Source organism: Schistocerca cancellata, chromosome 3 (assembly GCF_023864275.1).
Source record: "Schistocerca cancellata isolate TAMUIC-IGC-003103 chromosome 3, iqSchCanc2.1, whole genome shotgun sequence".
NCBI classification, from domain to species: domain Eukaryota; kingdom Metazoa; phylum Arthropoda; class Insecta; order Orthoptera; family Acrididae; genus Schistocerca; species Schistocerca cancellata.
In genome coordinates, this window is record NC_064628.1 from 444,641,069 (window position 1) to 444,922,077 (window position 281,009).

The 281,009-nt window shown below is 41.5% G+C and overlaps 1 protein-coding gene across 1 annotated transcript; it reads left to right on the plus strand.

The window, feature by feature from the left end:
- Positions 1-16,806: 16,806 nt before the first annotated feature.
- LOC126176358 (cytochrome P450 4g15-like) lies at positions 16,807-241,547 on the plus strand. Its single transcript, XM_049923512.1, has 6 exons — positions 16,807-17,018; positions 65,103-65,304; positions 157,260-157,487; positions 171,730-171,960; positions 180,974-181,174; positions 241,088-241,547. The coding sequence occupies exons 1-6, from the start codon at positions 16,807-16,809 to the stop codon at positions 241,520-241,522; spliced, it is 1,509 nt and encodes a 502-aa protein (XP_049779469.1). The 3' UTR covers positions 241,523-241,547.
- Positions 241,548-281,009: the final 39,462 nt, after the last annotated feature.

The following is a 281,009-nucleotide window of genomic DNA, read 5'->3' on the forward strand; positions in this document are numbered from 1 at the left end:
CGGCCTACTTGTGAGGTGATGACAGAGACTGTGCACAGCTAGCTGAACGTCAATACGACATAGGTTGGTTGAAATACAGGGCTGCAGGTCAGATGGATTCGCCGCTATGCAGACTATGTCTTCACACAAAGATTGCTATTAGTTCCAGGCTGCCAATATGCTCATCACTGAACAGCCAATGGGAGATTGGCCGCAGGTGAGCAAATGGAAAGACCACAGCTGGCATATCCTAGCACCGAGAAGTGCAGAGAATCATGGCTGGCACGCTGAAAAACCCAAGACTGTCCACTGTTGTGGCTCTCCGCCGATTTCCCGAGCGTGCATAATACCTCGGCCTCTGCACAATTGTGCAAAGGCCTCAATTTTTTTCGAGTTTGGTGCTGTACCTTCAGCTGAAATAATCTTCCCAAGGCACTGTACTTTTCTGGACACGAAATCTGATTTCCCTGTATTAGCAACCTCACCAGTTTCTTAGAACATCCACAAAACATCCATCAAGACTCTTTGGTGTTACTCCCAATTTCTTCTGGCTATTAAGACATCATCCACGCAACACGTGATTCTTTGTTTCAATGTTTCACTTAGAATACTATCTAAACCATGAATGAACCGTAGATGAAAACAATTTTAACCCAAGCAGCAAACGTGTAAACTTATAACACTGTCTAAATACCAGAAAGGCGATGTACTCCCAGCACTCAGCGTGAAACTCAATCTGCCATAAATAGTGCCTAAATCTGTCAATGAGCAAACTGACACCCCATGAAAAATCTAATTTCTAGGACCTGTCTGTCTCGGGGTAAATAATTGTATTGGTTTGACCCCAGTTCAACACCATTCGAATGAAACCATGCTTTTCTACTACACGTAGAGAGCTTCAGGCTCTATAACTTCGTATTCCAACATTCTTCGAATTTCTGCAAATACCTGATCTCTGCAAACGGGTGGGACATTGTATAGAGGCACGAAAAGTCGATGGTGTTCCCTCAGCTGAAATTGGTACTGAAAGTTCTTTATTGTACCAAGCTTTGGTACACATACGTCTGCATCCTCTGATAAAATATCACACAGTTCTTCCTTATATTTGTTTCGCATGTTTTGCATAGACTGAATGTTCTGCTCTATTGCAACGTTAACTTCTTTTCTCAAAAATTTTGTGTATGCTTGATGGACGTCCCGGTCATGTCGAGTCCATCTCACTTCCCCTTCTTCTGTTCTGTGGGAAAAACTAAGTTTCTAATAATTTTTGGAATTCATACCTTGATTGCTTGCTCCTCAAACCAAACTCGAATGAAGGGTTCCTTTTTTAGGGTTCAAATGGTTCTGAGCACTATGCGACTTAACTTCTGAGGTCATCAGTCGCCTAGAACTTAGAACTAATTAAACCTAACTAACCTAAGGACATCACACACATCCGTGCCCGAGGCAGGATTCGAACCTGCGACCGTAGCGGTCACGCGGTTCCAGACTGAAGCACCTTTAACCGCACGGCCACACCTTTCTTAGGATGACCTCACATTTAGCATTGTCTAGTATGGACTTCTGTTCATTAAGGAAAATCATTCTGATTATCAGATCGTTCGCCAAATGTGGCACTGGCAAGGAATAGGCATCTAGTGTGTGTCCATGCGATACAAATACGAGTCTCGACTGCAGAGTGAGTTCAGTGTGTTTACCCAATAAAGCTCCCTTAATCCTCGTTTCCTTGCGAGACAGAGTCAGCGATGATCGATTATGAGTGCATCTTTCAAAAGGCGATTGTGGTATAGTGGTTATGCAGCTTCTGCTGTCCACAATGCGTTTCAGCAATAAACCCCCTACTGAAACTTCGATTAGGGAATGTATATTGTTCGGTATGATCTCACTTTCCCTTCTAACAACAATCTTCCTGTATCTTCATACTCTAACAAATTAACCTAACTCAATCTGACTTTTCTTTGTGCTGGTAAATTTCTTGCCGAAACCACTCCATTATCCAAATTAGAATTATATATTAATACGTTCAGCTGCTGATGGTCGTTGATATATATCAAAGGGGACAAGTGAAAATATGTGCCCAGACCGGGACTCGAACCCGGGGTCTCCTGCTTACAATGCAGACGCTCTATCCCTTGTAACACTGCGCTAATGCACATGTTTACTCTTTAAAGCCTGTACTATGGTAATTTGACGGGCTTCACCTTATAAGAAAGGATTTTGGTATATATGTTGACCGCGTGTACCTGAATGGAGGCAAAATCAGACTTACACCCACTCAGTAACTACAATGATACGTCAAGCAAGTCTGAAGTGCAACTACACGTTAGGACAGACAAGAAACAACACAGCAGATGCTACCAATTGCTAATAATACGGTCACCAGCGTAATTACGCATTAATTGAGCTTCTTCCCTGTACAAGTGGATGTACGTTCAAGCATAACCACACGTAGTAACACTGCATTATATGGTAAATTTTAGAACCAAAAAATCTACTGAACTAATAATCTCACTTTCTGTTCTAATATGGACACGCTATAAATACACAACAATACACTATAATGTTTACTACAAACTTCGTATAGTCTATTGATCTGATTAAAATCGGGCATAGGTTACCCTAGCAATAGCACTTTCGAAACACACATACAATGTCAATTTTGAAAAAGGTAAAGCACTGATAAATTTAGGTTTTATATAGACTTTAACTTTGCTGGTCAAATCAGTTCAGTACACTTCAGAATTCAAATAGATAGAAAAAAAGGGGGGAGGGGGGGGGACCCTGAAACTGTTATGATCACTGTATTGAAAATTTTGATTATTGGAAGCATTAAGCATTCAAGATTTCCAATATATGAGTTGCTACTCTTTTTGTCTTATTTCCTGCTCATTTAACTACCATTACTTTTGTCTCAAATTAATTAAACTTCATTACTAAACCAATTTTAACATTATCTTTCAACTCTGTCAGACCTATGTTATTTACCTATGTATTCATTAACAACAAAGTCCTTTAAACATCATTCTAACATAGATAGGTCTGCAGGTAATTATTACTAACATAAACTTTAAATCTTCATCTCGGGACACTCGGGTTGCACAACATGTGGAAAGGACCCTGTCTAGGTTAGTTGTGAGGATAATTAAATGATAGGAGACTTCTGGTAAAATTTAAGTTGTTATTGAACAGTATGTAACAAAAGTAACACTGGTCCACACGAATACAGTACTAAAAGTTTCAACCTGTTCGTATCGATGAGGCGGTCGGCAGGCAGCGAGATGGCGAGGCACAAAGCACACATACCATCACAGCAATGGCTCTTGAAATATTGGCACTTTGATGACTGGGTGTTGTGTGCCGTCCTTAGGTTAGTTAGGTTTAAGTAGTTCTAAGTTCTATGGGACTGATGACCATAGATGATAAGTCCCATAGTGCTCAGAGCCATTTGAACCATTTTGAATATTGGCACTCTGCTTCTTCTTAGCGCCGCAATACTTTTCCGTTTAGTGCCTATGGAATATTGCCATGCTGTATAGGCGTCGGAAACGGCACATCCGAGGCTCAACGAAATCACGTTTTCCAGGAGAGCCTCCTCGATCCAGAACGTGTTTCTCAGACCGATGCCCAACTCCGACTATTACTGCTGAGCCCGTTATGACGCATAGCGCCTCTGTGCATTTTCCCGCGCTCGCCTGCCTCCACCTTTTACCGCTCCCCTACAGACAGGGTATTCACCAAAGGTTTTGCATTCTACATATCCTAATACATTGCCTACGTATGGACCAGACGCACAATCACAACTTTAACATCTTAGAATATTTTCAACATTAGTTACACTTCACTTCTATTACAACATTGCTTGAAATTTAACATAAACAACAATAGTCACATCGAAAATAGTTTACAGTTTCTTTAACATAATGGCATGAAACAAAAAAGAAATGAAATCAGAACATCGATTATATTAATTTTTCGAAATTCAGAAGAAAAAAATTATTATATGTACAATAGTATAGCGTTGTTGTTGTTACACCCTCTTTGTATTTTTTTTCTTTAATCTCATTTTGTTCCTCATAGTTCATTGCAACTGTTCGTGGCGGACGTCCCCTGACGCCAATTGAAGTTCATTATAGAGCCATTCACACAGTTTCTTTTTTATTACAGAGGGCAGGCAACCCTCTGACCGAACACGCTGAGCTACCGTGCCGGCGTCTCTGAGCCACAGAGGGCACCGAGGATAGTGCGATTGCAGGGACTATCTCGCGCACGCCTCCCGAGTGACCGACATTCTCACCTTATTAGTCCACACACTACATTCGTAGTGCCCCTACCCAACACACTCATTACTTTTGGAAGACATTCTTACGAAGTCCCGTAAGAGTTCAAGTAATATGTGTGCATCCGCACACATATTTTTCTGGCTTCTTTCGGACATGCCCGAAAGTCAGACACCATATCCATATAAGTATACAGGGTGAGTCACCTAACGTTACCGCTGGATATATTTCGTAAACCACATCAAATACTGACGGACCGATTCCACAGACCGAACGTGAGGAGAGGGGCTAGTGAAATTGTTTAATACAAACCATACAAAAATGCACGGAAGTATGTTTTTTAACACAAACCTACGTTTTTTTTTAAATGGAAGCCCGTGAGTTTTGTTAGCACATCTGAACATATAATCAAATAAGTAATCAGTGCCGTTTGTTGCATTGTAAAATGTTAATTACATCCGGAGATATTGTAACCTAAAGTTGACGCTTGAGTACCACTCCTCCGCTGTGCGATCGTGTGTATTGGAGAGCACTGCAACATACATCGCGTTTCTACAGAATGATCTGCCAACGTTGCTCGAAAATGTCCCACTGGAAACGCGTCGACGTATGTGGTATCAGCATGATGGTGCACCTGCACATTCCGCAATTAACACTAGGCTGACCCTTGACAGGATGTTCGACGGGCGTTCCATAGGACTTGGAGGACGCATAAATTGGCCAGCCCGTTCTCCTGATCTTACACCTCTGGACTTCTTTCTGTGGGGTACGTTAAAGGAGAATGTGTACCGTGATGTGCCTACAACCCCAGAGGATATGAAACAACGTATTGTGGCAGCCTGCGGCGACATTACACCAGATGTACTGCGGCGTGTACGATATTCATTACGCCAGAGATTGCAATTGTGTGCAGCAAATGATGGCCACCACATTGAACATCTATTGGCCTGACATGTCGGGACACACTCTATTCCACTCCGTAATTGAAAACGGAAACAACGTGTGTGCGTGTACCTCACCCCTCATGGTAATGTGCATGTGCGTCAGTGAAAAAGACCAATAAAAAGGTGTTAGCATGTGGACGTAATGTGCTGTTCCAGTCTCTTCTGTACCTAAGGTCCATCACCGTTCCCTTTGGATCCCTACGTAATTCGGTGCTCTCCGATACACACGATCGAACAGCGGAGGAGTGGTACTCAAGCGTCTACTTTAGGTTACAATATCTTCGGATGTAATTAACATTTTACAATGCAACAAACGGCACTGATTACGTATTTGATTATATGTTCAGATGTGCTAACAAAACTCACGGGCTTCCATTTTAAAAAAACGTAGGTTTGTGTTAAAAAACATACTTCCGTGCATTTTTGTATGGTTTGTATTAAACAATTACACTAGCCCCTCTCCTCACGTTCGGTCTGTGGAATCGGTCCGTCAGTATTTGATGTGGTTTACGAAATATATCCAGCGGTAACGTTAGGTGACACCCTGTATAGCTCTGGCAATACCGGCCGTGACCTTCTTTTCTGTGCGGATGTACACATATTATCCGAACTCTTACGGGACTTCGTAACAATGTCTTCCACGAGTAATGAGTGTGTTGGGTAGGGACACTACAAATATAGTGTGTGGACATATAAGGTGAGACTGTGGGTCTCGCGGGAGGCGTGCGCGAGATGGTCCCTGCAATCGCACTATCCTCGGTGCCCTCGGTGGCTCAGAGGGATACAGCGTCTGCACTGTAAGCAGGAGATCCCGGGTTCGAGTCCCGGTCGGGGTATACATTTTCACTTGTCCCCGTTGATATATACCAAAGCCCGTCAGTAGCTGCAGGTATTAATATGTAATTTTAATTTCTTTCCAGACGGCTGTAGGTCAATGGTGTCTGTTCTTTCGGACATGCTATTACACACACCATTAAAATCATTCCAGTTTCCTAGTCTTCTGGGTTGTGGTCCAAAATGATACTGTTGACCTGATGGTCCACTCCGATTGTCTCTTTGATTATTGTTTCTCATAGATGATCTACCGTTATAGTTTTCCATGTCACGCCATTCCTCGTTTTCATTTTGGGATTCATAGGCATACTTCAGCTCTCGGAGAATACTTTTAAGTGCCTATGTGTCGTCTCCACATTTACCTCCTAGAACTTGCTGGTACCAGATGGGGAGTTTCATATAACACAATCGTATAATGTCACATGAGCTTTATGGTGTACATAGAAACTGATTTTTCTGTATCACTGACTCAAAAACTTTCCCTGGGCGTCGGAATCCTGATGAAGCCAGGTCCCTTTTCCTCATTATATTCTGCTTGGTCTTATGCTGCATCTGTTTCGAGCAATATAATCTGAGACATGCCTCTCTGAATTCCTCACATGATCTATACGTCACCGCAATATCTCTCAATGTAACAGCCACCGAACCCTCAATGTGTCTGCAAATAAATTCAAACTTGTACCGTAGTGGCCAAGCAGGATGCAGAGATTTGTCCTACTGAACTAACCTAGCTTTGGAATGTAGGGTGTTTCCACTACCGCGACAGGTTTGAAAATGTCTGTAGTCGAAACCCACGGCCCATCTCTGTGAATTTAATGCATTCAATATTCTGTAAAACACTGTCCCGTCGACTATTACAGCTATGCGAATACTGCTACCATAATAGATTTGTGTATGAAAGCTTCTAATTGACATGAAATTATGTGACTGCTCCGATACTGTGGCTAGGCCCACTACTTGCATTGTGCACAATTGTGGTAGGTAAAGATAAGTAGATCTCTGCTGCTGAGATTGAATGATATTTACCGGTTCAGTAATATCGGAACAAGTGCTAGTCCTACTCGTCTCCTGTTTGGTTTGTCTCTAATGTTCTTCGTCCCACTTCTGTCTTTTAGTGCCCCGTAATTCCAAATCTTTATGAGGCTTCGTGTGTCTGTAATATCCTTCATGATCTCAGCTTGTCTTGCTCCAGCTGTGTCAATTTTGTCTGCTTGTATTATAGGCTCTTAATTTTCTTAGAGTGCTGTGAAAACTGTGAACTATTACACTGAGATGACAAGTGTCTTCCGTACCTTCACCCTTACTTACATCACTGGCGACTTCAGAGTCCTCTATACGTGACGCTGAATCGTGCCTATTAGCTACCCCTGAATTTCATTGCTCCGTGGAAAAACAAATACCTCATCTCCTGATTCATCCCGATCTATACTCTGATTGATCTCCATGTTAAGAGAGTCCACTACGTTGCGTTTTGCATTAACGACTCTAGCCCTGCTCAAGTTATCATTCCGTTGACAGACAAACATGTCAGAACACAAACCTACCGTGAACACAATTCCTCTAAATTCCTTCACAATTCAATTGCACAAATACATCCGGAAAACAGCCCTCCAAAAATTCACACCGCCATTGTCAAATCCAATGATCAAAGGAAAAATGTGGAGCAGAAACCACAAAACACAAACATGCTATAAATTAGAACTGAGACGCTAGTATGTGTATTAGTACATATTGCGCCAGCAACTTAAGATTATCGCAAGTCTAATTTGCGCACAATATCTTTCTAACACGACATGATAAAAAGCAAACGCTCCCTATCTGATATCATTAGATTCTAGCGTGAAAATCTTTGCATGCTTCACCAATTTGTAAAACTTCCTATCCTTACTTCGTAGCCTCCACTCACAAAAGTTTATTGTAATACATATGTTCAGGATGAATAGGGTACTGAAATGAAATATTGCTCCCATCAGACTTGGTTTATTACAAAACCAACATGTGAATTCACTGAAACAACAAACGGATCAAATTTTTAAAAAAATACAAAAAACCGAACAGGAAATAAAATTTACGGTGACAACTGTAGATGATGCTGACAAAATTATTACAGGGGAAGGTGTTCAAGTTAAAATAATGCCTCCATCAATGTAATAGCAACAATAAAGACATAGGTTGGTTGACATACAGAGTCGCAGGTCAGATGGACTCGCTAGAGTTAGGACTAAATCCTCAGACAAAGATTAATAATAGGCCTGGTCTGCCAAAATGCTCACCAATGAACTGTTCAACAGGTAGTGTAGAGACTGACGGTAGGTGTGCAATTGCAAAGGCCATATCCGGAATACCCTTACACCAAGATGTGTACAGAATAATGGCTGGCGGGCTGAAAACCCAAGACGTACCTCTTTCGTGTCTCTCCGCCAATTTTCTGAGCGTACAGCATACCTTGCGACCGAACCGCTGAATCTTTCCATCAGTAAATGGGGTATGTTCTCCACTGACTCGGTTGTTTTAACCCCCTCCACTGACGGAATGACCCACTTCCCAATTCCGTATGTATAAAACCAATACGGACTTGTAGCTGTCACGCCTTTGCGCTTACTGCTACGTATTTTAACTGTAAATAGCTCAGTCCCAATGGTAAGAGGCAGTAGTGAATTCACGTAGTTAATATTTGAATCCAGCACAGCTGCCACAAGCTCAGCTCACTTTTACTCCACTCCTACCCTCGCCATTGCACCACTTTAACTAGGTGCTACGTGGACCTTGCTAAATTCACTTGCGTATACATTTTTGACCGTTACTCGCCAGTATTTACCTAATGATTAGTACACTCCTAACCGGACTATTTCCCTAAGAGCTGTGATGATTGAACGGGTTCGATCCACGGCCTACAGTGCCCTACAGTTCACACGGTAACACTGCCTACCTGACCCACTTAACTTGGTAGTGAGCTTATGTATCCAATCACCACTGCTAGCAGCAGTGGATAATCCTATCAGCACGACGAGAGCAGCAGACTTACCGTCGAATCCTCCTGAAAATACTTATAACTACGGTCCCCAGCTCTGAAGGAGCAAAAGAATTAATCAATTTTTGGGCTCGTTTCAAAGTGAAATGGCTTGAGTTGAATTTAAACTTAATTCTGAATATTACTATTTCTGATCATTCTAGATGATTCTACAAAGCAAATACTCTCTCAATTTCTGTGAGTTGGCTTGGTAATTACTACCAAGACAGGTTATGCAACTTCGGTTAACAAAATTCTATCCTTCAACTTATTTAATGATTTTGGATATTACTCTTTGGACCATTGATACAGAATTAGTTAGGTGACTTTACTTGAAAGGTTGCTCAGAAAAATTTAAGTAACTGTAAATAGGCGACTCATTCTGGTGTGACCATTGCTCTTTTCAACATTCTTATACGCTAAAGTATTCTACAACCAAAAGAATTGTAAATGAAAGAGGCGATGGTGGCCTCAGTCTGATTTCACTATACTATGTTTGAGGTTACTACACTTTACAATGAACAACATGCGTCGTAATTTTACTCATTACTATATTCTGTCCTCTGCACTTGCATAAAAGAAAACTGGTATTCTCCTTTTACATGTATACAAAGTCCGACTTAACAATTGCAAGCAGTCTTGCCTTGGGTAGACGTGTCGATGCTGGTGGAGAGATGCATGTGGCTAACGCAGCTCTTCACGCCTCATGCCCTTAATGGCGGCTGGAACTACGAGCTGTAGCACTCGTATAAGCTACTGCACGTCTGCCATAAAATCTGGGCACAGGAACTCTTACAATCAGCCCCAGTGGCATAGAGGCGGCTTCAACAACCATTCGTCGCGTTTTACTCCAAAAACGGCGACGATATTCGCCTCTTCGCTGTTGCACAATCACTTTTGCGTGAGCACAGTTACGCACGCCTGATCACATCAACACTCCCCAGGCCATTCCATTGTTCAGTCCCTGTGTCTCCAGCTACCCCTAGCTACGCTCGTATCACCAAGAGTCGGGGCGTTCCCCTACCACCTTTTTACTGAAATCATTTAGTATTTAAGAATATTTATATTTACTACCCTTGAGTCCATACCAGTCATAATAATTTACTACTAGCGCTTAACAACATTAAATTATACAGTAATAACTTGTAATTACCAAGAAAAAGAATACATTTGACTCCGAGAGCTTAGTGCATTGTCTGACAGGCAGCGCTAATTCCCAGTTTCGCCAATAGATGGCATCAGGGTGCACTCCCTGGCAGTCTCACACAAGCGCGCCCGTTTCAGACGCGCGGGCTCCAAATTACTGTCAGCCCACCATCATTTCAGTTCCGTTACAACCTCAGCCGAACTGCTCAGACGGACCTCTACAGTGGACATCCACTGAATGCCATGAAAATCTGTGTTCCCTCCTAGACACCAAATCCATGTGGAGTCGCCAAAACTTGTCCCCTTCAATGGCCAAGCAGCCACGTTAATTGCTCCAATGACGTGCTTCTAACACCTCGCCAGATCTCTCGCTTAGCATAGTGATATTACTCCAATGAGAAAGTTTGCGGCCCGACTCTGTCATTCCCCGCAAAACTTGGCGCCTGAGAAATGCGTGTGCATTCCAAGCCTGCAATGGATAGTGCTCTCCTTCCTGAGCAATCATAAAGCTCAGCGCCCACCTGTCCGTCGCACACCAGAGGTTGACGGTATGCCTCCAGAATGCGGGCCACTGTCCATTGCACTGCTGAAGACCATACCGCCCTTGTGAGCCGACTTTTATGGCGAGAGGCCACCGCCTGCACTCACAAACAAACCAGTGTCACTTCTGTAGAAGCCCAAATGCTTTCCTGAAAGAGCCTATGGCTGTTTCTTTTATTTCTGCTGCCTTGCCACATCTCCCTGCCGTTCTCGCCAACACAGAAACATAAAGACATCTAATGCAACAACTATTATTGCTAGTGGCAAACAAACTGTCAAACGTGCTAATACTAGTCCTTTTGGCTTGGTAAATAGCTGAGATTGCTCCAACGCTTAGGCCGTGACTACATAGGAGAGGTAGCTACATTCAAGAGGCTAGCAGGGGAAGCTAAACATGTCGCAACGGAAGTAAAAAGGAAGGCTCATGTGAAGCATGGTGTGCTCAAAGGGTTGACATTTCAGGTCCAACTCATACACACCAGCTACGCAATTTAGAGAAACAGTTGTTCTAAATTTTCTTTATAGTTCATTTCATTTGGTTTAATTTTATAGTTATTAAATTAACTGAATGATTTTACATTACATAACAGACTGTCTCACAAATAAATTGCCACTCTCTTATTACTGTTTGATGTCTTACTTATGCCAGCGAGAATCAGTAAAGATGCACAGCTGACTGTGAAGGCTAAGGAAGTAGTATAAAAAGAACATATTGGGTCGTACGTAAAGTACGTAAGTTAACTATGAAAATCGTTCAGTGATCATACTGGCACCAGAACAGAAGATAACAGACAGAATAACGAAATAATGAATTCACTCTTCCGAAATTCTTTCACCGTATTGAATCATCATACGGCTCTCACTTCAACTGTTGCACTACCTTCGAAATTACAGATATTGAGGTACCGTTTTAAGAGGAGTCTTCGGAAATCTATATATTATTTTCAGCGCATTTCACTTACGTCAGTCTGCTGTAGAATTGCATATTATGACTATCTCGTCAGTAGAAAAGTTAACATAGATTACGCACACAGTAATGTGTAATACTCAGCTCGCTCTTTTTCTGCGATGCCCAGAGGTCAGCAGATAACGGCCCGCAGATTGGTGTAATGATCTTTGACTTCCTGAAGGCATTCGTCAAAGAAAATAATACTGATATGCAGGAAGACGAGCTGAAGATCAAGTAGTGCAGGAACTGATAGTCGACCCATAATATTAACGTAAGTAAATACTGGTAATTACGTCGAAGGCCCAGTTATTATTATCTTTAACTAATCATCAATCACTGAAAATAATAACGGTAGCAAAATATCTCTAGGTAAACGCCCGGAGTGGTCTAAATTATGATGACTATGTAAAACTTGTTTGAAAATGAGGGAGCAGGCTAAGATTACGTAAAAATTTCCTATATAAATATAATCACGAAACAGGTGGCGAGCAAAACATACCCTTGACCTATTGTCGAATATATTTTCGAGTCTAGGATCTCTACCAGTTGGGATTAATAGATCAGACAGGAAAGACCCCAGAAAGAGCGACGGCATTCGTCGCGAGTTCGTGCACAATAAAATATTCCGACAGACGCTACCTGAAAGGGGTTGTTCTTCGCTGGAAGATTTCATGTTAAAATTTCGAGAGCCTGTGCTCAAACAAACGTTAACCATCATGTTACCTCCCCTCACATATACACTACTGGCCATTAAAATTGCAACACCAAGAAGAAATGCAGATGATAAACGGGTATTCATTGCATTACATTTTCATGCAATTTGGGTGCACAGATCCTGAGAAATCAGTACCCAGAACAACCACCCCTGACCATAATAACGGCCTAGATGCGCCTGGGCGCTGAGTCAGAACTTGGATGGCGTGTACAGGTACAGCTGCCCATGCAGCTTCAACACGATACCACAGTTCATCAAGAGTAGTGGCTGGCGTATTGTGACGAACCAGTTGCTCGGCCACCACTGACCAGACGTTTTCATTTGGTGAGAGATCTGGAGAATTTTTATAATATTACTTGAAAATACAGCTCTTCGGTTGCACAGGTAAAATATTTTCAAGGCAGCCTTCATCAGAAGTAAAAAATTTTTTACATTACATAGAGTAAATAGTTATGAAATGGTTTAGACCTGGAGAATGTGTTGGCCAGGGCAGCAGTCGAACATTTTCTGTATCCAGAAAGGCCTGTACAGGACCTGCAACATGCGGTCGTGCATTATCCTGCTGAAATGTAGGGTTCCGCAGGGATCGAATTAAGGGTAGAGCCACGGGTTGTAACACATCTGAAATGTAACGGCCACTGTTCAAAGTGCCGTCAATGCTAACAAGAGGTGACCGAGACGTATAACCAATGGCATCCCATACCATCACGCCGGGTGATAGCCAGCATGGCGATGACGAATACACGCTTCCAATGTGCGTTCACCGCGATGTGACCAAACACGGATGCGACCATCATGATGCTGTAAACAGAACCTGGATTCATCCGAAAAAAATGACGTTTTGTCGTTCGTGCACCCAGGTTCGTCGCTGAGTACACCATCGCAGGCGCTCTTGTCTGTGATGCAGCGTCAAGGGTAACCGCAGCCATGGTCTCCGAGCTGATAGTCCATGCTGCTGCAAACGTCGTCGAACTGTTCGTGCATTTGGTCGTTGTCTTGCAAACGTCCCCATCTGTTGACTCAGGGATCGAGACGTGGCTGCACGATCCGTTACAGCCTTGCGGATAAGATGCCTGTCATCTCGACTGCTAGTGATAGAAGAGCATTGGGATCCAGCACGGCGTTCCGTATTACCCTCCTGAACCCACAGAAACCATATTCTGCTAACAGTCATTGGATGGCGTCCAACGTGAGCGGCAATATCGTGATACGATAAACCGAAATAGCGATAGGCTACATTCCGACCTTTAGCAGAGTCGGAAACGTGATGATACGCATTTCACCTCCTTTCACGAGGCATCACAACAACGTTTCACCAGGCGACGCCGGTCAACTGCTGTTTGTGTATGAGAAATCGGTTGGAAACTTTCCTCATGTCAGAACGTTGTAGGTGTCGCCACCGGCGCCAACCTTGTGTGAATGCTCTGAAAAGCTAATAATTAGCATATCGCAGCATCTTCTTCCTGTCGGTTAAATTTCGCGTCTGTAGCACGTCATATTCGTGGTGTAGCAATTTTAATGGCCAGTAGTGTATTACGGGATACGACCTTGTAACATTTCTCAACATGGCCTTGCTGTGGTGGTACTGGGAGGGGCTGGCTAAAAGATATGGGAGAAAACAGTCGTTATTTATTTCCTGAGGACAAGCAACGCTACTGTTTGGACAACACTTTCTGAAATTCTGATAATAGCAGGGATGAAATACAGGGAGCGATACGTTACGTATTTGTAACTAGTACAGAAAGTAGACAGCAGTAATAAGACGAGAAATAAATAAACGGGAAGCCACTGTTAAGAAGGGAGGGAAAGGGTACTAGTCTCATCCCGATGTTATTCTGTTTGTAAACTGGACAAGCAGCAAACGATACCAAGCAGAATTTTGAAAAGGAAATGAAGGTTCCTGGATAATAAATAAAAATTTTGTGGATTCCTGATGATATATTGTTAAAGACGATTGGGGGTTTAGAAGAACAGTGAACAGAGTGGGTAGTGTCTTTAAAAGAGATTATAAGAGGAACATCAAAAAAAGTAAAACAAGAGTCATTGAGCATGACTGAACTAACTCAGGTGCTGATGAGAAAAATTGGGTTAAGAAATGAGAAAATAAAAGTATCAGATTAATTTTGCTATTTGGACAGTAAAATAAATGATGATGACCGAAGCAGAGAGCATATGGAATGTAGACTGGCAATAGCAAAAAGACATACTTGAAAAGCAGTAGTTTTCAACGTCTAAAATCAGTTTAATTGTGAGTTACTTTTGAATATATTTGTCTTGAGAACTGCCTTTTACAGAAGTGTAATGAGGACGATAAGTAGCTCAAACAAGAAATGATTAGGTGCTTTTAGAATTTGGTGCTATAGCAGACTAGTTGATAGGTCGAATAACAAATGAGGAGATGCGAATCTAGTTGGGGAAATAGAATTTTATGGCACAACTTGACAATCGGTTGATAGGACACATCTTGACGTATCAAGCAATTGTCAGTTTATTTATGGAATCAAATGTGGCTGATAAAAGTGGTAGAGGAGGACCAAGGCTTGAAGACGGTTAGCGTGTTAAAATGTACGTGTATTGCAGTTACTATGCGGGTTGTACAGCTCGACGGCCTTGTGTGGACAATGACGACCAAACCAACGACAATAAAATCACGGTGATGAGATCATAGTAATTTGAGATTATGTAGGTACTTTCGTTTTGTCATTCATTATGTGCAACATTCGCGAATGGAAAAAAAGGGGAAGTTAAGGATGGCACCACTAGGAGTGCCTTCTCCACATTCCGTAAGGTGTCACACTGCCTACAGTTGTACATAGAGGAGCAGAGCAAGATGGATGCAGGTGGTTTCATTATGTGTAGGAGTATTACGGAGAAGGGGCATGGCTGCTATTTTGATATCAAATTGATAAGTAAATCAATTAAATTGATCAATTAATTACCCCACCAACCACGTCCACCCACACCCCATATATGACGTCATGTGTTTTTCTTAGTCTGCACGTGGGTCCCAGACACCTCCTCCCTCCACGACCCCTCCCCCTCCCCCACTAACCCCATAAACAGGAATTTACAGTTTTGGTCGAATTTTGCCGGAAGCCGGCCAGTGTGGCCGAGCGGTTCTAGGAACCGCGCGACCGCTACGCTCTCAGGTTTGAATCCTGCCTCGGGCATAGATGTGTGTGAGGTCCTTAGGTTAGTTAGGTTTAAGTAGTTCTAAGTTCTAGGGGACTGATGACTTCAGATGTTTTTTTTTCCGGAACTTTGAATGAAGGTGGGAACCTCTTTGTCCCAGGGCTGTGCTGACATCCCACGCCACCCCTCAACCAGGAACTGTCGGGAAATTAAAAATGGCGTTACCTTTCTGGGACTCGAACCCTGGTTCTTCTGGACGGAAAGTCCCAGTGCACCTCCTAACACAATTATACCAGCAGAGGCTCTTGGAACTGGAGGAAAATTAAAAATGGCGGTGCCCTTTCAGATACTCAAAACTTGGTTCTTCTGGACAAAAAGCCCAAGTGCACCGCACCCTCCCACCCCCCCCCCTTACACAAGGAAACTGCACAGATGCAGGGGAGGAAGGTTGGATTAGTGTACTTTATTTATTTTGGTTGGGAAACTAAAGTATATATTGGTCCTAGCCACGTAATTAATCATACATAGCCGGCCGTTGTGGCCGAGCGCTTCTAGGCGCTTCAGTTCGGAACCGCGCTGCTGCTACGGTCGCAGGTTCGAATCCTGCCCCGGGCATGGATGTGTGTGTTGGCCTTAGCGTAAGTTAGTTTAAGTTTGTTTAAGTAGTGTGTAAGCCTAGATACTGATGACCTCAGCAGTTTGGTCCCATGGGAACTTAAACCAAGAAGGTACTGATCCGCACGCCAGTGGAAACAGCGCCCTGCGCCGCACCTCCTGGCAGACAGATTTCAGTGGCCCTCGTGAACGCGGAATTCGGCCATCGCTGGTCGGCCGCACTTCGGTCGCAGACCTCGAGCTCATCAGTACCAATAGGAAGACAATAATTAGCGTGCGTTATGGGAGTAGGAATAGTGTGCATACGTAATTGCTCGTAGCAGGCACAGAAGCAGAGCAGGCCACCTCACAACGAGAAGTTATATTTCTTTTAATTTTTAGAAATAAATAGTCCCATTAATCTGAAAGTATTATGTACAGATGACTTTGGACTCCAAGCAGTCGACACAAGAATACACGTGACATGCAGTTGTGTAATCCATCGCTCTAGAAGAACCTCTTGCCAGTGTAATAAAACACAAGGAAATTTCTGGTACGTCGAAAACGACGTTATAAGTAAGAAGAACGAAAAAACGTTTTACACACAGTTTATCAAAGGTTAACCGAGTCTGCTGGCAGTATAAATACAAGGCAGCGGGTGGTAGGGATGTTATTAACGTTGCATCATGTCTGTGTGGCCGGTTCTTGGCGCGTCTCTGGCGTCGCTGTGTGCGGGGCTGCTGGCATTCGGTGTCTGGCTGTGGGCCAGCCGGCAGCGGACGTCGGCGCCGGGTCCTCCCACTCTGCCCTTACTCGGAAACGTGCTACACTTCTACAAGCAGCCCGTCCTCTTGGACCGCTTTCGAGAACTGCACAAACGATATGGAGACGTATTCAGGTAGGCCAGTTTATATAGAGAATTACTGCCAATGGGCTACAAAATGGACTGACGTTGCGGAGGTGTGGGGACCAAATATCCGTCCGATAATCCATACTCATGTTTTCCGTGTTCCCGTGGATTATTTAAGATGAATGGCGGGATAAATTCCTTTGAAAACAACTCAACGAATTTCCTTCTCCTTCGTTGCCAATTCGGAGCATGTGTCCAGCCTCTAATGAGGCAGTCGCCCGTGAGGAGTTTCATCTTAATTTCTTTGCGTTTAAAGCGCTGATAAGCAATAAATTAATATCAGCGATAATACGTACAGCATTTGAAAGTCACTCCGTACCGAGTTATGGAGACATTAAAAGCTGTACATACACTCTGCTGGCTATAGCAACTGGAGAACGCAGCAGGGAAATGTGGAACTGCAGCAGCCAGTGGGAGCTGTTAGGCATCCACGACTTCATTGAGATACTAATGTTACGCTGGTGTTTCGTAGCTGGCGACTTTCATGCCTCGTACTGTGAGGTAAATGTTCTGAAATCTCTGTGAAGACATTCTTGTAAATAAGATTTTTGACTCCAGCTAAGGGTCTCTTCATGAGAATGAAATTTTGTTCAAACCTGTAAAATAATACATAGAAAATTCAATATGACGAAAAGCACATTAACACAAGATCACAAATGTCATGATATACAAACGATACTTCCGTAAAATTACATTGTGAAAAACCAGTGATCAGAAACTAAATCAGCTATGCTCAAGTCAAAGATAAAATAAAACGTTTCAGCCTTTGCCATGTGCCCCTAGCCAGGAGCAACTTCAGACTGATCGGCTTAGTGACTCACCTTCCTGCCACGAAATCAATATAAGTAGCGCCACCTATTGGGCGTGGAGAGTGGCGTGTACCCATTTGAAAACATTATAACAGAAATAATTGAACACCCAACAGTTTCAAAAATCAAAATATAATGGAACAGAGCTTAATGTATTTTGCAAAATACACAGCAGTCAAGCACATTAAGTATATCCATAAGCCATCTATTATGCTTTACAGAAATTGCTGTTACGTAAAGAACAGAATGATATAGAAAAATTTTACAAACAGGTGTACAGTCCATAAAATATATATATGAAGGTAACTCTAGTAGCACATGTCTATGAGTTTCGACGAAAACGTTTCAGAACCAGAGGCAGGAAAATATAGTAAAAAAAGAAGAATCAAAATTCCGCAAGCAGTAGATTGGAACTACTGAAAAAGTTTTGGTGCCTAGTTGTAACTGTTCATTGAGGATGAGGCCATCGTTCTTAAAAATATGCTTCAAAATCTCCAGGTCTTCGAATATATCGATACTGTGACGTCTCTTTCCTCTATGTAAAACAGAATTTTCTTTAACGCATTTCGGTCTGTGTCCGGAAATTAACAGGAGATCAGAAAAAGTGGTATTGTATACATTAATACCTCTTTCTCCCAATAAATTTTCCTTTTACGTGACACAAGAAGACTTTCCAGTTTGTCCTGTATACTAAGCGGGACACGTATCACAAGTGATTTTATACATTCCTGATTTGTGTATATGAGCAACTGTGGATCTGAGATACTGACAGAATTTTTTGCACGTTATTGTTCGTTGAAAAGGTAACTTCGAATCCATACTTTTTAATCGGAAGAAGACGAATTTTATATGAAATAGGCCCAAAAATGGAATCCAGAAAACATGTTTGTACCGGTTACCTTAATAAACAGCACTGCTACCTAATGTGGTCACTATAGCGTCAGTTTCAACTTTGAAGATCTTGTCAGCGAACGTGGCATCATAGCCGTTATTATCACATTCATCTATTCACTGAGCATGTCACGTGACATATTTACAGAAACTTCATGTTAAATGGCTGAATGTAAAGATAGTTCCTTATGGGAATGAGGATGCACTGAACTAGTGAGCATAATTTGACTTGTATTAGTGCCTTTCCGAAACTTTCTAAAAGAAACTGACTTTGTCAGCAGTAGTACTAAAGTTCAAGTAATTGAGCTGACGCTCTTTGTTTTCTAATTCACAAGTGAAGCCGAATTTTTCTTGAAGACTATTAAAAATTTCAAACAAATGCTGAATTCGTTCTGGGGAACCACTGTACCGCTGTATATGGTTAAAATATTATCTACGTATCGACCATAAGACGTAACAGCAGCTAAAAAATTATTGAAGGAATTCTCTTCCTGTGAATTAATGAAAATATCAGCCAAGAGGCCTGCCAGCGGGTTAAGCATTTCCAGGCCGTCAGGCTGATGGTTTAGTTTAGCACTGAAAACAAAATAGTTGTATTATACTATTAGTCTTAACAAACGAATTAAGTCAGTGATTTGCACATCAGAAATACATTTTTAAAAAATGCATAGGTTTTTTCAACATTATCAATTATTCTATGATCTTTTACTTTAATACAAACGTTCATAATATCTAATGAAAACAATTAAATTACTTGGTCAAAATGGAGATATTCCATTTTACTGGCTAGATTTTTACGATTTATGACAGAATAATTATTCTGAAAAACAAAGAATTTATTATTTGTTCCTGAAGAAACCTTGCTAACTCACGATATTCACTGTTCTTACTGTTCACAATCGGACATATAGGTTGGTGACTTTTATGTACTTTAAACTGGGAACGGAAGTTTGGGGCCTATAGATTCATATTAATAAGCTATCTACTATGAAACTGTTCAAGTAAATGCCCAGCACTGTGAACAGCAAGCCAAATTTCTTTTTCTATCATGGAGGTCCGATCCTCATCTAGCTCTGAAACGTTATTCTGCTCAAAGAATTGTAATGTTTCAGAGACATATTCGTTCTGAGTAGCAATGAATATAGCATTCCCTTTATCAGACTTCGTTACATTGCCATTGTTTCCTGTTAGCATGACATTAACATTTTTAATCAATTTTTTATCACATTCATACTGACATTTTTTAAAAAATAGTTCATACATCATGATCCGTCCTCATTTATCGAGCATCGTCTAAAGCTATCAAGGCCTATTTTAGTATCCAAAACGATATTTTCTACAACATTTTTATCTGACAGGTAAGACACTACATAGTGTTTAAGCCATTTTTTGAACAAGGCAGTTTCTTCTGGTGCAAAGTCTATTTCAGTCTTATCCAGAATTCTGAAGAAAAATTTATGCTCAGACCTTTGAAAACTAATATTACGATTAGCCAGTTTCCTCATATGTCCTTTTTCAATACAATTCTTAAAGTTATCCAATCAATCATTGAAAAAGTCCCAAAATGCATCAATCTGAAAATTAAAATGTAAGCTAAAAAGTTTAGTGAGCTCAAAATACAAATATACTCCTGTTTATTTAATCGCTCCTTTTACCTGTGTAAAGCAATAATTTTGTAGGAAATATTTTTTGGAACCAGGCACTGAAAAGTTTTTGGATCTTTCAAGCACTGTCTGATGTTAGAATGGAATTTAACATAACTTGGCAAAAGTACCTTTTCTTCCGAATGGTTATTAAAATTAACAGCTGTACCTGTGTTTAAGAATTTTCTTCTTACATCTTTGTACTTTGACATATCTTAGACGCCTGTCCGGTAGAAGTATTACAGTTTTAAGAATGGCTGGTACTCAGCAACCTTAAACCTTCAACATAGGATTTTACAGCCAACCGGTTGCAAACAACTGTTTGGTACTTTGTACTAGGTTTCGATACTTACCAAGGCTGTCTTCATCAAACTGAAATTTTGTTAAACCCTGTAAAATAATACATAGAAAATTTAGTATGACAAACAACACATTAACACAAGATGACAACTGTCGATATGTACTAAGGCTTCTGATGTAAAATTACATTGCGGAAAACTAATCTTCGGAAATTACAGCAGCTATGCTCAATTCAAAAATAGAATAAAATATTTCAGCCTTTGCCACGTGCCCCTAGCTAGGAGCAACTGCAGACTGTTCGGCCCAGTGGCTCACATTCCTGCTACGCCACCTATCGGTCGTAGAGAGTGACGTGTGACCATTTGAAAACATTATAACAGAAATACTTGAACACGCAACAGTCTCAAAAATAAAAAATATAAGGGAAGAGAGATTAATGTATCCAGAATGAGATTTTCACTCTGCAGCGGAGTCTGCGATGATATGAAACTTTCTGGCAGATTAAAACTGTGTGCCGGACCGAGACTCGGACTCGGGACCTCTGCCTTTCGCGGGCAAGTCCTCCATCAACTGAGCTACCTAAGCACGACTCCCGACACCTCCTCACAGCTTAAATTCTGCCAGTACCTCGTCTCCTACCTTCCAAACTTCACAGAAGCTCTTCTGCGAACCTTGCAGAACTAGCACTCCTCGAAGAAAGGATAATGTGGGGAGTTCGAGTCTCGGTACGGCACACAGCTTTAATCTGCCAGGAAGTTTCAGAGCTGAATGTATTTAGGAAAATACGCAGTAGTCAAGCACGTTAAGTATCTCCATAAGCCATCTCTTATGCTTTACAGAAATTACTATTACGTAAAGAACATAATAACATAGAAAAATTTTACAAGCAGGTGTACAGTCCATAAAATACATATATGAAGGTAACTCTAATAGCACATGTCTATGAGTTTCGACGAAAACGTTTCAGATCCTGAGGCAGGAAAATATAGTAAAAATAGAGGAATCAAAATTCCGCAAGCAGTAGATTGGAACTACTGAAAAAGTTTTGGTGCCTAGTTGTAACTGTTCATTGAGGACGAGGCCATCGTTCTTAGAAATATGCTTCAAAATCTCCAGGTCTTCGAATACATCGAGACTATGACGTCTCTTTCCTCTATGTAAAACGGAAATTTCTTTAACGCATTTAGGTCTGTGTCCGGAAATTAACAGGTGATCAGCAAAAGTGGTATTGTATACATTAATACCTCTTTCCCCCAATAAATTTTCCTTTTACGTGACACTAGAAGACATTCCAGTTTGTCCTGTATAATAAACGGGACACGTATCACAAGTGATATTATACATTCCTGATTTGTGTATAGGAGCAACTGTGAATCTGAGATACTGAAACAGAATTTTTTGCAAGTTATTGTTCGTTGAAAAGGTAACTTTGAATCCATAATTTTTTAATCAGAAGATGACGAATTTTATACGAAATAGGCCCAAAATTGGAATCCAGAAAACATGTTTGTACTGGTTACAGTAGGAAATAGCATTGCTACCTAATTTGGTCACTATAGTGTCGGTTTTAACATTGAAGATCTTGTCAACGAACATGGCAACATAGGCGTTATTATCATCTTCATCTATTCATTAAGCACATCACATAAAAAAGGTACAGGAACTTCACAATGAATGGCTGAATGGAAAGATAGTTTCTTATGGGAATGAGGATGCACTGAACTAGTGGGCACAATTTTGCCTGTCTTAGTGGATTTTCTTTGTCAACAGTAATATTATTGTCCAAGTAATTAAGCTGACGGTCGTTGCTTCGTAATTCACAAGTGAAGAAGAGTTTTTCTTGAAGCCTATTAAAAAATTTGGAACAAATACGTAATTACTTCTGGGGAACCACTTTATATGATCAAAATGTGTTCTAGGTACCGAGTATAAGAATAGGCCATTGCTATTTGCATTCTGACGTTTAATTCTCTTTCCCTGTCCTTTTCATCCAGTGGAATTGCGTTAGGTCTGTGTACCATCGTTTTGTATACAGCTTTCTTGCGTACATGTGGCTGACATGGTATGGCAGAGATAGTGTTTTCCTGTTTACCTTGAAACTGTGATTGCTGGTTTTGTTTTCTGTGCATAAATCTAGAAAGCTAGTCCTATTATTTTTTGTATTCAGCTGTGAATTTTATTATTTTGAGTACATTGTTACACTACTTAATGATGCTACTGGTGTTTTTGGTGCCACCTCTGAGTAAAATGTGGGTATCATCTGCATGTCTTTTGTGGTGTACTATGTCTTTTAAGCAGGTTTCCTGACTGCTAAATATATTCTGATCTAAGTGCTTCATGAAACTGTCCCCTATTGTGCCAGATATCGAGGAGCTCATGTCTAGCCCATATGATTGTTGAGAAATGATACCATTGAATGTACAGTTATTGTTGTTGAGGATTATTTCTTGCAGCTCCATAAATTCAGTAATTTCAGCTTGTGATCATTTCTTGTGCTTTAGTAAATTGTTCTTTATTACTGCTATATCTTATTTAGCCAGGATATTGGAATATAAGCTTGAAGTTCCTAGTGGTATAAAATGGACATCATTCTGAATGTTTATGTCTTTTATTTAAGTAATTAGTGTGTTTCTTTACCGTATATGTTGTTTCCAGTGCGATATCATTTCTAGGAACTGACTGATGTTGTGAGATAGTTCGTATGCCCAGCTATCATACTTTTAACTACAGGACTTACAGGATTTCCTTCCTTGTTTACCTAAGGCTGAGGTCTGAATAGGTAAGCTTTAGCATTCATTCAGGTGATGTATTTCTTTATCTATTCAGTCATCAGGAAATGTGTTTTCAATAACTATGTTTTGAGTTTGTTATGGAACTCTTTTGTTGGTTCTTTGTTTAATTGTATGATACTGTTTTCTGTGAAGAATTTAAGAATTTTATCAATATATTCATTCCTTTCATAACGACAATTGTGTGTCTTTTATCTGATTTTAAGTTTAGCACCTGATTTTTCCTAAGATTTTTGTTAATACTGCTTGATCTTTCTGAATCATTTTGTATGTGGCTATGTTTATCTTCCTATCTCACTACCACCCTTTCGAAACGTTTCTTGTCATGATTAAATTGTGGGTGAGTAACTGTCATAATATTTTACAAATATTTCGAACGGATGAAATTACTAATTCTGTAAAAGAATGTTTGACTTATACCTCTCTTAATGATTTGCTTGAAGCAGAAATTAAATGGTGCTTTACTGTACCGTAGCTCCAGTTTCTCGTTAAGTGGCTGACTGGACCAATGTGCAAACCAGAAGAAGACAATGGTTTGATGTTTCAAATGATGTCTTACATAGTAAAGGACTTTGTGACTCTAACCACCCTTAGACCCCACTTTGATTCATTCTTTGTTACTTATCTCTGTAACCATTTTAATACGTAACATAATTTTCATCGTATTAACAGAAAAATGTATTTTAAAAAGTTATACTAAAAAAAATTAGACTATATTCCACGTTCTCTAAGTCACAACCGTTAAAATTATTCTCCTCTGAGGTGGTGAATATTAAGATGGTGCTCATGAAATGCATGTTCAAAGTTAGCTGTTTGTTCTCGTGTACGTCTAAAATATATATTAGCAGAGTAAATGAAGTGAAAGTAAGCTTTTTGTATCGTTATTACCAACTTATGAATGGTCGTTACGTGAAAGAACGCATTTCTCGACTTGTGCTTTCATCCCCCGCATCAGCTTCCATGGATATTACTTTGGCGAGTAGGATGACACTAATAAATCGTGGGCCAATAAATAATAATCTAATGCCGCAGAATGAAATTACGACTTGGTACCAACCATGTGTCGTACAGTGACTTCGAGGCGAGCGTATAGAATTCTGTTACGTTACACGTATGGTTTGATTTACACTGACTCAGTACTGAGGCATGGTAGGCCTACTGTATGGAATCTGCTGTACATATTTATAATACAAGCTGAAGCTTGGGGAGAGTCTCAGGACTGGTCGGAATCCTTTTGCGCGAATGCCTAAATGAAACCTTAATTTATGGTGCGATTGTTTATTCCTTAAAACACGGTACACTGATTTCTATATGCGGTATATAATGGCAGTCAGCGCATAACAACAACAACGTGCTGTCCCCAAAGCAAAGTACGTAAGTACGTCAGTACTCAGCCAGTAACTAGTATGGGTGTTTTAACTCCAGGAAGAACTAAGCTGATCACAGTGATAACAGAAAAGTTGTTACTCTGTCTCATTCCTCACAAACACACACACACACACACACACACACACACACACACACACACACACACACACACACATGCGAAAGCGTACATGAAAACATACATAAATAGTAGCTACCCTTCACTGCTGTAACACTGGTGACAGATTTTTGGAGTTCCACTGTCTAACGAAGAATTGTTAAGCTTAGAGGCTGCTATTAAATCCACAGATCATTGTAGAACGAAATAAAAACAACAAAAGCTTCCCTAACGTTGTTGTTGTAGTTTTCATTCAAGAGACTGGTTTGACGCAGCTCTCTATGCTACTCTATCTGTGCAAGGTTCTTCATCTCCCAGTACCTACTGCAACCTACATCCTTCTAAATCTGTTTAGTGTATCTCTTGGTCTCCCTATACAATTTTTACCCTCCACGCTGCCCTCCAATACTGAATTGGTGATCCCTTGATGCCTCAGAATATGCCCTACCAAACGATCCCTTCTTCTAGTCAAGTTGTGCCACATATTTCTCTTCTCTCCAATTCTAGTCAATACCCCCTCATTACTTATATGATCTACCCATCTAATCTTCAGCATTGTGGTTATCACTGTTAGCATTCAACCGCGATTCTTATACATATATTTTAACAACGCGTTTCAAGAGACAATGCTCCCATCATCAGGTTGTAAAATCTATGTCATGAAATTAAACGGACTAAAAAGACAAAATACCACACAAATAGTTGGAAAGTCCATAGAATAAAACAGAATTAAAAGTATATTGGACTGTGGGTCCTCGTCTTACATTGAAGTTGTTGACACCAGTCGATGGCCGTTCCATAGCTACCAAATATGCTGTCGCACTGTGCCGGCTCGGGAGCTGTTGTGGACTGACGTGCCTAGGTGTTGTGGCGTGGTTACAGCCGTGTGCTTGACGGTCACGCTATGCCATTGGGCGCCTGATTTCCTTATTGCATTGGTCTGCTATTGTTAGCCTCCCGCCACTCCATCAGTGACATGCTACAAGTTTAAAGTCGCATACCTACCCTAAAATAATTCTAAAAACCCGCTAAAATATCTCATTTCCTTAAAATTATCTTGTGCATTTAGCATATTGCTTTGTTTCTTTTCATGGATAGCTATCTCGAATTCCTCTAGTAAATCAAGTTTCCTCCCTTTCTTTTCTACATGGAATATTTCTACGTTGTCTTCTATGCTCTTAAGGGGATGGCCTGTTTCATATATATGGTTCGCAACAGCTGATTTGTCATAATTTCCTAACTTGAGCGCATCTTTATGTTCTTTATACCGGATCGCGAATGATCTTCCTGTCTGCCCTATATATTTTGCATCACAAGTTCTGCACTGAATCTTATAAACTCCCGATCTTTCAAACTTATTTCCCTTCTCGCCAATATCGTGCTTAAGGATATACCTCACTAGGTTATTAGTCTGAAAAGCCATAGTTCCTGAAATGCTGGACCTCATGGCAAACCCATCGTCCTGAATATAAAATTTGTTATTAAACGTAAAATAATTAGAACTTGTAATGAGCTGTAGGAGTTCAATAAATTCAATTGTCTCTTGCGTTGAAATTTTACCGTATTTAAGGAAATTTCTCTTAATCATTTCTATAGTTTCGTTAACCGGAACACTGGAGTATAAGTTCTTAACATCCAACGAAACCAAACGGGAAGTGTCAGTGACTTGCGTATCTTTAATTTCATCCATCAAGGACATTTTTATCAATGACCTTGAAGATAAAGTTCCAAATTCTGACGGTAAAATTATGGATAAAATTGTTTATTACAAACTTTATGTAGACGACACTCTGTTACTTGTCGATGGTTCCGCGAGGACATTGAGCAAGTAGAAAAAAAGTTCAACGACGCACATAATAAAATAGAATTTACCGTGGAGTATGAAACTGACAATTGTTTACAGTTCCTGGACATGAATATAAAAAAGCAGGGCAACAAACATGCGTTCTCCGTTTATAGAAAACAAACTACGACTGATGCCGTGATCCCGAATGATTCATGCCATCCGCAGGCTTGTAAAGAAGCTGCTTTCCGTAGTCTCGTGCATAGGGCAGTCAATATACCTATGAGCGAAAAAGATAGGGAGACTGAAATTAATACCGTTAAGAGAATAGCGATGAATAACGGTTACAGAATAGATATGGTTAAAAAACTGTTACGGAAAAGTAATAAGCGCAAAAAGAATAAACCTGATGGAGAGAAAATGAAAATTATCACGATGCCATACTACGGAACAGTCTCACAAAAGATAGCAAATATTTTTTAGCCATAAGATGTTAAAATAGCTTTTCAGACTAATAACCTAGTGAGGTATAGCCTTAAGCACGATATTGGCGAGAAGAGAAATAAGTTTGAAAGATCGGGAGTTTATAAGATTCAGTGCAGAACTTGTTATGCAAAATATATAGGGCAGACAGGAAGATCATTCGCGATCCGGTATAAAGAACATAAAGATGCGCTCAGGTTAGGAAATTATGACAAATCAGCTGTTGCGAACTATATATAAGAAACAGGCCATCCCCTTAAGAGCATAGAAGACAACGTAGAAATATTGCATGTAGAAAAGAAAGGGAAGAAAGTTGATTTACTAGAGGAATTCGAGATAGCTATCCATGAAAAGAAACAAAGCAATATTCTAAATGCACAAGATAATTTTAAAGAAATGAGATGATTTTTAGCGGGTTTTTAGAATTATTTTAGGGTAGGTATGCGACTTTAAACTTGTAGGATGTCACTGACGGAGTGGCGAGAGGCTAACAATAGCAGAACAATGCAATAAGGAAATCAGGCGTCCAATAGCATAGCATTACCGTCAAGCACACGGCTGTAACCACGCCACAACACCTAGGCACATCAGTCCACAACAGCTCCCGAGCCGGCACAGTGCGACAGCATATTTGGTAGCTATGGGACGGCCATCGACTGGTGTCAACAACTTCAATGTAAGACGAGGACCCACAGTCCAATATACTTTTAATTCTGTTTTATTCTATGGACTTCCCAACTATTTGTGATGGTATTTTGTCTTTTTAGTCCGTTTAATTTCATGACATAGATTTTACAACCTGATGATGGGAGCATTGTCTCTTGAAACGCGTTGTTAAAATATATGTATAAGAATCGCGGTTGAATGCTAAGAGTGATAACCAGTCTAACGACAACTGCTACCTCGACTCCATAATGGATTAAATTAAATCTTCAGCATTCTTCTGTAGCACCACATTTCAAAAGCTTCTATTCTCTTCTTGTCGAAACTATTTATCGTCCATGTTTCACTTCCGTACACGGCGACACTCAATACAAATACTTTCACAAACGACTTTCTGACACTTAAATCTATACTCGATGTTAACAAATTTCTCTTCTCCAGAGACGCTTTCCATACCATTGCCAGTCTACATTTTATATCCTCTCTACTTCGACCATCATCAGTTACTTTGCTCCCCAAATAGCAAACCTCATTTACTACTTTCAGCGTCTCGTTTCCTGATCTAATTCCCGCTGCATCACACGATTTAATTCTACTACATTCCATTATCCTCGCTTTGCTTTTGTTGATGTTCATCTTATATCCTCCTTTCAAAACACTGTTCATTCGGTTCGGCTGCTCCTCCACGTCCTTTCCTGTCTCTGGCAGAATTACAATGTCATCGGCGAACCTCAAAGTTTTTATTTCTTATCCATTGATTTTTCTTTTGTTTCCTTTACTGCTTCCTCAATATATAGATTGTCTCACTCCCTTCCCAACCACTGCTTCCCTTTCATGTCCCTAGACTCTTATGACTGTCATATGGTTTCTGTACAAATTGCAAATAGCCTTTCACTCCCTGTATTTTACTCCTGCCACCTTCAGAATTTGAAAGAGAGTATTCCAGTGAACATTGTCAAACGCTTCCTCTAAGTTTACAAATGCTAGAAACGTAGGTTTGACTTTCCTTAATCTATTTTCTAAGACAAGTCGTAGGGTCAGTATTGCCTCACGTGTTCCAATATTTCTACGGAATCCAAACTGATCGTCCCCGAGGTCGGCTTCTACCAGTTTTTCCATTCGTCTGTAAAGAGTTAACGTTAGTATTTCACAGTCGTGGCTTATTAAACTGATAGTCACATCTGTCAACACCTGTTTTCTTTGGAATTGGAATTATTATACTCTTCTTGAAGTCTGAGGGTATTTCGCCTGTCTCATACATCTTGCTCACTAGATGGTAGAGTTTTGTTAGGCCTTGCTCTCCCAAGGCTGCCAGTAGTTCTAATGGAATGTTGTCTACTCCAGTGGTATTGTTTCGACACAGGTCTTCCAGTACTCTGTCAAACTCTTCACGTATTATCATATCTCCCATTTCATCTTCATCTAAATTCTCTTCCATTTCTATAATATTGTCCTCAAGAACATCTCCCTTGTATAGACCCCCTATATACTCCTTCCACCTTTCTACTTTCCCTTCTTGGCTTAGAACTGGGTTTCCATCTAAGCTCTTGATATTCATGCAAGTGGTTCTCTTTTCTCCAAAGGTATCTTTAATTTTCCTGTAGGCAGTATCTATCTCACCCCTAGTGATATGCGCCTCTACATCCTTACATTTGTCCTCTAGCCATCCCTGCTCAGCCATTTTGCACTTCCTGTAGATCTCATTTTTGAGACGTTTGTATTCCTTTTTGCCTGCTTTATTTACTGCAATTTTATAATTTCTCCTTTCGTCAATTAAATTCGGTATCTTTTTTGTTACCCAAGGATTTCTATTAGCCCTCCTCTTTTTATCTACGTCATCCTCTGCTGCCTTCACTATTTTATCTCTCAAAGCTACCCATTCTTCTATTGTATTTCTTTCCCCTATCATTTTCAGTCGTTCCCTAATGCTCTCCCTGAAACTCTCTACAATCTCAGGTTCTTTCCGTTTATCCAGGTCCCATGTCCTCAAATTCCACTTTTTTGCACTTTCTTCAGTATTAATATACAGTTCATAACCAATTGATTGTGGTCAGAGTCCACATCTGCCTCTGGAAATGTCTTACAATTTAAAACCTGGTTTCTCAAAGATGGCTGGCCGGTTCTAGGCGCTTCAGTCTGGAACCGCGTGACTCCTACGGTCCCTGCCTTGGGCATGGATGAGTGTGATGTCCTTAGGTTAGTTAGGTTTAACTAGTTTTAGGGGACTGATGACCTCAGATATTTAAGTCCAGTAGGCCTCAGAGCCATTTGAGCCAGCAAAGACGTGCCTGGAGGCGCCCCAGATGGCTGTGGGATACTAACTACACTGTCTTCAGTCGTACATCCTGACAACCAACAGTGATTGTTTTGGGTGTCATTTCATTTCGTATCAGGACCCCTCTGGCTATTGTCTGTCTCACCTTTATGGCACAGCGATGCCTCGATGACAGTCTATTCTCCATTTTGTTGCCTTTCATGGCAAGCCATCCTACACTTAAATGTCAGCAAGATCATACACACCCTCACACAGCGAGAGTTTCTGTTGGTTGTCTTCATGCTTCCAAACCCTACCTTGAACAGCAAGTTCACTTGCTCTCTCCTAAACTGCTAGCGTCTGGAGCATTATGGGAAAGACCCCCCCCCCCCAACCAGCTCGCTATTTTGAAGATATAATGCGCCAGTTGGATGGTATTTGTCACTGTATTCATCAGTAGGTCACCCAACAACTCTGTCAATCAAAAAATGTAGTGAGACAAAGCTGGCTCTGGCAGCTTTGTTTGTGCAGGTTGCATATATTCAGGGGCAAGCATGCACTCAGGGACAAATCATCACCTTTCCCTTCCCCTTAGCCTATTGTTATGCAACTGATTTATGACCCCCTGATGACTGATTTATGACTCCTTGATAATAATCCCTCCTAGTGAGAAACCGCCAACCCTCCTCTGTCCTCCTCTCCCACACTTCTCACCAGTTCAGATCAGAGTCTCTTTTCCACCTCCTAGGAAATCCCCTCAGGTCTCCCATCTCCCAACAGGCGTGCAGGAATGCTACATCCATGCACATCATTGTGACATCAGAGGAATACAAAGATGTTTTCTCAGTTGCATCAGTCAGTGGAAGAATCATTAATCATCAACAGCAGTTGAGATGCTGTGCCTCTATCTCACAGAAGAAGGATAAAAGTAAGTACATGTGGTTTACTAATATGTCTCTGTTCAATTCCATGTCTTTGTATGTGGATCCTTATTGTTTCGTCTTCTTTGTACAGCGATCTCTGGTAAGTTCAGACCTGCGGCATCCCCCAACATATCCAGACCTGCAGCAACCTCTGGTACGTCCAGGCTAGCAGCAGCCACTGCTGGCTCATCAGAACCTGCACAAACTCCACCTCTCAGCATGAGCAGTGGCAGTAGCACCATGGGATCTTGTAGTGCACCTGATCAGCATGTTGGAGCAGGACAACGAGCAGCTATTACCCATTCTGTCGGCAATTTGTGTAATTAAGGCACCCAGACACTCCCAACGTTCAGAAGAACTGTGCTGGGGGCCTACACCACTGGTGTAGGGCAGTGCTATTCTCCAACGTATGGAACATTGGAGAACATACCCACATTTTTGATGTGGAGGATGGGAAGGTGCCGTTCTATCCCAGTGATCTACTGCTTTTCACTTCTACTTATAATTTAGCAGCTAGTCATTCGAAGTGCTTAAATACTGGTATAAGAAGCATCATTAGACAGTTATTGGCATGTTGTGTTAGGAACTGAAAACACATTGAGAATTGTTAAAAAGCAGTTTAAAGAGATGGAATGCAGTTGTGTAGAACCTTACATCAGTCAGCGGATGACCTTCAAATATTCTTCATCTCATCTGTCTCTGGACAGTTTACTGTGCTGGCTATAACATTATTGCAGAATGGCGTGACACTCATAGTGAGATCTGGAGGTCGACTCATACATCTGCGACACTCCACTGTCACAAACTTGTTTGGCCTACAGATGATGCTGTCCTTTGTGTTAGAAAGACTAAACTGTGGATTGCTGCGTTTCAAAACTGTGCCGCACTGGATTAGCTGAGGGTCTAAGGCGCTGCTGTCATGGACTGGGCGGCTGGTCCAGGCGGAGGTTCGAGTCCTCCCTCGGGCATGGGTGTGTGTCTTTGTCCAGGGATAATTTAGGTTAAGTAATGTGTAAGCTTAGGGACCTTAGAAGTTAAGTCCCATAATATTTCACACACATTTTTTTAAAACTGTGTAAAAAGATATTGTGAACTATTTCCATACGTACAGCATACAGGCAGACGATTTAGAGCGTGGTGTCAAAAGATGAAGCTAAAAAAACACCCATCAGCTTGAGAAAAATACAAGCTGAGTTCTGTGCATGCCAGAAACCTTCATATGCAAAATACTGTACTGTTGCGATTGAATTAGGATTTGTAATGATGTATACCACTGCTGATGTAAATAAATAAATTTTATCTTAAATTTTTGTTGTCTTTCTTATTTAACTACCCGATCATTATATGACATAAGGCATTGTATCTGAATCTGTAATATGACTTCGTTTTAGTGGCTAAACATAATGTTATTATAATTAATATGAGTGTTAATTGTCTCTATAAAAGCCCATTGTGCACCAAAACACGATGTAGTTAGTATCATGGCAAGGTGGGTGAAACATCAGTACCTTGTTGTAAGGGACTCGTCATGTGATGGTGCGGAAGAAGACGAGAAGAAGAAGAAGAAGAAGAGTGGGAAACTCCTACCTCATATATATACAAGCAATAATTGTAGCTCCATCCAACTGCTGGAAGGCAAATGTTGTAATGTCACCAAAAACACAACCAGATGGAGTCCACCTTGGGCATGTTTGTGTATTTTCAAAACCACTATTTGAGACGAAGGACGAGTTACTGAATAATATATTGCAAGTCGTAATGGGTGTAATATACATGACATTCAGTCAAAGCAGTCAAATACCTCTACCAGAAAAAGTAAATCAAAACCGTGTTAATATTTGACGATGTTGCTGTGGAAGACCAGAATCAAATTCTACGATATTTCTGTTTTGGTCATCATAAAGGTGTTGACGTATTTTATTTGAGTCAAACATATTGCATAATCCCAAAACGGTTGGTAAGTTATAATGCAAAACTGATTATAGCTTCCAAACAATATAATTTGGCTTTCAAACACATATACTGGTCACATATAGGAACTGACATGTCGTTATACCGTAATGTTATATGGTATAATTTTTTGGTGTTATTCATCAAACCAATCTAAAGTTTTCCAGGCACAAAAGCATACAATAAGAGGGATATGTGGTTTGAACTCAAGAACACCCTGCAGAGGCCTGTTTAGGGAACTAAGGATACTAACTATTACTTCCGAATATATTTATTCCTTAATGAAAATTGTCGTTTCGTATATCACTTTTTCAAATCATCAGCCCAGTTCATGAATCAGTACTAGAAATAAGAATAATCTTCATAACGATTTAAAGTCACTTACTCTGGTACAGAAAAAGAGTTGATTGTTCAGGAACACACATTTCTATAACTTGTCAGCAGCCATAAAAAGCTTAACAACCAATGAAATTCAGTTTAAGAGAAGCCTAAAGGATTTATTGGTGGCCAACACCTTCTACTCCATTAATGAATTTCACAGTAGGGCCAACTGATTTTGTGTGTGTATGTGTATGTGTGTGTGTGTGTGTGTGTGTGTGTGTGTGTGTGTGTGTGTGTGTGTGTGTGTGTTTGTGTGTATAATGAACAATCCAACTTCTGCACCATTTCAGTGCAGTAATGTGTTCATCGTAAATAAGGATTGTAGTAGCTCTATTACATGTTTATTAACTTATAAATAGAATTTTTTTAAATTTTAAATTCAGTGCATTAATGCGATGTTAGTAAATGAGTGCTATAAAATGATCCTTTCATATAGGAAACGAAAAACATGAAACGAAAAAGAATTGACGATCATCTCGCTAGGGACCTGTGTATGGTACATCTGCTTATTTGCTTAAGTTGTAAATATTTGTCATGTATTATTGTATTTCTGACATGTTGTACATACTGGAGGACCTTCTCACTATGGATCAATTGTAATGAAAGTAAATCTAATCGAATGTAATCTAATTCAATGATTTTCTAAAGATATGCAGAAAGTGCTGGAACAACACACAACACATAGTATGGTTCAAATGGCCCTGAGCACTATGGGACTTAACATCTGAGGTCTTCGGTCCCCTAGAACTTAGAACTAGTTAAACCTAACTAACCTAAGGACATCACACACATCCACGCCCGAGTATATATATATACAAAGTTATGAGTACATTAGTTTACATCACAGCCCAAGCACGTTCGCATGTATATCAGGCATTCGCCCTTACAGAATAGGTGTGAATAGACAGAAAATGTGTCTGTACCTAGATGAAGAAGTTCACGTCTCGAACATAAAATTAATGGCCTAGAGATGTATGCCCAGACCCTTCTGAGACTGATCAATAATTTAGATGCCAGGGTTAAGGAGCTAGAGATGTACACCGAGAGCGTTCTGAGAAAGAAAGTAGACGACCAATGTGTAACGGCTAAGGGAATTCAAACGTATGTACATGTCTGTAAAGGCTGATAGAATTGGACAAAATGTGTACTCCTGAGAAGGAGTCCTCTTAGTGAATGACTAGATATCAACTAAGCATTACATCATCATGGCGTAGAAGTTTGTTTGAGAGAAGATACGTCTGCTATGGTTAGACCATCTGGATCGAGAGCAGACACTGAGAAAAACCTTTAAACCAGTTACTGATTGTCTTGATGAATTCTCAGCGGAATTACTAAACGCCGATGGCGTTGCTGATTTCATAAAGTGTCACAGTGATACTAGGATAGACAAAACAATTGTTATCAGTCGTAAGAAATCATATATGTTGGCCATGCAGCCTATAAGCTTAAAAGAAAAAAAAGCGGTTGGTGATACGGAATTTAAAAGAACAACTGGTCTATGGAACCCATTTTCCTAACTCCACCAAAACTGTAAATTATCCAGCCAAAGATCGGTAGATGTATGATGACATACTGCACGCCGGCCGGGGTGGCCAAGCGGTTAAAGGCGCTACAGTCTGGAACCGCGCGGCCGCTACGGTCGCAGGTTCGAATCCTGCCTCGGGGATGGATGTGTTTGATGTCCTTAGGTTAGTTAGGTTTAAGTAGTTGTAGGTTCTATGGGACTGATGACCTTAGAAGTTAAGTCCCATAGTGCTCAGAGCCATTTGAACCATTTTTTTTAACATACTGCACTTGGATTGGTGTACGTAGGGAAGGGGAAGCCAGTGCTGTGCACAACGCGGAACCTTTATAAAAATTATATTAGGTGCTCGACATAGCATTGGTGATAGTACTGACATTCAGCATAAAATAATCAGCAATTAACTGCCACAGTATATATAGTTCGAGGATTCAAATGCGCTAACAGATCAACTGCGACTGCTCATGGCGTCAGCTGCTGGTGGTAATACTGCTCATTGATTGGAGTTGTTTAAATAAACTCCGAGGCTAAGGAAAGAGGTTAATCGAAAAAGTATGGAGGCATTAGTTCGAGAACTGCACAAACCATCATGTAAGACGTACCCTCATAAGCATGTTATGATAAAGGTTTGGGTGACTCATGGCAGGCAGATCGTCTAATTATGTGGGAATATTCATATGTGAATAATGGACTCAATTATACTTTACTGATTATTGATTCACACTCCAAAATTGCCTGGACATTACCTGTTAATAAAAAGAAAGGGGAGACATGGCGCTGAGGTGTCTGAGCCTTTGCTGAGGACAGGGACGAATCGATGCTCAAACAACCTCCAAACGAATCGCGTTTGAGAGTTTTACAATAGGTATGGAATGTATCACTGCTCAACATTCACCCACCTGAAGGCGAGTACAGTCGAATGTCTGCACAGAACAATAAAAGGTCAAAAGTGGATATGCTTTAATCTTTGCGGTTCATACAAATGGAGGGCTATCCTCCCTGTAACAACTGCACAGTGTAATCGAACCAAACACAGCACAATGAAGTTGAGGCCAATCGATGTTCACGATAATGGACTCATGGATACCTTACAGTATTGTATTAAAATGCTGGATCCATGTAAATCGAAATTTAATATGGGTAATTTGGCATATGTCTCAAAACACAAGACAGCATTTGAGAAATCATACCTCGCTAACTAGTAGAGTGAGATAATCACAAAATGCAAAGAACAAATCCCTGTACTTACTTGTTAAAAGATAGCAGTCACCCTGAAATTCCAGGGTGGTTTTACGTAGAAGGTTTTCCTGCAACACGACACAGCTAGACTGACGCTGACAATTTGCTGTATAATGGTGCGCACAGAGCACAGCGAGTATAGTAGCATAAAATGGACGGTAGAAGACACATATAGAAGATGGTGGAATTCTCGACAATCTTCCAGTCGAATAGCATATTCCAAAGAACTATTATGTGGATCTGGCACAAAGCCTCATAAGGGGATTAACCTGCTTGATGAGGAGTGTTTCAAACATAATACTGCAAACGAGAAATGTAAAGATCTCCCAGCATGTCACGATGCAGATCGAGTTTTAGCTGATACAGCTAAGGCAATACATGGGAGAAAAATATTGGTAAAAGGCAGTGCATTGCAGCATTTGTAGCTGATGAAACCCTGCATAGTAAAATTAAGTTGGGCTTGGGTACGAATTTCAAGCAAGCTAAGAATGTCGCAGGTCATGGACTGAAGGAGAAGAAGACTCCAGAGCAGCTGTGTTCAACAAACTGTATGCTGACAGCGATGTACGCAGCTAAAAGGGCTCTGAAACATGAAGTACCGGTTAAAGTATCCTGGGTTCTGCCGATACACGAGATATCAGACGAAATTATCCTCCTACTCATCACCGCTCTCGCAGATCTCTCAGTGAGGGTTCACTGGCGGGTGGTGCTTCGGATGTTGTCAGACCGGTCAAGAATGTCCAGAACTCCCAGGATCAGCTGGAGGAAGCAAGAAATAACCACATGATGGAAACAGCAGCCGTAAGGAAAGAACTGTAACTGAAACCATACAAGGTAAGATTATGTGTGTTCATTAAAAGAACCGTTAGCTGTTCTACCGGACAGACCGCTTACAAATACAGATCTACTCAAGTTTGTTAGGAAAATATTCAGTATTCGAAGATTTCGTGGTGTGTTTATGCAGGATACATTACTGAAGACTATGTGGAAATCTGGATAAAGTGGAATTGTGAATTTGGTTATTGCTGGGGGACCATAAACATGCTGGGTGGCGTATGTTAAGAAATATACAAACAACATCTGATATTTTGAGACTTGCAGCCTTCAGAAGAGTTACAACGATACTTCACCGTCAGAAGACATGTGGTCTACAATTTTCATCGCTACTAGGACTTTTATACTTACTTGTATGGGTATGTGTGGATCACGTTTCTCCTAACGTTTATGAAGAAGGGTGTACAAGGAGGTGTCTTAAACATTCACTCTTCAGTTGAGATTCAGATGCAATGCCATATACTCCGACTTTAAACAACGATAGTTAACTTTCCGGATCAGAATCAGCGGTGGCGACCTTCAAACAGCGAGGGCTCGCAGCAGCAGCAACGTCTCGTATTGTCAACGAAGACAGGATGACTTTTTAGAGTTATAGAACCAACAAGCACAACGCACATCGTGGCACTTCACAACATAGCAGAAAGCTGATAACACGTTCTAACTGCGAGTATCTTAAATCAGTAGGTGTGAAACTTCGCAGTGACGTCGTTCGATATAACTACCCCAGTGGAAAATGACGAGCGTATTATATGCCAGAAACACTTCTCACGTAAACGTTACCCATCCGCCACATTTAGTATGAAACATCCAATTAATATTGCTTCATAGATGAGCCACTAGATAGAATAGTGGAAGAATACAAGAGATTTGCTGCATGTATACTCTAAAACCGCTGAAGGGATACTTTGAAGAAATGTGGTGAATAGTTCTGAATGCTAAAAAGGAACTTAGTCTGGTATGGAGTGCAACAGATAGCTCAAACATTCAAGGATTTCAAGATGAGAACGAGGTCACCATCAATAAAATAATATGGAAAATGCCACACATCACCATGTTGGATGAGCAGCTTTTGAAGCTTCCTATAGAAGAGGGAATATAATAACTGTATCCATCAAATTTCACAATTACAGGTTAACTAATAACAGAGTTTACCTGAACTCCGAATTCTAACCATATGATAATTTATACGTGCAGTAGAATGAAAACTTAAACGATCTGTTATAAGATATGTATGGGAGATTCTATGCTTCATAGTATAAGGAGGAAAGATGTCTACTCAGCCTACGTAAATTCAAAGGAGCTAAAACGAAATTAGAATTATGTTAATACCTTCAGCTGCTGAAGGGCGTTGATCTATATCAATGGGGCAGGTGAAAATGCGTGCCCCGACTGGGACTCGAACCCGGGATCTCCTGCTTACATGGCAGACGCTCTATCCATCTGAGCAACCGAGGGCAGAGAGCAGAGCGCGACTGCAGGGACTACCTTGCGCACGCTTCCCGCGAGACCCACATTCTCACCTTGTATATCCACACACAACATTCGCAGTGTGCCACCCCAACACACTCATTACTCGTGGAAGACATTCTTACCAAGTCCCGTAAGATTTCGGGGAATTTGTGTGCATCCGCACAGAAGAAGAAGGTCATGGCCGATATTGCCAGAACTATATACTTATATCGATATAGTGTCTGTTCTTTCGGACATGTCCCAAAGGACAGACACCACATCGATGTAAGTATATTCAATGGAGCTGGTGCCTATCGACGTATCAGTACACTCCAAACATTATTAGATAATTAAATTTGTACATACAGATGTACGAATATAATATGAATCTTCGGCGTATTTCCGAGAACACACTGCAGTATATTCTCTAGTTCTACATGAGTATGTGATTAACAATTTGCCTGCTCACAATGTTGTACAATAAGCTGTATAAATGAACTGGTGCTGAGCCATACCCATAGCATTTTACAGTGGCATCTCGGTGTTAACATCACTGCACACATTCAGGGTGTCAATAATTATGACGCTAGATAGCCCATACTTAAGAATGTTGCATTCGATGCACACACAGAAGATGCCAAAATAGTGGAAACATTCTTAGCAAACATTACACTGCCGAGGTCTTTTAATGATGCGAAGTGTGGTGAAAGATGGAGTAATGCAAACTCGATAACACATTTCTACCATGGAATTCACTGGAATGGTACTGTTCTACCCTACGAAGATTTGGTGATGTTGCTTCCATTATTCGACGACATGGATACTATAATTTACGTCAAAGGTCAGGGGATCACATGGATGTTTTGAATCTTCAAGTTAGCCGCTATGCTAGACATGAAATTCCACGAGTGTCCTGCTCTCCATCGACTCTAAAAGAAGAAGATGTGTGACAACAGTAATGTATCTGGTTATGAAAATGTAAAATTACCTTTAATTTGGAAGAAAAATAAATGAATTTTTATCACACAATCTATGTGTGATTTCTTTTCGCCCTTCTCCGACCTTGGTGGTATATAGCGTGGCCCACACATTATCTCTCTGGTTTCCTTCAAGTATTGGTGATATAAGTTTGGAGATATTTACTACATGTATTTGGTAGGAGACACGGTCTCTTGCCTCCTGCTCCCAAAATCCAATTTGTGCTACACAATAGGTGCAATCCCATACAAACATTATATATATTTTGTTATCTTTGCCTTTAAACTTCACTATTGTATTCAAAACTAAGTCACTTGTGTTTAGCACATCATATATATACACAACAGGGGTATTTTTTATGTATATAACAACAACAAAGACGTATGGTAACGTATTCACTTTTATTTAGTTCTCACAGATATAAATTGATTCTTGAGATATTGTTTTCTTCTTGAGATACAATTTGGTGGTATTATTCAACACAGATATACTTCTTTCTTACACAATAATAAGAAAAAGTTCACTGGTTGAAATATTAACAATTTTCAGCTATTTAAATCTATGTGGAAAACGAATACAGAGATACTTTTATTCTTACACTAGACAGTCCCAATAGTAACAGTTACATGGTTGTTATACAACAACAGTTTTGATGATGATGAGCGGTCTAAGGCGCTGCATTCGTGGACGGTGCGGCTGGTCCCTCGGGCATGGGTGTGTGTGTGTTTGTCCTTAGGATAATTTTGGTTACGTAGTGTGTAAGCTTAGGGATTGATGGCCTTATCAGTTAAGTCCCATAAAATTTCACACACATTTGAACATTTGAACAATTTTGATGGACTGTGAACTATGTATACATATACATCTACACTTAAAAAGCTAAACTGACTTGGATGGCTAGTGGCAAGTGAAACTTAAAAATTATTCTATTTACATGATACGCAAGGTCATTATATATACTTCTTATATACAACTCCTTTTTTTGTGATGTGCATGGTGTGAAAATACAATCCTTGTCGACAAACATGGAGTGCAGGTATTTATTTTGCAAGGTGTATATATAAATGTGTACACAATACCCATTGCTCACAATCGTGGTGTGCATAACTAAATAAATATTTACACAACACATACACACACACACACACACACACACACACACACACACACACACACACGTACTTACACTATGATGAAAGGCTTATACTATTCTGCAACATTTACTCCGAATCTCATTCTGTCCCTCTCATTCAGAGTCCTGTCACACTTCTCTCTCAACATGTGATTAGTTTGAGTTTCATTCTTGTCATCACAAATGGCTCTTTTATCGTCATGAGGCAACACGCCGACCTTCGATTGCAGCAAAGTGTGCACCCAAGTCCTCTTGATCAAATATTAGTTTACTGCACCATATGCTGCAGTTACAGCAGAGACGGCGAACACCACCTTCCAGTAGCTGCAAATAGTCTTTGATAGAGAGGGCTCTTAATGCAACGTGACATACGCCCTTAGCCCACCTGTGGATGGCACCTTCCAGTTTGTTATAGGCATACATTTTTGATCGTAAACCTACAAAACCAAACAATCAGGGACCGTTTGCCACGTGTTTCATTAGGCCGATAACCTGTGTAGCAATACCATAAAGATTATCAGCTATGTACTCGTATGATGACGTGTCGAATTCTTCACCATCGCACATCATTACTTCATGTGGATTACAGTTCTTTACAGAACAAGCTATCTCTATCCTTATAAAGTAGCTTAGGATCAAAGCAATGAGGTTACGCAGACTCATGCTGAATGCTGTGCATGTGGAATTTGGATAGGTCTAGTACGCACATACCCTCGCAACAACACTAAACACGAATAACGATAATGAACCCTGGTGGTCGTTCTACCTGTCACTGAGAATTGCAACTCTCATTTTTTACATACTCGTCAGGGGGGTAAATGTATGATGTTGCATCGGGCAGTTGTTGAATGATTCATTCCCAGTAATGCTTAGGCTTCAGTCTTACTAGACCAAAAGCGAAAGAGAAATTAACTTATTATGAGAAGCTTACTATTGACCTACAAATACTTATATTGTATTACAAGAAAGGTACCGTTAGTTCTCCTCTGAAAAACAGTTAACTGCTGCCATCGATTTTCATAGATCTTTAATTGTATCCTTGGCCAGTTAAGTATCTTCTCAACATCAGCTACTTTTCACACACACAACTCTCTTTCGAAGGCCTTGAATATGATCCTTACACTTTGATGAAAAATCTGACTATTCGTTCTGTCCTTCTATTATGAAGTTCAGTGAGAACTTTTCATTTCCTCCACGTAATTGACTTCATGTATTAGATTTGTTTTTCCACTGCCACACGTGTCGTTTCTTTATTCTTACTCTGATCATCTCTGTCAATGCAGTTAGATCTCTCAAGAGATTTCGATAGGTTCGAGTGTTCTAGCCCATCCAGAAATTCAAGCAGACCTTATGCATTTTCCAAATTTTGCACAATTAATTTATCTCTCGACGTCCTTAGTAATCTACTACGTAAAAGACTCATGAGATAGGGTTTAATGATTTTCTCATTAAGGGGTGGAGCGTCCTTAATACGCCACCAAGTAATGTTAAACGTTTCTGAAAAGATTTCCATAAAAATTTTGATTTATTGTCCTTAGAGGACTCGCATCAATAATATTATTCACAAACGATTATTTCCATCGTAATACCATGACCGATTGATTATTCGTGTCGCTCTGATTTTCACTGCTACTCAGAATAAGACTTCACACCTTCTGTATCCATGTACATAGCTGGCAGAATGATCACCTGATTCCAGAGTGCAAAACCAAATTACCTGGCCAAAACCTGAGTTTACTGTCGCGGTCTATCTACCTAAAAATACTCCAGCAGAGATCAGAGACGAACTCCGTATACTCTCTTTAAACTTGCCAACGGGCATATGAGGTCATCTCCGAAGTCCCCGCCTGCATAAGATCAGATAAAGCATCGAAAGGAGAAAGAGTGGACGAGTTCGCAAGTAAACCGAAATCTTACAGCATTGCCGCTACGTTAGCAATCGTTAGTCAGGACGATTATTATATACCAGCACAATGACTGATTGACTAGAAATAAATTATGTTGTGTTTATAAACATAGTATTATCATCAGCTGTGATTGAACACTATAGGCTCATGCAATGCTGTTATGTACCAGCCTTCATAGTATCCAAGGAACTCTCATTTCTTCTCCGTGGATTTTTTCTCTTTCTTCAGTCCACTTTGTCCCTAGTGTGGTGCTAAATTCATTCTCTCACAGTACTTCCCATTTTTTACTGTTTGTATGAATTTCCTTTGAAAATGTGTGATCGAATTACACGAGCCTTTTCTAAGTCCCTTTGACCTGGTGGTTCCAGGAAATGGATTTTACACTACTGGCCATTAAAATTGCTACACCACAAATATGACGTGGTACAGACGAGAAATTTAACCGACAGGAAGAGGAAGCTGTGATATGTAAATGATTAGCTTTTCAGAGCATTCACACAAGGTTTGCGCCGGTGGCGACACCTACAACGTACTGACATGAGGAAAGTTTCCAAACAATTTCTCATACACAAACAGCAGTTGGCCGGCGGAGCTATCTGGTGAAACGTTGTTGTTATGTCCCGTGTAAGGAGAAGAAATGCGTACAATCACGTTTCCGACTCTGATAAAGGTCGGATTGTAGCCTATAGCGATTGCGGTTTTTCGTATCACGACATTGCTGCTCGCGTTGGTCGAGATCCAATGACTGTTAGCAGAATATGGAATCGATGGGTTCAGGAGGGTAATACGGAACGCCGTGCTGGATCCCGACGGCCTCGTATCACTAGCAGTCGAGATGACAGGCATCTCACCCGCATGGTTGTAAATAATCGTGCAGCCACGTCTCGATCCTCGAGTCAACAGATGGGGACGTTTGCAAGACAACCCCATCTGCACGAACAGTTCGACGACGTTTGCAGCAGCATGGACTATCAGCTCGGAGGCCATGGCTGCGGTTACCCTTGACGCTGCATCACAGGCAGGAGCGCCTGCAATGGTGTACTCGACGACGAACCTGGGTGCACGAATGGCAAAACGTAATTTTTTTGGATGAATCCAAGTTCTGTTTACAGCATCATGATAGTCGCATCCGTGTTTGGCGATATCGCGGTGAACGCACATTGGAAGCGTGTATTCGTCATCGTCATATTGGCGTATCACGCGGCGTGATGGTATGGAGTACCATCGGTTACACGTCTCGGTCACCTCTTGTTCGCATAGACGGCACTTTGAACAGTGGCCGTTACATTTCAGATGTGTTACGACCCGTGGCTCTACCCTTCATGCGATCCCTACGAAATCCTACATTTTAGCAGGATAACGCACGACCGCATGTTGCAGGTCATGTACAGGCCTTTCTGGATACAGAAAATGTTCGACTGCTGCCCTGGCCAGCACATTCTCCAGATCTCTCACCAATTGGAAACGTCTGGTCAATGGTGGCCGAGCAACTGGCTCGTCACTATACGCCAGCCATACTCTTGATGAATTGTGGTATCGTGTTGAAGCTGCTTGGGCAGCTGTACCTGTACACTCCATCCAAGCTCTGTTTGACTCAATGCCCAGGCGTGTCAAGGACGTTATTATGGCCAGAGGTGGTTGTTCTGGGTACTGATTTCTCAGGATCTATGCACCCAAATTGCGTGAAAATGTAATCACATGTCAGTTCTAGTGTAATATATTTATCCAATAAATACCCGTATATCATCTGCATTTCTTCTTGGTGTAGTAATTTTAATGGCCAGTAGTGTAATTGTTGGTAAGGTATAGGATTGGCAAGGATGGCGCATGGGCTGCTGGAGTGGAATGCTGGCCACATTTGAGGATTAAAATTATTATTTTCACCACGTTAATCGAAACAGAGCACTGGGAACAACACAATGATTAACTAGCATTTACAAATTGCGTTGAACTATACCGATTATTCAATTGTATAAATGAGCATAATTCAAAAATTTTTAAAAGAAAAGCAGCCTTATGGCCCCAACTTTAAATTAAGAAAAAAATTACTTTACACAAATATAACTTTAACATAACTGCAAATCTGAGCTATCTATTTGTGAAATTAAGTTAATTATCAGGACTTGTGAATCTGAAAAGTAACAATTTGTAAATCTATAACGTTTAAAAAAATACTCAATTAGCAAGATCTCGTAAACACGTGAATTAATTAATTTGTAAAACATTCGGCATTATGATGTTATGATTTCCTGAAAGATTTACACAGCAATCAGCACACCCTCGACGTTTGGTGATCACATCGGCGACGCGTCTGAATTCCGTGCTCGAGAGCTCAACTGACAACAACAGGTAAGAGGGCTAGTGCACACTAACAACGATTTCTACAATACACAAACCCAGTATTAATATACAGTTCACTAAAATACTAGAACCATCAGCCAAGCACTGGAAGCGGCAAATGCAGGAGCGTTTGTTAAACCTTAAACATCAGAGCACCGTTTGACGGCGCAAAAGTGTTGCTATTATTGTTGCCTACAAGGATGAAGTTTGCAAATGGTGGCTGAAGTTTTATACAGAGAATAAACTTTGGTTTATAAAACTGACCACTTAACATATTAACAATAATAATAAAAAAGAAATCGCCGAGTGTCAGCCACACATGTAATTCAACATAAATGCATCCTAACCAGAACACAGTGCAGTTACATGGACTTGCAATACCAAGTACCCTGGACTCACGTCCATGTAGTCCATGTGGTTTAAGGAATGACAAGCGAAAATAAAGGTGTCTACACGGAGGAATCACATCCAAAAGTTCCACAACAAAATGGCTCTCTATTTAAAATTAGCCCAGGAGCTCGCTTTTAACGTGCACGCCAGGGTAGACTCCCGCGCTCTCCAAAGGATTCAAGATAGACACGACTCTTAAACAGAGCCTTTGTTGACCGCTGACTGTTTCCGCTCTCCAATACCGCACAGTGCCAGACCCAGGCGCCGGAATATCAACAAACTGCTTCCTCACAGTACACCTAGCGCCGACTGACTACTCGCGATGCTCCGTGTGCTGTCTTTCCTCTGTCACTGCCACCGACCGAGTCTCCGTCAGAGTCCTTTTTTTTTTTTTAATGTAGTGTGTAGTGTGGACTGAAGAGATCATCCTTGATGACTTATTCTTCTAGGATGCGATGTAAGGATAAAAGGAAAACACTTTATTTATTAAACATTCAGTTAGACTTGGGCACGCAATGGTCCTTTAGCCTGCTGTCTTTGGTGATACCTATCTCCTGTATCTCCTGTGTAGGGTGAAATGTGTCAAGGCTGTTATGTGTGACTGCTTCCTCGTGTTATGACAGATTGCCTATGGGGGGTGAAACGTTATTGACTTCGGTACTCGATACTTGTGCCATATTGCAGGGTTTACCGTTCCTACCGATTCTAGTTGTCGAACTTCGTCCCTAAGGGCATCGATCTTGTCAAACACTCGTAGAGCCTTGTCATTGACTTTCTCTTGTATAGTGGTCTCGTGGAGTGCGGTGCGGATGTCGACGTTTCTTGTCCACCATGGAGCTCCTGTGATCCATCGACAGCAAATATTTTGCAGCGCTTGGAGTCTGTTGTAGTTGGAGACGCACGTAGTTCCCCACGAGGTGGAGCCATACAACATTGTGGGTTCCACCGTTGCCTTATACAATTGTAGTTTACTCTTAGGGTTGAGATCCTTACTCTTCAGGAATGGAATCAATGACTTGGCCATCTTCTGGGCTGCCGTCTTCTTGTCGGCAATATTCTGCGTAAAGAGTAATTTTTTGTCAAGGTAGACACCGAGATACTTCACTCTTGGCGACCTTGGGATAAATTGGTCAGCTATTTGGAGTCAGTCGTTCAGAACTGGTTTCCTCCGTGTGAACAGAACGGCTGCCGTCTTCGTCGGGTTGATCGATATCTTGTTTTGCAGCGCCCAGCGTTCCATTACAGCAAGTTGCCGTTGCATCCTAGCGATTAGCTGGTCCTAGTGTCGTCCAGTTGTCAGAAAGGCCGTATCGTCCGCATAAAAACTCGCCGTAACAAGGGGGACTGTTGGGATGTCATTTATATATAAGTTGAAAAGCAGAGGCGAAATGACAGAGCCCTGCGGAATTCCTGCGGAGATCAGTTTCATTTCGGAGTTTTCATCGTCGACTCGAACATACAGTTTCATGTCCTGCAGAAAGCCGTCTATGAGTCTTTTTTTGGTCATCAGTCTACTGACTGGTTTGAATTCCTTTCCTGTGCTAACCTCTTCATCTCAGAGTAGCACTTGCAACCTACGTCCTCAATTATTTGCTTGACGTATTCCAATCTCTGTCGTCCTCTACAGTTTTTGCCCTCTACAGCTCCCTCTAGTACCATGGAAGTCATTTCCTCATGTCTTAGCAGATGTCCTATCATCCTGTCCCTTCTTCTTACCAGTGTTTTCCACATATTCCTTTCCTCTCCGATTCTGCGTAGAACCTCCTCATTCCTTACCTTATCAGCCCACCTAATTTTCAACATTCGTCTATAGCACCACATCTCAAATGCTTCGATTCTCTTCTGTTCCGGTTTTCCCACAGTCCATGTTTCACTACCATACAATGCTGTACTCCAGACGTACATCCTCAGAAATTTCTTCCTCAAATTAAGGCCGGTATTTGATATTAGTAGACTTCTCTTGGCCAGAAATGCCTTTTTTGCCATAGCGAGTCTGCTTTTGATGTCCTCCTTGCTCCGTCCGTCATTGGTTATTTTACTGCCTAGGTAGCAGAATTCCTTAACTTCATTGACTTCGTGACCATCAATCCTGATGTTAAGTTTCTCGCTGTTCTCATTTCTACTACTTCTCATTACCTTCGTCTTTCTCCGATTTACTCTCGAACCATACTGTGTACTCATTAAACTGTTCATTCCGTTCAGCGGATCGTTTAATTCTTCTTCACTTTCACTCAGGATAGCAATGTCATTAGCGAATCGTATCATTTATATCCTTTCACCTTGTATTTTAATTCTACTCCTGAACCTTTTTCTTATTTCCATCATTGCTTCCTCGATGTACAGATTGAAGAGTAGGGGTGAAAGGTTGCAGCCTTGTCTTACACCCTTCTTAATAGGAGCACTTCGTTCTTGATCGTCCACTCTTATTATTCCCTCTTGGTAGTTGTACATATTGTATATGACCCGTCTCTCCCTATAGCTTACCCCTACTTTTTTCAGAATCTCGAACAGCTTGCACCATTTTATATTGTCGAACGCTTTTTCCAAGTCGACAAAATCCTATGAAAGTGTATTGATTTTTATTTAGCCTTGCTTCCATTATTAGCCGTAACGTCAGAATTGCCGCTCTCGTCCCTTTACTTTTCCTAAAGCCAAACTGATCGTCACCTAGCGCATTCCCAATTTTCTTTTCCAGTCTTCTGTATATTATTACTGTAAGCAGCTTCGGTGCATGAGTTGTTAAGCTGATTGTGCGATAATTCTCGCACTTGTCAGCTCTTGCCGTCTTCGGAGTTGTGTGGATGATGCTTTTCCGAAAGTCAGATGGTATATCGCCAGACTCATATATTCTACACACCAACGTGAATAGTCTTTTTGTTGCCACTTCCCCCAATGATTTTAGAAATTCTGATGGAATGTTATCTATACCTTCTGCCTTATTTGACCGTAAGTCCTCCAAAGCTCTTTTAAATTCCGATTCTAATACTGGATCCCCTATCTCTTCTAAATCGACTCCTGTTTCTTCTTCTATCACATCAGACAAATCTTCACCCTCATAGAGGCTTTCAATGTATTCTTTCCACCTATCTGCTCTCTCCTCTGCATTTAACAGTGGAATTCCCGTTGCACTCTTAATGTTACCACCGTTGCTTTTAATGTCACCAAAGGTTGTTTTGACTTTCCTGATTGCTGAGTCTGTCCTTCCGACAATCATATCTTTTTCGATGTCTTCGCATTTTTCCTGCAGTCATTTCGTCTTAGCTTCCCTGCACTTCCTATTTATTTCATTCCTCAGTGACTTGTATTTCTGTATTCCTGATTTTCCCGGAACATGTTTGTACTTCCTCCTTTCATTAATCAACTGAAGTATTTCTTCTGTTACCCATGGTTTCTTCGCAGCTACCTTCTTTGTACCTATGTTTTCCTTCCCAACTTCTGTGATGGCCCTTTTTAGAGATGTCCATTCCTCTTCAACTGTACTGCCTACTGCGCTATTCCTTATTACTGTATCTATAGCGTTAGAGAACCTCAAACGTATCTCGTCATTCCTTAGTACTTCCCTATCCCACTTCTTTGCGTATTGATTCTTCCTGACTAATGTCTTGAACTTCAGCCTACTCTTCATCACTACTATATTGTGATCTGAGTCTATATCTGCTCCTGGGTACGTCTTACAATCCAGTATCTGATTTCGGAATCTCTGTCTGACCATGATGTAATCTAATTGAAATCTTCCCGTATCTCCCGGCCTTTTCCAAGTATACCTCCTCCTCTTGTGATTCTTGAACAGGGTATTCGCTATTACTAGCTGAAACTTGTTACAGAACTCAATTAGTCTTTCTCCTCTTTCATTCCTTGTCCCAAGCCCATATTCTCCTGTAACCTTTTCTTCTACTCCTTCCCCTACAACTGCATTCCAGTCCCCCATGACTGTTCGATTTTCGTCCCCCTTTACATACTGCATTACCCTTTAAATATCCTCATACACTTTCTCTATCTGTTCATCTTCAGCTTGCGACGTCAGCATGTATACCTGAACTATCGTTGTCAGTGTTGGTCTGCTGTCGATTTTGATTAGAACAACCCGGTCACTGAACTGTTCACAGTAACACACCCTCTTCCTTACCTTCCTATTTATAACGAATCCTACACCTGTTATACCATTTCTGCTGCTGTTGATATTACCCGATACTCATCTAACCAGAAATCCTTGTCTTCCTTACACTTCACTTCACTGACCGCTACTGTATCTAGATTGAGCCTTTGCATTTCCCTTTTCAGATTTTCTAGTTTCCCTACCACGTTCAAGCTTCTGACATTCCACGCCCCGACTCGTAGAACGTTGAACGTTATCCTTTCGTTGATTATTCAATATTTTTCTCATGGTAACCTCCCCCTTGGCAGTCCCCTCCCGGAGATCCGAATGGGGGACTATTCCGGAATCTTTTGCCAATCATCATGACACTTCTTCAATTACAGGCCACATGTCCTGTGGATACACGTTACGTGTCTTTAATGCAGTGGTTTCCATTGCCTTCTGCATCCTCATGTCGTTGATCATTGCTGATTCTTCCGCCTTTAGGGGCAGTTTCCCACCCCTAGGACAAGAGAGTGCCCTGAACCTCTATCCGCTCCTCCGCCCTCTTTGACAAGGCCGTTGGCAGAATGAGGCTGACTTCTTATGCCGGAAGTCTTCGGCCGCCAATGCTGATTATTTATCAAATTTAGGCAGCGGCGGGGATCGAACCCGGGACCGAAGACGTTTTGATTATGAATCAAAGACGCTACCCCTAGACCACGGGGTAACAATCCGCAACAGGGGTAGTGCGATGCAGTTTGACGATAAGGTGGGACCGCCACACCTTATCGTAAGCTTTTTGGATGTCAAGGAAGACACCAATCGTGAAGTGCTGCTTGTTGTATCCTTCTTGTATCCGTTCGGTGATCCGTAGAATTTCGGCAGATAACTTGTCCTTGAAACCGAATTGTTCGGGTCGTATAACATCATGCGCTGTAAGCGCGTCATGGAGCCTCTTCAACAGCACTCTCTCGAGCACCTTGCCAAGGGTCGGCTAGAGGCTAATTGTCCGGTAACTGTTGGGTTCTGCTGGGTCTTTACCTGGCTTGGGTATTAGGACTACTCGAGCCGTCTTCCATGCCGTAGGAAAATATCCCTGCAGAAGACAGCTGTTGAGAATTCGGGTAAGGAGCACAGTTGGCTTCCTGGGCAACTGTTTCAAATCGGTGTTGCTTATGGAGTCGTTGCCCGCGCGTTATTCCGAGTCTTCCGGATAATTTTACGGATCTCTGCTGGTGTAGTGAGTTGTGGGCGGCTCTGCACAGGCGCAGCATGAAAAGCAGTCCATTCTGCTGTAACGACGGCTTCCTGTTCTTGCAGGCGGACGTCGTTCATGGGGGTCGCTGGTGTAGACATCTGTTCTTGGTAAGTCGTAGCATACAGCTCCGCCTGGGCGAGTTCCTCATAGAGGAGGCCATCTGGTCTTCTGATGGCTAGTTGAGGTGGCCACTGGTGTCGTATGTTCTTGACTACCTGCCATTCGTTGTTGGTTCGAAGTAAGAATTCATCCATCTTATCTTCCCAGACCTGCTGTCGCCACTCGGCCACTCTCCTGTGCAGTTCTCGTGTTAAGACGTGTGTTTCTCGTCGATCGATCGGATTTCTATAGCGGAGCCAACGTCGCCTGCTCCTGTTTCTCTGTGTCTTCAGTTCTTGAGTAGAGGCGGGAACTCGTCGAAGGCTACTACAGGGTAGACCGTGTGAGTAGTTGCCCTCCGTTTGGCTACCTGTATCTTCTGCGTCAAAGTTTGTACCGCGATGTCGATGGCTTCCGGTGTTGAAACGTCCTGCGTCGGGCAGATATTGTTGTCAAGATATGTCCGAAATTGACCCCAGTTCAGAGTCTGTGAGGTTGGCGGCGGAAGGTTGGCCGTTGCGTTTTCCATTATGCTGATAACAGGTCGGTGATCAGACGAAAGATCGTCGACGGTGCGGATCTGGAGGTTCGTTTAATATTTTTGATGGTAGCAATATCTAGGACGTCTGCTTCTTGCCGATCGACGTAAGGAATCCGTGTGGGCTCTCGTGGGCCATGGACTGTGATGCCCAGTTCTTCTTCCATGACAATCAAAGTTCGTCCACGAGGGTTCGTACGCCGGGAATTCCACGCGACGTGCTTGCTGTTAAGGTCACCTTGTCAAAATTGGTGAAGATACTCCGTAGGTCGTCTGGCACCAGGTTTTTACCGGGGTTGTTGCACGCCGCAATGAAAGTGATGTTGCCTGCCGCCGATCGAACCGTTACTGCTGTTGCCTCCAGATGTTGGAGGTGTGGTAGTGTTTCATGATGGTGCCGCAGTTCCCTTTTAAGCAGAACTGCGGTCCCTCCACCTCGTTGGCCCTGTCTGTCCGTTCTATAGACGTACATGTTACGAAATCTGAGCTCAGTTGTTGGACGAAGGTGCGTCTCCGATACAAGTGCGATGTCGATTTTGTGACACTGTAAAAATTCAGTGAATTCTGTTTTCTTGTGTTACATTCTGTTGGCGTTCCATATACAGATTTTCAGGTTTCTCGTGGTCCCAGGGCGATCCATCTTCAGGTGTTCCAAAGGCCTTCAATACACTTTCGATTAAAGAAAGTATCCCCACTAGTTGTTGCTGCATGGCGGTGAGACGTTTGGCGACATCAGAGAGCGCTGGAGCTGTGGATTCCATCAAATGAGCTGGTGAGACGTAGGTTTCCGGTTCCGGTCGTCGTGGTGATGCTGCGTGGGCGTGTGAATAATGCTAGTGGTGCTGTTGAGGTGGAAGTGCTTCAGGAGGAGGCTGTGTTACTGGCTGCCGTGTCGCCGCCGGCTGTACTTGTGGCGTTTGCTGACGGTGGGGCGGAGGGTGTGGCGTCAGGTTGGAGTTCCGTATTACACGAGTCCTCCGTTGAGAGGGCTGCGGGGAAGACCGTTGTCTGTATTTCCTGAGAAGTTCCTGGTACTTCTGGCAGCCACGCCATGTGGCAGGATGGTCCGTTTCTCAGTTAGCACATTTCGGCGGAGCCCCTCGGGGATGAGTACATGCTGGAGATCGGTGTTGCCCTCCACATCGAACGCAGCGAGCAGGCAAGCTGCAATAATTAGCCGTATGTTCGAATCGCTGGCAGTGGCGGTCACTGTCCCGACCGAGTCACCTCGCGAGTCTCGGCCGTCCTAAATAGAGGGCGCTAGCCAACCAGGACGCTGCAAAGCGCGTAACTTCGACAGAGAAACTATCCTGTCAAGAGCATCGCAGGAAGCCACCGAACTTTATATATATGTGTATATGTACGTATATGACAGTCAGCGATTGTGTTTGTGTGTGTGTGTGTGTGTGTGCAATGTAAGACACAAAAATTAACGAGAGAATAATGTAAAATTCTCACAAATTGATATTTGTAAAGGTATCGACAGACTACGAAAAATTGTACACTTTGGCAGCTGATTGATGAATGTATGATACTGTTGTGTAGTTTCACCATGCAGGTGGCAAGGATACTTAAGAGGGGTCATATCGACACCGTGGCATCAAGTCTTTGGGAATTTCACACTATGTACTCAGCTGGACTGTTATTATGCCTCGCAGACATGAGCGTGAACAATGTATGTCTGTGTCAGAGTTTGAGAGAGGACTTGTAGTTGGGCTCAAAGAAGCCAGTTCGAGTAATCGTAGAATCCACTTGAATAGGAGCAGTGCAACTATTCCACAGTGTTGGCAGGAACAAGATAACCTCGGCCAAACAAAGTGTCAGAAAGGAAGCGATCTTCCTAGAGAGACGACAGAAGATAAAGACCGAGCAATCATCAGACAGGCACTCCGAGCCCCGGATTCATCACTGTTATCGATCCTAGTGCAACTGGTGCTTCAGTGGCCACAAGGACCGTTAAAGTGCAGCTGAAAATAAGGAGCTCAACTCACGGCGCTCCTTACACAGACTGCCAATGACCTGTGTACACCAACGAACCCATTTGCAGGTTTGTCGGAGACATCCGGTCTAGAGGCTCATTGACTGGAGAAGATGTATGATACTGTAGTGTATTTTCACCATGCAGGTGGCAAGGATAGTAAAGAGAGGTTGGTGTGACGTCATAAGCGCGTGACTGCGTGTGAGTTCGCTCTCTAAGTTTTTATGTATTTTTAGGTTTCAGATACATATTTTAACGGTTTTTGTGATAATATTTACTATATATTTTAAACATAGCTGCACAACACAACGGTTCCACGTAATAAAATTATAAACAGCCGACCAGTTGCAATGGATAAAGAATTCTTTACCTAGGTTTCGACAAATATAAATTTGTCTTCTTCAGAAGGTGGCCTAAGGACAATGAACATCATAGCTTACGTTAGAAAAGTATGAAACTTAAGTCAAGAATGAATTTTAACACAAATTAAAGAGCTCTTGCATTACAGAAATATGAGAACGACGATGTTTTTATCAACGCCCTGGAAATAACGTTCTTCAATTCAAGTTCAGAATTACGCCACAAAATCCGCTATTATGCACGTTATGTTGACGACATTATCATTGCTTTTGACGGTACAGATCATGAGTTAGAGTCTCTCTTCAATACTTTCAATGGTTTACATGAAAAGATTTGCTTCACAAAAGAACTTCAGAATGAAAAAGGTGAACTTAACTTCCTCGATTTAACAATTTCTATACAGAATAGTGCCTTCAGTTTCAATATCTTCCGTAAGGAAACGTATTCAGATAATGTCATCCCTGCTGACTCAACTCATCCAAAAGCTCATAAACTGGCGTTTTTTCATTCTGCCATTCACCTTATGGTAACTACTCCTTTATCACCTGCCGATCAACAAAAAGAATTGAATGTCATCAAAGCGACTGCGGTTAGTAATGGGTACAATCAGAATATGATTGATTACTTGTTCAGTAAGAAAACTTCCCAAAACTGTTCGACTTTGAGTAACAACCTCCCCACTGATAGCAAAGAAGCTAAAAAATTTATTTCCATTCCTTTCTTGGGTAATATATCGTACAGGATAAAACGTCTTCTAAGGAAAAAATATAACTAAACGTCTCCTTCTCTACAGCTAACAGTTTAAAAAGAAATCTTGTACATTCAGTAGAGATTGCCAGCGATTGGTTTTCCAATTCAGGTGTTTACAAACTAACCTGTAATAACTGACCTTCATATTATATTGGTCAAACAGGCAGAGCTGTGAAAACAAGATATAAATAACACCTATTAGGTAAAAAAGGAGCGAATATACACAGCTCTACTTTTGCTGAACACCTCTTGATAGCCTGTCATACGCCTAAACAGTTAGAAGGCACTGTTATCCTACACAGAGAAGTCAAAGGGCGTAGATTAGATCTGTGGGAAGAGTTACAAATTTTCAAACATCTAGAGCTCAAGGACGGTAATATACTGAACGACCAGTCGAACCTTGCTTGTAGACAATTTTTCGAAGGCTTTAAACCTGTACTGTTTATGGTATAACATTAATGCTGGTAACCTTAGTGGTCTATTTCCTCAGGAAGCTATGATGCACCTTCAATGCTTTAAGCTCACTACCCTTTATGTAATGTGGTTTTCTCATGATGTATGGTTGCCACTACATCGGCCATTATGTGATTTTTTTTGTCTCTAAAACGTTAGTTCCCTGCGAATGTGTATTAACTGGATTGTATACCAGGGTTCGTAATTCTGTCTTAAGAGCCATTATTGTCAATTTTAAAGTTCTGACACATATACCGTTGTGGGCTTCACTAATATAGTAATGTAATTTTTATATTTTGGCTGTATATGCCACTGTGCGTAATTCTCTCGGCGTAAGAGCCACCTGCCTTTTTGATGTATAACTACATTAATTGTACCAATGCTCCCATACTGTTATAACGGGAGTGTTAAACGCCTTCCTTCTTTTTATTGTTCCTTTATCTAATTTACACGTTGCCTTTGTACGCCAATTGGCACATGTTTCGCGCCATGAGCGCCACCTGCCCTGGTCTCAGAGTAACTACGCTCGCCGATTACACTCAGTCGGTTGTGAACTCTGCAAGATCCATGTACTAATCTATATTTACGTGACAAACCCTAATTCTAGGGCTATATTTCAATTTTGACAAATGGATCTATGCCGACATTTGTAAAAACGGCGATGGTACATTAGTCCTCACTAATGTAAAATTGTAATTACCAGTCGTCGTTCTCATATTTCTGTAATGCAAGAGCGCTCTAATTTGTGTTAAAATTCATTCTTGAATTAAGTTTCATACTTTTCTAATGTAAGCTATGATGTTCATTGTCCTTAGGCCACCTTCTAAAGAAGACAAATTTATATTTGTCGAAACCTAGGTAAAGAATTCTTTATCCATTGCAACTGGTCGGCTGTTTATAATTTTATTTACTATATAAGTGACTTATTAGCGGTTTCTTCATTCACCTCTGCCTTTCTTGTGTTGTAACTTGGTATTTGTGTTTCGTATCGAGCAACTTAACCTCTTACCTGTGTTTACATTTCGCGCTGACCAGTTGCAGCTGTAGTGGCGCATCGAAAGCTAAGTACTAATTAATTGTTTGTGTATAGTGATTTATTTAGGAAATTTAGTAGTCTTCAACCGGTGTTCTTGGTGTTTTCTGGCGAAATAATTTCACAAGGACTTTTTGGGAACTGTTTTCAGTTTCGTTACTATGTCATTAGACGTTTGATTTTCTTTCTGTGTTAGTCTTTTGTTATATTTTCATTTGTTGTTGATTAATACTGTTAATAACAGTAGTTACTTTCCTTGTAGAGTAAGTTTGTGATTATTGTAGTCAGTTTTTAATATCTTCTTATTGTAGTAGCGGAATTTAGATAATGTAGTTTTCTTGTTTCAATAACTTAAATTTTACCATGAGTGAGAAGTGTGGGCTTTGCCTTAGGTTCGTGAGTAGTGGACTGCGGTGTGAGACTTGTTCGAAGTAGTTTCACTGGGGGGAATGCAGTGGGGAAGCCAGTGAGCATTCTGGTGAAATCCTCTCCTGGAACTGCAGGTTATGTAGCAAGAGTAAGTTGATAGATGAGCAGGTGCGTAAGATCTGTGCCCTTCAGGTGCAGTTGAAAAACGCACAGGAGGAGCTAGATAGGATGCGGAGGGAGAAGGGCGTTGGGGAATGGGAGCTGGCTGTTGGCAAGTGATCTGCTAGGAGAAGGAGATTTTCAGATAGTTTTACTATTGGTGTTTGTAATAGATATGACCAACTGTCAGAGTCTAGTGGAGAAGAATCTCTAGTAGCTGTAGATGTAGGAAGTATGCAGCTGACCTCAGCGGTTACGGCGGCTAGGACAGTTGCAAAGTCGAAGAGAAAGGAGGAGGTTCTGTTGTTAGGTAGTTCTCATGGCAGAAGTGTAGGCCAGCAGTTGCAGGAAGTGTTGAGGAGTGATTAACAGGTCACCAGCATTGTGAAGCCTAATGAAGGATTGGCTCAGGTGACTGTTAACATAGGTTTTTTTTGTAGGGATTTTACTAAAGAGAATCAGGTAGTGATTGTGGGTGGGGCTGGTTATAGTATTGATAGGGATGGGGAGTATGACATAGATGGTGACCTGGAAAAGATAGCCACTCAGACTGACAACACAAATGTGCATTTCGTGACACTGTTTCAGCGTCAAGATCGGCCTCATCTAAATACAGCCGTCTGGCGTATTAAAATGAGACTTGGGGGTGCACTGATGACCGAAGGAATGGGTCACATTTCGGTGGTGTCGGTGGAGTCGATCAGCAGGATGGGTTTCACTAGACATGACCTGCACCTCAACAGGTATGGGAAGGGGAGGTTGGCAAAGCTTATAGGTGACAGCATAGGTGGGGGTGGTGGGATCAGGGAAAATTCCGGTAGTAGTGGGTGTTAGAGCTACACCTTTTTTAGATTGAAGTCAGCTTATAGGTATTCATGCTTAAGGGAAGTCTCTCTAACAAAGGAACCACTTTCGACAAAGCCTAGGTATCCGAGTAATGAGGGAATTAGTATATTTCATCAAAATATACCAGGTATTAGAGGTAAAGTTAGTGAACTGCTTATAGATGTTGACTCTGAAATTATTGGTATATCTGAACACTTCTTAAATAAGGAGATAATTCAGAGGCTTCCTTTACCAGGATACAGGTTGGCTGGCAGCTTTTCTAGGAGCTCTTTGCTGTGTGGGGTAGTAGCCATGTATGGGAATAACGGCATCCCATTTGAGTCGATTGATGTTTCAAAGTACTGCACTGAACAGGTGTTTGAATGTTGTGCAGCTGTGGTTAAATTTAGTGGAGCTAAGCTTCTAACTGTTGTTATTTATAGTTCCCCAGACTCCGATTTCAAAACATTTTTGCTAAAGCTAGAGGAGGTTCTTGGTTCACTTTATAGGAAAAACAAAAAGTTATGTGGTGACTTCAATATTAATTGTATAAGTGATTGCGCAAGGAAAGGAGGCTGGTAGACCTCCTTAATTCATATAATCTTATGCAAACCTTATTCTTTCCAACGAGAGTGCAAGGGAAAAGTAGAACAACCATAGACAACATTTTTGTTCATTCCTCATTACAAGAAGGACATTCTGTTAGCAAAAAGGTGAACGGCCTTTCAGATCATGGTACACAAATTTTACTCTAAAAGATTTTTGTGCTGCAACACATCTTAAATATAGTTATCAACTGTTTAGGAAAGCTGACCCAATTGCTGTAGAGACCTTTGTAAACCTTATCAAGGAACAAGAGTGGGAAGATGCTTATAGTGCTGATACAGTAGACGATAAATATAATGCTTTCCTCAAGACTTTTCTCGTGCTCTTTGAAAGTTGCTTTCCGTTAGAACGTTCAAAACTGGGTACTAGCACAAACAGGCAGCCTGTGTGGCTGACTAGAGGGATAAGAATATCTTGTAGAACGAAGTGGCAATTATATCAAAACGTTAGAAACAGTCAAAATCTAAATGCAGCAGCCCATTACTAGCATTATTGTAAGGTGCTTAAAAATGTTATTAGGAAGGCAAAAAGTATGTGGTATGCATATAGAATAGCTAAGTCTCAGGATAAAATTAAAACCATATGGTCAGTCGTAAAGGAAGTGGCTGGTCTGCAGAGACAGGTAAAGGATATAGAATTAGTGCATAGTGGGAATGTCCGTGTTACTGATAAGTCGCATATATGTACAATATTTAATAATCACTTTCTGAATATAGCAGTTGAACTAAATAGAAACCTAGTCCCAACAGGGAGTCATATAACGCTCTTAGAAGAAAGTGTTCTGAACTGTTACCTGAAATGCTCCTCCATGATACTGACAAGAGGGAGATTGAGTTAATAATTAAATCAGTAAAGACCAACAACTCTCATGGATATAACGGGGTATCTAGCAGAATACTGAAGTTTTGTTCTATGTATGTTAGCCCAGTACTTAGCTATATCTGTGACTTTTCGTTTAGGAGTCGTCTGTTTCCTGACCAATTAAAGTACTCGGTAGTGAAGCCACTTTATAAAAAGGGAGACAGGGATAATGTTGACAATTTTAAACCTATTTCCATTCCATCGGTGTTTGCTAAACTTATCGAGAAGGTTGTATATACAAGATTACTGGAGCATTTAAATTCATGTAATTTTCTATCAAATGTACAGTTCGGTTTTAGAAATGGTTTAACAACAGAAAATGCTATATTCTCTTTTCTCTGTGAGGTTTTGGATGGATTAAATAAAAGGTTGCAAACGCTAGTGCAGAAGTTGGACCATTATGGAGTAAGGGGAGTAGCTTAAAATTGATTCGCCTCTTACTTTAATAACAGAAAGTAGAAGGTAATTCTCCACAATATTGAGAGTGGTAGTGATGTTGAGTTCCAATGGGGCACTGTTAAGTGGGGCGTTCCCCAAGGGTCGGTGCTGGGGCCACTGCTGTTTCTTATTTATATAAATGATATGCCTTCTAGTATTACAGGTGATTCAAAAATGTTTCTGTTTGCTGATGACACCAGCTTGTTAGTGAAGGATCTTGTGTGTAATATTGAAACAGTATCAAATAATGTAGTTCATAAGTTCGTGGCTTGTGGAAAATAATTTGATGCTAAATCACAGTAAGACTCAGTTTTCACAGTTTCTAACTCATAATTCAAGGAGAACCGATATTTTGACCAGTCAGAATGGGAATATTATAAGCGAGACGGAACAGTTCAAGTTCCTAGGCTTTCGGATAGGTAGTAAGCTGTTGTGGAAAACCCATGTTCAGGATCTTGTTCAGAAACTGCTTTATTTACCATTAGAACAGTATCTGAAATAAGGGACACTTCAACAAGAAAAGTAGTCTACTTCGCATATTTTCATACGCTTACGTCGTATAGTATTGCTTTTTGGGGTAATTGTTCTGATTCAAAAAGGGTATTTTTGGCTCAAAAACGGGCTGTTCGAGGTATATGTGGTGTAAGTTCGAGAACCTCTTGTCGACCCCTATTCAGTAGTCTGAGAATTCTGACATTGCCCTCACAGTATATATTTTCTTTAATGTCGTTTGTTGTTAGCAATATTAGCTTATTCCCAAGAGTTAGCAGCTTTCACTCAGTTACTACTAGGCAGAAATCAAATCTGCGTGTGGAATGCACTTCCTTGACTCTTGTGCAGAAAGGAGTGCAGTATTCTGCTGCAACCATTTTCAATAAGCCACTACAAGAACTCAAAAATCTTAGCAGTAGCCCAAACACTTGTCTAGACTGAAGAGGTTCCTCATGACTCACTCCTTCTATTCTGTTGAGGAGCTCCTGGAAGAGCTGAAAAACGAAGCAAATTCCGGTGTTACATCGCTGATTTTCTTTATTTAAACTTATGACTTGTCGATTGAATATGTTTCTTTTATTTCATTTTATCTGTTTCTACTATCGTGTTATAATTTCATGTATTGACTCGTTCCATGACCGTAAGGACTTCTCCTTAATTTGTTCCCACGGAGCAATAAATAAAAAAAAAATATTTGGTCCCACTTAGAGCTCAATCCCGACAACGAAGCGAATGTGTGTCTGGAGACACCCTATGGAGCCCTGGCTTTCGCCCGCCATATGGCCCGACAAGCAGGAGTGGTGGCCTGGGGTGCCATTTTGTTTCATAGCAGGAACCCTTTGGCTGCCGTCCGCGGCACCTTTACAGCCCCCTTACAGGTACTGTATGCTCCGTTTTGTTGTTCATGGCAAGCTGTCCTACGCTTATATTTCAATAAGATAATGCCCGTCTACACACGGCGACAGTTTCTGCTGCTTGCCTCAATGCTTGCCAAAACCCACTTTCACCACCAATGTAGCCAGATCTCTCCCCAATTGAGAACATTTGGAACTTTATGGACGGAGCCCTCCAACCAGCTTGGGATTTTGATGATCTAGCTTCTCAGTTGGACAGACTTTGGCACGATACCCCTAAGAAGGACGTCCAACAACTCTATCAATCAAGGCCAAGTCCTATAAATCCTACTGTAGGGGCTAGGGGTGAACAGCGCAATACTGACTTTTTCACGTTCTGAAACGCTTTCTCTAGAATAAGCCGGCCGCGGTGGTCTATCGGTTCTGGCGCTGCAGTCCGGAACCGTGGGACTGCTACGGTCGCAGGTTCGAATCCTGCCTCGGGCATGGGTGTGTGTGTGATGTCCTTAGGTTAGTTAGGTTTAAGTAGTTCTAAGTTCTAGGGGACTTATGGCCTAAGATGTTAAGTCCCATAGTGCTCAGAGCCATTTGAACCATTTTTCTCTAGAATAAATTACGTAATTTTCCTGCAGTTGTAATCATTTGTTTGACTACGTATGTACATCACATCTACAGATTTCAGTTGTATTCAGGTGATTCGTTCGTGGTGCTTCCTTTATTTCTTTTTGTCGTAAAGTGTACACTGGTTGTCTCTACTACGGATCGACAGGCGGATTTTCTTTAGTGTTTCGGAAGACATCGGCGATTTCATTTATGCGACGAGTAGCTTGTCATTCAAAAGACATCCTCCTCGTCATGTCTTTCATGAGAAGCACAGCGTGGACGCAAAGCGTCGCTTTGCTTCTCATTACAAACTGAATGAGTTTTAGAATGCAGTTTTACATGACCATTCGATAGAGCGGTCCCCCATTAGTCAGCTGCGTTATTCGTTTTATCGATATGTATTACCAGGAGCAGTAAACCACGGAGAATAATCATTACTCCAACAGCGACTGAGCAACACTTCGCCGTGGCGGCTGCACTCAGCGCGGGCCAGGGTGGATCGACGCTGCTAGAGAGTAGTGGTTATCCTTCGTGTTTTACTGTCGCTGTTAATACGCATAGATAAACACATAATCGCGCTTGTCTACTTAGGGACCGCTCTCTCGAATGGATACGTAAAACTCCACGTTAAAAATAATTTTGTTTGTAAAGGGGGACAAACCGACGCCTTCCTGGGCGTCCAATGAAAGACGTGATGAGCAAGATGGAACTGACAGCAGTTAAGAGTTCAGAAAAAAAAAGTTTAAATATCTGCTGAAATATCAGAGAAAACTCTGGTGATGACTCTTCAGAGAGACACTATTTATACTCGTAGTATAGTGTGTCCCAGGAGGAATGGTCAGTTTTCAGGAAGATTGCAGGATCGCTTACTTGAAGCGAAATACCTCACATGGATATACGCCCATTCCCCAATGATTCCTGAGATACAACACAACCGATTTTTTTTTTTTGGGAGGGGGTTGGGGGGAGTGTACCTTACTGTAGAGCACGTATGTGGCTTACCCTGCTAACCTAACTTTCTGCTTTCAACCTCTTTGCTGGAGATGTATTTCTGCCATTAAACTAGCCCGTTGAGCTTGCAGTAGTCCGTGGTGTGTTGTGACTGAAGTAGAGCGAGGGATTGAGAGTTTGTCAGAGAGAAACATCGGTTAGGTGTGCCTGTACACATGCTGTCCAAAATGCCACATATTTACACTAAAATGGAATATGCAGATGTGGTATGAGTTTACGATTTTCCGGAATAGTACTGCTCGTACTACTACGAAAGAATACCATCGGCGATTTCCAAATCGTCGAATTCCAGATCGTAGAGTGTTTACGTGAAATTTCATCACACTGTATGAAAGAGATATTCTTCCGTGTTTCCATTTATTTCTGAACGTGTAGTTCAACAACCACAGCAGAAACAGCAACACTTTCTTGATATGATGCAGCATAGTCCTATGACCAGCACACGGCGACTTTCTGTGCTTCATAACGTTGCGCGAACACTTGTATGATGAAATTTATGTGTGGAAACGTTGTACCCATTTCACATACAGCTTATCTACAATCTTCAAATTGGCGACAATACCATACGACTTCAGGTTTGCCACTGGTTAAAAGACAATGGTCATTTGGTTCTGTTAATACCATTTAGTAAAGAGGCCACGTTTACACAAAATGGAATCAACCACAGACATAATAATTATCTACTGCGGGAGAAAAGTCCACGTGCTACTGCCCAAAACAATTTCCACTTTCGTTTTTCGATGAGTGTTTGGTGCAGTCATTTGAGAAGATCGAATGTCGTTTCAGAATTACTAGCATTTCCGGAAAATTTTGTTGCTGAACACTTTGAGGATGTTCCTTTGGCGACGTAGACTGCAATGTTGCTGTAAGAGGACGGTCCCTCTCCACATTTTATGATATGTGTAAGGGAAAATCTCAACCACACTTACGCTAGTCGTAGTAGTAGAATTAACTGGCCACTAACATCGCCAGAAATTGCGTCATTAGATGGATGTAGTCTGACATGTACAAACGAAAGGTGAATATGCGAGATGAACTACTTCACTGCTTTATTGTAAACTGCAAAATACGTGTGATGTAATGAGTACGATAATGTTTAGAGGTGACTGTGTTAAAAATAAATTTTTATTGTTTATACTGTGTAAAAGACTTGTTATAACGTTTACTAACTGTAGTATGTGTGTGTTTCTGTAAACCTGACAATTCATTAGATAATGCAGAAAATAAATAAAAATGTACATTAAGTGTGTTCCAGAAACCATTCGCAACAGGGCCTATGTCCATATGAAGTCTTTTTTGTTCAACTGGTCGTTCCATCTTATTCCTGAATAATGAGCACTCCTAATTGGACCCCACTACATGTGTACATATGTATCTATGTATTTAATTGTATGTACACACACACACACACACACACAAAAACACGTATGTGTAGATGTAGGCGTTTAGAAATACGTTTATCATCGATATGCATGTGCATGTATGTATATGAATATGTACCTGTACAATGTGTGTATATGTACAAAACTCTTTCGCTGGCACCTGTAAATTTATTTTAGTATTTCTATTCACAGAACGACTACAAATTACACTGATATATGCACATATTAGAGAGTGTACCCAATCTGTGTTGGTCGTACAACGTAAAAGAAGAACATGAGGGTGAAGTATATTCTCTAAATGGCGATTACTCCAAATACAAAAGTATTATAAATCTGGGCCAATATATCTGTGTATCTCTCTCTCTCTCTCTCTCTCTCTCTCTCTCTCTCTCTCTGTGTGTGTGTGTGTGTGTGTGTGTGTGTGTGTGTGTGTGTGTGTGTGTGATCCGCATCTCTTTGTAAGCCACTGCACAGATATAAATAAAATCTGATGCACACATCTCTTACCATCAAGCACCTATCGCTGTCAGGCAAAAACAACCTATCTACCGTAGTTCCAGAGAGATGACATCATAAACAATGACATACGTGGAAAACTGACACTCCATGCAGTGCTACTAACTGCATTTGCAATAAATTTTGCTGGTAGTATTGCGCTAAATGCATCTTTTGAAAGTATATCATGGTACGACGTGTAGTTCAAGAGATAACACATCATAAACACAGAGATGCATGGAAACCGCCGCATTGTGCATGACATTTAAATCTATTTCTTCGTTTCCATTAAATCTATTCACTACATATTTTCAGACATTATTCACGTATGCAGATGAATGTATCTACCGAGTTACATTAATATATGAGATAGAGATTAAGATATATATGACGACATAAAGACTGAGATGTGTGAAAATGTGCCACGTCACGCATGACGTTTAAATTTATTATGTCCTTGTTTCTAACTCTATTCGCAACGTTTCCGCTGGCAATATTCACATACTCCGCTGAATGTACCTGTTCAAATGTATCACTGTACGTCACATAGTTCAGGAGATATGACGATACAAACATTTTGATACGAGAGAAAGTGCCGCATCATGGATGAAATTTTAATACATATATTCTTCACTTCTGACAGTCCTCCACTCGAGTAAACTCAAGGAAATCCCTGACCCTGGCAGCGTTTTCGACAGCTTTCAACAGCGAAGTGCAGGCGCCTGTAGGATAAAACCGTAGCCATGTAAAGAGCTATGAAGAGGTGTGGCAATAAAGACGTTTACAAAATCGCGCTGTAACCCAAGCGAAACAGCTGAGCCCAGCGGTCAGAAACTGTCCGGGATCATGTTTCTTAATGTGGATACTGCACTTATACAATTGTACGTTATGCACATTTCTTTGTGGGACTGTTCCATAATATCAAAAGTGTGTTCAAGAATACATGTAAATGATAATTTTTTAGCACATTACTACAAACATATTTCTTTTTTTTTTTTATTTTCGTTCGTATTAGAAAATTGACCAAAGGAATAACCAGCATATGCTGAATTTTTCATTTAGTTATTAAAAGAAATTTACAGTAGTATTCGGAAAAGTAACAGGAATAAACGATTAGCTACAGAAACCTGTCATCAAGGCGTTTTTCCTGCAGCTTAGCTCAAGTAGAATGAGTTTAAAATATGACCTTTTTTAAAAGAAAGATGTATACATGCCCGAGAAAGTCTAATGTTTTACGGAACGAAAGTGACACATTTGGTAATGGAATATGTTCTTTACTGCTTTCAGGTTATATTTGGGACCGAAGTTGGCCATTGCGGTGATGCAGCCAGAGGATCTTAAGCAAGTACTGATAACCAGTAAGGAGCACCAACGTGACCCGTATATCTTGAGATCAGTGCCGTTTCTCATCGGCAATGGACTGATCACCAACAACAAAGAAACATGGAAAAGACACAGGAAGCTGCTTGAACCAGCGTTTCACTTCGAGGTACGTTAGTTTTTAGTATCATAGCTTTGGGTTTTTTCTAATATCCTTTGTTTCCAGAGAAATAAACTGTGAAAAATGTAGCTTTTCCACTACAGTACACTAATGGGAACTGTGGTCCAACCATCTCTTCGATTCATTCTGTTTCTTATTACACACTTCTCTTTTGCTCACTCTTTACCGGCTGTCCTCCTCCCCACCCAGATGGACAGTGCAGATATCAGCTTCCCGTTCTAATGTTCACTAATTTGTGGTTGGCAGGAGAACCAACACCGTGTTACTAGAGAAGGCTGAAAGGCACGCGTTTTAGCTCACGCAGGCTGGCGTGAGGTCTGGAACAGGACAAAGAAATTAGAATTTAGAAAAACGGACGTAGCTGGTGGAATACTTAACTTTAATCCATTAATGATGAACGTCGGTCTTGACGGTACATGATTCACAATATCAATAGTAACTGATAATGGCGCCTTGCTAGGTCGTAGCAAATGACGTAGCTGAAGGCTATGCTAAACTATCGTCTCGGCAAATGAGAACGTAAGTAGGCAGTGAACCATTGCTAGCAAAGTGGGCTGTACAACTGGGGCGAGTGCTAGGAAGTCTCTCTAGACCTGCCGTGTGGCGGCGCTCGGTCTGCAATCACTGATAGTGGCGACACGCGGGTCCGACGTATACTACCGGACCGCGGCCGATTTAAAGGCTACCACCTAGCAAGTGTGGTGTCTGGCGGTGACACCACACACCATATAAGGGATACGGATAACAACATGGGTGACGCCTTTAGCCGAATGTTTCAAACCAATTCTGATGATGTGGACATCCTGCAAGACGAGGAAGAAGCGCAATGTAGGGGGACAGTCTTTGGAGAGATTCTGGACCTGTTGGGAGGGTTACCCGAATAACAGGGCTCTGATTCTCAATTATGGAAAGTGAAATAACGCCTTAAAGGAGAGAAATAGCCGGCAGGGTATTCGCTTGACAGGGGATTGCTTTCCTTCCGTATCCGCTATGACGGGGAGGATAAGATATGCCTGCCTAGCAGGTACAGACGAAACAGTTAGCAGTTTGTGGATATTTGAGTGTGGATTTCTTAAAAGATATCGACAGGACAAATGAACTAGAATTTCCATTTGGGCATTTCAATCTAATTTCAGCAGTAAATTTTCCAACTCATTTGTAACAAAATAGTGGGACACTGATCAATAACATCTCTATAGACAGTGCTCAGGCTGAAACAATTAATGTGTACCATATTGCTGATAGACTATCTGGTCATGATACACAGTAAATGGAATAAACAGTACGGCAACTTACAACCCGGAGGCAGGTTCATACAAAGCAGTGAAGCTTATTACAGAGCAGAGGATACAGTATTTTAAGAGTAAGGTAAGTGGGAAGGTATGGGGTGAGCTATATGTCGAAAGACAGGAGAATGTTGAAATGGCTCTGAGCACTATTGGACTTAACATATGAGGTCATCAGTCACCCAGAACATAGAACTACTTAAACCTAACTAACCTAAGGACATCACACACATACATGCCCGAGGCAGAATTCGAACCTGCGACCGTAGCAGTCGAGCGGTTCCGGACGGAAGCGCCTAGAACCTCTCGACCACCACGGTCGGCTGGATGCAAATGTTAAATTCAGTTTATTCCTTAATAAACTTGTGTGATTATCTAAAAGCTGCTTTCCTAAAACAGTATATAAAGGATCCATTAAAAATAGCAAGAAAAAAAAACAAGTAAGCCATGAATAACTAAGGCAATGAAAATCCTGTGCTTCCCCAACCGCCGTATTCCCCTGATTTGGCCCCTGCGGACTTCTACCTGTTACCCAAACTGAAAGTTTCAGTGAAAGGGAAGCCATTTGACTCGACTGAAGACATCTAGGCAAATACGGAGACCGTCCTTAACACACTACGGGAAAAAAATTCCAGGAATGTTTCCAAAAGTGGAAACACCGTTGGAGTCGGTGTGTTCAGTCGAAGGGGACTGTTTTGAAAGAGATGCATCACAGTAGCATATAAGCACCGCCATTGTACAATTACAGGTCCATTCTTAAATTTTTCCGATCACACATAGTATATTATTCAAGAAACATGAAAAGTACAGTAATCTGTGTGCTACATACAGAATACGATTTACATTATAGTGTTGTTTGCCATATTTTGTTCACTTACAGGATTTGACTTGCAATACTTGTCTGAGGAACTTAAAATTTTAACCTACAGTTGAAAATTTCATTGAAATATCTTTGAATCTAATCTCAAATACACTGAAACGAGATCATTGCGAAAATATCCTGCTACGCTTCACGTTCACATCGATCATCAGACACATCTGAGTCACGAGATGGATTCTGTAATACATTTTTGTACCCCTCAAGAGTGAGAATATTCTTCCAGTTTTCTCCAAAATGTCTGACTAGCAGCCTATGAACATCTCCAAGTTCTCTGTCTTGATTGGTAAACCAATAGATATGTTCTGATAGTTTATCCCTTCCTGCTTGCTGTTGACTTCAGAAATTGATTTCTCTGTTCCCATATCTATGTTGTAAGCAAGTCGTTCTTCGACCACCACTTTGTCTTTCTTCGTGTTCTGAAAAGTAATGTGCTTTCATGCGGATAGTTTGAAGTGGAACTGACATGCTGACTTCATATGCCACCTGGATTGTTCTTTCCAACCCTGGAATACCTTATCTCTTCCGATCAGTTCCAGAGTTCTATACTTCTTAAAAACATTGTGATACTTAGTTTTATTGATTAGATGTCTTTCTATTAGGCCGAACACTCTGTCTGAAAGTAGAAATGAGTGGCCAGTATCTGGAGAGACTATTTCAATCTCTACAATATTGTTAGCATATTGATACTCTTGTTTTGCCTTGCAGATCCATCCACAACCAGCCAGATGATGTTATAGCCCGAGAAATCAATGCTTTGAAGTCACTGAATACGATGGAAGCCATCCCTTTCGAGGATTCTCTGCCTTCTGTCCAGCTATATACTGATACAATAGTGGAGTTTATACACTCACTCGACAAGCCTGAACAACTGGAAGGTTGCAGCACTAAATCCGCCTGGAGTAGTAACCTATTTGGTCTGTTACCTTAGGAAGAAAAAGGTTCCTTTTTACAGCCGAAACCCAAGAGGAAACAGTCTGTTGGTTTTATACGCAAGTGCTGGAAGAAATCTTCGGCTTTTTTTCGTGTAGCTCCAAATTAATTTTCAGTCTTCACTTGCAATCTCATTTTGCTCCATTGATATCTTATTTCTCAGTTCAGTACGTCTACTACACTCATCCGCACATGGATATGAAAATTTTTCTGTGAAGGACTTGATGGACTTGATCTTCATCGTCTCCTTGTACACTGAACATTCTCCATAGTTTAATGATGATCACGTCTATTGGCGGAGGAAGAAGAGTTTTCTTTTTCTTTTTGATAATGCGATTCACAGGTACACAGACTGGAAATGAAGGTCTTCACTGCTTCTCTAAGTGAGCTAAATTTGATTTTTTTGTTATTTCCTCCTTGGGCTTTAGTAGTACATGATAGTATCTTTCTTGAAGTTTTTGTATACGTCTACGATACTATGATTTGTTATTGGCGTCAGCACTTCGAGGGACGTTTCACGATAGACCTGCAGATTATTCTGCATTGGTTGACAATACTGTGTTTCAGAGTGATGGATTTTCCTTTAAGTCCTTCGTTCTTCTTCCTCTGAGGATTGGATGTTCCAGCACGACAATATTTGAGAATGAATGCATGTTGTTCACCCTTTGCAAGCATGGAGTAAAATGCGTCTTGGAAGTCTATGATGTGAGGCATCGTTAGTGATGTCCATTGATAACTAACCCTGTGTTCGCATATAAGATACTCTGCGAAGCTTTTAGCGGATTACCTGAACACACAAAACAATGAAACCACTTTAAAAATTTTGTGTTGACACATAAAAATAGTAGGCACATTTAAAAATAGAAGAAACAGAGGCATGTAAAAATAGCAGTAAATACCTGTGTTTCTCCATTAACATTACTAATCATAAGACTATATTGACAGCACTGAGTTTGGAAATACGTTTGAATTGTTGATGCAGGTTCTGTGTTTTAATATTTATTTTTCTTATATTTCGGTACTAAGTCGTGTCGGCTAATATCGCTTGGACAATGTAGATCACATCTCTGGTTCGGTTTTCCTCTTGTCGCCGGGTAGCGCTCTTGTACGGCGTCTTCCTCTTTGAACTGTTCGCGACGCAGGCGAGGATGGGACGGAGAGTCGCCGGGGAACGAGAAGGAAGGAAGTTGGTTGCAGAAACCACCTGTTATCACGGGCCGGTGATCTTTGTCTTGACTGATTTGCTCCGAGCGAACTGCTGCAACAAAAACGGTCTTGATTATGATTATCTGATTCCAGTGCTCCGAAAGGGCCCCTCTTTTCCGTTGCCGGGTCGTGTTGTGTGATCTAGTTTCGAGGCATTAGCGGACTCAGTTTTTACTGCCCTGCCGTATGTGATTCTTACCTAAGTCACGAATTTGTGCTCTCCATTATTTTTAGACTTTTATCTGACCAGATCTATTAGTATAACGGGTGCACTGCGGAAGAACTGTGAAATTTTCTGCGTTGACACCCTTGGGTGTTGTAAGGCGAGATGCCTTACTTGATTCCTGAAGCCTGACTGGGCGGTCAGGCCGTCTTGTACTGGCATCTGACCGTTATATTACTAACAGAACCAGGATCTCAACCTGGAAGGGAAGCTCGAGCTGTTATTTAAGAACTATTACGTTTGTAGATTGCCTAAGTTAATATACTTATTCCTGGTTCTCGACAGTGTTTGAATTGTACTGTTCTAGAAATTCTTAGTTTAATCTGTTTATCACCTTCTACCAGGTGTTGTAACTTATTCTGAATTTCTGGTTCAGGCAGTTATCTGCTGAAAGTGTGTTATCATACTAATTGAGTAACTGGTGTTTCAAGGCGTCTTGCATGACGCTTGTTTTACGAGCCCCCTGCTGTTTACCTTATGGGTTAGCTACTGTTTCTACAGTCTCTAAGTGCAATTGGCCCCATCTGACAAGGGTGAGCGCACCTGCGGTATAATGTTACTGGACTGCATCTGGGATTCGTCACTGCTGTTATCTCGTGTGAAGCATCTCTACGGCAGGGTGACTGCTTTTTTAGTCACGTTTTTTCTTCGCTGGTTCGCGTGGGCCTAAATCTTTTCAGAGTTCGTGTATTTTGTCTTTTGGCTTGCATCCCTTGTGTTGCCATGCCCTTTCTGTACCAAGTTTTCCTTACTCAGCCGGGCCCTTTACTGACCCTTGTATCGCTTCAATTTGTAAGCCTCCTTAAAGGACCGTGTTATATAATTTGTTCACACTTTTACCCGTTACTAAATTGGTGTTAGTCGCAGTTACATTTGACCTTTTAAAAAATCTTGCTTTTAAATTTGTCAGTTCTCTTCAAGTACCCTGTAAAATTTTGGTCTGTAATTTAAATCAGTTCTGTTAGCTTGGGACATTGAAAATGGTTTAAACACTTTACCTGTACTAAATTTGTGCTATTCGTTGTTACATTTGAACTTTAAAACTTTTCCTTAATTGTCAGATATCTAAAGGAACGTCTTTAATCTTGGATCTGTAGTTATAAACCATTGTGCCAGCCTGCTATTATTTTACTGTCATTGTTTTTAACCACGTTTTCTTTTAAATTGTTTAATACGTGTGAATCATTTGGTAAATAACGAATGATGTCATAACCTGATTCCCGTCTCTTTCACGAAACTGTTAACATATCTCGATGGAGCCCAAGTACGAATTCTTAAGCAGTGGATTTCTCACCTCTTCCTCTACGCCCCTTTATCCAACAGTTCAACCCACGACATCAGACTTTATCACCAGAACATCAGAAGCAGTTGGTATGATTAAGACCTTGCCCATCTTTAAGTCAGTAAAGCAGCTTATACTACTACTGTTCATGATCGTGTATCTCGGAAATTCTTAACCTAACGCCAGTTAAAACTGTTATCAGGTTTCTCCCTTTCCAACAACTGATAATTACATAGAATACACGCAAAAAATTGGAGCGGCGTAGGTTACAATCTATCGTTACCTCTGTCTCTTTTCAGTGTTCCTTTTCCACTTTTCAGGTTGCCGGATTGCCTTCCTGGTGTTTCCCTCTGTAGCTGGTGAAACATGTTGTTCCATTTCACTCACTTAACAATTAATTATTAGTAGAAATACACTAAAGACGCTTTACATGTTAACACGTTAATAATAAGGCATGGGAACTCGCTATGTGTGATTTTGGAGGTCCTATAATCGTAACCCCCCCCCCATGAACCATGGACCTTGCCGTTGGTGGGGAGGCTTGCGTGCCTCAGCGATCCAGATAGCCGTACCGTAGGTGCAACCACAACGGAGGGGTATCTGTTGAGAGGCCAGACAAACGTGTGGTTCCTGAAGAGGGGCAGCAGCCTTTTCAGTAGTTGCAAGGGCAACAGTCTGGATGATTGACTGATCCGGCCTTGTAACAATAACCAAAACAGCCTTGCTGTGCTGGTACTGCGAACGGCTGAAAGCAAGGGGAAACTACGGCCGTAATTTTTCCCGAGGGCATGCAGCTTTACTGTATGATTAAATGATGATGGCGTCCTCTTGGGTAAAATATTCCGCAGATAAAATAGTCCCCCATTCGGATCTCCGGACGGGGACTACTCAAGAGGATGTCGTCATCAGGAGAAAGAAAACTGGCGTTCTACGGATCGGAGCGTGGAATGTCAGATCCCTTAATCGGGCAGGTAGGTTAGAAAATTTCAAAAGGGGAGTTGGATAGGTTAAAGTTAGATATAGTGGGAATTAGTGAAGTTCGGTGGCAGGAGGAACAAGACTTCTGGTCAGGTGACTACAGGGTTATAAACACAAAGTCAAATAGGGGTAATGCAGGAGTAGGTTTAATAATGAATAGGAAAATAGGAATGCGGGTAAGCTACTACAAACAGCATAGTGAACGCATTATTGTGGCCAAGATACGAAGCCCACACCAACTACAGTAGTACAAGTTTATATGCCTACTAGCTCTGCAGATGACGAAGAAATTGAAGAAATGTATGATGAAATAAAAGAAATTATTCAGATAGTGAAGGGAGACGAAAATTTAATAGTCATGGGTGACTGGAATTAGAGAGTAGGAAAAGGGAGAGAAGGAAACGTAGTAGGTGAATATGGATTGGGGCTAAGAAATGAAAGAGGAAGCCGCCTGGTAGAATTTTGCACAACTTAATCATAGCTAACACTTGGTTTAAGAATCATGATGGAAGGCTGTATACATGGAAGAACCCTGGAGATACTAAAAGGTATCAGGTAGATTATATAATGGCAAGACAGAGATTTTGGAACCAGGTTTTAAATTGTAAGACATTTCCAGCGGCAGATGTGGACTCTGACCACAATCTATTGGTTATGACCTGTAGATTAAACTGAAGAAACTGCAAAAAGGTGGGAATTTAAGGAGATGGGACCTGGATAAACTGAAAGAACCAGAGGTTGTACAGAGTTTCAGGGAGAGCATAAGGGAACAATTGACAGGAATGGGGGAAAGAAATACAGTAGAAGAAGAATGGGTAGCTTTGAGGGATGAAGTAGTGAAGGCAGCAGAGGATCAAGTAGGTAAAATGACGAGGGCTAGTAGAAATCCTTGGGTAACAGAAGAAATATTGAATTTAATTGATGAAAGGAGAAAATATAAAAATGCAGTAAATGAAGCAGGCAAAAAGGAATACAAACGTCTCAAAAATGAGATCGACAGGAAGTGCAAAATGGCTAAGCAGGGATGGCCAGAGGACAAATGTAAGGATGTAGAGGCTTATCTCAATTGGGGTAAGATAGATACTGCCTACAGGAAAATTAAAGGGACCTTTGGAGATAAGAGAACCACTTGTATGAACATCAAGAGCTCAGATGGAAACCCAGTTCTAAGCAAAGAAGGGAAAGCAGAAAGGTGGAAGGAGTATGTAGAGGGTCTATACAAGGGCGATGTACTTGAGAACAATATTATGGAAATGGAAGAGGGTGTAGATGAAGAAGAAATGGGAGATACGATACTGCGTGAAGAGTTTGACAGAGCACTGAAAGACCTGAGTCGAAACAAGTCCCCCGGAGTAGACAACATTCCATTGGAACTACTGACGGACTTGGGAGAGCCAGTCCTGACAAAACTCTACCATCTGGTGAGCAAGATGTATGAAACAGGCGAAATACCCTCAGACTTCAAGAAGAATATAATAATTCCAATCCCAAAGAAAGCAGGTGTTGACAGATGATTACCGAACAATCAGTTTAATAAGCCACAGCTGCAAAGTACTAACACGAATTCTTTACAGACGAATGGAAAAACTGGTAGAAGCCGACCTCGGGGAAGATCAGTTTGGATTCCGTAGAAATACTGGAACACGTGAGGCAATACTGACCTTACGACTTACCTTAGAAGAAAAATTAAGGAAAGGCAAACCTACGTTTCTAGCATTTGTAGACTTAGAGAAAGCTTTTGACAATGTTGACTGGAATACTCTCTTTCAAATTCTAAAGGTGGCAGGGGTAAAATACAGGGAGCGAAAGGCTATTTACAATTTGTACAGAAACCAGATGGCAGTTATAAGAGTCGAGGGACATGAAAGGGAAGCAGTGGTTGGGAAGGGAGTAAGACAGGGTTGTAGCCTCTCCGCGATGTTATTCAATCTGTATATTGAGCAAGCAGTAGAGGAAACAAAAGAAAAATTCGGAGCAGGTATTAAAATCCATGGAGAAGAAATTAAAACGTTGAGGTTCGCCGATGACATTGTAATTCTGTCAGAGACAGCAAAGGACTTGGAAGAGCAGTTGAACGGAATGGATGGTGTCTTGAAGGGAGGATATAAGATGAACATCAACAAAAGCAAATCAAGGATAATGGAATGTAGTCTAATTAAGTCGGGTGATTTTGAGGGAATTAGATTAGGAAATGAGACACTTAAAGTAGTAAAGGAGTTTTGCTATTTGGGGAGCAAAGTAACAGATGATGGTCGAAGTAGAGAGGATATAAAATGTAGTTTGGCAATCGGAAGGAAAGCGTTTCTGAAGAAGAGAAATTTGTTAACATCGAGTATAGATTTAAGTGTCAGGAAGTCATTTCTGAAAGTATTTGTATGGAGTGTAGCCATGTATGGAAGTGAAACAAGGACGGTAAATAGTTTGGACAAGAAGAGAATAGAAGCTTTCGAAATGTGATGCTACAGAAGAATGCTGAAGATTAGATGGGTAGATCACATAACTAATGAGGAAGTATTGAATAGGATTGGGGAGAAGTTTGTGGCACAACTTGACCAGAAGAAGGGATCGGTTGGTAGGACATGTTCTGAGGCATCAAGGGATCACCAATTTAGTATTGGAGTGCAGCGTGGAGGGTAAAAATCGAAGGGGGAGACCAAGAGATGAATACACTAAGCAGATTAAGAAGGATGTAGGTTGCAGTAGGTACTGGGAGATGAAGAAGCTTGCACAGGATAGAGTAGCATGGAGAGCTGCATTAAACCAGTCTCAGGACTGAAGACCACAACAACCAACAACAACATAATCGTAAACAGTCCTATGATAGGGTCACATTGGTTTATTCAGCAAATACTGGATTTGATACCAAGATGTTGAGTAGGTGTCCATTTTTGAAGTGAACGGTGTATTCAATGTATAATTTATCATACTTATGTCCATTTGTAAAACAAACGGACTACACTAATGCAAAGAGTGGAAAATTCCCTGTCGGAATACATTGGTAATTAAATTTCGACTGGGATGGCAGATGTCCAGGTTTGATATTAGGAGACTCGTATTAAGAATACCATTTCACAAAACTTTAATCAACTGAAAGTAGCACCAACTTCCTTTACTGAAATTAATACAGATATAAAAATCCCAAACAACAAACGCTCATGTGGGGCTGATGGAATTTGAAACAGAATTCTGAAAAGTTGTTAGAACTTAATAAGTATTGCCCTCAGTGATATATGAAAAGCGTCACTGGCACCGGAAATCGTTCCAGAGAGGTGACAACATGCAACTATTAAACTAATTCAAAAGAAAGGTGACAAGACAGGCGAAACAATTTCCTCACTGTTGTCTTATTACAGAGTAGTCGCATGCTTAAGAGGAAACAATTTACTGAGAATATTACACTTTGGATTCCAGACAAGACGCAAAAAAAGTGGGAAGAGTCCGCTGGGTGCCCTAATTTTGCTTGTAACACAGCAAAGCATGAGACTCACAAGACCAGAACTCCAAACATATGTTCGCATTTCCTGTTAGCTCATCGCCTTCCAACCTGTGGGTCAATCAATGACCTCATTCCTGCAGATATTGATCCTAAGGTAGTTAAGAAGAATTAATAACCCTGAAGAAGTTACATCACGCTTGCACAGGGGGCGGGGGGTGGTGGGAGTCAGCGCAACATAACAAGGGTAGGCGACCCGCGTCGCTATTACTGCGGGATCGAATCTGCTCTAAGAACTTCTGGGACCAAAGCAAGATGGACAGAAGATCACTTCTAAGATGCTGCCACGATTTCAGGGGCTTTAGAAAGTAAGCCAAATCCCCTCGCAGTCGGCTTCCTGATCCAGGACCTATCCACCATTAATTTAATGTTTACTCCTATCATCCAGTGGGTGCCAAGATGCGGGAATCTTCTCATACAATGCTGTTCTAGCTTCAGGGCGAAGGTTTGTTCCGAGAGCATGCGACATCCATAGCATTCAGTTATCGGTAGTACCTTCCCTGAATATGGCGCTGCCCCGTTACTGGGTGTCTGGAGGGCGCCCGCCTGCAAGAGGGTGCGTGTACAGCAGCGAACTGGGACATTGGGGCATGAACGGCATTCAGAAAGGAAGTGATTGGCTGGCTACAGTTTCGAGTGTTAAACGTCTGGTTTTATCTAGGACGGGTTAGCCAAACATTGCGCGAAGATGGTGGTCTAGCCTATGGAGATTTTTTGAAGCCGTTGTGCTGGTTGGAGCTTAAATGTCAGCTATTCGAATGATGGAGGAAGTGAGTCTGCTCTTTGAAACCGCTGCATATCTGTATTGTGGACTTTATGGTGAGCCGCTTCTCTGTAGTGGATAATACAATGGTGTCCAAAATTAAGGCAACAGATGGAAATTTTGCAAGGCTGCGTTTATTTTCCCACAAAATGATATAAACAGGCAACACTAAAGTAGATACAATATACAGAACACAGAACTTAAACAAGTGCAACATGCATAACGGTATTAAAAACTTTCTTCGTTTCTTGAAACTTATCTGATATACACACACATTCCGACAACTGCTTACTGTGAACAGTATGGGATGTGACCGCCTATGGCAGCAACACAGGCCTGACAAGGCTGGAAAATATTGTGAAATATGTCATCAATCTCATGATGAGGCAATAACAGCCATTCTTCCTGAAGACCTACTTGCAAGTCTTGGAGAATGGTTGGCTGATGCTGACGTGATGCACCCCATCTCCATAGTAGCTCCCAGACATACTCTGTTGGATTCATATCGCAAGAGCGAGCAGGCCACGCCATGTGTGCAATATCTTACGTAACCAAGGAAACATCAACTGCCTGTGGTCCATGTGGTCGAGCATTATCGTCCATAAGTACGAACACTGGGTCTACAGGTCCTCGCAACAACAGCACATTAGGTCCCAAGAACTTGTCACGGTAAACTGATAGCAGTTAAACTTGTCCATTCATCCATACAATTTCACGAAGACGTGTTTGGATGGTCAACATAATCCCTGCGCCCACCATTAGAGATCCTTCTCGATATCGGTCTCTTTCCAAAGTTTTTGGGTCTCAATATCGTGTTCCACGTTCCCTTCAGGTGGGAATCCTTCAAGAATCGCTCTTCAGGCGAAATCGATGCTCATCTGTGGAAAAAACCATTGGCCCACTCTTCGACCATCCAGGTGGCATGATGACGACTCATTCTAGACGTTCTCTTCTGTGAACTCATGTCAGAGGTACACATACAGCAGGTCTTTGACAATAAAGGCTACTCGGCCGAAGCCTTCTGAATGCAGTTTGCCTCGATGTAACTAATGCAGTGAACGCTGCGCGGTCAAATGCCTGTTGCTGTGCTGTACTAATACACTAACTGTCGTGCCGTTATAGCCAAATTACGGCCCTTACTGACGTTTTTCATGGTCGGCCCTGAGCTGGTCTTCGAGTAACAGTTACGGTCTCTATAAACTATCGCCACACCTGAGAAACAATAGAACGACTCAGATGAAGCTAAATAGCCACATCAGTTTGTAACTGTCCTGTTTTCATTCTTCCTATGACCCTGCACCACAGAGAGTGGGGTAAGGGTCTCCATAGTGCCGCACGACACCGCCTGTGACAGTATACACAACGATTGTGGGGTGAGAATATCTGTCCAACACTAACTAGTTTGAAAGGTTCCCTGATGTCATCGTTGGCGTGGTTTTCCGTTAACCACAATGCCATCTTCCGTGCAGAACACTACCGTCCAGACATCTGCTGACATTTGCTATGATTACATCGTGTACGGGACACAGGATGGGGAATCAGCGGTTTGCTGCTTTAATTTTGGACACCAGTGTAATTTTGAACTTGACTGATGTGTGATTCACTGCATTATGAATCATTTCATATCTACTTGGTGTCTATGTTCATTCCTCGGATATTCTGTTGTGAGCGAAGGTGCTGCCAGGTTATTGTTAACTGATTTTCTGGACACATACTCGCGTCTTGTCGTGAACACGGATTGTAATTGGGATTTTGATTTTCCTTACCACGTTGATGGGTAATGGAGCATGGTTGGCTGTGTACGCAAGACCGTGTTTAGTGTTAAAACTTATGAGTATGTATCTTGTGTAACGTATTACTCCTTGCTTGATAGCCTTGTTTTATTTATTGTTGTTTTATATTTTATTACAATTACAGCGTTGTCGGCCAGTGATACCTTCAGTACAGATGTGCACCAAGCTCAGACTTTTCCAGGAATCGGAGAGATGCCGCAAGTAATGAGGTTAATGGGCAGTTGCACTACATTAGTAGTGTGCGGTAATAGTTTAAAATTTCGGTCTGTCATGGGGGTTTGCTAGGGAAGTTGTAGTGACCACTGGGTCTGGATGACGTAGTGATCGGCGCATTTCCTTACTAAGCACGAGACCCACGTTCGAATTCCGATCTGACACAAATTTTCAATTTGCCCTGTTGATAGAAATAATTGCTCAATGCCAGCTAATGTCTTTAAATTCTTTGTGTATTTTTTCGAATAGTGTTTAAGTGTGCTTATGAATGTGTGTTGCAGGACTGATTAGACATTATATTACAATACTTCACTTTGAATTCAAGAGTGAACGTGGAAAGGGGCCTCATGGTATGGTTTAGTCGGGCTTTTGGCTTTCATCAGATCAGTTTCGCTATCATGAATTCCTTGGACACCTATGGGAAAGGTATCTATTTTTTAAGGACAGCTGCCTAACTGATTCCAGAAAATCGGCATTGCTTGTTATTAGCTCTTTGCCTGTCTAGCCACCTATGTGGTAATTATATTGTGATTTGCGTGTTTGCCATTTCTACCAGCCGACTTTGCTGCTTCTTTCAGCATTTTTGTTCTGCAACTGCTGTAGTTCACTTGCTTGTAACCCCCAAACATTATGAGTTTGCCTTGTTTTGTCGTTTTAGATCTGAATTGTATGTGATTACAGCCAGGGGAGGCTTTTAAATTTGTAATTAGTTTTCCTTATGATTCATTTATTCTGCGCAGTATCAAATTAATTTCATGCCTCTTTTCTGGCCATTGCGCCGTATGGCTCACTGTGTTCCTAAGCCAGACAACCTGACCAACTGTAAGTAATGGGGTAAAGCTAGTAATAGCACACTTTTGAAAACAAATTGATATCAAGACAACTAAATTATTCCACCGCCACACCCTGATGACATCATGGGTGTTCCAAAAAGGCCAAGTGGCCCTGAATATGAGTGCACATGTTCTTGCCACCCTCCACTCTGGGAAATACATACCCCTTCCAGCTCCCACCTGTCAATATGCGCTTTTGAAGGAGTCTCTGGCGCACTCTCTTTGTCACACTCACCGCCTGATCAATTCCCAGTCTTCCTTATCCAGGGAATCCTGCACCACCTTTGATAATTAATTAACTAATGAATTAAATTAATCAAAAGAAATTGGTGGGAAATAGCTCAGTTGACGTACCTCCTATTAACCAGTCATGCCACTTCCCCTCCTGGTATTCTGTCATTGAACATGGGCTGCTTCAGATCACGACTTTGTTATTCGATTATCTCCCTCCAACTCTATCAAACTGGTTGACTAATTAATTAAACTGATATTCTTTGGCATGGGGACCATCTGGGATTCGAACCTGCAACAATACAGTTCGCAAACCCTACTCTTGCTCCTTATGGGTGTTTTCCTTGTCTCATATTGGCAGCTATTGGCTGAGAGGATTCTCGGTACTGGCCGAGATTGCAATGACCTACAAGCATGCTGGAGCAGTATTGGGATCTGCCAATGTACCACTAATCAATTTATATGATTATGAAGACATCCAACCTGCACCAACTCACAGAAGTGTACCATGGGTTTCAAACTGCATGGTGTTGTTCAGTACTAGACCCCAATATACGCAACACCCATTGAATCATGGGGGATTCCAGCAATTCTGCAAGGACACTCTGGATGTGAAGGTACTGCTAGTTCCCTGTGCGCTACAGCTATTCACTCCACATACAATTTAACTGCCAGTGGTTCAAAGTGCTTGAATATTGGAATAGAAGTAGAAGCAGGCAGTGACTGCTGCGTGGTGATAGGGATCAAATATGAAAGTAAGTTTGTTAAAAAGAAACATTTTTTCGAAAAATACTGTAAATAATGAACTAAAGGCTTTTTATAGCTGACGTAATGCCTTCTGTTTACCATTCCTAAGTACCAACAAAATATCTGCTATCGCAAATCATGAGTTATTGCTTACTTAATAACCCTCTCATTATAATGTAGCTCATTCGGTAAGATGATTGGGCTCTAGTGGCTACAAATATTATTATGTATGTGTCCACTATAAAAGCCCATTACACGACAATACTTGACGTAGTCGCCATCATGATAGGGCGAATGTAACATCAGCGTAAATAAGAATTTTCTGCATGCAAGTGGTCCTGTGATGGTGTGGAAGAATAGAATGCTGGGTTTTTCTGATTGGAACATTGTACTTTAAGCCAAAGGACAGGAAGGGTGTTGTGGTAGTACCACAGCTAGCACGTAAGGTCAAGGGATATTGAACCTGGCACAAGTGGGAGACAGAGGGTGAGGACAAAGCAGAAAGGTATAGAATCGTTCAACCTAACAGGACAACAGCTACCTATCAAGGAAAAAATTTCATGTTCTTGTAAATTTCAGCACAAACTAAAAATTGTAAGTGCAGCAGATAATGTCACTAAACCTACAGATAGAAGGATCTGTTTCCTTTTCCTTTGTTGTTATTTAATACTTCTGCCCTATGTTGTCAGGAGTGGACTGAGAGTGGCACATTTCGCCACTCATCACCCAAGTGACTACACAAAACACCTAGGAGAACGGTGCATACATAAAATACAGGGATGAAAGATGAAGTTAACATATGAGAAAGGCAGCAGTGGGAGTTAAAATTTACAACAAGAAGAGGTGGTTTCACAAGGCACGTTTGCATAAAATCCACATATAATTAAATTAACACACGCTGCAGACGCAGCACACAACACCGGCAGCATGAAGAGCACAATTAAAAACGTTTTGCACAGCAATGAGAGCGACATGGGACAATGACACTGACTACACATACATGGTAAACACCAAAATACGACAGTGTAACGGGATTAATATTGGAAAGTCCTTTGAAGGGAGGGTAGGTCAGATGAGTAGGGACAGATGGAAGATAGAAGTGGGTCAGCAGCAGAGTGGGGGTGGGAGGAGGTGGGAGGGCGGTGCTAGTAGCACAACAAGGGGCAGGAGACATGTAGGGTGGGGTGCGAGCAGTCCAGGAGGGAGCGCAAGGACCTGGAAAGAAGAAGTGATAAGGACCGGGGGGTAGGTGGAAGGGAAAACCAGAGGGGGAGGCGAAGGAGAGGGAGTTCAAGGGATAAAGGGGAAAGGTTAGAGAAGGTCCAGAGTTGGAAGAAAGGATAAGTACTAGGGTTAAAGCACATTGTCAAGGATGGGGAGACGTTGGAAGCTCATTTGGGAGAGAATGGGGGTGTGAGGGATTGGACAGAGGGTGAGACACATCAGTAAAGGCGCTGCTGCAGGTGGGGAGTAGAGAGGAAAGGAGACACCAGGAGGGTGAGGGAGACTAAGGCGGCGGCTGGTGTAGAAGGTGTGGATGTGTTCAAGGAGGAGGAGGAGATGTGGGAAGGGGACGAGGTCATAAAGGATCCTCATGGAGGATGTGAGATAGGCACAGAAAGCTATACTGAATGTATGGAGTTCCAGGATTTGGAGGGCTTTATGGAATTTATGAGGGGCAAATATCCAGATGACAAACATAAAAAAGGATGGGATGGATCAAGAATTTATAGGTATAAAGCATTGTGGAATGATGCAATGCCCATGTCAGACCAGACAGGATTTTCATTATGTGGAGTCTACAGTGGGTATAGTGTTGGGTTATACGGAGACTGGGAGACTGGGAGTCCAGGTGAGATGATGGTCAAGGGTGAGGCCAGTATATTTCAGTTTGGGGGTAAGTTGCATAGAACTGTCATGGATGGTGAGGTAGATATCATGGAGCTGGAAGGAGGAGGTGGTACATCCAATAATGATTGCCTGGGTTTTATAAGGAATGATGCAAAGGAACCAATGGTTGCATAAAATGGTAAAGTGGTTGAGTTGGGTTTGGAGGGATCGCTGGGATCATTGAAGGGTAGGATAGAGGGCAAGGAAGGCGATGTCATCAATATATTGAAGTAGATGGACAGGTAAGGGTGGTTTGGGCACACTAGTGGTGTAAAGGGATGCAGGAGAGGAGAAAGGATGGAGCCCTGGAGCAAAATTGTAGTATACAGGAATTATGAATGGTGACATAGGAAGGACAGTGGGAGATTAAAGAGGCAAGATGCCGAATGGGGTGATATGAAGGTCACATGTTAGGAGCTTGAAAAGCAGCCCAGAATGCCATATGTTGTCATAGGTGTTCTGGAAGTCAAGTGAAATAAAAATAGCACAGTGATACGAGTTAAGTACGATGGAGAGGAGATGGGCAAGGTTAGGGAGCTGGTCATCAGCAGACAAGGAGGGCTAGAAACAACACTGGGTAAGAGGGAAGAAGTGGTGTTGAGTTAGGTGGTGTTGGATACTGCAGGAGAAAATGGTTTTGAAGAACTTATTGAACGTGAGGGTGAGGCATATGGGGTGATAGGAGGACGTGTTGGAAGGATGTTTGTTAGATTTAAGGAACAAAAGAATGCAGAAAGTCTTCCACAGGTCAGGGTAAAAGCCAGTGGAGAGAATGGTGTTGTACATGGTGGCAGGGGTGGTGAGGAAGGAGTGAGGCCATTTCTTGAGGTGGCATCAAGGAAGAGAGAGTAATAAGAGTTAGGGTCATTGAGTACAGAGCAGACTTCAGAGAGTAAGTAAGCAAAATGGTTAGCATAACTGAGCTAGTCGGCGAAGGAGTGGTTGTCATGGAGGAGTAGGCAATGCGAGTCAGAATGACTAACGATAAGGCTATAGAAGGCAGACTAGTATTTGGAGGAAATGAGTTGTGTGCATGTATGGCGCCAGTTGCAGCGTTTCTTTCATGCAAGAAGGCTTTCAACACGGCTTTTCAATTACTGGTGGCGGAGGAGTGTGTATCGGTCACAAGTGAGAATGAAGAAACTGAAGTCGCGCTGGGATTCTTGGAGGAGGAGTATGGCCTTTGGAGGAAGGATAGGACGGTGGGGGTGGATGAGTTTGGTGGGAACATGGGCCGCATTAGTGACAGAGATGTTCTTCTGGAGGAAGGACGAGGCTTGAGCAATGTCATCAGGATGATGGAAGAGCAGGAGGTGACATCGAATTTGGGTATCGACGGATTCCCGGTAGGCATTCCAGTCGGGATGTAGTATTCATGAACTGCTTTCTGAGAGGCGACAGAGCAGGGAGCTGGGGCAGGGCGAAGGGCAAAGGAGCTAGTGAGGACAACTTGGAGGTGTTCACTGCCAATGGCAACGAGAAGTACTGTGGTGATACACCCAAGGAGATTGTGAAATCGAGAATGACATGGGGGGTTGTGTTACTTATGGGACAGGTATGCTGAGGGAGGGGGAAATCATATAGTTGAAGAAGGTGACATCAATATGGGAGAGGAACTCATGGGGGATGAGAGCAGCAGGAAGGACATAGACTGTGGTACAGGTCACGGTGAGGGTGGGGAAAAGGACGCTGAGGATCTGGTGTTTGGTAGGATCATTGAGCAGAGGTTGTGGCCGAATGGGAAACGCTTAAGTTGGCCAAAAGCGATCCCAACTCCCGCTAAGGGGCAGATATCAGTATGGAGAAAGACATAGGAAGAGGTGTGGACAATGTGGTAAGGGTGGAGGAAGGCTTAATTAAGGAATAGTGTGTTAACCAGGCGCTGGGACAGGGTATGAATGAAGAGCAGTTTGCTAGCAGGGAAGCAGCCAATTTTTTGCTAAAGGAGATGATACTATCAACACACCAGTATGGAGAGAGAGAAGGAGGGAGAAGGGGAGGTGAGAAAGTTTTAGACAAGTGTGATCAGGATGTTAAAGCCGAAATCGGCTTGTTTATGAGAGTAGGTGGTATATGTGTTCAGGCTGAAAATGGAACAGTTGGCGAGGGAGATCTGCTGGAGGGTGTTTGGGTGTTGGAAGGGAAGGATGTTCTGCAGGACAATGATAAGGAACCGGATGATGTCTTCCACTGTGGGAGGAGTTCAGAAGGAATTGTACTGGTAGATGGTCTGATCTATTGTCTTAAATTTAGAGGAATAGGTCGGTAGCCTTCATTACATGTATTGCAGGAAGGAGGGGAGACAAGTTGGGACACTGTTTGAGGAAATGAGAGGCTTTGCAGTTGGGGCAGGTGGGAGGACACTTGAAGTTAGGCGTAAGGTGCTCATAAGAGACCAGGCACTTTTGTACTGGTAGGACTGGAGAGAGGAGTGGATACAGTCAACAGTGTGGCAGCAGTTATAAATACGTGCTCCCTGGGTGAGGAGGTAGTCATTGGAGGAGAGCATAGTGAAGATGAGTCCAGAGTCGTTGGAGATACAGTGGGCTGGACGTATTTTGAGGTCAGGTTGGCTGTAGAGTTCCGCCTACACCTCCGCCTCCGATGCCATGGGGCTGAGCTTCACAATCATGGTGGTGAGGGCTTGTGGACAGCGAGAGGTTGTGACTGGTATGGAGAGGACGGAATAAGGAGCTGTGTAAAGGTGGCATGAGAACCAAAGGTAATGCAGGTGATCTTCTTGAGGAGGACAGTGTGGAGGGAGGGATTGGGAAATTAGACAGGAACAGACTCCTTACAGGGATTGAGTTAGAAAATGGGGTTTTGGGTAAGTCTTTGCGGGTTCCGAGGATGAGGGCGCGGGTGTCAAGAGACTTTCGGGTCAGTTAGGAGAAGATGAAGATGTGCATGAGGGTTTGGATATAGTTGAAACGCGCACTAAAACCACAGGGCAGAAGAGGTGATTAAAATTGTGGAAATGGCCAAATAAGGTGGCGGTCAGTTTCACTTCAAAATTGTAATTTATTGTAATTTAATAAGACATTTAAACCGAAACAGCACATAGCCGAACCTTTACAACTACGAGTTCCAAATCCAATTCTCTGACGGCTGAAGGCCGAAAGTTTTTTGCTTAACAGGAAATTTTAAGAATAAGGCTTTGAGCGGCTGAAGGCCCACAGTTGATTTTCCAAAAAATCAAAAATACTTTAGACCTCTAAGTTTTAAGTGGCCGAAAGCACACTAAATGAAAAGCAACGCAACGACAATAACTAAATTTAAGGATAAGGTTTTAAGTGGCTGAAGGCCCACAATTGGTTTTTCAAAATTTCAGAATACCTTAAGCCTCTAAGTCTTAAGTAGCTTACAGCTCACTAAATGAAACGATAGCACAACAACAGTAACTTCCATCAAGATATCCACTTCCCAGAATTAAGAATTAATTATATAAGCAAATGAAAAATTTTTTCTTTTAAAGCATTGGCTATAGTAGATTACCAACAGACCACTAAACGCCGTTGAAAAGGACAGTATAGACAACAGCACTCAGTCGCCTCCAGGGGGGTGGGGAGGGTGGGGGGGGGGGGGTTGGGCTGCCCTCGAAACATTAACATTCACTTAGGTGAGACAGGTGGTGGGCCGAACTACACTTGATCCATCCGTAGTCCAACCAAGAGATAGTCACGGACCGACTGACCAAACGACTTGCTAGCTGCCAATATGTACATGAACTCAAGGACCAAACTTCTACGGACGTGATTATCCACAATGAAATATGTATTAAGCTGTTAAAACTACACACCGTGTTGGACAGCGACAACAGGTGAGGAAAGGACACTGCCTGAAATTACGTTAGTAACCGGAACACTAACGGCCACAAGGCAGAAAATTCCGCTGGTACACTTGAATTTGGAGTAGGATAATATAGTTAACTCCACCAAAAAAGAACACTGACTGAATTGACGTCAGTGGCCAGGGCAGATAACCAGAACACTAACAGCAACAAGGCAGAAAATTCCGTTGGTGCACTTTAATTGTAGCGAAACTACGTAGTTAATTCCACCGCACGACGGCTCGATTTCACTACTACAAACACTTAGTGTTGCTCACAGGAAAGCTCCACAACAGCGAACGACTAAAACGAACGATACAACATGAACGAACGTGGCTTGGGTACTTAGGACACCACTCAACTCTGACGTCCTGGGCCGGTGACCCATGAAGCTCGTAGCGATCGGACAGCTCCACACACCCTCCGACACTGCGCAGGAATCACCAGTGGACCCAGTTGACCACGCCACCTTGCAAATATTGATACACATCGCTGCTGCCACATGTAGCCACATGTAGAAGGAGGAAGAACCACGACATAATCGCAACAACAGCGGGAACCAAACGCAGATAGGCAACCAAGTTCAAGGAAACGCTTAGTTTGGAGTGAGCATGGCTAAACCTCCCCCCCCCTCCCCCTCAAATTTAACCCAGGAAGGGGTTAATTCAAACCCTGAGCTACTTGAACTTAACTTGATTAAGGTGGTCTCAATATTGCTTGCTTGAGCTGTTCTCCTTAACCAAGAGATTCATCAGGCCTAATATATGCATAATAGTGCAAGGCCCCAGAAATCGAGGAGTAAATTTAATAAGGTTACTGCCACGCACCTGCCTCCCTTGGAAATCGCAGACATAAACTTGGTCCGCCGACCTGACCTTAAAGGTTCCCGATTACGATTATAACGCTCGGCTTGCTTATTATGAGCTCTGAGCATATTTCGCCTGGCCCGGTTCCAGCGGATTAACTTTAGGTGGAATAAGATCCTGAATTCCCCAAGTTGGAAAGAGGGGAATTAACTGGGTAGGGAAAGATCAAGGATGGAGGCGTAACATGCGAGGCTTCATGAATGGCAGTATTAAAAGCAATACTGAGCCAGGGAAGTTCGGAGTCCCATTTGGTGGGTGTTTTCTATTGTTAAATAATCAAAGCGGACTTATGATTAACCCTTTCCGCAAAAGGACCCCTGGAGATAATATGGGGTGGTGGTGACATGCTTAACACCATTCTGAAAGCAGGACCCCTTAAGGGAGCCCGAAAGAAAGGCAGGAGCATTATCACTAACCAGCTGCTTAGGTGGACCGAAAGCACTAAAGACACTAGTCAAGTGATTAATTGTGGTGGTAGTGGTAACGTTACGGCTCAGGAGGAGCCACATTAACCTATCAAAATGCATCAGTCATAACGAGTACATACCGGTGACCCCTTTTAGTCCGAGGTAAAGGCCCCAAATAATCAACATAGAGCTTGTGCATGGGAGAGGACTCTCGTTCAGAACTCAACCAACCTCGTTGAAGGGCATTGCTGGGTTTGAATACATTAAACAAGCGACATTGAGCTATCATTTGTCTAACATCCTGGTCCATAGAGGGCCAAGGTAAATGCTCCTTGATGTGTTGGAGCGTCTTATAGGTCCCTAAAGGGCCACCCACCAATGAATCCTGAAAATAACGGAAGACAGGACGCACCAAGGTAGCAGGCAAATAGATCTTAGACTGCTTAGCATCGCACGCCTTCCTGCAAAGGGACCCCTCTTAATGTCATATTCTTCCGAGAGCTGTCCTACCAACACACGTTGCTTAATACCAGCCCACACAGGGTCATGATACTGATGGTGCCCAATGTCTTCAAATAAAAGGGCAATTTCACCTAACACCATACAATTAAGACTGTCGCCCTCTACCTGCTCCCTTCCCTGACTAGACACGTCTTCGGTAAACATTCAGCTGAGAACATCCCCCAAGACATTTTCAGACCCTTTAACATGTTTAACTTCAAACTGAAATGGCGAAATCCGTACTGCCCACCTGGCAATACGGCCAGTCTTACGCGGTCTCGCCAGTACCCAGGTCAAAACTTGGTTGTCGGTTTCCAATTGGAAAACCCGATGCTCAAGGTAGAACCGATACTTCTCTAATGCAGACAAAATGGCCAAGGCCTCGCACTCATAGAAAGAGTACTGAAACTCGGCATTTGTTAACCGCCGAGACGCGTAAGCTAATGGTTGTTTCTGAAACTCAAATTCCTGGAGGAGAACAGCTGAAATACCGGCATTAGAAACTTCAGTCTGCACGATAAACTTTTTGCTAAAACCGGGTACCCCAAGAACCGGCGGGTTGACTTTTGCTGTCTTAATGTGCTCAAAGGTGGCCCCTTTGGCGGGTCCCCATTCAAAACGCACGCCTTTACAGCGTAACTGATTTAATGGTGCCGCCAAATTAGCAAAATTGGGCACAAAACGCCTAAAGTAATTTGCCATGCCTGTAAATCTAGCGATTCCCCGCTTATCAACAGGAGGAGGCAATGCCCGCAGGGCTTTCATCCACTCTTGGTCAATGCGAATACTCTGACCCGAGACTATGTGGCCTAAGAAAGATACCTCCCGCCTAGCTAGCGTAATTTTACTAGGTTTAACAGTTAGACCAGCTCGCTGTAACCTCAAAAGTACTTGCCGGATATGCTCCAAATCATGCTCAAACGAACGGCTATAGATAACCAACTCGTCCAAGTAATTATAGGCACATACTAACTTAGTCCCCAAGAATATTATCCAATAAACGACAAAGCACCACTGCTCCGGTAGCTAACACAAAGGGTACTCTGTTAAACTGGAAAAAATTCCAATCAGTACAAAAGGCAGTGACATGTTTACAGTCTTCAGCCAAAGGAATTTGATAATAGGCTTGATTCAAATCAAGAACAATGAACCAAATAGCGCCAGTAAACCAAGAAAAAGAATTACGCAAATCCGGCAAGGGTACTGCTTCGAGTACAACCTTGGCGTTCAAACGCCGGTAGTCAGCGACAGGTCTGAAATCCCGCCCCTGATTCTTAGGTGCCAGAAAAATTAGAGACGCATACGTAGAAGAAGAGGGTCTGATGAATCCTTGTTACAGCATCTGAAATATCTTAGCCCCGAGTTTCTTAACCTTCTGGGGTGAGAGGCGGTATGGAGATTGCCTAATGTGAGTGTCATCGGACTAACGGATATGAGATTCAAGAATGCTGGTGACACCCAGGTTATCGCTAAGCAGTTGAGAAAAACTGTGCAACAAATCGCGTAGCTGAGACGCCGGATTGGGCAAGAGATGGGCCAGATCAAGTTCATTAGCTGCAACCTCTACGCCGAAGGTCCTGGCAGTTCACCATACACCAGGTTTAGCGCACTCGCAAATGCCTAATTTCTCACCAGGAGAGAACTTCAAGGAAAAGGTGTGCCCAGAATAATACAAGATGAGCCCGGTTTTATAAATGAAATCACACCCCAATATTAGATTAACAGGCAGTGCCTTAAACAAGGTTAAAGATACAGGCCAGGAAAAATCGGCGACCGATAAACTCCCCTGGACCCAACCCTGCAAAGGTAACACCTGACCTTTAGCCACCCGACATCTCTGCACCGGGGACGCGATTGAACAAAGTCTAGTAAGATGCCCAAACTCCAAAAAACATTCAAAACTCAATAATAACAAGGAACTACTGGTATCGAAGAGAGTGCAAACGGGCTCTCCACCTACCCGAGAACAAATATAAGGCAAAGGGGATGATGCAGGGCTGACCACGCGAGTACACCAAGGCCTAAATGTTCGAACCCGGGTTTTCGTGCCAACCCGGCGTCATCTATTAGCTCTAGGAGCACGAGGCTGATCGCAAGAGCCTACGGAATGAGCTGTACTGCCACATGTGAAATAACGCCTGGGTTTCCTTTCGCTAGCTTCAACGGATGTGGATAATCCGGAATCGGCCCCTATGTCGCGCCTTGCAACCTACCAACGCCCGTGGCACTCAAGGGGTAATGAGGATGCTGCTATAATCACATCACGGAGTTCTCCCCAGGTCTCAGGCCGCTTATAGAAAATAAAATGCAACTTATCCGATGCACGCATTCCCTTGAGAACGGTAGAAACTAACTCGCTTTCAGGTAATTCAATCACCAAGGCCAAGGAGGCTGTGTGGACTCTTTCGACATACTGATATAACTGCTCGTTAAAGGGCACTTCCCAAATGTGGTTGCGCTCAAGTTGTTTCCGAACCCCGGTGATTAATCTTTGACTAATTATGAGCCCTCTTCAGCCATGTTTAGTGAGAGGACGGTCTGTAACTCGCCTCTAGCTAGCCGGTATAGCAACGACAGGATCACGTCAGTAACTTCAAAATCGGCCGCGTGCTGTTCGAGACGAAACAACAACCACAATAGATTTTCTTCTTGATCAATTCGCTCTACAATCAATTTCAGACCCTGAAAGAAATAAGCCAGAGGGTTAGGCAACTTAGCAAACATGGCATCTAACTTAACAACAATGGAACAATGTCACCCCTGGCCGGGCCACAATGTTCCCACCCCCCCCCCCCCTCCCCTGATAGTGCAAGTCACTATCAGCAAACTTCCTCCATTCCAACTCTAAGCATGTAAGCTTAAACTGCGACACGCTCACCAGAATTCCCAACTCAGCGGCCGATATTTTTATGCCCTCCGAAGTCTAACGTACTCAAATCAGCTACCCGATTAGTTAAATGAGCCAACTGTGCCCTCAACCGACCCAACTGACTGTCACTAGGTTGGGTTCCTTCTAGGAGACCAATAGTATCCTCAAGACCTTTAAGGGCCTCATCAAGAAATTGGATGCCCGCACTTGTCTCACCGATCACTGCCTAGGTGACGTCAACCTCCTACAGCACGGCAGCACGCAAACGGGCTACCAATTCTCGAACACTGCAACCCGGCGGTTGACGCCTTACTGCCAACTCGTAAACAAGATGGCCTCTTCTCAGCAGGCCAATCCCCGAACACTGTCTGACTGCCATTATCTTAACACCTGAAACAATAACAAGCCAAAAAATATGATGCCACAAACACAATCCAAACAAGAGTGAAACTTACCGCAACTAGTTTAATCACAAGCGCGGGTGTCAAGAGACTTTGGGGTCAGTTAGGAGAAGATGAAGATGTGCATGAGGGTTTGGATGTAGTTGAAACGCCCGCTAAACCAGCAGGGCAGAACAGGTGATCAGGATTGTGGAAAGCGCCAACTAAGGTGGCGGTCAGTTTCACTTCAAAATTGTAATTTATTGTAATTTAGTAACACATTTAAACCAAAACGGTACATAGCCGAACCTTTACAACTACGAGTTTCAAAATCAAATCCTTTCACAGCTGAAGGCGTCCAAACGAGAAATCTTAAAAGTTAACGAGATACATTTCAAGTGACTTAAGGCATGTAGTTAAAATTGTTGGTAAAATAATTAATATAAATATCACAGCCAGGCTGAAAGCCTCGAGGCAAAAGTGGATAGAACAAACATAAACAAGGTGCAATACGGCTAAAGGCCACAATTAAATTTCAAAATTTTAAAATATATTACCATAATCTTTTAAGGCAGAAGGCCGCAATGTTTTCGCTTAAGGGGAAATTTTAAGAACATGGCTTTGAGGGGCTGAAGGCCCACAGTTGATCTTCCAAAAATTCAAAAATACCTTAAACCTTTAAGTTTTCAGTGGCTGAAAGCACGCTAAATGAAAAGCAACGTAACGACAATAATTATATTTCAGAATAAGGTTTTAAGCAGCGGATGGCCCACAATTGATTTTTCAAACTTTCAAAATACCTTAAACCTTTAAGTTTTAAGTGGCTGACAGCGTACTACATGTAAATATAGCACAACAGTAACTTTCCGCATAATATACACTTGCCAGAATTCAAAATTATTTATAAGGGTTGAATGCCCTTGAGTTACATAAAACAAATTTAAAAAATTTTCTTCCAAAGCATTAAACACCCATGAAAAGGACAGATAGACAATGGCATTAAGATGCCTCGAGAGGGGGGGGGGGGGAGGGGGGAGCCCGCCCTCGAAACATTAACATTCACTTAGATGAGACAGATGGTGGGTCTAACTACACTTGTACACTTGATCCATCGGTAACCCAACCAAGAGATAGTGACGGACCGACTGACCAAACGACTTGCTAGCCACCAATCGGTACATGAACTCAAGGACCAAATTTTTACGGACGTGATTATCCACAATGGAATACGTATTAAGCTGTCAAAAATACACACCGTGTTGGACAGCGACAAGTCAGGGCTGATAACTGGAACACTAATGGCCACCAGGCAGAAAATTCCACTGGTACACTTGAATTTCATATAAAAAATCAAAAAAGAACACTGCCTGAATTCACGTCAGTGGCCAGGGCAGATAACCAGAACACTAACAGCAACAAGGCAGATAATTCCGCTGGTGCACTTGAATTCTAGTGAACCAATAGTTGATAACACCGCACGGTGGCTTGATTTCAACACTACAAACACTCGGTGTTGCTCACAGGAGAAGCTCCACAACAGCGAACGACCAAAACGAACGGTACAACATGAACGGACGTGGCTTGGATACTTAAGACACCACTGAACTTTCACGTCCTGGGCCGGTGAGCCAGGAAGCTCGTAGCGATCGGACAGCTCCACACACGCTCCGAACTGTGCAGGGACTGCCAGCGGACACAACCAACAGCGCCACACGGAGATATCCTTGCTGGTCTGCACCAACTGACCGACTCCCGCACACACCATAGCCAGAAACTGTATGCATAAGACCAAAGACGGTACACGGTGCAAATATTGATACACATCGCTTCTGCCATACATAAAAGGAGTGAGAACCACAACGTAACCGCATCAGTGGCGGAACCAAACACAGATAGACAGCCAAGTTCAAGGAAATGCTTAGTTCGAAGTGAGCACTGCTCAGTAGTAATAGGGGCGACATCGATGGGGGTTCAGAAGGGGGGCTGTTGATGGTTTTTTGGTGGAGGCTGCAGGAGCGCATTCAGAACTAGTTCATTAAGGGGCATTTTTTGTGAGGGCAGTCTGGGAAGAAGGGTGAGGGATACGCTGGAGTAGAAGGTGATGGGTGGCAGGCCATACTTGGGGCGTGAGGTGCCAACAGAAGGTAGGTCATCAAATGATCTGGGGTGTCGACTGTGTCTTGGTGTGCTGAGATGCAGATGGATGAAGTTGGCGCTTGGGGTGTAGGGTGATTTGGGAGGGGTGGAAACTCATGAGGATGAGTGGCAGGAGTGGGAGTGAGAGAAGGATCAGGAGCAGGAGTGAGGATGCAAGCTGGGAGAGGAGATGGAGGAGAACAAATTAGTAATAATGGGAGGCTGGGCATAGGGAAGTACTCCAGGAACTGAAGGTGGGGCAGGTGAGTCAGTGTCCATGTTTAAATGGCGATGACCCTATGGGCGATGGGCATAGTGAAAGTACAGAAGTGAGGAGTGGTGGGACGACACAGAACAGGTGAAAGTGAGGAGGAAGACAGAGATATGGCGGCAGTGGCAGCGATTAATGGGCGGCGGCGGCGGCGGCGGCGGAAGGGGGGGGGGGGCTGGGACAGCAATAGGGGTCTTCAAAAGCTTCGAGCGTAGCCCAGGCAGCAGAAATCTTCCCATCTGGAAGTTATTGCACTCCAAATCACAAGCTGGACAGACCTGGGAATTTTTCCTTATTGTAATTTCATTCCCCAACCCACATGTGCAAGGGAAAGCTGTCAGTGGCACAGTCCACTGTTCTTCAGGCGAGTGACAATATAAATAAAAAGATGAAATGAGACACTTAGAAGGCAAAAAAGATGGGGACATTAGAACAGAAAGAAGGGAGACAGTAAAGGTTAAAATAGACACTTGCATGTAGAAGTTCGTTGTGGGACAGTTAAAAAAGAGCACAAACTGATAAAAAGCACAGTTGGCAATTTGCAGAGGACATAAAATACACTGAATCGACATGCACAAGTTAAAAGTTGGCCACAGTATTAAAACACACCAGAATGGCGACACTTTAAAACCACTGCACTAGACAGAGCACACATAAAGAAGTATAAAACTGCTGGAGGGGACCTGCTGAGGAAAGGAAGGTCTGAGAAGAGGGAGAATAGGGGAAAGAGGGTGAAGTGTGGAAGGGCGGCAGGATAGGGTGGGATGAGAAGGAGGGTAAGGTGGCGCACTAAGGGGCAGGAGATGGGTGAGGTGGATAGGGTGAGGAAAGGCAAGTCAGGAGGGAGTGAAGACACACAGAAGTGATGCATGGGAAAGGGAGGGTGCGTAAGAGAGAGGAAAAAACTGCTCAATGGAGTGGAAGAGGGAAGAGGAGTGAAGAGGAAACCTGAGCAGGGGAAGGAGGAAGATGGGATTAGATTTGATAGGAGAGGTAGATATCAGGGCGAAGCTCATCATCCAGGAGAGTAGGCACTGGAAGGTACATTGGGATAGGAGGTAGATGCCTTGGAGATAGAGAGAGTGCGGGAAACAACAGTAAAGGTGCGGCAACAGGCTGGGTTTAGAGAGGATAGGAGACCCCAGGGTGTAGGGGAGATTGAATCTGCGAATGATGTACAGGGTGCAGATGTGTTCAAGGAAAAGGAGATGATGTGGGAAGGCGATGATGTCATAGAGGATCCATGTGAAGGGATGGGAGGCAGATACGGAAGGTGACGCGGAAGTTGGCATTATGGATTTAGAGGGCTTTATAGAATCTGGGCTGGTGGGAAATCCAGGCGACGCTGGCATCACAAAGGATGAGATGGATCAAGGATTTGTAGGTATGAAGGATGGTGGAAGGATGCAGTCCTCATTTCCAGCCAGTCAGCAGTTTGTGGTGACGGAGTCTATTGAGGGCTTTGTGCTGGATCATAAGGAGACGGGGAGTCCAAAAGAGGTGATGAGGCCTAGGTATTTCATTGTAGGAGTGATGTGGATGGGATGACCATAAATGGTAACGTAAGGATCGTGGAACGAAAAGGAGAGGGTGGTATGACCTATGATGAGTGCCTGGATCTTGGAAGTGTTGATTCAAAGGAGCCACTGGTTGCACCAGGCAGTGAACTGGTGAAGGTGAGTTTGAAGGATATGTTGGGACTATTGAAGGATAGGATAGAGGGCCAGCAGAGCTATGCCATCAGCAAATTGAAGGAGGTGAAGAGGCAGGAGAGGTTTGGGCATATCAGAAGTATAGAGGAGATAGACGAGAGGGGAAAAGACGGAGCCTCGAAGATCTTACTGATCATTCAGGTGAGGCAAATGGGACGATAGGATGAGGTGTCAGAGGAGGGTTTGTTGGGTTTAGGGAACATCAATGCATAGGAGTCTGCCCTGAGGGCAAAGCCAGTGGAAATGCTGACATTATACAAGGTAGCAAGGACAGCCAAGATGAATGGGAGGGATTCTTAGAGGTGGTAGAAAGTGACACTGTCATGTCCAGGGGCAGCGTTGCGTTTGGAGTGGAGTACGAGTTTGATGTTGTGCTGTACTGGGAGTGTTTATGCCTGAGGGGGAACAGACCTTTCTCTTGTAGGTAGGTTGAAATACAGTGGCACTTGTGGATCATGGTCTTACTCTCTTCGTGGAAGGCAAAAATTTTTTTATTTTATAGTGATGCCATTCCAAGTACAACATTGGAGTGCACTTTCCAGGTGCAGAGCTTGAAGTCCCATACCACCCTCTGACATTGGAAGTTCAAGGTGTAGGCAAGAGGTAACACAACTACATTAGGTACCAATATTGGTAGCTCATGATGGTCGACACATATCATGTGGTCATTTCATCACTGACGCTTCATTAGTGGCCATAAGTGGGCTTCGTTAGCCATGGTCAGAGTCCGATTCCTCCAGAACGGTGAGAGGAACAGGGTGGTGGTGCCAGTGCTGGGGAGTTGTGATGCCAATGTTTTGTAAGCCAGCGACCATGTCATACAGGTCATCAACTTTTCCATAGATAGCGTTGCCTTCTCTCAAATGGACATCTTCAGAGTGACTACGGCCATTTCCTCGTGGAGGGTAACTACCCTTGTGAGGGGAGGGGCGTGCAGACTCCCCCAGTGCATCTTAGACTGCAGACGCTGAAGGGTCTGCATCCGGAAGCCACTAGTCGTGACCCACACAGTGGAGCCATAGGTGAGGGAAGGGTGGACAACTGTCTAGTACATAACCGTCTGGTAGCATCAGAGCTTAGTTTCTATGTTCAATTCCCTGCGTTGAACATTGAGGACAAAACTGGTATTAGCTTCTATCCTTTTTGGGTACAGTATGTCGATGGAAGAGCAGTTTTTTATCCATCCAGTGACCTAGATATTTGGTATTAGGGGACCATGGGAACTGGATGCCTGCAATAGTGATGTTGTGGTGGAGGATTGGACGTCGTTTAGTGAAGGAAACTGCCGTTGTTTTGGCGGGATTGAGAGCTATCTTGTTTGAACGATGCCAGGTCACAGGCGTGTGCACCTGCCTCTGGGATGGGCAATGATCTGGTCCACATTGCGGCCGGTTGTATTGCGCCAGGTGCCACTGTGGGATGACAGGCATATCATTAAGTTAAACGTTAAAGATGGGACAGAGCGGGCAAGACAGAAGTGTTATACGCAGAACCCAAGCAGCAACAGTGTCTGAGAATGAAACGCGTTTATTCTTATTTTAAGCTAGATTCGTAAATTTAAAAAAAAACATGCTAAATATCCATTATGATCATTTTTCGGGACTATTAACCCAGTGAATTATTGTGTTAACATTTTTAGAATTAAAATAGCCAACCATTCTACATCCACTAGTAAGGACGCGCTCTGTAGCACAGGTATGGAACTGTTTCGTCGCGAATGCACGGTTGTTAAAGTGGAAATCGCGTGAGAGGACAATGAACGTATTATGCGCCTCCTCAGCTAGCTTATGCCTGGGAAAAGCTGCCGCTATACCTTACGCCATGTACCCGAGAGTGCCCCGCGAGAACAGAAACGACACAGAGTTTTGCACTATCCAACCACGTAGTCCAGCTCTAACCAAGCGACCAATGAAATGGCAGAACTGGAAGGCCAATCGGAAAGCGCTATGTTTCACCTGTGCACAGGTTTATAATCATTTTCGTACTAAATTTGTTTCTGACGCACTGTGGATTTATCACAAACATACCAACCTTGGTAGGATTTCATATAATTAAATATCAACTAACGACACATTGACGGAAAAAGTCATTAGAAAATTCCAACACCAACAACAACTTTGTCACTCACGCTAAAAGCTAAGTGTGGGATTGAGTTTAAACCCATCTCTTCAACGTGCGAACGATCACAAGTTTTCCGCTCCTCACAAGCAATGTTTTTCTTTTTTTCCTTCTCCTTCATCTACGTGTTCATAATGGCTTCTCAGACCAGCAGTGACATTCTTGGTCTCACTTGTCACAAATATTTGACGGTGTTTCACAATTATGTCGCAATTTCCGTGGGTGTGATTAGTCAGGAACCAAGCAGCAATGACGTAGGAATGTCCCTAAAAGTGGACCCCCATGTAGTTTTTATTTAACAAATGGAAAAGAGCAAAAAAAATCTTTTGAAAGCATCTGATATGTGCTTTATGTTATGCACTTTCTACATTTTAATAGTAGGAAATAAAATTTATTATGAAAATTTTTTTCTAAATTTGAAATAGTTCGAAAAATAGCTTCCAAAATCGGATCATAAGTACAAAAAAATCAGAATAGCTCTAATCAAAATTAGAAAACATATCAACTCGGAAAACACATGATCTCATTGCAAAGCTGGTATAACACCTGCCAGAGAGCTATACAATCGCTTTGTGTTTTATTTGCTGAATGAAGAGCCCTGCTGTAGAACAATTCTATAGGATTTATTTCTGGCAGGGGCAAATGTGTTCATTGTTATTTGTCTTTGCCATTTGTATAGCCATCCTTCTCAACATATTGCAAGTTTCGTGAAGAAAAAAGCTCCCATACCAAGACAATACTGTACTAAATCAGCTCTTCACAAGACCTTTAATCAAAAGAGTTGGTCTGGCTCTTTTCGTTTTTTCTGCTTCCTCAGGTGCACTGTACTTCTTGTTGGAGACCCTCATAAGTATTGTTTTTGGAATATTTAACTGCTCACCAAACTTATTCCTACTCGCCTATTTTTGAACTACGTCAATAGCTTTTGTCATTGTATACAGACTCTACTTTCTTTGATTAACTCTTCCTATTGACCTGTTGGAATCAGTAAGAGAATAACAGTATATACTACTACAGTAAGACTTTACATTTAGAAAGTAAATGGTTCACTTTAAGCAACTTTATGAGGTCCCATTTACGTGGCTAAAGCCTACATTTGGTAACAGCATAATTTCTCAACCAAGCATCTAAATAAAAATATAAAAAGGCCTGAAACACCAAATCTGTCAAAGTACAACAGACATCCCATGTGTGAACACTGTATCAAACATTTCTAGGAAAAATACCAATTTTCCATATGGCGCTACGCATTTACACTCTAAGTAAAAAAATTGCACTTCACATAATTTATTTGGCGTCCATTTGATAGCGTTCCCAATACAGGGCTTGTTTCTGCCACTGCACTCAAGTACAATAAACATTTCTGATAGAAATTATTCTAGAAACATCAGATTTCAGTTCATAAACACATAGGTTATACGATATCAGTATATAAAAGAGCAATACGAGAAATACACTACACATAATTTTCACAAGGAAGTACAATTATCGCAATTATATATAATTTTCATAGAAAATATTTTTCACAGATAAGAATGCAAGTTTTCAAAGAAACAGCAATGCTTCACATGGTTAAAAAAATCAGCGGTTTTCAACATAGAAAACTAGCTCAGTCAGTATGAACGCTGCTGAAACACAGCGCTTTCCCACTTGCCTTTCAGTTTTGACTTGTCATTGATTCCTTGGTTAGATCTGGGACCAACATGAGAATAGGGCAAATTTCGGTTTCGTTTCCGTTCTCACAGACTGCCCCTCCAAGAAACTATGCCCCAAACAAATCTTACGCACTTTTGTCGGTATAATTACCATGTTAGAAATGTAACAAACTGACAACAAGCAAAGTATCGCAAGTACCTCCGTCATGACAACTGTAGGTCTGGAAATATCAATTCCCCATGTAAATTTACAGCCTCCTTATGACCGACATAATTTTTTAAGTAAATCTCTCATGCTTCTTACCACTATCGATGTGTTGATGTCGGTATTTTCCACTTCAAACCCATATATCCCTTACAAGAGGACATACGCTATGTGTTTTTTCATATTAGGTGCATTATGCTGCCACCTACTGCTAGGTACTCTATATCAGCGACCTCAATAGTCATGAGGCATCGTGATAAAGCAGAATGGGGCGCTCCGCAGAGCTCACTGACCTCGAACGTGGTCAGGTCATTGGGCGTCATTTGTGTCATACGTCTGTGTGGTAGGTTTCCACACTCCTTAACATCCCTACGTTCACTGTTTCCGATGAGGTAGTGAAGTGGAAAAGTGGGTCTCGTACCACACAAAAGCTTACTGACTGTTGACTGGCAGAGGCCGCTGACAGTTGAAGAGGGTCGTATTGTGTAATAGGCAGACATCTATCCACACCATCACCCAGGAATTCCTGACTGCATCAGGATCCACCGCAAGTACTATGACAGTTAGGCAGGAGGTGAGAAAACGGATTTAATGATCGAGTGGCTGCTTATAATCCAGACATCACGCTGGTAAATGCCAAATGATGCCTCGCTTGGAGTAAGGAGAGTAAATATTGGACGATTGAACAGTGGAAAAATGTTGTTTGGAGTGACGATTCACGGTACACAATTTGGCGACCCGGTGGCAGAGTGGGGGTATGGTGAATGGTGGGTGAGCGTCATCTGCCAGCGTATGTAGTGCCAACGGTAAAAGTTCGTGTTGTGGTCGTGTTTTCCATGAAGGGGGCTTGCACCATTTGATGTTTTGTGTGGCACTATCACAGCACTGGACTACATTGATATTTTAAGCACCTTCTTCCTTCCCACTGCTGAAGAGCAATTCCAGGATGGTGACTGCATCTTTCAACACGATCAAACACCTGTTCATAATGCACGACCTGTGGCGGAGAGCTTACATGACAGTAACATCCCTGTCATGGAATGGCCTGCACAGAGTCCTGACCTGAATCCTATAGAACACCTTTGGGGTGTTTTGAAACGCTGACTTCATGCAGGCCTCACCGATCGATATCGATACCTCACCTCAGTGCAGCACTCCGTGAAGAATGGGCTACCATTTCCCAAGTAACCTTCCAGCATCTGATAGACATATGCCTGCGACAGTGGAAGCTGCCATCAAGGCTAAGGGTGGGTCAATACCATACTGAATTCCAGCATTACCGATGGCGGGTGCCACTAACTTGTAAGTCCTCTTCACTTAGGTGTCTGGATACTTTTGATCACGTAGTGCAGCTCCATTATAGTCATTTCCTTTGCACATGTTAGAATACTTACAACAGTAACTTTACACACCAACACATACTTAATAAGCCTGCTGGTGACAGCGAATCTACTGCACAGCCCCTACTAAATCATTACCTCGCCAGTAAGTGAATGCTATTGGCACCGAACAATATTCTGCGAAAATTCCGGTGTGGACGGAATAATTCGTTTGTTTTTCTTGAGAGTTATCTTAGTGGGTCTTACAAAGAGAGACGTAATCGTTTTATAAATGACCAGCTACTAAAAACCACCATTGCAAAGCCTGTGTAACTGTCACCCTGCACAAAATGTGGTCTTGGTTCTCCTGGCACACACAAGTACCACTAGGGAAACACATCTTAAAAAATATATTTGCTTTATAAACAGAAGTATAGTATTGCTTCTGAATGGAGTGGTCCTCCACACAGATACTGTGACATAGATGGCGATAGCTAAGCCGTGTAGTAACTTCCTCCTGTCCCTGCTAGATATATCTCATGCTAACAAACTGTAACTGTAGCTGATTCTCTCTCTGTCATGTAGACAGTGTAACAGAGATTCTTTGGTATGTCCACAGGAGTAATATGTCTAAGAGAGTTCTGAACCTAAGAGCATTTTCAAGTCATATTTACAGGATGCCGACCAACCAAAAAATATAATTTGCCTATATTGAAAAATTAAATTCTACCTAAATACAATGGAAACAAAAAATGAACAAAGCTGAACCATTTAAATAACTTAAAGCAGCACAGTAAAAGCATTGCTTATTTAATTAAAAGGAAAATACAAAATTTTAAAAATTTATTGAAATTCAATAACATGAATAGATCGATCTTTATTTAGTTTTTTATCTTGATAAACAAAACGTAAATTTACATGTTTATCTAATATATCATCATCATTTTTAAAGATTTTTGTATACTGATCTGGAGGAGTAATTTTATATTTCTCATCAATAAGTCATAAAATTTCATCCACAAATTTAATAGGTAAGGGTTCAGTATTTTAAATTAATTATGACTTACATTTTTTAGTTCTGATAACTTAGCAAACACTTCTGTAAAACCATTACTATGATTATTAAATTCAGTTCATAGATTATCAATGCTACCATTCATGGACATTTTTATTTACACAACAAATTTAAGAATACTTAACTTGATATTTCAGTTTTTCTAATTTAACATTGATTTACTTAATAAAAATTTTCTGTAAGCATTCTATGTTGGGTACCATAAGTTAAATTATTTTTGCCACATATAATAGCATACACAATAGTATATTTTGCATTATTCTTATCTAAGAATATACATAATTTCACTGTTGTTTTTTGAGTATTAAGCCATTCATTTTTCTTGTCATATTAATTACATTAATCGGTAATTGTCCTTAAAATTGAAAGAACTTAGATTTACAACATTATTTAATTCACTTATTCTTTTAAAATCTCCAAAAGAATCATAAACTTTTAAGAAGTTATTTGGTAGATCAATATTCCATAATTCTGGAGGAAAAACTTCATTTCTTCCACTTTTAGCACAGATATTTTGTCATTTAACATGATCAAATAAAGAAGAATCAGGTTAATGATCATTCTTTTGATTATTTTGGAAAACTACTAAAGGCATGTAGAAATTCTGTAGAATTGTAATAATCAGTAATATCTAATTCAATTTTTTTCCCCTGTAAACTAGTCAATTCAATTGTGTGATGTTCAAAGAAAGAAACAGGAATTTTTGTATTTTTATGTCTCTCTTGTTACAATTAAAATGAATATTCTAGTTTATATTTAACAACTGGAATTTCCATAAGTTTAACAACAAGTTTACCTTCTTTAGGAAATGTAGAATTATCATTATCAGTAGTTCAATGAAGAAAGAATCTTCTTGATCTTTTCAGAAAGACCACATAAAAATAACAGTTAAATCATCTTTGAACATAGTTTCCTTATAATCTTTAAAAATCCACCAAATAAATTTTTCCATTTTATAGAATATTACCTTCTACACTCCTGGAAATTGAAATAAGAACACCGTGAATTCATTGTCCCAGGAAGGGGAAACTTTATTGACACATTCCTGGGGTCAGATCAACAGAGCATGCACAATGTCGGCACTAGTACAGTGTATATCCACCTTTCGCAGCAATGCAGGCTGCTATTCTCCCATGGAGACAATCGTAGAGATGCTGGATGTAGTCCTGCGGAACGGCTTGCCATGCCATTTCCACCTGGCGCCTCAGTTGGACCAGCGTTCGTGCTGGACGTGCAGACTGCGTGAGACGACGCTTCATCCAGTCCCAAACATGCTCAATGGGGGACAGATCCGGAGATCTTGCTGGCGAGGGTAGTTGACTTACACCTTCTAGAGCATGTTGGGTGGCACGGGATACATGCGGACGTGCATTGTCCTGTTGGAACAGCAAGTTCCCTTGCCGGTCTAGGAATGGTAGAACGATGGGTTCGATGACGGTTTGGATGTACCGTGCACTATTCAGTGTCCCCTCGACGATCACCAGTGGTGTACGGCCAGTGTAGGAGATCGCTCCCCACACCATGATGCCGGGTGTTGGCCCTGTGTGCCTCGGTCGTATGCAGTCCAGATTGTGGCGCTCACCTGCACGGCGCCAAACACGCATACGACCATCATTGGCACCAAGGCAGAAGCGACTCTCATCGCTGAAGACGACACGTCTCCATTCGTCCCTCCATTCACGCCTGTCGCGACACCACTGGAGGCGGGCTGCACGATGTTGGGGCGTGAGCGGAAGACGGCCTAACGGTGTGCGGGACCGTAGCCCAGCTTCATGGAGACGGTTGCGAATGGTCCTCGCCGATACCCCGGAGCAACAGTGTCCCTAATTTGCTGGGAAGTGGCGGTGCGGTCCCCTACGGCACTGCGTAGGATCCTACGGTCTTGGCGTGCATCCGTGCGTCGTTGCGGTCAGGTCCCAGGTCGACGGGCACGTGCACCTTCCGCCGACCACTGGCGACAACATCGATGTACTGTGGAGACCTCACGCCCCACGTGTTGAGCAATTCGACGGTACGTCCACCCGGCCTCCCGCATGCCCACTATACGCCCTCGCTCAAAGTCCGTCAACTGCACATACGGTTCACGTCCACGCTGTCGCGGCATGCTACCAGTGTTAAAGACTGCGATGGAGCTCCGTATGCCACGGCAAACTGGCTGACACTGACGGCGGCGGTGCACAAATTCTGCGCAGCTAGCGCCATTCGACGGCCAACACCGCGGTTCCTGGTGTGTCCGCTGTGCCGTGCGTGTGATCATTGCTTGTACAGCCCTCTCGCAGTGTCTGGAGCAAGTATGGTGGGTCTGACACACCGGTGTCAATGTGTTCTTTTTTCCATTTCCAGGAGTGTATATAATTCACTGGAAAGTGAAGAAATTAAACGAAAAAGAATTGAAGAAGAAATAAAAGTATACTTGATTCTAGATACCATATTTTAATGGCAATAACATCAAACCATTTCAAAACGAGTTACTTTAATATTTTGTTTAGCACCATACATAGGAAAATCAGATTCACTATGGAGACGGAAGCAGAAGGAAGATTACCGTTCCAGGATGTCACGGTCAAAATAAGGTCAGATGGCACCCTGCGCCATGAGGTATACAGGAAGAAAATGCACACTGAGCTGTATTTGCATGTGGATAGCTGCCACCACCTTTAACAGAGGAATGGGGTACTAACACTACTGTACAGGGTGTGCACCATCTCTGATACAGAGAGTCTGCACCATGAGCTGGAACACCTCATAACTGTATTCCAGAAAAACGGGTACTTGGAATGGCAGATCAGATGCGCTCTTAGCCCCACCTCTACAGTACAGCAAGTGGAGTCTGAAGAAGTCACGGAGGAAGAGATAGCCACTGGCTATATACCATATACTGGCCTAGTATTGGGTGAATATTGAGGAAAAACCGAGTAGGAATTGTCTTTCACCCACCATATAAAACACAAACATTATAGGGAAGTGTCAGACGATTTCAGTTTTCAGAAGGCCGGCATGTATCAGATTCCGTGTCAGTGTGGGAAGACTTATATTGGACATACAGTGCACACCATCACAGATCTTTGCCAAGAACATCAGAGGCAGACATGACTTAGGTACCCCGACTAGTCGGCGGTCACAGAATAATGTTTGTTCGAAAATCGCGAAATGGACTACCAACTCACCAGGGTTTTGGCATAGACATCTAAATACTGGGACAGCACTGTTAGAGAGGCTATCGAAATTCAAACCAGGGATAGACTCATCAACTGAGACTGCAGCTATACATTCAACAAGGCATGGGAACCAACATTGAGTCTAATTAAAAAGACACTCAGCAAAGAAAACGAACAGCCGCCTGGGCAGACGTCAATTACTATGACATTACCAAAGATGCCGACACCAGCATCTCAGCGACTGCTGCAGCAGGCACAGGCGCAGTCCGTGAAGAGAATGCCTCACAGGAGGAAGGGATTTCAGATGGCTGCCCTCCCTCAAGGTCTCAGTTCGTCAGTATGATGACGGCCGTTCGTTTTCTTTGCTGAATGTCCAATGGGCACAATATTTCTGCCATCAGACATGTCTGATGACCGAAATATTGTGCCAAAAGGACACTATAGACCAGCAGTACACCCGTGGACTGTTTGAGGAAGAAATATGCGAGGAGAAACTGAAGAATCAAATTATTGACCTTTTTTTAACTGTTGTTCAAAAAGGTGGAAAAAAAGATATTAACATGTTTTATTAACTATCTTTAACTTGGAAAAAGATTATTATATATCTGACAAAAAGAAAGAATTTCCAGGACTAACTCAACATGAATATTCTTTACTTTTAACTGAATTACCTTATTTAGCAACAATTGTTTCATTTACAGGTGGTTCTGCAGCAATTGTATATTTTATGAGTTATAAATTACCTAATGATAAAAAAATTTAGAATGTTGAATAGTAAACTTAGATACTTCTGATCATGTTGGAACTCACTGGAGTTATTATGAAAATGAAGATTAAAAGAATTTGTCATTATGAAAATGAAGTTATAAATTTTGTTTTTGAATCATATGGAGGAAAAACTCCAAGTAATTAGTTAATTATTTGGGAAAAATTAACCTCACTACAAAACAGAGAAAATAATATTTTGGTGAAGGAATTTGTGGCTATTTGTGTTTGTTTTAAGGCTGTTATAATTGAATTATAAGTGAACTGAAATTTTAAATATAATAAATGGAGATTTATGGAAACAAACTCAGTAGTGGTTTAGGGAAAACAAGAAATTTTCAATCATTAATCCGAAAATTAATAGAGAATTAATTTAAAAATTTGAAGATTTTCAATCAAAAATCAAAAATTTTCAATCAGTAATAGATCCAAATAGTAAACGAAAAATAAAAATATAATTACAGTCATTAAAAGAAAAAATAATTGACTTTCAATCATCAATTGATCCCAACATGAATAATGTAGTTAAACAATTTCAGAAAGAATTTGATGCTATTTCGAAAGTAGCTAAGTATTATATCTATTTTAAAAACTGAGGAAAGGTTAATGATAATGATCCACTTGATGATTTGGATCCAGTTAGTAAAAGATAGTTATAAGCAATACTTTTAGAACCTAAATAACAGCGTGTAAATGTGTTACCTATGTCTAAAAATTATTATTCTAAGTAAGAAGTTGAGAAAGCTTAGACAGATTGTATTAAAAAACAAGAATTAAGTAATTACTTTAGAAAATGGAAATTAAGGATGCTATTTCAGGAACAGATTTAACTCCATACTTAAATGAGTGAAGAAGCCTTAGTTATAAAGTGTAAGGTAAACAAATTACTGACTTTACTTTTATGACTGGAGGCAAACAAGAAATTGACACTTTCAATGAACATGATTTTATACTTGAAAATTATCTTTCTTTGGTTGGACTATAAACAGAGATGTAAAATTGTTGATTTAGATATTTTGATGAAGGATGAATACAGACCTTACAAAGTAATTCCTGAGTGTCTTGGAATAAAAATAGCTTTCCAATTACATTTTCCAACTATAACATTAAAGTATTCAGCTAAGACATTTCCAGTTGGTGTAGGGATAATTGTATTCAGTGAGGATAATTGTTTTTTATTCTATATAAATTAAGAACAACAATCATAATTTATGATGAAGTGCATCAAGTATACTGAAACACTTCTTCCTCACAGATTAACGACTAAACATAAACAACAAACTGAAAGCATTTGTTCAATACCTAAAACTGAAATATAATTCATAAAGAAAAATTTCTTAGGGAAGGTCTAAATATTTGTGAAATAATTATTAATAACTTATGAAAACTATATAAAAAGAATTTTTAGCAGAAAATGTAAATTCTTTTAGAATTGATAATTTTTGGCAAGCACATTTAGTTGAAAATATTCTGAATTTGAAAGGAATGTTTAAAATAAATAATTCTTCAAAATTAGCTTTGGCAGTTCCAGTTAAATGTAAAAGAGGGCAAAAAATAATTCAATGTTTCTGAAAATATTTGTGTCCAGAAATTAGCAAGCAGATAATGGCATAGATTGTATTAATCATCTTCAAGAAGTAATTAAAAATGTAACATTAATCATTATTCAGCTTTAATGAATTCAAAGTGACTGTTGTTAAACGATTTAATAAAACATTGAAAGGAAAAAGGTAGAAGAAATTTTCTCCTCTAGGAAGTTATAAATAGTCGATTTAGTTGTTAATTATATTATGAACACAGTATCATTCAACTATTAAAATCAACTATTAAATGAACTGAAAATCATATTGAAAACTTTTTATGTAGCTAAATTGTTAAATACTGAACCTAAAAAAATTGATGATAAAGTAAGAATTATAAAACGTAAGAGAATATTATCAAAAAGGTTATATAGCCTATTTTCCAACAGAGTTTTTTGAAACTGAAGATGTTAATCATTTCAATCCAGTCACATAAAAATTTAAAGATTTAAATGGTGAACATATATTATATATTATAAAGAAAATATTTTGAAAATTTATTTTCCAGTTTTTAAATAAGAAAGTTAACAATGCCTATGTTAAATGGTAAGGTTTTAATAAGTCACAAAATAACTAGTTACATAGAACAAAATGTATTTTTTGAAAATGTTAATAAAAATTTTATTTATTAATAATGTTCAATATCGAAAATCTAAACATGTTGATAATTGAATGTAATATTCATAAGGTTTATTGTATCATTAAAGATATTAGAGTCTATTTTGATATTCAAATAAAGGTTAGTAAAAACAAATTTTAAAATTTTATTTAGAGAGAAATTATGAAGTTAGTTGACAGGATCAAATCATCTATGTAGTGAATTTTGTTCCTTTGGGGTTCATTAAAATATTTATGAATATTATTTAAAATTTAGCAATGAAAAAAATTCTAAATTCAATTTTCATTCTAAGAAATGTCTGTAAGACTGTTTGTATCGTCAAACAATTGTGATCGTTATAATTATCTCAAAATAGAAATAATTTCAATATTAATCAATTATTAAATAATCTTTTATTACTTTATTTAACTTTACTGGATTTGGAACATAATTACGATAATTCTTAAAATTTCCTCACAATTTGGATGTCTATTTCCGATCATACATATTTGGTTTCCAACAGTTTTAAATTACTTAATAAATAACATAATAATCATAGTTAAAATTACAATCATATAATTTTAAAATAACGAAAGTATGTCTAAAATTTTCATCATTTGAGTAACAAAGTGTGGTAATGATTTTATTCTTAATTCTTGGGATTATTATTTCTGAAGCATTATTAACTGTTTCTTCATTATTTTCTCTTCATTTCTCATCACATTTATTTTGTACTTGTCAATATTATATTTCATATTCATTGGAATGTACCATTTCCTTTCCAATCTTATATTCATCATGTTTTCGAATTGTAGGTTAAACATCATGTGTACCCCAGTTCCTTTTCGCTTTTTATTTTTTTTATTTTAATATTCCAGAATATAATACATATTCATTGATATATATAGACAATTTTTGCATTAACTTTTAACCTGACATGGTAGATGGGTCTTAATTTCTGGGAGGTAGGTCTTAAAATATCTCCATATTTTAATTTATATTAACTCCTACATTATTTCTAATTGTTTCATTGGTATTTTTATATTCTAATACATTAGAAACATCTTTTTCATTAAAGCAAGGTTACTCTTTTCAACAATAATTATTCAAAAGCTTTTATTATTACCAATAAATAAATTATATAATAGTTCACATCAGACTGCATCGATATATATAAAAATTACATGTATTCTCATTGGCTGATTTCAGTGACTTTTTTCTTTATAAATGGAAGTTTATTTTTATGTTCTAGGAAAAATTTGCTAGATAATCTTCACACAATTTTTCTGATGAACACTGAACCGAAGTATCATAAAAATTTACATAGTAATCAAATGCTAAATGTTCTTTCATTTGCTATTTAATTAATTAAATAGTGGTACATAATTAATTGTAAAAAATATTCACGATTGAGGTGTCTATATCTAATAATATCTATTTCATCTTGATTATTTTTGTGTTTGAAATTCACAAAATTCGTAATTAAAACCATATGATCTTAAAATAACAAAAGTTGGCCTTCAGTTTTCATCATTTAATTAAGATACAGCATGTGGTAATAAGGTATTTATCACTTCATTTTTATCATTTATTATTCCTACTTCCACATTAATAAAATTTTCGTCAGGAATTTTCAGATAAAGGTATTTCGAATTATATAACTCAAGTATATAACCAGGTTCTTTACTAAATTTTGTGTGTGGTTCTATATTTTTAGTAGCATTATTTCATCGATATTGAAATTGTCAAATATTTATCAATGTTATTCTTTAACATATGGTTTTATAGCTTCCTGAGCATGTACATATCCTAAACTATCAGCGACTTGATTCGCATAAAACCGAAGATTATTTTCTTCATTGCTAGTTGTGAAAACATTTTTATACTTCTAAACGAGTTTTTTATTTATTAATCACAATCGACTTCATTTATAGATAAAAAATTTAAAATATATTTTTTAATTTCTTAATTCAAGTTAACTTTTTTCCTTATAATTGGAATGTTTAAATAAAGTGATTTGTCAAGTGTATAATGAAGAAAAAGGAATTCAAAGACATTGACTAAGAACACTTAATTTGGATTAAGAATCTAGTATTAAAGGTTGGCAAACAAAGAGACAAAGACAACCTCTTTTTAATTAGTGTTTTAAAAGGTTTATTTCTACAAAATGTGAAAAGGAAATTAAAAATATTTCTCTAAAATATTCTTAACTGTGATCATTCCAAAGATGAGAAATTAGCTTTAAAGTATCATAAAGATAAAGAAAGTGATTATCGAAAAAGTTAAATTTTGTGGAGAATGTGTTTTTAAATTTTATTTGCCAACGTATAAAAAGTACCATACCGTGAAAAATTATTAAAAACTAATTAATTTCAATTTTTTATATTATCTTTTATGTCACTATTTTATTCTATTAGGAAATCATATTTATCTTTCTTACAACTGTTTAATTATTGTAAGATATCATTTTTGTCTTTTTTACTATTCTTTACTTGTTTTAAGAATTTCTTTTTATCGGGTGTTATTGTCTATGGATTTAATTTACTGTGGCTGTCATCATGAGATTTTAAAACAATTTTATTGCCTTCAGCTGTATACATGTTTAAATGATCTTATTAAATTTATTTTTGTATATTGGTTTATAATGTCATCTAAGCAATTTTTATAGTCATCAACTGTAGTTTCATTGTTTAAAACAGATTTTTTAAATTCTTTTTTTTTTTGTAATCTTGGATTTTCTAGTTTATAAGGTACATTTTCGCTCTTAAGGCTAGTGTGCTGTAATTAATTCTTAAACAGTTTTCATCTTATTTACTTGTTGATGTCCATAAATATTATCTTTTCGATAACCATAATCTTCAGTTCTTACATATTAAATGAAAGGATCAGTATCCATAAAACATAAATCAGGGTTTTCACCTTATTTTCGTTTCATAAGATTTTAGTGAAAATGCTTAATTTTTGTTTTCAAAATATGTATAATACTCATTCTAATATAAAATGGTTTCTTGAACATTATTTTAATTTCCTTCATTTGCACTGATTTTCTGAAAATGCAGGAGTATTTTGTTTTCAAGCATAATGTCCATGTTTTCTAAGATCTAATATGATTTTAATATTTTGTCTATTGCTAATATTTTCCCAAACACAGAATTACTCATTAACTTGTAGAAATCTTTTTCAAAATCATTAGCTTTAATCTCTCTGAATTTTGTATTAAATTCAATATATTTCGCCAACCAGTCTTTTTGTTGATAAGTCTCTATGCAGTTTCTTTAGGTTTAATAAAACATTTGACTATTGTTTAAGATTTCTATACAGTAAGACATATTTTTCATTATCATTTAAAGTTGTTAGCAATTATTTTCTCCTTCAGATTCTAAAGGTATCTCTGTGTGTAAATCATGTAAGTTTCTTGGATATGCTAAATCACCTTCAAAAATATAAGCATCTTTATTAACATCTGGAATTGTAAGTATTTTTTGTGCATTAAAATATTTTGGATCCTTCCACTCGAAATTTTAGAACTGTAAATGTTGGGCCTTAGGAGACGTATAAATTATTCACATCTAAATTCTCAGGATAATTGGATTTTTTAATAAAAACTTTTTATATATTTGTTATTTGCTTTCGCATATCTTTTAATATTTTGAGATAGTCCACCTCCAATTCCCTTCTTAAGTAATAAAATTATTTTATAATCATCTAACAAATCAAATTCGCCTTTTGTCATTTTCAACATTGCATCCTAATCTAATGCCAGTGAAGTAAAATAACAACATACATCACGTTCATGAACTTTAATATCAGCATATCTAAAATTACCGAAAATATCTGCTAAAATTAATACATCAGATATATTATATAACCTTGTATGTTCATCTCAAAACTGATTTTTTTCCTAACTAGTTTTGCTTGGAGATAAACTTCATTAGAAATATTATCTTTAATAAGTCTTGAATAAAATGATTCTTTCTGGGTAATTTAGTTTCTCATAATTTTTCTTGAGAATTCATATATTCATATACGTAATCTCTTTTAATTTTTAAATTAATTTATTCACCTTCAAAATATTTTGCTGTTTACTCTAATTTGTTCTGGTGTGTGATGTGAAGATAATTCATCAATACCTGAAGCCACCAATTTAAAAGTATCTAAAAGTCTTAAAGTTAATCCATCTACAATATGTTTACTCAAAGAAAAATACGCACATCAAATAAAGTTTATCATCACCTCAGTAACAAGAGTCCTGGAACCTGTTCAGAAAATTGGAATAGAGATCAATATCATTTCCTCTCTTTTTGTTGCTCATGAAAACAACACACTGGATGTTGTATCACCATCGCCAAGGCCTTTAGAGGTGTTGGTCCAGACTTCGGTACATAATGGTACCTCTAACACCAAGTAGAACGTCCTCTTACAGCAGGGCTTAACAACTGGCCGGTTTTTAGCGCGAGTACTCGCGTCTGCTCAGGCACGTGCTCGCGAGCAGGTGCAAGGTCGCAGAGTAGGGAGGGAGGGGAGGGAGGGGAAATGCGCGTGCACGTTTAAATAGGGCCGCAGCGTGCCTATTGAGTCGCACTGACTGTGTAACGTTTAAAGCATTACGATCTGCTCTAACAGTCATTGCGCTGGTTAAAAATCATGTCCAGTCGCCGTTGTGTAACCCCAACCATGCTTTCGCAGTTCAACCCCCATTGGGAGGAATTGAATCTGTTCACAGAAAAAGATGGTGTTGCAAAATGTTTAGTATGTCACAAAACGCTGAATTCTTTCAGGAAATTTAATTTGCAGTGACATTATATGTCGTACCATGCGAAAGACTACGGAAGTGGAAAATGTGATGGACCAGATCGTGCACAGGATGTTATTGAACTTAAAAGGAAGCTACCCGAAGAAGATCTGGACGACGAAGAAAAATCAACTGAGGCAGCTCTCAGAGTGAGTTAGAAAATTGTTTTGGTTTTAGCAAAATCCCTGCGCCCCTTCACTGATGGCGATTTAATAAAAGAATGTTTGGTAGTTGCAGCGGAACATATGTGTCCATCTCAAGTTGAACAGTTTCGGATTGTGCCATTATCTAACATGACCATTATCCGTCGCATACAGGACATGGTGAAGCCTCCCCTTAGAACAATTTATATACGACTGTGCTTAAACTGACACACAATATTTTTTAGCGCAACGCAATCTGACTTTCAAAAATCCCTACAAAAGAATGGCCCTGACTAACATTAACCTATACATTTCATAAATCACTTACCTCACAAAAATCTTGGTTACTCGAACTACTGCAATACAGCGAGCGCCACTACTGCCAGCTAAATAAAAGATTCAAACTACGGAAGGCACTAACTACTGATAGACATAGTTAGCAAATGAAAGATTTTGATAGAGAAGAAACAATGTATTTACCTTAATAGTCATAATATATATAGCAGTTCATGCCATTAGGCTTACAAATTTGAAAACTCCGCAATTTCTCTCCTTACATCCACCACCGCTGGCAGCTCACCTCCAACTGCGCAACGCTACGCGCTGTTAACAGCCAACTTCCCAACACTACAATGGGAGACAACAATGCAAACTAGCCACAGACTGCACACAGCACAGCCAGTGATTTTCATACAGAGCGCTACATGGCGTTACCAATAAGAAAACCTAAACAGCCTACTTACAATGGCAGACGACGTCCAGAGCCAGCTTGCAAATATCTGTAAAGATTTTATGGTGTATTCTCTAGCTCTGGACGAAGGTGTTGTTGTCACTGGAACAGCGCAGCTTGCCACATTTATTAGAGGTGTTAATAGAGATCTTCAGGTGAGGGAAGAGCTCCTCGATGTAGTAGCCATGAAGAACACTACAACCAGAGGTGATATATTAAGTAGTGTTGAAGAAAGTGTTGAATATATAGGATTGTCGTGGAATTCGTTAGTTTCAGTGTCTACAAACGGTGCACCAGCGACGACAGAGAAAATATCAGGTTTCGTTGCGCTGTTGAAGGAGAAAATGCAAAAACTGACTGTGCCGAATGAAATAAGGGGTGTTCACTGTGTGATCCGCCAGGAAAACTTATGTGCAAAGAGTATCATTCTAGAAAATGTGATGAGTGTTATTGTTCGTACAACCAATTATATAAGGAAGCATGGACTACAACACAGGCAATTTAAAAGCTTTCTTGAGGGTGTAGAAAGCCAGTATGGTAGCCTGCCTTATTACAGCGAGGTCCGCCGGCTTAGTCATGGCGAATTATTAAATCGATTCTTTTGCATATTCGATGAGATAAATGTGTTCATGGAAATAAATAACATGTGTGTTCCTGAATTGAAAGAGCCTTCATGGAAATGTGATCTCGCGTTCTTAGCAGATCTAACTAGCCATCTGAATGCTTTGAACATTTCACTACAAGGTAAAGATCTGCTAATTACTCATTTCATAGATCGAATACGAGCTTTTAAAATGAAATTGACACTTTGTGTGAGTCAGCTGGAAACAGGAAATCTAGCTCATTTTCCTAAATTATCATCCATGAAAGATGTGAACGTCGTTCACATAGTTTAGTTGCCCTTAAGGAAGAATTTGGTCAACGCTTTCAAGATTTGACAGCACTAGACAGAGAGTTTGATCTGTTCGCCTCTCCATATTCAGCGAATATTGAAAATATTCGTCCTGAGCTGCAACTAGAAATTATTGACCTGCAGTGTGACAGAGAATAGAGACAAATTTCAGAACAAGAAAAACATTTTGGAATTCTACGGACACTTCCCTCAGGATAGATTTCCTCGTTTGCACAAACTGGCGGCTATAATAATATCAATGTTCGTTTCCACGTATGTTTGTGAACAACTGTTCTCTGCAATGAAATGTAACAAGACGCGCCTGGGAAACGCATTGTCTGATCGAAATTTAAACTGCACGCTACGCCTACAATGCACAAGAACAATTACTCTGAACATAAACGCAATTGTAAAGGACAAAAAGTACAAGATAACCGAGAATCCCACACTTCAGTGACACCCTCTATTGTGTAACTGTTCGCAAATTAATACGAATATAGAGGCATACACTAAGCTAATAAAATTATGTGGCACGTGTACATTCTCCTTTATTTGTTTCATTTGTCGCAGTAATAATTCGTGAGTGATATCCCTGCAGGTGGCCACGGATTTACATTGACTGGCGGTAGCTGTTGTGTGCCCTACGTGACTCTCCCCACTTTCCACTCTGGTCCGATAGTGGGGGTAGCGTGCTCGCGCTGCTCCGTGCTCGCGCCTTGCTCACAGCTTGCTCCACGAGCACATATGTTGTGAAGCCCTGTCTTACAGTGATGCATGCCTGTATTTCTTGTGGTATACTATCCACAAGTTCAAGGCACTGTGGTTCAGATTGTACCACTCCTCAAAGGTGTTTGGCATAGATCCCTTAGAGTGGTTGGTGGGTCATGTCATAAATAATCAGTACTCTTCAATCTATCCCAGACATGTTTTATATGGTCATGTCTGGAGAAGATTCTTGGCACTCTAGTCAAGCAATGTCGTTATCCTGAAGGAAGTCGTTCACAGGATGAGCATGATGGCGGCACGAATTGTCTTCCCTGACGACGAATGCCTCGCCAAATTGCTGACAAAATGATTGCACTATCGGTCAGATGATGGCATTCATGTAACTTACAGCCACTGTGGTGACTTCCATGACAACCAGCAGTGTACGTCAGCCCCACGTAATACAACCCCAAAATGGGAGGGTACCTCCAACCTGCTGCACTCGCTGGACAATGTGTCTAAGGCGTTCAGCCTGACCGAGTTGCCTCCAAACACGTCTCTAACGATTGTCCGGATGAAAGGGTATAAGGCACTCACCGGTGAAGAGAACATCATACCAGTACTGAGCATTCTCTTAGGCATGTTGTTGGACCCATCTGCACTGTGGTGCATGGTGTTGTGGTTGCAAAGATCTGTTGTTCATAATAAAACCTGATTCGTTGTTTTAAAATTGAATTACAGTATTTCAACTTGTCTTTAAATTTTCAATAAAATGTCATAATTACTCTAGTTGCTCTTATTTGAATTAAAATATTCTATAGTTATTGATTATTTCTACTTCAATTTCATTAAATAGTTCTTGTGCTTCAAGAACACTGTTAATTCCATAAGTTATTGTCCCAGATGCGAAAGCAGAAGCTTTTCTGTAAATTAATTTACTTGATTTGAAAACATCTAAAATATATCCATGGTAAACTTTTCTGATAGCTTTTTACTTAATTTCTTGATATTTATTTACTAGGAGTTTTGGAAAATAATTCTGATTATACTTATCATTGCTAATAAATTTCTCAGGTTCCTTTATAGGATTGATTAATCATTGTTTCTTACGATTACAATAATTATTAAAATCGTTCAGTTTATACATTTAATGTACTTCTTTTAAAGATTTTTTTAATTTAAAATTGTTATCACTATTAATTTTAAGTTCAGTTCATTTGATAAGATCAATTTAATTATTATTTGCTAAATATATACTAATTTTTACTTTCTTTGACTTATACAGATTTGATAGACTTCTCTTACAGGTTTTTAGCGCAATTCAGTATCGGTATCATTGTAATTAATATTGTCAACAGGGTTTACAATATGATGAATTAATTAACTTAATCTCAGTTTAGAATGAATCTTCAATTATACTGTTTTAGCAACTGATTGTACATTTCAGTTTCTGACTCTCCACTTGTTTTCACATTTTTCAGACATCAGAAAAAATACCACGTGAGTATGTTAGCATCTATGGAATATATGACTGGGCTTAGGAGTGGACCCTTGTTCTATGACAGAGCACACCGGTATTTAGCTGTATACAATTTGATCAATTTCAGAATTATTATCAAGGATGTACACGAATTTAGATCGATTGTAGCGTGACACTTACAGGATAGTTGTCTGTATAAGGTATTATATCATGTTTAGCAGAAATAGCCCTGAACACCATAATATCAAATTTAAATAGAAGGTTCAATACTAAATTATTCTTACTGCTACACCATGAAGTTCCAATTCTGGTTCTACGTTCATTACTATTTAGGATGACAATCACGTCTATGGAGGAAAGTTTTTGTGACAAGATTAGCTGGAGATTATTCAAGGTTTCTCGAGTTCACAGTGGATGGAAGCTGGTGAACCAATGAGTTTACGTGTCTGCCAGAGGCAATTACTTTTAGCTGCGATGTTCTGTCAGCTGCATGGCTGCGCTCGCCCTCTGAAAAATCTATCAAAAGCTAATCAAAATCCTTACTGCTTTTATCAATTGAAACCGTCCTGTTTCTCGTTAGGCGAGAAAAATGCACACATCCCTAGTCTGTAAAATATGGCGATATGCAAATGCATCGATGGAGCAGCTTGTATGCTTCAATACTCTCACAGTTCTCACAAGAGTAATTAACTACTCAGCTATAGGAGCTTAACGGCTCTTCAGCTAATTTCTAGCTTAATGTGAGCCAAAGTGAATGCAGTGTTCACACAAACTTCCTCTTTTGGCGTTGTACAGAGCGTGATGTGTCCTGTTCTACACTTGATGCTGGTTTAGAGGAGAGTCTCCGCAGTTACCGGTCTTGTGTGTTTCGTAGCAAGCTGTCTTCCCAACTGTATCTTTTGTGTTTCAAGTCATAGCTTTTTCAAGCCAATGGGAGCATTCCTTTCATCTTGTGGAAACTACCTCCGCCAATTTGAAAGTGCCTACCTTTAAACTGCATCGAAGTATCGCCCCTTTTTACTCCTTCCTTGTTTACTTCAGCCAATCAGACCTTTTTCCCACTCCTAACGCCTAAAAGTTACACGCATACATCACGAGCATACCACGACCATTTCACGTGATCAACTGCTTTGCTGCCCTGTTTGTATCCAACTCGAAATTCCCCAACACAGTTTTCTAAAGAAGTCCATTACAAGCAGGAATGGCCAGCTACCTGCTCTCCTTAATGTATCTTGCAGTGCATTAGTTGTGCCTCTCATCATGGTTCACCAACACCTTTTTAGAAGTGTTTTTTTGTACTCAGCCTATGACGATGCAACTTGCGTCTGCCCCCAAACTAAAACGTTTCCTCCAGCAGCGTTCTTCACAATATGCTCATTGACATGCAGGAGTTGGGTTTGGTGTGTTAATATCATCGAATTGAGTGTCATCCCTTTGCATTACATTCTGTACATTTTGATAGGCCAAACTGTTCATTATAGCCAAAGTATGTCAGGTGACATTTTCATCTCCTTGTTATGTTGTATTAAGTCTCTCATTTTAAGTGCGAAATTGACATTCATTCCATGTGCCACCATACATATCAACCTCCTACCATGTTAAAATTTCGCTGGATCAATCAGTGGTTGAGAAATTGAATGAAGTCAGTGTAAAATAATTCTCAAGTGATGTATGTGACAATTGTTATATATCTACATAGACCAAATCTCTATTTTAATGTGGCATAATCAAGCAATTGTTTTTTCAGTCTCTTTTTTGTTGTTTTTCACTTCACCACTATTGATTTACTATATGCTACTGATTTGAGTACTAACGTAATGTATTTCCATAAACTAACATGTTATATTTGTTTTTCCTAGGTCTCTTATTTAATACAATGGTTTAAATAACATGAACCCTTTTCTTTCTATTTTATGGTTGTCTATATTTTAATTTTAAATTCAAACAACTTAGAGATTCTCTATAAATTCTCTTACCACGCATAATTTTTAAACTTGAGACTGATTATTTTTTTGAAATCAAGACTTGTGTTAAATAATTATATAGATATACTGAAGATGAAGAAACCTTCATTTACAATTATCCTCCCTTTTTAATACATATATCTGATTCTCAACATTAGCTTAGCTTATATGGCAATTGTAATTGAAGAAAGTTACATGTCTTAAAATAATCACTTTATCTTACACTTAACTGAACGCTTCTCATAACTTTCCAAGGGCAATACCATTTGCGAACATATTTATATCCCCCAAAAATCCAGAACATTTATTTTGTAACTTGACCGAAGAATTAAATTGTTCATTGACTTTTACAAAATTATTAAATTCTGAATCCTAATAAATACTTTGTAAATTTTAAATTACCATGAAACTGCAAAACCCTTTTTCCTACAGAACCTATATTTTAACGAACACATTACGTAATAGAATCTTAGCTTCCAAAGAAAATATCAAGATTTGGTTTTCTTATCTTAGATGTGTTGTAAAAAAATATTAAATGTAGGAAAATATTATTGATATGTCAAGATCTGATACTAGTCTGTCACTGTCAGTCTTTTTATATATATCTTCAATGTGGCTCATTGACATCATCCTCATTTTCATGTGCCTTGACATGTGTCCTCTGAGCATGGAATGGTCGTTGGCAGGGAGAAAGATTGCAGATGGTTTGAGTCTACTATGAATGCTTGGTTGCCTTTGTTCCATTATGCATGTACCTATGGCGAAATTATATTAGAGATCTATTATTAGCATCATGAAAACTTATATTCTTCATCAATCCTTGAATCTTTATGCCAGTCCATCGGTGGTTAATCTGCCTCCTGTTTTCTATACCAATACTCATTTCCCATCTCTCGGTGTGACATTAAAGTGTTGCAATTTGCCATAAGGAATATCAGACATTTGTATTGCTGGAAAATCAAAATTGTTTTTTTTTTGTTCGTAAGGAGAGACGATAATCTTTTTGCATAGGAAGGGATATAGAAAGGTTTCTTGATTTCTTCTGGTCCAGGCTCTTCTTTCTTCCTAATCTTCTGTGTTGCATCTTCTTTTCTTGTTGGATCTTGCTGTTTTCTCCCTTGTGCCTTCGTTCTTCTCTGCAATGAGAAATGGCTTTAAGACCTGCTTAACGTCATTACTGTATAATCTAATCTCATGGTATTTCCTTTTAAATCGTTGTTTATTCTTTATTGTATCAGGTTGTTCCTCAGAATAGATTATACAGCCTTCAATCGTTCTCTTGCTTATTCCTATGAGTGTTCAGGGCATGTTTCGCAGTCACTGGATTCCGTATGGTATGACGATAGTTTCAGCCATTCTGTATCTTGGGTTACAGAAATGTCTCTCTTCCTCTTCGGCTGAATTCAAATATTCGTTTGTCCTTTGTGTAACATGTCCACCTCCGTCCCAGCTTGGTGGATATCCCTCATATCTCTTTATTCTGCTCTAAACAGTTAGTGACAGAGGTGCTAAGGATCTAGCACTTCAGCAAAACTGTTGTTCTTAAGATTGCATGTGACTTTCTCATGAATAAAGATCGCGTCGTGGTACACGTTGACCATATCCAGAATTTGTCGTAGATCCTCAGACATTTCCCCAGTAGTGTTATCCTCTTATACTGTTGCTTCCACCCAAGTACTTCCTTTCGTCATCTCGAAAGCTGAGGTACCAGGCTACCACACTCAATGTTCCTTCCTGTCATGCCCAACCGCTCTATTCAGTTCTGCTGTCGATCTGACTGCAATGATGATAGATCACTCTTGATGATATGGTGTACAACAACTTTGTGCGCACTTTTGTTCATCTTAGATCCCCCAAATTTCTCTAATTCACTTGGTATTACTACCTATGTTATCACAATCCTTTCTCCATTAAGATACGTTACAAGCTTACAAACAACAAACAATTAACAGACTTTACAAAAATTCCTTATTTAAACTATACATAAGAATCTCTTTATTACACTCTTCATAAGCGTACATCTATTTTAAGAGATCAACATCCATCCCCATTCTACACGTACATTTTCTCTTCCCCTTTTTTTAGTACAAATGTAATGGTATCCCCATCTTCATCAAGATGGATAGTAAGAGTGAAATTGATGGTGATGAAGTTTGTAAGTCATTTTTCTTTTTGTTCTAACTACAGATACTTCATAATACCATGGTAACTTCACACCTCGGCTCTCACTCCAGCGTCTTTTTCTCTGCAAACTCTTCTTTTCGGCATATGCTGTAACAGAACTACAAAACACAATATCTCTCTATTTCTTGTTTCCTTTTAAAACTTTCTCCACTATCCAATTCTATGCTTTTGCAGCTTGTACTTTTTTTGTAGTTATCCGTATCTCCTTCTTCTAAACAATAAACTTTTAAATTACTTTCTCCCGCTATCATACTTTTTCCTTGAAGCTTCCTGGGAGATTAAAACTGTGCACCGGACCGAGACTCGAACTCGGGACCTTTACCCTTTGCGGGCAAGTGCTCTACAAACTGAACTACCCAAGCATGACTCACGCCCCATCGTCAGAGCTTTACTTCTGCCAATATCTCGTCTCCTACCTTCCAAACTTTACAGAAGCTCTCCTGTGAAACTTGCAGAACTAGCACTCCTGAAAGAAAGGATATTGTGGAGACATAGCTTAGCCACAGCCTGGGGGATGTTTCCAGAATGATCATCTCGTTCTGGATACTTTTCTCTATTGAAATAATCCCTGTGTTAAGCTCACACCCCTCTGTCTACATCCTTCCACCAGATAACATGTTTATCATTTCCTTAATAGTTCAATCCTCTCTCTCAATTGTGATCTCCTAACGATCTTTTATATCTATTTCCTTCACATCTTCTTTTAATATCAGCTTGTGGTAACTTCCACAAACCATGAATGCATCTCATTTTCCCCCAAAATATCTCCTCAACTAAATGTTCACCACCCACGACAGAACCAACCAAATATGAATATCTCCTTTTACCCAAGTCATTACACACCTAATTTGTTGGCTTCCTTTCATCCACAAAAAACAACTTCTTTCTAATTTACACTACATTTTAAGAGAGAATCTACTACTATTTCGTCAAACCATCCAAATGCTAATAGCTACCTTTTTCCTTGCTTTCTACTCTTTCCCAATAACACATTTCGTTTGAAGAAGAGTTACTTTTATTCTTACTTTATGGTCCATCCTTCACAACTATGCTTTTGATATATGAGAACGTTATTGTATTTCATTTAATGAGATAAGTAAAAATTAATTTTTTTATTTGGATGCATTTTCTTAGCTTCCCTACTCTTTGACTTCTAGATTTTGCTCTTACTGGAATCTTGACACTTGACACATCTATGTTTCTTATGGAATTAATATTTAGAGTTTTACCCTTTACACAATTTCAAGTGACTCACATAGTGCAAGTCCAATGATTTTCCTATGTTTGGGTTAACGAATTTGGCCTTATTATCATGAGTTTCTTTACGTACTTCCATAAGGCCTTTGTATATTGAAAAGAATTTATAACTTTCATAATTTTTCTTGTTAGAGAGATTTCACAAGTACCCTTTTGTCCTGGTGAAAATACTCGTGAGGTTGCCGTTTTTTCTGCCTAGGCTTTCTATTTAATGCTGCAATCTTCAAATTGCTCAATGACAATTTTACTAGATTTTGATGTTTTAGTCTGGGTACTAGTGGGAATCTAATTGTTTTCCGGTTAATTCCCTGTCCTAAATATATCATCAGACCTGAGTATCAATACTAGTGTGCCCAATCGTACATTATCCCCTTTACTTACCATTTTTCCCTTGGTTTCGTATAAATGAACTACATCTTCCACAATTTGGTCATCAACAGTTTTTGTATAGCTGCCTACATAACTGTTGACAACTCTTGTTCCTCTTCATCGGACGATTCCCAGACAATTGGCTCCTAGCATACTGGTATTTGTATCTGATCACCCCCTAAACTTACATCAGGATCTTGCTAATCCTATTTACACATTTAATTATAAAATCAACTTCATTTGGTGAGTGAATCTCATGTGACTAGTCTTCGGAACGTTCATCTCGTTAATTCTGTTTTTACCAGGGTTTGGTGGCCTCAACTGACTTCTTGTACCGGTTCATCTCGCCTGTGTTGTCCTGCTGAAGTGTGATTCTCCCAACCTTTCTGTATTCTAGGCATTCCAGTTCTACCTGAATAATTTGGGTTTTTGGCAGGAAACCTCTAAACGTTTCTGCATTGTTTGCATGATGATCATATAGCGAATTATAGTTGCCACCCTAGTTTCTGGAACCAAACTATTATTGTAATTCCGCGGCTCACCAAAACCATAGTTATTGTTTGACCTCTGTGAGTTGCCAGAACCATAGCAATTATTATCACATGGGCGGTTACTATTCTTCTCAAAACGATTACCTTTCACAACATTACTATTGCCATCGTAAACATTATTAAAGGCCAGTCGGTTGCTATTATTCCCCCTACCATTTGTCTATCCTACGGCACGTTGTTTCTTCACGTCATCTTGTCTGAAGATGAATTCAGGTTCTGTTGACATCCCTTTAAATGCCTGTATATTATCTCTAGCTCTCCCAACCAATGACTGCTGATAACGTAAGGGTAATTTCATTGTGCACATACGTATCAGTTTCCCATCACTGTATGGACAGTCTAGACACTGAGTCTTTTTCGTAATTTCTTCAAAAAATCTAACTGGCTTCTTTTCGCCAGAATTTTCAAATGACGCCTGTTGAAACAAATCATAGTTTATCCTATTTTGGGTTTCGCGGACCAGTATTGCTCCAAGAATGCAGACTTAAATTGTTCATACGATTGACAGTTAGCAGCGACTCTTTGTATCGTTTCCGCTATTGCACCTTCCACATGACCACAAATGAAATCAAGTTTATGGCTAAGTGGCCATTGTTCTGGTAAACCGATTTGGAACAGATGTATGAACGTACGGGGGTGCAAGACGTTCCCCTTATCTTAGTAATGTTGGAATTTTCTGACTGTCAAAAAATGATCATTGTCAAATTTTTCTATTGCACCATCTGGCGTATGTGTTTTCGCAACATTTTCCGTTCCCTTCAATTCTGTCATTTTTTCCTTTATTCGTACTACCGCATTTGTATTTGGAGATGACATATTTCAGTTCCATCTAGCATCGCATCTATGCAGTGGTGTGCAATTATCTAAACCGTGCCGTTACTCGTGTATCGGACTGGAAGATATGTTTAAATTTCCCGTTACTATATCAGGGTGTTGTCTTTGTACTTGTTTCATATTGACTTGCGGTATATGGCCTGTTGTACTGTAACTCGTATATTGAGAATTTGGTACGTGTGGCGCAGTAAACTGCTCTGTTATCGTGTCATTCGCGTGCGTTCGGAGGGTCGGCTGCCGCACTGTTGGTGTGGACGCAGTTACCGCTTCTCGCACCACTGTCTGCTGTGAATGCACATTACCTGCTTCGCTGCCCTGTTTCAACTGTACTCCTCGAATTTGCTTCTGTTTCGGATCGGAAATTACTGACGCAACATCTTGTGGATATACAAGTAGAATCTCATGATTTTTTTGTGTTTCCGCAACTGACACAGAAGATTGCATAACGGACTTAGATACCTCTGGATTTTTTTCCACGACTATGTCAGATGATGCTACCGATTCCGTTGCCTCAGTACTGCTTTCTGTACGGTTCTCAATACACTGCTTCAGTTCTGTACGAAGCTGTTCATCTGATACTTATTTTTCGAGACGATGTTTATAGTGCGTGTATCGAATCTCTTTAACGGAACTCACGTGACACGTTTTCTGACATTCAGTTCTTCCACGATTTGTTGCGCCTTACCAGCCGCCTTACGTGCTAAATTATGAACTCTTTGGTTGATACTGGACACTACGCCGTGCACCTGATCAATGTCAGTATGCATCTTTTTCTGATCGGCCATAAGCGATTGAATTAGTTCGCGCGAGTCTCTCGCCTCTTTCCGGATTTTAGTAAACTGTTCATTAACTTCAGTTCGCATCTTTTGCTGATCTTTGCGGACTTTTTCGAAGCCAGCATTGGTTTCAAATTTGAGACCATTTAAAGCAGTATTTGTGGCCGATAACCCTGCATTTGTTTCTGTTTTTAAGTCTGTTGACCCTGCAATTGTTTCTGTTTTCAAGTCTGCTAACCCTGCATTAGTTTGTTTGACAGCAATAGACAGTTGCTCCAGCATTGCGAATATACTGTCAAACTATTCAATGTCATCTGTCACCATTTGGTGCAAATTTTGCCGTTAGGGTCTTTCATGTGAAGTCTCACAGACGTCTGTGCATAGTGCTGATGCACTTACTCACATTCTTTCCATAGGAATCTGTCCCGATTCAGAATTACAACATTTGGTTCAACGTACCGAAATTGCACGTCCTCTAATTCTGTTTCTGAACCACTAGATTTGTCATCTGTTAGGTTTTGTGAGGTCGCAACCTGACATACCGATCGCAAAACTGCCACCATTCCCACTGCATTGTCACTTTGTTCGGTTTCGTGACCTGCATTCAATACATTTTGTTGTACGTCAGTTCCTATCCTATCAAGCTCTTCTGCCTGCCCTGTATGCGATGATATAGGTCCTTTCACCATCTCAGTCTGACTAGCCTCTGTCTTTCACGATTTGCGCGAGCCTGAGCTCTAGTCAACATGAAGCTATGTGACCTAACGCATCTCTATAATATCATAGAAAGTGGCATATGCCATTAACACGTCATTAGCAACGCCGTTCAATGTTTGTGGGTATTCAAACAAACTCAACAACCCCATGAATAATTTCGCTAGCGCTAGAAAGGTCATGTACAGTTCACGCGATTTATACTCAAAACACAAAAATTTTTCTTTACTCGTTAATAAATCATTTCTACTATGTAGATCACACATTTATAGTAATCTGATCACTATGCAGACGAATACGGTGAGTAACCTTATCACTTTTTGTTTAAATTTTTTTTTCTTAATACTACATTTTAATTACTCTTTCTAACTTTACTAATTGCCATCCTAGCATACCAACTGCCATTCTAGCAGGGTCGCCATTATCTGACACTCCACTCCTTTTCACATTCATCAGACATCAGCAAAAACACCATGTGAATCCGTTAGCTTCTATAGAATGAATGACTGGGGTTAGGAGTGGAACCTTACTGTATGATACAGCGCAGTGGTATTTAGTTGTGCACAATTTGATTAATTTCAGAATTATTGTCAAAGAAGTAGAAGAATTTACATAGATTGTGACATGACACATACAGGATAGTTGTCAATACAACGCATTAGGTCCTGTTTAGTAGAAATAACCCTGAACACCATAATATCAAATTTAAATACAAGGTTCTATATAAAATTATTCTTACTACTACACTGTGAAGTTGGCCTCTATTACGACAAATTATCCGATTCTGGTTCTAAGTTCGGTACTATTTAGGATAACAAACAAGTCTATGTAGGATAGTTAGTTTTTGTGGCAAGATGAGCAAAAGATTATTCAAGGTTACTCGAGTTCACAGTGGATGCAAGCTGGTGAACCAACAAGTTTATGCCTCTGCCAGAGGCAATTACTTTTAGCTGCGTTGTTCTGCCGGCTACATGACTGCTCTCACCCTCTGAAAAACCTATCACAAGCTAATCAAAATCTTTACTGTTTTTATCAACTGAAACTGTCCTGTTTCTTGTTAGGCGATAAAAATGCATACATCCCTAGTCTGTAAAATATGGCGATATACAAATGCGTAGATGGAGCAGCTTGTGTGCTTCAGTGCCCTCACAGTGCTCACAAGAGCAATTAACTACATAGCTGTTTTGTTTCTTCGCTATAAGAGCTCCACGACTCTTCAGATAATTTCTAGCTGAATGGCAGCGAAAGTGAACGCAGTGCTCACACGAAATTCCTCTTTTGGCGTCATACAGAGCGTAATGCACCCTGTTCTACGCTTGATGCTGGTTCAGATGAGAGTCCCCAAAGATATCGTTGTTGCGTCTTTCGTGGCAAACTGTCTCCCACTTCTGTCCTATTGTGCTTCACGTCATGGCTTTTTCAAACCAACGGGAGCATTGCTTTCATCCTCTAGAAATTACCTCCACCAATCAGAAAGGGCCAATCACAAAAGACCTTTAAACTGCATCAAAATATCGCTCCTTCTTACTACTTCCGGGTTTATTTCAGTCAATCGGACATTTTTTCCCCCTCCTGACGTCTAAATGTTTCACGCATACATCACAAGCAAACCATGAGCATTTCACGTGATCAGCTGTGTTGCTGGTCTGTTTGTAACCATCTGGAAATTCACCAACGCATTTTTCTAAAGAATTTTTCCATTACAAACAGCGCTGGCCAGCTATCTGCTCTCCTCATTGTATCGCCCAGCGCATTCATTGTTCCTCCCGCCACGGGTCACCAACCCCTTTTTAGAAGCGTTCCGTTGTACTTGGACCGTGACGGTGCAACTCGCGTCTGCCCCCAAATTAAAATGTTTTCTCCAGCAGCGTTTATCAACCATTGCTCATTGACATGAAGGATTTGGGTTCGGTTTGTTAATACCGTCGTATTGAGTGTCATCCCTTTGCATTACATACTGTACATTTTGATAGGCAAATCTGCTCACTATCGCCAAAACATGTCACGTGACATATACATCTCCTAATTATGACGTATAAAATCTCTCATGTAAGGTGTGAAATTGACATTCATTCAATCTGACACCTTACAAGTTCTGTCTTCTTGATTTCTATATTCATTTAGTTCCTATTAAAATAATTTAGTCAAACAGAACTTCTCCAGTTACATGTAGGTAACCATTTTCTTTCCATTATTTTCTAAATCTTTATAACTCAATTCATATTTCCTATTGCAATAATTTTCTAAGCTCTTAAAGAGCTTAGCTTTGCTTGTAATTTTTTCCATTGTTTTTAGAAAGAAGGAATTTTGATTTTTTAAAACATTTCCAGTTAAAATGTATATTTTGAGGTTTTAGGTTTGGAGGTTCTTATTTATAAACAGTAAAGTTTATTAGATTTCAAAATTTTTAAATAAGAAATTGAGGTTTTTTTGGAATAGGCAAATGAGATTTTCTGGTTCTCATTCATAAAGAATAAAATTTATTAGATCTGAAAATTTTTAAGGGAGAACACTAGAATTAAGTTTTTTCGATACAGGGGAATGAGACTTTTTGGTTGAGGGAAACTGAAAAATTAGGTTCTTGGTCGGCATCCTGGAAATTTGACTCACCAAAGCTCTTTGGTCCAGAAATCTGTTAAGCGTACTCATGGGGTTATAGATGAGGCAGAATGATGGTTGTTTGAGAATGTTCACATACAGTAGATGAAGTGCTATGTGAAGAATCACTTAAAAAATGCAGCACAAGTTTGACGTTGTAAGGAATGTATGAAATCCAACGACTGATAGACTGCCATTTCAGATCTATAGCTTTGTGGTAGAAATGCTGTGCGCGAATCCGGATTAAGCCTATCCATTCAAAGATATACTTGCATAGGATCAAGTGGAGATCTGTTTTGATGATTACAGCCTCTGGTGAATCATATTCGTGGTACTCTCATATCTCCAGACGTCACCTTTTTCCGAATCTGCTAAGGACGCCATACACCAAAATTCCAATGTGGTATCGGGCCATCTCTTTGCATGCTGTAACTGTTCCTCAGTCCTGTCCTGTCCTCCCTGCAGTTTTGTCCATGTGAAAGTCCCAATGTAAGTCGTAACTGAGCAGAAGCCGGAGAGCGCTATATCTAACACCTTCTGCATCCTGTAGGAAAACAGGTTGAGCTCCGTTAATGAGACAGAACCGTGCTTTGACCACTCTGTGGAAACAGGAACATGTTGTTGTAGCTTCAAACGGAGCTTTCTCCTGGAAAACGACGTAGTAGAAAAGATAGTACTCGCAATTTCGGTGGTGTTTCTTATCGGGAAAATGAGGAAGTCTTCGCATCATATAAGAACTGGAAGAAGAACGAGGAGCTTACTAGTGCACTGCGGTGCGTTTCCAATCTACGTTCAGGTACTGCTGTTCCAAGGAGGCCTGCGTCTCTCAGGGTACACTTTTGTCTGCCAACGCGAAAACATCTCTCTGTCTCTCTCTCTCTCTCTCTCTCTCTCTCTCTCTCTCTCTCTCTCCTCGTTATTTTGTACCCGCCAGCAGGGAACAGCTAACAACTAGATCGCACCATACTTTTAAGCTCTATACCACGCACTGTAATAGCACTTCGCTAACGTTGCCAGGTAGAGAACTCGGTTCAGCGTGAATTCTAGGTCTGTGGCAAATCCTAAACCGACATTAACACTTTTTCATTCATTTTCCATCACAGAAGGATGCACACTGCACAGTGTCAGGTAAACTACACCCACAACACGCACAGAGTAGTAGAAAAAAGGCATGGGCTATGTTTCCTATTGACAAAATGTGGAAAAAATTGCAGCATATTTAAACTGGAAGAGTTAGTTGATACACTCAGATATTCTGCTTTCGAAAGAGCGTAATACAAATTCCACAATGGGACAACCACCCGACGTTATTGATAGAGACCAGCATTCTCATCCCAGTATCGTAACAACCGTTCAGAGAATATTCTTCCGTATCAGTCTTACTCACAGTACCGATACAAGTACAAATGATCTCTCTAGATGCGTGCTTACTGATGTTTTCACTCCTTATTGGTGTATAACAGATATAAGCCTGAACCATCTGACAGTGTTGCGATGACTGTTAAGGAAAAGAGGGAACGTGTAGTTTATGCATGATGGGGCTCTTTGCGGACGGAGCTTGAGACACTTCACGTAAAAAACTTATCCCACCAATTTTTGAATATTGTTCCAGTATCTGGAGTCTGTACCAGGAAGGTATTGGAAAAGAGAAATGATCTTAGAACATAAGTACACATTCCTAAGGCAATCACTTGTGCTAATAATTCTAAGGTATTCTTCTAATGTATGGTGTCCATAGCAAGAAGGTATCAGGAAGAGAGGAATAACCTCGGAACATTAACGCAAGACAAGGACTACAAGGTTCTGCACTTAAACACTGTATAATGCTAGAGGTGTGCGGTTGTCGATCAGTTAGTCGTATGGAATGCGACGCTGTTAATATTCCAATGTAAGAAATATATTTCCAGTGCGTAATATGTATATTGCCTGCAACTTTTTCTCCGATAAACTATGGTGACAAACTGTAAGGTAATGAAACAATAGCCATGTACGCCAAACGAAACGTCTATTATTTGTAACGCAAACACTACATAGGTTTCGGGAGGTATATAACGCCTGCTGTTTACGAATTTTAAGCCCGATTACTGTTCGAAAATTATATGTTCATAACAGACCTATAAAGTAATCGTTAGCAACCTAAAATGCAAACGAAAAACAGCGACTTCTTACGAGGAAATAAACACCACGCCTCAGTAGGCAGTGGAAATGTATGTCTTATCTCAGTTTACTACCACAGACAGAGCAAATGGACTGCAAGTGTAGAATATGTGGTTGGAAGATGGATGCATTCGAGTACAGTGCTATACTCTCCCGGCTGACTAATGTGCTGTTCTGCATCGTACATAAGAATGATACTCACGAGGTACTGTCCCCCACCATCCAACGGACATGTAGCACACAAAATAGCGTGACTGTGGTGATCATGTGCCGTCATCGTGGATCTTTGGAAGGAGGTGTAATAGGCGCAGCGGGACGCCATGGATGATTCTTACTACTGGAGAATCTAGACAATATTGTTATAAATGTTTGTAATATAAATTATATAGAAGATGTTTTGCTCTTTAGAGGGTGAATTTAAATGTGGTCACCCCCACTTCAAAACAGTTTTGTGAACAGTATTTCGCTATTTACAGAGATGTAGCGCTGACGGAAGTAACGTGCAATTAGTTGAAACCGGGACTTTGCGATTGGTAATATGCACACAGAGATTTTATGTGCATGTGTGTAGATCTGTCAGTTGGGGATGGTTGCGATCTGTACGTATAACTTGCTAACTTTGTCTATAAATGACGCTGCCCATGAGATGCACTCTGTAGGTAGAGAGAGAGAGGGAAAATCTTATATCCCAAGATACTGCCAGTCAACTCACTGTCAACTAGCGAATAACTTATTACTGGAGTAATAAAAATAAATACCCAAAACCTACAGTTTGTAGATGTCCTGACAGGGCTGTGGGTATGCCAGTGTTGGAGGATATCAACAGAAATAAGAGCTTATACCAATGGAAAGAGAATTCTGAGCAGCAACAGAAATCAACTCTGTACACTTGTCAACTCCCTGTTGCATATCCCAACAGGATGGAGTGGAAGTTAAATGAACATGTGGAACTGTTCCCAGACTTTGAGTTTCCATCAAGTGCAGCACTGTTGAGTCTACAGACAAGCCTTCTAAGAGTTTCCAATGCAACCGTCGTCTGCACCACTCTGTCAACCTCCTATAGGTATGAAGCGACTGTTACTACACTTTTCATTATCGTCCTATCCAAAATGCATGCATGTGGATCATCGGGAAGAGGGACAAGTCTTAGAATTTATTTTAGTAGGTTGAGGTATAAGACACGCATATATTATTGTGAAAAATCAAACAATACATGGGTTTGTCAGCAAAGTGACAATATAAATATGGAAAACAGTCGGGAAAAAATATGAAAAAGACATGGAATCGGCAAAATGCGAGGAAAACCTGTTAGAGCCACGAAAAAAATTATGTAAAATACTTAAACTTGAGGGAACTACGATGAAGTATATAAAATCGTGAAAATCTAGCGAAGTTACAGAAACTAAGAAGGAATACATAATAGTAGAGAGAAAATACCATGAAATGAATAGTGAACGAAATCAATTAATTTGCGTGTTCTGGCGCTGAGTGGACTGATGCTACATATACACACCTTAACAGTGGTGAGAGCAGCCATTCTAGAGACATGGTCTGAATGTGAAACGGCCGTATTATCGCACACATGAGCAATACAGTCTAGCATCTGACCATGAATTCCGTGTGCAAGAGGAAGATTACCAGAGGCGGTGGTAAACAGTGCTATTGCTTCCACTTGCCCGCGAAAGGCAAAGGTCCCGATTTCGAGTCTCAGTCCGGCACACAGTTTTAATCTGCCAGGAGTTTTCAGTGCTATTGCTATTCTTCTTCTCTGTCTACTGATCGTTGCGTTTATTTCATAGTAAGATGTTGCTGTTTCTTCACATACATTCTCAGTTGCCGACAATCATTTTACAGGGCTGTTGTGAACATGCCACCATAACTGGGCATGCACTTAGTAAACAGAAGGCGACTAACACCTCTGGAAATCTACGTAGTGTTTATGTTACAAGGAATCAAAGTTATCTTTATGTTACAAAGAATCAAAGTTTCATTGGTAGTTGTTTTATCTCCTTAAAGTGTGTCACCATAGTACATTGGAGAGAAACTTGCAGGGAGAATGTATGTCATGCATCGGAAATATGTTTCTTAGATTGGAATACTAACAGTGTTGCAGTCCACATGACTAATTAGTCTGGAATCACACAGCTCTAGCATTATAGAATGTTTACGTGCAGAAACTTGTAGCACTTGGGATGTGTTTACGTTCCAGAATCACTTCTCTCTTCCTGTTACCTTCTTGGGACGGACACTAAACACTGGAACAATACTTCAGAATTGTTAGCACAAGTGATTTACGTAAAACGTTACACACTTTTTTTCTAAGTTAGTGACAGGAGGTTCAGAGGTACTTCAAATCCTGTGCATACATTTGCTTGACAGTTGTTGTGTGTGGAGGAGACTTTGTTCTGTTCACAGAGTGCAATATGGCGTGTAATTTCACATTTCAAACGCAGCTGCTATGCATTTGTCTATTTCCTCATGAAATGTAGCTGTTTCATGCATTTTCCGTTGATGACGATCATTTTATAGGATTGATACTAGCATAGCAAGGACCAATACCTCTGAAGTTTTACGAACCGCTGGGCTACCTTTTTAAAGTTGATCCTAGGCAGCAAGTGAAGTACTTAGTAATTGAAAATTACTGATTTCAGGTCTCGAATAAAAGCACTCAACAACCAGAGAGCAAAGTAGCAATGCGACAATCATATGCAAGTAAAAGAGATTAGCGTTAACTCTAAAAATACTTACAACATATTTCTAAATTCTTATGGTGAGAACATATACTGACTTAGGCGAAATAACTTTAGCCTTCATTTCAATAGAGGCCCATCTCCTCACAAATAGACTGCACCACATGAAACGAAATGGGAGAAACGCTCGACGAATGTGGATGGAATATACTTTCACAGCCACCATACAGTACTTATATGAGCTCACCCGACTTCCATTCGGTTCTCAAGCTGAAGGAACAACGCCGTCGAAAACGTTTTGAAACAACTTAAGTTTCCAGTGAGGTAAACCCTATAGTCAGACAGCTTAGCAATGAAGGTGCCCCAGCCAGAATACCGAAGTTGACAAAACATTGGGAAGCTGTAACAAGCAAGACTGATTTCTGTACTGAAGGCCTGTGAAGGCGTTTTGAAAAATAAATCATTTGCTTCAATTCTATCTTACTGTGTGCAGAACTTTTCAAATGATTCTCATACTTAATAAATACATATTGTAAAAATTTGAAAACAATTAACAAATGATTTAATCTTTCCTCTTCATTTAGAGTACTGTGTTTCTGACTGATCGAAACATTTATATCGATCTTTGACCACTTTAGATAAAATACAAAATTTTCACAAACGATCATTACAATTTTAGCTGTATTGTTACACAGTGGTTATTGAAGTGTGGAATGCCAGAGGCCGTTGTAACACATTACGTCACTAATTTGTATCTAACTAATTTAGGTGTTGTGTCGACTTTTGGTAATTAGGAAAAATAAGACTTTACGTTCGCATGCCAGTGCGATGACAAAGAGAGTGTGCAATGAACAATGGGTAGAACGCTAAGTTATGTAAATAGTCACCATAGTGAAAGCGATGCTCTAGTACCATATGGTAGCAGCAGCCTAAAATTCAAAGCTATCTCAAATGACCTCGTTCTTGACGGGATGTTATACTGTAATCTTCCTTCCTTATACCTCAAACGTGCATGATAGACGTAACACTGTAAGAGCCTGTTTATGGGCAACGTATCACTCTACTTTGGCATAATGTAAACGATACCCTGCCAACATGTATTCTCTGTTCGGAAGTTTGCTAGGAGGTTGAAGAGTATATCGTCCCATTTTCAGAAGAGCTCTCGAGCAGCAGAAGTGATTACTCAGAAAGGAGAAACCACACTATGCATGTATCACGACAGACAGTGGGTTATGTTAACTAACCCGTAAGTGGTAAAGGCGAAAACAAAGACGTTTGTTGCATGAAACCGAGGACGTTATCAAGTAACTTGAATGACGTCTCTAGTTAACCTAAAACTGGAAGTCTCGACTCGCACTAACCCTGAGGCACTGCCTCAGTGGCAAGCAGTACCATTGAAAGACAAATTGAAATGGCGAGAAGGAAATGTAAGGTCACACGTAAGGAACTAAATACTCTTCCAGCTACTGAGACGCATCCATATGCCCTAGAGCCGAGGGACGGTCCAGCAAGCTAACAGAGGGTTCCACTTGTCCCCTGAGGTATGATCCAGATCCAACCCATGACAAATCCACAGAGAACGACGGAGAGCTGCATCTTTTCCACTCATCAAGTAGCAGACGAAGGGAACTGTGAAACTGAGAAACGTCGCGGTCTTGGACCAGTTGTGAAATCGAGAAGCGTCGCGGTCTTGGACCAGTTGTGCAATTGTAGGTTGGCAGACACGCTCACGGTGCACTCCTTGAATGGCGGCGTAGTGCTCACACAGATAACTATCATGCAGTTCCAAACTCTTTTTCAAAGTATAATTGAAACATGTGTTTAGGCAAAGGCGCTTCTGGAAGTAGTAACCCGCACTGTCCATAAACACTTTTCTTGAAGGCTTATGGACAGTTGAGGAAGAGCTACCGCCACCCTTGCAACGATATCAGCAGTAGTCGACGCATCCTTACCATATAGTCAACACTGCTGTTTGCAGGGCAGATTGCGCAGACCACTCGGCAGTAAGGTTTATCCATTCATATGTTTTGTAATTTATTCCTAGCGAGTGGTCTGGGGAGCCATGAAAAAATTTGTGCTCCTGAGTGTAACGAGATACTTCTGATAATACCAGACAAGAAGTCCTACACACTGCTCGCCATTTTGGAGTTGCTTGAGTTCCGGGCTAGCAAGCTGCCATCTGGTCCACAAGACTAATCAATGGTACCAGGGTCATAAGGACTCATATTTTAATGTGATGAGTAATCTACATTTGAATACACTAGGGAGGTAAAAATGAATACACAAGACTAGACTTCAGATGTTGGGGATAAGCTATCTCACATTTCTTCAGTTCTTTTAATTTTCTATGTTGCAATAATATATTCATTACTATGATAAAGATAATCAATATATGTTAAACAATGGAAAATCTGGGATGAAGTAATGACGATCTTATGAAAAGGATACATTGGTACTCACCATACAGTGGACACCTGGAGTCGCAGACAGGCACAGCAAAAAGACTACTAAACAAGTAAGCCTTTGCCAAGAAGGCCTTTTTATGAAATAGATTGCGCACACACACACACACACACACACACACACACACACAGACACACACACATATTCGCGGAAATGCAGCTCACTCAGACACATTATCACTCTCTGTAGCTGCCAAGGCCAGACTATGAGCAACTGCACATGCTGGGTGAAGCAGTGTGGGTGGGCGCACAAGCAGGACTTTTCGTTAGGGAGGGGAGCAGGGAATGGGTGGGAGACGGTGAAGTACGGTTTGTGGGAGCATATAGGGAAAAGTTAGTGAGAATAAGGTAGATATAGGGCACCTACGTGCGGTGGAGTGGCTATGGTGAGTGTTAGGGAGGGGTATCATAAAAAAAGAGAAGTAAACACACTGTGAGTGCGCTTTTGGAATCTAAGACTGTGGAGTGGAAACAGGGAAAGGGACAGGTGGGTGAAGGACAATGACTGACGAAGGTTGAGGCCAGGAGTGTAATGGGAACATAGCATATACACACATCAAAAAAGTGTTGCATCACCTCGGTTCCGAGGGTTCCGGAACCTATACAGAAAATAGGAATAGAGATCAACATAAACATCATTTTCGCCCTTTTCATTGCTCATGGAAACCACAAATTGCATTTTGTGTCATCGTACAGCGAGACTTTCAGAGGTGGTGGTCCAGATGGCTGTACACACCGGTACCTCTGAGACCCAGTAGTACGTCGTCTTGCACTGATGCATGCCTGTATTCGTCGTGGCATACTATCCACAAGTTTATCAAGGCACTGTTCACCCAGATTGTCCCACTCCTCAACGGCGATTCTGCGTAGATCCCTGGGAGTGGTTGGTGGGTCACACTGTCCACAAAGAGCCCTTTTTATTCTATCCCAGGCATGTTCGATAGGGTGCATGCTGGCTACTCTATTCGAGCGGTGTCGTTACCCTGAAGGAAATCATTCACAAGATGTGAACCATAGGGGTACAAATTCTCGTCCCTGAAGAGGAATGCTTCGCCAATATGCCGCCGATATGATTACACTATCAGTCGGAGGATGGCATTCACCTATCGTACGGCCGTTACGGCGCCTTCCATGACCACCAGGGGCGTACGTCGGCCCAACGTGATGCCACCCCAAAAGAGCAGGGTACCTCCACCTTGCTCCACTAGCTGGACAGTGTGTCTAAGGCGTTCAGTCTGACGGTGTAGCCTTCAAACACGTCACCAACGCCGGTTTTGTTGAAGACATATGTGAAGCTCATCGGTGAAGACAACCTGATGCCAGTCCTGAGCGGTCCATTCGGCATGTTGTTGGGCCCATCTGTACCACGCTGCATGGAGTAGTGTTTGCAAAGGTGAACCTTGCCATCGACATCGGGAATGAAGCTGCACATCATGCAGCCTACTGCGCACAGTTTGAGTCGTAACACGAAGTCCTGTGCTTGCACGAAAAGCGTTATTCAACACGATGGCATTGCTGTCAGGGTTCCTACGAGCCATAAACCGTAGGCAGCTGTCATCCACTGCAGTAGTAGCCCTTGGACGGCCTGAGCGACTCATGTCATCGACAGTTTCTGCCTCTCTGTATCTCCTCCACGTCCGAACAACATCGCTTTGGTTCACTCCGAGGTGCCTGTACAATTCCCTTCATGAGAGCCCTTCTTGGCACAAATTAAAAATGCGAGCGCCATCGAACCGCGGTATTGACCATCTAGACATGGTTGAACTACAGACAATATGAGCCGTGTACCTCCTTCCTGGTGGAATGACTGGAACTGATCGGCTGCCGGGCCCCGTGGTCAGGTTTAGTGACATCTCTGAACAGTCAAATGGGCTGTGTCTGTGATACAATATTCACAATCAACATCTATCTTCACGGGTTCTGGGAAACGGCGTGGTGCAAAACTTTTTTTGATGTGTGTACTATCAAATACAGAAAAGCTTGTGTTTGTAGGAACAATTCAGATGGCACTAACTGTGAAACAGTCATTAAAATGGAGAACGCTGTTTTCGCCAGTGTGCTCAGCAACTGGGTTGTCCAGCTGTTTCTTGGCCACAGTTTGTCGGTGGCCATTCTTCCAGACAGACACCTTGTTGGTTATCATGCTCACGTAGAACGAAGCACAGTTATTGCAGCTTAGGTATTTTAAGCAGCTTAGATCTTTCAAGATATTTAAGAAAAATTAGTTGTTTCGCATTGGTTATTTTCAGTGCCAGATCCCATAGTCTTCATCTGTAGCTTTTAAGACAAAGGACGCATCATTACCACGTAGTGTTTAGAGCTGCAAGGGTTAGGGTTGATGTTAAATTTCACTAGTTTTTGGACCTACCTTCCAGTTACGTAGTACTGTCACTGGAACCAGTTACTTGGTGTTTTACTTACCCGACCTACCCATCGAAATTTTGCTTCTGTAAAACCTAACCTGTGAACCTTACTCTCAACAAACCTAGCCTCCGTAGGTCATATGCTGTCTTCCAGAGTATCCATTTATCGTTTTGAACATCTGCTTGGACACAAGAAATAATACCATTCTGGAAGTCAGCACAGACTCATCACAGTGTGAACTATACGTCAGTCGAATTCATTATGTTGATAGAAGTAGGCAGTCTTTATTTCTAAGTCAAGCATAGGATTACCCAGCCTTTAACTTATCTGCCTGTACAAATAGTGTCGGCACGAGGAAAGAAATGTCTAAGCTTTGGATAACTGAAATTAGGTAGTGCCAAGGTCAAGAATCAAGGCATGGTCCCTTGAATGTGGAATGAAGTAAATAGTATAAATATACAGAGGAAAAGGAGAGTACAGGCAGGTGGCAGCTAAACTAGAAGTTCAACTCAGGACAATTTTTATTGAGAATTTGGAAGATGTGAACAGTGTAGGTAACAGCACGTCAGTTTCAGCCATACCTAATAAAATGAGAAATCTGGTGGGCTGAATTATTCCAAGAAGTAAAGAGCGTAGCAGCAAGGGCTCAGCCCTCGACGTGGTACCAAAATCCAGTTACTTGCCAACATCCGCTGGCTCTGCATTTCCGCCATGCCACTACGACCTAGGTGCTGGGGCAACAAGCAACGTTTCCATGGAGCTTGGCAGGCTTTGTACATGACCTCAGCTGAAACAAGCTGTCGTGTATAAAAACTAACCGTTCTGCTGGACTGGGCATATTGTGACAGCTGGGCTTCAAATGGGTGGCAGCTGTGTGCTGGGTGCCAACATGAGGCTTCCTACGTTATTCAACTATTCCAACTGGACGGGAATTTGGGAGTCTAACTGTAGACCTGGAGCCTGGAGGGTCCGACACTGCCAGCCTTTGCATTCGAGCCAACAGTCCCCTGTCTTATCCTGCTCCATCAATAACTACTGCCAGGGCAGCACACTGGCTCTGATACAGCACCTAGATAGTACGATGCATTCCTAGCAAGGACACTGCGGAGCCATATTTATGAAAAGTTTCAATTATGGCGCAACATCACTAGCCCATCCTGGCCAGGGATTAAACATCCGCTGCTGCCGTCCCATAGCTAAGGGCATTGCACCAACACCTCTACAACTTAAAAGTCAATAAATTATTTGTAACAACTTGTTGCTTTCAACTTCTGCACCTACTCTCCACCTGCACCAGGGCATCAATCGCAAACACCCAGTGCACTCGTTTACAATCAATCCTTACAGGATAAGTCTTTGTCTCTCTAATCACACACATGGCTTTCAACATACATTGTTGATATGGGTGTTGCCTAGTGACAGATTGATATTCTCACACTTGTGTAACCAGTGGTATGTTGAGAGAAGAAGTAAGAGGCTCACCTCCAGCTACTAGAACGTGTGGAACAGTAATGGGTAACCATGGAAACAAGAGAAGGGTAATGCTTCAATGTATAAATAGGGCAAATATGGCAGATTCGGTTAAGATCAAGACAGAAAAGAAAAAAGCTATTGGGTAACGTTGACGGTGTGACAGTAGGGTAGGATGATAGGGGATAGATCTAAAGTAGCTGATCAGAGTTAGTTCGCAACTGCCCACTCTACCAAAAGGCACAGCTGCTGAATGAATAACTCTGCACGTCTCTTGGAAGGCAGGAGTGTAAGAAACCAAGCTCATCAAACTAATTGTTCCCCACAAGTCTCGAACCTGCGGCAGGAGCAAAGATATACTCTAATTCATATGTAAGTCATGAGTGAGCGTAAATTGTGTTTTCCCACAACTTAGATTTTCTTTATAAAACCTGTGCAGGTTACATACTGTATATTGTACGGGTTGTATAGGAGGAGAAGGGTGAATGTAGAACTGGGCATAAGAGGATTTCAGACAGGGAATTAATGACAGGGGACTAGTTGTGCAAACTTTCTGCCATGGTGTCGACTGATTGCATGGAAGAATTATCACAAAACTGGTCAAAAACGTACTTATAAAACGTAACGAAATCACTAGGAGTTACATGAAGCTTTCCTTTTACGCTTGCACCCCACCTATTAACATTCCAGTACAGGAGCTTCTGGACCTGTCACCAGACTTCTCTAGTGGAAGTGGTTTTAACGGTATGGTTACGAGAAAGGGGACAGGTAAAGATGACAGAAAATGTCGTAGCACAGGAACTAAAATAACTAAATCCTACAAACAGTTGGAACTCACCATGATCGCTACTCATGATTCATAATGTGTGCTGTTCTGGAGGGAAAAGACGATTACATAGACGAGAGAGCACGATAATTTCGCGAAAATACCATTAGAAGAAACTAGGTTCAAACACAGCAGGTGGCCGTGACATATGATTGTGATTATATATAAATAAAGATAAATATGGAACCTGTATACCATTCTATTTAATCTATCCACAGCCTGTCGATACGTACAGTCACAGTGTGATCAAATTGTTGTATCTCAGGGTTCATGGATGATATGATCACAAAATTGCAGAGTCCAGTCACCATGGCCATTAAGTGCTGAAACTGGATCTTTATTACCTCTCTTTATTTTCTCCAGCGACTGTCCTTGAATTTTTCTGTATGTTGTTAAGTTCCCTTGACTTCACCTGAGTGAATACCCGCCAGTAAGTTCTCTAATTCGAAAAGGGAGTACATTTTTCGCTCCTAAAGAACAGCGTAGGGAGTACGCCCAGTCAACTCGTGGGTTCAACTATTATAGGCGGACATAAAGTCTGCCAAATACTTACACCAACCATTAAGTTGTTTCTGACGTAATAAGAGAGTGTCAGAGCTACTGCTTTGTGTACTGGCTCCTTCCTCCCATTCTTCCTCCCAGACTCTAAACATTTTACAGACTTAAACGAATAATGAAGACATAACATTTGTCACTTTATCTGTGAATATCGTATCAAGAGATTCAAAATTTGAACGAAATACATAGCAGTTGCTTTTTACGCATGTTATGCTGTCATGTCAAGAACTGGGCACGACACTAAGACACGTGATGAGTGATCAATGATAGATAATATGTGCTCATTTTCTGTGCTTGCGGCAATGATCCTGGAAAGTTCAAAGCTACAGCATCCATGGTTCTGGAAATTTCAGATACCGTTTTCAACACTATAACACTATTTTAGGTTTTGTCTGTTCTCCACACAGTGTTATGGCGCTAACGTGTCCATCAATATTTAGTGGGCACTCAGGCATTTGTTGACCGCTTCCGATTACGACAAACTTGAATGCTGCCGTGACACCTCGAAATTATGTATCACTGAAGTGCTTTTAGTCTTACCATTTAGTTTCCACACTTGGTTTTGCGGTGTAAAATACTGCCTTTGGAGACAAATTCTGTTAGGTCAGCAAGATTCTTGCAGTCCTTACTTTTCCGGTGCCTATGAGCCACTAGCACTTTGTCCACTTCAAACACACAAACTTTCCTACATAGAACATCGATATTCTAGTAACGTTTACAGGGCTTATATCAGGCTTTATAATTGTACTCACTAAGAGTCCTTTTAAATTTAGAAGCCATGATAGTGAAGCATGGGCAGTAATTATTGTAGAAGTCTATCGAAAGGACAGCACTTGAAATAATTTATACTAAATACCAGAGTTAGTAGTTCTCTCTAGATAATATTATACATAATATCTGCTTGGTTAAACTGTTGGGAAGCATAATAAAACAGTTTCTCATTACTGCCTTGTTACTGGCTTAGAACAGAGTTACTAGCGTATCTGCACGTGTCACATCGCAGTGTGAACGGCTTTTCAGTCTGAATAAGCTAAAGAATTGTTTTTGTCAAATTATCTTTAATTTTATACATTGATGTATTACGTAATTATAGTTCAACAGTGAAACTGGGCTTACAGTATTCAAGTGTTAATATAGGTCTGTATAATCTGCTTTTAACTGAACTGCCTCTTCTACTGACTGAACCGCTTCTTGCATGATAACTTTCTGTGTTTTTCACTCTGACGGTATGCAACTTCTACTTAATATACAAAAATACAATAGGAAAACAGAATTTAAATTCCGAAATTATATGGGAATGCAGGCTTTCACGATGAATTTCAATGATGAAGTATTCCTGGGTTATCAGCAGAGTCCAAGACAACGTTCTGCGCAACATTTCAGCAAGTTTCCTAACCGTCATCCGCAGACGAAGATGATGAGTAGGAAACAGACCTCGCCCGAAGATAACGAGTACGAAATTAGTCGAAACGTTGCCGCAGATTGACGCCCTGACTCCGTTGATAACCCTAAAAGATTTCATCAACAAAAATACAGACAACCATACCACTGCAACAATACTTTTAAGCTTTGCGTTTAATCATCAGTCACTTGGATTCACTCTACTACGTAGCATAATCGCTATCTGTATGATATATGAGGTGCATTCAAGTTCTAAGGCCTCTGATCTTTTTTTGTAATTAACTACTCACCCGAAATCGATGAAACTGGCGTTACTTCTCGACGTAATCGCCCTGCAGACGTACACATTTTTCACAACGCTGACGCCATGGCAGCGGCGAAGGCTTCTTTAGGAGTCTGTTTTGACCACTGGAAAATCGCTGAGGCAATAGCAGCACGGTTGGTGAATCTGCGGCCACGAAGGGTGTCTTTCATTGTTGGAAAAAGCCAAAAGTCACTAGGAGCCAGGTCAGGTGAGTAGGGAGCATGAGGAATCACTTCAAAGGTGTTATCACGAAGAAACTGTTGCGTAACGTTAGCTCGATATGCGGGTGCGTTGTCTTGGTGAAACAGCACACGCGCAGCCCTTCCCGGACGTTTTTGTTGCAGTGCAGGAAGGAATTTGTTCTTCAAAACATTTTCGTAGGATGCACCTGTTACCGTAGTGCCCTTTGGATTATGCCCTCGCTGTCCCAGAACATGGACACCGTCATTTTTTCAGCACTGGCGGTTACCCGAAATTTTTTTGGTGGCGGTGAATCTGTGTGCTTCGCTTTGTTTCTGGATTGAAAAATGGCATCCACGTCTCATCCATTGTCACAACCGACGAAAAGAAAGTCCCATTCATGCTGTCGTTGCGCGTCAACATTGCTTGGCAACATGCCACACGGGCAGCCATGTGGTCGTCCGTCAGCATTCGTGGCACCCACCTGGATGACACTTTTCGCATTTTCAGGTCGTCATGCAGGATTGTGTGCACAGAACCCACAGAAATGCCAACTCTGGAGGCTATCTGTTCAACAGTCATTCGGCGATGCGACAAAACAATTCTCTCTACTTTCTCGATCATGACGTCAGACCGGCTTGTGCGAGCCCGAGGTTGTTTCGGTTTGTTGTCACACAATGTTCTGCCTTCATTAAACTGTCGCACCCACGAACGCACTTTCGATACATCCATAACTCCATCACCACATGTCTCCTTCAACTGGCGATGAATTTCAGGTTTCACACCACGCAAATTCAGAAAACGAATGATTGCACGCTTTCAAGTAAGGAAAACGTCGCCATTTTAAGTATTTAAAACAGTTCTCATTCTCGCCGCTGGCGGTAAAATTCCATCTGTTGTACGGTGCTGCCATCTCTGGGACGTATTGACAGTGAACGCGGCCTCATTTTAAAACAATGCGCATGTTTCTATCTTTTTCCAGTCCGGAGAAAAAAAATCGGAGGCCTTAGAACTTGAATGCACCTCGTACCTATCACGGGTCTGACTCTGTAGAGGGCCACTGTGGTCTAGTAAGTAACATTGCGCGCATGCCCATATAGTCAGCTGTTGTGTTCCCTCGAAAGTGCGAGAAATCTGTCTTCTTTAGGGCTAACAACCATATCGCTCAAATTCCTGTCACAGTACAGGTGGCCGGCCATCACACTAGCTTTCTCACGACAACAACGAGAGAAAAGAGTTCTGCTTTCACCTACTGTGCTGGCTGATGATGTCTGCATTGCGGCTGTTAACGTCATCCCTAAGCCAGTTGCACCTTCCGACTGTAGTTGTCAGGACTGTCACCAGTTATAGCGGTGGTAGCACTTCTGACGCCACTTATAGCAGGTTGTCAGGATAGCTGGTATAATTACGTAATACGTTGCTGGTTACGGTGAGGTTGTCAGTCGATTAGCTAGGTGTCAGGCTTGGAAACAAGTGGATCTCCGATCATAAATCACAAACATGGAAGTGTTATTCGGTTATTATTCCACAGTGTACAGCAGTTGTATTGTTGCAGTCAGCGGCCAAGTTTGGACGCCAGCCCTTGTGCATGGAGATGACAGACTCAGCATGCAGACTTTATTGAGACGGAGAGCTCAAAGATGTAAGCCAGCCATATTTGGGCAGAGACCCACATTAGCATTGCAGTGGTGAGCAACACAATATGGTGGTTGGTGGGCGACTGCGACGGACTTATTAGCTGGCACAGGCGTGCAGCTCAATGCAGAAAACACTTGAGAATGCACTGATGAACTGTGGGCCCCATTGTAAGCAACTGTGCTTGGAGGGGCACACTGTGCCCACTTAAGGCAAGCAACTCTTCAGCAGGTAGTCAGAAGCTGTAGAAACGATGGACCCTCCTGTAGACATCCTAAAGTCAGAAGTCGGCTGGTGGATGTTCCTCCAGCTGCAAGACACCATGTCGACTGCTGACCTAGACACAGCCAGTAGTTCTGTGGTCAGAGGAGCAGCGTGCAGATCCGGCAGTGGCAGCTAGAAAACCCACTTCATGTTGACAGCTGATGTTTGGTAATTGGCTGCAGACAGTGACCGATACTGCATGGCTAAAATGGACGGTATTTACGTGACACGTCTCTTGGCTCAAATGGCTCTGAGCACTAAAGGACTTAACTTCTGAGGTCACCAGTCCCCTAGAACTTAGAACTACTTAAACCTAACAAACCGAAGGACATTACACACATCCATGCCCGAGGCAGGATTCGAGCCTGCGATCGTAGCGGTCGCTCGGTTCCGGACTGTAGCGGCTAGAACCGCTTGGCCACTCGGGCCGGCGACTCGTCTTTGTCGTAGTTTACCATCACGTGGACCGCAGCAGAGCATCAGGGGGAGGCTTCGTCTTACGGCAATAATGTGTCCAGTGCTGCAGCCTGGCTTCCATTTTCCCAATGCGTCAGCGGTTTTACAGTTCTGGCAGCAGCTTGAATATGTGATAATTTACACCATTACGTGGGCTGGCAGTGGCTCTCATTATGTCAGCACAGACAGCGTGTAAATTATGGCGAAATAGCGCCTTCCTGTCTCTCATCTGTCTTGCTTCGCTAATGATTTTTATGTCAGCCTGTTGTGATGGCTTCTGTTAATTCTGCCCCCGGTTTCAACCACGTTCATAAAGAGGTAGTGGCGCAACACTAATCTTCTTCAATCGGATCTTTACAAAACTTCAGACTGGGGAGAAGATCGACTGCTAGGTCTTATTGTAGATATGTGTGAAGAAATACAGTGAATAGAACATAAAGACAATGTACATTTTTATAGGATTAATGAAAGCTAATTGAAGAAAAGTATCCCATTTAAATACATGAGAGAAGCAATGTTTGTGTGTATGAAATTGACTTTTCAAGTTTGCTGAGCTACCGTATATTGAAGAGAGGATCAATTTAATGGTGGATTACAGGAATACTTAAGATAGTAGACAAATGATTCCGCTTACAAAACATTTACACTCCTCATAGGGAAGAACAAATGAGGTGTGTGGGACTCATATGAGGTAGGGCTGCGAGGAGAACCAGTCTTAACCAAACAGAGAGTAGATTCAATGAGAAAACCAAGATTTTCTCTCCGATAATGAAACTGAAACTTTTAAGAGTGTTAACCGCCATGTATTCAAAGACGGGCTAGGAGAATGTTTCAAGTATTTGGAAAGAGATTTCCTAGAACCGGCTTTAAAAATGTAAGTTCGAAATATTCTTTAGTTCCGATGTATCTCTTTAGTAGAGACATTAGAAACAAAAGTACACTGTTAGCTCGATCATAGGCGAATAAACAGACGTCCTCTGCTCAATCCCTGAATGAAACAGAATCAAAGTGAAAAGCAACGTCGTCAACAAATTTAACAGTGTTTCACGTGATGTAAAAATAGTTACTGATGCCTTGCACTGTTTGCAATTGTTTGACAAATGACTTTTTAATTTTTTGCTTTGTTTTATAAAATCATTACAAGATGTTTTTATTGAATGGTGTTAAATATCATTTGACAACTTCCCTCAATGACTTAATCTCTTCCTCGATGGACTTCACAGTTTCGCCTTATCGACTGAATGTCATTTTCATAGAGTATAACGTTAAATTTTAGGTGCAACCCTTAAGAAGTTTTAGATATGCATTTGCAATGACATGAGATAAGCTGGACATTTTTAGTTGTCGGGCAGGATTCTCAGATCTACTGCAGATGTTCAGACCATGCTTGTGCAAATATTTCACAGCCTATCACCCAAAACTCTCTCACTGTCTCTCGGTCCGAACAATTCCCTGAAGGCACAATGATACCAACCGACGTCTGTGTCGTCCTCATCTGATGGGAGTCATGGGATGCAGACATTGAGGAGCCCTTGGTCAGCACGCTGCTCTCCCGGCCGTTGTCGGTATTCGGGTGTCGAACACCCCAAACCGTTTTATACAAAATGTCACTGACCACGGAAGCTTACCAAATTATACTTTCATACAAAATTTCACTGATTATGGATCGGTACTAAGCGTTAAAGGGTACTATGAGAGATCAGTTATCTATAGAATTATTGTATTACATTAAGAGCATTTTTGTTCTGTTGTTGCAACTACAACAATGCGTGATTTTTTCACCAGACGCGTTTAGCTTTATTGAGATAAAGAATCATCAGTGGTGGTGATTTTTCGGCGGATTTCTCGCTTCCATCGGGAAATATCGTCTGTTAGCACATCATTGTTTTTCTGTGTTAGGCACTGATAATTTTAGTCTAATTCTTAGAGGAATTCATATTTTTTAAACTACAATCCCAAATTAAGCTGATAATTTTTGTTTAACAACAGCGTAATATCTACAGGATTTTTCTCCTAAAACCTGTAATTACCTATCCATTATATGTTAGACAGTCCGAATTATATGGTGTTCAATTTTCTAAAATTGTTTTATCATCTTCATCAATATTTTGAAGGTTTCATCCATCTATTTATTTTTTAATACCTTTGCAACATTTTGCTTTAAATCAAGAACTATTCTTTTCATCAATTATCATATGTGCATGCTTACCACTGTAAGCATGCTTGCTATTGTTGAGATCTATGACTGATTTCATTTGTTAAAATAATTATTAACTTAAATAAATATTAAATATAATAAATGAGTGCTGTTGCTTGGATGATTTAACTACTTACAATTTTCTTACTGTTAATGTAAGTGTTATCACTTATATCTTTACTTATTTCCATTATAATAAAGAGAAACAGTTTAATGAAAGTTCCATATTGTTATCAAAATTGATCGACTTCAGATTACCTGAAGCTACAATCAACGAAGACCTGAGGATGCTATAACAGCTGCCTGAAACGTCAGGTGGCACCGTTATTTCATGAAGGGGTAAAGAAAGTGATGTCTAGGCTCTTGAGGCATTTGATTAGGCTGCTGCCTATACTGAAACGTAATCTCAACTTATAAGGACATATTGTATATGAAAATCTTTAATCTATATGCTACGTTCCTTAATATCCAGTTACAAGCTAATTTATTGATAGCCCTCTCATTGCCAGTACCATTTAGATGGAACAGTTAGCATGCTACTTTTCCTTACAAATATTAGGATATAATTCTACAACGAGGAGGTAAACGACCTAACAATTAGATGAAAACACGGCAGTGGACGTTGAATGAAGCAAGACCTTCAGAATAATCATACATTGTAAATTAAAAATGACCGCAAACAGTCTCAACGGCAAAAGCATTTATTTCGAAGGTAACCGGACTAGGCCAGTTTTTGACAATCCTCGGACCCTCATGCTGAAATATGAACACAGGCCAGAGTTAAAGGGGTATCTGATAATAGAATAACATGTAAAGTACACCGTATATCACAAATATTGACTGGAGAAATTATACCCGTGATGGAGGGCGGTAACAATGAATGGAGCAGTTGTTGTAACTCCATGTACGTTAACTGGTGATTAGAGCAACGCAGTTATTGTTTAAATGCAAGGTGTTCCACCCGCTTAATACCAAAGTAAGTTAGTGGTAGCCAGTCATATACATGACCTAAAACAGTTGTTACAATGAGTTATATACAGATTAGTTACGCGAAAGCAAATAACAAATGAAGAAACAGGTTCATTACATTATAGAAAGTAACTGCTAAAAGCAGCATTTCGTCACTGTGTATTAAAATATGTATAAAAGACATAATCAATGACAATCAGTTGTGAGAACACCGATAGCCATCTGTGGGGCTTTATCGCAAAGGCACAGATTGTATGCCAGCAAAATTGGTGGTTAAATGACACAGTCGTTAACATGGGGATGGCTTTGTTGTATCGATTTGCGTCATCCAAGAGAAGACGATTCAGAGCTGTGACAGCGACTGAATGTTAAATATGTTCCGGCATGCAGGCCGACATGTAGAATTGCATGCCAGGTATTGCAGATTGCTCCTAGATCGTAGTGCCAGTGAAAATATTGCTTGAGTGACACCGTAATTTACCTTCGAAGCAGAGTGGAGGTGTTGATGTGGACGTTTCAACACAGGACGAATTCAAAGTTGCGACCGCGAGTAACTGTTACATAATACAGGCCTACAAATAAGACGACTGTCGTAATATGTGTCAGATCCTCCAGATGACGTAACAACTAAAATAGGCTACACTATACTTAAAGCATGGAAAAATAAGTTACATAAAAAACTGCTTCCAAAGCTATCACTGACCGATCAAGATAGTCTAAAAAATAGAACGAGCTAAGGAAATTAAGTTTTAAAGAACTGTTAAAACAGTTCTTTAAAATCATAAATATTCCAATGAATTCCATAAAATAGGCACTCTTAACGTTAGGCGTTCGGAAATCTAGATGACGTCACTACGATACAATGCATCATGGACCTGTCTAAGTAGTCATAATGTAAAACAAACGCAAAAGAAATTAAAAGTTCAAAGAAGCTGCGAATATAGTGTTTTACAGTCACACAAGTCCATAAAATAGCAAAAAGGATGAAATTACTATTATTAGTTTGAGAAATCAATGACGAATAAGACCAAAAAAAATAAGATAGCGTTCTTTTATTAGTCTAGAAAAAACCATCATATTACATCAAGAGAGGCGCTGCAGTTTCTACAATCATAGAAACGTTCCGTAAAAACTAAAAGCAAGAGTAAACGAAGAACAGAAGAGCAGAAACATACTATAGTAAGTCTTCAAAACGATTGTAGAAATATTTTTCTCTAAACTCTAATTGCTGGTTCAGTATATACCAGGGCTTATATTTGCATTGAGCATAAATTTATATCTCTTCTAACGCGTTGAGAAACAATCCCTTAGGTGCATTGTTAAGAAATTTTGAGTTATTCGTTATAGATCCTTCTGAGGTATTGTGATGTGTCAGGTGTTGACAAAGTACTGATTTATTACGAGATGTATCTAAAATTTCTTCCTTACAACGACTAGTGAAATTCAAACCCGTCTGGGCAGTGTCCTGTTTGTCACAGTCTTTACACAATATTTTACAAACACGGGAATTTAGATAGATATTATTTCAGTTTCCAGCTGCATGTATCAGCCCATTCTGCAAACAGTTATTAATAGTAAAGACTATTGTGAAATCGGTGTTCTTCCACAATTTATTAATTTTGTCAGAAATTAAGCCTATGTTTGTCATTTTGGTAAATGTGCTTTTGGGAGTTCATAAGACTGATGCTGTTTATGAAGCAAATAATCAATTTTGTTGAGGTTAACCAGTTACTTTTGGCAGTTAACTTTAAACTGTTTGGTTCTTAATGGATTTAATATGATTCCAGAGGTAATTTAAATATTCTGTGAATTACAGATTCCAAGAAGGCTGTTTTTGTAGAAGAATGACATGAATTTGCATTAATAACTACATCAGTGGCAGTCAGTTTCCTGTAAAGGGGAACTTGACATGGTTATGTGCAAAAAGTTTGTGCTATTGTTGCTTTCGTGTTCTTTTGTAAAAACAAGATTAGGACGAACGTTATGTAAAATGTTAGTGAGTTCACCTCGTATCTGGAACCTTTGCCGAACAACAAAGCATCATCAACATATCTCTTATTATATAAAATTTTATTTTTGATTTGTGGGTTATTTTTGGAAAATTGTAATTCTACACGATTAATAAAGACATCATGGACGTTACCTGCTAGTGAACTGCCCATTGCGAATCCAGCCTTTTCGTTATAGACCTTGTCCTGAATGAAAAGTATATGGAAGCAAAAGTATTTTAGTAACTGAATGACCTCTGTTACTTCGTCTGCACTCATAATCTTATTTTTATGTAATTCATTTTTAATAATCTCTACCGTTTCACTGTCTGGTATGTTAACGCACAGGTTCATAATGTCTAATGAGGCAAATATTGCACTGTCGGAAATTTCAGTGTTGTAGATTACCAGTTTTAGTTCATATCTGTTCTTTATGCTAAAGTTCTCTTCAAAAACATATAAAGGTTTCTAAATATCCTTCAGTTCATTGTTCATGTTGTATGGTGGACTGTTCAGATCATTAGCAGTTGGACGAATCGGAATATTAGGTTTATGTAGCCTGCACTGGCAACTAAGGATCCATTACCTTCAACTTTCAGTAAATGAAAGGACTTTTTTATGTTGTATTCTGAAACTTCGGAGTTCGATCTTTGTTGATGTCTATAACGTCATTTTCACTGAAAAACGTTAAAGTCCTTGAGATATAGTAGCTTTCATTAACAAGGAGTAATGTATTACCTTTATCTGCCTTTTTTAAAATTCCTTCATTAATTGTAAAATTTTCATTAATAATTTTAACTATTTTCTCATCAGTAGCATTGAGCAGTGTAGAGGAGATCAAAGGAGACACCAGTTCACTTAAAAGTAAATGTAACTTATACATTTTATAATTTAGTTCATCTTTTGACTTAAAAGAATTCCTAATTTCTGACTTCATTCATAGAACGCTGTTCTTCCGTTGAACAATTAAAATAACACGAAAATGTGGGTTTATGCAAATTCTAGCATATTTTGGAATAATATGGTTAGCTAAGCACTGTTTGTTAAAATGCGTTTTTCTATTGAGTCTCATTATTTTAAACCTAATCCCTCTAAATATCTTGAAGTCTCGAAATACTTGGCTAGGAAGGGTCACTGGTCTCAGTTAGACTCCTCTCACGCTATTTTGCTCGATTTATTTTGTTTACATCATACATTTTCACCTCCGAATTTATTGTGGTATTTCTAAATTTATCTGGGAGGAGGCTGAGCAGTTAAATATGTTATACTGACATGTAAACACGAACAACTTGTCATACAACACCCTTAAACACATTCTGTATGTAATTCTTATCATACAGAGTTTCCTATGAAACCCACGTAGGCCTCCTTTACGTAGTGTTTGTGATGTTGTTAAGAGATTGTCATCTCCTTCCCTTTCGGTGTGAAAGGGGGAATGGGTGTGGGTATTTGTAGTTGCATGCTCGGTGGTTGCAGGGAAGTTCTGTCTGCTAGAGAACAGCAGTATCAACGTCTGAGTAGGTAGATATGATTCCTAAGACAAAGAAGTTTGTCTCCGTCGTGTGGTTCTGTCCGTCCCTTATGAAGTTGGTAAAGGAAGTTACCTCTCTGGTCACTTCATATTGTGTAAGTGAGATACCCTCGGATGGGGCCCACGCTAATTAGTCTGCGGGCAGTTTCTCATGTGATAACATCGTCGGGTAAGTGCGTGTTTCGTGTGTCCGAAGCACAATGAAATTCTTAAGTTCTCAGCCTAACTGAAATATTAATTACTTTTCTTACAGATTAATATCGAAAATGTTTTTACATTATTTTAAATCGCGATGCAGTGCTATTTCAGTGCTCTATTTCAGAGTTTATTGCGGGTTGCTTTGTTTCCAATCCAATAAATGAAACTGGAAGCACGTTAAGTCATGAGGCGTAATTCGGATTAAAATCATCGCATTTTGTGTGAATGTGCGTATAAGTGTGTCTTAGTATGATTGTAAGGTTTTTTCTCGTCGAAGTTCTTCAACTTTATAACTTTTCGTTCAACACCCGTGGTGGGTGCTTTGTAATAACTGTACCACGTTCTCGTCAAATTGTTTAACGAGCCATCAGGTCAATACTATAGCGTCATTAACTCAGTTCGGAAGTCTTTTTTTTTGTTTCGTATGTATAGTTTTTCGATTTGATTTCTTCATTAAAATCATTGTGGAATAACATATTTTCTGTAAATGTACTTGTGCACGTGGCACATGTGCTGTAGTAACAAAACTAGCCCTTAGCTACTCTTTTGCATAATATTTCGCGTATTAAAGTTAATTAATCGCTATCGCCAGCAATTTTCCTATTTCACAATTTCAGGAAAGATTTTGTAGAGCATTTTGGTAAGATTGTGGTTATATCGAACCACGTGATCTTTGTTTAAACTTCCAATAATAATGTATTGTTATCCATTGGGAACACGGCTACGCTAGGAGAGGAATTTCTTTCCTAAACAGAATGGACTGGTTGTGATGCAGTTCCTTTTCTGTGTACCCTTGAACTATATTTATGTGCTTGTTTGGATGCGGTATCCCATCTTGTTTCCTATTCTTTCTTTTTCCTATTCTTTGAAAAACACCTTTTACGCTAACTGAACCCCCTCCGAGTAACTCATCTTAATTAATTTGCAACAGTAAATAGGGCACCAGCTTTGAGACAGACTTAGAATGTGTTATCCATTTTATTGAACTTTGATGAATTTTAAAAACATATAAAAGTCTAAAATTACTTTACTTTTCTTTAATCTAATTTTCCCCATAATCTGTTTACTTAAAATAACAATAAAATGTTAAAAAATGAGCTGATAGTGTGGGTGACTATTATATAGATTGAAAAAATTATAACAGTAATAAAAATTTACTTATCAGTCACCCACGCATACTTTCCACCCTAGGTTCGGGAGGTGTATTAAAAACACAAGGCTTATTATGAAGGAATAAGTATTTGCTGAGAACATTTATCCTGGAGGAACAGCGGTGTGGCTACAAGTACTTTAAAAATAGACAAAAACAGTGAAGACGGCGAAAGATTTATTTCGATGGTCAGTTTTTGAGCATACTCATACACTCATTCTGAAATATCAACACAGGATTGGTTTACAAGGATGCGTGATAATATTCATAACAAATAAAATGCATCATGTATGACAAGTACTAAAAGAATAAAGTATGCCTATGATGTTAGGCAGTGGCTGTGAACGGAGTGGTTGTAACTTCACGATCGTCAGCTGCGAAGTAGAGCAACGCAGTTTTTCCCTAAATACGTGATGCTCCACCCACTGCGCATCAAACTGCGTCAGTGATAACCAGTCAGGTATACAGGAGGTAAAATAGTTTTTACAATAAGCTGTATACGGAATACTCACACGAAACCATGTAACAAGTGAAGAAATATTTGCATTGCGTCATATAAAGTAACTGCTATAAACAGCATTTAGTCGATGTCTGATAAAGACACAAATAAAAGAGGTAACCAATCATAATCGATGGTGAACCAGAATATTGTACGCCCGCAAGGATAGTGGTTAAGCAACGCCAATGGTTCCCATGAAGACGGCGTTGTCGTATCGATATTCGATATCCAGCAGTAGACGATATCTGAGCTGCGACAGCGACTGCATGTTAAATAGATACTAGCATGAAGGTCAGATATAGAAAAGCATGCCAGGTATTGTAGAACATAGTACCAACTAAAATATTGCTACAGTGACGCCACTATTTCCTATGGAAGCCGAGTGGAGGTGTCGACGTGCACGTTTCAACAGAAGACGAATTCAACGTTTCGACAGCAACTAGCTGTCACAAACTACTGACATGTATATGAGACGATTATCGTAATATGAGTCAGATCCCACAGATGACAATGACCAAGCAAGTAGCAAGATAAAGTAAAGTAGGGTACACAATACCAAAACCAGTTCACAATAATTTACATCAAAATAGCTGTAGCAAAATATCTCATTGGCCCATCAAGGTAACCAAAAACATAACACGGGGAACATAGCAAGATGAATTTCAAAAGAAATGAGAATTTTTCTTTTTGAATGAAACATCAATGTAAACCATTTTTGACACATTTAATTGTAAGTCCTAACTACTTCTAGTACAGACAGGCTTACATAAAATACCCTTGCTCAGTTCGATGGACAGAAGACAGTTCTCTGAAAGAATCTCCCTTATTCAAATGCATTTTGTTATAAAAGAAGTAAATACACAATTTCTCCGATTCATTTTGGCCACAGGCTGATTTACCTGATATCGCTGATCTGAATTCACAGTTCTTACACGTTTCATTACATTTTTCGTAGACAACATTAAAAATTTCCGTAAGAAAGGAGCACCCATTCGCGCAAGAAAATCACTGACAAATACTTTTTCTTAATATTTAAGGGTTATGACTTTCCTCAAGTAATGTTTTACGGTCTGCATGCCTGTACATATTGTTGTTGCCGCTCCGAAATCGTCTTCTGCTGAATGACGCATATCGATACCATAACGTTGTCTCACAGGATTGGCGTCGCTTAACCACTACTGTTGCTGACATACAGTTTAATGGTACGCTATAAATCCCCGGAAATGGCTAGCGGTTTTCTCACAACCGATTATAATTGGTCGTCACTTTTATATAAACTTTGATCACATATTGACGAAATAATGTTTATAGGAGTTTCTTTAAGTAATAAAGATGGAGCTATTTCTTCATTTGTTATTTGGTTTCGTGCAACAAGTCTGTATATCTTCAACTTTTATAGTCCTGTCTTCCTCAGTTGCGTGCAATATTACGGTATATTAATAATTTTTACTTATGGACCGTCTGACAGCAACTGAATAAAACACAATTTTAGTGCCACTAAAATTGTGTTTTATTCAGTTGCTGTCAAACGGTCCATAAGTAAAAATTATTAATATACCGTAATAAGTCTGTATATACCTGACTGTAACAACTGTTTTACGTCCTGTATACCTAATTGGCTACCGGTGACGTAATTCGGAATACGGTGGGCGGAGCATAACGTATATAAGCAGCAACTGCGTTGCTGTCCTGATCAGTTAACCTTTTCACAGTTACCCGCTCTATTCACTTCCACAGTTTACCATCATGAGTATAATTTCTCCTTTTAATATTTGTTATGTATGATGTCTTTTATATATCACTTCTAATATCATACATTTCTCTAAATCTGTTTTATGATCGTATTTCGGTATGAGGATCTGAGGATGGTCAAAAAGTGACCGAAACCCGTTACCATCGAAATAAATGTTTTTGCAGTATACATTGTTTGTGCCCAATTTTTAAATACCTTTAGCCAGAATGCTGTTTTTCCACGAGAAATATTCTGAAAATTTAGCAATTATACGTCGTAAAGCCACCACTATGGCAATGTGGCCAGTAAAACGCGAGCCATGCAACGACGAGCGCGCGCGCGCAGTGGATTTCTATTTAAACTAACTTGCGCAAACTAACGTTTATTACACGCAGTTACTAATTAATTATCTGAAAGTATTATTTGTTTCAGCTGAACGGTCAGAGCTATTGAAACTTTATATTCCCGTCCACGGCTAGTTACGTTGGACCAGTATTTTCTGTGATATTTGTTGGGTATAGTTTGAGTATTCAGTCAACTGCGCAAAAAGTACTAGAATACCATTACGTGGTAATGATCATACGCAGTACTACTACCGATAAAGCGATGCTCTAAGGCAGTCGGTCAACGGTCCTGCCACGGTGACGCTTACCGGTTCGGGTTAGATCACCGGAGTTAAGCACTGTCGGTCGTGATAGGGCCTGGACTGGATGACCCACAGGGGTGGACTAAGCCTCGTGATGCCCTTGAGGAGCTACTTCACCGAGGAGTAGCGGCTCCAAAGTGACCAAAACTGACAACGTCTGGGCTCACCGCTGGCTTCTCAATATGCTCATCCGAAAATGCTGTCAACTAAGGATGACACAGAGATCTGTTGGTGCCGTTGCACCTTCCGATGCCTGTTCGGAAGAACTTCTGATGTAGTACGATAGTCTACGTTTGGTGCAATGTTGTTAATAACGAAATATAATGGCCACACATTTTAATTTCAGCTAATGCACAAAGAGCAAAAATAAACTTTTATTCTAACTATAGTCGAGACAGCGCTAGAAGTTCCTTGACTTCCTTATAGCTATCAGCTATAAAGCCCTAATTGCCGCAAGCGAAAACAGTACCTGTGAACAGACCTGTGACAACACGGAGGCGTTCGCATTGACACGTTTCCCAGATCGCGTAACGTGAATATTTGAGGTACGCCCGCGAAGCTGCTACGCCCAGCCCACTGCAACAGGCAATGATGAATATTAGCCTACTTAACTATCGTATGGTCAATCAGTAAGTGTGGATTAAGACAATGTGAAAAAAGAAACAGACTTTAAATTCTGAACATTCTTTTGTTTCTCAAATAACACAATTTATGTAGGATGTAGGAAATTCCTGCCCCCAAATTCGCTACAGCGTAGGCTCGTGCGAGTAGAGGCTGCCCCACGCTCTCGAAAATTCCTGGAATATTTCGAAAATCAATGTGGGATCAGAAACTACAGCGAAAAGCTCTTCACAAATGTTGACTTCGGCGAGCTTACCACAGAGTGTCTCGCGTTTTGATTTTCTGGCAATAGCTCCACAACGATGCGATCCTGACTTGCTGTTATTTGCTTGACTCGAAATCCCATACACTGCTTTGAGCTTATTATCAGGATTTCCTTCTGCACCCTGTGCATCACATTTTGCTTCGAATGTTTCAGCCAATCAGTACTAAAAACATTGCATACCTACGCTTTTTAAGCTCGTCCTGCAATGAATAAGAACATTCTCTTGAACAGGAACGCATCAGTGTTTCCGACTTTAGGTTTTGACCAACTGTACGATTCTGCGAGTTAGTGTGTGACTTGTCTCTCTTTCTCTCCCCTCACCCTCCCTCCCTCCCCCCCCTCTCTCTCTCTCTCTCTCTCTCTCTCTCTCTCTCTCTCTCTCTCCACCTCCCCCAAACGACAGCAACCGACTTTATTACACCCCGCTTTCTCATTTTATATATCTTTTAAAATGTTTCACCCTTCAATTAATCCATCAGTCTAATTACATTTAGCGATTTTAAGTCGGAACGACTATGATACAGTTTCAAAAACTGTCTTTAATTTTACTTTGCTTCATTGAGGTTATCAACATTTATCGTAGGTAATGGTGTGATTGAAGGGATACCAATTAGTCTCCGCTGTTTCTCTCAGAGCAATGACTTTTTTAGTGCAAAACTTTCTCCGACCACAAGTACATAAATTACATATTTTTCTACGAACAGTTTACGATGAGTTGTCATTTAACTTCCTCTGAGACTCATGTACTTTCTTTCTTTAGCATCGGAAACCATTTTCAGGCTTCGTCTGTCTGTGAAATAAATGCAGTGTTACATCTCAGAATCTTATCTCATTTGTGAAAATAAATATTTCTGCTTGGGACATGTTTCATCGAGATTATCTTCTTTCTCCCCGCAGATATAAACAGAAAATATATAGATGTCCATCCCTGTAACACATGCGCAGAAGTAGCGGACATATGTGTCCGTTGTCGATGAAGAACGCAACCTAAAATGAAATGGGAATTCTGTGCTAAAGAGTCATGTAATTGTAATGTCTTTTGTGTACTGAACAGTGCGCGCCACTGATGCATCATGGAATTTTACAGGCCATTTGGCTCTTTGCAGAATTTGGAATTAGAGCCGCCAGATGAATTGCTCTTAATAATTTACAGCCAAACTTAAGTGAAAATGCTTTAATAAGTATCTTTTGATTGGCAGGCATTGGAGAAATATATGGACACATTCAACGAAGAAGGACACTTACTTTGCCAAAATCTGATGGCAACGGGTGGTGCAGAGGTGGACGTGTATCCAATCATGAGCCTAAGCGCGATGCGCATTATTCTGTCTACCATTGGCGGCCTGGAGATGGATCGTCTAGAACCAGATCCAAGCAAACAAGTTGAGCTAGTCGCCATCATCTTTAAAGGTTTGAAAACAGCGGCGGTAAGTTTATAAAACTTCTAAAAGCATGTTAATGCCAAGACTTGCTCTCTTGTTTTCATCAGTATATGGACTAGCTTCAAATGAAATTGTTCGGTTTGGTCTGATAAAGATCTAGTATGTGCTTCAGATAACATAAGTTAAAAATACTCTTCCATGTTCATTTTCTACAGCTAGAACTTAATGACAACTTTGTTTCTGATCTCACTGAAAATAAATTAGATTGTCATTCTACAACGGATTAAATTTTTTCTTTAAAGAGAATCGAAAAGGGCACCCCATAAGACTTAAATCCATGATGCAACTCTGCACTGGCAGTCTGCTTTAGAGTACGTTATTAACATTAGAAGAGAAATTTTAAACCAACAGTTGTACAATAGAAATAGCCTCGTTAGGAATTATTTTACACAAAGAATCGTGAATAAGATGACACTTTATTACAGCGAAACCAGCGTTGAACCACATTCTCAGGTGATACCTGAACATAAATTACGCAGTTAAATTAAATCAGAGAGACAGAGGGGTTTATGGACAGAAGGCAAAGAATGTGGAAATATGTACACTGGGGCAGGCCATGCAGGCTCCAAGATCCAATCTAGATACCTGAAATTATTCGTGATAGATATTCAAGGTGGGAACTTCAATTTTTCTCCATTCCTTAAAACGCTGTTAATGCTAGCAATACCAATGTGTGTGATTTGTGTGGGTGGAGGAGGGCGATCTGAGGAAGGGTGCTTAATAAATCACCTCTTGGAAATAATGTAGTCTGCTCGTGAACCTTATATTTTAAAATTTTGAAGAAGTTATTTATTCTTTTTAATGAATTCTTCTACCAGGTTCTATAATTGCTTGTAATTTCTTCAGTTAACCTCAATCCACTGATCAAAAAATATAAGTATTTACCGCAGATCTGACTTTTCAGAACAAAATGATGTCATGTTCTATACTTTGATTTTCAGGACCGTGATTACTTATATCTACGTTAATTCACCAAAAAACCAACAATAAATGGCAAGGGTGAACTGCCCTGGCTTATGTTTCTAATGAACTCCTTAAATTTATTTAGGTTCGCTACTTCTTACACTACTTCATTTCCCTTTTTTAGCGCATGTACCATTGTACTACAACATTCCCAAGTTTCGCCAGAACAAGCTAAGCATTCGACTGCGGAAGATCAAGTGATGCACTCTCGATTATTACCATCAGTTTACCCACTTCCTCTGTTGACATGGGTAAGTTAGGAATTTGTTATGACCCACTACAGCATCTGAATCAATAAAACGTTAATGTTAGTACTAAAAAGTAGACCTGCTGGGTAGATCTCCACTGTAATTGGAAGGAAAATTTCGTGTAACGTTGATGTATATTCGATTCTTAAAACAGAAACATGTAGCACAACCTTAATAAGTAGAAACTAATATTCTCTATCAACTTCTAAAAGTGCTCATGATGGTACTATGTTACTCATCAGACAAGGTTCGAGAACTGTGGTCTGCTAGGAAGTGGCGCTTAAAACAGGTCTGTAAGTCGTCACAGCAAATTTATATATATCAGCCTGCCTGACAATATTTTAACACAAAAACAATTTTATGACGAGGGCACGTTGTACATGTGTAACAAAACGATTGCTCTGTGCACTCGAAGAAGAGGAATACATTTTAGACTGGTGATCCATACCAGTCGTTTAGATGCTTAAATAAAGAGTTACTTTCCTTCACGATCATTACCACCTTACATTCGCAATAGGCGTGAGTAGGTATTCTAGCAGAGTTATGATGTACTTTTCTGGCACACTGTCATCATTGATGATGTTATAGGGATTACCACCTCCTTAACCCTAGTCGGACGCATTCCAATTTCCCTATGTATAAAATGCCAGGAAATTAAAAATTTGCGGAAAATTCAAATTTTAGTGAGCTTTTCTCCTATACTGTGTAAGTTGAGCTGTTGTCCTAAGATTAAATTGGCGGTAGTCATGCTGGCTGACCTGAAATACTTGCGCAGCTCTATGATGTCAGAATCAAAGTCCAGGGATACTGCTATGGCCTTAGTATCATAATTCAAGACTGCAGACCTGGCATACAATATGGTCACCGAGCTTGGCAATCAGGGCATGCTCGCTCTGGTCCATGTTGTCAGAAAAGAGAATATCGGATCGTAGTGCAGCCATAGCATAATGTCATAATCAAAGACCTAGAATACTGGCGCAGCTCTAATATAACGTCAGAATGCCAGAAAACAGCAAAGTAACTTGCCTGCAGAACCCTGTAGAGGTATTTTTAGCAGACAGGTCATTGCATAATTCCTTCCTAAGTTAGGTGATTTATCATGCTTATAGAGTGGTATGTACTTGGTCAGCACATGAAGTCATACAAAATCATAATTTGAAGTCTGAAATACATACAAGTAGTGTTAGGGACAGTTGCATCTTTTTGTAAACAAACATGGAGAAGAGAATGAACCATCCAAACAGTCTACTGTTGCCGCATTACCTGCAGTAGCTAACTGTGTCCATGCTAACACTCACCATAGTCACATTGGGTTAGCCTCTTTTGTACGGTGGCAAAATTCTTGATGGCCAGACTGCTTGAAAAGTCCGGAATAGCATGGTGAAGTAACCTGCAACCCCCACACACATTCTTATTGGGAATGAAGCAACAAATACATGCTCATCCGTAGCCCTGGTGGTGCACATTTGTGCAGTGAATGTGAAGGAAGGAAAAAAAAGAAAACAAGAGAGAAAGAGTCGGGGACTATCATATAAAAACAGCCACGAGCATTTCTGTGTGGAATGAATGATGTCCGTTTAATCAGCAGTAATATAACCGACCATCACAACGTCGCCTAACATGGGAACTTATGCGATATGTACCAGGTGTGTACTGGAAAATTTGCAAATAAAATACGCTTATACTTACTTACTAGTCGAATCGTACCATCAAAAATGTGGCAAACACATATAATGGAAAAGTACCATATTGTCTGTGAGAGTGGTGGTCAGTACCCTACCTGTACAGTGTATTTGAAAACCAAAAACTGAACTGACATCCCCAGCAGAGTACAGCGCCAATTGACGGGAGACGACTGCAGCATGGCCAGCCAAAAAAAGGACAGTATATTCATCCGATGAGAAGACTACGAATGCTATACCTTGAGAATGCAAGCAGAGGAGTAACGGGAAATCGTTTGTCTGTGTCATGCATCACTAGAGCAGCAGAGATCATCTCCAGCACAACCCAGCTGACCACTGACGTCTCATGAGGCAAACCTCTCTCCAGACCTGGTCCACAAGTGTGTTATTGTATATTATGATGCATACTTAACATCAAATGTATCTGTAGTATTTCTAAATGGCGACAGGTGACGTACATACATGTAATTGAATTTACATACTCATTTTATGATGAAATCAACGACTATCACAACGAAATTTATGAAATTTTCACCTAAAGAAGACTGCCATTTCAAAGTCTAGTCATACGTAAAAAAAACGAAAATTGTACAGGCAGCGCTGACTTTTACTTTGAAAAGAGTGAACATTCATTGAATTGTCATGTTAAAGTATACCCAGATTTTCTCTGTCATTCAGGCATAATAACTCTGAAATGTTAGAGCGGAAGTTAAGGAAATGGTACTGAGGCTGCCACAGTATTTCAGTTCAGCCAGAGCCAACATGACAGCAGTCGTGTAGTGAAGTTCATATGAAAGGCCTTCCACCTCACCATGTGTTCCATGGCATCCACATTACATCACATATCTTCATATGATTTGTAAATGGACATAGCCGACATGCATATAGAAAACCGTTCAGTGTAAAGTCTACTAACATGTGGCAGCACCTATCCACTGAATTATGATGTTATGGTGCTCCCACCTCTGCTACAGATCCAAAACCACAACAGCCAGGAAACTGAGGGTTGCATGTACGTTTGCAAAATAGTTGTGTGAGTGATATAACAGCTTGCTAATATTTCCAAGAAGTCTAAGCCTCCCATCCACTTCTCCTGTCCTTTACAAAGCTAAATAAAGACTCAACCCTAGCCACTCTATGGATTGAAAAGTCTCAGTTTTTTTTCCATGTCAGTGTGTCATAGGATTTGTATCTGTCACTTACCATATCTTATTATATGATTACTGTTTGTCTTTGTAAAGGCAAATACTGTGGTTATAAATGGCACCCTGACACCATCTCCTTCTTTAGCTAGACGCTATAAATTCAATAAGTTGACTGTAGACTCGTAAATAGTGCTAGAGTTTATGCAATCGAGTTCCATGTAGTCAACATGTAAGTGAGCCATTGTAGCAAATGTATTTTTGTTAACTGCACTTATTCCACACCTTCGAAAACTCAGCAAACTGCTTCCCAGCAACTAGGTGCATAACGCCGACTTCTTATAACACAATGGACATGCTGCAGAATACCGTTCCACAGTCTACATCTCCATAATGCACATGATGTCATATATCACTATAAGATTTGTGAAAGGATGCAGCGGCCATTCACTCAAAGAATCGTTGAATGTATGTTGAATAACATAAGGTACCACTATCATCTGAATTGTCATGTTAAGGTGTTCCTACTTCTGATTGCGATACTGAGTGTTCCATACCAATTTTGACGAATAATGGTGCCCTCTTGGATCCAGTCACAAATTCCACATGTTATTCCATATTATGCTCATACAGTGACAATCGCATGACTATTTAACAATGACCAGACACATACTGACAACATAATCGAAGAGTAGTTTAAGATATGTCCGCCACAGGTTGACTCACTCCACAGAGATGCATATTACAGAGTACAAGTCATACAGGTTCACCACACTCAAGTGCTTGAAAGTTACACCTATTGAACACCTATTGAATAATCGTTCTCTCACTGCCTCACATGTGAGTATAATAGTAAAGAGAATGAATAGCAGTGATATTAGATATACTCCACAATTCATTGAATGGAGGTCTATGGAGCAACATAGTTGCTTTTTCTATGGTTTGAGGCTTAGCAGAACCAGCATCAAAGTCTTTAATACCACATTTATCACACCTCATAATAAACACCACATGCAGCTCACCTCAGAACACACACTACAAACTACAGTCCACAACAAACTCTAATTACAAACATCTCAACATCCTACACAAAAAACTACTCACATTACCTCACCATACAACAAAGAATACACATGCAACACACCACTATCGAAACACCAGGGGGCCACGATAGACTATACATGACAGACCACACCACAGAAGACGACACAAAAAGACAAATAATCACACACACCACACACCATAAGCAACAATCCATACAACTAATCTATAAACCACTCTCTCTATCTCTCTCTCTCTCTCTCTCTCACACACACACACACACACACACACACACACACACACACACACATATTATACACCACAAACACACTATACACTACAAACACTATGCAACACGCCACACATGATACCATACATCATCTCAAACCACACAACACTATACATGGCACAGACAATACCAATTAATGCATCACGGATCATGTTCCACACATACCACACACCTGCACAACAAAAACCACATCACACAATCAGCACATCTAACAGTGAACACACTAAATCTGTCACATATTCTACACATCCCAAACCAATCATGCACCACATTTTCGTTTTGTGTGAACTGTAAGGCTGCTTGTACAGGAAAATGTGTGACAATAATTCATATAGCTGTGTTGGTCACTGTTGCTCAGGTGGTATAGTACAAGTGCTTGCAGAAGTAGTATCACATTCAACATATTCAAACAGTAGATCTCATTGAGAATTCAGATTGCAGTAGGTTTCCAGATACCTACTAAGGATTTCAACTACAAGTACTGCGCTGATACAGATCCCCTGTTGACGGTTGACAATATTATTTCTTAACTAACACCAACTTCGAGAGTACGTACAACACATTTAATGGAATTTTGACATCAGTGTAAATGAAACCCACCCAGCAACAACGAAAATTTACGTCAACAACGAAAGTACCATACAGTGTAGTCACTTTCAGAAACCTGTGACCTGGCTGGAAAAAAGAAAACATGTGTGGAAAGCCTTACGTGAACAAATTTTATGGTACTGTTTGAAGAAACCTTATAGAGCTTATCCATCAGAACACTTCAGAATAAATGTCTGCTATGAATTTTTAGCATGTTATTCACCAGTGATTTTCCAACACAGTAAACCACTATGCTATGAATTTTTAGCATGTTATTCACCAGTGATTTTCCAACACAGTAAACCACTAGCATGGTGGCAGTATTTCTATGATGTCACTCTGCATGACCTAACCTGCATGGTTATAAGTTTAGAACACATTGTATCACCAATGACATTTGAATGCAAAGTGGCTGATCTAGGGATATGAGTACAGTCCAGAATGGTTGTGCCAATCCCCACAGCACTTTCATCGTTGAACCACCACTCATCCTCAGCTTTCAGGCTAACTAACCATTAGGTGGACCCACCAATTGTGCTAAATACTCCATAGTGGAAAGCTGATCATAATCATTAGCCATCATCTGGGATCCACGACATGCAGGAATAAGAAACTAAATATGAAACTCGATTGTCCGTATTAATCCATTCGTCTCTCCCAATGCTCATTAATTTTTATTTGTGTATATGTGTATGTATATGTTTTTCAAGGTGTCCTTTTATTTCTAACTCAAATCAACAGGTCCGTGATGCACTGGATGTACACTACTGGCCATTAAAATTGCTACACCAAGAAGAAATCCAGATGATAAACGGGTATTCATTGGACAAATATATTATACTAGGACTGACATGTGATTACATTTTCACGCTAATTGGGTGCATAGATCCTGAGAAATCAGTACCCAGAGCAACCACCTCTGGCCGTAATAACGGCCTTGATATGCCTGGGCATTCAGTCAAACAGAGATTGGATGGCATGTACAGGTACATCTGCCAATGCAGCTTCAACACGATACCACAGTTCATCAAGAGTAGTGACTGGCGTATTGTGGCGACCCTGTTGCTCGCCACCATTGACCAGACGTTTTCAGTTGGTGAGAGATCTGGAGAATGTGCTGGCCAGGGCAGCAGTCGAACATTTTTTGTATCAAGAAAGACATGTATAGGACCTGCAGCATGTGGTCGTGCATTATCCTGCTCAAATGTAGGGTTTGGTAGGGATCGAATGAAGGGTAGAGCCACGGGTCGTAACACATCTGAAATGTAACGGCCACTGTTCAAAGTGCCGTCATTGCGAACAAGAGGTGACCGAGACGTGTAACCAATGGCACCCCAAGCAAAAAAATCACGCCGCGTGATACGCCAGTATGACGATGACGAATACACGCATCCAATGTGCATTCACCGCGATGTCGCCAAAAACGGATGCGACCATCATGATACTGTAAACAGAACCTGGATTCATCCGAAAAAACTGATGTTTTGCCATACGTGCACCCAGGTTCGTTGTTGAGTACACCATCGTAGGCGCTCCTGTCTGTGATGCAGCGTCAAGGGTAACCGCAGCCATGGTCTCCGACCTGATAGTCCAGGCTGCTGCAAACGTCGTCGAACTGTTCGTGCAGATGGTTGTTGTCTTGCAAACGTCCCCATGTGTTGACTCAAGGATCGAGACGTGGCTGCACGATCAGTTACAGCCATGCGGATAAAATGCCCGTCATCTCGACTACTAGTGATACGAGGCCGTCGGGATCCAGCACGGCGTTCCGTATTAACCTCCTGAACCCATCGATTCCATACTCTGCTAATAGTCATTGGATCTCGACCAACGCGAGCAGCAATGTCGCGGTACGATAAACCGCAATCGCAATAGGGTACAATCCGACCTTTATCAACGTCGGAAACATGATGGTACGCATTTCTCCACCTTACACGAGGCCTCACCAGGCAACGCCGGTCAACTGCTGTTTATGGGGTGGGATCAACTATGCAGTAAGTTGAAACACACCGACGACACATGATAACAATGTGCATTCCATTCCCTTAATATGTTGGTATCTCTAAGTGGAGTTTACAGATGACGTTCTTAACTGTACTAGTCCTCCAGTTGAGTTGCATGAAATACATGCTGAATTTAAAGCATATAAAAACAGTTATTTGGAAAGTATTGCTGAGTGATGAATAGGTTTAATGTGGCAAAAGGGAATGATAATATAATTTTTAAGGATGATGGTTTCTCAGTATTCACAAAGAACCAAATGTGAATTAACAATCCACAATACATATATACCAGGAGACTTAACAGTTTAGATGTTGGAGAGGGAGGACCTTAGTAGTTCAAACTTTTGGAAGATCAGAGAGACGTTACATTTGAGTTGTTGCTGTAACTCAGAGAATTAGCACATTTTCGTCCTTCAGTCACATACTGTTCAGATAACAGTACACTTGATGCTTTAGGAACAGCAACTGTTATAGTTTCCTGAATTATATTATTAGAACCATCCCTTGAAATAATTAATACATCTTTATTGTGAAATACAGCATCTATAAAAAAAACTTTCATCATAATATTTACTCCATATACGATTTCGCATTCATACAGTACAGGTGACAATAGTTTGGATAGGGCTTCTATACATTTATGGAAGCGACTATCATCACATGCCATTTGCTTCCATGGCTGAGTATGTACATGATGACAGCCAAATCACAAGCACTTACTTTCTAATATTCTCACACTCTCCTCCCATCACATGGCGTGTGGCACACATCAGATGGGTATAAATAGGATCAGCTAATACACGAGGTGTTGTCATCTGAAATTTAGAAGTTTGTTTAAGAAACATTATACTATCAATTCACTTTTAGCTTTGTCTAATGAGAGGAAGCAGTAAGCGCATTTTGCTGGAGAAGAAATCCACTGAGATAAGTGACATTGCCAAAGAGCAGATTATTATTATGCAGAGCTTGTGAACGAGAATCTCAGCGAATATTGTCGGACATTCACGTACTATTGTCGTGATCATCTAAGGAAAGTGATAGAAGGGCAGTGAAGCTACCACTAGGCGCTAAGTTGTAGGATGTCCATGACTCTTCACTGTACTTGAGGTTTGGAGGCTGGTCTGCTGTGTAAGGCAGCATAACAATCTGTAGCACCTGTGGCGAAAGTGTAGAATGCCGGTGGACGCATCTGTGTTTCGGAGCACACCATTCAGCGCACATTGTAGAACAAGGGTCTCCGTCGAAGACGAGCGCTACGTGTTCACGTGCTGGCCCAAAGACATCATCAATTACAATTATAGTGAGCTTGGGATATTTCAAATTGAACGTGTATCACTGGAAACCGGTCGGCGTGGTGGATGGTTCAAATAGTTCAAATCGCTCTGAGCACTATGGGGCTTAACATCTGAGGTCATCAGTCTCCTAGAACTTAGAATACTTAAACTAACCTAAGGACATCATACACATCCATGCCTGAGGCAGGATTCGAACCTGCGACCGTAGCGGTAGCGCAGTTCCAGACTGAAGCGCCTTGAACCGCTTGGCCAAAACGGCCGGCTGCGCGGTGGATGAATCACGTTTTTCGACATCACGTTGACAGTCGTCTCCACAAAGGCCGACACGCAATCAAACAGCTCCTCAAAACGTGCAGCGCGCCGCGGACGCAGGCTGGTGGGAGTGGTATTAAGTTACACTAGACATTCTCTTGCACTTTTATGGGACATGTCTGAGTAATTGAAACCACCATAACAGCTGCGAATCATCTGCATCCCTTCATTTCTGTTGCAACAAAGAATGTCGACCCATAAACTGCGTCTGCAATGGTGAAAGGTGCTTCTCAATATTCACATGCTTGAAGTATAGTGAAATATTTGATTTCTTCTCTGACGATTATGTCATCTTTAAACAGTGTAACTGTTCGTGTGTCGAAGCTACAATTGTGCTACAGTGATTTCAGGAGCATGATAGTGAAATCATGTTAATTTCTTGGCCACCAAAGTCACTTTATGTGTATCCGATGGTTCCGATCTGGGTCGATATCGAGCACTGTCACAGCATACTCAAATTTTTGTTTTCTTTTTCCTTTATTGTAATTTCATTCCTCTGCCCCATATGGGCCTTGACGGCTGGCAGCGGCCCAGTCCACCGCTCTTCAGCCAAAAATGCTTTAACAAAAATACAAGGGGAACTCTTACAAAAAAATGGGGTAAAAAGCGGACATAAAAATACAGTAAATAGAGATGATGGGAGTTAAAATATACGTTTATATGGGGACATTGGTCGACAAGTAGAAAGTCGACATAAAGTTAAAAGAACACAGCTGGCAATTCATTGCATACTTAAAATCACTGGAGTCAAACATAAGTTAAAAGCCGGCCACAGTATAAAAATCACACAGAGTGAGACACATAAAAACAAGACCAATGGAAACGACGGAATACACACAAAAATAATAACCGCTTGTAGGAACCTGCCGAAAGACTGGAGGTCGGAGAGGAGGAAAAACGAGGGGAGGGGGATGTGGGGTGGGAGGAAGAGAAAAAGGGAGGGAATTGGGCGCACCAAAAGGCAGGAGATGGTCAGGGCGGGAGATGAAGAGGGAAGACAAGGCAGGAGGGAGTGCAGAGACATTGGAGCACAGGAGATGGAGGGGGCATAGGAGGGGGAAAGCAGCTCAGGAGAAGGGAACGAAGAGGAGAGAGAGCCCTGAGGAGGAGGTAGGAGGAAGATGGGGTCAGAGTTGGTAGGAAGGTTAAATGTCAGGGTGAAGCTTATCATCTGGGAGAGTTAGATGCAGGAAGTTGTGTTGGGAATGGAGGTGGAGGGTGTGGAGATGGAGAGAGGGTGGGACACAGCGGTAAAGGGGTGTGAACAGGCTGGGGGCAGAGAGGAAGGGTGACACCAGGGGGCGGGGGGGATCGAGGTGGTGGACAATATAGAGGGAGCGGATGTGTTCAAGGAAATGAAGATGGTGGGGAATTGGGATGAAGTAATAGAGGATGTGCGTGGGGGATGGGAGCCGGATGCGGAAGGCGAGGCGGAGTGCATGGCGTTCGAGGAATTATAGGGCTTTATCGAAGCTGGGAGGGGGCAGAAATCGAAGCCATCCTGGCATAACAAAGGACGAGGTGGATCCAGGATTTGTAGGAGGCGTACTCAAATCAGCGGACAGTTATTTAAGGGAATTACATGACTTGTGCACAGACACCTGGTGCCTGTACCAATGAACTGTAGAATCGTTGATATGCAAAATCGGTGATACACTGCGTTACAAAGACAGCATAACAAGCTATTAAGCAGGTGGCCACAATGTTATGTATTTAGTGGTTTCTACATTGTTAATCTTCTAGATCTACATGACTACTATGCAATTCACATTTAAGTGCTTGGCAGAGGGTTCATCGAACCACAATCATACTATCTCTCTACCATTCCACTCCCGAACATCACGCAGGAAAAACGAACACCTAAACCTTTCTGTTCGAGCTCTGATTTCTCTTATTTTATTTTGATGATCATTCCTACCTATGTAGGTTGGGCTCAACAAAATATTTTCGCAATCGGAAGAGAAAGTTGGTGAATGAAATTTCGTAAATGGATCTCTCTTTTGAAAGAATTAGTGATGAAAATAATACCGTCAGAATTTAAGACTTCCTTTATGCACAGAAATGACAACATTTGTGCAATAGTTTATTAGGCTTCTAATAGATTGCGTTACTTGTTACATCCACATAATCCTGGCGTCTACCTTCAAGTATCTCATAAAATCCCTTGACATGAAATTCACAAATATGCAAATATAATTTATGCTGTCTCTTCATGTTCTAAGAGTGAGAATATTTAAATATGTTTTACAGCTTGTACGTAATTGTGGCATTGCAAAGAGTCAACCAATATATTGCTTTGTCCTATGCATGTCTCGCGAAAAGGTCATGAATATAAAGTCAGAGAGATTCGATCCCACATAAAAGGTTACCAGCAATCCTTTCCCCTGCGAATAATTTTCGTCTGGAACAAGAAAAAGTGGAAGTGACATTGGTATACAAAATACCCTCCACCACACAACATCATGTGCTTTGCGAAGTGTAGACATAGATGTATTATAGTAATGCTCAATGATGATCATTCTACCTATCAAAGGGAATTGCACTCAAAACTTTTATATACCCTGTTGCCAGGCATTGCGTATTAAAGTTCCTGGTTGTTGTGTTAACTTATTCAGTACTTCCCATGTTTAGTTCGACATTAATTAATACATGTAACTGCGTAAATTGGTCTGATTTGTTTCCAGACATGCAGGTATAGTCTAAACGAATGAGAGAGGAGGAATGCGTGATGTAACAACTGACTGGTAGTCAGGACTCTTTTTGTTAGGCAGTCAAAAGATTGTTCAAACATACACTTCCTTAAATGGGACAATGCCTATTGGCAATAACAAACTAAAAATAGGTTAAATTAAAATGTTCTAGTTGTTTGTTGCTTGATTCTAGTGGAAGTCGTTTACGAGGTAGAATATTTTCGTAAGTTCCCAGACTGGCACTTGCACAACACCTGTGTACCGCACACTAAAAGACAACACAAATACACACACTACTTATGCGGACTCTGACCGGTAACGGGACAACCATAGCAGATTGTGATCAAAACGACCACCGGTAACTAAAAAAGATGCTTCTAGGCTGATATGGAACGACTTCTGGACTCGTGCTACCATTTCTCTTCAGATGTCCGTGCAGGCGGCAACAATATATCATTGGATATCATAGGATGTAGTTCGTATGTCCTTGTAGGCAGGGTCTCACAGGTTTCCCCACAGAAAAAGCTTATAGGCGCCAAATCTACGGAATGGGCTAGCCAATACAGGTCCTCTGCGTCTAGTCCAAGGATATGGAAACAATTTGTGAAGACGTAGTGTAGTACATCGTGCAATATGGACTGAACAGCCATCATGTGGATACCACAGGTTTCTCCTAGTCTGCAAAGGAATGTCTTCTAGCATCCGTGGTAGTTGGTGTATTAGGAGTCTCTGATACATGTGTGCATCCGGTGTTCTGTGTATGAAAAACAGGCCTATAAGCTGATGGTTCACAACTGTATACCACATGTTTACACTCCGTTGAAGCTGACGAAGCGAATATGGTTTTTTAACAGACCAGTAGTGCGTGTTTCAGCAGTTTATGTGGCCATGACTGACAAACGTGGCTCATCACTAAGCAATATACATGATGGCGAGAGATGTGATAGGTATGGAACCTATGGCAATGAAAACTCGTGGGACACTTGCCTGACTCATGCACCATCCTCGTGCGATTGTGCAGGAGCTACTGTGCGGATCAAACGCAACAGCAGGAAGAAAATTTGTCGTCACATTTTTATCTCTGTTTCGTTGACTAGGTGGAACGCTATCACTTTCAAGCAACTGGTTGACGAAGCGGATAAATAACGAGCCCGCATCTCGTGGTCGTGCGGTAGCGTTCTCACTTCCCACGCCCGGGTTCCCGGGTTCGATTCCCGGCGGGGTCAGGGATTTTCTCTGCCTCGTGATGGCTAGGTGTTGTGTGCTGTCCTTAGGTTAGTTAGGTTTAAGTAGTTCTAAGTTCTAGGGGACTGATGACCATAGATGTTAAGTCCCTTAGTGCTCAGAGCCATTTGAACCATTTTTTTGATAAATAACGACCGAGGTGGCTGAGTCCACTGAGATAGCTTACTGTGTACACCGTACAAGAACGAACTGCACTCGCCCTACGCACTCCATACACCATGAGCATGTCGACTTTTTCTACATTGGTGAGTTACACTGTCCACTCACTATCTACTGTTCGCACTGTCACATAGTGACTGACTAGCAGCTCGCAATGCACGCAGTGAACACCCAAGCATACTGTAAGCTAACCTAACGAAACCATACTTCGCAACCACGCGGATTCAATGGTACAAACAAGTGTAGATGTGGAAACTTTTCTAAAAACGATATCTGGTAAGTGACTCGCACTAGACGTCTGTAACAAACACCAATGGCATTATAATTCATCCTACTTTAGTTTATTTATGTCAATAGGCATTGCTTCATTTAAAAAAGAGTATGTTTGCGCAAGAAATAGGCTTTCTGGTTGCTATACAATCTGATTATTGGCTAGCAATACGATTACGTAAAAATCGCACATCAATAGCACTTTCTATTTCCAGAATATTTTAGGTGATAGTTTAAGGTGATTCACGCTGTATAATACTATTCTTTCATTGTCACTATACCTGATCATTTTGTTAACAGAAACTAATATTTCAACCGTGGAAAGCCTTTCATTGTGCTCTGTGGATGTCTCCGGAAGGTCGGGAAGTGAGAAGAGTGAACAAGATTTGCAGGAACTTTACTGAAAAGTACCTCAACTGTCTAAGAGATGATGTTACTAGCATTAAGGCGAAGGAACGAACTTATTTGTCCGGTCTATATTCAGAAGTGCATTCAGAGAAGATAGCGACAGAAGACTTCATGCGCGATGAAGTAAGTATGCACGGGTGGGAAATAAATTGTATATATTTTCAATTGATATGCTTAAAAATAAGTGTTTTAGATAATAAAGATCCATTTAATGAAGTTACAGAATAATTCTTTGATTCGATTTTACATTCCAGCAGAACCAAATATGTAAATCAAACAGCCTTAGTTTCTCTACGCAATCTGTCATTGACAAAAACGTATTACCATTACACAACAGGATTGTACAGTGTGCCCTCTCCAGTAAAGACTCATATGAACTGTAAAGGAATATTATATAGTATTGCATCACAGAGAAAGAGTATCGAAGATTTTACAACCTCGATTTGGATTCCATGCGTAATGGGACAGAAACGCAAGCGAAAGACACATTTTTGCTACATCTTTCGATCTGGACTGCTGTGATAATGAAGCAGTTTCGTTTCGATAATAGTATGGAGAGTGGCTGAATATTGTTTTTGAATCAACCACAGAATATGTTGAGGGAGATAGTGTCATTCAGAAATTTTGTGTGAAAGTACTGTGCTAACAGGTAATGGAATTAGAGGATTTCGATGCAGTTCCTGTCAAATGTCTCTTAAGCATTTCTATCGGCTAAGTGTGCAAATGTCCTAGACTTCCTCCGAAAACCTAACCTCTTTACTGGATAAATCAGTTGCGTTTTTAAGACGAGTTACGTGCTAAATGGCATTCATTGCACAGTAATTAACATTCAAGGAAACTACAATCCTTCTTCGACTCGTATACAGCGAATTCTCTGATAAGGGTTTATATATAAAGTCAACCAATAATTAGCAATGACTCCACAGTTTAGGGTAAAACATTAACGAGCTTTAAAGGAAATGATCCAAAAGGTGCTATCCTTTGAAAGGGAACTACGCAACATTTAATACTCGTAGAGTATAGGAATGATTCCTGTTTCGATGACACTGACAGAGGAGTAGCAATATTATTGGCACTGTATCACTGAATTTTTATTTCAATATTTACAAGTAGGCCCTATATGTGAGTATCACTTTGTCAATAGCAATGTTAATTTGGCTCTGGGGATATACGAGTTTACAATGGTCATTTTCGGCCTCTACCAGAGATGAAGGCCAGTATATAGGAACATACTGCTGATATTACTCCGAAAATGCTAGGGGCAACTGTCGATTACCCCGTTTTATGAATGCAGTACGTCTGCGAGGTCTCCAGGGCTCATAAGAAACAAACTATGTAAATGGAGGTTAATAATGAAGTCCACATTATGCCTTTCTTACTTGTTTGATACCTTCTGCCCATGTCCCTTTCCTAAGCCATTACCTAAGCCACTGAACATTCAAACATTTCTATACGTTTTTCTTGCATTCACAGCGTCTGATATGCACCCGGTGCCCAAATTAGATTTATGTTATTTATAGTATAAATCATTTCCGCATTAACACGTTGGAATATTAACCAAGTTTCACTGTCATACGATAATTGCTGCCCACACTGAACCTCTGCGACTAGCTGCAGTTTAATTATAACCACCCACTATTTCGCTAACGAGCCCCATTTACGTTCCGCATGAGAAAAATAAGTAAGACTTTGTGGTCAGCCACGTCCTAGCAGCAATTGACCCGCCAATCAGACAAGAAACTGTCCACTATTCACACGCTCTCTACATGAAATTTTGGTCACTGGTCGATGAGACAGAGGAAGTATCCCCTCCTAACTAAATCTAAATCCATCCGAGTATTATTTTCCCCTTAACGATAGTAGAGAGAGAGGAAGAGAAAGAGCAAGAAAGATAGCACTGTTTTGCTGAACAAATTGTTCTGGCGCCTACTCGCCGGAGAATGTAGGTCCTTACAAAAATTTCCTACTTCGAAACTTGTGTCTTTATTTAAAAAATGTTTCTCTTCATTCCACCATATAAGGCGTGACTGCGTTCATGTGTCTACCAAGAAAAATCTTGCCCTTAGTCCTGCCTCTTCTAGCACTACTGGGTCACAGATGTGACAAAGAACCCATTATCAGACAAGAGAAACGGACATGCCTGAAGTTTGCATTGAACTTCCCCTCACCAGTTTGCTGTGGGTCTGTTGCATGTTTTTAGTATCCAAAACACCTCAGACCATCGACAGTGAATATGTAAATATCGTCCTATAATATAAGAGGAACCCTCCATGTCGAGGCCTCAATGTCTGTCTATTCACAGAGGGCAGGGTCTTTTTCATTACCTCAGGTCCCCTCCTTCCTCGACAAAGACTATCCAGCCATGGCTTCAATCCATAGTTGAAGCCAAAACCGAGTATTAAGTTACTAGATAATAATTTTCCTTTTTATATGGCTCAAATGACTCTGAGCACTATGGGACTCAACATCTTAGGTCATCAGTGCCCTAGAACTTAGAACTACGTAAACCTAACTAACCTAAGGACATCACACACATCCATGCCCGAGGCAGGATTCGAACCTGCGACCGTAGCGGTCGCGCGGTTCCAAACTGAAGCGTCTAGAACCACTCGGCCACTTCAGCCGGCTTCCTTTTTATAGAAAGTAAGAAGAAATATAGCTACATTATCGTTAGAAGAAGGAATGAGGGCAGTGGCGAAGTGTCCATTAAGGCCCTAAGGCTGAGTCTATCCAAAAAATTCCAAAATATTTCGTCCAAAATAAATTTAATCCAATATGATCATGTTCCATCGTAAATATTTTCAAATAATTCACGTTTGAACTTCGTATGTGCAACCGCCATTAAAATATGTCACCCCTCTAGCTTTGCAACCAATAGCAGCTCGAAATTATGGGCTTGTTAGAAGCATGGACAGTATGCCCGTTTCTTTCACGTGGCGAACTGGGGTTTCTACAGCAACTATACGGTTTTTAAAAGTTGGCACTTGATATGTTTTTACTTCTCGACAGCAGGCGGATACACGACTAAGTGGAATTACTAGTCATTCAGCAGTTCACTAACAGATAGCGCTCCTTCGCACGCTAGCACGCTAGCAGCAAGCCAGGCTGGATGAGAAACCAATAAATCTTAATTTAAGGGTTTATTTGAAACACAAAGAACAAGAAGCTATTTATTATTAATCGAAAATAAATAAATGTGAATAATCATTAGGTGTTGTTGCAAGATGATGGGAAATGGGCTATGTATTTCTATTGTTCGTCAGATAAAAGTTTAGTGACCTTACTTATTTCATATATTGGTAGTTCCGCAGCGTGTCTGTAGGTTTTCATATCAACATTACTAGACGTGCATATGGTGAAAACTGGAAGTTAAAATATAGTAAATAGTGGTAGAGATTAACTGATTAGTGAAGTACATTTCGGTGTTCCCTGTCACGCAGAGGTGTCATCTTAATTTTTCTTGGCATTGGGTAGTCTAATATTTAAATCATTATTTGGTAATGCATGGTATTGATGACTACCTCAATCCGCCATGGACACATTTATTTCATCACAACATCCAATGAATTTTTTAAGCTGAAACCCTGCATTCGTCTCTCGTCTTTCTTTGAAATATAAACTCCTGGTGAAATGACGAAAGTCCACGTCAAGTATCTCTACTAAAAAATCTTACGGAAAATTTGTAAGATGTTTCCAAACTCAATGGTACAATTCAAGACCATGGTTAAGTAGCAGCATTGTAAGGAACAAGCTTTTTCTTGTCTTTATTGTCTACTGTTTGGAATGGGTAATGATAGTTTTGAATGGCGTAACTGGGGAGTTGGTGAAGAGAGTCTTCAAAATTTTCATTCAAAAGCTGAAAAGCATCAATGTTCCCTTTCAAATATCACAGCAGTTTTTAAATAGAATCAGCTTGGTACAGTGAAAATTTAACATGCTTTTCCAGAATCAACCTCCTGGAAGCTTTGAAACAGAACTAGAAGGTTAATAATCGAAACAGAAGTATAATGAAGAGACTTATGTCGACTACCTGCTTTTTAGCATGACTAGCGTTAGTTCTTCGAGGTCATGGTGAATCTGAGGTGTTGGTAAACAAAGGGAATTATTTATAACTTTTGGATTTCTTCGCAGAAGATAAACCATACATGAAAGAACATTTAGCATCCGGTGGAGCATTTAAAGACATTTCCTTTGACACACAGAATAAATTAATACATTGTATTACAGATGTTATTAAAGAACACATTTGAAGTGAAGTTAAAAATAGTCAAGTCGTTGAAACAACGAATGTTCCAACTAGAAGTTAAATGACCGAAATTATTCGCATTGCAAACAAGGAATCAGCAGAAACATAAGAGCAATTCGTAGCGTTTTGTGACGTATCTAAAGACCGGCGCAGCTGTTTTGTTGCAAGTGCTAAGGAATTGGAGTAATGATAAAAACAAATTAGTACAGCAGTGCAATGGTGGGGAAAATTATAGTGTCCATTCTGTTGTGAAACATGCGTCACTTTATCCAATGTTATGCACATCAGTTGAACCTAGTCCTTCTCTACGCTTGTAAAAAATTACGCAATTAAAACTTTTTGTGTCAAATCTATCAGGTTTTTTTACGTTTTTAGCCGTTACAGTAGAAGAAGTGAACTTCTGAAGTAAAGTGGATTTAAACTACCAAGTCCTTGTGAAACACGGTGGAATTTTCATTCATGCGGTGTACGAACCATTATTCTTCATTATACAGACGAGAGAGCAGCATTTAATGATGTGATAAACGGTGAAGAGTGTGATGATAATTCTGTGCATCATGTAATTGGGGTAATTAGTATACTGGATGACCATCTCGTCATTTTCTACTGGTGCCACACAATTCGGTTTTCCACCATATATGTATCTCGTATGACACATTGAAAAGTAAAACTGTGGACATAAGACGCTGTAAGCCCGAGATTGAAAACTGCGTTAAGGCTACTGAAAGACTAAGATATGAGGAAATTATTCTGAAATGCATAATGGAAGCTGAGAACCTCATAAACTCTGTTGGAGGATCTGAAACCAATTTTAAGGAAATAGAAACAAGTATTCAGAAATTGAAAAGGCTAGTATTCCAAATAGTTGACACAGTAGTACTAAACATGGAAACTAGATTTCAAGACTTTCTTGAAACAGATTTTACAGAACTTGTAAATGTGAAAAGTTCTCGGGCTATAATAGGCCAAATAGTTGCCTTACATGTGAAGTTGAAAAACTACTTGAGATATATCATTTTTAACAGTGAAAAACTGAAAGGAAAACGTATGTTTATTTACAGCATTGAGTATAAACGTCTAGAACCTACGGACCTCCTTAAATCCATTGCAAATAACGGACTGAAAACGTGTTCTCTGAATGTGTGAAATTACTGTCGTTGTTTCTTAGAATTCCAGCAACCACCACGTCTTGCAAAAGAAGCGTGAGTTCATTGAAACGCGTTGAAACCTACCTTCTCAGCACAATGACAAATGAGGAACTGCCAAACAAGGAGATTTTGGCTGTAGGGAAGGAGACGGCGCAATTTTCAACCAATCAGCAGGAGTTCATATCTCGTATTATCGATGTTTACGACCAGAAAAAGGACAGGAAGATAGAACTAATTTATAAAAGATGTTATAGTGCATTAGTATGTGTTACATCCTGCTGCATCACCATTATTAACTGAAAACTATTTTCCCTATACTCCTCCACTGTCAGAGTCTTCCATTACTCGTACAGGAGGATATAGATGTATTTCAAAAATGGTTCAAATGGCCCTGAGCACTATGGGACTTAACTTCTGTGGTCATAAGTCCCTTAGAACTTAGAACTACTTAAACCTAACTAACCTAAGGACATCACACACATCCATGCCCAAGGCAAGACTCGAACCTGTGACCGTAGCAGTCGCTCTGTTCCGGACTGAGCACCTAGAACCGCGAGACCACCGCGGCCGGCTATAGATGTAGTCCTCAGCTGTATGTTTACTGGTAATACACTTATTAAGCTCCTCTCTGTCCAACACCAACATCTCAGTAACCGAACACATTTTCCAGAAATTCATTTAATTTAGTTAATGTTTAAATGAATAAACAATATATTGCCTGACTTTATGCCCATTTCATATAATGAGATCCATTTTCTCACAAAAGCATTTTTCTATCATGCCGCCAATTTTAATCAGTTGTTTTCATTTGAATTTCAAGCAGCGAGGCTGTACAGTAATTGTCAGTTCAGTTTCCAACCACAATTTAGGAAATCTTTCCAGCAGGATAATATGCATATAAATAAATGAATACAGTTCTCAAGACGGTACCTTATGGCCTTCCTCTCCAGTATCTCAGCGCAGACAGATTCTTTTTCTCGCCAAATCACATGTGGGGGCAGGGAGGAAAGTGAGGGAGAGGAGTGAGAAGTGGGCAGGGATGGAGAATTGGAGAAGTAGGAATGGTAAGGGTGGTGACCTTAGCAATGCGACATCTTGAACAAATTTACAACAATACAGACTGATGTCAATATCTTGGCTCCACTACTAATGATCCTTTGGAGGGGGGGGGGGGGGGGCGGAAGGGATGCTTGTGGTTTGGTGCTAACTGCAGACTGTGTGGGAACTCCAGTACATTGTTTGGCCACATTAATGTGACCACCAATCAAGAGCCTGAATAACCACGTTTTGCCGCCCGCACTGCAGCGATACTGGCAGGAAGAGCGTCAGTGTGGTACCGTAAGGTACTGATGGGAATGTGGAGCTTTGGTGACTCCAGTACTATGGACATCTGCGCTAGGTTTCTCGGCTGAAAATCCATGGCAGGAAGAGCCTGATCGAGGTGGTCCCACAGATTCTCGTTTCAATTAAATCCCGCGAGTTTGGTAGCCAGGGGTGTAATGAATAATCATCACGGTGTTCTTCAAACCACTCATGCACACAGGAGCCGGCCGGTGTGGCCGTGCGGTTCTAGGCGCTTCATTCTGGAACCGCGTGACCGCTACGGTCGCAGGTTCGAATCCTGCCTCGGGCATGGATGTGTGTGATGTCCTTAGGTTAGTTAGGTTTACGTAGTTCTCAGTTCTAGGGGACTGATGACCACAGCAGTTAAGTCCCATTTTTTTTTTTTTTTTTGCACACAGGAAGTTGTCTAACACTTTGCGTTATCCTGCTGGTAGATGAAGTCATGCTGATGAGAAAACAAACTGCATTTAGACTTGATCCTGGTCCCCAGGGACAGGTGCTTAGTTGTGTTGATCGATTGTGTCTTGCTCAGTGACGAGATCATCCACGAAAACAATCTGAAGGTCATAATACTCCATCTTCTGACCTCGGCCAACTTTTCACGTCGTACACAGGAATGACCATCTGTCCAGTTGAACATAAAACGTGGTTCTTCTCAAAATGCCACCTATCGCGTAGTGGACGTCCAGTTGCAGTATTGGCATGTCCATTCCAGTCTTCTTCGCCGATGAACAGCAGCCAGCACGGTTGCATGCACTAGGCTACTGCAGGGGAGTCCCAGGGGTCCCATACGCAACATCATTTGCTGAATGGCAATCGAGGAGACACTGTTGGTTATTCAACAGTTGCCCATCTATTCTTCTGTATACCTCTGTTCATGTATGCACAGCCGTCGTTCACCTGTGTCGTCTATAGCCTCAAGGTGCACCGAAGTTGCCTTGGCACTGGTTTTGGATAGCACCATTTCGGTAGGCCTGATATACTCAAACCGTGGCAGCAAGATAACAGTTCACAAACTTAGCCATTTCGGACACGCGTTCACCCTTAACCTGAGAGCTAATGTTCGCGCGACTTTCGACATCCATAAATAGGTCCATTTCCGCGTCACGACAGCGAACGTACTGTTTTCCGCATCCTCCCGACACACTTCACATACCCTCTACTGCTAGCGCTGCCACTTGCTGTCCGTGAGTGGCATTTGGTTGTCGACATCGAACGTAGGTGGTGGTCACATTAATGTGACTTGGTGGTGCACAGCTTACATGTACGAGTCGAGGCCCGGCACAAATTCTCATTATTGTAATTCCATTAAACAGCCGATGGTTGCCCATATTCGCAACTGCGAATACGTTACATGTATTTCAAAACAGGTTTAGTCGCCATAGTGCCTCTTCCTTAAGACATGCGAGCATGTCCAAAGGATCATTGCAACCTATTTCTCAACAACACAGGCACAGAAGTATCGTAATTACCAAAGTACTTCCGTGTTCCGTGGCCCCTGTTTCTCCAGGTTTCACCACGTAGTATAACTGTGTCAAGCAGAGAACGAACTATCGGAAATGTTCCTGCATTAAGGTAAGCAGCCAGGTTTCCAGGCAGCCGGACCTCAGATCTGCGGTACACTGATGTTCTGTAAGTTAACTGAGTTCGTTGACATATTGACTGCTCCACCAACAGGAAATGCAGACATTCATAGATTTAGCATGACTTCGGTCCTCGGTTGGTTTAAACTGAGGTGGAAGAGCAATTTCAGTACGAGTTTTGTAGAACTTTATACAGCTTTGAAAAGCTATGCATAACTTTAGTCAGAAAGGGAAAGGTGTTGTAAAATGAAACTGATTAAAATATCTGATACAGTATTTATAGTTTTGTACTAGGTGCATCTACTTCTTTTATCTCTTATTGATTTCAGATAGCGAACTAAGGTGAAAACTTAATTAACAGAAATTAGTTTCCATAAAAGATTGTTAAGCTACACTTGTGAGCGTCATGGTCAAAAGAATGTCCCAAGAACGAGCCATGTCTCTGGTATCTATATCACCCTAACACGAATCTATTACTAATCAAAGTTGCAAATCTATTTTAAAAGTGATGCGTTCATTAATGAGTGAATATTCAGACAACCGGTGAAAACTGACGTAGGTGGAGTATCTTATTTGTAGAGAAGTTTCTATTTCCCTTGTTCCTACAGACTAATCGCTGTTGAGATGAGACCCTGAAATCTGAGTCTGGCATTATCAAGCATATCAGTGTATTCTACACACTTATCAGTTTGAATAGTTATTGCTGGAGGTGCATCAGAATTTTTTTAGATAGCTTGAAACTTCAATGTAACATTTTGCCAAGTTGGGTGAAAGAGATTTGACTGCTTAGATGCAGTGTTCTGTCGTTTTCCCAGGCAGCGACAATAGCAGTGTCTGGCACTGAGTCGACGGCCGGTGCCCTGTCCTACGCGCTGGCTCTGCTCGGGCTGTACCCTGAGTGGCAGGAGATGGCGCAGCGGCAGCTCGACCAAGTTTTCGGTGGTGGTGGCGATTTCCTGCGGCCGGTCACTAAAGCAGACCTGTCCCAGCTAACCGTGATTGACGCCATTTTGAAGGTATCCTGAGCGTTAACTCGTGCAAATACACGAGGATGGAATGCCGATTACCTTGTACTACGACTGCAGTTCAAAGATGTGAAATTGTTACGCCGGTTCGTACTGAGTGAACTGATTGTACCACTTTTTAATATTCACTTAGTATTACAACAACTGTTTGTCAATATTTATGTCCTGTTAATGTTACTGGCTTTACTTATTTATCAGAACAACGGTCTAGTTTCTTGTAATCGAATCTGACTGCAAAGGAAAATGTTAGTGAGAGAATCTGTGACATGACATATTTATTCTTACCGCGGTGAATCCTATAGTCTGTGTCGAAATCGGTCTTCTTTCGTTGAAGAGCATACCAATAACGTTCTCTAATTTGCCTGCAACATGGTGGTGTCTTGATTGAGTGCGTCGTTCATTTAATGGCGTGGTTTTATTAAAGCACATTTTGTGCGAAAACGATTAAATTAAAGAATGGACACACAGTTAACCGTTAAGAGCTCTAAACTACTTTTTTCACATTGCTTATTCGGCATCAATTGTTAATTAAAAAAACTGGTACCCATTAGACACCCTTCACATGATAGACTTGAGCCCGCATCTCGTGGTCGTGCGGTAGCGTTCTCGCTTCCCACGCCCGGGTTCCCGGGTTCGATTCCCGGCGGGGTCAGGGATTTTCTCTGCCTCTTGATGGCTGGGTGTTGTGTGCTGTCCTTAGGTTAGTTAGGTTTAAGTAGTTCTAAGTTCTAGGGGACTGATGACCATAGAAGTTAAGTCCCATAGTGCTCAGAGCCATTTGAACCATTTTTGATAGACTTGAAGTGAACCCTGACAAAAGGTCTGTACTTTTAAACATATAATACTCGCATCGTTCTTGCAGCGCTTTCTCTCTCTCTATCTCTCTATCTCAAGGTCAAGGGATCAAGGGTGCATGAATGGTGCGCAAGTATTACATGTAAAAAAGAACAGACCTCATGTCAAGTACACTAAGGACATTTTATATACACTCATGCTCATAAATTAAGGATAATGCTGATACATGGTGAAACAACGCTCTCGTGGGCGGTTTGCGGGTTTAAATCACCTCGAGGTATGACCATGCGGTGCATTTAACCTGTGGTCGCCGCACACTGGCGCTGGCAGCAGTCCACATACGCAGAGGTGTGATGGTGCATGGCAGAGGACGGTGCAGTGAGTTAAGTGTGCAGACGTCTTCATATGTGCAAATCGTGACTGTGTGTTGACAATGGCTCAAAGAACACATATTGATGCCGTTATGAGGGACAGAATACTAGGGTGACTGGAGGCTGGTCAAACACAGCAGGTCGTAGCACGGGCCCACCGTGTGCCACAAAGTGTAATCTCAAGATTATGGCAACGATTCAAGCAGACAGGAAACGTGTCCAGGCGCTACAGTATAGCACATCCACAGTGTACAGCACCACAAGAAGACCGATATCTCACCATCAGTACCCGCAGACGGCCACGGAGTACTGCAGGTAGCCTTACTAGGGACCATAATGCAGCCACTGGAACAGTGACGACTGAACAGATACGGTTTATTCGCCTGGAGACCTGCAAGGTGCATTCCACTGACCCCTGGTCAGAGGAGAGCCCGTAAAGCCTGCTGTCAAGAACACAGTACATGGTCATTGGAACAGTGGTTCCAGTTTATGTTCACAGACGAGTCCAGGTATAGTCTGAACAGTAATACTAGCGGGTTTTCATCTGGCGTGAACCAGGAATCAGATACCAACCACTTAATGTCCTTGAAAGGGACCTGTATGTAGGTCGTGGTTTGATGGTGTGAGGTGGGATTATGATTGGTGCACGTAAACCCCTGTATGTCTTTGACGGTGGAACTGTAACAAGTCAGGCGTATCGGGGCGTCATTTGGCACCAGTATGTCCGCCTTTTCAGGGGTGCAGTGGGACCCTTCTTCCTCCTGATAGATGATAATGCACGGCACCACCGAGCTGCCATCGTGGAGGAGTACCTTGAAACAGAAGATATCATGTGAATGGAGTGGCCAGGAGGAGCTCCGACAGGCACTGGTGCAAGAATGGAAGGCTATACCTCAGCAGCTGCTCGATCACCTGATCCAGAGTATGCCAACTCGTTGTGCAGCCTGGGTATGTGTGCATGGTGATCATATCCCATATTGACGTCGCGGTGCATGCACAGGAAACAGTGGCGTTATGTAGCACATGTGGTTCGGGACGGTTTTCTCAACTTATCACTAATACCATGAACTTACAGATGTGTGTCGTGTGTGTTCCCTATGTGCCTACGCTATTAGCGGCCGTTTTATGTAGTGCCACGTTGTGCCACAATCTGCAATTATCCTTAATTTATGAGCATGAGTATATATATGTATATATCTGATGGTTATAAGTGGTCTTCGCTACTTGAGAGGACCACCATGAAAAATGCTTGCTCGTAGGACACTGAAAATGTATGAGAACATTTGTAAGAACATGCAGAAGAGAGGTAGGGAATAAACCGTTGCCATGAGTGGCTGACATTTGTTTTTGGCATACCATGTTTACGTCTAGGTTACAAATATTGTTCAATGTGCGATCATCGGCATCCACGAAAGCCTGCAGCTAAATCAGAGATACCTCTACAGCTGCCTGAAACATTTCAGTAGGGATGTTGGCTGCCCCCTGGCTTGCTATGCACATCTGAAACATCTAGTGTCCTGTTGATGAACTCTGTGCTTAAGCTAACTCCACAGCCATATATCACATGGGTTCAGATCTGGTGATCCTAGTGGCCACTCGATTTGGAAAGATTCACCAATGATTTGGTTTTCTCCAAACGTGTGGCGGAGTAACTGAGTGACAGTATGACAATACAAGTTGGAGCTCCATCGTGCATCAAAACAGTTGAGTACACAACACCTCTCTCCCACAGAGCAAGGATCACATGTTGGCGAAGCACATTTCAGTAATGTGTGCCGTCCACGTAGCGTGTCCTTGGCCCTTGATGTTGTGAACCACTTCCTGAACAAGGTAAGGTGAGGTGGGCTACAGAGTGGTGCAGCAGCTGTCATCGTAGGAAAGCTGGACAGGAGCAGCAATGATTAGCGAACAAGCGCATATAGTAAACATAAATTTTAAGTATCTCGTACCTTTCTCCAAGAACAAGAAGACGCTAACGAATGAACATACACCAGTAAAGTCCAGCTCATACAATGGCAACGAGAGCATTGTAGACTACGACTCTCTCATCTAACGCATGAGCGATAACAAGGGTGGCGTCTCTTTGGCGACTAGGCTGCATCTCGTTTAGGGTGGTCCACATGGCTTCCTCGACCGTCCTACAATGCTGCGGCAGAGGGCGCTCGTGGTATGGAGCCGCTGGAAGCCTGGTTCAGTGGACTTGCTCCACTGGGTCCGCCGGATCCTGCACGACCGATACCTGTGTCTGACACAAACTTTAGTTGCCGTTACCAACTGTAGGGGTCCGAGTTTTAAATGGTTCAATTGGCTTTAAGCACTGTGGGACTTTACTTCTGAGATCATCAGTCTCTCAGACTTAGAACTACTTAAACCTAAGTAAACTAAGAACAGCAAACACATCCATGCCCGAGACAGAAGTCGAGCCTGCGACTGTAGCAGCAGCACGCTTCTGGACTGAAGCGCCTAGAACCACTCGGACACAACGTCCGGTGGTCCGAGTTTTTCAAAGAGAAAGGGACCAGTCTTGAACTGTGTCTTGAAGGCACATGACTGAGTAACTCGTTCACTGTGCAAAGGCACATGACTGAGTAACTCGTTCACTGTGCAGGGAACTTCATGAACGTTCGTTCATGACTATCCCCAAGACGTTCCCTGCCCCAGGCCGGCCTTAGTGGCCGAGTGGTTCTAGACGCTACAGTTCGGAACGGCGGGACCGCTACGGTCGCAGGTTCGAATCCTGCCTCGGGCATGGATGTATGTGATGTCCTTAGGTCAGTTAGTATCACGTAGTTCTAAGTTCTAGGGGACTGATGACCTCAGAAGTTAAGTTCCATAGTGCTCAGAGCCATTCGAACCATTTTTCACTGCCCCAGGGAGCGTAAAATGTGTTTCATCAATCTATAAAATTTTCTTATACCATGTGTTGCAAACTTTTACCCTAGAAAAAATTTAAGAGCAAAGTCTGAACGAATTTCTACATCACCTGTCTAGTCCGCTTTCCAGCCAATTGTTGACTGCCTGCAGCTGTAATGCCCACTGGTGTTTGTGTTTCAACGCTACGTCACCGTACCAGTACCGGCTTCCGACTCCAAATCATGACGGGAACACCTACTAACGACGGAAATCCTGCAGCGCAGTCTGAACATCATTCCTATAAATTTAGGTATCCGTACGATAAATAGTTTTCCGCCTAAAGTAGTGAAAGTTTAATGATTTTTGGGGAGTTCCATTATTTTACGGCACTTTTATGATTAAAAAACGGCACTTAGTTCACAGGTAAATTTACATATTCTCTTACATGTTAAGAAGTTTAGTATTCGTTTATTAACAAAACTTTGAGTTATCATCTGAGATCTTAAGCATGCCGTTACCTTACAATGTTGCACAACAAAATTCTCTCCGCTCTCTCCTGTCATTTAAAATACAGGCACACAGAGATGTTCTCAGCTACACGTCTGCCATAGAGGAACTTCGAGTTTCAAAAGATTTTATTCCTACCAAAGAGCCGTTAGTATGTTACGTTCTGAAGTCAGGCAGAGTGGTAAAGCCATGAAGTTCGATGTGAATAACTACTAACTGCAATTAGAATATGCATTGAAATATCTTATTTAACACCTTCTGTTAAACTAATAAATAAAACTTAATTTGTGATTTGACACTATATTTGAGGAAACTGAGCACGTCACCGCATTTGAAGTAATGCCTTTGGTTCAGTAGTAACTATCTAGATACCGAAGGTGAATCGGAACAATATGGTACCTTTCTTTAGCTGAACATTCATAAAGTGTGTTTCCGGGCCTTATTAATTGCAGCATAGAATAAATTTAGGTAGACGGAGTCAGTTCTGTTGATTAAACTGGAGAATACTGTGGTATATAGTATCAAATCAATTTGTAAAGTGTTTATGTTTTTTATCACACTAAATGAGAAGCAAATCTCATTTACTATCTCCTGGACTATAAACTCCCTCAGACAGGATTTAATACTTTATTAGCGTTTAATACTTCGTTATTAATAGGGAGGGAGGGAGGGAGTACAACGTCAGATGTAAAACAGACTTTGTGGGGTGCACTTCAAGAAAGTGTTATGGCACCATTACTGCTGATATTAATAAAAGTAGTGGCAAATTAATCTAGATAGCTGCTTGACGCTATTCACTGATTACGTATTCGATAAAGACATACTATCACGTAATCGTAACAAAATACAAAATGGCCTGCAAAGGATCGACGCTTCTGACAGGGATTGGTGACATTGAATACAATTTACAGCAGAAACTACACGGAAGAGCCAAATAAACTGGTATACCTGCCTGATATCGTGTAGGCCCGTCCGAGTACTGAGAAGTGGTGCAACACGACGTGGCATGGACTCGACTCTTGTCTGAAGTAGTGCTGGAGGGAACTGACACCATAAAACCTGCACGGCCGTCCGTAACTCAGTATGAGTACGAGGGGGTGGAGATCTCTTCTGAACAGCACGTTGCAAGGCATCCCAGGTAGGCTCAATAATGTTCCTGTCCGGGGAGTTTGGTGGCCAGCGGAAGTGTTTATAGTCATAAGAGTGTTCCTGGAGCAACTCTGCAGAAATTATGGAGTATGGGGTGTCACATTGACCTGTTGGAATTGCCCACGTCCGTCTTAATGCGCATTGGACATGAATGGATGCAGGTGATCAGACAGGATGCTTACGTACGTGTCACCTGTCAGAGTCATATCTAGACGTATCAGGAGTCCCATATCACTCCAACTGCATACGCTCCACACAATTACAGAGCCTCCACCAGCTTGAACAGCCTCCTGCTGATATGAAGGGTCCATGGGTTAATGTGGTTGTCTCCATATCCGTACACGTCCATCCGCTCGACACAATTTGTAACGAGACCCGTCCGACCAGGCAACATGTTTCCAGTCATCAACACGCCAATGTCGATGTTGATGGGCCCAGGCGAAGCGTTAAGCTTTGTGTCGTACAATCATGAAGAGTACACAAGCGGGCCTTCGGCTCCGAAAGCTCATATCGATGATGTTTCGTTGAATGGTTCGCACGCTGACACTTGTTAATGGTCCAGCATTGAAATCTGCAGCAATTTGTGGAAGGGTAGAATTTCTGTCACGTTGAACGATTCTCTTCAGTCGTCGTTAGTCCTGTTCTTGCAGGATCTTTTTCCGGTAGCAGCGATGTTTTATCGGATTCCTGACGTTCACGGTACACTCGTGAAACGGTCGTACGGGAAATTCCCCACTTCATCGCTGTCTCAGATATGCTGTGTCCCACAGCTCGTGCGCCGCCTATAACACCATGTTTAATTTCACTTAAATCTTTATAACTGGCTATTGCAGATGCAGTAACTGATCTAACAACTGCGCCGGACACTTGTTGCCTTACATAGGTGTGGCCGACCGCAAAGCTGTTTTCTGCCTGTTTGCATACCTCTGTATTTGTAAACGCATACCTGTACCAGTTTCTTTGGCGCTTCAATGTAACAAGTTACATGTAACTAGAGGGATTAGAAATGAAACGGATACAAAAACTGCTTGTTGAGGAGACGCTCGCCGGACTGATTCAGTGTAAGATTCCTGTGGTGTAAAACAACGACGAAATTAGTTATCTACAAAGCATTCGTTCAACCGGTTGTTAACCATTTCCTGTGGGTTCTGGAAGCTTGCCTGGTAGGATAAATAAAGGAGAGGAAATCTAGAGACGATCAGCACGTTTAGTGATGGGTTCGTTCAGTAACTGCTGCTAAGAGAGCGTAAAAAGAAAATAATAATAGAAAAGACTATAACGCGTATCCCACTACATTCAAGTGTCAGTCTTTATGCAAAAAAATTGTCTGGCGGTCTCCATTGACTATTTACAAAAGTAACTAACATGTAAGAAATGTGATATCCCCAGTATCGTCAGTGACACATAAATAATAATACACCGAGTGTACATGAACATATAGACACATAAATAGGGACAGGTGCGTTACAATTTTGGAGAGCATTGAACCCCTTTGTTGACGAGATGCGGTGACAATAGATGGTCTTGCGTTGCAAAATGTTTAGTAGACCTAGTTTATCACACTGGTTCTGTGAGCAAAACTCAGGAAATTTAATTTTGACAACTAAAATGTCAGCATTGTCTGTAAGAAGTTATGTATATTCTTGAGTGGTGACTGTTCTGTCGGACATAAGTTTCTGTAAGAACCCAACGGCTCCTTGATATTTCTTCAGTGTGGATGCACCAGTATCGTACGAACTCGTAAGGGAAAGAATAATTTGCTAGTATGGGGTTAATGGACAGGAGAAGCCGCATTGCAGCATGCGGTAATATGGAAATTAATTTAGTTGGTGTCTGGATGGTCGAAGCAGTTAACGCAATTCATCTTGAGAAGCTGTAAATCCAGGTTTGAGTCCCTGTCCAGCATAAATTTATAACTTTCGCCACTGCATTACCATAATGGCCCGTGCAGCTGGAAGTGACGAATTGCCATCTACTTCTTTCCACCCTTACCCAATTCTCTATTTCATTACTTGAGTTTCACTTTGATTAACTTGTTCTGGATCACATTTCCATCTTCAGAGTATCACTGTAAGTATAGCTATTACACATAAAATTTTTTCTAGGAATGTACTACAAACTATTGTACATACTCCGTGGCACTTAGAGGTATATTCAACTTCTGATGAAAGCAGCCGATTTCCCATTACACGAGTCTTCACATAATAGCTGTGGCCAAGTGGTCTTGCCAGGGGTGTTTACAACCGATGTACTTCATCTGGAGAAACTACCAAATGCCAATATTAGTAGAATTGAGTGGTTTCTGGCGCATTTTAGATTCAAAGTGACACAAAATTCGTCATGCAAATTAAATAATATGATATCAAATTAAGTAAGTGATAAGTGAATTACCCCATTACCATCCCATTACGACGTCACGGGTTTCTCCCAGCTGGCACGTGTTCCCTTCCCCCACCAACAAGCTGGAAATTCCTGTCCTGCAGCGCTCCTGTCGTAACCACCTCCCACTCCACACCCAGAAAAAAAATGGTGGGAAATACAAATTTTATCGGTGAAGTTGGACCACTGGCTACCTCCACTAACCAAACTCCACCTTCACTCCTATGACATCAACCACCCCCAACACCCCCCCCCCCCCCCAAACCTGGAAACGGTGGGAAAAATCTCTCAAAATTTGCAGAAGCTTAGGGAGTGCGGAGTGTTATTTATTTAAACAATTTTCACGGATGGATTTCTTGTAGTTTATTTATTTCTAAAATCACAATACAACTCGGAATAGACGAGGTCTACAGATGATGTTATCCTGCTGAAAAAATTTCATTGTATCATTTGAGACTATTACCAGGCAGACTCAGACTTTACATAGAGTTCTCCCTTCACCTACAACTCGAAATAAATAAATAAATATCTCTGTAAATCTAAATAGGACGCTCATCAGTTTCCGAGTGTTAGCAACTTATTTGAAGGCATTGTCAGAGAGAAAAAATTTCCGAGTTCTACAATTGTTGTGATGTTAAGTACTTTTCTGAAACTTTGAGTGGGTGTAGTTCATATAAGCTACTGGATTCAGGGGTGTAAAGGCACTTATTTTTTATTCTCCTCTCTTTCCGAAGCACAGTTGTGGTGTCTGAGCACAGACAGGAAAATCAGGACAACTACATAACTGAAATTTCATGACATACACTCCTGGAAATGGAAAAAAGAACACATTGACACCGGTGTGTCAGACCCACCGTACTTGCTCCGGACACTGCGAGAGGGCTGTACAAGCAATGATCACACGCACGGCACAGCGGACACACCAGGAACCGCGGTGTTGGCCGTCGAATAGCGCTAGCTGCGCAGCATTTGTGCACCGCTGCCGTCAGTGTCAGCCAGTTTGCCGTGGCATACGGAGCTCCATCGCAGTCATTAACACTGGTAGCATGCCGCGACAGCGTGGACGTGAACCGTATGTGCAGTTGACGGACTTTGAGCAAGGGCGTATAGTGGGCGTGCGGGAGGCCGGGTGGACGTACCGCCGAATTGCTCAACACGTGGGGCGTGAGGTCTCCACAGTACATCGATGTTGTCGCCAGTGGTCGGCGGAAGGTGCACGTGCCCGTCGACCTGGGACCGGACCGCAGCGACGCACGGATGCACGCCAAGACCGTAGGATCCTACGCAGTGCCGTAGGGGACCGCACCGCCACTTCCCAGCAAATTAGGGACACTGTTGCTCCTGGGGTATCGGCGAGGACCATTCGCAACCGTCTCCATGAAGCTGGGCTACGGTCCCGCACACCGTTAGGCCGTCTTCCGCTCACGCCCCAACATCGTAAAGCCCGCCTCCAGTGGTGTCGCGACAGGCGTGAATGGAGGGACGAATGGAGACGTGTCGTCTTCAGCGATGAGAGTCGCTTCTGCCTTGGTGCCAATGATGGTCGTATGCGTGTTTGGCGCCGTGCAGGTGAGCGCCACAATCAGGACTGCATACGACCGAGGCACACAGGGCCAACACCCGGCATCATGGTGTGGGGAGCGATCTCCTACACTGGCCGTACACCACTGGTGATCGTCGAGGGGACACTGAATAGTGCACGGTACATCCAAACCGTCATCGAACCCATCGTTCTACCATTCCTAGACCGGCAAGGGAACTTGCTGTTCCAACAGGACAATGCACGTCCGCATGTATCCCGTGCCACCCAACGTGCTCTAGAAGGTGTAAGTCAACTACCCTGGCCAGCAAGATCTCCGGATCTGTCCCCCATTGAGCATATTTGGGACTGGATGAAGCGTCGTCTCACGCGGTCTGCACGACCAGCACGAACGCTGGTCCAACTGAGGCGCCAGGTGGAAATGGCATGGCAAGCCGTTCCACAGGACTACATCCAGCATCTCTACGATCGTCTCCATGGGAGAATAGCAGCCTGCATTGCTGCGAAAGGTGGATATACACTGTACTAGTGCCGACATTGTGCATGCTCTGTTGTCTGTGTCTATGTGCCTGTGGTTCTGTCAGTGTGATCATGTGATGTATCTGACCCCAGGAATGTGTCAATAAAGTTTCCCCTTCCTGGGACAATGTATTCACGGTGTTCTTATTTCAATTTCCAGGAGTGTATTTCGAAACCCACAACAGATTAAGAAAGAAATAGAGTGACATGACAGCTCGGATGTCTAAAAGATTCTCCGAGAATTCGAATCACTGTCTTACAGACGAGAAAAGTGACTGGAATATTCGAGAATTTTCGAGGTCCTGCAGTTGCTGGTATTGAGATGCTCTAAGGCCACATAGGCGGCTTGGGGCAGCGTCCCAACTGTGGAACCAGAGTAGGCAGGCCTTCCTGGGGTTGTCTCTGAACACTCGTACAAAGACGGCATCACGTGACTCTCTGATGTCATGGATCTTTCCGTAGATACGCTGTTCTGCCCCTGTCTTTTTCGAACCAGTGATGTCTACAGATAAACAAATTACGAAAATTTTGCAGCAGAACGTTTTGTACAGATCAAAAAACATACAGCAGTCTTATTTCACTGACAATTAAACTCTGTAAAAGTGGTCTAAAAACATGAAATACGGAAACTATTGCCGAGACACTTAGTCAATTACGCTGCTCTGCTAATGTCGAGAAAAGCTTCAGTTTTTCGCCATGAAACTGGTCTCCTACCAGTATCATCACAGACGATTGTACTATCATAACATATCGTTGTAGTTAACCCATTTTGTATTCAGTACCATACAAAATTATCATTTCCGCATCCTGCATATAGCTGTCGACCATCAGATACTCATACATAAACTGTGAAGCCACAGAGATCCCAAGAATATAGGCACATGCACCATATATCGCAGCAGCAACAGATATTCTTCGCGAGAGCGGTCGGTAATCCACCGTGGCCAACAGTCACGAGGAAACTACCCCACACACGCTGGCGTGATGCACGATCAGAGCGCCCTCAGCCGACAGCTGCCATTCTTCGAACAGGTTTACAAAGGCTGGGCTGGTTCGCCCCTCCCCCCCCCCCCCCCTCCCCGGCACAAAGGCGTCACCAAACTGTGCTGTTTCCAGTCTGAACTGATTGCTGCCGTGGTTTCTCCCACGACTTGGAACCATGTCCAGATTATGGGGTTACAAAAACATTTAATCTGTCGATGAGAAATGCTTCGTCAATCGCGAAATAATTTACCGATGTCGAAACCGATATCAGCTGCAATATCCGATTTTACACGTGAAAAGACGACGTGTTGGTGACACTTTTATTCCAAAATCATCGAGTAGCATACGAAACTTGCCTGAATTTCATTCATTTTCGCATGGTTTTTTAGAATATCACACCTTTTACGTGACTGTTCTCGATATCACCCCATAGCAATGTGCTATCGATCACTTTCACAGTGTAATTCCGAAGATGAATGGAAATTATACTTCTAGAAAGCCAAAATTTTAGCGAGGTCATTATGAGGGACGAGCTGCAAACCCCAAAGTAATTAGAAAGTTCTGGTAGTTCCACTCATCTTTCTTAACGAATACCGATGTCAATCATATAACAGATTCCAGATTATCCTTATAACTTACGAAGAAAACTAAGCTTCTGACTCTCGTAATCGTAAGTGTTTCTCATGTCTAGAGAAGCGGCAAATGTCTCTTCCACCTGTGTGACACCATCTCGATACAAACGTTTCACAATCTGTTCTCCAACCAAATACAGACGGGAGATCTGTAGAATGGCAGTACAAGCAGTCAACCGGTCAGTTTAAATGGGTAGTAAATAACAGTCCAGCTCAAACACTCGGCATACTGAACTTTCTCAGGTTTCACATAATAATCTGAAAATATACACAACACAGATGATTACGAAGGCTGCCCAACACATACTGAGTATTAGTTCGCTATTCACCATCGCAGTGGGCGACACTGTTAGGCCAACTGCATCCCCACTTTCCATCTCACCCGTCCGCAAGGCTCATCGGCAGTAATCGGTAAATTTACGAAAATTGACGGAAAACACGTACAAACTGAGGGGAAATACGCCAAAATGTAGGGAAAATGAGGGAGTACTTACATGTCCACGTGGTGCTGAATAATTCTTGTATATGGGAACGAGGATGTGTCGCAATTTCCAGCACTCCCCCTCCCAGATGTTGGACTTCGCTGTGACATCTACCCTTCACTCCAACTGTAACCTGGCCTTGTTCCCTCCCCTCCCGAGGGCCCCCCTTTCTACATCTACATTTACATTTATACTCCGCAAGCCACCCAACTGCGTGTGGCGGAGGGCACTTTACGTGCCACTGTCATTACCTCCCTTTCCTGTTCCAGTCGCGTATGGTTCGCGGGAAGAACGACTGTCTGAAAGCCTCCGTGCGCGCTCTAATCTCTCTAATTTTACATTCGTGATCTCCTCGGGAGTTATAAGTAGGGGGAAGCAATATATTCGATGCCTCATCCAGAAACGCACCCTCTCGAAACTTGGCGAGCAAGCTACACCGCAATGCAGAGCGCCTCTCTTGCAGAGTCTGCCACTTGAGTTTGTTAAACATCTCCGTAACGCTATTACGGTTACCAAATAACCCTGTGACGAAACGCGCCGCTCTTCTTTGGATCTTCTCTATCTCCTCCGTCAACCCGATCTGGTACGGATCCCACACTGATGAGCAATACTCAAGTATAGGTCGAACGAATGTTTTGTAAGCCATCTCCTTTGTTGATGGACTACTTTTTCTAAGGACTCTCCCAATGAATCTCAACCTGGTACCCGCCTTACCAACAATTAATTTTATATGATCATTCCACTTCAAGTCGTTCCGCAAGCATACTACCAGATATTTTACAGAAGTAACTGCTACCAGTGTTTGTTCCGCTATCATATAATCATACAATAAAGGATCCTTCTTTGTATGTATTCGCAGTACATTACATTTGTCTATGTTAAGGGTCAGTTGCCACTACCTGCACCAAGTGCCTATCCGCTGCAGATCTTCCTGCATTTCGCTACAATTTTCTAATGCTGCAACTTCTCTGTATACTACAGCATCATCCGCGAAAAGCCGCAAGGAACTTCCGACACTATCTACTAGGTCATTTATATATATTGTGGAAAGCTATGGTCCCATAACACTCCTCTGGGGCACGCCAGAGGTTACTATAACGTCTGTAGACGCCTCTCCATTGATAACAACATGCTGTGTTCTTTTTGCTAAAAACTCTTCAATCCAGCCACACAGCTGGTCTGATATTCGGTAGGCTCTTACTTTGTTTATCAGGCGACAGTGCGGAACTGTATCGAACGCCTTCCGGAAGTCAAGAAAAATAGCATCTACCTGGGAGCCTGTATCTAATATTTTCTGGGTCTCATGAACAAATAAAGCGAGTTGGGTCTCACACGATCGCTGTTTCCGGAATCCATGTTGATTCCTACATAGTAGATTCTGGGTTTCCAAAAACGACATGATACTCGAGCAAAAAACATGTTCTAAAATTCTACAACAGATCGACGTCAGAGATATAGGTCTATAGTTTTGCGCATCTGCTCGACGACCCTTCTTGAAGACTGGGACTACCTGTGCTCTTTTCCACTCATTTGGAACCTTCTGTTCCTCTAGAGACTTGCGGTACACGGCTGTTAGAAGGGGGGCAAGTTCTTTCGCGTACTCTGTGTAGAATCGAAATGGTATCCCGTCAGGTCCAGTGGACTTTCCTCTGTTGAGTGATTCCAGTTGCTTTTCTATTCCTTGGACACTTATTTCGATGTCAGCCATTTTTTCGTTTGTGCGAGGATTTAGAGAAGGAACTGCAGTGCGGTCTTCCACTGTGAAACAGCTTTGGAAAAAGGTGTTTAGTATTTCAGCTTTACGCTTGTCATCCTCTGTTTCAATGCCTTCATCATCCCGGAGTGTCTGGATATGCTGTTTCGAGCCACTTACTGATTTAACGTAAGACCAGAACTTCCTAGGATTTTCTGTCAAGTCAGTACATAGAATTTTACTTTCGAATTCACTGAACGCTTCACGCATAGCCCTCCTTACGCTAACTTTGACATCGTTTAGCTTCAGTTTGTCTGAGAGGTTTTGGCTGCGTTTAAACTTGGAGTGAAGCTCTCTTTGCTTTCGCAGTAGTTTCCTTTGTTGTTGTACCACGGTGGGTTTTTCCCGCCCCTCACAGTTTTACTCGGCACGTACCTGTCTAAAACGCATTTTACGATTGCCTTGAACTTTTTCCATAAACACTCAACACTGTCAGTGTCGGAACAGAAATTTTCGTTTTGATCTGCTAGTTAGTCTGAAATCTGCCTTCTATTACTCTTGCTAAACAGATAAACCTTCCTCCCTTTTTTTATATTCCTATTAACTTCCATATTCAGGGATGCTGCAACGGCCTTATGATCACTGATTCCCTGTTCTGCACATACAGAGTCGAAAAGTTCGGGTCTGTTTGTTATCAGTAGGTCCAAGATGTTATCTCCACGAGTCGGTTCTCTGTTTAGTTGCTCGAGGTAATTTTCGGATGTGCACTCAGTATAATGTCACTCGATGCTCTGTCCCTACCACCCGTCCTAAACATCTGAGTGTCCCAGTATATATCTGGTAAATTGAAATCTCCACCTAAGACTATAACATGCTGAGAAAATTTATGTGAAATGTATTCCAAATTTTCTCTAAGTTGTTCTGCCACTAGTGCTGCTGAGTCGGGGGGTCGGTAAAAGGAGCCAATTATTAACCTAGCTCGGTTGTTGAGTGTAACCTCCACCCATAATAATTCACAGGAACTATCCATTTCTACTTCACTACAAGATAAACTACTACTAACAGCGACGAACACTCCACCACCGGTTGCATGCAACCTATCCTTTCTAAACACTGTCTGTACCTTTGTAAAAATTTCGGCAGAATTTATCTCTGGCTTCCGCCAGCTTTCTGTACCTATAACGATTTCAGCTTCGGTGCTTTCTATCAGCGCTTGAAGTTCCAGTACTTTACCAACGCAGCTTCGACAGTTTACAATTACAATACCGATTGCTGCTTGGTCCTCGCATGTCCTGACTTTGCTCCGCACTCGTTGAGGCTGTTGCCCTTTCTGTACTTGCCCAAGGCCATCTAACCTAAAAAACCGCCCAGCCCACGCCACACAACCCCTGCTACCCGTGTAGCCGCTTGTTGCGTGTAGTGGACTCCTGAACTATCCAGCGGAACCTGAAACCCCACCACCCTATGGCGCAAGTCGAGGAATCTGCAGCCCACACTGTCGCAGAACCGTCTCAGCTTCTGATTCAGACCCTCCACTCGGCTCTGTACCAAAGGTCTGCAGTCAGTCCTGTCGACGATGCTGCAGATGGTGAGCTCTGCTTTCATCCCACTAGTGGGACTGGCAGTCTTCACCAACTCAGATAGCCGCCGGAAGCCAGAGAGGATTTCCTCCGATCCATAGCGCCACATATCATTGGTGCCAACATGAGCGACCACCTGCAGATGGGTGCACCCTGTACCCTTCATGGCATCCGGAAGGACCCTTTCCACATCTGGAATGACTCCCCCCGGTATGCACATGGAGTGCACATTGGTTTTCTTCCCCTCTCTTGCTGCCATATCCCTAAGGGGCCCCATTACACGCCTGACGTTGGAGCTCCCAACTACCAGTAAGCCCACCCTCTGCGACCGCCCGGATCTTGCAGACTCAGGGGCAACCTCTGGAACAGGACAAGCAGCCATGTCAGGCCGAAGATCAGTATCAGCCTGAGACAGAGCCTGAAACCGGTTCGTCAGACAAACTGGAGAGGCCTTCCGTTCAGCCCTCCGGAATGTCTTTCGCCCCCTGTCACACCTTGAGACAACCTCCCACTCTACCACAGGTGAGGGATCAGCCTCAATGCGGGCAGTATCCCGGGCAACCACAGTCGTAGTCCGATCGAGGGATGCGTGGGACGAGCTGGCCGTCCCCGACAAACCCCCATCCAGACCCCCACAGTGATGCCCATTGGAAACAGCCTCAAGCTGTGTGACCGAAGCCAACACTGCCTGAAGCTAGGAGCGAAGGGATGCCAACTCAGCCTGCATCCTCCCTCCTCCTTCTTCCCGAGCGGATTTTACTGCTTTCCCCCTCTGAGTCCCTCCACCCGCTCCTGATCTGTGTCCTTCCGACATCCTTCCCTCCCCAGCTCTCTCTTCGACTTGCCCCTGCCCGTCTCCCCCCCCCATACCCTCCTTCCATTGTTCCCTTCTCCCTCATCTCTGTGCCCCTTTCAGATCCTGTGTTTTGCTCATCATCATCAGTGTGCTATGTCAGTGTTGTGTTTGGTGCTGTTCTCCTTTGTGTCAAGAGCAGTGATTTTAATTGTGTGCTGGACTTGTACATAGTGTTACTGTCAGTGATCGTTATGTGCTACGCCGTCTTTCAATACTTTTATGCTGCAGCCATAATTCACCTTGTGTTCTCTTAGTTGTCCCAGTGTGAAGTTCTTTGTGCACAATAATTTTTTAAGGTTTTTGTCTCAATTTTACAGTCGCCCCCTTTTTGTCTGTTCTCTTCCTTTATGTTCCCCTTTTTATATATTTGTCCGCCATATTTTCTCGTTTGTAATTTTAAATGTCTTCTGTTGTATCATTATTGTCTTTTGGCTGAAGAGGAGTGCATATGCTGCTGCCAGCCCACCCAGGATGGGGGACTGAAGTACAATAAAGAAAAAAAAAAAAAGGATATGAAGGCAAGAGGAAAAAGTTGACATGCAAGCGCCAAGAACCAGGGAAGTACTCATATTTCGTAGACAACGATAAGGCAGCTGTATTAGTTTGTTTAACGTGGATGACCACCAAATGTAGAGTAATAAATTTATGTATGTTAGATCACAAGCCCAGGTGTGATCCTAAAGTTACCGGCAAAGAATTTATAGATTTTTTTATAAAGTGTCCTTAGCCTAAGAGCATTATATTATCAGCCTGGGGGCTGCAATATACAACTACAGAACATATCGCATATCTGCCCCTGTGCAAGACTGTTGAAGTGTTTTAAATTATTCAAACAATGTTTGCAATATGCTTCTCCATATCCTCTACCAAGCTCAACCATGCAGTGCCAGCTAACAAATACCTCACAGACCAGTGGCTGCATGGTTTTTAATAACATTCTGTTGTATGCCTACTGAGGCAATAGGAATACATACAGGTTGACTGCTGTCTTTGATGCTTTCCGGGAAAAGAGAACCATCTGCCTCTAAATTGATATGGATCTGCGGTAAAGGATGATAGGAAGTAGATGGAGTAGTCGATTGAGGGGGGCTGTAAAGAAGTATGATTTAATGGTAGACTGATGAATCATTACAGAGAGAGAGAGAGATGCTGCAGCAGGTCATTTATCAAACATTGGACTATTTCTTTCCTTAGTTCTCTCAGGGTGTATGAGCTGTGTGGTATAACCTGCGTATGACTCACATATAATTACGCATTTGGGGATCACTTAGAGCGTTATCTACCTGAGGTCGTTAACAGCAAGCCTCTTCATACCACAGTCAGCAGGGGACTTCCAACACATATGTGTCGAATCATTGCCATCAAACCGATGGAGAAACTTTTCGGCACCCTCCGATGGACGAAAAAAGATGTATGCGAAGTCCTCCATTCCCCTAGACGTCTTGGACATAAATGCAGTTTTCATTTTCATAACTGCAGTGATTCTGAGTTAGTGGCATGGGTTCGTGAGGTACTGGAATCCTTAGGTATACATTTGCTTGACAGATGGCGTGTGTGGAAGAGACTGTGCTCTCTTCAAGATATTAGAGCAGAATGACATGCAGTTTCACATTTCAGACACCGTTGATATGCTTCTGTCCATTTCTTCATAAAACTTCGTTTTTTACTGCATTTTCTGTTGCTGACGATCATTTTGTAGGACTAATGAGAGCATAGCGTAAGTACCGAACCATAATCGGATGTGAACAGTGCCCGCTATATATCTCCGGAAAGTGCGTCGATAGCAAAGAATCTATGCTGTTTTTAGTGTAAAAGGGAGTAGTTTTATCAACTTAAAGTTTCTCACCCTAGTGAGTAGGACAGAAAACTTACTGGGTAATGTATATCACGTGTTGGAAATATATTTCTTGCATTGGACTATTAACAACATTTTATTCCACACATCCAATATAATGGAAACCACGCAGCTGTAACATAATAGCATGCTTAAATGCAAAACCCTGTTGACTTACAGGTGTGTGTTTATGATATATGATCATTTTTCTCTTCTCAGAACCTTCTTCGTGTGGAATTCAAACACTACAACAATTCTACAGAACTGGTAGCACGAGTGATTTACGTAAAATGATTCAAACTCCCTCGGTCTGGAGCTCCACTATGCATGAACGTAGGTCTCGTCTGCAATATTACCACAACACTCTTAAATGTATCAGGCTCATATCTATTATACAGCAATAAGGTGTCCTAAACTCCTCAGCATGCAAGCATCTAGAGAGGTCGTGTGTAACTGAACAAGAGAGACGTGGAATGTAGAGCATATAGTACCCTTCTACTTCTGTTCGGTTCCAAAGTGAATGGGACACACGCTGCAGGGACGGTTATTAAGAACAAAGGAAGAGTTACGAGGTGCTTAGCGAGATGTAATCTATAATTCTGCCCAAAGTCCTTAGCCAATAGGTTCAACAAAGGGATAACTCCACCCGAAATAGAATGGAATACTACGAATGTTAGAATACTTTGTCACTCCTAGCCACATAAAGGAAGATGGCAAATCGTAATAAAATCTTACCGAATTTATGAAGTGTTTCAGCTAGGGAATGTAGTCTTAGCACCTCCTCTTTGCTGATGGCAGTAATAGGATAGGGGCTGCGCCACTCCATGTTGCATTGCTGCGAAATGTGTCCAAGATGGCGGATCTAACATGGTGGCAACGATGCCTCAAAATTACAGTGATGTCATATCGGGAAATTCAAATTTTAGCTGGAAAGTAGGTCAATTAGACTACCTCCATTTACCTAAACTCCCCTTCACCCTCCCCCTTCCCTCAAAATCCTCTCCCCCTCCACACCCCTCCCCTCACTCTCCACTTCCCCTCCCGTCCTCATCTGGTAATTGGCGGGAAAAAGAAACAGTTGGTGCTGGGCTGTCAGATATTGCATACATAAGTCTTTATTTTGCATGCATTGCTCCCCTCCCCTCCCTTCCCCACCTGGAAACTCGTCGAAAAAGACTCAGCTATGCTGGACTACCAGATAGGATAGATGTAATTACGAATTGTTTATTTAAACAATTTGAGTTGCCACAGGCAGTTTATCCATCTGGTGTATACACCATGAGCTGTGGAGTCCAGTGACCTAGTACACAACAGTTACACAAGAGGGCACTGTTGGCCCTCCCACCTCCTCTCCTGTGACATACTATGAGATGGTAGTCTGGCGAAAAATGATGGGAAAAGGGCTCAGTCTGTGTCTAGATGCTAGTCTGGGAAGATGGAGACAATTGTGTACTGTATTTAATGGGTGAGATGTCTCTGCTGGAGAAGGAGGAGTTTAACTGGTTCATTAGTTGTAATCATGCACTTGAAGAGTGTGTCGATAGCAGTCATATTTGGAGAAGACAAATACGCTTCATGAAATAATGAAGATGCAGCAGGATGGACCTAAGTTACACTTCACAACTCATGCTAATAAATGCATGTGCTATAACTGTAGATCTTTCGATAAAAGTCCACTCAGTCTTCTGAGGCACAACAGGCAGGACGTTCACCCATTCCAGAGCAAGCATCCATCTTTACAATTGAGGAAATGCTGATGATGAAAATGGCTCTGAGCACTATGCGACTTAACTTCTCAGGTCATCAGTCGCCTAGAACTTAGAACTAATTAAACCTAACTAACCTAAAGACATCACACACATCCATGCCCGAGGCAGGATTCGAACCTGCGACTGTAGCGGTCACGCGGTTCCAGACTGAAGCGCCTTTAACCGCACGGCCACAGCGGCCGGCTTGGGCTGATGATGAGCAGGAATAAATTTAATATGTGTATTACATGCAAACGCACAGCTGAGGACTGTATCCATAACTTCCTACACAATGAGTGGAAAGAAAAGATAATGGACGAGCGTGGGGCGAATACTTTTCGATAAATAATGGTAATGCAGTGGGATGGCGGGAACATGCACTTCAGTACTCATGCAGACAGATGATTGTTCTGGAACTGCCTACCTTTTTTGAAACTGCCAACATCAACTTCGTCCTATTTCATAATGGACCACAGGTGTTCACCTTGAGTTTGGAGACCAGCTGGCCTAGTTCATAACACCGCCACTAGAGTGCGCTGTCGGCACTTCACCACTCCCTTCCCATGATATATTCTAAGACGCTGGTCCGGAAAATAAGGGCAGGAACCAATGGGAATCCTGAATCTGGTCACATGATAGGCTTCAGCCAATAGGATGGCAGTATCTGGTGATGTGATAGGAGGGGGTGTAGGGCAGGCTCAATAGCTCCACGGCCTCAGTCAGCTGGCTGCAGCAGCAGCAGATGAAGAAGAAGGAGATGAACTATGAAGTATCAACAGCAGTCACGATCCAGCACAGCCATGCAGAACAGGAAGAAATGCAAAAGTAAGTATTTCATATTATATCTTTATCTGCAGTTAGCAGATAAAGATTATTTTGGTGTCTTAGTCCATATGTAACACTTCCTCATCTTTGTTCTGCCGTGTCTGAACCTGCAGAAAAGCCGCCATCTTGTTGAGACCTGCACCAACATCTGTACCTGTGCTTGCAACAACCCCCAGCATGTCTGCAACTGTAGCGACACATGGGATCCTTTGGCGCACATTGCCAACTTGCTGGATCATGACATGGAGCTGTTATTGTCTGTCCCACTCATTGATATCAGTGATGCAGATACACGGTCTGCTCTCTATGCATCAAATACTGGTGGTGGTCCTAAACAACAGCAAGATGATGGATAGTACTGGTCACTGACATACGTCCCATCCGAACAGAGCATTCCTGTGCTAGTGCCATACAGCTAGTGCCTGTGCCATACAGCGCAGATACTGTGGATAAGAGGGTATTAAGTGTACCCAAGCTCTTCTGTTCTACATAAACTGTAACTCCTAGTGGAACAAAACGTGTAAATGTGCATGTAGAAGCACATCACGATTGCGTGTCCATGTGAGAATAAAAATTAAAAATGCATCAAAGCCTATTTCTGAATCCTGCTGGGAGGTAATATGTTGTTCAGAGCGCTACATCAATCAGCAGATGACCACAGAGTATTATCCAACTGGTACCCACCCTCTCCCCTGGACAATCGCCTTACTGGTGTGACACCATATAACACAACAGTTTACGATGACACTGCACTATGAGTGAAATCGGGTGACAAGAGTCTTTATCTATGGCATGCCTCATTTATGAGGTTAAAATGTGGATACTTGGCTAAACCTTGCTTTGGTGAGACTGAGTCGTTGGTTGCCCAGCATAGACTGCATATAGAATGATGCTACAAACTTTCCACCTGATCAAAATGTACTTGTTGATGATTTGTTGCGGTACCTTTGCATGAACATAGATTCAAAAGAGAAACAGGCTAAATTGGCACTTGAAAACCATATATTGTGCGGCACCCATCGGTTTAAAGCAGATACGCACGGAATTTATTGCATGTCAAAATCGCTTTGATTGGGAATAGTGTACACGTGCGAAGAAGAAGATGAAGAAAGAGTCTGATGATTTTTTTGAAATACTGCATCCAATGTATGATATTTGAACAAATAATGTATGTATATATAATCTCAAACTGTGTTTGTGTTTTATTTCATACCCGTCTTATTATAGTTCAAGTCTTAACTTATTAATATCATTATTTTCAATACTGCACCTATAATAATGCAGGAGCAGACAATAGCTGAATTCCTTGTTTAGCCCATATATATATATATATATATATATATATATATATATATATATATATATATAGCTCAGTTGGTTAACTGATGGAGCTGTAGTGGTTACACATACTATTACCATCCTTACAAGTGTATCTTTCTATGGATGTCCATTACTTGTCAGCATCATGGTGGAATGGGTGAAGCATCCTCGTCACATGGACTTTGTTGTTGGTGACTGGACCTGTGAAGATGCAAAAGAAGGCCTTAAGAACAAGAACAAGAATGGAATTTTCCTGTCTGATCATACACGAGCAATTACTGTAGGTCCATCTAATTGTGGCGAGACCAATCCTCATGACGTTGCTAACACACGCAGATTGAGTCCGATTTCAATACATTTGCGTATTTTCAAAATAATTGTTTCAGTCCAAGTATCAGCTGTTACAGGAGGTATTGCGGGATGTAAAAGGCATTAAATACACGACTTTCAGTGAAAGCGGTGATGTCCTCCCGCCTGAAAAAGTGAAGCTGAACACTGTGTTCGTATTTGACGTTATTGCTGTGGAAAACCAAGACCAATTCGAAAATATTTCTCTTTCGATCGTTATATAGGTGCTGATGTATTTTATCGAAGCCAAACACATTCCAGAATCCCGAAACAGTTGGGTAGGGATAATGCAAACCTCATTATAGCCTTTAAACAAGAAAATACGAATATGAAACACATTTACCAATCACGTGTAGGACTTGACATGTCGTTCAATGATTTAGTAAATATCAATGATTTAGTAAATATAAGTGCCGATTGCTGGAGTCATTCACAGTATGGGTGTCTCGTTATTGATACAACAAGAAAACCTAGTGACGGATGGTACAGGCGAAACTTCCAAGAATTTCTGTATATATAGCCCGGTAAGAGATGTGGGTGCATCGGTATACGCTGCACCTGGAAAAATTCGCACGCGTGTCTAACTCTGAACTCGAGAGAATTGGTGTACGTAGACAGAACATCCTCTTGCACATGGACGCGAAAATCCAGGCTATCGTGCGTAGAGTTGGATGTACACGCAAGGAACTAGAGACGTATTGCCAGACTCTTCCGAGAATGTGTGAGGTGGCTACAATTTCGCACCTTACAAACACTCATCTACATACTTTGCCGTGATTTACAACCAGAATTAGGTATCATTTGATAGGCTTTACATCTTTCATACGAATATTTAAAGAAGATTGACATTGTCACGTACACCTTGTGAACTGTTGTTAACACTTATTGCATGAAAGGTGAAAAAGTGTCTTTATTATCAAAATGGCATAATGAATAATTGCCTATACTAGTTGAGGTTGGAACGCCAATGGAAATGAAATGGCAGGTGTAAGTCAGGTCCTGGGTGGAAAAGCCCGCACAGGTGTGTTGGTCCTGCTTAACACAGGAAGTAGAGAAGACGGATGGTCGGGGCACCTGAGCGCTGAAGCACAATACAGAGGTCGCCGGCTAGTCTTGTAGTGGGGCCGGAAGGATAACCGGATAATACTTCAGAAATTCTGGAATTATTGGACGCAGTAGACAGGAAAGAGGAAGCGTTAACTCGGAAATCACGCGGGATGTGTTATTTCCGAGGATTTTTACTCTGAGAAGCGTACCATTGTATGCATTTCTAATTAACGGGGATAGGTATTTCCTTGCAAACTTTCCGTGTTGGACGACAACAGATCTATATCAAACACTAGAACGGCAGAAGGCGGTCCTCAGACTAGTATCTTCTCCCCTCTGTGTTCTACAGACAAGAAACGCAAACTCCCAGCCGTTTGGAAGAATCTGTAAAGAGGGAGAATATTCCGTGGTTTCGAGAATATGATCCGCCTTCTGCAGTTACGAGGGAGGAGAGCCGAGCTTTGTTGGAAAACGAGTGGTGGAGAGAAATGGTCTTCCGTTTTGAACACCCGTGTTTGGCGGTAGCTCAGTGTCAAGTTTATACAGATGGACTTGCTGTCTTTGCTCTCAGGAGATTTTATAGTTAGAACGGTTAGGCACTGTACTGTTGCGAACTTATACAATTCTGGACTTCGCCTCCAGGTAGGTAATCGTCATTGAGTACGCAGCGTTCAGTGATTGAGAGTACTTCTTCTGTCTATACTCATGTAGAGACGTTATCTGAATTCCTTGTGGCTGGGAGTTTGCGTTTCGTGTCTGTAGAACACAGAGGGGAGAAGATACTAGTCTGAGGACCGCCTTCTGCCGTTCTAGTGTTTGATATAGATCTGTTGCACTTTCTATGTGGTCTGCCAATAATTCGCAGTCTTTGGTTTGCTTTAGCCACAACATTATCTATATGATCGATCGAATTTAAGTTACACGTACTTGTAATCCCTAAGTACTTAACTGAATTTATAGTCTTTAGATTTGTGTGATTTATCGTGTAACCGAAATATAGCCGATTTTTTGCATTCTTGTGGATGACTTAGCACTTTCCATTATTTAGAGTCAATTGCCATTTTGTGGCTGGAATTCTTCCATCGTTATAGGTGTGTACGAGAACCATCACTCTGACACACCGGTCGCAGTACATACTATGATATTGCTAACTGCTTCAGCTTGTTAGGGCTACAAGGCTAAACAGCTGTGATCACTGTGGTTGCACACCACTGTATATCGTCATTGAAAGTAATGTCTTCTAGTGTTTGGTACGTAGATGTTGTCAGTGATCTCGCGTTCTCCATATTAGATCGCGTAGCCATAAAAAGGAGCAGATTTGGGCAATTGATCAGTAATATTAGTTAGAAAATATAAACATTTGTAATGTATAGGGGTTTTAATCTAAAATAAATGTATAAGCAGGAACAACATTTATCATTTAGTAGATACTAGTTCCCTTAACCTGGAGTAACATCTTGGAAGTTAACTCGGTAGGAAAGTAACCGACTTAATTGAAAAGGCCGAGGCTTTTCAGGTGAATATAGATGCAGAGGCTCTTGTGAAGAAGAGGGAGCCGGCACATAATAAGTGGAAGAAGAACGGACATATAAAGCCTCACGCCACAGAGATGTCTGATTTGTGTACATCGAGATGTCAATGAAGCAGAAAGTCGATCAAGCGCTGAAACCCGTTCGAGAGAAATTACCGCTGCTGTGGCTAGGGCATATGGATCGATAGAAGACATTGAGACCTTTAAGCCAGTTATTGAATTTCTCAGGCAGCTCTCAGCAAAAACAAAATCACCTGATAACGATGGTTTTGCCATTGACGAATTCGTCATTCACCATACCCCTGGCCAGATAGATAGGACATTTGGGTACGCAGCATATAAATGTAACTGATGACACAATTCTGATTGGCGGTACGCGGTTTGAGAGAACACCTGGCTTAATGAATCTCATCTTCCTAAGACCTACTAAAAACCCATAAATTATTCAGTTAATGACAAGGAAATGTTCTGTGAAATACTGCATTTGACTGACGTACATTAGACCGCAAAAAGCCAGATCAACAAGAAACATAATTATAATCATTGTAAAACCATGTGCCATGCACACCCTCCAGGTGAGCGGAACGATTCCTCGTTCAGCTCACTTGAAGATGACTGGCGGTTGTCCAGCCGAAATATTGTGCAATGAAGTTTACGACGATCGGCTGCTAGCCTGAAATCTTTTTGAACAGTTGATTCTTCAGAAAAATTTCAAATTTTGCGCCACCTTGACCAGTTCACCACATGGTGTAACCAGGGATTCCTTCGTATCAACCCCTCTCAAACCCCTGCAATCATCATAGGCCACACCACCCACTCCTTCCGTCTCCACAATTTCTACCTCACTGCTTATGCTTGTCCCATCCAGCTACCCCCCCCCCCCATCCTGAGATACCTTGACCTCACCTTCGTTTGTCACCTCAGCTGGACTTCTCGTCTCCTGACCATTCAGCAGAAATCCCATTCCCACCTCCGCCTCCTGAAACTCCTGTCTGGCCGGACATGGGGATTGTATCCTTCCACCATCCTCCACATCTACATAGCCCTCATCTGTCCTATCCTCTGTTATACCAGCATTACCTGGATCTCCACACCCATCCCCACCCCCAATTTTACAAGGCCCTCCAAATCCTCGAATGCCATGCACACCGCCTTGCCTTCCGTATCCACCTTCCTTCCCCCACATGACTCCTGTTTGATGTCATCCCCGTCCCCCACCTCCTCCTTTTCCTCCAATATCTCTGCATCCTTTACACTGGCTGCAGGCTCGATCCCCCCACCCTCTAGTTTCCTCGTTGCTCTCCACCCTCCAGCAGTTGCTGTGTCTCTATCGCTGTATCCCTCTTTCTCTCCACTTCCACAACCTCAACCTCATTCATCAGGTCTGTTTCCTGCACCTCCCCCTACAGGATGTTGAATGTCACCGTGACATCTATCCTTCCTTCAAACTGTAATCTGGTTTTGTTACCCCCTCCTCTGGGCCCCCTTGTTCCTCTCCCCTCCTTCTCTCAGAGCGGATTTTCCTACTTCCCTCCCTGAGTCACTGTACCCCCTCCTCAGTTGTTTTCCTCTCCCATCCCTTCCCTCTCTGGCCCTCCTTTGGCGCGCGCCCCCCACCTCATCACCGTTTCTCTCCCCTCCTCCTCATCTCCTTTTCACTTCTCCCTTGTCGCCTCTCCCCCTCCCCCCCTTGTCGGAAGATGCTCCCAGGTTTTTATTCATTGTCAATGTGCTGCGTTAGTGTTGTGTTTTAGTGCTGTTATACAGTGTCATATAGTGATGTGATTTCAGTTGTATGTTCGCATTGTTTATTGTCCATGATTGTTCTGTGCTACAAAGTCCGTCATGTGACTCTTTTAATCGTCCTGTGACTTCTTATGCTCTGGCCATACTTTCCCTGGTGCATTTTAATCCCATGTGTGTTTTATGTGTAATATACAGTTTTTAGATTTTTACCTCTGTTTTACAGTCACCACCTTGTATGCTTGTTTTTCTTATGTTTCCTCCTATTTTGTTTCTATATTCGCCATGTTTCTCCTTTATATTGTTTTAAATGTCTTCCTGTTTGCTTATGTTTCTCAGCTGAAGAGCACTTATGCTGCTGCACTTACGCTGCTGCCAGCCCGCCCCTGATGTGGAATGGAAATTACAATAAAGAAAAGAAACTCTTGTCCAGTCTTTACCCTTCTGCCCCATGGTGTAATCAGTGGCTTCTTAAAATCAGTCCTACCAAGGTCCAGGCAATCACAGTAGGTCATATCACTTGCTAATTCCAGCTCCTTGATTTTCCCCCTACCATCTGCACTCGTCCTGTCCACCTCCCACCCACCCTACCTACCTTGGACTCATTCTTGCCTGTCATCTCACCTGGATCCCTCATCTCCGTTCTATCCAATAAGGCCCACAACTGCCTCCGACTCTTTCAACTCCTCTCCAGCCGAACATGGGAGTTGAACCTCTCTACCATCCTCCACACGTACAAATGCTTAATCCATCACATCCTCTGTTGTGCCACTCCAGCCTGGATATCTGCCTCCCCCCCCCCCCAAATTCTATAAGTCCCTCGAGATCCTTGAGCACCATGCACTCCGCCTCGCCTTCTGTATATGCCTCCCATTCCCCACGCAGATCCTCCATGATCTGATTCCTTTCCTCTATCTGCTCCTTTTCCTCAAACATATCCTCATCCTTTACACCTCCCGCCCACTTAATACCCCCTCATTCCCGGGTAGCTCATCTCCTCTCCAACCCCCACCCTTGCTGTGCCTTCACCATTGTGTTCCCCCTAATCTCCGCCTCTACTCCCCATCCCTTTCCCAAGATGGCTTCCATCATGTCCCCCTGCTGGATGATGCCCTCTCTCCATTTATCCCTTCTATCAACTCTGATCCTTACCTCTGTCCTTTTCCTGGGCTCCCGCTCCCTCCCTCTTTCCATCCTGTTTCTTCCCTGCCTATGCTCTCTCTCCCTTCTCTCTCCCCAAGGCCTTTTGTTTTCCCCTCCACTGCTTTCCTCACTCCTTCTTGCGTCCTCCTTGCCCCCCCTTTTTCTATATCCACCCCCTCCTTGGGCTCCTCCCTTTTTTTCCTTTTTTCACCTCCCCTCTTTTTCACTCTCATCGGTCTAGGTCATCCCCCATACCCATCTGCCGCTGTGTCGCCTCTATAGGGATGTTTTAAGTGGATGTTCAGTGTTGTGCATCCTCTGTCAGTGTTGCTGACAGCCACCACAATGTCGCTAATTGTGTTTTTTATCTTGTGCGAACAGAAACCAGACTGTCTCTGTGTTTTTTAATTGTGCCTGTCTACTTACTGTGTGCCTTCAACCGCATTACCAACGCCCTTTTTTTACATTTTGAATTCCACAACTTTCCGCCATTTTACAGTTTTTTATAATGTCACCGTTTTATCACCTGTTTTCACTGTTTGTTTATATTCTCATTATGTTTTTTAACTTTTCTGTAGGCTGTAGAGCGGCCTATTACGCTGCTGACAGTCCGACCCCCCCCCCACCCCCCGCCCTTCCACTGGGGAATCGAAATGCAATAAATGAAAAAGAAACACTTGTCCAGTCATAATAATTACGCGGAATACATAATCTTGTTAAAATGGAACGTTTATCAATCGCAGGAGAATGTGGATATGGTGTTCATTTATTGCTATTGTGATCAAAATGCCCAACAAGCTTGTGCTATGTAAGTTGATATTTATCCTAACAGACAGCATCCAAGTGTCCGGACCTTTCGTCAGATAGTTCATGTATTTGAAGACACCAGAAGTGTTCAGCGAAAGAAGAAGACGCAACCTAGAACTGCAACAAATGAAGATGCCCAAATAAGTGTTTTAGCTGCAGTTGAGGCTAGGGGTTAACCAGGTTAAGGGGTTGGTCTTCAGCAGAGAAGGAGGCCTGGTAGCCACACAGGGTAAGGTGGAGGAGGTGGTGTTGATTAAGGTGCTGATGGATGCGACGGGAGAGGATGGATTCGAAGACCTTACTAAAGATAGAGGTGAGGCGAGTGGAATGATAGGAAGAGGCGACAGAAGGGGGTTTCTTGGGTTTGAGGAATAAGACAACGCAGGAAGTCTTCCACAGGTCGGAGTAGAAGCCGGTAGAGAGACTTAGGCAAGGACAGTCAGGAAGGAGAAGGAGATTTCTCTGAAGTGGCAGTAGGTGATGCAGTCGTGTCCAGGGGCTGTGTGGTGTTTGGACCAGAGGCTAAGTTTAATGTCTTGTGCTGTGATTGGAGTGTTGATGTTGGAGGGGGGCAACTGCCCAAAGCATTCGAGACTATGAACAAGTGGAGTGATCATGCTACGAGTCCATTCCATGACAGTGGAGGAAACAGAATGATCAAAGTGGGGATCATCACTGATAGAGAAGATCTCGGAAAGGTGGGATGCAAAGTGGTTGGCCTTACTCAGGTTGTCAGGAAGAGGCAGTCGTTATGGAGCAGGGGGTAACGGGGTGCAGGGTGGGAACCAATAATATGATGGAAGGCAGACCAGTACTTGGAGGAATTTACAGGGAGGGTGGCATTGAGTTATGTACAGGTCTGGCGCTAGTCCCGGCATTTCTTTGCTATAATAAGGTTCCATACTTGTCACTGTATTTGCCAGTGGCGTTGCAGTGTATCTCTGTCATGTGTGCGCAGGAAGGAGCGATAGAGACGATGGGATTCGTGGAGGAGGAGGGCAGCCCATGGAGGGTGAGTTGGATGGTGGGGCTGGATGGTTTTAGTGGGAACATGGGTCTCGACAGAATCAGTAATTCCTTCTGAATGAAGGATGAGACGTGGATGATGTCGCTAGAATGGTGATAGGTAAGAAGGTGACTTTCGACCTGGGTGGTGATGGATTCCCGGTAGGCATCCCAGTTGGCACGACGGTAGTCATGGATGACATTGGGAGGTGGTGCAGGTTGGGGAGCCAGAGGGGGTGGTCAGCAGACATTATCTTAAAAAGGAGGTGGTCGCGACCTGTGGAGTCGAGAATGTCAGCAGCGATGTGCCGAAGAAAATTGACAGAGGCAATGACAACATGGGGTTAGTGTCACTTTTAGGATGGGTGTGCTGGGGAAGGGGAACAAGGTCACCTTGGATCGTGGAGACTAACTGATGCCACCGCCAAAGGGTGGTAGAGGAGCGACTATGTATGTTTATGTCAGCAGCAATCACGTAGGTGGAGAAGGTGCAGTCAATGTGGGAGATGATGTCATAGGAAAGAGGAGCAGTTGAGCAGACGTAAATGGTGGTGCAGGTAATGGTGAGGGAAGGGAAGAAGACGCTAAGGCGTTCAGTGGGGTCATTGAGGAGAGATTGTGGCCGGATGGGTAATTGCTGCAGGTGGCCAATGGCGACTTCATCCTCCGCTCGAGGACCAGGAGCATCAGTGCAGAGGAGGATACAGGGAGAGGTGCAGAGAGTATGGTGGGGCCAGAGAAAGGTTTCGTTCAGGAGGAAGGTGTCGACCTGGTGGTGGGAGAGGGTGTTCATGAGTAGGTATTTGTTGGTGCAGAAGGAGCAGATGTTCTGGAGTAAGATGTGACACTCATGTAGCACCATGATGGGAAGGGAGGGGGGTGAAGAGAGGGTGTTGAGGTGGGTGAAGGTGAAGTGGGCTTGGTTGTTGTAGTAGTGGCGAAATTGTTCAAGTGAAAGAGAGTGGGGGGGTGAGGGAGATCTGTTGGAGGGAGTAGGGGTGCTGAAAAGTGTAAATGTTTTGGAGGACTATGATGAGGAACCAGATGGTCTCTTCAGCTGTGGGTGGTGGATGGAGCGAATTGTTGGGGTGGATGGCGGGTTCAATGGGATGAGCAGGGACAGTAAGGTTTGGGGTGGCAGGAACAGGGTTGGCTTTACACTTGTGGGAGTATGTGGGACAGGGGCAATTGCAGGTGTTACAGGAACGAAGGGTGGTAAGGTTGGGGCAGTGTTTTTCAATGAGAACAGGTGAGGGGTTTTTGCTGTTGGTGGTCAGGTGATCGTTACACATGAGGCAGTAGTGGTAGGATTGAGGAGGGGATTTGGAGGATTCAACAGGGTGGCAAGGGTGGAAAATCAGGGCACCCTGGGTGAGGAGATGGTCAATTGAGGGGTTGACTCTGAAAAGATCTGCATGAGAGAGGTGGGACCAGAGGCATTGTGGATACGTTGGGCAGAGTGGATTTCCAGGTCCAGGTGTGAATTCAGTTCCGCCAACACCTCATCCTCTGTGATCATTGGGCTGATCTTGGTGATCATGGCAGTGTAGGTGTGTGGACGACGGGGAGGCTGGGGCTGATGGGGAGAGGAAGAGGAGAGTAAGGGTGTCAGGGAAGCATGGGGACGAAACATAATGCACAGGAGTTTATGGTGGAGGTCTGTGTGAAAGGAGGGGGAGGGGGACTTGATGAGGACTGAATCCCTGTGAGGAATCAGCTGGGAGATGGGAACACCAGGATGATACTTTCGTATCTGCATGGTGAGGGTATGGGCATCAAGGAACTTTGGTTCCAGGATGGACAGGACAAAGGTGATGAGGGTGGGGGCTAGGGTATGGGCAGCAGGACAGGGGTGGTCCATGGAGACGATGGGGTGAGGGGGAGGAGGCGGCGACTTTTTGTGGAAGTGGCTGGAGCAGAGTCGGGAATGATGCACTTCTGGGGTTTTTTGAAGACTAAAGGCTGGGAGGAGGCGCTGAGAAAAGCAGCTGGTTCAGTGGTGGCGATTGTGGCCTGGTGTGGAGTTATGCATGCGGGGGACACAGATGATGAAGTGACGGGAGGGGATGAGAGAGGGCAAGCCGACCACCTGAGGGGCAGCAACAGTGGCGGCAGCAGAGGCATACGTGAGAGCAGGGGCATGAGTGGGAGCTGTTGTGGGTGTGGAGGCTTGGGGGAACAGTGTATATATGGGGTTACACAGCAGGGGAGAGGGTGGGGGAATGGGTGAGGGGGGGGAGGGGAGGCAAGGTGTAAGGAGGGTGGGAAGGGGCGACACTCGGGGAAGTGGCAGTGGAGGAGAGGGGGGGAGGTGTAGATGTCATTGGAAGTGGGAAGGCTCATGATGGATGGGCAGCAACGGGATGGACAGCAGGCGGTGGCAGCAATGGACGGCGGCGGATGGATGGATAGCAGGTGGCGGTGAGCATTGGGAGGCGTTGGCAGCGGCGACCTGGCAGGCAAGCAAGCAAGCAGGAAGGCAGGCAGGCGGATGGATGGTCGACAACAGCGGCGGCGGCGGCGGCGTTGGCGGTCGGTCAATGGCCGGCAGGCAGACGAACAGACAGACAGACGCACTGACAGCAACAGTAACAATAACAGTAACAGGCGTTTCAAAAACGTAGATTTCACCTTGAGGGTAGTACAGGCTCTATAATCTGTCGTCTTTGAGGGAGGGAATCCAACCCTCGTGATGAGGACAAGTGTGTTATCGTACCAGATTTAAGTAATGAATTGCACACTGTGCCGTCTGGTGTGTTGCTACATTTGTGAGATTATTACAGTGCAATCCACCACAAAGCGAAACATATGATCAAAATCAAACGTTCCTGCCTATTTACTTACCATACGAATATGCAATAAAAATGGAAGTACCTCTTAAAAAAATGCAGTTTCGTGAATCTAACCTACGGTAGCGCCATCTAGTGGGCCATCCATAGCGCCATCTGCTTTCCTCCGTCACGCTCGAACAGATTTGTTGTTCTTATTTTTGCGTTTAATGCTAATTTCGTGAGATACTTGTGCCCTCTCAATCAAGTAGGGGTTTGCTGTTCCATATGCAGCAGCTGCATTTGCAGCACAATGAACACTGCTGTACAGAAACTGCAAATAGCCTTAGATAAAGAGAGCTCTCGATGCCATCTGATGGGCACTCTTATCCCGCCTTTGGCTGATACCTTCCAATGTCTGATATGCGTACATTTTTGATCACAGGTCTGTAAAATACATTATCAGCAACCCATTTACTTCGTCTTTCGTAAGGCGGATAACCTTGCTCTGTGGAACAGTATCATAAGAATTATCGGCTGTCTAGAATTCATTCCTGTGGTACCTGATGACTTCATATAACTGCAGTTCTTCACCCAATAGATGAAGCTATGTCCGTCCATATAAAGTAATTTAGGATCTGCGAAATGAGTTTTAGGAAACTCATAATGAATGTCGTACATGTGGAGGTTGGATAGGTCTAGTATGCACATCCCAAGTGGAATAGGTATCATACACTCTACTACTGTCTTCGCCATCTCCACAGCAACGAAGTTCTTACTGAACATAGTGACCCGCTTAAAGTTTGGTCTGGCAGTGCATTTTCTTACCCCATAACGCCCTTCCCATTCGGTTCTAATCAAAATTTCACGTTGTCCCCTCAAATTCTCCAGTGTTTTATCGAAAATTGTATTATTCACCAATTTATAAAAATCTTTCTCAATGTCACACATTACGGAAGCTCTCTGTCTTGTATTCGAATCAATATACTCCTTCAACCAGGGGGACTGCCTGAAGGAGATAGCCCAGGTGATTCTAACAAGCTCAATCCCCTAGCTGAGACACTGCTGGAGATTACGATGATGAATAACATATCTCTGCTTATTTCCCAGTGTTGTCGTCAGTTTTGGAGTGGAGCCTCCTCGCCGAACTCATTTCTCTGAACACAGCGGCAAATCGGAGTGCACATCATGCAAACTAATAAGTTATGTGAGTTCTGCGTCCTCCACATACCCTTCATCAGAATCAGCTGTATTACTCCTGATGGTTTTTTCCACCTAATCCCCTGTTTTCGTTTTTGGGCACCCATCGAAACTCATCAATCGTCAGTGATTGCTTTAGGGCGTGCTAGTATACATTATTTACATCCAGGTACATTATATAACTCGAATCAACGGATGCGCTGAACTTGTCGCTGATCAATGAGTTATTTGCATTGGCATGCCTATGGACACATTGGCAAAGTGCCTCTTGGATAACTCGTTCAAAGAAAAGAAGCATGTCAGCATTGGAAAATATTTCGATGCTGCACTTTGTTTTCTTGACCACTGTGCCCCAAGACAACCAAGGTGCAGTGTAATAAAAGGCGGGATGCCGAGAATATGTGGTCATGCACAGACTCTGGAATTCCTCGAATGTCCACAAGCAAGTGCACGTCTGTGTCCATGTGTGTACCCTCCTAAAGTGGAAATGTTGAATTCCCACCAGAGATTCACAGCATGCTCATACTCCGCATCCAGTGTGGCATTGCCTGTGAGGTTGCTGGAGAATGCAGTTATGTCACGTAGCCTGGCTTCGTTGAGTTTTGCCATATCATCATATGGGAAAATCCCATTCCTAGTGTCACGTTGAAACTTTCCCTCATTGGGAAAAGCAGCGCAAGTGATATGCATATCCCCCGAGGTAGAGTTTCAACGAGTTTCTGGAGTGGTGTCTGCATAAAACGTAGCGAATCGAGGAAGCGGAGTATAATTCTGGGCGTCACTCGTTTGGAGAATGAAATGTATTGCTCGACGCTCTCAAGTATGACACTGACCTGAATGGTTCAAATGGTTCAAATGGCTCTGAGCACTATGGGACTTAACATCTGAGGTCATCAGTCCCCTAGAACTTAGAACTACTTAAACCTAACTAACCTAAGGTCATCACACACATCCATGCCCGAGGCAGGATTCGAACCTGCGACCGTAGCGGTCGCGCGGTTCCAGACTGAAGCGCCTTTAACCGCGTGGCCACACTGGCCGGCACACTGACATGATTTTTCTCTCAACCGAAATCAGTCTAGTGCTCAACTGGAAAGTGAGCGTCATACCCACTTAAGCTGGCACTTCAAATTGCCCCACGGAACTTCCCATAGGATGACAATGTCCCTACGAGGAGCTTCCACATTTCTATCTAATGGCAGCCCACAAATATGATAGTGAACCATGTTATTGGACAAATCTTCACTCTCCTTCGATTTTTTCATGGGAATGTTGTCGCTGTAAAGCTTATCAACATTTAATGAAAACCTTCCGAGCTCAGTGAGCAGCCAAACCGCTGTGCTATCCCTGACATAAGATTTGTAGTGGTTAAGGGTCAAATCACAGCATGAAACAATTTGGTGTGCAGCCACATACGGTACACGTTTCTCTGTAACTGAGGTTTAAGAGACTGTAGTGTCACCTTCACAGTAGGTCACAGTAGTGAGGAGGCAGTTTCACATGTGGTTCACACTGTAAGTCATAAAAATGAAAGATGCAGTGTCCATAGATTTGGTGGTCTGGGTGACTTTCACGTAAGTCACCAAAACAGCGAACACATACCTCGGTACAATATGCACCACCAACATAAGGAAACATTGCTCTGGGTCTTTTCAAAACACGAGAAATCTGCAACCTGGGCACTGTGGAAGATGTAGAGGTCATCGCCTTCCTTTCGAAACACTCCAAAATGCCACATAATCTTTCTTTTCTGTATACTGAGATGCCATTACATTTTTGTCAATAAGATACGTCGCCTCTGTCTTTTATTTCAACCATCCTGTGCGTTGTGGGGGCAGCTTGGTTTATACCATCTGATGCTCCTCTTGCTGCGAGAGTCAATCGATTGAAACTTTTTAAAGTCAGTTTACTACCTAATACAAGCCACAGAGCTATAGTTTGAAATGAAAATGTATTGATATGTACAGAGCTGTGGTCATACACTCCTTCGTTGTGTTACAAAAAAAAACATAAAAAATAAAAAATAAAAAAGGTAAGAAATCGCTTATGAAAAAACAACACAAGAAATCTCAATTTTGATTGATAGTGTGTGTGTGTGATATGGTCTTCCTTCAGTTGTTGTTGTTGTTGTGGTCTTCAGTCCTGAGACTGGTTTGATGCAGCTCTCCATGCTACCCTATCCTGTGCAGGCTGCTTCATCTCCCAGTACTTACTGCAAGCCACATCCTTCAGAATCTGCTTAGTGTATTCATCTCTTGGTCTCCCTCTACGATTTTTACCCTCCACGCTGCCCTCCAATGCTAAATTTGTGATCTCTTGAAGCCTCAGAACATGTCCTACTAACCAGTCCCATCTTTTTGTCAAGTTGTTCCACATACTCCTCTTCTCCCCAATTCTATTCAATACTTCACCATTAATTATGTGATCTACCCATCTAATCTTCAGCATTCTTCTGTAACACCACATTTCGAAAGCTTCTATTCTCTTCTTGTCCAAACCATTTATCGTCCATGTTTCACTTCCATACATGGCTACACTCCATACAAATACTTTCAGAAACGACTTCCTGACAGTTAAATCTACACTCGATGTTAACAAATTTCTCTTCTTCAGAAACGCTTTCCTTGCCATTTCCAGTCTACATTTTATATCTTCTCTACTTCGAAAATCATCAGTTATTTTGCTCCCCAAATAGCAAAACTCCTTCACTGCTTTAAGTGTCTCATTTCCTAATCTAATTCCCTCAGCATCACCCGACTTAATTAGACTACATTCCATTATCCTCGTTTTACTTTTGTTGATGTTCATCTTATAGAATCCTTTCAAGACACTGTCCATTCCGTTCAACTGCTCTTCCAAGTCCTTTGCTGTCTCCGATGGAATTACAATGTCATCGGCGAACCGCAAAGTTTTTATTACTTCTCCATGGATTTTAATACCTACTCCGAATTTTTCTTTTGTTTCCTTTAGTGCTTGCTCAACATACAGATTGAATAACATCGGGGATAGGCTACAACCCTGTCTCACTCCCTTCCCAACCAATGCTTCCCTTTCATGTCCCTCGAGTCTTATAACTGCCATCTGGTTTCTGTACCAATTGTAAATAGCCTTTCGCTCCCTGTATTTTACCCCTGCCACCTTTAGAATTTGAAAGAGAGTATTCCAGTCAACATTGTCAAAAGCTTTCTCTAAGTCCACAAATGCTAGAAGCGTAGGTTTGCCTTTCCTTAATCTTTCTTCTAAGATAATTCGTAAGGCCAGTATTGCTTCACGTGTTCCAATATTTCTACGGATTCCAAACTGATCTTCCGTGAGGTCGGCTTCTACCAGTTTTTCCATTCGTTTGCAAGGAATTCGCGTTAGTATTTTGCAGCTGTGATTTATTAAACTGATTGTTCGGTAATTTTCACATCTGTCAACACCTGCTTTCTGTGGGATTGGAACTACACTCCTGGAAATGGAAAAAAGAACACATTGACACCGGTGTGTCAGACCCACCATACTTGCTCCGGACACTGCGAGAGGGCTGTACAAGCAATGATCACACGCACGGCACAGCGGACACACCAGGAACCGCGGTGTTGGCCGTCGAATGGCGCTAGCTGCGCAGCATTTGTGCACCGCCGCCGTCAGTGTCAGCCACTTTGCCGTGGCATACGGAGCTCCATCGCAGTCTTTAACACTGGTAGCATGCCGCGACAGCGTGGACGTGAACCGTATGTGCAGTTGACGGACTTTGAGCGAGGGCGTATAGTGGGCATGCGGGAGGCCGGGTGGACGTACCGCCGAATTGCTCAACACGTGGGGCGTGAGGTCTCCACAGTACATCGATGTTGTCGCCAGTGGTTGGCGGAAGGTGCACGTGCCCGTCGACCTGGGACCGGACCGCACCGACGCACGGATGCACGCCAAGACCGTAGGATCCTACGCAGTGCCGTAGGGGACCGCACCGCCACTTCCCAGCAAATTAGGGACACTGTTGCTCCTGGGGTATCGGCGAGGACCATTCGCAACCGTCTCCATGAAGCTGGGCTACGGTCCCGCACACCGTTAGGCCGTCTTCCGCTCACGCCCCAACATCGTGCAGCCCGCCTCCAGTGGTGTCGCGACAGGCGTGAATGGAGGGACGAATGGAGACGTGTCGTCTTCAGCGATGAGAGTCGCTTCTGCCTTGGTGCCAATGATGGTCGTATGCGTGTTTGGCGCCGTGCAGGTGAGCGCCACAATCAGGACTGCATACGACCGAGGCACACAGGGCCAACACCCGGCATCATGGTGTGGGGAGCGATCTCCTACACTGGCCGTACACCACTGGTGATCGTCGAGGGGACACTGAATAGTGCACGGTACATCCAAACCGTCATCGAACCCATCGTTCTACCTTTCCTAGACCGGCAAGGGAACTTGCTGTTCCAACAGGACAATGCACGTCCGCATGTATCCCGTGCCACCCAACGTGTTCTACAAGGTGTAAGTCAACTACCCTGGCCAGCAAGATCTCCGGATCTGTCCCCCATTGAGCATGTTTGGGACTGGATGAAGCGTCGTCTCACGCGGTCTGCACGTCCAGCACGAACGCTGGTCCAACTGAGGCGCCAGGTGGAAATGGCAGGGCTAGCCGTTCCACAGGACTACATCCAGCATCTCTACGATCGTCTCCATGGGAGAATAGCAGCCTGCATTGCTGCGAAAGGTGGATATACACTGTACTAGTGCCGACATTGTGCATGCTCTGTTGCCTGTGTCTATGTGCCTGTGGTTCTGTCAGTGTGATCATGTGATGTATCTGACCCCAGGAATGTGTCAATAAAGTTTCCCCTTCCTGGGACAATGAATTCACGGTGTTCTTATTTCAATTTCCAGGAGTGTATTATATTATTCTTGAAGTCTGAGGGTATTTCTCCTGTCTCATACATCTTGCTCACCAGATGGTAGAGTTTTGGCTCTCCCAAGGCCATCAGTAGTTCTAATGGAATGTTGTCTACTCCCAGCCGGCCGGTGTGGCCGTGCGGTTAAAGGCGCTTCAGTCTGGAACCGCGTGACCGCTCCGGTCGCAGGTTCGAATCCTGCCTCGGGCATGGATGTGTGTGATGTCCTTAGGTTAGTTAGGTTTAATTAGTTCTAAGTTCTAGGCGACTGATGACCTCAGCAGTTAAGTCGCATAGTGCTCAGAGCCATTTTTGTCTACTCCCAGGGCCTTGTTTTGACTCAGGTCTTCCAGTGCTCTGTCAAACTCTTCACGCAGTATCGTATCTCCCATTTCGTCTTCATCTACATCCTCTTCCATTTCCATAATATTGTCCTCAAGTTCATCGCCCTTGTATAGGCCCTCTATATACTCCTTCCACCTTTCTGCTTTCCCTTCATTGCTTAGAACTGGATTTCAGTCCGAGCTCTTGATATTCATACAAGTGCTCTCTTTTCTCCAAAGGTCTCTTTAATTTTCCTGTAGGCAGAATCTATCTTACCCCTAGTGAGATAAGCCTCTACATCCTTACATTTGTCCTCTAGCCATCCCTGCTTAGCCATTTTGCACTTCCTGTCGATCTCATTTTTGAGACGTCTGTATTCCATTTTGCCTGCTTCATTTACTGCATTTTTATATTTTCTCCTTTCATCAATTAAGTTCAATATTTCTTCTGTTACCCAAGGAGTTCTACTAGCCCTTCCTACTTGATCCTCTGCTGCCTTCACTACTTCATCCCTCAAAGCTACCCATTCTTCTTCTACTGTACTTCTTTCCCCCATTCCTGTCAATTGTTCCCTTATGCTCTCCCTGAAACTCTGTACAACCTCTATTTCCTTCAGTTTATCCAGATCCCATCTCCTTAAATTCCCACCTTTTTGCAGTTTCTTCAGTTTTAATCTACATTTCATAACTAATAGATTGTGGTCAGAGTCCACATCTGCCCCTGGAAATTTCTTACAATTTAAAACCTGGTTCCTATATCTCTGTCTTATCATTATGTAATCTATCTGATACCTTCTAGGATCTCCAGGATTCTTCCATGTATACAACCTTCTTTCATGATTCTTGAACCAAGTGTTAGCTATGATTAAGTTATGCTCTGTGCAAAACTCTACCAGGCGGCTTCCTCTTCCATTTCTTAGCCCCAATCCATATTCACCTACTATGTTTCCTTCTCTCCCTTTTTCCTACTCTCGAATTCCAGTCACCCATGACTATTAAATTTTCGTCTCCCTTCACTACCTGAATAATTTCTTTTATCTCATCACGCATTTCTTCAATTTCTTCATCATCTGCAGAGCTAGTTGGCATAAAACTTGTACTACTGTAGTAGGCGTGGGCTTCGTGTCTATCGTGGCCAGAATAATGCGTTCACTATGCTGTTTGTAGTAGCTTACCCGCATTCCAATATTTTTATTCATTACTAAACCTACTCCTGCATTACCCCTATTTGATTTTGTGCTTATAACCCTGTATTCACCTGACCAACAGTCTTGTTCCTCCTGCCACCGAACTTCACTAATTCCCACTATATCTAACTTTAACCTATCCATTTCCCTTTTTAAATTTTCTAATGTACCTGCCCGGTTAAGGGATCTGACATTCCACGCTCCGATCTGTAGAACGCCAGTTTTCTTTTTCCTGATTACAACGTCCTCTTGAGTAGTTCCCGCCCAGAGATCCGAATAGATTAGATTAGATTAATACTTTTTCCATAGATCATGAATACGACACTTTGTAATGATGTGGAACGTGGCATGTTAATAAAAGATGTCTGTACAAGATATTTCATTATACAAAATATTGCATGACACTAATGTTTAAGTTGTTTTTCTTTCCTTAATTTATATCTAAAAATTCAGCCAATGAGTAGAAGGAGTTGTTATCTAGAAATTCTTTTAATTTATTTTTAAATGTTGGTTGGCTATCTGTCAGGCGTTTGATGCTGTTTGGTAGGTGACCAAAGACTTTTGTGGCAGCATAATTTACCCCTTTCTGTGCCAAAGTCAGATTTAACCCTGCATAGTGAAGATCATACTTTCTCCTGGCGTTATAACTATGCACACTGCTATTACTTTTGAACTGGGTTGGATTATTAACAACAAATTTCATAAGTGAATATATATACTGTGAGGTTACTGTGAGGATCCCTAGATCCTTAAATAGATGTCTGCAGGATGACTGTGGGTGGGCTCCAGCAATTCTTCTGATTACACGTTTTTGAGCAATGAATACTTTTCTATTCAACGATGAATTACCCCAGAATATGATGCCATACGAAAGCAGTGAATGAAAGTAGGCATAGTAAGCTAATTTACTGAGATTCATATCACCAAAATTTGCAATAACCGTAATAGCATACATAGCTGAACTCAGATGTTTCAGTAGACCATCAATGTGTTGCTTCCAGTTTAACCTCTCATCAATGGACACACCTAAAAATTTTGAAAATTCTACCTTAGCTGCAGCCTTCTGTTCAAAGTCTGTATTTATTGCTGGAGTTGTGCCATTTACTGTACCGAACTGTATATACTGTGTTTTATCAAAATTTAAAGAGAGTCCGTTTGCTGAGAACCACTTACTAATTTTGTGAAAAACATCACTTAATACTTGGTTTTTGGATGTTATTACTATACTTGTATCATCAGCAAAAAGAACTATCTTTGCATCTTCATCAGTGTGGAATGGTAAGTCATTAATGTATACCAAGAACAATAAATGACCTAAGACCGAACCGTGTGGAACCCCGTACTTGATAGCCCCCCAGTTTGAGGAATCAGCTGTTGTTTAACATTACATGAACCACTTATTTCAACTTTCTGCATTCTTCCAGTTAAGTATGAATTAAACCATTTGCGCACTGCCCCCCTCAAACCATAATGATTTAGCTTATCTAAAAGAATTCCATGATTTACACAATCAAAGGCCTTTGAGAGATCACAAAAAATACCAAGGGGTGATGTCCGGTTATTCAGAGCATTTAATATTTGTTCAGTGAAAGCGTATATAGCATTTTCTGTTGAAAAGCCTTTCTGGAAACCAAACTGACATTTTGTTAGTACTTTATTTTTACAAATATGGGAGGCTACTCTTGAATACATTACTTTCTCAAAAATTTTTGATAGAACTGTCAGGAGAGAGATTGAGCGATAGTTGTTGAAATCCGACGTATCCCCCTTTCTATGTAATGGTTTTACAATGGCATATTTCAGTCTATCGGGGAAAACACCCTGCTCCAAAGAACTATTACATACGTGGCTGAGAATCCTACTTATCTGTGGGAAACAAGCTGTAAGTACCTTGCTGGAAATGCCATCAGTTCCGTAAGAGCTTTTACTTTTCAGTGAGTTTACTATTTTACTGATTTCAGAGGGAGAGGTTGGTGGAAATACAGTTGTTTCAAACTGCACAGGTATGGCCTCTTCTATTAGTAGTATGGCCTCTTCTATTAGTAGCCTTGCCTCTTCTAGTGAAGATCTAGATCCTATTTTCTCCACAACATTTAAAAAATGATTATTGAAAATATTTTCAATTTCTGATTGTTTGTTAGTACACTTGTCATTCAGTTTTATGGCACTAAAGTCTTCCTGTGCTCTTGGTTGCCCTGTCTTCCTTTCAATAATATTCCAAATTGCTTTAATTTTATTATCAGAGTTACTGATCTCAGACATGATACACATGCTTCTGGACTTTTTAAAAACTTTTCTTAGTACCACACAATAGTTTTTATAATATTGAACCATTTCGGGTTCAGTACTCTCTCTTGCTTTTAGATACAGTTCTCTTTTACGGTTGCAAGATATTCTTATTCCTTTAATTAGCCAAGGTTTTTTATATGTTTTCTTGGAATTATGTTTAACTATTTTCTTGGGAAAACAATTTTCAAATAGCCTTAAAAATGTATCGTGAAATAAGCTATATTTCAAGTTTGCATCGGGTTCCTTATACACTTCATCCCAGTCTAGCTGCTGTAGGCTTTCCCTAAAGTTGCAATATTTATATTGTTAATTGAATGCACTGCTTTGAAATTCTGATTTGATATACTGCATGGAGCTATGTCATGTACCGTAACTAGTTGTGCACCATGATCTGAAAGACCATTCTCAACAGGATAAGCATTTATGTCCTTAAACTTATCTTGGTCTATAAAAAAGTTATCTATCAATGTCCTGCTGTTCTTTGTTATCCGAGTAGGAAAATCAATGACGGAGCTCAAATTGAAAGAACTGAGTAATACTACAAGGTCATTCTTCCTGTTACACTCTTTCAGGGAATCAACATTGAAATCCCCACAAATGATAATTTGCTTCCCCCTGTCTGACAGATAGCACAACAAAGCATCAAAGTTTTCTAGAAAAAGCTGGAAATTGCCTGAGGGGGACCTGTACACTATTACAATTATGAAAGTGCCATCATTTAGTTTTAGTTAAGTGGCACATGCTTCCATATGTTGCTCTACACAAAATTTTTTAGTTTCTAAATTTTTTACACTGTGGAAGCTTTTGAATATATGGCAACTCCTCCTCTCATCATATTATCTCTACTTACATGTGCAGCTAATTTGTACCCATTGATGCTAACCTTTTGCATATCAGTGACAATGTGATGCTCAGACAGGCATAGTACATCTATTACATTCTCAGTTTCTATATCTTCTAAACAAAGCAGAAGCTCATCAATTTTATTCTTCAATCCCCCAATATTTTGATGAAATATACTAACATTATTTTTCACTTTACTTTTGTGAGTATCTTGAACTTTTTTAACATCTTTAGTACTTGCCTGGCTGAGTTTCCCACTGGACACTGATCTTACACTAAAAAAGAGTTTCCACCATGAGATGTAGTTCCTCCCCCCTTTAAATTTCCTGCTATCAGCCCAGCCAGTTTACCCTTCCCTTTCTTGTAGAGGTGTAGGCCATGTCTAGTATATCCCACGTACAGAGTGAATCAACAGGAACACACCAATGTGTGACCCCGCACCAGATCCAAGTAGCCGTTCCAACTCCAAATTAACTCTCCTGACAGAAGAGCTCAAATGAGGTCGGTCGTGGCGCTCCAGAACCGACAAAAACCCGACACTGGTATGACTCAATGTTGATGCAATCTTTGCCAGGTCACACTCTATGCTGTATCCCGGATCTCTGTCAATACTGTTGCCCGGCCCACCCACAATAACCACAGTATCTTCCTTAGTAAAGCCTCTACATAGTGAACCTAAATCCTCTGTAACCTGCCCCAGTCCAGCACTAGGTTTGAAAAGACTTGTGACCTGGTATTCTTACCCTAGTTCGTCCTGCAGAAGTTGGCCCACACCCCTAGCATGCGAACTACCTAGCAACAAGCCTTTCTTTCTCTTTGCAGACTTCCCTACATTCTTATTCAATTTGCTGCTGAAAGCTTGGGGACTATTTTACCTCCGGAATATTTTACCCAAGAGATAAAGCTGCATGCCCTCGGGAAAAATTACGGCCGTAGTTTCCCCTTGCTTTCAGCCGTTCGCAGTACCAGCCTTTCCTTAATCTTTCTTCTAAGATAAGTCGTAAGGTCAGTATCACGCGTTCCAATATTTCTACAGAATCCAAACTGATCTTCCCCGAGGTCCAACTTCCTTCAGTACAGGCAACAAAACATAACATAGGTCCATGGAAGTGACTACGATCACTGGCTGCCTGTACTAGTACACCAACAAATGTACATTCAGTGGGAACACCACATACGTCCGGTGTCAACTAACAGACAGTATTTCCTTCTGATATATTCTAAGAGAGAAATATGATAAAATCTTGAGTTCTCTACCCGGTGATGTTAGCGAAGTTTTTATAGTTTGAAGTTGTACTCCGATGAATGTTACGAAAATAGCAAAGAGAGGGCGAGGGGCGAGGAGGGAAAGAGAGAGAGAGAGAGAGAGAGAGAGAGAGAGAGATACAGAGAGAGAGAGAGAGAGAGAGAGAGAGAGAGAGAGTGCTGTGACCGAAGACTCTGACACCGTTACACTGTTGTATTTCTATCACGGTAATTATAAGAATATGAAAAAGGAGATTAGGATATGTACAGGGGTATATTTATAGACTGTCATTCAGTATCGATGAATTGGAGGTGTTATGGTTCTTAATTTCATTGTGTATTCCGTGTCTATTCTGCATGTCTGAATTTACTCCTGCACGTTAGTGTGCTATTCTTCTCGTTGTGATAGCTCTTTAATTAATCAGTGATAGATGTGGGAGTACACAGTGCTTGGCAGGCAGGGCATGTGACGGAGGTAGTCCGTGGCTGTAACGAATGGACATTTCTGGCGTAAGGCTTTAGCCGGTATTGGGCGACCCGGACTGGTCAAGTTAGGAATGGGGGTGCAGTTTACCTAATCATGTTGCCCTCTGGCCGGGTGAATAGCGAACTAATATTCGGTATATGTTGGGCAGCCTTCAGGGTCTTGTGTATTGCGAGTATTCTCTGATTTATATGTGGAAATTTGAGAAGATTCAATATTGCGAATGTTTGCACTGGACAGTTATTCCCCACCCATGTAAACTGACCAGTTGACTAGGAGAGGTGACATTAGATGATCGTAGGTTGCAAAAGGTTTATCAGAAATGGTTTATCAATTCGGTTCTGTGAACAAAACTCAGAAGCTTTATTTTTGGTGACTAAAAATGTCGACATGGTCTGCATCGGTGTTTTTACATTTGGGTGGAGTTTTTTTCTGTTGGACATGTCAAACAGAACAGACACTACGGAAGTATATAGATTTCTGTTAGATTGCGACAGCTGCTTGACATTTCTTCAGTGCTGATCCACTAATATCGTCTCAACTCTTATGGGAATCTGTAATTTGTATGTGTAGGATTAATTTATGGGGGAAGCTGTACTGCAGGATGTGATAGAATGGAAATTTTAGTGGTTTCCATATGGCCAAAGCGGTTAAGGCAACCGCTCATGAGAAGCTGCCACAAATTTTCAACATGCCCACTGCATTACTAAAATGCCTTGTGTGGCCGGAAGTCACGAATTTCGATCTATCCCTCTCCTTTCTTTCCCCATTCTCTATTTCATGTAGATGTATAGATTTATTTCAAATTTATTTTTATTAACTAATTAACTGCTTCTGGATCACTTTTGATCATCGGAGTACAACTGTAAATACCGCTGTCACATACGAAATGTCTTCCAGCAATGTACTACGAACTATATCACGTACATCTGTGGCGCAGTGTGCTTCATTCAACATCTGTTGAAAACATCGGATGTCCCGTTAAACGAGTGTTCACGTAATACCGAGCTACGTGGCCCAGTGGTTAGCACACTGGACTCGCATTCGGGAGGGCGACGGTTCAATCCCGCGTCTGGCCGTCCTGATTTAGGTTTTCCGTGATTTCCCTAAATCGCTCCAGCGAAATTCCGGGATGGTTCCTTTGAAAGGGCACGGCCGACTTCCTTCCCCGTCCTTCCCTAATCCGATGAGACCGATGACCTCGCTGTTTGGTCACTTCCCCCAAACACCCCCCCCCCCCCCCCAAACATCACCAATGTTTACGTAATAGCAGTGGCTCATATGGTGGTCTTGGCCAGAGTGCTTTCAACCTATGTACTTCAACTGGACAAATTACCAAACGCCAACTAGTTTGTCCAAGTGCCGCGTTCCTTGCAAATGTAACACAGGCTTCGTATGAAGGCTAGCAGCATGGACAGGGTGCCTATGGAGGGTTCGTCGATGACGAATCGCAGCTGACAGTGAGGAGGTCTCTGTCATGGCCAACAGCTCCGCCTCTTAATTCACATATATTGTAAAATATATATTGTAAAATATTGCCTAAAATGAAAAACTAGAATGTATTTTGGGTCACTAGTTGCAGCCCACCCACTTCTCCCGGTTTTGAGAAAACTGCCACTAAATCTCATGACGGGCAGGCGATTCAGAATTCGCGGGATCCTTAGATAAATGAAAATGGAGCATTTTTCGTAATCATGTTAGGGGGCCGCAAACGAATATTTTCCCAGATCTTGAGGAGAGAAACTTTTACAGCCGTTGCTTGTGTACCCAAAAGGTTAACGCCTTTCAATGTGAGGCGCTGGCTAAGCCACGAAGGGGAACTGAGGACGCTTGTTCCATTGGTACTTACATTCTATGGTTTTCTTTCCATACGTAATCTCCTCCGTACTGCGTTTATGGCAATTGCAGGATTAATTAGGTAACTTAATGAACAAGGAATACTAACAGGAGAATAAGAAAATTTTCAATAACTTGTATTGTGAAAAGTTAAAATTTTGGTTCTGGTCTTTTACAATTTCTTTTGTACTTATTCAGTTTCCTTCGAATAACTACATGGGTTTTACTTAGCGTATAAACATTTGAAGAAAACATGTTCCAGGTACAAAGGAAAGCTAATGAAGGGAATCTTCAAGCAACCAACTACGAAGCGTTTTTCGAAGGAATGTGAGTAAAAGAGCGATTGTAGAACAACCAGGATGAAAATTTTAACTCTCCGGTAATTCAGATTATTAAAGACATTCATTTACCTACCTTGTTATTATTCCTTATTGAGTCCCTCTTCACTGGACTTAGTATTTTGCGACAAGCAAGCTGCTTTCACGAGGAGACGGTCGTATTGGGTACACCTACATCTATAACTTAAGCCATTGTTTTCAATACCCTTGTGTTAGTTTTCGCGGTTTTTCGTTGTGAGATTCTGTATTCCCTTTAAGCTTCCTGTATTGTTATTCTGTTCTGACTTTCTCTATTGGTATCCCCTGATCCGTCTTTAAGTTCAGCTACAGAGTTCAGCTGTTGTTTTACATACTAGCTACAGTTCGTTTCCCATTTTGATTTTTTTCTTTTTTAATCTTATGTTGTGCTGTCTCTCTCCAATTGTTTCGTTTTGTGTATTTTACTATTATTGTGATTTTGTGGTTGTTACTTTAGATTTTGGTTTTCCCGACCAAAAACTCCTAATTTCTCGCAATTGTCCCGTAAGCCCCAATATTCATTTTTGACAATCTGTACGATTCTGTATTTAATCTTCAAATTTTCGCAACATGACAATGTCTAATGTTACGACCCGTCATTTCGAAATGATGTCTGTGTAGCATTTTGGGGCTTAAAATGACGTCATTGATCAAAGGCGACGGGTGATATCGAAGGCTCTGGTTTTTATCAGTTAAAGTGTGGCTGGGGGGTACATCTGGGACTAATATCTTCCCACCTCCACTCCCCCTATCATCTTCCATTCACGAATGCCTTGTGGTGTCGGCAAACTTCAGTATCAGTTCCAGTTTCTCTGATTTGCTCTTCGTGGCAATTTCCAGAGGTACATTTAGGAGGCAGTAAGGTTTTGCCGGACTCTTCCCGGAACCAATTATGAAGCTTTTTCGAAGCGATTCCCTCAGAATTCCATCAGTGAATATCTCTCTTGTAGCCTCTGCCAATGGAGTTTGTTGAGCATGTCTGTAACACTCTAGCGTCGAGCAAACGATCCAGTGGAACAAACGCGCCGCAATTCGTTGGACCTTCTCTGCTTCTTGTGTTAAACGAAATCGGGAAGTGTCCCACACTAATGAACTGTATTCAAAAATTGGCGGAACGATTGTTTCACTTCATAAAGCTTCTTCCAGGGAACCTCCACCAGGCATTTACTTTTCCTAGTATTTTTTGATGTGGTCGTTTCTGATGGTTACTCCAACGTATTTTACGGTAGTTACTGTTTGAAATGACTTGATACCTGGACTTTAATCGAACAGTAGTGAAACCCTTCGTCCATTTATACACAGTACGTTATATGTGTTTATGTTGAGTCATTGATCCGCCTCATTTTACTACACTCTCCTGGCTGAGACGTGGCACCGTGCTAAGCACAAGCTAAAGTTGATAACTAAACAAATTAATGAATTAAGCACAATAATTTAGCAAATTACTTAGCTGAAAAACATTGATATAGTGATGTATTACACGAAGAATGTTGAAAACGGTATACGGATGAGTACCACATATATAGTGGAGGTATTTAGGTCTTAATTTGGGGAGCCTATCACAATTTACGCAGATGTGTCTGGAGTACGAGACGGTCGGATAGAACGTTCAGGGGCAGCAGTGGCCTCAGACAATAGCAGTCAGCATGGTGGGTGAAGCCAGCGGTGTATGGAAAGGTGAAATAAGAAGTAGGCGTAAGGACGCTGAAAAAGAACCGAATGTAAATTTAAGATGTAACTTGCGTTGGCAGACACCCCTTCAGTTTGGTTCCTGTGGACGAGTCGAAAGGAAAAATACTTCGCCTTACATTTTATTGCGGCAGAGAGTGGAGAATTTGCAGCATTTAGTAAAGTAACGTTTAGAATTAGTGAAAACTTTTAACATTGCAGCGCGTCAGCAATCGTGAATAATTTAGTGGTTATAAAGAATCCGCCTCGATTGCAAACAGAAACCGGATGTTGACCTAGGTTTCGACGCGGATAACCACGTCTTCTTCGGAACACACTAAAACTACAAACTGCCTAAAGAGGCATGGCCCAGCATTAATACAGAACGCCACAAAGGGGCAAAAGACTCGCATAAAATGTAAAATAAACGGTGTGTATGTACCATGTCAACAGCTGTACTTAGCTCAAGCGTCAGAAGCATGGAGGTAAGAATAGAGGGAGACGCCGTGACGTCACAGCTGTGAAGCTATGTGAAGCCGAGGGTAGCCATCTCAATCCGACCAAAACATTGCTGCTGTAAGCTTGTGTGCATAGGCTTGTCGCTCGCTTTTGGAAGGATTTTGCGCTATTATGACTTGTGTGGTGTTCGGATGTACGAATCGTTCTGATTGTGATGCGGAATCGAAGGGAATAACATTTCATGTGTAAGTTGTCTCGTTAAGTGTGATTTTACAACTTCATTGTGAATGAACGAGTGCTACATCGGTACTTGTACTATAGCGTGTTTTTCTCCTGTATGATTTTAGATTTCCTAAAAATGAAAGTGGGAAAGCTCTGTGGGAGAATGCCGTGAGGAGGAAGAATCGGCGTGCGTCTAAATGGAGCACTATATGTTCTCAGCATTTCCGAGAAGAGGACATAGACCGAACTTCCCTTTCAACAGTAAGGCTCCGAGAAAATGCTGTACCATCAGTTTTCCCTACACACCCAAAACATTTGCAAAAGGTATGTTAATTAAAAGAATGAAATTCTTAGTTTTCAAGTTCACGTTTCAGTATAATACGTACGTATCGTCGATAATCGAAGTGTTGAGTAACTCACTTTGTCTTCATCATGTACCAAATTAAAAGCTAACACTACATTAACTGGCGTAAAGTATAGGCCTAAACAGGACACTGTGTAGATTTGCCATTCTATGTACCGCATTTCAGTAAATATTGGTGGTAATGAACAGTGTTTCCCAGTAGTGTAACGTAACTGAAATGTCCCAGTACGTATTACAAACAAGATGTATTTATGGGGCTTTGGAGGGAGGGTATAGCTAACTTAGTTTTCAGTTTCTATTATTTAGTTTGTGATACACGTTTATTACTGAATTAACGAAATTGTATCGTTTACATTGAAGGCTAGCTATTCGTAATATTACATTAAAAACTATTTTCAATCAGAAGAAACGCGGAATTTCACCTTTACGAGATTTTATTTTAAACAAAAACTTGGAAACAACCAATCTGATGACGTTACATGCGTATATGGTGCAATTAGCGACTGTAATACACGCAGCGCTATAGCACACTGGCAATGTTTTGGTCAGAGTGTCATGGGAACGAGCCACGCCCCCATGGCTTCAAAACGTAGTACGGCTGGGACACGTAGCGCCATCTCCCCTTATTCTTACCTCCATGGTCAGAAGCGTGTTTGCTCACCCCAGCCAACGTTCGGTGGGCCGCGGGCTCTCAGGTAAACTGAGGTGGTGCCGGCAGCAAAGCTGTGAGAATGTCCGAAAGGAACGCGCATGCGCAAATTGAGAAATCGTCTTCTTGCATGTGATTGGCATAAAATGTGTTACGAAAGTGATCCGATGACCGGATCAAAGGTGCTGGAAGTTAATGCATGTGTATGTGTAATGTCCTAGTTCGAGGACGATTTTATAGAACTATAGAACGTGGATAGGCTGAAACTATTTATGTGGGATAGCAAATTCCACGGATGGTAAAAACGCATGCACGCAAGACAGACAAAATACCATTAGCTAGAAGCATGCTAAAAATATGGGGGATGAATAACCCATTTTTCAATTGCTAGGGGTCAGTGATAGTATTTCATGACTACGCTTGGAAGAGTGTGTGAAGTTACTATTGACCAGAAAAGGGTCAAATTAGTATGACAGGCTTAATGTAACTGCGTGAAAGGACGTACAACGTCACCTTCATCGCCCTTAATATCTAATGACCGACAGAGGTCATTTTGAATAGTGCTGTCGGATATGTACCAAAATTGTGTAAAAAGAACGTAAAGCTAAACTAGTTTCTTAAAACCAGGTACTTGAGGTACTGAACCATGAAGCTTAATCAAGTGCGGTCTGTGAACGCATATAGCGTGGAGACAAAATACTTTTATGTTCTAATAGATGTTGACGTGAAAGTTCAAATAATGTAGCGGGCTTAATACACATGCGTGAAAGGATGTAAAACGTCGCTTTCACCGCCTTTGCCGGCCGTTGTGGCCGAGCGGTTTTAGGCGTTTCAGTCTGGAACCGCGCGACCGCTACGGTCCCTGGTTCGAATCCTGCCTCGGGCATTGATGTGTGTGATGTCCTTAGGTTAGTTAGGTTTAAGTACTTCTAAGTTCTAGGGGACTGGTGACCTCAGATGTTAAGTCCCATAGTGCTCAGAGCCATTTGAACTATTTTTCATCGCCCTTATTATCTATTGACCGACAGAGGTCAAAGTGATTAGTGCTATCAGGTGTTACGAAAGTGGTATGCAAAGTTATGTGTAAATGCGTGCAGAGACGTACGATGTCACTTCAACGTTTTTTTTTTTTAAAAAGGGTTATGGATTTATTTCCTAATTTTAGGCCGGAGCTCGGACTTGGAATGAATATGACTAAAATCATCCTTGTATCACTATATTCAACTTGGATAACTGTAAATAAGTGGGAATGGATATTTGGACCACATTAGAAATATTGGAGCTTGTTAGAAGTGAGAATACTGTGAACGTGTACAAGAGTCACTCATTCCAAGGCGTTAAATGAAAGAAAAAAGCATGTGTGTTGTATTAGTGTGCCCACGTTTGTAAGGGCAGCCGTCATAACTAAAATTAGGTGAACCTAGAGCGTGACTGAACAAATTGACCATCCGTCACACTTAGCGACCACATAAATGCATCGGCTATCTTCTATGTCTTATGGTAGAATGTGAAGCACTGAGCAACGGGATAAACGTCTATGGTATGACAAAGACTGCATCCTTAACGACATAGTAGCTAGCCGATGCATTCATGTGGTTGCTTAGTGTGACGGATGGTCAATTCGTTCAGTCACGCTCTAGGTTCCCTTAATTTTAGTTATGACGGCTGCCCTTACAAACATGGGCACACTAATACAACACACATGCTTTTTTCTTTCATTTAACGCCTTATAATGAGTGATTCTTGTACATTTTCACAGTATTCACACTTCTAACAAGCTCCAGTGTTTCTAATATGGTCCAAATAGCCATTCCCACTTAGTTATAATTATCCAAATTGAATATAGTGATGCAAGGATGTTTTTAGTCATATTTATTCCAAGTCCGAGCTCTGGCCTAAAATTAGGAAATAAATCCTTAACCTTTGCATGCCATTTTGGTAACACCTGATATCACTAATCACTTTGACCTCTGTCGGTCAATAGATAATAAAGACGATGAAAGCGATGTTGTACGTCCTTTCACGCATGTATATTAAGCAAGATGGATATACGTTTTGCAAGATATGTGTTCTCGGAATACGTGTTAGTTGATATAGGAGCGACATTCGTTCACCGGAAAGGTCATAACAGAATAGAACATGTTACGTAATTTATGGTACACTGATGTCAACAATATAGATCTAGAATTAAGTGCTTCCATGCAACAACCCATCTTGATAACGGAAATGACTTGCGCCTTATTTCCCAACCGCTAGATATCCTTCCTTGCTTCTGTGACCTAGCATAATCTACTGCTAGAAGTTATTTCACACAACCGCTATAGGACATCGTAGGTATCTCAAGAGGGTCACCTATCTTTCCACTATTCAGAATTTGTAGTAGATTTTTATTCCGTGATCGCTTATCTCAATATCTCCTTTTCGGAATTCATGCGATGATTGAAATGAGGAATCGTATTACCACCTTCAGCGGTGAAATAACTTCGGAAGCACGAATTAACTATTTCAGCCATCTCTCTGCCATTTTCTGTCTCATAGCCAGTACTGCCGGTGAGCGACTGAATAGATGATATCGATACTCTTTCTTATTTCACGTAAGAGCAAAACTATTTTTAGTCAGCCCATTTGGCAAGATTTTACTTTGAAATTTACAGACTGCTTCTCAATTGCTCCCACAACCTTTAGCGCTTAATTCAGGTTTTGCTTGTATTCTGGGTTTTGATGAAGTTCCTTTTGCTTCCGGAACCACTTTCTAACACGTCTTATTGAGCCGTGGTGGATATTCCCATTGTAAGTAGGCTGTTTAGGTTTTCTTATTGGTAACGCCACGTAGCGCTCTGTATAAAAATCACTGGCTGTGATGTGTGCCGTCTGTGGCTAGTTTGCATTGTTGTCTGCCATTGTAGTGTTGGGCAGTTGGCTGTTAACAGCGCGTAGCGTTGCGCATTTGGAGGTGAAAGAGATTTGGTGGCGAAAGAGATAGCGGAATTTTGAGAGTGGACGATCTGGACGTGTGTCCATCAGAAAGAGTAATTTTGTAATATTGGATATCATGGTCTGATATATATATTATCACTTTTGAACACTATTGAGGTCCTTCAGTAGTTTGAATCTTTTATTTAGCTGGCAGTAGTGACGCTCGCTGTATTGCAGTAGTTCGAGTAACGAAGATATTTGTGAGGTAAGTGACTTGTGAAACGTATAGGTTAATGTTAGTCAGGACCATTCTTTTGTAGGGATTATTGAAAGTCAGATTGCATTGCGCTAAAAATTTTGTGTGTTAGTTTAGTGTTGATCAGAATAAATAAAGAGAGTAATGTCTGAGTACGTTCAGTTTTGCTCAGCTGTTTGAAAAGAAAATAACGTAAGAGGTTTTCCAGCACAGTAATTCATTAATTTTTTTAAGGGGACGTTTCACCATCTCTCAAATCCTTGCTCGACACATACGTTTCCAAGGCGTACTGTACAAATTAAAAACGGGATTTTTAATAAAAGACTGATACTTCGTAATTATGAAAGGGAGGCTATAGGATCACTAGTTGTTACGATCTTGTGAATAATTTTGCCACCAATTGTCTGCTGGCAGTCCTCTGTACCTTGACGAGATTCGCCGGTCATCCCATGTTCCGGTCGTAACCCGACTTGACTTGCCACAAACTGTGGTACAGAGCTACAACCTGCATGTTCTGTTCAGCAATCACCATTTCCCGTCAGAACCGATTGGTCAACCTTATAAGGCAAATTTTTATTAATTTTAGCAGATCGTGTGAGGCCTCTAAGTATTGGTGAACGGTAACGGATTTATGCAACATTGTGTTACTGTAGCCATCTGCTCCATTCATGTGGCATCCAACGAAGAAATCACTCCAACATGTGGCATCAACATAGCTGACACCAAGCAACAACTACTAAGAAAACAAATCTGAGAAAAGGTGCGCTCGGCATTAAACTCACTTCCCGAACCCTTCGCCTGCCCCTGTTGGGACGCTACGGAATACGTCAGCCAGTGACTGAGTAGCACTGTCTCCAGCAAAGCCGGAACGTTATGATACAAGTCCGTACACGGCTCAATGATCCAAGTGAAACTGATATGGCAGCTTAGTTATGTACGCATACATTGTATAAACGCTCTAACCTTGACACAGTTTGTCTTGTCAAGGCCTGTGTTTCGCACCAGAGACTCTTCTTGGTCAACAGTGCCCTCTTTGCCTGTGTTAGACTGCTTCTTACGTCCCCTACTTCGCCCATTACTTCGTTTCGGAAGTAGCAGCATTACTACATCTACTTCTGGATCACCAATTTTGACTTTAAGTTTTTCGCTGGATTCATTTCTGCTACTTCTCACTACTTCTCATTACTTTTATATCTCTCTGGTTTGCTCTCAATCCATTTCCATTACTCGTTCATTCCATTTGACACTTTCTGTAATACTGCTTCATCTATATTGACGATAGCAAAGTAGTAGGGAAACTTATAAGCGGTTTCCTTTCACCCTGAATTTTAATCCCTCTCCTGAAACATTCTTTTAGTTCCACCACTGCTGCTTCTATGTATACATTGAACAGTATGGGCGAAAGACTGCATCCCTGTCTAACACTCTCTTCAATAGGAGTATTTCGTTCTTAGCCTTCGAATATTATTGTCCACTTTCGGTTCTTGTACAAACAGTACATTACCTTTCTTTCCCTGTAGCTTACTCCTATTTTTTTTTTCGAGCATTTTTCATAACTTTACATAGTCGAACACTTTCTCAAGGCCGACAAATCGTATGACTGAGTCTTGATCTTTCTTCAGCCTTGCTTCCATTGTCAACCGCAACATGCAACATCAGGACTGCCTCCCTGGTGCCTTTGCCCTTCCTAAAGCAAACCTAACCGATCTTCAATTTTATTTTTCTTCTTCTGTGTATTATTTTTGTCGGCAATTTTGCACTGTAGCTCTTAAGCTTGTCGTGCGGTAGTTTTTCACTTATCTGCTCTTGTTATCTTCGTAACGGAAAGCCTGATGGTACTTTGACAGTCTGCTAGATTCTACGTATCAGCTTGAATAGTTGTGAAGTTGCAACTTCCTAAAATGCTCTTAGAAAATCCGGTGCAGTGTTATCTATTTATTCTACCTTAATTGGCCTCATGTCTTCCAGATGGCTTTTAAATTTTGACTCTAATACAGGATGGCCTCGGCCTCCCTCTAAACTCCAATTTATTATCAAACAAATTCTCTCCGACATAGTGCCTTCAAAGTACTTTTTCCACCTAGTCGCTCTTTCCTCTGAGCTCAACAGTGGAATTTCCGTTGCTCAACTGAAGTTACAATCATTGCCTTTAGTTTCACTGAGGGTAGTTTCGACTCATCGAAGGTTGTTTCGAATTATGTACATGCGGGGACAGTCGTCCCCACCATAATTTCTTTTCCAGTTTCTTCACGTCCTTCCTCGAAACATTTTGCCTTGGCTTCCATGCATTTCTTAGTCCTCCAATTCCTAAGAGTTTTATATAGCTTTCTTCCATTGTTTTCTCTGAATGTTTTTGTATATCCTTCTTTCGTCGAACAACAGAAGTATTTCTTCTCTATCCCTAGGCTCTTCACAGTTGCATTCTTTATATCGATATTTGTCAGTTCATTATCTGTGACTGCACTTTAACTCAGCTACTTACTCTGGTGTTCCTTGTCGTAGTATCCACATCCTTACCATACTTCAAACGCATCTCAACGTTCCTCATTGCTTTAGTTTTCCACTGCCTATCAAACTGATTCTTATGGATGATTTCCTTGAACTTCAGTTTATTCTTCATTATTATCAAAGTGTGATCTGGGTCTAGAAATGCATATGGGAACGCCTTAAAATCCGACAGTGATAGTGAAATCTCTGTCGGGCCATAATGTAATCCAGTCGGGTTTCTGACGTGTCTCCGAGTCGTTTCGAAGTATACTTCCTCCCCTGTGATTCTTGAACAGATATTCGCTATTAACATCTGAAATTTCTTGTGGAATCCAATTACATTTTCTCCTCATTAATTTTACATCTAAGCCATATTCTCTTGTAAACCTTTGTTTTATTCCTTCCCTAACAAAGGAGGTCAGTACGCCCACGATTATTAGACTTTCATCTCACTTTATATACTGGATTACCTGCTCAATGTCACCAGTTACTTTCTATACCTCGTCAGTATCTACCTGCGGCGTCTGCATGTATACCTGATTCATCGTTGCTGGCATTTGTTTACTGTCATATATGCGAACAACCTTATCACTGAACTGTTCACTGTACCTCACTCTCTGCCCTATTGCTCTATTCCTATAAAATCCTACTGCCGTTATAACGTTTTCTGATGCTGTTGACATTACCCTACATTCTTCTGATTAGAAATCAATATCACTTTTCCTTTTCACTTCACTGACCACGCTATATCTAGATTGAGCCTTTGCTCTTCCCTTTTTAGACTTTCTAACTTTCTTGCCTCGTTCAAACTTCTAACTTTCCATGCTCTGTCTTGTAGAAGCTTATCTCATCATTGGTTTTTCTATCCATTTCTCATGCTCACATCCCCTTAGAAGGAGAGATGTACTGATGGAAATAAAATTGTAAGGTTGGAGGAGTCGTTATAGGATTGCTGAGTTGGTAGGTCTCCTGCTCACGAAATGCAAAGGTTCCAGATTCGAATCAGTGTGCAGCACTCAGCTTCAGTCAGCAGAAAATTTAACACTGATCGATTCTTCATTGACAGATAGGTATTTTCTGCTGCCTCATTCTTCGTTCTCAGTGCATCACATAATCGATTGAGTTTCACATCAAGTAACTGACTAAATGATAAAGATAATATGGATCATAATTAAATCTACAGCCACGTGATAACTCTGCAATTCACAATGAAGTACTTGGCAGAGTGTTCAATGACCCACCTTCAAGCAGTCTCTCTACAATTCCACTCTTGAAAGGCACGTAGGAAAACAGAGCAATTCACTCTTTCTGTAGGAGCTCTGATTTCTCTTATTTTATCGTGATTATCATTTCTTCCTATGTAGGTGGTTGCCAACAGAATGTTTTCGCAATAGGAGGAGAAAACTTGTGATTGAAATTTCGTGAGAAGATCCCGTCGCAACGAAAGACGCCTTTGTTCTAATGATTGCCACTCCAACTCACGTATCATGTCTGTGGCACTATCTCCCCTATTTCGCAATAATACAAAACGAGCTGCCATTCTTTGTACCTTTTCGATGTCATCCTTCAGTCTCACCTGATGCGGATCCCACACCGCACAGCAATAGTCCTGAATAGGGCGGACAAGCGTGGTGTAAGCATTCGTTTTAGTAGACATGTTGCACCTTCTAAGTGTGCTGCCAATATATCGCAGTCTTTGGTTTGCTCTACCCAATACATTATCTACGTGATCGCTCCATTTTAGGTTATCTTTAATTGTAATCCTTAAGTATTTAGTTGAATTTACAGCCTTCTGATTTGTGTGACTTAACGCTTAATCGAAATTTAGCGGATTTCCTTTGGTACTCATGTGAGTAAACTCACACTTTTCTTTATTCAGGGTCAATTGCCACTTTTAGCACCGTACAGTATTTTATCTAAATCGTTTTGCAATTCCTTTTGTCGTCTGATGACTTTACAAGACGTTAAATGACAGCATCATCTGCAAACAATCTAAGACGGCTACTCAGATTGTCTCCTATGCCGTTAATATAGATCAAGAACAATAGAGGGGCCTATAAAATTTCCTTGTGGAACCCCGGATATTACTTCTGTTTTACTCGATGACTTTCCGTCTATTGCTACGAACTGTGATCCTTCTGACAGGAAATCATGAAGCCAGTCGCACTACTGTGGCGATATTCCATAGGCACCCATTTTCGTTACAAGACGCTTGTGAGGAACGGCGACGAAAGCCTTCTGGAAATCTAAAACTATGCAATCAATTTGACGCCCCTTGTCGATAGCACTCATTACTTTATGAGTTTAAACAGCTAGTTGTGGTTTGCAAGACCGATATTTCCTGAATCCGGGCTGACTGTCTGTCAATACATCGTTTTGTTCGAGGTACTTCATAATGTTCGAATACAGTATATGTTCCAAATCCCTTCTGCAAATCGACGTTAGTGATGTTGAGCCTGTAATTTAGCGGATTACTCCTACTTCCCGTTTTGTCTATTGGTGGGACTTGAGCAGTTTTCTAGTCTTTAGTACGGATCTTTCTGTAGTGAGCTGTTGTATATAATTGCTCTGAGAATACTGATTTTAGGAGAAACGACTTTGTCATAGAAGGAGTCAGAGACGCCTCATTTTATTCAAAGGAGTACATTGTTTGGTAGCAGGCATTTGATGACGAAGTTTCATATGATTCAGCAGACGGGGTTGAGGTTAATCGGGAATCTACAGGTCGTGTTCCGTGCAGGAAACAACAATTTTCCTTAGATACATCCAGAGCTAATATTTATCGAAAAGTTCTAAAATAACAGTAATTCACCAACGTCAATATAGATGATGAGAGGATTCACACAGTCCAATTCCAAGGACCTTCACATAATATTTTGAAAGCACAAGTGCCGCGGCTCAGGCCACAGTAGTTACCACATGTGAATATGATGGCGTCGTCTCAAACACTGGATTGGTACTCAAACGCACTGTAGGAAAAGCTGTCGTTGAGCAGACTCAAGAATCTTTATCGCTGGATCGGTAACCATAGGTGGAACATTACCTACGACAATGAAGTGACTATACACTCTTGTGATTATGGAGAAGCATGCTGGGAAATACTCCAACAAACACAAATTTAATAAAAAGTAGCTTAAAAATTGAACAACAGGAATTAACGCCACTAGAACTTAAACCAGCATGGGGAGGCCTATTGCCAGTATAACACTCTTCTGAACAAAATATGAAAATTGCAAAATTACCTGACAGTCAGCAGCCATTCGGTCAACTAGACTGGAGCCTACTACATCCTAGACAGTGAAAAAGAACAGTAGTTGATATCCTGCATTCATTTAACCGATTTGGTGCCCATTGCTTGGCAGAGTTGGTACTGATGATATAAGGGTCTCACTAACCTCTCCATAGCCGATACTAACAACTAGACAACTTAGATTTCCGAGGATACCTTACTTAAATCCTCACCTACAGAATACCATCATATTTTAATTCCTTTCCTTAAAAGTGATTTAATTTAATTTATGAATGATATAATAAGTTCTGACCAGATTATTACTTTCTCCGGTTCTTCTCTGCTACTCTGAAGCTATTGCTCAGTTCCGACAGGACCCCCGTTTTACCAGACCCAAGTTTCACTTTCATATTGATATAATCCCAAAATTCTCAAAAATCATTACCTTGTGGTTATTAAAAAATTGAAAATACATCTGATACTAGATCTACGTAATAATTGTGTATAATATTCTCTACTTAACAGTAAACATTGAGCAACTATATTAAACACTTGTTATTTCAGGAGACGCTGCGGCTGTTCCCTCCAGCTCCCATAATACCACGCCTCGTAAGCGAGGACATTCCATTAGCAGGTGGCCGTTACGTAGCACCTCGTGGCTGCTGTGTCTTTTTGGCCTTCTTCCTGACACACCGGCATCCAGAGCTGTTCCCAGATCCCGACAAGTTTGATCCGGGTCGCTTCCTTCCGGGTGGCAGTGCAGCTTCCCGGAGGTCCTGCAGCTACCTTCCGTTCAGTACTGGTCCACGAGGATGCGTGGGAGGCCCCTACGCTACTATGGAAATTAAAACTTTGCTAGCAACGCTGTTGCGCCGGCTTCGTATAATTCCTGGATCCAGCAGAGAAGAACTAGAAACTGTCTTACTTTCTATAACCAGCCATCCCCTCACAGGTTACAGAGTATCATGTATTCCTCGGGAAATACAGTCCTTTAAGTAATTGCTGAGGAAACAACTGCAGTTGTATGGACAGCAAATAAAACAAAATAAAGTCATGATACAGAGAAGCAGTCACTACAGAAAACTACATAATTAACCCTCCGCCATAGTCGAGGGCGCTAACGCCCGTCTGTGCTTTAGCACTCAGCTTTTAGGTACGCTGATTCGAATCCTGTCGATGGATGAAGGAGGAGGAGAGGTGGCAGTGCGCAGCTCCTGATCACATTTATTGTCTCATTATATGAGGGTATGTGACGCTGTTGATGGTGATCTAACCACAGGATGGGTACGTTAAACTCGGCGACCACCTAGCTGCTACTCGAGTGGGTAGACCTTATGCCACCAAATGGTTTCACTACATTCCTTTTCTCATTCTCTTAATGCAGCACAAACATAACACTGTACCCACACTGATTCACTACACCCACATAATTTCCACAAATACTATTAGTGCACCAGTCTCAAATATCCCGATGGACAGGAGCTAGTGTGCACGGACGAAGAGCACCCTCTCTGACACTCGGCTGATCCCACCCAACATTGCTATACGACATTTACGTCTTACGCTAACGAGTAAAGTAAAATCACTCCCAGAAAACCGTCTACTTCAGAGGTCTAGTTCTCTTGAAACAATGTTCGAAATATTGGAAACATTACAAATGATCGTAGAAAATTACATTAAGCACCATTGCATAGCTTCAGATTCTCGAATACAGTCGAACCCTTCTTTCCCATCGATAGTTCTAAAAGTTTATCGTATTATCAACAGATGAGTGCAGAAAACAGTTAAATTAGTGAAATAGCGTGAGGTTCTGATTCGATCTGGGAGATGTGTTTCATATTACCTACGTAGCTTCAAAGTCTTCTCTCTGATAAAGTATCTTAGGACTGATAAGAGGTAGTCCTATTTCTAGAAACCTTGTTCTCCACAATGCTGAGCCTTTACTGTCACAATAATAACACACCTTTGAAACAACTCACAGTGCTATTTCGAAACGTAGAGTACTAGTTTTTTGTCACCACAAGCGCCATTGCAAATGTCTCCCAGAAATCTGTGCAATAATACGTATTTGACAAATGGAACATATAATAGTATTTCACACTCGTAGGGGTAGCTGTAAATGTAATAAAGTTGATCAGCCTTTACAGATATTCCCCCTTAGCAATAATGTGTTATCAACGTAATGTAAATAAAAAGCAATAATTTATTCACAACTGCACCGCTATAGACTTATCAAAGGAGACATGTCTCTCAAATCATCATCACGACGGAGTCTGTCTTAAACTCACACAACAGTGAGTATAGTCTAAAGTTCCGTATGTTTCTCATCTTTAAGTAATGAAATTCTTAAGTACGCTATAGCGCAACAAAATTCGGGAAAAACACAGATACGATTGCCTAACCAAAACCCAAGAATTATAGTCGTACAACTAAACATGCGTTCCATCCAATAGCGTCATTTACAGTAATCACTAGCAGCATCCAAAACCTATATCTGCTCTTTGTACAGTGTTTGGCAAGTAAAATGACGTACTCATAATGCAGTGATCCAAACGGCTTTTGAGTATTAAGGCAGTGCACAGGACGGTTGTTGACTACAAAGGCAGACAACATCAGTTATTGTAACACTGCTTGGTACCGTGACACATTACTGACTCATTCAGTAAATAATATTTCTATCTTTCAAGGATGGTAGCTGAGGATCTGCAAGAATATAGCCTAACATGTAACTGCCTGGTTATTAAAGGGCAAGAGGAAGGCAAATTTATATGTGCCCTTTGGAACTGTTTAACTGTATATATACATAGTTACTTTTATACATACTGCTCTAGAGCGTATGGAAAGTGGAATGGCTCAGTGATTATGTAGGCTAATCCTAATAACTTTTATATAAATCAAAGGACCATACACTATAATTCTCTTACGCAGCGCCTTAAATAAAAATAATTTAGCCTAAGTCGGAAACGTGATGGTACGCATTTCTCCTCCTTACACGAGGCATTACAACAACGTTTCACCAGGCAACGCAGGTCAACTGCTGTTTGTGCATGAGAAATCGGTTGGAAACTTTTCTCATGTCAGCACGTTGTAGGTGTCACCACCGGCGCCAACCTAGTGTGAATGCTCTGAAAAGCTAATCATTTGCATATCACAGCATCTTCTTCCCGTCGGTTAAATTTCGCGTCCGTAGCACGTAATCTTCGTGGTGTAGCAATTTTAATGGCCAGTAGTGTAGCTGTACTAGTTGACTCTCAAGAGGCACTTAAAGTAAGGGACAGTCTGTAATCTCACTGGAGGAAATGTGTGGTGTATTTAATAGTTATCATCGTGATTAGTTATCCATAAAGACCTCGTGGAATATTGCAGCAAATCTGAGTAGAGAACTGGAGCCTTATTGATCTGGATTTAACACAAGCTTTTGTTATGGTTTTTAATAAAATGGGAACGAATGATTATGAAACGTGCAACCATGACTTATGTTTGCCGCAAGACTACGAAGGAAACTGCAACAAGTTTTCGATCAATGATATAATGGTTGGAATACCCAATTTAGCTAGGATGTGATCCAATTGTAGAATAATGATACTTAAATTATTTAAAAGTCAAATAACAAACTCATGAGTGAACAGTGGTATCGAGAACCATCTTATCTATTCCACAAAGTGCCGTGGCATGTGTCTATGAAAAATTTTCATTTACCTTGGCTAACGTCTATGGTGTTACCAGACTGGAAGCTATGATTATCAACTACTGAATGGATAAAGTGTTTGATCCTGTGAAAGAGGTGTGTTCCAATGTAATCTATGACAATCATTTATATGAGGTGGAAACTACCAGACTCATTACGGAACAGTAGCTTCGTTATGTTACCAGTGTTCTGCCGTCTGTCTGATGGAGCAATGAGAATGCATGAGAGTCTGCTGATGTACAGCTTCACCTTACAGGCATTCCATACTGAAAAAATATTATACCCCAAGTTTTCTCTGCCTATACGTTTGATTACTTACCTGTAAACTATGCAAAATTATTAACACAAACTTCAGCATGGACAAAATGCGTTTCTCAACCCAGGACACTGTTCTCTGTGACAATTCGAAACACAGATATTTACGAATTAGTTTTGGTTCCCATGAATGATGTTTGTTGCCGACTGCTTCAGAAGAAGAAGCAATATGCCCAACAGACTCAAACATTTTCTTTTAAAGAACATAGTCTTTTAAGTGCAGTTAATGTGTTATGTGTGCACAAAAGAATGAAGGACGTGAAATTCAACAAAACACAGACTGCACTGAGTGACGAAGTTTGTTATATTGAAGGAAGAATGGGAAAAACTATTGGAAAAACAGCAAGCCATTGGAGATGATCAAACAGTTCTTTCAGATTTGTTGAACACAGTATACGGAGAAATATGTATATGACTGGGGCCACGAGACATTTACTGACCGTGATGACTGGGTGTTGTGTGCTGTCCTTGGGTTAGTTAGGTTTAAGTAGTTCTAAGTTCTTGGGGACTGATGACCATAGATGTTAAGTCCCATAGTGCTCAGAGCCATTTGAACCAGCCATTTACTGACAGCAGCATGTACTGACTGCATCTCTTCGAGTACTCGCTGAATGGTGGAACCAAGACACATTAAAAGACAACAGTTTACAAACCTCCACTCCCATATGAGTCTGCTTAACAAGGGTATCTGCATTGTATCTAAATGTGGGAGTCCCAAAATTGCGAATTTAACAACAGGAAACCCAACAGTAGGATTTAAAACTAATGGAGAATCTGGGCTTAGTGACCATTCGTTACTTAAAGTAGTAAAATTAAAGTACTACACACAAATGCTTTAAAATATGGAGAAGCATCCGTGGTGTGTCAGAGTTCATGTGATGAAGTAGTGATGTTTTTGTTTCGTCACTGATCGTTTTCTGTTACCGACTGACTGAGGCAAATCAAGCAGCTGTCATGTTGACCTAAGTCCTTATGAACCCAACAGGTTGCTTGTAGAGGTTAGAATAATTAAAGAAATTAAGTTAGTAAAAATCTGAGTGAAAATTGGAAGCCATAAGTCTCATACGTGTTACATTCCGTTGCGCAGTTCAGTGGTATGATACCGTAACGTAAGTGGATCGGCGGAGCGCCGCTTAAACAACACGAAGCAGAACTCTGTATCATCGGCTAGCTCGCTGCACGCTACAATGTCAACATCAAGGGCGGTAATCGGGTCAGTTGTACCAGCCGAGCAACACCAAAATATTCCACCGACCTACTGGGGAAGAAGAACCGCAGACTTCAGCGGCAAAAAGCCATATTTAAGGATCGGTATCCAGTTCGTCATCATCGACTGCCGTGTGACTTTGGGGTGACGAAAAGCCTGTGTTACTTAGCTCCGCCACCAGTTTGGTGTCGTCACTGCCATTGCAGTCATCGTAATAGTCACTGTCGCAATGGAGGTCGTCACCTAGCAAGCAACAAAGTACGCAGCTGCTGTAACTGTCGTCGGATGCCGTCAACAGGCAGCCCATTCTCGTGGTAGTCATCGCTTGGGGAGCGTTGTGGTAACGCACTGTCGCCATCGCCCAGGGACGCTATTTCCACAAACCACGTGACCGGGGCCAGAGGTGGGGACGTTGGCCCACCAATGCCAGGCAGCCGCAACTGTGGTGGTCGCGGAGACAGCACACTCACTCACCTGCCCCACTGCTGTGCCAGTGCAGTTACAGTCGCCGCAGCAGCGCGCTTGAGAGAGTCAACCGGCCACGTTCGTCTCCGCCAAGAATATTACGAGCGGAAGCAAACCTCACCCAGAGGGCCCACAACCAGTCTATTGCAGATGATCAATAAATGTTGTTGTTCTGTCCTCAGGAGCCATCCTCTTCCCCACGCCCAGCAGAGTACCCACATTCGAATCCAGCGACTAACAGTGAAGTTCTATGCCTTTTAACAATTCCTGTTTACAGTATTTGGTGCTTTCTGTAGTTGTTTATTACGGGTGTACACAATTTAAGTCATACAGTGAATTATAGATTTCTTCAAAATGTGCCTTTTTAGTACGCTTTTTGTACTAAACTGCAGGAAATGTGATGCTGGTGGACAAAAGTGTAATAAATGTTGTCTTGGAGTTAGCTCTTGATATTACTTAATAGTTAATTGTTATTAGAAAAGGAGATACCATCTGTAAACACTTACAAGGCCCTGACACCATAGTTCCGATCAATGTCACCCACAGCTTCCCTGTCTTTGCATTACCAGTAACATAATCTCAAGCAGCTTAACGATCGAAAGTAATAAAAAGCCCGTGTCAAATTATCTTCTTCCCCTGTAAAATTGTGCTTGGGTAGGTGAAGTGTTGCAGTTTTTGTAGTCACATTTGTATATTACGAAAATATACAGTGTAAGTGAGAAACTGCATTGAAGGTTTCTCCCGTGTTTGTAGATTATGAATGAGATGTGTAAGACATGAAAATAACATTTTGAATCTTCATTTTAGGGTCTGAAGCTACGTCTGAAGTCCCAAGTGTATTTCAACCTGTAAGTTTTACCAACTGTCTCAATAAACTGAGCCATGTGCGCTTGGTACTGTTAGAGCAATAGTACAAACAACTTAAACGTGGATATCGCTCTGGGAGACTTAATTTGCTGGTCCACTCTGGCTTCTTCCAAATGGAATGACAGTCGTCGCCAAGTTTACTTTAACCTGTGAGCTACACCAGTAGTGTCAATGAACTGGGAGATATGCTGAAAAGTAACACTTTAAAATTTTTCATTGTGTCCCCAATATCAGTTAAGGTATTACATGTCATGCATTTTACTCAGACAACTTTCCCGCTTCGCTGGCGCAATTTGCAACCCTTCGCCACTAGAGGCCTCCAACTGCAGTGTGTATCGTGGTGGCGTGTAACGTTACTATGATGATGCGTGAGAAACAGCGTGATGTAATCCACCAGAAAGCTTGAAGCACGAGTTCTAATAGTTTGTCCATACATGAAGCATCACCTCCTTCAGCATGACAATGTCAGACCACACACGATTGCTGCGACATGTGTAACAAACTGATGCCTTGCGTTCACTCTCACCAGTCATTCTCCAAACAGTCCAAATTTGGCCCCATCGGTTTCTCATTTGTTTCCGAAACTTAAACAACACCTTCGACGACTTCAGTTTGATAGTGATGAACTGTTGCAACTGGAGATGAGGTGGTGGCTCCATGAACAAAATGAGACATTCTACAGAGACAGTACCAACAAACTCCTCTCTCGTTGGGGGAAATGTATATGTCGCCGTAGTGACTATGCTGAGAAGTCAGTATGTAAAGATAAAGAATAAAGATGTAGAATGTTAAGAAAATCTGTTTTGTTTTAAATGCCTTAAGTGTATCCACATAAATAATTCGGAGGCATTACTTTTTAGGACTCTCTCGCAGAATCAATATTTATATATTTTCATAAATAATACAATCTTTCTTTAAAGTGGAATTCTACTTTTGATCCGAATATCGAATTTTCACCCATGATCAGAGGTCCAACTTTACTCCATTTCCAACCTTGTCCAAAGATATTACTACTCCTGAGACCAGTAGTAATACAGTAAGCCTTTCACCTGCTGGCTGCATATCCAAAGACATTATTACTCCTGAGACCCGTAGTAGTACAGCAAGCCTTTCACCTGCTGGCTGCAGTTCTTTTCCCAACAACCTGCATCGGAGATTATGACTGATGGTGTGAGATGTGGAAAAACACTGTGGCACATAATTTGAGGTCCTATTTTCTTGCACCGAAATGGGAGCAAAGATCGACTTGCAATCGTGTTTTGACGCCAAGTGGGGTACAGAAATAAGATGGCCGACTGAAAACATTGTGCTCAACAACATTTCATTTGCAGACCAACAATTATACCTATTAAGAGTAGAAAGATTTTAGGTTGGTTAGTATCTGCAAGCACATGTAGCAAGAGCAAGCCATTAATCCTTATTTTCCACTGGACAGAAGACAAGGTTTTGAAGTATGGACTTATTTATGCACAATGGTAGTCTATACTGACAGGAATAGTCTACCTAGTGGTGCAATTACTAACGTAGAGAAAACATCAGGTTGTACATTGTGTGTCATGTGTGCAAGTAGACTGTTAGGTGCACAGAAAAAAAGGCTAAAGCACTGATGTGAGTACGTATTAAGGTACAGATGTTCACAATATCTGCACTTACCCCCCTAATAAGCTGTATGTGTGTTGGTTTAGACTCTCCCTGATTTGGTGTACAGAAATCGGAACACGGTCGTCGTCATATGTACAAAAACCTACGAGCTATAGTACCAGTAGCACTAAAGCGAGCCATTTAGATTTAGATTCCAACGATTTTGAGAAAGGATGGCGAACATACATATGAGGTAGACAGCAAAACTATTTATAGCCTCTAACAGACATTTCATGTAAGGAGCTCCAAGTCAGGCGAAATTAGAGATGGAACTGAAGCACATATGCATTTATCTTGCTTAAGTATTGTTAGTTCATGCTTTGTTCTGTTTTACGCAAATTCTAAAGACAAAATCCCACATTGAGTTGACATTAGTGACACAGACCTATGTTTGTGCATCAGCCCTATGACATTTCTCGAGAATGGAAACCCCTGTTTCATAGTGTGTTCGTCCACCACTCTTCGACACAATCAAGAGTCGTGAAGCTGTGTTACATGGATTAGATAAGACTCTGAAAGGTTGAAAGGCACTACAACGTGTGTTTTCTGAACAGAAAACCATAAGTCCACTTCCTAAACGGACAGGCATTCGGATAATATGTTTCCAGTTAATTCCAACCCATGTGACAATGCATAACTCGCAATGTTAATGTGGTGACGGTGATTCCACACTCTCCAAATAGAACCTAGGTTTATAAATTAAAGTAAAATCAACACAGCAGGACGGTGTTGGTCTTAGGACACAGACCTTTAAGTACTATGTAGCCACATGGCATTTTCCACATAACATACATACAGCTACGTCACAGGCAGCTTGCAATGTAACTTTGTATAACAATACTCGCGCTTAGCAGTATGAAGTTTCTGGATGTTCTGGCTACAATATTACATAAGCAATAACAAGTTTGCTTCTTGTTACAAAACGCACTGTTTTAAACCAGGTACCATTGTGAAAAGTAGTTGTAAGAATTGTTAGCTGTAAGACTCTCATTCACAGTCAGGGAAAACATATCTAGTTATCTGGAAAAAAAATCTGACTCTGTGTGTGGACCTACTGCTGTTACAAATTACACTGCACTTCACACAGCTGCTTAGTTTTATAGACAGATCGACTACGTTACAACATATTCTTCCAGGAATCCACAGGTATCTGACATTACATCTTTACACATTTCATATAAAATGTGGGTATAGAGCTGATATCAAATAGTGTCCACATGTGTTCAAAAAAAATGGCTCTGAGCACTATGGGACTCAACTACTGTGGTCATCAGTCCCCTAGAACTTAGAACTACTTAAACCTAACTAACCTAAGGACATCACACACATTCATGCCCGAGGCAGGATTCGAACCTGCGACCGTAGCAGTCGCGCGGTTCCGGACTGCGCGCCTAGAACCGCTAGACCACCACGGCCGGCCACATGTGTTCAGATCAGACGAATTTGAGACTAAGATACCAGTGTGAACGCTCTTCAAACCAATGTAGCACGATTAGGGTCTAGTACCACAAACAGTTAAAGGACGCTTGTGTGGTAGAATGTGCTATATTAATTCATAAAGATGTGTGCTTAATATGGTGCATCTGGTAGAGTATCTTGTGATAGTACAGTCATTACATCAAATCAAATAGTAGGTTCCATACTGAGTTCATTATGGTAGTATCACTAGATTCATGCTACAGATTCAAGTAGGTTCCTATAGTAGTAGTAGCAGTAGTAGTATTAAACTCCATCCATCCTTCCTACAAGAAACAGTGATGTAAAGTTCAGGACAGCACTGCATTTTTGACCAAAATTGATTTTGTCTGTAGCTATGCCATGATGTCATAGGAATTTGATACTGATTTAGACAAAAAGTTTAACTCCGATTGTCTCTACTATAAACGGAAAGCGATCTCATGCTGAGACCAGCACTGAATTTTTTAGTGGTTTTTATACGATTGTTAATAAAAACTGTAATTATTTGACGTCATACAAAAGACATTTACTCCTAACATTACTAGCGAATTTCTAAATGCTGACAGTTGAGGAACCTGAGGGCAACAGCAACATGTGAAAAGTTTTCATGTATTTCAATGAGGGGATAATGAGATTGGTATATCGGAACTTACACACTTCCATAGGCATTCTCAATAGTTTCTGTGAAATGCCAGTACGATTCCTTCAACAAAGGTGCATGTGCAGGAGGCCTACTGTTGTTCAGGGTAGCCAGTGTCAGTAGAGGTTATGTCAAATGATTACACAAGTAAACTTGAAGAAATTTTACAGTCTTGCTATGTTGTAGCCCATTGAAACATGTTCGACTATAGAGAAAAGTTATTCAAGCCTGTAAGAATTTTGATCTTATGAAAGCTACTCTGAAATATTTCAAATGAATTTTGCAGTTTGAATATTTCATATGAAGCAAGAATATAGCGAGAAATTGATAAGTTTTCTGCTACATAGTAGAGACTACATAACACATCACTACAAACATTTACATGTTAGAACACACTTGTAACAAGTATCATCCAAGCTACAGTAAAATGGTAACAAAAACCACAGTTTCCCAGACTTTTTCAACATGTCTGGAACGTGTGTGCTGCTTGCATATGCAAATTGCCCCACTATTGCAACTTGAGTTGCATGGGCTGAGAGGTTAGAGCTGTCGTCTGGGTGACTGTAGTGCCATGGTAAACAATGTACTAGTAGTGGAAACTGCAGCTATTAGATTTTCTAATACATCTTAATTTTTTAATTTGGTCGATGTGTACCGTAGTTCGTTCATTGGGAGTTAGTGGAGTGCACTTCACGCCAGATGGTTTACCGTAGGGATTTTGTGGCTCCCTGCGGCTGTCCGTCTGGTTGGCACTGCCCAACACTTTGATATTGGAAATAGCATGCAGTGAAATCGCTGACCATAGTGCTCGGCTAACAAAAGGCAAAATTCACGACCAGTGCATCCAGAGATTATGAAAGGGGACTGAGGGGCTATCCCTTGTGTAATACATTTTGAAATACAGACTTAATCCTTTTTCTTCTATCCCAGCAGTAGTGGAAGTCATTTACACTGTGACATCAGACTGGAAATTGTTTCAAGTTTGGGCACCTGGACCAGTAATATTTTATACATTGGTCATGTAACATGACCCACCAAGGGTGGCTCAGTATCCCAGGATCTGCCATTTTCGTTTCTATACTTAGTGCAAGTGTTCTGACAGCCATACAGGATCGACAATGTAGTGAAGCCAAATATCAAGATAGTTACATCATATCTCCTGCCACTCAGTTTGCAGGTAATAATATATTATATTTATTTAACATATCTGATAATAAATATTTAATACGATTATTCTCTATGTTATTTGTGTGCTTTTGAAATTTGTATTTGAATCGGTTTTTGTATCTGTCTCATGTCAAGGAAGAGCACACACCGGCAGCATCTTCTGTGCCGCTCCCAAGCCGAAAACTGACTCCTGTGGTTCACTAAGTGAAAGCCATTGCACATAAGAAGGTTCTTTCAGAATATGTTATTGCCCTCTGATTTATACTAAATTAAATTTTTTAACTGTCTTTAACAAACAAGTTAATGGATTTTCAATGTTGCAAACAGATAATGTGATGATGATTAGTTAGTTCTTGTCTTGACCTAATACAACTAACATCAGTGTTAATGTAAAACTGGTACTGCAATAAAATACATTTGCGGAAGTAAGAAATTATTTATTTATTCATAATGATTTAGTTGAACTGAATGCAAATGTGCAATAATAATTTGAATTTGAATCTGATTTCATCATCAGGAAACCGATTTTCATTATGATCTAGTGTTGTTGAAAATTTGGAGTTGTTGAAGTCGGAAGTGAATCAGCGATCGATATTTAAGGGCAAGGGCAGAGATAATACTCCAGTTGTTATTTTCGGGAAGACAAAGAAACAATGTGGACTAGTAACATGTAAAATGATTTAAGTAATGACTCTCTCTACTTCCGAGTTCGCAGGAAGTTATTCTAACTATTTCATTGAAGTAACTCAAATTATTTGTAGCATCCCCGCCACCCCGCCCCCGTGGAAAAGGAATCTGAAGTGGTCAAGCTGACCTGCGATATTTAACTGATTGAATGTTTTGTCGAACGCGTGTTAGGTACCACATGTACTGATGTTGCATGTTTAAGTAATAACATAGCAAGGGGGGCGACGCCACATGTGGCTACCAGTACATTGTGTGTGAGCATAAATTCGCAAGGAGCAAAGCTCATGAGAAAAGAGAGAGACACCACGAGAGTTGACGAAATGCAGTTATAGGCACTGGTTGCAGCACAAATGAGAGGAGTGGAAGTGAGTGCACTGGAGGATATTGCATTCATTTTCTGGCTGGCGAGCAACGATCACAACACGCAGTAACCTGATGTAAGCAGCCGGGACAGCAGACATCCACGACCACGAGATGCAGTGTCCTGGTGGAAGCAGCCGGAGCAGCCACCCTCACAAGCATCGACCGCGAGGCACACCATCTTGGTGGAAGCATCCAAAGACAGCCAGCATTTCGAGTATTTTAGGTAGTAGCAACCGGGAGAAACTCACATCAACTCAGCATGCCTGGTGTTAGCTGCCAGGAATCACCTGCATGAACCAAGGCAACGTAGTGGAGGCCATAAGGGAGACGATTCTGCCAGTGGCAAGATCTGCGCGTCCTGACTTGGTGGTAGCTGCCAGGTAGAACTACAGTTACTAGCAAGCTGTAGGCTACACCATGAGCTAGTTCACCATCAATAGAAGTTAATTCTGTGGGTGCACACTGACGGTACAAATATATCCACCGTGTTGGGGAAACAGACATAAGTTTGTCAGCGATGCTGGCATTTTTTATACCTGTATATCATAAAGAAAGTATATATGAGTTTAAAATCTATAATAATGATGTCGGAAGATAGCGTAGTAAGTATCAAGAAATGGCCTTTGGGGGTAACAGTAACACTCAAAAAATTAGATAGTACTAATGTAGAGATTATGAGTTTAAATGCCTCAAATATAGAGACAAATCATAAATTATTTTGTATTAATGTATATATATCCGATTAAATACCTCTAATTTAGAGATGAATCAGAACATAAGTAATGTAAGTGCCTCAAATGACGTTAATTAGCTTAAGCATGGATTTCAGGTTAGAGGATCATATTTGCGAGTCTAGAAAAAGGATTTACAAATCAAACAGGATATTCTCAAATTCGCTGAGCAGGAGTACGAAAAATGTAGGTTTATTCTTACAATGAAGAAGACAGAAACCAGCCACTATTAATAATTCTATTTATTTAAGAAAATAATAACCGATCTCGAACTGACCATCGTCAGACGGCTGTTTACAACATTCACAAGATGCACTTTACATAAACGTCAGTTTTCGATTTTTATTCTCCCGCTGTAGTGAAAAATTCTTAGTGTGTTGGTGCCTTACGGTAGAAAACGACGTTAGAAGCGTCCTTTGTGAACATAACTAACATTCCAACTATGTAATACAGAGTAAACAAATATGTGTGGTTAAGTGGTTATAGTACTTACATCGAAAATTCAGCGAAATTTTGTGGCGAAGTTTCAGGATTGTATTTTTGAAATATTGCTAAGTATATGCAGTACTTAAGTGGTTTGCATACCACCAAATATCAAATTGTGCGAAGCACCCCCCACCCCCCCACACACGAAAAGTATTTGCCACATGTGAAGTTGACACAAAGATTGCAGTTTTACATATACAACAGTACCAGAGATGTTCTTTCTCGGAGATATTAGAATATATAGATGACTTTAATTTTACATTATGAATGTTTATAAAGAATAAACAAAACATGACGAACAATTAAAACACAAAGATAAAACTTACATTACGAGCATATAATATTACAGATGAAGTTGACAGATGTAGTAACCAGTTTGTGTGAATGGTAGTTACATGGTATTATCTTAATACTGTGCTATATACAGGGAACAACATAGAGGTGAGATGAAGTGAATAATATGACAGTAGCAATTATATTAACATCGTAGGACGCACTGAAATTGTGAATCAATTTTACACTTGCAATAATGTGTGATTGTGAAGGCAGCTATATTTTGGTGTAAAGCAGCGTCAAAAAAGTTCGTGTATTACAATATACACATTGCTTTGATTTGACAGTGGAATTTTTAAAAAAGAATCAAGGTAACATCTCAAGTATTTATATTACAAAGAATAAAGGTTACATTGTCAGCATACAATATTCAGTGAGCATTAATTACAAATAAATTCAGAAAATGTAGTAACCACTTTGTGTGAATGTTACTTATATGGTATTGCTTAAATACTGTGCCATAAACAGGTAATAACATAGAGACGAGATAAAATGAATAATGTGACACCAGAAATTACATTAATGTAGTATAACCCACCTTTTTTTTCAGTCTTACAGTTGCAGTAATGAGTGACTGAAAAGGCAGCCATACGTATTATGATGTCATATTTTTTGGATTATTGATTGCATGTTGTTAAAAGGAGTAGTGTTTGTTATGTTTTAAACTGGAAAATAGGTGAGTGAAATTTTGTATAAAGGTCCCATTGGCAAGCTCTGTTTGTTCATTGAGGATATGGCGTTCATAAACTCCTTGAAATCTATACCAGCACCCAGATCAAGTTCGGTACGCTTCGCATTATCATCACTTACAGTTGGTTGACAGAACAACGCACGTCTTACCTTTTTTCCACTATGGCTTTTCTCACTAAAGGTGACATACAGATATGGGTACTCAGCTGACACATTCTGTTTCCGAGATGACATGGGCCCTGTGAACCAGGGTTCAAATGTCCCTTCACGTTGAATTCTGTAATACGTTGACCTATGCCCATATCCCCACATATTTGTCTGACATTATAGGCTAAAATTCGATATGTGACATGACGTTCTGCTAGAAGTTTATTTGCAGAGTACACTATATCATGTTCCTTATACAAATCGTGTAGCAGGTTAGCCCTCGTATCATTATGCACCTGATACTTTTGAAAACTTCGTTCCAGGACCACTATAACTTTATCCTATGTGTGGTTTAGGGATAGCATCATTGGATAGTAACAGAAACGCCTTCGGTCCTGGGTTCGAAACACGCCACCACTAAAACTTTGATTATTAATCAGCATTGGCGATCGAAGAATTCCAGCGTAAGAAGTCACCCTCGGTCTGCCAACGGCCTTGTCAAAGAGGACGCAGCAACAGACAGAGGTTCAGGGCACTCTCTTGTCCTTGGGATGGGAAACTGCCCCTAAAGGCGGAAGAATCAGCAATGATCAACGGCATGGCGATGCAAAACGGATACCTCTGCATAAAAGCACCTGTGTATCCACTGGATATGTGGCCTGCAGTTGAGAAAGTGTCATGATGATCTCTCCATAGGCAAAATATTCTGGAACAGTCTCCTATTGAAATCTCCGGTAGAGGACTGACAAGAGGGAGGTGATCATTTGAAAAAGACTGAATGACCAACAGAAGGATAATGTTATACGAGTCAGGGCGCGGAATGTCAGAAGCTTGAACATTGAACTGAAGCTAGAAAATGTGAAAAGGGAAATGTAAAGGCAAGATATAGTAGGGGTCATTGAAGTGAAGCCGAAAGAAGACAAGGATTTCTGTTCAGACGAGTACAGGGTAATATTTTCAGCAGAAGAAAATGGTATAACGGGAGTAGGGTTCGTTGTGAATAGGTAAGTGAGTGAGTTACTGTGGACAGTTCAGTAAGAGGGTTGTTCCTGTCACAATCTACAGCAAACCAGCACCAACAACGATATTTGAGGTACAAACGCTGTTATTGCAAGCTGAAGGTGAAGAGATAGAGGAAGTATATAAGAGGAATTGAAAGGTAATACAGTACGTGAAGAGAGATGAAAATCTGTTAGTCATGAGGGACTGCAATGCAGATGTAGGAGAAGGAGTAGAAGGAAATGTTACAAGAGAGGATGGGCTTGGGACAAGGAATGAGAGAGGAGGAAGACTAATTGAGTTCTGTAATAAATTTAATGTAGGAATAACGGACACTCTGTTCAAGAATCACAAGATGAGGAGGTATACTTGGAAAAGGCCGAGTGATACGTGAAAATTTCAGTTAGATTATATCATGGCAAGACAGAGTTTCCGAAATCAGATACTGGATTGTAAGGCGTACCCAGGAACAGATACAGGCTCAGATCACAATGTAATAGTGATGAAAAGTAGTCTCAAGTTCAACAGGCAGAATCAATTCACGAAGAGGTGGGTACGGAAATGATAAGAAATGACGGCGGATGCTTGAAGTTCTCTAAGGCTATAGATAGAGCAATAAGGAATAGCACAGTAGGTACTACAGTTCAAGAGGAATGAACATCTCTAAAAGGAGCAGTCACGGAAGTTTTAAAGTAAAACGTAGGTATAAAGAAAGTAACTGCGGAGAAACCACAGGTAACAGAAGAAATCCTTCAGTTGATAGATGAAACGAGAAAGTACAAAAATGTTAACGAAAATTCAGGAATACAGAAACACAAGTCGGTGCGGAATGAAATAAATAGGACTTGCAGGGAAGCTAAGACGAAATGGCTGCAAGAAAAATGTGAAGAAATCGAAAAAGACATGATTGTCGGAATGACTGACTCAGCTTATAGGAAAGTGGAAACGACTTGCGGTGAAATTAAATGCAAGGGTGGTGACATTAAGAGCGCAAGTGGAATTCCGCGGTTAAATGCAGAAGAGAGAGCGGAGAGGTGAAAAGAGTACATTGAAAGCCTCTATGAGGGGGAAGATTTGTTTGAAGAAGAAGAAACAGGAGTCGATTTTGAAGTGATCGGTGACCAGTATCAGATTCAGAATTTAAGAAAGTTTTGGAGGACTTAAGACCAAATAAGGAAGAAGAGATAGATAAAATTTCACCAGAATTGCTAAAATCATTGAGGCAAGTGGCCACAATACGACTATGCTCATTGATGTGTAGAATGTGAGTGTCTAGTGACATACCGTCTGACTTTTGGAAAAGTATCATCCACACTATTCCGAAGAGCTGACAAGTGAGAGAATTATGGTACAATCAGCTTAACAGCTCATGCATCCAAGTTGCTGATAGAAACAAGCTACAGAAGAACTGAAAAGAAAATTGAGGATGTTTTAGATGATGATCAGTTTGGCTTTAGGAAAGGTAGAGGTACGAGAAAGGCAATTCTGACGTTGCGGTTGATAATGGAAGGAGGACTAAAGAAAAATCATGATGCGTTCATAGGATTCGTCGAATTGTAAAAAGCGTTCTACAATGTAAAATGTTGCAAGATGTTCGAAATTCTAAGAAAAATAGGAATAAGCGCTAAGGAGAGACGGATAGCGTACAATATGTACAACAGCCAAGAGGGTATAACAAGAGTGGACGACCAAGAACGAAATGCTCGGATTAAAAAAGGTGTAAGATAGGGATGTAGACTTTCGCCCCTGCTATTCAGTCCGTAGATCAAAGAAGCAATTATGGAAATAAATGTAAGGTTCACTAGTGGAATTAAAATTCCAGATGGAAGAATTCGCTGATGACATTGCTATCCTGAGTGAAAGTGAGGAAGAAATACTTTATCTCCTGAATGGAATAAACAATCTAATTAGTACAAAATATGGATTGAGAGTAAATCGAAGAAAGACGAAAGTAATCAGAAGTAACAGAAATGAGAACGAGAAATTTAATGTGAAGATTGATGGTTACGTGGTAAATGAAATTAAGGAGTTCTACTACCTAGGCAGCAAAATAAACAATGATGAACGCAGCAAGGTGGACATTAAAACAGACTAGCACTGACGAAAAGGGCATTGCTGGACAACAGATGTCCACTAGTATCAAATATAGGCTTTAATTTGAGGTAGAAATTTCTGAGAATGTACGTTCGGAGCACAGCATTGTATGGACTATAGGAAAACAAGAACAGAAGAGAATCAAAGCATTTGTGATGTGTTGTTACAGAAGAATGTTGAAAATTAGATTGACTGATAAGATGAGAAATTAGGAGGTTCTGCACAGAATCGGAGAGGATAGGAATATGTGGAAGACATTGACAAGAAGAAGAGACAGGGTGATAGAACATCTGTTAAAACATCAGGGTACAGATTCCATGGTATTAGAGGGAGCTGTAGGGATAAATGCTGTAGAGGAAGACAGATTGAAATACAAACAGCAAATAATTGAGGACGTGCTTTGCAGTTGCTACATTGAGATGGAGAGGTTGGCACAGGGGAGGAATCCGTGTGAGGCCGGATCAAACCAGTCAAAAGACTGATGACTTTAAAAAAAAGTTTGCTTCAATTGGCAGATACAGAAAATACGTACTTCCTTTACCGTGCATGATGAGCATCCCAATACACGAGTTATGACACAGTATGCTACGAGGACTCGTGCACATTATTAAATACCACATCTTTAGCATTAACCTACTGTAGACGTTAACGTCATCGACAGGCCCTGGCGGACCCAGCTGTACCGACCCGCCACCGTGTCATCCTCCGTCCCCAGGCGCTACCGGATGCAGATACGGAGGGGCATGTGGTCAGCACACCGCTCTCCAGGCCGTATGTCAGTTTCTGAGACCGGAGCTACTACTTCTGAATCAAGTAGCTCCTCAGTTTGCCTCACAAGGGCTGAGTGCGCCCTGCTTGCCAACAGCGCTCGGCAGACCGAATGGCCACCCATTTAAGTGCTAGCCCAGCCCGACAGCGCTCAACTTCGGTGAAATGACGGGAACCGGTATTAACACCGCGCAAAGGCCATTCTAACCCACCTGGTGTGTTTTGAAGGCAAGTAGAGCCATTTCTCAAAAGCTCTGCACTCTTGACATCTCATGACGCACTCTATGAGAAACATGTTGGTTTTGAGATTCTCTGTAATTCCCCTGTGTAGAAACTACCAGCAATTTCATCACCTGAGTCCTTTACAATCTAAATTCGCACTTTGCAAACTGTAAATATCCCTGTAGACCAGTTCGGTAGGAATGATTTCTCAAATGCTCTTGTGTATTTTGAAATACACTCTAAGTCACCCCCTTTAAATTTCTAATGTGTAGATCGTACATTTTATTGTGATTGTATACCGTATTTAGAAAGTCGGCATCACAGACTATTTTTTATGGTATTTTACGTTAGAGCAGCAATACTATGCAATTATTTCTGAGAGATATTCGCTTTCGTTCGAGTAATTATCGAGTAGTGGAGTGCTCTGTACCAATCCATTACTGCCCTGAAATACTGATTGTGCGATTCATCCACATGATCAGTTTGAAGGTTGTCTGGGCAGCTGTTCATCCCTGTCTGCACCAGTGGTTCAAAGACACCTGCAATTTCCTTACCGGTCGTCATCTTCACTGGTGGAGGCCAGGTGAAATTGGAATATGTATCTATAACCATCGAAACATACTTGAAACCTCTATTTTCTCAGTTACGTTGCCTCATAACCACAATACCTGACTTTTATGAATCATTCAAACCACATACGTCAACATATCTCTACAAGAATATCTTTTCACTGTTTTATGAAGCTCTTGGCCGATCTTCTCCATAATTATTTGATAATGTGTATTTCTTGAAGCTGATATAATTTCGTTCTTGTACACAATATTCCCTGCGGCAGATGACGTTGTGGGTAACCATAACCACTCTGTGATAATGTTGGGGTCATCGTAATGTATGTTTTCCGCAGATCGATTGTTGACAATCATGCTGGAACACGACACCTTTACCTGCACCATATACTGCTTCTAATGTCAATCTAGTAATATTCACGTATTTTTTGCTATTTGTCCTTTTAGTATGTCCACCTCAGATGTTATTTAGCCTATGTGCGTTAGTCACGCATAGTATTTCAGCATATGATCGTACCTCTTTTGAGAAATACATGATAAAATTCGAAGTTTCTAATAATTTCAGATCCACTAAATCAAGTGTTTGCTCAAACTCCTTCCCTACAAATTGCATTAAATGCCTGGTTAAGCATATAGTACGATTTCCCAACACATACGGTATATCTCTGGGACCCTACATGTCCTGTATGTTTTGTTAGTGCTGTAATGGTTAATGTAATTGGTAACAGTATATCCTGCTTCTCCTCCTCATCGTCCTTCTCTTTTCCCTTCTTTGCTTCTCCTCTTCTCCCTCTATACCTCATGTGTGAGAACCAATTAATGATATCAGTCACTGGCCTGTGTGTCTCTCAGGGAGTATTATCTGACCTAACTGTCTTTATTTTAGGAACCGTATTTACAGTGAATAGCCTTATGTGCTTCAATGACTTTGCGGTTTGTTGACATACTGCTGGGGACTTAACACAGATAGAGGTAGTGTACAACTTACATGTATCAGGAATGAGATTTTCACTCTGCAGCGGAGTGTGCGCTGACATGAAACTTCCTGGCAGATTAAATCTGTGTGCCGGACCTAGACTCGAACTCGGGACCTTTGCCTTTCGCGGGCAAGTGCTCTACCGACTGAGCTACCCAAGCACGACTCACGCCCCGTCCTCACAGCTTCAGTTCTGCCTCTACCTTGTCTCCTACCTTCCAAACTTTACAGAAGCTCTCCTGCGAAACATACAGAACTAGCACTCCTGAAAGAAAGGATATTGCGGAGACATGGCTTAGCCACAGCCTGAGGGTTGTTTCCAGAATGAGGTTCGCAGGAGAGCTTCTGTAAAGTTTGGAAGGTAGGAGACGAAGTACTGGCAGAATTGAAGGTGTGAGGACGGGGCGTGAGTCGTGCTTGGGTAGCTCAGTCGGTAGATCACTTGCCCGCGAAAGGCAAAGGTCCCGAGCTCGAATCTCGGTCCGGCACACAGTTTTAATCTGCCAGGAAGTTTCAACTTACATGTATGTTAATGCAAGGGTTTTTCTTTTTGTATGTCTAACAATTGTTTACCTTCCATTTACCATATTGATCAATCACAACGTGGTCCTAATGATTTCTTCTAATGTATTTCTTTTCTCAATATTCAGTGGAGGAGTTTCTTTAGCTCTTCCAAAGTTTCTTCAGTTTAATGAGCTTTTACAGTTACCATTTTGAGGGCATCGCGCCCCACTTGCATGTCCGTAATATGACGTTTAAGAGTTTCGGCGATATTTGGGATAGAGCTTTTAAGACTTTCATTATTTCTGTCGACATATAGATGGGCGTTTAGCCTGTAGATCACAACCTCAGAATGAGTGTAGAACATATTTGTGAACCTATTCGTAGATAACAATATACTGACACAGTTACCTGCTCGTATTGGTAAGGTATCCTTTAAACGGAAACTAATGGGCATTCCACTCAATTTCCTAGTTTTACCAATAACCAGAACACCATACAGCGAGTTATCGGAGCAATCTCTACTTGTGATGATAAAATCCTTTATTGACTTTTCTGTTTCTATATGACCTTGGTAAACATCCTTTGAAGTCATATTGTCCTGCGATAATAAGGTTCACATTATACTGAATCAACTGCTTTGGGATCAGTACGTATTTCTGCCTCAAATAAAAGACTTTGACTTCCATAATGCCAAAAAAACTGAAACATTTTCGGATCTCATCCTGTTTTCCACTGCAAAGTCGTCAAATATGAATACTGTGTTTCGTTTTAATTTATCAGATGGGGGAACATTGGTACTTTCGCTGATAGTCTAGTGCACTACTCCCTCGATGTCACGCAGAATCTCCTGCATTAGCTTATACCCGGTCTGGGCTGAAAAATGGTTTTCAAAATACACTCAAAGAAAGAAAAAGAAGGGAAAAGAAACAGAAAAGATGCACCACAAGAAATAATCCGAATGGGACGAAAATCAGTGGATTTGATGTACATGAACAGACATATAGAAGATTACAATTTTAGAAGAATTCGAAAATTTAGTCAAGAGAAATGCCTTCACAAACTGACCAAGTCAAAGATTTATTGGTCCATTTGGAGGTGTAGTGCCAAATTCTGGCAACTGGCGTGTTAAATTTTCGAAACGTCGAGTTGGTTCGAGGTCTTGTCCATAATGATCAAAACATTCTCCATTGGCGAGAGATCCAGCTACTTTGCTGGCCAAACTAGGGTTTGGCAAGTATGAAGAGAATCAGTAGTAATTCTCGCCGTTTGTGGGCGGCAATTATCTTCCCAAAATATAAGCTGATAATGGCTTAACATGGATGGTAATAACACAAGGCAAAGAAGACCATCGACGCCTCGTTGTGCTGTGAGGGTGCCGCGGATGACAACGAAAGGGATCATGTTATGATATGAAATGGCACCCCACATGCTCACTCCTCGTGTTGGGCTATACGGCGGGCGATTGTCGTGATGGCATCCCACCACGGACTGGGGCGTCTCCACACAAGTCTATGCTGGTCATTGGGGTTCAGTTAGAAGTGGGACTCATCGCTGAAGACAAGTACATTCTATTCAATGAGATGCCAGATCAAAGACGTGTTTGGCGACACCCCAGACATTGGTGGAATTCCAAACTGACTGTGATGGGCCAAGGCCCCTTTGTCGTGAGCTGCGGCACCCTCGCAGCACAGCAGTATGTCAACTATACTATATACTCAATTTTATTGCCCTTTATGGGAAGCCATCCTGGGCTTATATTTCGTCAACATAATTCCCGCCCATACACGGTGAGAGTTTCTACTCCCTGTGTCTTCGTGCTTACTAAACACTACTTTGGTTAGCAAGGTCGCCAGATCTCTCTGCGAGTGAGAACGGTTGGAGCATTATGGGCAGGGCCCTCCAAGCAGCGCAGATTTTTGGCGATCCAACACGTGAACTGAATAGAATTAGGTACGATATCCTTCAGGATGAAATCCATCACCTCTTTTAATCAATTCAAGCCGAATAACTGCTTCCATTAGGCCCAGAAGTGGATAAATGAGTTATTGACGTATGAAATTTTTGAAGAGCTTTATCTTGAACAAATCATCCAATTTTTATCCGAAATTGTAATTATTTGCTATTCTGTACAAGTACATCACGTCTGACAGTTTATATCCCATTCGGATATTTTCTTCTTGGTACTTCTCTTTTATTAGTATGTTTTAGAATGCGCACACAGGGCGATTCTGGAGGAATGTCACATAATTTGTGAGATGATCATGCATATGAAAATAAATGAAAATACTCCTTTGACCATGTGTCCGTCTTCGATCATTATGGAACTGGAGCAGGTTCTAGACTACACACATCCATGAATGAATATGAAGACAAGTATGAACATTACTTACCAAAATGCTGTGAGGCAGCTATGGTGAACAGAGTAATGGTGGTAGAGACGACTCATCCATCCTACAGCAGGTGTGGGATATCACCAACAGATGGCTGCACTGTGACGTCGCACCGAGGCTACTGCTACAAGCGTGACCAGCGTGCAATCATGGGTAGGATAAGTGAGTAGTCGTGAGGCAGTGTGCGTGTCATGCTTGAGTGTTGTTTAGTTGAACCAGTTCATCTTGTCCGTAAATACCAACGCACCACGTACGTTCAACCATGTAGAATATGCAGACATGTTTATTTCGTGAAGGACTTGTAATGCCAGTGCCCTTGAAGCTGTGACAGAATACCAGAGACTTTTCACTGATCGACAGACACCTGTGCCAGGGTATTTCCAAAACAATACCCAGTGTACAGATAGCATTAGAATGTGAGGTCCTCCATTCACTTGAGGAAAGGGAAGATATAATTGCCATGGTATAGCGGAGTCCCACCACCAGTACACAGCGTATTAGCTGTCAGCTCGATATTCCACAAATGCAAGTGTGGCGTACGTCACATTCTGAGGGCTTGTACGAATTCCAAGTGATGCTTGTGCAATATCTACATCCAGCTGACTCGGTACACAGGCAACAACTTTTTGAATGGTTGGCTGTACACAGAGACATTGTGCAATACGCTTTATTTACAGATGAGGCAACATTTACAAGCGGTGGTATCATGGGCACAACCAGTTCTCATACATGGACGATAGACAACCCACATGGCGGCAGGGAAACAAGATTCCAAGTCACATTCTCAGTGGACAGTATGACTGATGATCTGGTGAAAGGGTCTGTGTTTTTGGAAAATCACTTGAGAGCTACAGCAAACATTGTCTCATAGAAGACCTACCTGCAGTTTTGCAAGACATGACCTTAGTGAAACGATGGGAAACGTACCTGAAACATGATGGGTCACCGATTCACTGTATCAGACAACTACCTTAGATTTGAACAACACATTTCCTCAATGGTTGATTCGCTGTAGCAGATCCATTAGCTAGCCCACCAAATCACACACCTTGAACCCATTAGAATTCTATTTATGGAAATGCTCATAGGGGGATGCCTATACTTCAAAAGTGGTTACTCGTTAAGTACTCGTCACTCACATCACCAACGCAGTTCCTTGTGTTAATGCCCACTGAGGTGATGTTAAATGTGTAACGCAGCACACTCTCCAATACATTGACAAGTGCAGTGAAATGAGATGGGGACTTTTTGAACATCTCTTGTAGGATGGATTAGTCATCTGTCCCGCAATTACTCTGTCCACCGAAGTGTCTAGACAGCCATTTGGGAAGTAATATTCACGCTTATCTTCATAATCATTCACGGACGCATGTAGTCCTCAAACTTCTCCAGTTCTGTAACAGTAGGAAACTGGACAAGTGTTCAAAGGACTTTTCCTGTTTATTTTAACATGTAGAATCACCTCACTAATTATGTTATGTTTCTCCTGAATCACCTTGTATATTCATGCTCCAAGTGGACCTCCTAAGGAAAGATTAGCAATGATAGGACAAAATTACTCTTTGCACAGTCAGGAGGCCTAATAAGTAATGCACAGATGTTACGGTGAAGAGGTGACATTTCCTTCTTCTTGTGTTTCGTGTAATTGTGTGGCCAATCATTTTCTGTTAACTTCTAGTCACTAGAGTGTTTCATCCACTCAGCCATCGTAATGATTACAGGTTTGCATTAGCACGCAGGGGATCTTATAGAGCAACAAAACACGTACTACTTTTACATTTTTACTCATTTATAAATTCCTACACAAGTGAGGACAGATATACATGCTATATTCTTACAGTTCAGTACCCACATGTCCGCCCCCAGTAGTTGAGTGGTCAGTGCGACAGAATTTCAATCCTAACGGCACGGAGTTGATTCCCGGCTTGATTGGAGATTTTCTCCGCTCTGGGACTAGGTGTTGTGTTGTCCTAATCTTCATCATTTCATCCCCACCGACGATCAAGTCGCCGAAGTGGCGTCAGATCGAAAGACTTGCACTTGGCGAACGATCTGCCCGATGGCAGGCCCTAGTCACACGACATTTACATTTAGTACCCACATCATGAACATGGTTGATTCATACATGTTTCCAGTATCAATGAACAGAATGCAGCTTACAGCTGAGCGACAATTTCTTCAGGTGAATAAGGAATTTGGTATACCAGCTCAGCCATACTGGTCATCATTTTCTTGTAGAAACTACACACTTGATTGAAAGTTCAGTCAAATGTCTAGAGAATGTCGACTTGCATAACTGCCTAACACTAAGTTTTCAATTGACTGCTCATGTACACACATCAAAAAAAGGTTTGCAATACCTCCGTTCCGAGAGTTCCAGGACCCGTACAGAAAATTGTATTAGAGATCAAAATAAACATCATTTCCGCCCTTTTATTGCTCATGAAAACCACACATTGCATGTTGTATCACTTTTTAGCGATATCTTCAGAGGTGTTGCTCCAGGTTGCTGTACACACGGTATTTATAATACCCAGTAGCACGTCCTCTTGCATTGATACATGCCTGTATTCTTCGTGGCATGCTATTCACAAGTTCATCAATGCACTGTTGGTCCACATTGTCCCACTGCTCGGAGTGGTTGGTTGGTCACGCCCTTTTCAATCTATCCCACGCATGTTCTATAGGGTTCATGTCTGGAGAACATGCTGTCCACTCTAGTCGAGCGATGTCGTTATCGTGAAGGAACTCGTTCAAAAGATGTGCACGATTGGGGCGCGAATTGTCGTCCATGTAGACGAATGCTTAGCCCATATGCTGCCGATATGGTTGCACTGTCGGTCGTAGGATGGCATTCACGTATCGTACAGCCGTTACGGCGCCTTCCATGACCACCAACGGCGTACGTTGCCATCCTAAAACAGTAGGGAAACTCCACCTTGCTGCACTCGATGCACAGTGTGTCTAAAGCGTTCACCCTGACCCGGTTTCCTCCAAATACGTCTCCGACAATTGTCTGGTTGAAGGCATATGCGACACTCATCGGTGAAGAGAACGTGATGTCAATCCTCAGAGGTCCATTCGGCATGTTGTTGAGCCCACCTGAACCGCGCTGTATGGTGTCGTCGTTGCAAAGATGGACCTCGTCGTGGACATCGGGAGTGAAGTTAAACATCATACAGACTATAGCGCACAGTTTGAGTCGTAACACGACATCCTGTGGCTCCACGAAAAGCATTATTCAAAATAGTGGCGTTGCTGTCAGGGTTCCTCCGAGCCATAATCCGCAGGTAGCGCTCATCCACTGCAGTAGTAGCCCTTGAGCTGTCTAAGCGAGGCATATCATCGACAGTTCCTGTCTCTCAGTATCTCCTCCATTTCCGAACAACGTCGCTTTGGTTCACTCCGAGACCCCTGGACACTTCCCTTGCTGAGAGCCCTTCCTGGCACAAAGTAACAATGCGGACGCAATCGAACCGCGGTAGTGACCGTCTAGGTGTGGTTGAGCTACAGACAACACGACACGTTCTGGCGTGACAACGTGATTTATTATTTTTTACACAAATTATTTATTGATAATGATGGAGTATTGTTGTCGTAACGTGGTGGGCTTTGCTCAAAAGATAATTTGGTTTTGATTCTGAGTTACATTAAATTGCCTTTGCGGAAACTGTCCCTATAATCAAAGTTAACCTTTAGCAAAATTATTTGTCACTTTACTAACCATAAGACACACTGATCTTAGAACATGGACATACACGTCAAAACATGAAATACACTTTTTCAGATTATTGCCTCGGCTAATTAAGATTTTTAATCAAACATGTGATCTTTACTTATTATTTGCATTTTTGCCAACAAACGCGCGAGAGAATTATTTCTTACCACTTTTAGAGTTTTCATTGCAATCTGGGTCGTGGCTCTGGATCTCGGCTATTGAATTGAAAACAGAAATCTAAGAACTACGTGCTCTGCTGCAACGTCTGGCGACTGTGAACAACTAAATGTTATTATGATTGTAGCGGGTGAGTTTTTCGCTTCCGCTAATTTTATAAGTTAAGATTGACACGTAATGACGTCGTTGTCTACAAAGGAAGCCGCAATCGTTGCGCTGTAAATTACTTAAAATGCAGGTTATTTCAAGGAAGCGGACAGGAAATATGGATCACCTCTTACAAATTAAAAGTGAATAATAACATGAAACTAATATATTATCTGATAAAAGGTACAGTATTGCTGACATTCAACGGCACTCGCCAATATGTCCGTCTACTCGCAACGAAGACAAGAGAAGAAGTGATAACGGCTAAAATAAGACAAATGATAGGTCCTTTTTCAGCTGTCTGGTACATTCTTGTTTCGAGCGCATCTTTTTACACTGTACTCGACAATGATTCACAGAATTTTATGTAATAATACTAATACTCATGAGAGAAAATTGTATCTAGACTGAGCGGTTAGTGCTCACTTATAATCTAATATTAAAATGTTTTTCTCTTTCACTGTCATTTCCAAATTCTTTGTAATATTTCACTTAGGACGGTACAACGTGTACCTTCTTCCTGGTGGAATGGCTGGAACTGATGGGCTATCGAACCCCCTCCGTCTAATAGGCGCTGCTCATGCATGGTTGGTTTAGTGACATATCTGAACAGTCAAAGGGACTATGTCTGTGATGCAATATCCACAGTCAAAATCTATCTGCAGGAGTTCTGGGAACCGGTCTGGGGCAAAATGTTTTTTGATGTGTGTATATGAATACATTCGTATTCGCTATAAAAATAATTGTGTCAGGGAAGTCCCATGAGGCACCTCTATGGTCGTCTAGTATCACTAAGGAAGCTTGACGAGTTGCATTGGACATGGCAGTAATCTGCACTGAAGCTTCGCAACTGTAAATCTACTCATCGAAGGGTATTATGTCCTTGGTATCACAGAAACGAAAAGCTCACGGTCAGAAATAGTCCTCACCCTAACACATATGCTGTCACTGACCTTTAAACCGTAGGAGGCATTATATAACATAATTATAAGACCTGTCGACTTTGTCACCTGCAGGAAGGTGGAGAAATGCGTCGGATACCTACATGTATGGTCACATTATTTTACTGATTCCCTTGACTAATACTTACTTATTGTCTGTATTGAGGAGGTGAGCTGCACTGTGTGGTCTGACATATCCATTTTTTAAGTGTTCTTACTCGACTGAAATAGGGCTATTTTAAACTTCTGTTAATAGCCTATATAGCATCCGCAGGAGTATCTGAAACATAAGAGCATGAAAAACTATCTGTTATTCACCTTTGGTTTCAGGTACATAAGAAGAAGCATGCGGAGAGCCCCAACATATGACATGTGATGAATATGGTCAACTAGTAGTTAATTTGGCCATAGAGGAAGAGTGCATATTGCAAGTTCTCACTACCAAAGCATCACTCTGCATTCTACTGTCGGTGGTGCGGCTAATGGAGAATGACGATTGTAGGACATTGGTGTTTTCCGGTAATCTGTTATGACCAACTATTTCAAATATTCTGGAGCAAATAATATTGTAATTCATGACGACTGTGCATCTGGAAGACTATGGGTTCCACTAGACAGAGAGGGTTGGCACACGTAACATATCAAATGGCTTAAATCTAAAAAAAAAAAAAAGTGTAAGGTGATTCCTGAAATTAAAAAAAAGAAGGATTTACGCACAAGTGAAATAATTTGGCAGCAGCAGATTATTACCTCTTCCCTATGGAAACGAAGCCTTTTTTGTGTAACATTATGCACAGGCAACCTATTATCAGTGTATCAGAGTGATGTGTTGATTTCCATGTATGATTATTGTGACAAGCATTTTCAGTTCTATGGAGATGGTGAGGTTGACGACCCATCTCCTATTAAACTACAATGTAAAAGTTGTAAAAAAGAGACCGAATAACAGACATGTCTTCTCATTATTTTCATATAAAATGTGCAACTGATTTCGCACAGCCGATTGGTAATGTGGGACCATTACCTTTTACCTATTTTCAAGCAAGATACTGGCTTTGCTAAATCAGCAGCACATTCGTATGCCCTTTGAATAAGATGAAGAACCTACAGCGGGACTGTAGCTATACTCAAGCGCACGTTGAGGAGAAAGAAAGATGGATGGCCAGCATTCTACCTGCCTGCGATAGCAGCCGCAGCTCACCCCAGGGTGTGGCCACCAATGTCAGCCACCCGTCTGCTACCGTCAGTGTGTGAAAAATGAAGTGCGTGACTGACCGACCACTCCTAGTGTTATTTACTGTAATATTAAAGTAGCAAGCGCAAATTTTATTTTTGATGTGGTGCGATGTTCCTTAAACATTTTTTTCTGAACATGATCGCAGGTTCTGCGAAGTGACCTTAGTTACCAGATGCAGGGACATTACATTAGAATAGCAAGATAATATTTTGATGCACCCATGTGTGTTCTTTTTAAAAAATCGCTAAATAAGGTTGGTCTATATTATCGTACAGGAAATGGAGTCCCTTGTGTCATAAATTAACATCACTCAATAGTCAGTTATCACTTCACACTAAAAGTAAACCTGAGTAAAGATGAATGCTAGTGCACTACTCAGCAGCCATCTTGACTACAAACTATAGTAATTATTATAATAGTTATTAACCACTACCTGTAAATATCGTGACAGTTATTACACATTGATTACGCTCAAATAAACAAACTATGTTTATAAAAGGGTCATTAAATCAGGCTAGGGCAACTGGCTGGTATGTATACTTAAGAATAATAATGGGCCGTTCTTCTCGTATGCCCACGGCCCCTTACTTGACTGTCTACGTCTCTTTCCTGTTGTGCTATTCTGGGTAGTATTCTATCACCTCTTCGATCACAAACCTTCAACACTTGTGACTGTTCAGCTGCTATATAGCTATGCACGACATTCACCAATCACAAGCAGTACTCTAGGTCTATTTGCAGCATTTGTAAGTACAAGACTTGCAAGCTACTTCTGGTAATGTATAAACTGTGACCAAAGAAAAGTGACCACATGGATCACGATTGCATTAGGCTAATACGAACCGCTGTAAGACTTATCTCATCATAAACTTTCTTGATTTCAACATGATATTGAGTAATGAAGTTCCAGTTCCTCTTCACGTTAGAGCCCACCGAAGGAAAATGCATCTGGGGTAAGTAAAGTACACAATTTCTCTGTCATTTGTGGAATACTCTCAAATATCTTGGATGTAAACCGAATTGTTTCGTTTCATACTTGACGATTTTCACGCTTTTGCAGGAATTTTTGAGATTCTGTAAGCACTATGTGTAGATTTTTCTTATCATTTTCCTTTGAAAGTTATTGTGTGAGACAGAGGTGATCTAGTGTTCAGTTCTGGTCTTGTTCGCGACGTTAGTGTGAAATCAGCAGCCTACGAGCTCTGTTAAACAATTCCAAAACTTTCCCAAAAATATTTTCTGCGCTGACCCTTACTTATTGTGCATGGTCTCCTAAATACTCCTCCGCAACTGATACACCACTCCCAACGCCGTTACCAGTTCCAGAAGCGGCCATGGTACGCATCTTAAAGGCCCGCGCGGAGCGCCGTAAGCGAATTTTGTTTTACTTCTTATATTGTTGCAAATCTTGGTCTTTCCAGAGGGATATTCAACTTTGGAAATAAGAAAAAGTCAGCAGGGGCCAGGTTTGCAGAGTACGGAGGGTGATGAAGCACAATGAGTTCATTTTTTATGCAATAGGGATGAATGTGCGGATGCGCTATCTTGATGAAAGAGCCATGAATTGCCTCGCCACATTTCAGGCCGTTTCCTCCTCACATTTTTTCGCAGGCGTCGCAACACGTCTCGATAGTATCATCGATTAAAAGTTTGTCCCTGTGGCATGAATTCATGATGAACTAATCCTTCAAAGTCAAAGAAAACTATGAGCATGGTTTTGACATCTGCTGTGAACCTACCAGCTTCTTTTAGTCATGGAGAAACTTTTCCCGACTCACTGTGAAGATTGAACCGTGATGTCAGTGTCACAACACTAGACTCACGTGTCATCACCAGTTATGATTCTGTTAAGGAACGTCTCGTTGTCATTTGCGCGATCCAAAAGCACTTCACAGATTGCGAGGCGGAGAAGTTTCTGGTCTTGAATTATGAGCCGTGGGACGAAGTTGGCGACAACACGATGCTGTGTCAGGATTTCACGACATGATACAACTTAAATGTTGCATTCTTCTGCAGTCTCTCGGACCGTCTGTCCTCGATTGCCCCGCACAGTTTCTTTGACGTTCCTGACATGAGCGTCCTCGGTAGTTGTCGAAGGGCGTCCTGAATCAAGGTTGTCTTTAACCTCCGTTCAGCCATTTTTAAGCCGTGTGAACCATTCGTAACACCAAGTACGGACTAAGCAGTCAGCACCGTAGCCTTCCTGCAAGTGTTATTGAATTTCAGTCAAAATTTAATGTAGACGCGATGCTGCTGTTTCTCTGCCATCTCAAAATTCGCAAACTGTGTGACACAACGTTCTACTCAATACAGCAATGAACAATAAGTAACAGACGTACAACAATGAAACTTCCGACAGTTTCACAGTAAACACAGGCGTGTGGAAGGATGCAAACCGAAATTCTCTACAACACAACATTGGCGTGAAATTACTAAGAATGTTCCGAAATGTTTTGAACAGACCTCGTACTGTTAACTTCGGATCTAAAATTTTGAAAGTATGCTATCGTCTGTTTATGTCAAGAAAACGAAAAACAGGTTTGCTATAAGTAAAAGCTGTGTAGCGCGAATAAAGCACTATTTGTAGTCTAATAGAACTTTAAAGGCACACCAGTTAGGTTTAAGTAGTTCTAAGTTCTAGGGGACTGATGACCTCAGATGTTAAGTCCCATAGTGCTCAGAGCCATTTGAACCATTTGAACCACAAATCGTCATATCTCACTCCTCTTAGCCTAGTTGTCTTTCGTATTGCCGCGTTAGGCTTTGCGTAATGTATGCGACGCCATATACCTCTGGAACACATCGGAACAATCTTTCGCCGCACTGTTCCGCGTGCACCTTCAATCTACTGGCGAAACTAAGCCAACGGGCGGTGTACAGTGCAAGTCATAGTAGTACAGTGTCATTACCATCCACAACATTCCACCAGCAAAAGACTTCACAAAAATCGCCTTGCTAAAGGAAGTGTATCCGCTTTCATCAGACACGATGTAGAAACCACACGGAAACCTACTTTATCTAACAGCTGACACTTCTGCTGTGCTTCCGGATGTTTGAACTGCTCTGCCATTTACCGTCCATCGCAAACCTGTGGTAGGTGTCATCGGTTGTGTAGTATACACTAAAGCATGACTCTGACAAAGCAAAGGAGCTACTCAGCCACATGTAGAGTTGTCTGTACCTACGGAATAAGACATTCATCCTACTTCTGCTAAGCTATGAACTATGGTGTTAAGAATGCGACATTGTGGAATGAAACAGCATTTGCTTTAAAGTGAATAAAAAATTGTACAAGCAGCTGGAAAGTCTTCGCCCGACATTATGTAACAAAAGTAACAAACAGCACACCTGGATATCAGTGCTTCCACTATCTAAGCAATATAATCCCATAGACCTCTTCTTGGGAGGTCTGTCAGCAAAATATCTACAACCATACAGAGAGACGAAACTTGTATCTTGTGTGCTAGACAAACAGTTCTCAAAATTTTACATATACGCCTGCAATGTAAGCTCTTTAAAAAACACACCTTGCAAATAGAAGACCCGCAGCCCATCAAACGATTACGATCACGAAAATATTTCACAGTTGCAGAAATAGATCTTAAATGCTCGTTATTCGCCCTGAAAGTCTGTCCCGTCAACAAATACTTCATTGTTCTCTACGACTATTGACAAATTTATACTACAGAAAGAGCCTGAACAAAAACTTTTCAATGTTCGTTATTGAATAACAAATGTATATCACGGATGATAAATATTTTTAGAGAACTAGAGTCTGACTGTGGCAACACTGTAAAAGGATTACCTAAAAACTAAACTCCATCCGAGCAGTCCATGAAGGCACAACGGTGTCATCCTTAGCTGACTGACGTCACTGGATGCGGATATGGAGGACATGTGGTCAGAACGCCGCTCTCACGGCCACTTTATCATTTTGCAAGACCGGAGCCAATACTTCTCAATCAAGTAGCTCCTCAGTTTGCCTCACAAGGGCTGAGTGCACCCCGCTTGTCAACAGCGCTCTGGAGGCCGGATGGTCACCCATCCCGAAAGCGCTTAACTTCGGTGATCTGACGGCAACCCGGATTATTTGGCTTACATTATTATATTGTACACCGGCTACTACTGATCATTATCGTTCTGTAAAACATTAAAGAAGTCTGTATGTAGTTTTCCGTTCTTTTTAATTTTCTATGATGTCGTTGATTATCGTGGATCATTGTAGTATATTTTGTAGAATCAGTATTAATATTCGTTGTGGTAATATGTTCTGGCAGCAGAGCATCGACACAAGAGATCCTACAGCTGTCGTTTCAGGTAGGAAACTGCAGTACGCACATCTGTGCAAGCACACTACCGATTGTCAACCGACACTACATTGTTGCGAGTTGTCATTACGAATTCCTATCGATAAACATTATTACAGCGCATTAGTAAGTTCATGTCGGTCTTCGTTTGACTGTTCAACAGTTCTTCTCCAATAACACCTTAGATTAAGTTTACATTCTGCATGTAAAACGCTATTTTCAGATGCTGGAGCCTTGTCTAACTCTATGATTAGGAGGTGTTCAGAGAGGCACACAATGTCTATCAATTGAGAATTGTCTACACCTTATAGACATATAAGAAGCTCATCTACTTCGTTTTCCAACGTCTTAATGTTCTGATGAAAGATACTAATTTTAATTGTTTGGAAAGTGTTATATATTTTATGGGCCTGTACTGTTCTATTTTCTTTCAAGGCAATTTTTCGGTAAAAAGACTCCCACCTAAAAATTTGCTCCCTGGCTCCTGTAATCATACGGATTTTGCCTTGTGTGTTTGTACCACAACCCCTTAACACTTTCTGCAAGATATTCAGCCAATCTATCCTTCTATTTCCTATACAGGTGCTGGCTATTTATGTCACTATCTCACAATTGCAACAACAGATACAGCACAGATATGAAACTTTGTTTCAGTCAAAGCATTCCACTCAGCTCTTTATTTACACGGCTAACGGCTGTATTACTAATGGCTAATGAGATCACTGAACCGTGTTGGGATGAAGTTTATTAGGAAAATATTCAGAAATGAAATTCATTATATTTCATAGTAAATTTGTGTCGGTATTTGAATGTGTTGTTGGTTCTGATTTATCCAAACGTCGTATTAAGAAAACATGTAAGCCATGGGTTACTAAAGGGATTAAAATTTCCTGTAAGAGAGAAAAGGAAATTTATACGTAGGGTGTTTCACGATTAATGTTACTCACTTCTAGAGGTTGTAGACGGGACTTAGCCGATCAAGTTTGGCATACAAACCATGTCCGTTAACTTCATCCAACGACGCTATTGAGCGTTAAAGTTATAGGCGCTGGCACCTGAAAATTAATAAGGAAACACGCGCACGCACACACACACACACACACACACACACACACACACACACACACACACACATATATATATATATATATATATATATATATATATATATATATACGTTGATTGCGTGATAATGTTACAAACTTTTAAGGATAATGAACAAGTATAAATGTATCAATTTGATGAATTTGAGGTAAGGATCCCCCTACCGGGAATGAAAGTGTGGAAAGTTATATGCCTCTGACAGTGGAACACATTACCGCTGCTAAGCTCTCAGGTATGGCTTTTACAGCACATGTTTAGTGACTTTTTTTTTCTTCTTGTGGTCCATACTACAACCTCTAAAAGTTACTTACCCATATACACTACCGTTAGTGGAAACTGCATCATCAAGAAAGAAAGGCGTGAATTCAGTATATTTGATACCACGGCTTAGGCACATGACAAGTAACGTATGATTACCTTTTCAAATCTGTATATGTGCTTTGAGCCCTACTATTCAGTACGTCATGTGGCCACCATGCGCTGCAATTAGAGTTGCCATACGACGTTGTATTGAATCAATAAGGTTCTGAATACGTTCCTGAAGGCTTTCCCTCCACGCAGTTTGTATCCGAGCCCACAAATGAGTGACACCAGTTACTGGAGGACCGTGATGCACCAGGTGCCGACCAACCATACCCTAGACATGTTCGATGGGCGACATATCTGGCGAACGTGCAGGTCAGGGAAGCAATGGTACTCGTCGGTCTTCGAAGAAGGCCTGTACATTCTTCGCAATATGTGGCCAATCATTGTCGTGTTGAAATGCGGCCTGTGGAGATGCCTGGAGCACGGGGAGTACCTCAGGCTCCACAACCTCCGTTAGGTACCGGCTGCTGTTCAAAGTGCTCGCAATACGTTCGAGGTGAGATCAGATGTTGTAGCAAATGGAGCCCCAAACCATCACACCTGGTGTTTATCCGCTATGCCTCTTCACAATGCAGCCCTTAAGGTTGCGCTCACCACGGTACCGAAGGACACGTATGGGGCCATCACTGTAGAACTCGTTGAAGCGGGACTCATCCGAAATGATTACATTTTGCCACTCAGCGCTCCAGTGACGGTGTTCACGTGCCCATTGCTGTCGGAGGAGCTTGTGGTTTCTGTACAATGGAAGCCGACTTCATGGCATGCGTGTAACCAATCAGGCCTGCAGCAGACGGTAACGAACCGTCGATGCAGAGAAGTTCACAATTTTTGCAGTGCTAGAGCGACGAGCCAACGCTGTGGATGATGCTGTACGGTCCGTAATGGTCATGCGCGCAAGATGACGGTCATCCGATCCTATGGACTTGTTACGTCGTCCTATTCCGCTCGTCGCTGCGTACGACCTTCCTCTACCCACTGCTTCCACACACGCATCACTATCGTAGCAGCATGCCCTGTGCGAGCCGAAATGTCACGGTATGAGACAACACAGTTTTCCGGAGACCGATCATTCAGCCCCGTTAGAACTCGCTCACATGTCGATATGGCTCCCTCTGATGTCCATGAGGCATACTGGCAGTCACTGTATTGTTCCCACCTTGTGTGACAGCTCTGCACCGACTACACTAGGCGCAACACCGACCATATCGGACCGACACGAGACCGCTCTGCTCAGCCTATGTGTAACCCATCTCGCTGCACAGAAAGTTGAGTTGAGGGCAACACGTCGTAGAGAGGATAGGTTACGAAAAGAAGTACTGATGGAAGCCCACGATTCGATTTTGACAGTGCACGCCACTCACAGGGCAGTCGAACACAGAGTAGTGGAAAATAACTCTTGCGTAAACAGCAGATAGGTCGATCATTACCTAAAGTATTGTACAACATGCACCCGCAGTGCTGAGTTACACCACCAAAGAATTGTATTACAAGGGTTACCCGACTCAGATAAACTATGACTAATCACTGGGATGGATTTCGTCAGACCATTTGCGCTAATGCCAGCAGTAAGCTGTTATGTTTTTCCTTAAAATTTTAAAAACTATTTGGCGACAGTTGAAAAAGGTGAACACGAAAGCCTTGGAACTGTAAGACAAAAACGTAATCGATCATTTTTCACGTTTCGTTTCTGTGATAGCTATACCAGATCAGAAGATGTCTATACATGGGTCATGTAATTCACGTAAATAACGCCTGATGATTTGCGGTAAACTGTGATGGGACCCGATAGCGACCCAGATTGGTTCCATAGGATTTACGTCAGGCCAATTTGGTTGCTGAGACATCAAAATTCGTTCACTATAATGCTCCGCATACCACTATAGCGCGGTTCTAGCTCCGAGACACGGACAGTTATCCTCCTGAAAGAAGACATCACCGGCGAGGAAGACTTCAAGCACGGAGAGATGATGCAGGTGGTTCACAGCTTTTAGCGTGTCCTCTATTGCTACCACATGTCCTATAAAAGCGCAGGAGAATGTCTCACAGAGAATATACTGCTCCCATCAGCATGAGTCCGTGGCACGCTGGACGTTTTGAGCCGCCGTTCACCGCGAAGACGGCGTTTGGGGAGACGACCATCGACCTAGTGTAGCAAAAATATGATTCACACTAAGTGCCAACGCGTTTCCACTGATGGACGGTTGAATCCTTATTGTCCCGTGGCCATTGCAATCGTAACTGACGCTGTCGTTGAGTCAAGATGTGAAAACATAGGAGTATTCTGCTGCGGAGATCCATGTTCAACAAAGAACGTTGTGACATGGAACACTTGTGAGGGCCATCAACATTGTGCTCTTTTGCCAGAGATGCCACAGATCACCATCTCTCCTACTTTGCAGAGAAGACAAGCCTTCAAACCTCACGTTCTGTGAAGAGTCATGGATGTGCAATCATTTAGCGCCAAGTATCGTTTGACTGTCTTTCTACCTCTGTTCGTAGACGCTCACGACAGTACCACCTGTATATTCGACCAGCTTCGAGATACTCGTTCAGAGGCTCTGGGTAATAAAACTGGGTCTTTTGCCAAGTCTCTGCGTAATAATACTGTGTCCTTTGCCAAAGTCGCTTATCTTAATGGATTTCTCCATTTGCAACCCGTATCTTCCCTATGGTGATGACCGGTCCGGGTGTCTGCTACGCTTACATACGTTTGATACCGCGTCACGTGGCCAAACGTCGTGGTGATCAGTGGTTATGATGTTTTAACTTCTCAGTGTAAATGAAGATGCCAACTGTTATTGTAAATCAATGAAAATAAACTAGTATCTATATTCTATTCAAATTCGAGGATGCATTTTCTTTGCAGACAGGAGAAATTTAGAAGGGTAAAATTGTTGTGTTGTTGTTGTGGTCTTCAGTCCCGAGACTGGTTTGATGCAGCTCTCCATGCTACTCTATCCGGTGCAAGCTTCTTCATCTTTCAGTACCTACTGCAACCTACATCCTTCTGAATCTGCTTAGTATATTCATCTCTTGGTCTCCCCCTACGATTTTTACCCTCCACGCTGCCCTCCAATACTAAATTGGTGATCCCTTCATGCCTCAGAACATGTCCTACCAGCCGATCCCTTCTTCTGGTCAAGTTGTGCCACAAACTTCTCTTCTCCCCAATCCTATTCAATACTTCCTCATTAGTTATGTGATCTACCCATCTAATCTTCAGCATTCTTCTGTAGCACCACATTTCGAAAGCTTCTATTCTCTTCTTGTCCAAACTATTTACGGTCCATGTTTCACTTCCATACATGGCTACACTCCATACAAATACTTTCAGAAATGACTACCTGACACTTAAATCTATACTCGATGTTAACAAATTTCTCCTCTTCAGAAACGCTTTCCTTGCCATTGCCAGTCTACATTTTATATCCTCTCTACTTCGACCATCATCAGTTATTTTGCTCCCCAAATAGCAAAACTCCTTTACTACTTTAAGTGTCTCATTTCCTAATCTAATACCCTCAACATCACCCGACTTAATTCGACTACATTCCATTATCCTCGTTTTGCTTTTGTTGATGTTCATCTTATATCCTCCCTTCAAGACACCATCCATTCCGTTCAACTGCTCTTCTAAGTCCTTTGCTGTCTCTGACAGAATAACAATGTCATCGGCGAACCTCAAAGTTTTTATTTCTTCTCCATAGATTTTAATACCTACTCCGAATTTTTCTTTTGTTTCCTTTACTGCTTGCTCAATATACAGATTGAATAACATTGGGGAGAGGCTACAACTCTGTCTCACTCCCTTCCCAATCACTGCTTCCCTTTCGTGCCCCGACTCTTATAACTGCCATCTGGTTTCTGTACAAATTGTAAATAGCCTTTCGCTCCCTGTATTTTACCCCTGCCACCTTCAGAATTTGGAAGAGAGTATTCCAGTCAACATTGTCAAAAGCTTTCTCTAAGTCTACAAATGCTAGAAACGTAGGTTTGCCTTTCCTTAAATCTTTCTTCTAAGATTAGTCGTAAGGTCAGTATTGCCTCACGTGTTCCAGTATTTCTACGGAATCCAAACTGATCTTCCCCGAGGTCGGCTTCTACTAGTTTCTCCATTCGTCTGTAAAGAATTCGTGTTAGTATTTTGCAACTGTGGCTTATTAAACTGATTATTCGGTAATTTTCACATCTGTCAACACCTGCTTTCTTTGGGATTGGAATTATTATATTCTTCTTGAAGTCTGAGGGTATTTCGCCTGTTTCATACATCTTGCTCACGAGATGGTAGAGTTTTGTCAGGACTGGCTCTCCCAAGGCCGTCAGTAGTTCCAATGGAATGTTGTCTACTCCGGGGGCCTTGTTTCGACTCAGGTCTTTCAGTGCTCTGTCAAACTCTACACGCAGTATCGCATCTCCCATTTCATCTTCATCTACATCCTCTTCCATTTCCATAATATTGTCCTCAAGTACATCGCCCTTGTATAGACCCTCTATATACTCCTTCCACCTTTCTGCTTTCCCTTCTTTGCTTAGAACTGGGTTTCCATCTGAGCTCTTGTTGTTCATACAAGTGTTTCTCTTATCTCCAAAGGTCTCTTTAATTTTCCTGTAGGCAGTATCTATCTTACCCCTAGTGAGATAAGCCTCTACATCCTTACATTTGTCCTCTATCCATCCCTGCTTAGCCATTTTGCACTTCCTGTCGATCTCATTTTTGAGACGTTTGTATTCCTTTTTGCCTGCTTCATTTACTGCATTTTTCTATTTTCTCCTTTCATCAATTAAATTCAATATTTTATCTGTTACCCAAGGATTTCTACTAGCCCTCGTCTTTTTACCTACTTGATCCTCTGCTGCCTTCACTACTTCATCCCTCAAAGCTACCCATTCTTCTTCTACTGTATTTCTTTCCCCCATTCCTGTCAATTGTTCTCTTATGCTCTCCCTGAAACTCTGTACAACCTCTGGTTCTTTCAGTTTATCCAGGTCCCATCTCCTTAAATTCCCACCTTTTTGCAGTTTCGTCAGTTTCAATCTACAGGTCATAACCAATAGATTGTGGTCAGAGTCCACATCTGCCCCTGG

Coding starts and splice junctions, on each gene's coding strand:
- LOC126176358 (XM_049923512.1), top strand. CDS start 16,807: ATGTCTGTGTGGCCGGTTCTTGGCGCGTCTCTGGCGTCGCTGTGTGCG. Junction 157,488..171,729: donor AAGGTTTGAAAACAGCGGCG/GTAAGTTTATAA, acceptor TTTTGTTAACAG/AAACTAATATTTCAACCGTG. Junction 181,175..241,087: donor TGATTGACGCCATTTTGAAG/GTATCCTGAGCG, acceptor TTGTTATTTCAG/GAGACGCTGCGGCTGTTCCC.